Source organism: Tubulanus polymorphus, chromosome 10 (assembly GCF_964204645.1).
Source record: "Tubulanus polymorphus chromosome 10, tnTubPoly1.2, whole genome shotgun sequence".
Classification (NCBI taxonomy): Eukaryota; Metazoa; Nemertea; class Palaeonemertea; order Tubulaniformes; family Tubulanidae; genus Tubulanus; species Tubulanus polymorphus.
In genome coordinates, this window is record NC_134034.1 from 5,603,712 (window position 1) to 5,835,247 (window position 231,536).

The window sequence follows — 231,536 nt, forward strand, 5'->3', positions numbered from 1 at the left end:
GTTGCTACCTGTGTAACTTTAGAGAATGTATCGTTTCAAAAAATGCTTAAATTTTGAAATAAGATTTATTTCTTAATGTTGACATCTTAGAAAGAATAATCATAATAGTTTCTGTACAAGAAGTTATTTAAAACTGTATCTTTGTGGAATTCTGAATGAAATTTCATTAAATTTTCTACCATTGCTTTAATGAAATCGAAGTCAAATCAATATGAATTATTTTAATGTCTTTCAGTGTAAATACCACAAAATCACACTCTGTACGACCTGAACAATATAACTGTCCTTGTATTTGATAAAAATAGTCATGGTTTCTTTTAAGTTGCTGGTTTCTGTTAACGTCCAACTCCAAGTGCTGAACAGTTTGTGGGTTGATTTCTTTATCTTTCGCAGAAAAAGGGCATTTGACTTCCAAAATTAAAGTATCATTAACAACGCGATCAGGGGAAGCCGCTAAAACAGGGTGATCTTTGCTGACAAATAATCCACACTCATTCGTTATAGATCCTGTTCTACTATGATACTTTTCCACAGCAACCTTCTCATATTTTTGGCCATGGAGTACGCATTAGTTTTTAACGTAATGTCCGTTACTAATTCTTGCCCCAACTTATTGCGCAATTTATTTCTTCTTTCTGTGGCTTTTTTTTTTTTTTTTTTTTTTTTATTTATTTGGCTGGTAAATTTTGTTTGATTTTTCGATTGAGTGTCCCTTACAGACCCACCACACCTGCCGGGAGCGAAACAGGGGGTTTGATTTTGAAATCGGAAATCGAAGTACAGATATAGATGTGTGATCGGCGGTCGAGTAAACAGAATATTTTAAAATCGAAGTACATAATTGGAAATTCGGTTCCGGTTCATCCAAACAATCTTCCATTCAGTCTGAACTGGCAAGCGACTGATTGGGATGAATTTTTCTGGCTGCCTAATTTAATACAATGAGATTCTGGAAATAGCTATATTACAAGATCATTTTGTCCATTTTTATATTTTTTTGGTCGTTTTCTACGTGTAAATAGTCCGATAGTTTAGTGTGGTTTTTTTCCTCGGGTAGATGTTGATGTAGAAGTCCTCTAAGTTGATGATCCCGCGTGTTGACTAGATAGGAAGAAAGCACATATCGAAACGCAAATTTTCCAGATGAGAGTATGGCCCTGGGGTATCCGAAGTGTAGTTGTATGACATCGACGGTGCAGCTCCGATTAGGATGGGTTTCTCCGTCAAGGGGTGCGCAGTTGGTACTTCACATCTGGTGCTGAATTTGCCTAAAAGTATAAGTTTTACACTGGGAGCAGTTATGTGTTTCTAATATACAGTGAGTTAGGTCCGTGAATGTATCGCAATCAAACGGACAGTGCTATGCGTATTGATAGACCGTCAGTAAGAAAGCGGCACAGACACGTGAATATTGAATACATGTTTGTACACTTACATATATACAGTCTTGATCGGGTTTTATTTACATTGTCACGATTAGATTTTTGGTAGCTTTTAATGAGACTGATGTCAAGAGGCAACTTTCCAGTCACCATTGCGCGTAGATAGACTGAGCTTGCTATCCTAAGGTCACAAACGGAGGCAGCGTTCCAGCTATCGTGGCAATGAGACTGAGTTTACAGTCAAAACATCAGAAACAGTAAACTAATAAACTAATACGTATGTGATGATATAGAGCAAAAGTGGTCAGACAGTTCTATGCGTATTGATAGACCGTCATCCCTGTTCGATCTAAATCAGAACATACCTCGAGTGTAAAAGTCGGGATATGTAGGTGTAAGTAATAAAAAAGGCGTTGTGTTTAATTAATAGACTACGCTAATGGTGTCGATTGTGATTCTGTTTACTGCATTCAGTCCGTTTGCATCCAGGTGTATAAGTACATTGTTAAGAGTCCAAATATGAAGGTTTTGTTGAAGCATGATTTCTTGGTTTAGGCGATCTATTAGCGAGTTTTTGAAATAAATTATAGTGTTGATGCGGCCAGAGCCTTGTTCTAAATTGTAGTGATTTTTGTACAAAATGGATTGTGCAAGAAACAAAAGGTAGTTCGCGAGTGTGCGTTTGAAGAAATCTCTTTCTATTGTTTTAGTAATTCCTGTGTAGACGATGTCTTGAGTGATATTTATTGGTGTGTCTAGTATGCGTTGAATGATTGGTTGTATAGATGAATATAATTGCTGTGCTTCTGTGCATGAGAATACTACATGGTCATTCGTTGCCGTGCGTCCACAAATTTTACAATTTGGATCAGTTTTTATTTTCCTAGTTTTGAAGCTGTTGCCAGAGTATTATGCAGTAATTTCCAATGAATATCACTAAATCGTCTATCAATATGTTTATTATAAACTTCATTCCAAAATTCCGGCCAGTTCAGATCAGCATTTAACATTTCAGTAATTTTGGTTTGCCCTATCGGTGTGATTTGATGGAGATTTTTTAATAATAGAATTCGATAAATTTGAGATGATAAAAGTTTTCCTATAGTGCACACTATATTACCAAATTGTACATAGATTTTTGGTAATTCATCGGGATCTAAATTTTGGTTAGACAGAATTAGTTTCCAATGTTGCGGTATCGCATTGTATATACATGTGTGTTTAAATTTATTTGTTAATGGAATTTCGTTAAATGCTTTGTAGTTTCCACGATTATCGAATAGATGTCGTAGATTGATTATACCGTGATGTATGTATTCTGTGAAATTGGTTTTCTTGTTGAGCTTAATTTTTGGGTTGCCAAAAATAGGTTTTTGCAGAATTTCGGTAATGGTCTCAGTTGTAACTAGATGTTGTTGAAAAACTGTCCATGATTTTAATAAATGTCTGTAGTAGTCATTTGTAATGACTTTTTTGGGTATTTCATTGTGAATGATGTTTGAAATATTCCAGCCTGGGCCTAGATATTTTTGCAGATTGTAGTTGATAAGTGGTTTCCAGTGTGTTGGTTTTAGAGCGTGGTTTATTATCGTCTTAATTGCCTGTGTTTGTTGTCTGTATTTAATGTTGTGTAAGTCGAGACCTCCGTGTTCGATTTTTTTATGTATTATGTCTTTACTGACAAGGCGTTTTCCATTATCCCATAGGAAATTGATGATGTTTGGTTCAAAGATTTTGATATATTTATCTGGAATTGGGAAAATCTCGGAAGTGTACCATAATATAGGTAGTATAAAAGAGTTTATGACAACCTTTTTGCCATGTAAAGATAATTTAGTTTGGCGCCAAAGATTTATGATATTTTGAATTTTATTTATTTTCGGATTCCAGTTTAAATCATCAGTATTTTCATTGCCGAAATGAATTCCATAAACTTTCATTGATTTCTTCCAATTTAAGTCTAAAGGTTTATCGTTTCTAGCTTTCCAAGATCCTATCCACATACACTCAGTTTTATCTTTATTAATTTTTGCACCTGATGCTCTTTCAAACAGAGTTAAGGCTGTAAGGACTTGATTCAATGATTCTAAGTCGGTTAGACATAATGTAGTGTCATCTGCAAATTGTTTGATTTTAATTTCTGTGTCATCTGGTAGTTTTACTCCTTTGATATTGTTGTTTTCGCGTATTTTAATTGCTAATGGTTCCGCTGCTATTATGTAGAGTATTGCGCTCATGGGACATCCCTGTCTTACGCCTCTTTCTAAGGTGAAGGGTTTAGTTAAGAAGCCGTTACTTTTGATTCTGGATTTTGGATTTGAATAGCAAGTCTTGATGTACCGAATTAGATTTTCTCCAAAACCGAAAGATTCTAAAGTTTTAAACATATATTGCCAGTCAACACGATCAAAAGCTTTCATTTGATCGATGGTCACCAAAAATGCTTCTAAATTATCATTATTAACGTAATCAATTAAGTCTCTTATGATATGACCATTGTCTTATATTCGACGTCCCTTTACGCTACATGTCTGGTCTGGGTGTATTATGTCTGTTAGACAGTTAATTAATCTGTTAGCGAGAACTTTTGTGAATATTTTGTAATCTGTACATAGTAATGAGATTGGTCTCCAATTTTTCAAGTCTGTTTTGTCATTTTTCTTATGAATTAATGAAATAATACCAGTTTGCATTGATTTAGAAAGTCTATTTTCTTGTATACACGCATGTACTAATTGTAGAAAGTCATTTTGGAGAGTATGCCAAAATATTCTATAAAATTCAATAGGTAGTCCGTCTATACCAGGGGATTTATTATTTTGGAAAGATTTGACTGAATTTGTTAATTCATTGATATCTATTACGGAGTCATGCTGGAGTTTCTTTTGATTAGAAATTTTAGGTAGATTACTCAGGAAAAGATTTTGGGTTTCTAAATCCGTTTCTTCTTTTCTATATAAGTCTTTATAAAATTTTAGTTGAATTTTTTCAATGTCTTTTTGACCAGTTTTAATTTCACCCAGATTATTTTTGAGAGTCCTGATGTGATTCTTTTTAGCGCGTTGTTTTTCATAATTTGCAAAGAAGGTACTTGTTTTCTCCCCAAATTCTCTCCACTCAATTTTAGATCTTATCATTGCACTTTTTGCTTTTTCAATGTCGAAGTCACGAATACGCTTGGTAAGATATTCAATTTGATTTTGGTTAGTGTTTACTCCTAAATCAGAAAGTTTTTCGAGAATGAATAATTCAGATTCTAATGATTTCTTAAGATTGTTTTTAATTCTGCGGAGTTCTAATGCAAATTTTATAGATCTTTGTTTTATTTGAATTTTGCCCTCTTCCCACCATTCAATAATCGATTCATAAAACTGTATGTGATTTTGCCATTGATTCCAAAATTCTGTTATCACAGTGATGTAATTAGGGTTTTTAAGTAGTTCTTTGTTGAGATGCCAGTATCCCTTGCCACGTTTGACTTGAGAAGTGTTAATTGTCAATTCGACGATCTTGTGATCGGAATGAATAGAGTTGATATGTTTCACCTGTTCTATGTCTGGCTGTAAAGTGTCTGATACATAGAATCGATCTATTCTTGTTTTAATGACGTTGTTATTGCGTTTTGCTACTCGAGAGAAAGCTGGTGTGTCTGGGTTTTTAAGTCTGTAAGCGTCTGCTAATCTGTTTTGTTGACATAAATTAGCTAATTGTTCTGAACCACTACGTATTGATGAATTGACGGATGTTGAATCACGATCTATGGGACTTTCTATACAATTAAAGTCTCCGGCTATTATTGTATGCTCATTAGGGTTTATATTAAGATAATTACTGATATTGCTTATGAAAATTTTCCTATCACGTTCCTTATTTGGGGCATATATGTTAACGATATTGTAAATTTGGCTGAATAGGGATATTTTCAAGGATATCAATCTCCCTTGTCTATCTACAGTCTTATCTAAAATTGTATAGTCTAAAGATTTTCGAATACCAATGGTTACCCCACATTTTCTTTCGTTTATAATATTAGATATAATTTCAAAATCTTTCCTCAAGGGCTTAAATATTTTTTGAACTTCATAGTCATTCGATATGTGAGTTTCTTGAAGTAAAATGATATCATAGTGTTTAAGTCTTTCAAAAATGCCAACAATTCGAGCATTCGAGTAAACTAAGCCGTTGCAATTTAGTGATAGTAATCTAATACGTTCTAACACGTCCGCCATTTTATGTCTCATTTGCCTACATTAGTAAAACGTTATGAATACCTCACCTTAAGTAGTTTTTTTGGTCTTTGATTTAGTTCCATTCTTTGTTTGATTCCTTTTCTGCATTCGGACTGGTGCTGGTGGCCCAGTGCTTGGTTTTGTTGTTTTTGCAGCAACTTCGCACGTATCGTCCGTGTCACTTTCTTCGTGTTCGTTTTCTGTTGGCTTCTGTATTGGTGAGCTTTCTCCTTCCGAGGGCGGCTTTGATTTTTGTGATTTTTTCGGAGTTTGTACCAGTTCAGTTGGGGAGGGTGGCCTCTTCCTCGACTCCTCAGTGACAACATCCACTTCTGTCGTCGCTTCATCCTTCTCCTCCGTTGCCTCTGCTGGTGTTGGGTTTCTTCTTTTCATCGATTGTAAAGAAACAGCCTGTCGAAAGTGGAGTTGACGGCATCGATCTGGTGTATGGGTTGGGTGGGTACATGTAACATTGCACTCAACCCAGGTATGGTTAAATTGTCCGCATATTGAGCAATGTTCGGGCTGTCCGTTATAATAGACCCGTACAAGGAGTAAACCATAACGTTTGGAATCCAGAGTAATGTTTCTCGGGATTGGCGATGTAATTGCCACCTCCAGTACGCGTTTCTCCCCGTTCTGGAAAGTTGTTTTTCCCATCGTCGGGTGATAGGATCCCGTAAGAATGTTTCCATATGGCCGGATCATCTTATCTACCGCTTCATGAGGGCAGATCGCCGGAATACCCTCGATTCTGACAATGGTTGGTGTTTCAAGTGCCGATCGGAAATTTATCGTTGCTCCTCTGAATGTAATCCTGTGTTTTTTTAGAATTTCGTACTTCTCCGGGGAACCACAGAATACTCCTACGTTATAAGCGTTGAAATCGATCACTTTTTCAACGCACTGCCGAGCTGTATCGTCAGTCGCCAGAATTTCACAGTTTTGTGAAGTATCAAGTTTGTTATACTGTACCCTAATCTTAGGGATCAGTAAGAAATTTTCGAAATCCTGAGCCATCGAATTATCGTATTTAAATGCTTTCACCTGGTGTAAAGCCATACTGAGTTGAAGACTGGTTCAAAGGTCGATTGAAACGAGCGCGCCGAAAGTACGTCTGTACAGTAGGAGTGTCGTGGGGCTTTTTTTTTTTTTTTTTTTTTCTTTCTGTGGCTTTAGCGATCGTTCCAAATTCTGTTATCCGCATTTCTCTCTCTCGTTTCCAGGTGACGTTCGAAGTTTGACCTCTGGTATTCAATTCTATTAATTTGATTTCCTCATCTGTAATCGTAGTCAACTGAAAAAGAACAGCAAATGATAATTACCAGTTTTTGTTAATACCCATGAATTCAAAAGGCTTGAATCATAAACATTTCACCAGCCAGGAACTTGTCCACAGGGTCTAATTTCAAATAATCATGGTCTAGGTACAACGCATGAGGATTGGCCGGTGGAATAAGATGCATAACTGCCATAGTACCTCCATGGATGGCATAGTACCTCCATGAATTACATTATTTATAACATGAAATAATGCTGATAGAGTTAATTTTTCAAAATATATTTTTTATACCTGATAATTTATACACATGTTCCTAAAATTTGTCGCACATAATTGACGATTTTTGTACATAGATTTCCTTGGATCGAAGTTCATACTCTTCGTAGGTGAAATAGGTTGCAATAGCTGATTATGACTAACAAGTTTGACGGGACTTCCTAAATGGGGTTTCGTACGATGAAATGTCTGAAGAGTCTGAATGAAAAATAGAAGAAAATTATGCTTGTCAATTAAATGCAACATGTTACCAACAAAGTATGCAAAAAACCTCATATTTACCTGGGTGCATGTCACTTCTGTTATAATTTTCTTTTCCTCTTTAAATTTGTATGCAGCATATAGAACTGTTGTCACATGCTTGCAATGAGCGTTCGGGCCCTGACCGGCTCCGCATTCACACTGGACCTCAACAACTACGCCACAATTATCAATCACTACATCTACCTTGTACGAAACGGATTTCTTCATTTCAGCCCACATAACTGAAGTCAAATAAACTGATGACGCGCTTTTTGATGAGGATATTCGCAAAAAGCGAAGTAATCTAAAAAATTATAAGAAATAACCATGTTTCATATAGAAAATTTCCTGACACAATGTTGGCTTACTAATATGTAAGGCTACATTTAGAAAATGTAAGCAAAGCCTACCTACCTCTGCTCATATAAATCTTAAATTTTCCCATCAAATGCCTTATCATATTGTTTTAAGTATTCATTTATCCTCTCCATATTCACTTTTGGCACCATTGCATACATTTCTGAATGTAAATCCTTGTAGGACTTCTGGTCTGGAAGTTCCATGCTGTACTCCGACTCTATAGTGATGTTGACCTTATTCGTTTTATAAAATTCTAACCTGAAAAACAGAAACCTTATAACTGTAGCATATATTACTCAATTGTCACAAAGAAATCTGAAGTAATATATGAATATATATTCATATTCATGAATATATATATTTAAGGAATTCATGCTGTACTCCGACTCTATAGGTGATGTTGACCGAATTCGTTCTATAAAATTCTAACCTGAATAACAGAAACCTTATTACTGTAGCATATATTACTCAATTGTCACAAAGAAATCTGAAGTTATATATGAATATATATGAATATTCATGAATATATATATTTAAGGAATTCAAGTATCAGTAAAATTGCAGTGACTGAAGTTCATGGGACAATGGCCTAGTTCTACAGGTCTGGCATATGGTATTTGTCAAAAAAAGCATAAAACCACCCGATATTGTGTTATCTGTACTCTCGGTAAGGGCCAATATTTCAATAAATTACATAGATTTACTAAATAAAATTGCATTGCCATTGAATTGAGTTGAATCCAGGACCAGGATTTTCTTAGGCCTAGATTTATTTATCCATCCGATGAATTCATCTCTCAATTCACAAGAAGTATCTGATTAAAAAGGGACAAAATCATTTCAATGCACTTGTGTTATTGCTACTTCATTAAGAAACGAAAGGAAAAAATCTTCGAACCCGGAAGTTAAAGAACAAGACCGGCCGTGTATATTTACCTCTCACAAAGCTCTTGTTTTCGACCTGAAATCTTTGCTCCGTACGACCGAAGCTCGTCTTGAAGATCTTTGATAGTCATTGATGCGATGATTTTATGGATGATTTAAAACGATTAAGAAGAGATCGATTTCCACGGTAATAATTGAAAATAACCTGAGTCGATCGCAGCGTCGCGTATATGGAAGACCGAGTTGCCTATCAGAAACCTCATGCGGATTAGTACTAGCAGCTCCCCATTAAGTAGGCTATCCACAGCTGTGGATAATTCACTTGTCAAGACATATGAACTATTGCCACCGAAATGTGGCCTGTGAGAGATATGAATTGTCATAGTGGTGTTGCGCCAGGCACCACGAACTCGTTCATATTCATATCATATTAATTTGACATTTCCAGCTACTATACAATTCTAATTGAGTTATTCATAATCATCGCCAATATCATAAAAAAACTATGTTATTTTTTCAAGGCGAGTTAATTTTCTTATTGACGTATATAGATGACAATACATTTCATCATAAATATTTATAACACCTTATCCAACCATACATACCTAGGCGCCGAATCGACGCAGCTAAACAGTCATAAACTTGTACTATATACCTGAATAAATTCTATATCAAATAGGTGTGTGCGCAAGTTTACCGTCAGAACATAAATAGACCTTTTGAACCAGTTCTTCACATTATTTCTTGCTGGATTTTTTATTTGCTCGAACAAAACAAAATCAGGGATTTTTCTGCCCTACAATGAATGCTTTAACACGGAGCATAAATATGCAGAATGCGCACGATGTCTTCATTCGATAACACGGGGGGAGAGCGTTCGAGTAGAGCAGACGTAATCTGAAGACCAACTACCGTACGAGCGCCGCGTGGTTTCTGATTACACTCAGACCTACGCAGCACCAAGCACATTGTATATGTACATTGTATACTTACGTGCGTATGTATGTATGTATGTACCAGCCAAATACCCGCCCACAGGGTAGGTAATCGGTATACCTTTATATATATACCTATTAACAAAAAACCTTGCAGCGAATCAAACAAGATTGGCTAAAATATTGTCAGCGGTGAATCCAGGTTTTCGGATAAGTCTAAGTGGCAAAAAAGCCAAGTTTTAGGTCGTGGCACTCTCCCCAGTTGTTTTAGAATAAGATGCACCGCAGACGCATCCTGGGCACGGTCGGAGTGAATTACTTTTTCAACTCACAAATTGAATAGCGATTTCACAACTTCCAATTCAGCGGAACCAATTACAAAAATCCAAAGATTGCGAGGAGGCGGTGCACATTGTTCAAAATGCACCTATGGGTGGGTCCTCAGCTGGTATTGTCGTTTCATTAATTTCGATTATAACAAAGAGGTCCATGGGCCGTGAAGTTCGATTGATGTTATACATTGAGTATGTATAACCAAGTTATCATCATTATCGGGAATTATTTTCCCATTGTCGAGAATTAACAAAATGTTTCAAAACAATATTTTGTCCGTACAGCATCGGAGAGTGACTTAACTAATGACTTGTTTCCTACCATAATGCGTCCTTGTTTCCTATTAGTTAGGGGCAGAAAGTAAGACTTCAAACTTTCGAAGAAAACAGCAATAAAAAGAACTGAATCCAGAATTTTTTCAGGGCTCAATAACCAGCAGCTGGCAACTTCTGGCTATTTTATCCGTTTTTGTAAGTGAACTCGAGGCCTGCATCCTCCCTCGGCAGGGATTTGAACCTGAAGGCATCACTACACTCAGCAACGGCACAAACCATGGACCCTAGGGGGTTCGGTAGTTCGAACGAACCACCTTTTTGAATTTTCAAAAAGGTAATGAATTTCTATAACTAAATGATCATTATTTGTCTAATAACTAAGATCAAGAGTGACTCTCCCGTTTATGAGGAAACACACGCAACTAGTGGAATAGGTTTGATATTAATACACATGTTGCAGGTATGAATATGTTTGTCAGTATAGAATTTGTAAACATAAAAGCCGAAATCAACATCGGTCGAGACCCAGACCAAATCAACACGCACATAGTTAATGCACTAGGCCCTACGGGTCACCATACAAGATTTTAGGGCCCTAGCTCAAGCGGTTATAGGTGCGCCCTCTTGAGATCAGCCGAAATTTTCGGAATTTGCTAAGTTCTGCCGTGCATGAAGGCCTACTATCCATGGAAACCCTAACCCTTGCATCTTAACCCTGGCTTTTATGCACGGTACCAATTGCATGATGGGTTACCAAATGACGTTTCAATGAAGTATGTAGTTGACCTCAAAAATCCGTGCTTGAAGGCCCAAAAGGGGTCCCCTCTTAGGGCTAATTTTTGGCCTTTAAGCACGGAATTTGAAATTTTCTCAAATCGATTTGAAAAGTATAATCCTATCAAGGGGGCAATTTGATTGGTCCTAAGTGGCTCCCCCTATCCCGCTAACAATAGTTAAATGAATTTTCAAGCTAAAAACAATTTTTTTTCACTTTTTACATTTTCTAAAAATGTGATACTAGCGCCCCCTGTAGACTTATGTACACGTTCGATACGTCAAAATTCTCAGAAAAGCCTTCTCCAATATGGCAAATTGTTTAAAAAGCTTAATCTGTATTTTGTTTTTTTTTTATTAACGACTCTTCTAAGTAAACCCATTTTACGAAAAGTTAAACCATTTTTCAGTGGGGGTCATACGACCATCTGAACTTAGAAGTGTATTTTGAATGATTGGTTAATGAAACCAGGCCTTCTTCTACCTGCCTGCCTAATTTAGTAGTCCGATAAAGGTCCCAAATATGGCTTACAAAATGGACGTTTTTTCACTTTTTTGACTATATTTTACTCTTTTATTGTAGACTTTCTATAGAGGGCGCTCGCTACCGTGCATATGGTTTCGGTAATTGTGCCCTATCTACAAGGCCCCCTCTACGTACCCAAGAAGTTTCTAAGCCCTACGGGACGTTTAAAGGGGTCTTACTAATTTATGAAACTAACCGGTTTTCGATTCGGGATAACTTACATCTAACTGATTGACCTTTATGCGCGGGTGACGTTTTTGTCACGTAGTCTTTGAGTTGGCGTCATCTTGATTTTGGGAGAATGCTGCTCGCGAGGATCTGAGGTACGATCTAAAGGTTTTTCTGCCCACTATAGGCCCTACTCTAAATGCCTGCGAAGTTTCGCGATTGTCGGGATCATATACAGAGTACTATGGCGCACCGAAACGTAGTTCCGGCGAAAATCTACCTTAAAAGTCAGCCTCGCGATAAAGCGCACAATTCCGCTCGCGAGGGTCTGCGGTACTATTAACTCATATGCGCACTCGCACGAGGCCTTCTTCTATATGCCTGAGAAGTTTCAGCGATTTCCGAGTCGTTTTAAGGGTTCAAATCGATGTTTGAAATAACTAGAAAATCAACAGGCACCCCTGACGACTTACACGCATGTTTTATACATCAAAGTGTTCAGGGGAATCTCCTCTATAAGGGTAAATTGTTTAAACAGCGTTTGCATCGCGTTAAAATGTTAATTAATTTCGGGAATCGAACGCTATTGTCAAGGGTAAGCGATCTCCTAACTGACTGGCCTTTGTGCGCGGTGGACTCATTTTTCGAGTGTTTCCCGAACGCCGACCGACGGTTTTCGTAAGACCGATCTTAAGCTTTGGGGGTCTCAACGACCGAATCGATCTCATATACCTAAAGTCTGTGTCCCCGGCTATAAGGGAAAACTTATTTCATGATGTTCGTCGACTTAGAAATCGGTTTAAAGACCCCCTGAAAAGTGACCGGGGCGTTGGGGTTAAGCGAAGTTAGAGTCATGGCCTCTATGCACGACTACAATCGAAGGTTTAGGTTCGAATCCTAAAATCCAATGATTTTTCGTGACTTTTATGTGTTGCCTACTGTTTTTAATAACTGTTTAATCATTAGACGCTTGGTAGGGGAATAAGGAATTAGTATACTATTACTGCAGATTGTTTGCAGTTAGACGACAGTTATTAGACACTTAGTAGGGGAAGCAGTTAGACGACGGTTATTGATAGGATTGATATGGATAGCGATGAGGTGGATAGCGGTAGGATGGGTAGCGATTATGACCCGTTTGAAGATTCCGATGACGGTGGAAATGGATAGTCTTTACTCGATATAAAAATGTCTAATATTACTATATATCTTATGCTACAATTTGCTCAATTTCAGAGGATGCATGTTCGAAACCGGCCAAAGAACCAGCCTCAGTTCCGGTTTCGAAACCGGCCGAACAACCGACACCAGATCCGGCCGAAGACACTGAACATGCAAAAGATACGGATTGGAATGATTTCGATTATGCGGTAACACCTGTAGCATTCTGTAGATATATCAGAAGGCTGTCTAAAATCCAACTCATGAACGTAGCAAAATCTGCTGCACAATTTGAAAAGAGTCGAGTTAAGACCGACTTTATCGCTTTCATCTCGGGCAACACCACTGAAGTGAGTGCCGTACATCATATTGTCGCATTCAGATTTAATGGATATCTATATATCTCTTTTTTACTAGCTCATATTAACCACGGAGAGAAAACTATTCAAAGTTCTGGACACAGAACTAAGCTAAAATGTCGAGGAAACATTAAGGCCAAGAACTTTGGAAACGATAGCTGCCATGTGCAGTAAGTTCATCTTCGTGAAGGCCATCAAAGGAAGAAACATCATCAATTCTCATATACTACACATATCTATTTCAGTCACAGAAATAGACGCTACCAACAAAAAACTTGTACCAAATGCAGAAGAAAAATGGATACATTTTGATAAAGTCTGTAAGTACAAGTTGACGTTTTCATTCCATTGTAGGTACTTGATTTTGTATCCCTAGCAACATTGCACATGACTTTTTTTAGTTTGCGAGCGTATGAAAGACAAAGCAGCAGCAGAAGAATTAATTGGTACACGCGTTCATTGTTATGATTTCAGTTGTCAGTTTTTTCTCTTTTTTCAACTTGTTTCTACTTGTTAGGTGTTCTTTTTAAAAATTTCATTCTTGTTGTTTCAATCGTTTTTTCTTTGTGCAATGTTCATACTTTTTTGACGCCTTATAAAACGTTACCATTATGAAACCTAAACAATGTTAACCATCTAGCGTCATTTTACAAACGACAGCCGTAAATCGATGTGCAAAACGTCACAGGTCTGTGTGTACACAAACAAGCTATCTGGCAAAATATTATTGACATAGATGTAGAATGGCTTCCTGTGATTATATAATGACCTATATTTGAACGTCGAAATATTATATTGCATTGAATATCATTAGAAGACGTATTGTAATAGTAAAGGATGTATGATTATATTAGAAGCGGCAGGCATAAATAGAAATGATAAGTAAATCGGATTATTCGGTTAAATGGCGGATGTATACACGATTTGGAAGTCTGATATAAAAGTCAGACCCTGACGTGGGCATGCCGGTGGAATGACGAAGCTATCTACGATGTGTGTAGGGCCGGCGTGAATTTCATCAGCGGCTACAAGCGGTCAATATGAAAATGTGTAAACATATAATTTCAATATTCAAACGTTTTAGAAAATATGTTTGATATTAGGAGTATGCAGGTTTCGTGAGATTAGCAATTTATAATAGCATAGCTGTCATATACGGCTCCGCGTCTTCTGATGGCATGTGTATTAGGCGACAATTCAATTCAATTCTTTATTGATCCTTATTACATTGAAATTCCGGGATAAAATTCCCAAATTCAATAAATACAAATTCTAAAATAAATTAATACAACATACATGACACACGGGTAATTCATACAGAACAACATAAGCATGTTATTTTAAATGACAATGTCTACTTCAACCCACCCAGACTCAAGACTCTAGTGACAGCCAAACCCGTGGCCCGGCCGGGCCGGCTGGCTAGGCCACACGATATGCTCGAAGTCATGATGAAGCAGACATCAGAAGAGCTCTTTCTTCAACCATGGAGGCTATGAAGTTGCAGACCAGCTTAGAGGCATAAGTAAATGAAGTCGGTCGCAAGTTCGCGATCAATTATTGAGAATTTTCAATAAAAAAATTTAAACTACTACTAGAGTCGAAGACCCGCTGTATCATCTACCCAATCGCCAGATCTCATCATTCCCCAAATTTCTTAAAACTTCGATTTCAAATTTGCAATTCCACATTAGCTTAGCCCAGAAATTCTACATTTTTTTCGCAGGCGTCAAATAATTTTCTAAAATTAATTTTCTTGTTTACAACAGTGATTGACGAAACATTCATACATAATTTTCCCCAATATCTCCGAGACCACAAAAACGAAAGCGCCGAATTGAAGGAAAAAGTAACAAACAAACGGAAGCAGAAAAAAGGAACACCCAAAAAAGCGTAGGTCATAGCCTTATTATTTGATGTTTTATTGTAAAAATGTTTTTTTCCTACAACCTATTTCTTCAGCGTGCCAAACATCCGTGTCCCGTTTGCAATATGCTTAAGACTCAAATGCCGCATTACCAACAATACGGCGCATATTGATTTTCCCAGTCACCGATACGAGCGCGCTGTTCAAAGATGGCTGCGCCCCGGTTACCCCGGTTACTCGCGTCGAGCGATCAGACCGATCAGTCTCCGTACAATTTACGTAACAAGAAGATCGACTTTAAACGCTTAGCTAATGGAGAAGCTGTTAGATATCAACGAGAACCACAAAGAAAGCACAGGGATATTCTAGAGGGGTGGTATATAATCAAGCGCCTGATAACATAGGCCTACAAGGAATCAACCGAGGAAGTAAGTTTCGTTAGACAAAATTCATAAATCAACCTAACTAAACAACAACAGCCTGCCCTAGGAGCCTAAAAATGTACGTGTATCGCACCACTATCCTAATTAGGCTATCCCTCTAAAAGCTATTATATATCATTCCTACGAAAACAATACCGGTCAGCCTCTATCCATACTACACTAGGGTAGGTAGGCTTAGGCTACTTTTTACCGGGTCGAGTAGGCATTCTGACAGAGTGTGAACCAGCTTCAGAAAAAATGTTAAATTTTGCGTTGCCGACTGTCTCAAAATGCCGGCAGAAAATGATTTTGAGATTTTGTACATTGACAATGTAATAGGTCGGTAAGGTCGTCACGGGCCTAAATCTAGATGTCCTAAAAGCCATGTGTCTAAGACTAAGAGTCAGGTCAAGTCGGTACCTAGGCCTACTCATTTTAAATACTGTTTACAATGACCATGCATACCATTTTGACAAGAAGGGTAATTGACAATGTGACAGTCTTGAACGACTCTATTCAACCCCTCTTTTGACAAAGAGCGATAGCCTATTAGTTTCTTGTTTTTTTTTTAATTCATGCTTTGAAAAATCTTTAATTTTCAGTATCTCGTCCATTGGCAACACTACAATCTTCACGAAAGTACATGGGAACCAAAGCACCACATACCAAAAGAAATTCTTGACAATTTTAAGAATCCTGCTGTGGACCAATCGAAAATATTAGAGGTAGCAGATGTCTTCATGTCGCATATACGCTCAAAATTATTGGAGGGCAACTTGACCATCACAATTCCATTTCCTCTGGATGTTTATCGTTCGGTGTTTTATCATAAAGGTAACCCATGCGAAAAAGGATTTATTAGTCTCGAATTGGCTGATTTCGAGAATTTATCGTTGGATGTCAATTGGTATTATGTTTTGGACAAACACGGGCAGGGAGTAAAACTAACATTTCCAGTGAAGATACGTCCAAGGCTTAGCTTCACTCGTCCAATATATTATGTCGAAGATGGAGAATTGAAACGTGGAAAGCAGCAACCTAAAGAAGTCATCGTATTCACTGCTGTGTCCCGTGCATGTGACAAATTAACTCTTTGAATGACTGTTTTTACAATAATACTGTACTTTGACTGTTTTAGCTGTCTTTTTCTTTTTAGACATTCCGTTAGTTTTTATTTTTAAGTCTTTAAAGAACTAGCTGCCCATAGGAAATAATTATTTTAACCCTTTCAGTGCATCTATACTGCAGTTCGGTGTATAAATTGCTGAAAGACTTAGCGAGTACACCGCAGCCCGACGTAATTTATATCTAATAAATGACTGCAGCAAACATAGTGAATATCAGTAACTAACGATACACTGCGTCGCGGTGTAGACACTCTACCCATTAGTGTTGAATTTTTGAAAAGTTTCAAATTATCTCCAGTACTTTCAGGTATTACTTATTCTGCACTGAAAGGGTTAAAGATGTCTGACAATTTAGTTCGTGGTAGTTACTGTGAAATTAAATTTCACCAGGCATTAGAGATTCAGTCATCAACTGTTGGATATGTCGATACAAAGCGGTGTATAAATAGTACACCTATCGCGTTTATATTGAAGTTAAGCAATGCATTTTTACGTGAACTAAATGGGTTAAAAAGATCTCATGAAAATTTAAGTTATATTTCTATGGTTAACATTGGCTTGAAATATGCCAAAATTTCTGATTATGCATTTCGTGTTGAGAATAGATTGCACGATCTGTGCAGCAGTGTATGCTTGAAGTTTAGGAACGATAAGTTGTATAAAGGTGGAAAGAAATTTCAAAAATTTCAAGGTATAGTTCATTCTCTTGCAATTCATAGTGATGAAGTCTTAAACGTAGCACATATTAGTGAATATCTGTCAAATATAGTTTCAGAGAATCAGAACCTTGTGGAAAAGTTGTCATCACTTTCCTCAAAATTACAGGGTGTGCTGCAGAAAAATCAATATCTTGAAAACACACTAGAAAAAAAATGTGAAACTATTGACAAACTTGACAGAAATTTGAAAAACTATATACATTCAAACTATGTATCAAAAACCTAGCATTACCAATAGTGGTAAAGCGATTAAAGATTTGTCGAAGAGTCAAGTCAACAGGAAGTTGAAAATCCTCAAGGATGAAGCTGAGCGGGCCCTTTGGTTTGCAGAATCGTTTGGTTTGATTCCTGAAACTTTAACTTTTAGAGATTCTTGTGATCAGAATCAGAAGTTTAGATTAGATTTTGATGAAGAAAGTAGTAGCAAGAAATCATTTGATAAATTATCAGATATGGATAAAAGCAGAATTCAGGATTTATTGTACGTCTTAGATAGTTTATGTGTCAGTGATGCTGCGTATCATGAAATATCTATGCTTAACTCTGGGAGTTTACCATCTAAAAGTTTAATCGTACAATGCCGCGAATCTCTCAACAAAATTTTCTCGATATATAGGGCTGAAGGGGGCATTCCTGGTGCATATGTTAGCTTGAAAGAGGCCATTTGCAGCAAAATTGAAAAAGAAAATTTGGATTCGAGTAAAAAGATTGAAATTCGCATTAGTGGCGATGGCGCACGTATGACAAAGACAAGTAATTTTATTACGGTGGCGTTTAATTTCCTAAATGCAGGACTACCTGACAAGCCCATAGCACTTGGCATATTGAAAGGTTCTGAGTCGTATGAAAATTTCAAAACTGGTTTGAAACCCCTCATAGATGAAATTAATGATTTAATATCATCAAAACAGATAGATATTAATGGGAAAACTTATGAGATTAATATACTTTTAGGTGGCGACTTGAAATTTATTCAAATGTTTCTAGAATTAAAAGGTTCTACGGCAAAATATTCATGTCCGTGGTGTAAGGTATCACAAGATGATCGATATGATACTTCAAAAGCATGGGACTTCTACCACAATGATTATATCGCAAGAACGCATGAAAACTTATGCGATGACGCCTTGAGATCACAATTTTGTGTGGAGAGATTACCTTTGTTTTCAGTGGATATGAAAAATCTAGTAGTTGATGAACTGCATTTACTTCTCAGGGTTGGAGATGTTCTCCTGAGAAATCTAATCTTCGATATCAAAGATGTAGACGATGAAGCATCATTTGCCCGCGATTTAAGTGCATCAGTCATTGGTCAAAATTTGCATGGACTTGTAAGATTGATTCAAGAATGTGGTGTAGTGTTCCATATATGGGAGGTCCGTGATCCAGTCACATTGAAAGGAACTGGAAAATTAGAATGGAGCTCTTTGCAAGGGTCGGAATTTAAGAAATTGTTTAATCAACTTCCAGACAAACTATCAACTTCTAAAATCATGCATGAAGATACAATGACTGATGTCCTTAAATTGTGGGCTGATTTTATTTCTCTGCATTCGTATATAACTAGTACCGGTGGCACTGATATCCACAATCATCTGTCTTGTGAATTTATTTCTGTCGTTAGGCAGTAAACGCAAAGGGTATAAAAAGGCCAATGTGACGCCCTATATGCATGTACTCTTGTACCACGTTCCGTTTTTGATAAAAGAGCACGGGCCCATTAGTAGATACAGTGGTCAAAGTATTGAGAAATTAAATGACGTAGTTAAGTCAATTAATATGTCAAAATCAAACCGTAGTGATGGACCAAAAGATGCTCTTACAGTATTGAAGCGTATCGAGTATTTAAATAAGGAAGGTCACCAGAGAAAAAAGAGAAAATATTCTAAAGAAAATACGAAATTTTGGGACGAGGAAAAAAAAGCAGAGCTCAAAATAAAAAACGCAAAATTTTGGATGAAATCAACAGTGATACCCTTTTTAGGAAACAGGCTCCAATTCCTTCAACTGTAGAGGGTGTTAAGTCGGAGCTTCAGAAACTAGGTTTCAAAACAAATGCTAGAAACTATGACAGGCTCAAAAGTATTTTATTGATGCGGAGAGAATTGGCTGGTCAGTAGACCTCGGGGGGCCAGTTTTATAAACTTGTTTTAATTAACTTTAACCCAGGGGCTAACTGAAGTTCGTTTTCAATTGAGTTAACCCCTGGGTTAAAGCTAATATCAGTCTATAAAACCGGAGCCTGATGTAGTTTTTGTTGGTGATATTCCCAGTGAATTATCTACATATATATATTGGAGCCTGTTTCCTAAATAGGGTATCACTGTTGATATATATAAAGCACCTATTATCCAATGCCTATGTGGTGTTATTGGTGTATTTACACTTCATACCGTCCTAAGTACTTTGAAATGTGCAATGTAAATGTGTTCCGAATTTGTTTTTGTTAGTCTTTTTTATATATGTTATTACAGCATTGATTTTCGTAATAAAGAATAGATTGAAAAATCTTTTAATAGATCTCAGTTTTTTATACAGTTGTCCGCAGAAAGGGATCTTTTTCTCGTTTTCTTTTCGCTGAAAAATTGGTTCTCACGGCTGAAAGCTGCTGTCGTCTTCATTCAGGATCTTTAAAAATTCAATCAAGGATACTTATCAAGGATTATCAATCAAGGCACCGCATGTCCCACCCATAGTAGCTTCAAAGATTGTTCTTAATTGTTATGGACGTACAGTAGACTCCCTCAAGTTGGATCTTTTGCCCGGGAATGTAAAAATGTGTCGACGGTGATATCCGCCGAGTTGGTACGATCCTTAAATTGTTTGTCACTAAAAAAAATATTTCAATAATCGAGCGGAGTAAACCGCAGTTTACACATCCATGATACCCGGGATCCCGCCCGCTGTTTTGTTTTGGCTTCGCCCCGAGCCAAGGTAGCCAGAGAGCTGGTATTATGCAATAACCTGGAACAAGATTTAGAAATACAAAAAAAAGTGATAATAAATTTGGGTCAGAAGACAAGTACACGTAATGGCACAGTGGGTAGAGCGATTGGTTTCAAAGCGGGAGGTTAGTAGTTCGCGTCCGCATCGCGCTCTGATTTTTTTCTAAATTTTTCAGGGTAAAAGTGAAGGGAACTTTTTTAAAGGCACCTGCTTGTGTTTAGTACCACAGAGTAGGATTTTTCATATACTTGTACTCGTCGAAAACTTTATTTCTGTATTGATTTTCTAATTTAGCCTTGCATCTCGTGAAAACAACCCGACCACGCTTGCGCGTTACGCAATAGGCACTTTTGAACAAGATCCAAATTAAAAATTGTTTTCAAAAAGTGAAGGGATTAAATATTCTGGCAACTTAATGATATTTTTGCAGCATATAACTGAAGGTGTCTGGTAAATGATGTCGAAAACCGTTTATCAAAAGGAACAAACAGGAATCTAGCACAGCGATTTGAAGTTCGTTGGTCTATAGAAACTCAGTCAGCCGTCGACTCGAGCGCGGCCTATTGTTGCGCGCATGAGCAGAGGTCGATGCGCCGCATTGTTGGTAATGGGAACATCTTCGAACGATGCATGAGTGGACAAGAGAAAGAGAGAGAGAGATCGAGGAACTGGGAACGCTTGAACAAAGAATCGACCGGGACCGCACCGAACATGCGCGGTAAAGTATGCGCGGTAAACGTCGGCAAATGAAAGAATGTTCTAAATGTGGCTACTATTTCAGAAAAATGCCCGCACATACACGCTGCCAGGAAGGTAATAGCACCTTTCTATGATGAATTGGTTAACTGATATGTTATGTTGAAATATGATGTTTTTCCCTTTCGTTCACAGCTGACAAAAATGAAATCGATGAAGACGTTTCATTAGAAACAACACATAAAGAAAACAATGAAATCGGCGAAACCGCTAGTTCTGTTTCACCAGCTAACACAGATTTAGAATCCAGCGACGAAGCTTCTGACGAGGACAGTTCTACTTCCAGTTCAGAATCGGATGAAATTGGGAAACCCCAAGGGTAAGTCCTACACATTTTGGCTCATGTCTTATATGAGCTTCAAAATGTATTCCCTATGTTCTTGCAAAATTCCGAAAAGAGTATTACAAGTGGCTTTTGCAAGCACATGATGAACGAACCGCCGCTGGTTATGTCAGGGATTCCATGAATCCTCTACGCTTCTGTAATGGGATGCTGACAGCCAAACGTGTGAATGAATGGTTTTTTTAGCAAAACATGACAAAACAGTCAGGTTCTATCAAGGCTTACATTCACACACTAAAGAACCGGCTAATTGAATTCATCAAAGATGTGAGTATTATCACAATGAACATTTCTGTCATTAGACTGTATATATTAATAATTTTGATTTTCAGCACGGTGTTAAAGAGTGCAAATGCACTAATCGTGAACTGAAAAGCGTGCTTAGGAAGCTTGAACGGCTCCGAACTCTTACTGAAAAAGCAATCAAAATAAGAATAACAGAAATTCACGAAAAGCAGAAAAGTGAGTCATAACTTTCACCGTATATCTACGTATCGACCTTTTCTCGTTTCATGAAGAGTGTCTTCTCAAAAAAGACGACGTCAAAGCTATTCCTGTAGGCAAAGAAGCCAAAACAGCTGTCAAAATCATCAGAGATGATCACCAGGAATCCGCGCTGGTGAGGGGATATGAGATCCTCCGTCTTCAGATGTTGCATTATTCTATTCCTCACAATTTTTTCTAATAGTTTACAGACAACGCTAGTGAGACTAATTGGTCCGTAATTTGATGGATGGTGTTTATCACCTTTATTTTTGAAGATTGCTGTAATTTGTGCCAACTTCCAGTCACCAGGGATCATGCCATTTTGCAGGGATAAGTTGAAAATAATAGATAGTGGTAGTGATATAACTCCAGACAGCTCTTTTAAGACCCGGGGTGTATATCATCAGGTCCTGCAGATTTGTTTGCTTTTAGTTCATTCAGTAGTTTTTCTACTTCAAGTTTGCTAGTGGTTACTGTTTGGAGGTGGCTTGCGACATTCTTGTTCGGTAAGCACGGCACATCGGTGAGGTCTTCATTAGTAAATACACTCGTGAAGTACTGGTTCAGCATATTAGCTTTCTCGTTATCAGATTCAGCACTGATACCTGATGAGTCATCAATGAACTGAGGATTACCTGAAGTTAGTTTAGTTTTGCCGCGTGCATACTGCCAAAAGCTCTTTGGATTAGTTTTTACGTTCTCGGCTATCCTTTTCTCATACGCACGGATAGCTCTTCTTATTGCTTTCTTAGACTCATTCCTGTATTTTATGTATTCATCATGATCATTATCACTTTTAGTGTTCAAATATTTCCTCCAGGCAGCACGCTTTTTTTTAACTTGTGACAAGGTATTTTGATCCATCCAGAGTGGTTTGCGTTTGTTACCACCCCGAGTGTTGTGTTTAGGGATACACTTATCAATTTCGGTCTCAAATACTGTTCTAAAAGTTGACCAGGTTGTGTTTACAATTTATCTTTCAATATCTGTTCCCAATCCTTAGACATTTCAGCCCTTAACTTAAAATAATCTCCTCGATTATAATTTCTTTCTCCGTTATAACCTTATTGGTGACTGTCGTAACATCCCAATTAAACTTGATGGTTATATGATCGCTACTTCCAAGAGGGGATAAATATCTCAGATCACTTATGTCTTCTTCCTGTTGTGTAAGTACAAGGTCCAATATATTTGCTATTTGACCTGGTCTGTATCTAGTGCTTGTTGTCACATGTTGATGTAAATACAGGTCAGTACATGTTTCCAGGAGGTTAATCGCATGTTCATTTCTTGTACATGATCGTGATGACCAATTAATTGTAGGGTAGTTAAAATCGCCTACCACTAACGCATTTTCCTGTTAGAAACCATTTCTTTCAGTAGTGAGACTAGCATTATTTACATCACAACTGTTAGGGCTACGATAAACACATCCAAAACGGTACTTTGTATTTCGAGTACCGGTATTTAGCTCGATCCATAATGATTTTGAAAACTTCGTGACTGGATGGATTTGAACACAGTTTAACTCATTTTCGTGTATAAAATGATACCTCTTCCTTTATCAGTTAGGTTGCTACAGATATCATAACCATGTATTTTGACTATCGTCATAAATGCCTCTGCATCAGGTATTGATGTTTTAGGTAGGACTTCTGTCAGAGCAATTATATCGGGGTCGCATCCAAAGACGAGTTGTTTCAATTCATCAATTTTGTTTCTTAGACTATCGACATTAGCTTAGCATAGATGCACTTGAGTTTGTTCACATAGTTGGTATTTTCTCTACTGCAAGAACTGTTGTTAATATTGGGATTTTTTATCGTTACACCTTGGTAAGATTTTTCCATATTCGTATCAATTGTTGATTTTGTCCTTTTTTTCTGATTACATAATTGTGGATTTTTACTTTGATTCAGACTTGGATCCTTAATCTTAACTCCGAAAGGACTGGACTTTTATTATTTTTCTGCCTCGAATCTTTGGACCAGTTTCTCCAAGAGCAGTGCGTTTTTCCATATCAGCTTTTAGGCTTTGAAATTCTTGACGCTGACTTTTTGTTCTATATACTGAAATTTGTATGCCCTCAAGTGATGATTCTACATTTCTTCTGATACCTTGATAGCAGTTCATTACATTTTCTTTATCTAAGTTACTAGCAAGAATAATTTAAACCGGTCTGCACTTATCATGTATACCTTTACCTAATCTGATGACAGCTTTGGGCCTCTCAATTCCTACGTGTAATGTCTGAGAACATAATCTGTCAAAGCTGTCCCAGTCATAGCCGATCTAGCAGATGGGTTTGCCGCATTTGATTCTACCATGCCATAAACAATTATATTATTTCTTCTACTCTCAGTTTCCCACACATCTTCTCTAATTTCGTCAATCTGATTAGAAATTTTTTCAACCATTTTATCGGAACTGTATTGGTTTTGCATTGCTTGGTGAATTCGTTCATCTATATCATTCAGGTCTAGTGTATCAACCTTTTCATTTATCAGCTTGATTTCATCATTTAGCTTCGTAATTTCCTCCTTTTCAGCATTTTTATCGAAAGCAGATAACAAGTCACAGAATAGCCTATTATTGTTATCCTTGATACTTTCTACAGTTGTTGCCAACATATCCGCAAACATGTCATGCATTTGACCAATGGTCTCAGAAACATTGACATTTTCGTTTGTAACTTTACAGTCAGGGCAATGTACCACTGAATTTATGTTGCCCTCAAAAGTTTCAGTTGATACCACCGCACAGCCATGACATATTGTTGATTTACATTGCTGACATATCAACCTTTTTGCAGTTCGAATCTCCTTGTTACATACTGGGCATGTAGGCCTACAGGTTACAGGCATGTAGGCCACAGCCTTTCTCTTAGGTCGTTTTTGGCTTCTTTGCTCCAGGGGCTTCTCTTCATCATTGGCGACTGGACCTTGTCCTTCTTGGGCTGCGTTTGTTCGAATAAGTCTCGTCACTAAACCTGGATAGGATTGTGATGCTGTTCTGAACTCATCTGTCCCATCGATATACGATGAATCAGAGATCTATTCAGATACGTGACGTCTGTACCGTTCCTTGATAAAGTGAATTGTTGAATCATCACTATTAACGTTGCCTACCTCTCTGTGGGTATCGTGGTGGCCCACAACAACAATGTGCGTGTGGGTATCGTCACTGGCGGATCTCAGCCTACTTGGGGCTTGAGGTTCAACATCTATCGAATCTGACAGCTGATTTGGCGTCTTTGAACTGATGATCTCTCACTGACGATTTCTCGACCTCGTTGTCACCAACAATGTCGGGTTCTTCGAAAGTGTATCTAATGACATATCAGTAACGATTGTATGTTAAAGCTGCGTACGTGAGCGCTTTATAGGTCTTGAAACGGTTTTCTAATGTACTGGAAGTCTATGAAAATCTTTGGTTCTCTTGGCACTTTTTCGACCACGTAGAGAGATGAGGTAGCGCAGGCACGGGCGTTGCTATTTCCATTGGCAACGTAAACAAATATGTCAGCTGACTTGTTTCCAGGAAATGCCGACCAACTAAACGGTTTTCACTATTGTCAACAGATCAATAGCAGTGCCGATGCGTATGACCAGCGTATACCATCACTCAAGTTTTAGCAACAAGAAATATTAAAACTTATTACTTATCATTAAATTACGCAAAATAGACAAAAAAACACGGAGCCAAACTGGCGACCTTTTGGCTTCCCGCGCATGCGCAATGACCCCCGCATGTATGTTTATCTCCTTTTTTGCAGACCGTTACCGAAGAAGTTGACGAATCCACGGAAAATCCGATGTCGCAAGAAGTTGATAACGAAAACGACAGTGGAATATCGCAGGAAGCTTTTCCAGCCAGCCTGCCGAGATAAGTGACATCTCATTGCATCAATCATGGCTTCCTATTAACAGCACCTGCTTTAAACGTGTATGTTTATCTCCTTTTTGCAGACCGTTACTGAAGAAGTTGACGAATCCACTGAAAATCCGATGTCGCAAGAAGTTGATAATAAAAACGACAGTGGGGAATCGCAGGAAGCTTCCAGCCAGCCTGCCGAGGTAAGTGACATCTCATTGCATCAATCATGGCTTTCTATTAACAGCACCTGCTTAAATCGTGTATGTTTATCTCCTTTTTCAGACCGTTACAACTGATAATGATCAGGAGTATAATATTGAAGCTAGTACAGAGAATGATGATTCACATGACTCGACTGTGCCCGCCAAAGTAAGTGACCTTTCATTTGATTAATGACAGCCTCCATAGCTCGTGCTTTAATCGTGTGTGTTTATCTTCTTTTTCTAGCACCACCAGTCACAAGAAAACGAAAGCGGTACCAATGATAGAGCAAAGGGTGATCAAAAAGTATTTTGACAGCTATCGTTCGGCCGAAGAGATCCGCCAGGTCGCGGAAAGACATGGACTGATCAGGAGGATCATCGCCAAGTACAGAAATGGTGTAGAGAAAATGAGGCAATTTCTCCGTAACCTGGAAAAATAAAGTGAAATAAAAGATAAATCAAGTTTTGAAATTATAGTTGATTTTCATAATTTCTTTTACCCAAAGTTTCTCCCGTGATTTTCATGGACTTGGAACATAACAGTAGCCAGCACATAAAAGTCACGCAAAAAATCATTGGATTTTAGGATTAGAACCTAAACCTTATGGGTTAGCTGTCTTCTAAATGATAGGCCTTTGTGCACGGTTGACTTAAAAAATATCAACCAGGCACACCCTGACGACTTACGTGCATGTTTTATACATCAAAGTGTTCAGGAGAATCTTCTTTATAAGAGTAACAGCGTTTGCATCCCCTTGAAATGTTAATTAATTTCGGGAATCGACCCTCATTTTCAAGGGTAAGCGGTCTCCTAACTGGCTGGCCATTGTGCTCGGTGGACTTCCCGAACGCCGACTGACGGTTTTTGTCAGACCGAGCTTAAGCTTTCGGTGTTGTCATATCGCGGAAAGATGGAATCGCGGAATTTTCCAAAAACGCGGAATTTCTTCATTTTTACTTTAAATAGTAAACGGGTTTCCCCACGGGGATACCCACTGTCGGACAGGGCACGGGACCGATCGATGCAACGAGATAGGTTCGAATCCCATTATTTGCAGGCAATTTTATATGGAATTATTATATCACGATACCGTTGACTGGCTGCCACCTGTAGAAGTCAGAATCAAGTGGGGTGAAAGAGACCAGGCACCTAATGTCTATTTCTACTAGGCAAACTTCGGTCAACGAATATTATCAGATGAATATTGAGCACGTTCGCGGTGTCGGACCGTAGTTGTAGATGGTTGCAAACATGAAATCCTACGACCAAACAAGTACCGGTTCAAATTCCTTTGAAATTATAATAATTTTACGGCCGTCCAGTACCGGTAACAATAAGATTCTTTTGATCCAAATAATCAGCATAGGAACATATATGTTATAGCAGTCACAAAGTAAACATTAAAAAACGAAACCATTTTATAATATTTCATTTCATTTAATTCTAAAAGATAAACCACATTCGCTTATAACAACAATGTAGACACACAACACGCATGAACAATCCTAAGCCAGAATGAAATATACATAATGTCTATTTATTTTCGTCTGACATCGATCCCGTTCCACAGTTGTGAGTTAACTCTGAGTTACTTAGTATCAATTCATTTCCAATGTTTTAAATCCAGAGACCAGAGTCAAATCTTAACTCGGAACTGAGTCCTGGAGAATGACCCATGGTGTCATCACAAATCCCACGTTTACGTACCATCGATTTGTATTCCTTCAGATAATGCAGCGATACTCTGTATCACTGAATTCGCAAAGCACGTATTGCCTAGGTTCTCCATTATTTGGAACAGTATCGTTAAGTTGTTGACTGGCGATATAATAAATTATCAAATACTAATTCCCGGTGTTGAAAACCTGGGTCCGGTGCCCTGTCCGACAGTGGGTATCCCCGTGGGAAAACCCGTTTACTATTTATAGTAAAAATGAAGAAATTCCGCGTTTTTGGAAAATTCCGCGATTCCGTCTTTCCGCGATATGACAACACCGTTAAGCTTTGGGGGTCTCGACGACCGAATCGATCTCGTATCCCTACAGTCCGTATCCCCGGCATAAGGGAAAACTAATTTTGTGATGTTTGTCGACTTAGAAATTGGTTTAAAGACCTCCCGAAAAGTGACTGGGGCGTTATGGAGGATTATTATGTTTACAAAGCTTCGTAATTTATGTAATCGCATATAAAATAGGTTTGCAGTGACTAACAGTTCATTTCATTTAGTCCGATGTACTTTTTAGCCAATTTGGATTTGATTGTAATTGAAACTCTGGGACTGTTATCGAGAGACAAGTAAGACAAGTGGAAAGAACACAAGTTATGCTTAATTCTCATATTAAAAATTTAATTCAAATTTATTTTATTACATCATATTTGAAAAGCATATTGGTTCATATAGTAATTGAAATTAGGACAGAACAAATATTATTGTTGAATTTTCAAAAAGGTAATGAAGATCTATAACGAAATGAACATTATTTTTCTAATAACTAAGAGTGGATATCCCGTTTATTTGGAAACACACGTTACTAGTCGAATAGGTTAGATATTTACTCACATGTAGCACGCATAAATAGTTTATCAGTATAGAATTTGTAATCCATAAAACCCTAAATCAACATCGGCCCGAAACCCAGACCATATCAAATCATAATTTATTGATTGAATCTACTACAATATATGTATTTATTCAAATATTTCAATAAAAAGATTAACTCCTTAAATCTATTCCAAATCATAATACGTTCTTATCTGTAAATTTACTCAACCTATAGACTCAGCGGATTCTTAAGATGAGTTCTTTAGAACAGATCCATTTTTAAAGCGTGTTCAGTAATCATAAAATTTTAATGCCAAAATGAATGCCTGGTCGAATAAATCAATATTTCAGGGGTGGATCCAGCCCTAAGTCTAGACAGTCTTTTTGATTTGAAGGGGCACTTCATTGAAGTTGCAAAATTCTTAGCCTATATTCTTACCAGCAAGGCGCGTAGCGGTTTTGCAACGGGCTTTTTGCGCGTTGCCAATTTCACAAAAACTGAAAATTCAAACGATTGAATTTATGTGTTAATACCAGTTTATTTTACGTCTTAATCAGTTGGATAGCAGGCACAGAATGTATGATAATAAGTTAACAGTATACACAGAATAGAATTAAATATCATTACTTGGTTAATCAAACTACATCAGATCGTAACTGAGATTGTCCTAAAATTACTTTTCTTTAACTACATACTTTATACAAAGGCCTATTTCTACAAACAAATAATCATTAGCTGTCATTTTAGGTTAAATACCTAATCTATAAAAACTCTCAGTACCAAATGTACGTGTTACATAAAGGTCTGATTTCTCAGCTAAGCCTAGGTACACATTTATGCCAAAACATATGTAAAGATTTAACTATGAAAAATTGAGGTAACTCACCTGAAAATTCAAACGATTGAATTTATGTGTTAATACCAGTATATTTTACGTCTTAATCAGTTGGATAGCAGGCACAGAGTGATCAAATCTGTGCTGCCAAAAACCAAGTTGATTAAGACACTCCCATCAAGAAATTAGTGACCAAAACTTCTAGCGATTGGTTCATCCAAATCTTAATGACATATTAAGACACTAATTACCTGATGAGAGCTAAACTAGTTGCGAGGGCAGGTGAGTTGAGTGTTGTTTATATTGTTATTACATCACTTATTCAAAAATAGTGCCAGTTCGCTGGGCAGACAAAATACTCAATAAACAAGACAGCCTACTTGAGCTGCCAAAACGGTATCCGGGTAAAAGTGACAAAGACTAAGGGTTAGATCCATTAATGGACATAGGAAAAATCTACAAATATGTTTTCTTAGCTACAAATGACCTGGCAAAATATTGATTACAATATTTAAACATAAAAACACAATCCGCAGTTCCAGATAAAAATACTCCTTGCTAAACTAACACAATAGGACAGAAAATAGCTTTGCTAAATTGGTGTTAGAACCGGCGGGCAAGTTTTACATTCAACTGCCCGTATAAGATCCTGGTACCGCGCTCTCACCAGCTAGTTTTCCCCATCATGATGAATATTCTACCACCGGCAGTCGTAGTAACTCTTCAAGAGGCTGGATACCACCATGCACCTCAGAATTGGACTATTAATGCCGAGGAAGGATGTATTAAAGTTTCACTGGCATGGACAGTCCAGTCATCGAAGCCATCGAAAGCGGTGAAATCGAAGTCGACTCTGAATCGGGACCGTAGACGCATGCAGGAATTCCTGAACCGAAGGATGCTGAAAACAGAAGTTCCGAAGTCGACGAAATCAGATAACGCTACCATGGACACAGCGGTCATGACTGTCAACGCGACTCATGAAATAGGATCTCAGACAGTTGAGGACGTCATAACTTTCGCTGAAATAAAGAAATTGGAAGAAACCTCGCAGAAACTTTCAGGTGAACTTGTCGATTTGAAGGTCAATTTAGAATCAAAAGAAAGAACTATTATTGGACAACAAAAAGAAATCTTTGGACTACAATCAAAATTGGATAAATTAAAAATGCGATATTATCCGTGTCATTGCGCTAAAGATCCGAAAAACACTCAAACATGCGAAGATACATTAACTGATATCGGGGCTCTTTACGAAGCAGACCAACCGAAAATCATGGCTGCAAAACGAACAGGAATATTATATGAGGTCCGGGTGCAAGATCCAATCTCGAGTCTCGAGAAAATATGCTGATTTCTTTGTGCACTGGGGACAATCATTATCATCAGTTTTCTATGACATTTTGAACAGATACGATTTGGATATAAAATCATTCACCTATCGCGAACCAAATTCCAAAAATAAATGCTTGGACATTGATCGAAATACTTCATTGTGCTCGTTACATGAATCAGGAATCATCAAACACTTATGGGATAAAAAGGGTAGAAATATAGTTTGGTTAGGAATGAGATTTAGATTAGCTTGTGAATGATCAATACTTTTAATGTATATATAAATATTGTTCTCAAATTGATAATTCTTCATTAAATTCATTTCATCTAATTTTCGGGGACGAAAACTTTCAGAACGTAGTGGGGGAGGATTTAACAACACTAAATATCACTGATAATTGTTATTTCATCTATATTTCGTATTTCTTTATTGTTTTATGTCTCCATCTAATTACTCATTGCCCTCTGAGACTGTTTGTCTGTGTCAGAATGTGTTAATCGTTGTTTTTCTCTCTGTCATGTCACTACTCGTCACCTTTGTTTTTGTATCATTTTCCATGTCTCAACCTGTCTGAATCAGTGTTATGTAAATAGCTATGTGTAAAAATAAAGTCAGTCCAGTTTTGGTATTCCAAACTGATAGTTCGCTCGTTACTCTTTCGCTCTGTTCCGGATTTCCGACGTCGACCATTCTTCGAGAATAGGACAGAAAAAAGCTTTGCTAAAGCGTCTCGTCCGAGCGGCCGAACGGCCGCGAGCGGGGGAGCTCGGGCGGGGGGGGTGTCCCCCATCTACGGTAAAGATTTTTTGAAATTTGGTTTCGATTTGGACGGTGCGATTTCCGCGAACTTAAAGCCACAATTTCTCCCTGTGATGCTGCTTGAATATAACCATCACTTGAATAATCCGAAGAACATTTGATTTACAACACAGTCCATAATAATCTGTATGTTAGTTTTAAGATTGTATTTTTAGGTAACATGAAGTCCGATTTTTGCGCGATAGGCCCGGGAAAATCGGTCATTAAAAAAAAATTGCGGCGACTTTGAAAAGGGCACTCAGTTTTCTAGACCGTCTTTGAAAAGACGAAAAAGACGGTCTGGATCCGCCCCTGTATTTGTTGATTGTGCGTCCACATAAGTTCGGTCTCAAAGCTGAATCACATTTGACGTTTTACACAGTGGTTGCATATTAGGTTCGAATCTGTCAATGCGTTCTATGTATCGGTATTTACATTTTCTACAGTTCCCATCACCATGAATGGCTTTGCAGAAAACCCGTTATCGCTGCTTTGCAGCTATATTTATTATTATTATTATTTATCTGTTCCATTTGGAAATAAAAAGATCATGATGCACAAGATGAATTTGACAATGAAACTAGTTTCAAATGTGCATATTTAAATCACGGCATTGCAAATCAATGCATGATATTTGTTGGATGACATGAGTGACCTAGGGTAAAATGTTAGCACAGCACAGAACCTATTCGATGTCTGTGAATGAAAGAACCAATATAGAGTTATTCTATCTAACAAACAAGCATGCTTGCAGTATATAAGGTTACTGAACGAATAATAAGGAACCATGCGCCTTCAACAAGTCAGTTCTTCCTAAATCAACTTCAGCATCTCTGACTATTCTAACCAATGTGAAAACAAGACAATCACATGTTATAATAATAGGGATAATTTATTGATACATTGTAAATACAGTGCATTTTTTGCAGGGCTTGTACATCTAAATACTCTCAGGGGTTTCTACTACCACGTGCACACCAGTAAACCAGCAGGGATTATGACATCCTAATGAGCCCCAAAAATCTTGGTCGAATAGAAACTACAATGAATTAGGGACCCAGGGACCCCAAACCTACTAGGGAGGTGGTTTGAAATCCTCAACAATCTGACGATTCAAATATTCAATGCTCCCTGATGAACATATACAGAAACCAATGACCTTGAAAGTCGCCGTAATCGTAGAACATGTTAGGAGCTACAATGTTGAAATCGATTGCGGTTATAAAATATGCATTAGTATCAACCAATATGAAGATACATAGACATTGTATACCGATTAATCATTCAACTCCCGTGATGGCAAAAATGAATAATTGGGTGATCCTAATTCCATGAGGCGATGTATCCTCTGACAGCGCAAACAATCATCAAATATCAGGACTTTAAGTTAAAAACTGTTGATATTTTCCTCAAACCTCTTTCTACCTGCGAATGAGGACTGATGACATCAAGATGGTCGCCAATTGCGTTCAAATCGACTGATCATAAAACCCATCTGTTACAATAGAGATCTTGATCTTGCCAAAGTATACCCATCACGTATTTTGATGAAAAATAACAAATCATTAGGAAGCTACAGGTCTCAGAATTTTGTGCTAAAATGACCCTTTTGGTACAAAAAACGTCACCGGAGAGCCATCTTGTGTCTGATCGACTCAAGATTTTCCATACTGTTAGGCTACATCAAGATAATTGATTGAAGGGTCTTCGAAATCTCCCTAGAAAATGATTTCAGAACAGTAATGGTTGCCAGTCCACAAACTTGGATCAAACTGGACCAGTTTTGGGCTGTAGATGTGTCAAATATAGATACACGTATATACCTAATATAACGACAATCCATTTAGGTGTCTTCAAATCTACCTATAATAACTTGATTCCATCAATAGTCAGAACAAATGTATGGACAGATAAAATGCAAATGCAATAGCCCGCTACACTCCAAGTGGGCTAAAAGCTACCGACGTGTCCGACGATTGCACAATTCTCAACCTTACCAAATATAACTGGTTGCATAAACTCTGGTAAAAACTAGGAGAAATGTAATTTTCCCTAACCACCTTGTCATGTTTGCGATTTAAAAAAGATCTGAGCTCGCTTGAGCAAGCTATTTTTGGACGATATGATGTATTGATCCGTAACTGCACACATGAAAATAGTCAACAAATAAGTTGAATCTTTAGCTGGTAATCATCATCTAGAGCAGATAAATAGATAAATCCTGTTTCCACAACCATAGAAAAGTTATTCATTCCTCATTCTCCTTTTTGTCATTGAGATGTATTTAGTGGCAGGCCTAAAAAGCGATATTTGATGACAAAGCAGCAACAAAAGTGTATCAGCACACTGACATGACAAAAATTTGCCAACTCCAATATTTTCAACTATCCATTTTCATCTATTTTTGTTTGAAATTATCTTTTTCTCGCCGGACAGCAGCCATAACTGCTACAGGGTCTGATTCATTAGTGTGATCCTTCAAACCTTGCTCCCTGCAAAAAAGAACGGAAAGTTAACAGATTCAAACTAGGATTGACTGCTGTAACATTCAAATTGAATGACCTGCAATATAGTATAGTATATTTATTTTTCATAACTCATACATACAATGTCACATTTGGACAGGTTTTAAGTGCACTATATGGTTATGAAGGATCCAGTGCATATATCCTGAAAACGAGTCGGTGTTTGTGTACTTTTTTCGCTTATGCAAGCAAAAGCATCCGTTGAATATTTGAATGAATTCTCAAATTTCATCAGGTTTCTATTTCTCGCTTCTTATTCTCAAGATAATTCAAGTAACAAAAAGTCACATTCATACATTTTAGTTGTTCATATCTGCCAGGTCATTTTATCTCCATGAGTGAGATTGAGGTACACAAAAATAGAGTAAGTGAGCACCTATGAATTTTGAAGCATTTATCAAAAACTAGGGGTCCAGGGACACAATGCCGACTTGGAAAGTGGTTTTAAATGCTCAACAATCCAACAATTTCAATATTCAAGGCCCCTGGTGACTATATAAAAAAACCAATTACCTTGAAACTCACCACATTCATAGAACATGTCAGCAGCTACTATTTTGCAATTGGTTGTGATAACAATATATGCTTCGGTACCAACATAATATGGAAATACTAACTTATTCTACTATTCAACACCCCCTGTTGACCATTTGCAAACGCCAATGACTTTGAAACTCACCACGATCATAGAACATGTCATGAGCTACAATTTGTTATGGTAACAAAATATGCCTAGGTACCAATATAATAAGGAAATACTTAGTTATTCTACTATTCAATGCTCCCTGGTGACCATATAGAATAACTTATGAACTTGAAACTCACCACAATTATAGACCATGTCATGCAACAACTTTGCAATTGATTGTGGTAGCAAAATATGCACAGGTATAATATCGAAATACTTTTTTCCACCTACGAATGAGTACTGTTGACGTCAAGATGGCTGCCAACTGCGTGATAATTGGCTGACGAAAATACATATTTTAAGTATTGAAGATCCCTTTCCAAAGAATAGCCACCACAAATTTCATTGAAAAATGGCAAACCAGTAGGAAGCTACAGGACCCAGAATTCAGGCCAGAATTGACATTTTTTTTACACAAAAAAGGTCACAGGATGGCTATTTTAAATCCGATCGACCCATTTTTTCTTATGCTGATTGGCCCTTGGGGGATACAAATACATATGAAAGATCAACATAATTGATCTAACCGTCTTCAAAATTTCCCTCAAAAACTTGAAATATGTGTAAAAGTGCTGATTTTGGCGAACAACATTGGCTCCCAGTTGGTCATCTTGAATCTGACAGGGCCAGTTTTTGGGCTGAAGATGTGTCTTGGGTAGATACATGGTTAACCCAAATATGAAGACATTACATTGAAGCGTCTTCAAAAGTTCCCAAAATAACTGGATTCCGTCTACAGACGAATGGACAGATGTAGGACGGATGAAAAGTGAACGCAGTAGCCCGCTGGGACTAAAGTCGCAAGTGGGCTAAAAATTGAATGCTAAAAAATTAAGCAAGTATACTAGCTTGAATAGAATTTTACAAGTTTATGTAAAATTAAAAGGTGAACATACTGTACTCTCATGAATGGGTTAAAGAGAAATTCCTGTTGAATCGTTGAAGGAATTGTGGGTAGATTTTTGTCTCTTTGCATCTGAAAGTAAACCAATTATTCTCAGTTATTACATATGACACAGTATATACATAGGGTTTGTGATTAAAAATAAAATGTGAAGAACCCATTTTTGGTTCGCATGTTGATATCATTTCAATAGCTATCGTAGGGCCTACAGATATAAAAAAAGTTGGCCCCCCAGAATTTCATCTGGGTCTACCCTATATTATAGCAGTCTACAGATATTTCTACATAACCATGCACTTTTGCACAAGGCACTTATGATTCAGAGTATATACTATAGCATACAAAACTCACCTCAGCCCATTGTAATTTCTCAGTGATGTGTGCATTATGTGGTTCTACATATTTCGCAAATTTCAGATTTGAAACAGTGTATTCATGACCACAGTAGATTCTCTGAAAAATGTTTAACTACTTTATCAAATTAGTTACTTAAGGCAAGAGTCCCTGCCATATTGGATGGATATCATGGCATGGATAGTGTCAAATTGAAAAATCATAATGCATATTTTACCAATCGAATCTATACTACCCACTCATCATATTTGAGCCATCAAAGCTGATTGTATATATACTATCAAGGCTAAATCTTAAATCTAAATACATGTACAAAAATTAATTGAACCCGAGGAAATGACTTTTGTAGACTTTTGTAGAAATACAACCAACTAGAATGAGGCAAAGACTCGCAATTCCCCCGGCCTGAAATTCACTGCCACATGTAAAGTTACAGGATTTGTGGTAAATGCATTAGAAAAATCGAGGCCACAAGTATCTCTATGAGAATGTGATAAGACAACATGTGTACAAAGTGTAAAAAATTTATCAACAGTTGTGGCCTGTGGGCTGTTTTCCACTGGTGGCTATAATTTGAATTGCATCGACTTAATCATTAATAGGGTTCTGCCCTACTCGTGTATGAAGTTTTAAGAAAATTGGTCAACAATTGTGGCCTCTAGATTGTTTATGTCGTTTATCATGTCGGCCCCCTGGTGGCCATAATGTGAACGGCATCAACCCGATTCCTTAAAAGGTTCTGTCCAAAGTGATACCCTAGTCATCGGTTGCCATTGTTGCCTCTAGACGTTAATGTTGTTTTCATGCCAGCCCCCTGGTCATAAATTGAAATGAATCAACCCGATTTTGAATGGGGTTCTGCCCAATGTGATACCCTAGTTGTGTATCAAGTTTGGTGGCCAAAATTTGAATCAATTCGGCCCATTTTAAATAGGGTTCTGGCCCAGATTAAACCCTAGATATGTACTAAGTTTGAAAACAAGGCAATTTGATACTACGTATCGACGTCCCCCGCAATAGCCAGTAGGGAATGATCCTAGAACTCCAAAATCACTAAGGCATATCCTTACAGTGCAGTGCAGTGCAGTGCAGTGCAGTACAGTGCAGTGCAGTGCAGAGCAGTGCAGTGCAGTGCAGTGCAGTGCAGTGCACTGTAATTGTCCTGTTATGAATTTTTCTTCTTGAATCGTGTATAAAAGGTTTCAAATGAATGACCTGAAGTGACCTTGACCTTTGATACTCAGACCCTGAAATCAAAAAGGCACATCCTCTCCCTAGGGGTAATCATACAACGTATAAGCATGGTCCTCCTACCAACGGTAATTTTTGAATCATGTTTACCAGGTTTCACATGAATGACCTGTAGTGACCTTGACCTTTGATCACCATAATCAACAGGGCACATTCTCTCCCTAGGGGCAATCATATTATGAAATAGTATTGTCCTGTTGTCAATGGTTCTTCTGGAATCGCGTTCACCAGCTTTCACATGAATGACCTGTAGTGACCTGGACCTTTGATCCTTGGACCCCAAAATCGATAGGGCACAACCTCTAGGTGTAATCATAATACGTAATATCAAAGTCCTGCAATCAACGGTTCTTCTTGAATCGCGTTCACAATATTTCTATCCTTTGATCCTTGGACCCTAAACACCAATGGGGCACATCCTCTCACTAGGGGTAATCATAATACGTAATATCATAGTCCTGCGGTCAATGGTTCTACTTAAGGCTGTTAACATTGTTTTTCACGTCGGTCCGCTGGTTGCCATAATTTGAACCCAATTTTATATATCCAAGTGAAACCCTACTCGTGTACGAAGTTTGAAAACAATCGGTCAACAATTGTGGCCTCTATGCTGTAAACGTCACTTGCGGCGGCATATTCAGACGCCGGTAAATCTATATCATAAAAAGGCTGCAAAGCAGCTGCACAGCCATGCTATGCTATTCAAAATGAAGAATATTGTCGAAAAGTTAAATGGATTGGAACCTGACGTGACTATGTCAGCATATAACGTAATTCAGCTATGAAACAAAACTTACGCACCTATACTAAAAAGATATGAATTGATATGACCGGGCGTTTTTTTAGGCATTTAAACCTAAGGCGGTTTTTTTTATCATTAGTGCGATCACAGAACGGACCCAAATCTTTTTCAATAAAAAAGAAAATTTTATCTATATTTTTTTCCAGCCTTTTTATTTTCTTTTAGACACCCTTTCTAAAGCAGAATTTGGGGAACTTTCTAACTAACTGACTTTAAAACGACCTTAAAGTCAGTCAACCAAATCGTAAACGACGTTTGTCTATTGAAGGTCCTAAAAATGGCCGTAAGGGTTCAAGCAAATGGGTTCAAGTATATTGGCAAAATCATTGGCGCCAAAATTCTGAAAGAGGAATTCAGCTTGAGATTCATATGAAAAGGTTATTTCAATCAAAGCAATGATACTATGACCGTCTTCTGATATCTGATTCCTTTTCATCTGAATGATATTCACATTGTATTTACCGTTTCTGAAGGAAGACTTCCAAGGACTTTGACCAGTGCAGTGTACATTTCTTCTGGTTTACCTTCAAAAAATCGTCCACATCCTCCAACAAACAGAGTATCACCTTAAAGATAAGTGCGCGTCAATATGAGGGAAGTTCAATAAGTCAAATATGGTAAGCTATCAGCAGGGTTGCCATCAGAATTGACATTAAACCATCAATGAAAATTTTCAATGCAATAAAAGTGACAGACAATATGCATTGACAAAGGATCAATGTTATGTTAGAGTGTTTTATGTACTACACATCAACTACTTGTACAACACATTATCAGTAAATAAACAATACTGCAGTAAGTCAGTTTTCTTGTATAGAACAAGATGTGTGTTTGTTGATTCTATGTGTTTAAGCCCTCATCATCAATCGTGGCAGAATCCTACAATCAACCTCCAACCTCCAACTGTATATCTCTATGTTTGCAAAGTCTTTGGCTTGAGATCACGAGATGAGCACTGAAACCTGGCCGTAGAGCAGTAGAGTTTCGGTGAGGACGACAGCGACAGATTTAACAGATCCAGGACGAGAACTCAAATAAAGGACCAATGGTCCAGTGGCTCGCCAAACTGGTGTGAAGAAAAACTTTGTCACGTAGGCTACCGGTATGCAAAAAATCATTTCATTGAAAATTAAACAAGAAAAAAATATATAAAAAAGGACTCCATTTTGATCTGTGTGAACTTTTAATGATAACTGACTTTTAACGAGAATGAAATCTTTGAAAAGTTGATTTTTCAAAAAACAAATGTTCATATATTGTAATACATCCCTTGAATGATATAAAAGAAATAAAACTATGAGTTACCCGATAAGATACGGTACAAACTTGGTGAGAGCCTGGGTTTCATCAGAGGTTTTTCCCTTTTATCATATGGACCAATCTGGACAGAAGCTCCCAAGTTCTTCAAATTTGAGGCCAGTCAGTGCCGGTACCTGACGAAACAAAGTTTATCGACTGACATGATTTTCAATAATTTCACGATAGGATTGGTTTAAGTAGCTTACATCTTCACTCAGACAAATCGTTGTTACGCGCGACCTACACCTTGGCGCGCGTACTCTATAACTGATACATACACACAGCGAACACGAGAGTATAAGGCTATATATCATATGCCACTGTACATGACTGTTTTCAACGCGAACGCCTCACTGTGCCCCAGTTAACAAACAGGCTCCAAAAAGGATCGCTAATGCGAACGTTAATAAAATGACTTCAATTAATGATGATAAAACAAGTATTCCAGTCATGTAAATATCGGACTCATCTCTAAAAATTCGATGCTATCAGTGAATCAGCCGTGTGGCGAACCTGGAAGTAAATGAGGTAAATAGTTTATTCACCAGTTCTATATGTATTGCCACATGTAGTGAGTCATCTGTAGTGAGTGCGCTAAAGTGAGTCATCTGCCAATCCGCTCCCAGCATCATCCGCATCTGCTCATTATCAGCCATACACAGTTTCAGAGGAGAAACCGGTGCCCGTTCTGTGCTCATCCACTCTCCGTTATGCTGTGTAAATTAACCATGGGATTAAACGTAACAGGCTTTGTTTCAATTGCTTGAGTAGCACTCATTCTGCTAAAGCCTGCTCCAACGCCGGGTGGTGTCAAACATGGGGCAAAAAACATCATTGGGCCATACACGAGCATGAAGATACAGCGCTGCAGCTGTCTCGAACGGAAACTAAGCAACACTGTTCGAATTCACAGCACGATGAAATCTGGAAGGATTCGCCGAATGGGCAATCCCAATTACAGTGCACGGATGTGACAGCGCAATCGTCTGAAACAGCAACCGTTTCTTCAGTTTCAGATGACGAAACCGTGCTCCTGGAGACCGGAAATGGCCACCTATCACACTGGCATAGGCACATCACAGCCGGCTGCCTCATAGATTATGATTATGTTTACCGACACATGGCAAACATACACTTTTTGTAAACAGATTTGGTGGACACACCACGCGGAAAGAATACAACTGCACTTACATTAGTGTAGACACCACCAATGGTGTTAAAAAGATAGCCGTTCTGATCACCAGATCATGAAACCGATACGGCAAGAGCATTGGGCACGAATCCGGATACGATAATTAATTCAGACGGGACTACATGGACCAATTACAGTACCAGGACAGACAATATTTTGCAACCCTATCCCGGTGACTCAACCAGCCGGAGTTAAACTTGGCAATAGCAGAATCAGGCAAGTCATGCACCGTTTACAGAAATTAGATCTTGTTGGGGAGTATGCCGGAAATATAGAAAAAGGATACTTTACAGAACAAGGAGAAGGATGTGGAGAGCTAGTCCATTCCCCACATCCCCGTCCTACGGAACAGCGCTATGATGCCAGTAAGATTTGTTTTTGATGCCAGCTGTGGGAGCCCGTCCCTCAACGAATGTCTGTACGAGGGACCCAATATGATCAGGGATCTCACAAAGTTGCTTCTGTTGTTTCGCACAAGAAAGATCGCCAGAGTCTTTTTGTGCATCAGGCTGAAACCAGACAATAGGATATTTGTGAAATTCCTATGGTACCAGAATAATGACCTTTCAAAATCTCTCGTTCCCTACTGTGCCAACACGATCATATTTGGCAACGTTTCGTCACCGTTTATGCTTGCAATCACGTTACAGACACTCCGGGGATATGATCCGTCATTGCTTTCGATGTAATTAATAAGCTCTACGTTGATAACCTGCTGACAGGTGTCGACTCGGAGGCCGATGCTTTGCGTTACTATCACTAATCGATGGACATTATGCAGCACCGGAGCATCACCCTACAACAATGGACCAGCAATTGTCCAACAGTCAATGACCAGGCAAGACGTGACTTGGTGCACGACCAGTCGGATTTGATTACAATTTTGGGATTGTAATGGGACCCACTCACAGACATGATTTTCTTGGCTGGAAAAAGTTTTGAGAGAGACAAAGATCTCACGAAGCGCACTGGCTTTTTGATTAATCAATTCAGTTAAGTCATTTATGGTTGAAAGAACGATTAGTTTATCAGTCCCATATCGATTATCAGCAACCACCTAAACTTGAGAGAAAACATAGGCCTATTGCTGCAGCATCCAAGACTGATAGTAATGTCAATGATTATATCTCGAAAATTACTTATTCATTCTAAAAAAAAGTCATCCATCCTGCCAGGTGGTCAGATGAAACATCGGAAACTGAACCGATTATGTTTTTTTGAAATGTTAGCTGTATTTCTCATACTGCTTATTGGACTTGCAGTCACATCAGCGGTAGCGCTGATGGAAAGAACATATACTATTTTCTTACAAAAGAGCAAAACAACAGGGAAAATACTGGTAGTGACAAGAGTAACCAATCACCACAACGCATATCTCTTTAAAACACGCGTTCATTTGCTAAGAGAAAAACTTTTCAAAGCAGAGCGGGAAAATAACTGACTATTATCAAATAGATTTAATCCCCATAATATCATAAAACACAATCGCACTGTATTATAATCAATTACTGCAATATTTTGTGGAATTAAACCACCATTTGTTTCAATTGTGTTCTTCATTTCCGGGGCAGCCTTCTTCTCTTTTGAAAAGGGCTTAATCAGATAAATCTGTTTTCTCCCAAGGTTGTAGGTTGGTCCATGTAGGTTCACGTAAAATATTCATATCATGCATATATCCATAAAGAAGAAATCCTTAACCTTATGGCTTAAATCAGTAACCAAATCCAACTCATTAAGCTCTGAAAGCTATGGTGGTTTATGAATTATGATTGTGTGATTAAACACCGAACTACTTGTCACTCATGTAAAATCAGTTCAGTGAGAAGATATTCAAAATTTTAGACAAAGGCTCATCCGACGTTGATTGCAAAATTAGGGAGTCCTTATTCGTTGTACCGTACCAGAGAGGACTAGTAGTTCCAAAAATGATAGTTGGGAGGGGCACACCGTCCCACAAGTCTGCTCCTTGTAATACAATGCGGAACGGCCCACTAGTCCGCGGGGCCACTAGTCCGCGGGTCCATTAGTCCGCGGGTCCATTAGTCCGCGGGTCATTTATCCTTGTCAATATTTTCAATCCACGCCCGATAGGCCACGCAAAATTGATTTCTTGGTTCTCATTATTTATTAAATGTACCCTCCTCACTTTCCTGAAATTTAGATAAAAAAGTTTGAACTGGTTCATATTCAAATAAAAAGACTCCTCCCCGTGGTGTCGAAAAGTGGAGTCTATACTAAAATATTAAAAAAGACTAGCCCTTCCTCATCAACTTTTTTCAATGTCTCTGATGAGAACCAAGCAATTAATTTTGTATGGCTCAAGGCCATATTTTATGTAACTTATAAGGAAAGTTGCCTATTGGCCATACGGTGTCTCTGGATGCCTCGATCCTATCGTGGGAAAGTGGCCTGTAATAATTTCTCACTCAGTAGTATTGTAACACCCGGCATAAACTGATGAACAATGGCTCAGCGACCACGATTAATATGCGGAGCTCATGGAAGGGGCAAAGTCTTAATTTACGAGGGATTCAAATATCAGTACAATAAGAAACAGAGCGAAACTATGTTGTGGCGATGCTGGAGATCCGAGTGCCGGTCAAATATAAAAACCAATATATTTGATCGCCAGCAAGATAATGCAAATATCCAAGTCATCGGACGGCCCGACGCTCATACCCACGGAACAGATGAATTAATAATCGAAAAAGGTGAATTTTCTAACGCAGTGAAAACTACAATACGTAACGATCCAACAAAACCAGTCAAAAGGGTATATGACGAAGAAGCTGTACGTATACGCCGAGGCCAGGGTGGTGGAGACCGTGAGATTCCCTCATTCCCTTCATTGCGATCTGCTATGAAGCGCACAAAAACTCGAAATATGCCTCCCATACCGCATGACATTGAAGACGTTAACGTTGCTGGTGCATGGGCCACTGCCTGGAATGACCGTCGTTTTCTACTGCACCAGGATAATGATTGGGGCATTTTAATGTTTGCATCTGACCGTAATTTGTGAGTACTGAGAGCGTGCAAAACATTATACATGGATGGAACTTTTCGAACGGCACCACGACCATATGTACAAGTTTTTACTGTACTTGGCGATTACCATGGGCGAGTATCGCCCCTTGTTATCGCACTAATGGTAAATCGGGAAATTGGCCATTATCGCCAGATTCTACAGGTTCTGAAGCGCGAAGTAAGAAGAGTAAGCAACCATAGGTGGCGCCCAAGGTTGGTCGTTTGTGATTTCGAACTTGCACTGATTACAGCCGTGGAAACGGAACTACCCAATGCTAATGTCGGCGGTTGTTACTTCCATTTCAACCAAGCTCTATGGCGCCGTATCAAGACTCTTGGTCTTGTCAGACCGTATAGAGAAAGAAACAAATTTCGGAAGATAGTGCGGAAGGTGATGTCAATCGGATTCTTGCCTGTTGCGTTACTCCGAAATAACTTTTGTTTCCTTCAAAATAGAAATTCAACTGCAAGAATGATTAGACGTTATCCTGCATTAAATGACTTCTTGTTCTATGTAGAGAATACGTACATACAGGGTCAATTTCCAATTCGACTGTTACGAAAGAAACATGTCATGTCGCACAAACAATATTGCTGAAGGTTTGTGGCTTTTTTTTATAAAATTATGAAACTAAGCTACCCCAGGGTTCTCTGATAAAATAAATTTCCAGGATCGATTTCCAATCTTTTGGGAATGTACGATAGCTGGTCCCATAACTTCAATAATTATTCCGACCACCATATTCGCTGGGTAGGTAGTGCGGGGTGTGATCTTGGCTAGATAGAAACTTAAATATTTTCTTTTTGTTGGCAGTCATGGCAAATTTCCTGAACCCATATAAAATATAGCTCAGCAAACGTGCCCAGTTTCAAAAACCATATATTCATTATCTATAGTATTTCAGCGTTTCACAGGTCCTGGAATGATAGAGTAGAGGTGAGACACCCGAATTTATGGATTTTCATTCGACATTTGAAAGATCTGCAGGTCCAGACAACTGAAGGCATTTCCCAGATGAATCGAGGCGGGCAACCGACTGTTCGCCGTCGTAAATGGCGTAACCTCGAAAATCGCCGTAGATAACTACTGGAGGGCTGTTTATCATGCAGTTGTTGACTTCTGAAGTAATATTGATGTGACACGTTCATGTTGTTTGTTAGTTCTATACCAGTAGTTGATTTTTGTGAGAGACTTCGGAAGCAATTAAATTTGTCTCATAGTAGTTCTATACCAGTAATTGATTTTTGTGACAGACTTTGTCTCATATAGTTTTTGTTTTGGTGTACATTTTGCACCGTTTTTTGACTTTTTATTCAATTTATCCAAGATCGAAGACCTGTTTTATGCGAGAATTATCCATCCAAATAATTTGTATGATAGGCAGACGTTTGTATAGGCAGACGTTTGTCTATCTTAACTTTTTAATTTTTATCATGGCTGAATCAGCAGTGTTTCTAATGAAAAAAAAACTCATTCTTTAGAATATTTACTCGTCTAATTTGCATAAAGTGTCAAGTTCTACCTATAAACGATCTAATTTTCTATTAAATCACACTTTGCTAGAGGAGATAATGGCTTCTATATACATTTTTCCGATTAAACGGAAATATAATATGAAATATGTAGAACCGTTGAGCTTGTCTACCTCTGATGTCTCTGGCCAGGCGGCAGACTAATGGACCCGCGGACTAGTGGACCGCTCCCATACAATGTGGTGGCATGGAGAATTTCAGTCAAGGGATAGGCTAAAGTAATTAGTAGAAGGGGGATATAGTTATTGCTAAGTTTACAGGCTTCCTTCCACTAATCATACACTTTATTTCAGGAGGAGATGCAATGAGTTTACTAGGAAAAGTTCTTAAAAAGTAATGTAGAGTAAAACATAAACTAAGAACATATTCTACCTTAAACCCTCTAGGGCCCACTGTTGTGATATTACGACAGTATTTTGGGCACCTGGCCCATGGTCCTAATCTTCGCTGAAAAATACTAATTTTTTTGTTAAACGACCTCTAAAACTCGTAGTTGTAATATAACAACCGTATAGTGGCGCCGGTTAACGGTAGTAGCATGAACTAACCAGGAAAAGAAAGCTGGAATTTTTCACAAGCCGGTCACAGAAATTTGGACTTTTGAAGACTGGAATTTAGCAAGATAGTGGTACGTATCATAGTTTTATACCAGTTAATATTGAAATTAAATGTATAAAGAACGTTAAGAACGTATTTACAGTAAAAAATTACGCATGACTTGTATGTGAGGGGAGGGCTAAAATCGGTGTTGTAATATTACAACAACAGGAAATTTCAAGTTCAATTCAATCAAATTTTTGGAATTGGATTTTAATATTTGTAAAGCATTGATTGGTAAATTAAACTATAGTAGTCCATGGTATCATTATTTCAGATAGCAAATAAATCAATGAGCCTTGGAAAAATACATCAACTTGGAAAATTGACGGCGATATTGTAAAAAAAAATTTATTCATTTCAACATGTCTGGTAACACCACGATTCATTATATTTTGCAGGATGAATATGTCTAGAAGAAGTAAATATAAATCTGTACTTGACGTCCTAGAAGCCCTTGATGATGGTAATGATAGTGAGTTAGATGAGGAAAGTGATGATGAATATGGGCCAGAAGCGGGTTTGACACATGATCATTCAGATAGTGCTGACGACGGCGATGATGATGGGTTCGATACCTCAGATGATGAGCCCTTGGTTAATTTAGTTCCTCAACCTGGTACCAGTACCCAATCAAAAACCAGTATCATATCGCTGGCGTAAAGGTGCAAGTCTTCAGCTGACTGATACAACGTTCACGGATAACAATTTGACACCATCATCGGAATCTGTCGAGACACCATATGAATATTTCAGTCGGTTTATAAACATGCTGGAGGTTGTAGTGCAGTTTTCGAATGTATATAGTATCCAGAAGAATGGAACTGTAGTTAATTTGACAACCAAAGAACTTGAGCAAGTTTTAGGCATGTATTTACTGATGGGCCTGGTCAAAATGCCATCTGTCAGAATGTATTGGGAACAGGAGACTCGTTTTGGACCAGTTGCAGATGTAATGGCACGTAGTAGATTTGAGATAATCCTTCGAATTTTGCATTTTGTTGACAATGAAACTGCAAGTGATCAACAGAAAAAGGATAAAGTATGGAAAATTCGCAACTGGTTGGACGCATTACGACATAATTGTCTAAAAGTGAAACCGGAAGAACATAATTCCGTTGATGAAATTATGGTGGCTTCAAGGGGAAATATAGCTCCATACGCCAATACATAAAGAACAAGCCACATAAGTGGGGCATAAAGATTTGGGCCAGAACTGGCATATCTGGTATTCTCTATGACTTTGGTATATATCAGGGTGGTGGTGGCACACGTTCAGCGCTTGGCGTCGGTGGTGATGTGGTGACTAAGCTATGTAAATCACTACCAGAACATAAGAATAACAAAGTTTTCGCCGATAACTATTTCACTGGTTTGGGGCTCATTGTTGCATTGCGTTCAATGGGTATACATTTCATTGGTACAATTCGAAAAAACAGATTACCTAATTGCCCACTGCTGTCAGAAAAAGAGATCTTGAAAAAAGGCAGGGGCTCCTATGATGAGGCTGTGGAGACAAATTCTCAGGTGGTGGTTGTGAGGTGGGCTGATAATAAGGCTGTTACATTGGTGTCATCGTATACCGGGGTAGAGCCTGTAGATGAGGTGAAACGTTGGGATAAAAGCAAAAACGACTTTGCTATGGTGAAGCGTCCGAACATTGTGATTCCGTCATGGTAGCAGCAGTCAACGCCTGGCTGCTCTATCGTAGAGACTGTCCTCTTCTTGGCATTAGTTTGAAAGAAGTGATGAATAACAGGCGATTTCAAGTGAAATTGCTAATGCTCTAATCTGGAAAAATGCGCAAAGAAAAAGAGGTAGGCTACTGGCTGATGAAAAATCCCCCAAACCAGTGAAATTGGTTCGTCGCGGTCCTGTTACCGATGTTCAGAAAGATGGATTTGGCCACTGGCCAACAAGGCTCGAAAAAAGAGGACGGTGCGTTCTGTGTAAAAAATGCTACACCGATATTGCCTGTGAGAAATGTAATATGCGATTGTTTTAGCAGTGCCAGGAACTGTTTCAAACTGTTTCATGTGTAATCTACTATCGGAATGTCTTGGTGAATACAGTCAACCCCCGATATACGTCCCGGTTGACTGTACGCAAGTTGGTATGATAGAAATCATAAACTGGCATTGAATCTTATGTTTAACAGTTTGTATGTTCCAATATAGTGTCAACTTAGCATTTATAATAAATATTGAGGTTTGATTTCTCTGGTATTAGCCTAACAGAAAGTTTTTTAAAAAAAATTTTATTTCATTTTTGTGAACCTCAATGCCCGCTGTTGCAATTTTACAACATTGCCAAAAAGGGGGCCAAAGATTTTGTTTTTACATTTGGCTACAATTTTGTGGTTTTTGGGTCCAGATCCATCAATTAAATACCTCAAATATTTTTTTATTAGTTTAAAACTAGGTCTGGGCACTAGAGGGTTAAGAATTGTTGACTCGGTCACAATATCAAGAGCAATAAATATGAAATAGATGTATTTTGATGCAAAAAATTTAGATGTTTAAATTTGTTGCCCCGATAAATATTAAATACGATACATGTATTGCAATCATATGTAGGTTCATCAAATCCTAAACCAAATGTACTGCAGAAGAAAATAGCAGCAAGGCAATTAGCATGTGCCACGTTGTAAAAAGAACCACTGCAACAGCTTCCTCCTGAAAGAAGACATTTTGGAAATTTGTCGAAGCCTTTGGTCTAAATCATGGCGAGAGCGTCATTGATTTATCTAAGATTCATTGGGCAGTATGAAGAGCTATACAGTGAAAGGTGTGAGAGTATGTCAGAATGGCTGGTTGATGGCTCATGGTATTTATGCAGTGACACTGAGCGATGTTCTAGCCGTCAACAACAAAGCATCGGCTTGGTTAGAAAAATACCGGACTGAAAATGCTGAGCATGCACCCAACAAGGCTGAAGCGTGGCTTCCATCCACTACTCGGAAAGTCAACGTCTGGAAATTATAACAGAAGGAAAGAGATCTACATAACCTGCCATACCTAAAGCGGACTTCATTCTACGAGTTATGGAAAGAATCTTGCCTAAATGTTAAAATCCGGAAGGTATGCACAGAAGATATGTACTTTAACTATTCAAATCACTTAAAGTTAGTTATATCCATACAATTTTTTCATTGAAGTGCAAATCATTTCATTCATTTGGAAATTCATAATTGTTGACAAATTCTATATATTTTCTAGGGAAATGCCTTCAAAAAATGTACAACTTGCGTGATTCTAAGTTGTAAGATGCAAGCAACAACGGATCCAGGGTTGACAGATCGTACATATAACATAATGCATTTTAGGCCCATTGCCAGCTCAGTCTTTGGGGGTTGGATTTCGAGGAAAGTTTAGCTCATATGAGATGAATATGCCATGTAAAGCTAACCCAGAAAATCGTTAAAAGATTAGATAAAACAAGGAGCAACTTTCACTGCTTCTGTCTCCAGAAAACTGCCTTGGTTTAGGTAAGTTCGAAACCTATATGAGCGAGCACTTACAAAAACTAGGGGTCCAGGGACACCATGCCAACTTGGGAAGTGGTTTCAAATGCTCAACAATCAAACAATTTCAATATTCAACGCCTGCTGGTGACCATATACAAAACCAATGATCTTGACACTCACAACAATAATAGAACATCCCAGCAGCTACAATTTTGCAGTTGATTGTGATAACAAAATATGCCTCGTTACCAATATATTATGGAAATACTAAGTTATTCCATTATTCAACACCTCCTGGTGACCATATGCAAAACCCAATGACTTGAAACTCACCACAATCATAGAACATGTCATGAACTACATATGCCTATGCACTGATATAATCAGGAAATACTTATTCTTCAATTCAAAACCCCCTGGTGACCATATAGAATTACTTATGACCTTAAAACTCACCACAATCATAGAACATGTAATGAGCTACAACTTTCCAATCGATTGTGGTAACAAAATATGCTTAGGTATCAATATAATGTGCTTTTTCCACCTATGCATGAGTACTGATGACACCAAGATGGCCACCAATTGCGTGATAATTGGCTGATCCAAAATACCTATTTCAGGTATTAAAGATCCCTTTCCATAGAATAGCCACCACAAATTGCAATGAACAATGGCTAACCAGTAAGAAACTACAGGATTCAGAATTTGGGACAACATTGACATTTTTGACCACAAATTTTTGATCACAGGACGGCCATTGTGAGTCCCTTCGACCCAATTGTCTTAAGGCTGATGGGCCCTAGATACAAATACATACAGATACAAATACATACGGAAGTTCAAGATAATTGATCATAGTGTCTTCAAAATTTCCCTTGAAAACTTGAAAAAGTGCTGATTTTGGTGAACAATAATGGCTGCCAGTAGGCTATGATGTGTCTTGGGTAGATACATGTGTAACCCAAATATAAAGCCAATACATTGAAGAGTCTGCAAAACTTCCCAAAATAACTGGATTCTGTCTAAGGCGAAAAGTGAATGCAATAGCCTGCTGGGACTGAAGCTGGGCTAAAGTTTTCGTTAGGCTGACATCTAGAGTGGAACTTCAGGAATAGGCGAACCCCGAACCCCCTAAATACGGGCATTTCTGTTATGTCTAAGATTATTGGCAACTAGATAATTTTTCGACATTTGGTCAACAGTTCAAGACCAAAAACATTCTTATGGTGGCTGCATGTTAAGAAGGAAAGTAGCTTTTGCAAGGCACTTTTCTTGAATTTGAGTAACTGATGCTCTGTACAGATTTTTTTCGGGATTCAGTGATATCACTGATTGACGTCGACATTCATATTTTTCTAACGCTGCTGATTATTAAGCAATGGAATTGACTTTTACTTAGAATGGATAGACAGGCATATCAGGTCAGAAGAAATCATGCGAAAGCTAATCCACAAGGCTACATATCATAGATTATCAATGGGATGGATCAGAAGAATACTTACATTCCTCATTTAACCGATTCAAATCCTAAAGCAAGTTTGAAGCCAGTTTTGATTAAAGCAATGATAATATTTCGACTGTAATTCGGAAATAGGTCATGGTGATGATGAATAGTTTATGAACATTTTATAACAAAATTCCACAAAATTGGAAGCAGAGCGTAGTTATTAAAAAGTTGTCTAATAGAGCGGATTAGAGAACAGAACAGTTTATCGAATCGTTCGGATTAAGGATTATTATTTTCGAATCGGAATATTTGTACAGTAATTCGGAAATAGGTCATGGTGATGATGAATAGTTTATGAACATTTTATAACCTTATGTCTTACGTATCTGGTTTTTGGTAGTCGAGATTAAAACGTCAAAAGTAGATAGACGTTCTTCCTTGGTAGCTGCGTTACTTTCCTTACTCTGTAACAACATTTCCAGATGAAATATACACTTTCTTTTAATGGTTAACACTATTTGCAGGAATTTAGCTCTAATGAATTGTTGAAAACTTACGTAACAGATGTCATATGCCATACCTTGCAGCAGAGATATTACTACTTAGATATCCTACAGTACCTGCATGATTCTAACATGGTGATAAATGTGTTATTGAAGACCTTGCGGAAGGAGTCATAAATGGTAAATATTGAGTCATAAGTTTTTTCTTCATCCGTCGATCCTTTGAAAGACCCAGTTATTTATTTAACTATTTCATAAATGAATATCACTAGTCCTAGATTCAAAAGAATGATATCGAATGCCTATCTTTACTTCCCGATTGTCATGATTTTATTTTATAGACAAATCTATCATTTCTATCCGTCGGTCACACACACGAGGATGTTGATTGAAAGTTTTCAGTAATCGCAGGAACTTTAGGAAAGGAGGAAACTTTGGTCTATTTTTGAATGGTCTTTCTGATATTAAGGTGTGGCTTGAGACCCATATCAGAAATATATCTGGACATTCGAAGATACAAAATTTTTGCTTCCGCAAAACAGAGGATGGCTGCAGTTAGTTTTATAGGAAGTTAAATTCGGGCACATGGCATGTATTGAAAGGTGGATTATTGAATCCAATACCTGTCGGGTGACCAGAAATTTTGATTCAACATTATGACGACTTTTTGTCAAGCAAATATATCAGTAATTTAAACAAATGGAAAGATTTTTTGGATGATGATACGGAGAACTAGTGGAAAAGATACATTGACACCATAAAAAGACTACAACATGACAAGAAATTTTTGGAGAACCATTCAATGGCAGGCGCATGCTGGTTTATGCCTCGTTTAAAAAAATATCAGTTGTCAGATCTTATTGATGCAGAGCCAGAAAATCCTGCTAACCTGCTTCAACAAGTTGCAGGAACAGATAATCCAGTGGTATGTCCATTTCTGTTTTTGAATTATTTTTGTTGAAGTTTCAGTGAGATACCGCTTTAGCAAAAAGCTGCTTTAATGAGAGGACTATTGGCTCATCTTATCTTTTCTTTACAGATAACTGTTTGATTTCATTGAATGTGATGAAAAGTGATTAGAATACATAGTTTTTAGTAGTGGAAAATAAGCATCTGACAGCAAAGAAAACAAATTATAGCCTAGGAATGAAGTCTCCTGTAACTATTTTGAAATGACCTGTAAAATAACACAGACACCCTGTCTCCATAGTTAAAACAGTAAAAAAAATTATGTAAAATCGAGTCAGTCATAATAGAATTTCAAAGGACACAGTCCAACGTTATGGAAAGAAAAATAAAGTAGCGAAATATCGGTAAAGAAAGTTTTAAGTATTCTATAATGGATCTACGGATAGAACAATTTCCACAAAATTGGTAGCAGAGCGTAGTTATTAAAAAGTTGTCTAATAGAGCAGATTAGAGAACAGAACAGTTTATCGAATCGTTCGGATTAAAGATTATAATTTTCAAATCGGAATATCAAATAAAGCGTTTATAGACAGAAAGGTGACATTATCATCGAAGAATGAGCAGGATTAATAGCAAAGTAATGTTGGATTACTCATATTAAAATCGTAAGTAGCCTAGAAATCGAATTGACAAATCGACATGGATGTGACTGAGCAGACTAATACTGAACCCATAGTTTCAATAATGGTATTAAAAAGAGTCAAACAGACTGAAAAATCGAAATTGACCAGACTTTCCAATAAATTAACGCGAGAATTGAGATCTTAGAAACCCATAACTGATGTCATATTGAAGACCCTTGACGAAATAGAAGATCAAAAGAAAAAAACGATGAGTGTATCAACAAATTAATAGATGCGATATCAGATCACGAAAGAAATAGTAAATATGAGACTGATAAAGGATTGCTCTCTCTTCCGGTTGAATTATCACATAATTCAACGTGTTTGCTACCTTTTCTCACACACTGAGGATTATCGGCTTCCATCGAGTAAATATGCCTTTGGATTCAACAGATAACAACTGATGAAAATCATATAATGATGAATAAGGGCGAAGCACATGAGAATAAAATGACCACATAGAACGACGCTTTAAAACGAGTCCAATTACCATATTTCTACAGTGAGGAGAGAGAGACAGACACTGATTAGAATCGATGAATGCTCAGTATGAAACCAATAACCCAGGTTGCACATAACTTTTTCACAACGTTAGCCTGAAGTTGTAGAATAAACGTTAGCAGCAAAACGCTTTATCAACGTTACCTATTATAGGAATTAAAACATTTATGAATTCAGTGATTTAAGAGAAATTTATATCGTCAATTATTTCTTCTAATTACTGAATTGGAAAATTGTAGTAAAATATTGAAATGTTATCCTGAAAAAAAGGGATTCGAAACGCATCATCGTGAATTGTACTTTTAATAGCAACGTATACTGAGTAGTGCGAAATAGTGTTGACCGCGCATCTCATCAGCGTTATTACAAAAGCGAGTTCAAGATCCTATTGTGATGAACTTCATATTCTTTTGAGGTATTGTGTGTTCATTCACGTATTGTTATTAACTGGGCCTTACGGTAATGTCTAGGCTCATAACCGACTGACCACCCGCGCAATTCAATTCAATTTCTACTTAAAGGGGAACTGCAGTCCAAATTATTTTTCACTTACTTATTAAGTACGTATATCAAATAAAAAATACAAGCTAAAAAAAAATTTCTTTTAATTGGCGTTTTTGAAAAAAAGAGACTTTTGTTAAAGTAGTGGGTGCCGCCATCTTCCGGCTAGCAGACGCCTGTAGGCAGTTCTCGCTTGAATCGAGTGCGTGAAAACGCGAGATTGTGACGTCACTGCGGCCCATCTCGCCGCACTGTTTTATTTGTTTTACGTGTGCGAGTTCATTCAGTCTATCAAAATAGCGTTATTTAACGTTATCAAAGTGCGATATTTTCATCAGGATGCCGCACTGTAAGGCATTTGGTTGCTCTGAGCACAGTGGACGCCAGAAAAATGGAGAGGACGCCGCCGCTAAAGTAAAATTGTGGCCAAAAGATGGGTGATCAACATAGGGACTGACGTTGGCTCGCTTGAAAAGTTTCTCGACGACGTTCAGAATGATCGAAGGGGACATAAATACAGACTTTGCAGCAATCATTTTACATCCGAGATGTTTCAACGTGATATTAAGGCAGAATTACGAAGTGAGTAGAGTAGTAGACAACGGCTTCTTTATTATCTGCGGTTAATGGTAAGAGGAAAAAAATTAATGTGAGTAATGTAAGTTGGATTCTTTATAAAAGTCTATCTGTCTCGCATTGAGGCCTAATACAAAGGTTCTTTTTGTCTTACACATGCCGTTTTCATATTATAGCAATCAAGTTTAGTTCGTACTGCCTCATCTGAAGAAAGCTATATGCAAGATAATTTGTCTGAACTGGTAAGTAGGCCTAATATTTGACTTTATTTGATATTCTATTTTAGACTAAGTTATATTCTGTGTCACAAAATCTGGATCAGAGTTCTAATATAGGGTAGTAGGGTCGTTGGGATGGCTTTAGTTCTAATATAGGGTAGTTGGGATGGCTTTCAGAAAAATCACCAGTGTGGCCACTCTGTGTTGAGCCGAGAATTAGAAACAAAAAAAGAAATGGATCAGAAAGGATTCTGAGGCCCATAAGGCTCTCTGTAAAATTGTCTTCGACATCTCACATCTCACTCAGTTTTGCCAGTTTTAGTCTCGAAGTATTCCACGGTTCTGTGTTAACCGAAAAAAACCAACTGAATACGCCTGATGATGGATCGGGATTTAGTCCCTGCCAGGCTTCTTCGTTAACATCGTCATCGGTCTCTGGCGCATCATTCAAACTTTCATCGGTCCCGTTCCCCACTTCTACGGCTAAAACTGCTTCGTGCTCATGTTGTGATAGTTCTGGTTCAAACATATAACCACGCGCATCCATTCTGACAAAGATGACAATGTGCGATTGTGACTAAAATGTTGCCTATTGTACTATAGAGGTATCGAATATAAAGGCCTGACCCGGCTCTGCTCCGTAGAAGAATAAACCAAAATCAATAAATCCGCAAACACAAAAAATGAACAAAACAGGCCAATTTGACAGGGATTATTTATTGCCAGTTAAGAATTTAGCCATCGTCAAGTTGACTACTGAATAAATATTACAAAATTCGCAATCAAATAAACTGAAATTGAAATTGAATTGAATAGAGAGAGTTGGGCCGCACTGACGTCACCGGATGTTTACAGACTTCTTCTGGCTGTACTTATCATGGCGCTGCGCACGGTAGCAAAATTTTACGATTTTCAAGAGTTTGGCCTGCGATTTATCATATTTGTGGATGAGTAACGGGATTTTGGTTACGGGATTTCAATACAAGTATATTAAAGGTATCTTTTGACCGATTTTGTAAAATGTACTGCAGTTCCCCTTTAAGATGTACTGGACATTTTACTTCCAACTTGAAAGAGGTTGCAAAAAAATTAAATATTGATAATTCTTCAAAAAGAACCTAATCAACCAGGTCATTGGTGACAAAGATACCCTGGTTTGATTGACTGTACAATTAACGAATGTGATTTAAAACTTCAGGTGTTGTAACCGTTACAACAGTTTATCAAAGCCAGATGGCTATAGTGCGTGTGGACCTGGTTGCCACCGAGATCCCTAGTGAACTCGCGTATCATAATCGTTGATATGTGTATAATTTTGTTTTTAACTAGTTTAAGACTGTGCCTGTTCTCTCGTTTGAATATTTTTGTCCTTTTTATAGTAACATTTTGACAGTTTGTAACATTCTCAACAGATTATAATCATAATTAGTTTCCAGCCTGATTTTGTATAAAAGCCGTAACAAATATCCTGTAAAACCAGTTCATCTATGCAAGCCTGACTGTACACGTCTCTCCGCTAAATGAATCGCTATAGTCTGAAGAAAAGTCTGAAAGTTAGTCATTTCATAACAAAAGGAACGGGACGACGACTTTGCCTAGCTTTGCTGCTTCAAGGGACGACGACTCTGTGTTGCTGCTTCAACCAGGGAACGTGACTCTGGTCGACCTGCTAATTTTGCCTCTGCCCGGTGACCCGCCTGGCTTTGCTTCAACCTTGACGACCCGCCTGGCTTCTGCTTCAGCCCGGCCTTTGCTTTGCCTCTGTCCGAGAACATATACAGTCCTCCTCGCTCGCTTCCTCACTCCCCATCGACTGTCGGTGGAGTGAGCCCGAAACCCCGTGGTGTTGGCCCGAGAACTCTCCCAACATCAGGAATTGATTGATACTTGGACAAATAGTAATGTTAAACCATTTATTGAATATGTAAAAAAGCAAGCCCCTATGCTGAAATCCTGCATGATATCTGATGTGAAAGTGAACGGTGGAATGGACTATCCTCCATCAAAATTTTATACTAATATGTCGGAAAGCACTAAAGCCTGGCGCACACGGGCGACAGTTTCGAGCAATTCTCGAGCAACTGCCCGAGTTGCTCGGCGTCGAACGAAAAAAATGGCTCGTCTGCGGCAAGGGGCGACAGCGATATCTCGTTGTCGAAAGGAATTGCTCCGTGTCGCCCAATATCAAACATGTTTGATATTGGGCGACGGAAAATTGCTTGTCGCCCAGAAATTGCTCGGCGATCGCTCGGGAGTTGCCCATGTGCGGTAGCTGGAGACGCCAAGCAACGAGCACCTCATCAACCTAGCCAATGACTAAACGAATAATTATCATGTGATGCTTCCAAATACGGCATCACCCGGGTTAGTAGCGTGGCCATCTTGACAAGTTACATGATAAAAACGTTTGGCGCGAAAGATAATCGCCTCTACGTCGCCAGTGGTCACATACGGTTGCTCAAAAATCGGTCGCAGCAACCGGCGACTGAAAATTGCCTCGTGTGCGCCAGGGTTTATGCAAAGCTCAGAAGGTGGGTCCAGGGAAGAGAAACAGGAGTGGCTGCATTTGTAAAATCACGAGAAGAATTTGAAAATGTCTTAAATTGTCCCAATTTCTTTAAAATGAATCCGAATGGAAGACTTAGATTTTTAAACGATGCGAATTCGAAGTCAATGCACGAGTTATATGCTTTGAGCCAAAATAACCAAACATTGACTTTCAGTCACGGCCTGTCAGTGGATGCTCTTGCAGCTAGGGATTTGTATTGTACAAAAATCCACGAGGCAACCCTTAGGGGTATTTGGAACAAAGCATCGAAACTTTTATATTCTAGTCAAACATATATAGCCAATTCTCCTTCTCTGGATTCAAGTATACTTAGATTTAGCGTAATTAGTGAAAGTTCACATGTAAATCACCTGGTGTCGTATAACTTGAAAAATAACCAATGTTCATGTACTTGCAAACAATATAAATTGTATAGTTTGTGCTCGCACAGTATTAAATTTGTGTGTTTTAAAGGTTTTTCAAGTAACTTGATGTTGAGATCCATAAGTAAGTAAAGATTTAAATCGTGGTGGTGTTTTATTATGGGGCTATGGCTTATATTTTGGTTGTAGGTTATTTTCACCTTGCACTTTCTCTCTATTTCCTATTCAACTACGGTACGTATTATTTGGGACTTGAATACAGTTTATTGTTTCTGTATCAAAAAGATTCTTATACATTGTAAACTAGAGTACAATAATAATATCACAATATCTGTGATAAAAGGATTATCATAAGAGCATAATCCCACAATAGATAAATAAATACCTAAAAAGTTAATTATTAGATATTAAAAGTATTTCTTCAGTTTCTTTCTATTAGACTGGAGAAATGCAATATTTCTTATATTTTGAATGCCCTTTTTAGCTATCAATTCATTTATTGTTGGATTTTACTCTTACTTTTGTTGGATGGGCCTTTGTATGTACGATAATCTGAGCTTTGCTTGGTTCCTTCCAAGTCCAGATTTGTCATTCTTTTTGACTCGAAGTCCTTCCAAATTTTAATTTTATGTATTTTCGCACGCAAGTTTAAAAAAAAAAATATTTTAGGAGGTTGTTATACGCCCTATAATAAGTGTGTATACCAAATATCATCAAAATCCATCAAGATCTTGGGCCCAGGTCTGTGGGGGTCAAACATGTATACATGTAGTAACTTCAGTAAGACTTATCAGTGTGAATCCAGTCATTCATTCATTGAGCATGTCTCTACTGCAATCTTTAAGAAAATCCCAGTGCCTACAGTGCCAGGTCCCAGTGAAAATGATGGATCTAATAGCCAAAGAATAGAATCATTTACTGCTACACTAAGTGCAGCGACACAAGAACTTGATACGGATATTAGTGTGCCAAATCAGCCTCACGATTTCGATTATCCATACAGACAATATGGACAAAAAAGGGTTGTGAAAAGAAGGTTCAACGTTGCTTGGTATAAAGACTATCCATGGCTACATTATATCGAGGTGCGGGATGTGGTACTCTGCTACATACGCAGGCGTGCGAAGATTGAAAATAAACTTTCCAATGAAAAAATTGACATGGCCTTTATTGAAAAAGGATACTGTAATTGGAAGGAGGCAACGGATGTGTTGAACAAACATCAACAATCGAATTGTCACCAGGAAGCCATGGAAAGAGTGACCACTCTACCAAAATCCACGATAGATGTTGGTTAGATGCTCAGCCAGACTCACTCCAAGGAGAAAATTAAAAATCGTAGGATAATCACAAAGATATTTGAAAATGTGCGATTTTTGTCTAGTGATAGTTGACTAGGGTTAATCAAATAATGATATAAATATTAATAATGTCTGGGAAACAAATAACAAATAAAAATAATGATTTAATGTGAAGAGTTGGTTTTAACGAAGAAAAAAAGAAATGTAAATAGCTTAGTCTAAGGGAATAATTCAGAAAACATGATTCAGAAAATTGGTATATAGTGTTGGTGGTTGGAAATATATTTCTAGTTGGAGAGTGGTTGATGGAGGTTGCAGATTCTGTAGAAACCATACTAAATTTGGTAGGGAGAGATCACGTGGTTGAAACTTGGTAGAGGAAGAGAGTAGTTAGGTTGGGAAACGAGAAGAGAGAAGGGAGTTCGAATTTTGGCAGCCACCAGTACAATTGTTAGTAGATCCCATGAGATTACCTAGTTGTTAGCTTATTTTTTGGAGAAGTTCATCTTCAGAGGCAATCGATCACTAGGCAAGGTTTAGCGCTTATAGGCCACAATGAGGAAAATGGACATTTGCTGCAATTGCTCAAATTGCACGTCAGTAATGACCAATCCATCATGAAATGGCTCGAAAAAAAGACAAATAAATACACTAGCCACGATATTCAAAGTGAGATTTTGCACATTCTGGCTATGGATATTGTGCGAAGAACCACCGAGTCTGTAAAAAAATCGCAATTCTTCACAGTTATGATCGATGAAGCCGCAGACACCGCCAATCGGGAGCAAGTTACATTTTTTGTTCGTTGGGTTGATGCTGACTTCAGAATTAATGAAGACGTCATTGGATTTTACGAATTTGGTGACATATCATCAAATACCCTCACTGCCGTTGTTGTTGACGTTCTTCAGCGCATGAATGTAACTATTACGAAACATCGCGGGCAATGTTATGATGGTGCCAGTAACATGCGAGGAAAGAAAAGTGGCCTTGCTGCTCAGATTTTAGCCCTTGAACCGAGGGCACTGTTTAATCATTGTTATGGACATTCGTTGAACCTGGCAGTGAACGATGCAATCAAGGAGGTACAAAACAACAAAGGATGCCCTAGGCATCACTCACGAAATTTGCAAATTGGTTAAACATTCACCACGCAGAGAAGGCATATTCAATCAGTTAAAGCAGGAAATTGAATCAGATTCGGCTGGTTTACGAGTGCTCTGTCCTACCAGATGGACAGTACGTGCTGGATCGCTTGGTAGTGTACGCGATAATTATGATGTCCTACAACAACTGTGGGAAGCGACATATGTTAAGGAAACTGATGTCAAGGGTAATTGGGGTTCATGCGCAAATGAGGCGCAACTTTCGATTATTGTTGGGGAGTTTCGTTAGGTCGTCTGATCTTGAAACATGCCGACCTGAGTAAAAGTCTCCAAAACCCAGAATTGACAGCATCAGCTGGACAGGAATTAGCCAAATTAACAGTTAAAACGCTCGAGAAAATGCGAAACGATCGTGACTTTGATTTATTCTATGACAAAGTGTTAGGTGAAACACCTTCTCGTGACGTTGGTGATCCACAGTTACCAAGAAAAAGCAGGGCACCCGCACGCTATGAAGATGGTCTAGCTGTTCCGGAATTCCCAACCACTCCTCGTGATCTGTACCGAAGACAATATTACGATGTCACTGACCGGGTCACTGCTGCCATAAAAGGTAGATTCGACCAGGATGGTTATCATCAGTACAGTCATCTGCAAGACCTGCTGATAGCCACATGTAATCAGAGAGATTATAAAGTTCATTTATCTGCTGTAACTGATTTTTACACGTCCGACTTTGATAAGGATCTCCTCGAAACACAGCTTAGTACCCTAGCAGTGAAATTTGAACATGTTGTATCAGTAGTACTCGGAGAAATTATAGGTCACTTAGAGAAGTTGCAAAAATGTGAACGTGCATTCTTCTCAGAAATATGTACTGTAATTAACTTAATAAAAGTACTGCCAGCTACCAATGCGACATCAAAAAGGTCATTCCCTGCGTTGAGAAGGTTGAAAAATTATTTGAGGTCTACTACAACTCAAATGAGATTAAATGACATCATGGTCATGCATGTCCACAAGGATATTGCAGATACAATCAACATAATCAATTGTGTGAATCAATTTGTTGGCCAGTCCGAACATCGACTCAGCGTGTTTGGGAGGAATTAAATGCAAGAAAGTAGATAAGACACTTTCCGGTCCCAGTTACTGGTCTCGTAAATATGTTTAGTTTATAATGATATTGCAATTAAAAGCAGGAATAGGATGTATATATTTATGTAAAATCATTCGTACCGGTACGTACAGTTCGAAATCAATCAGAGAAATTGTTTAAGTTTTGACGAATGGAATACAATTATTTGAAGGCTGCAATACACGACGAGGTAGGCTTCTATTTTAAGATATTGCTCTCACTAACACGCAATAATTTGTGTGGGTATGATCCTCCAGAAGCCCCCAGAAGCCATGAAAATGCATACCCCCAGACCCCCCTCTATATTGCGCGCCTTCGGCGCGCTTATCAAACGGCTTCGCCGTCGATGCGTATGGTTTTTCTTTATTTCTTAGTCGGTCCATATATTTTATGCTTCCGCTGCCCCTGCTCAACTCTCTACAGAAGTTTGATTGTGCAAGATGCAAAAAATAAAGGATGCCATGAGCTCATAATTTTAAGATTGCACTATATCACCAATGGTTATAATTGCACACTATCAAGAACTGATTGGGCAGCGAAGAAAAGTTGACTGATTTTATGTTGGGGGCAGAAACTGCTGCGGCCCTAATAAAAACTGCTGAAGTGACAATCAGTGATAGTCTTCTGGTACCAATGATTATGACAGGTTTGCCAGCAGATTATAAACCATTTATAACCATCTCAGAAGGACAAATTGTCATTTAGCGATTTTAAAATATCATTAAAAAACATCGAAAAAAGTGTTATAACAGAACAATACAATTACGAGAGAAAAAATTACGAGAGAAATGATAAATTGCACGTCGATTCCTCCACTACGCATGTAGTAAACAACATATCGAAGTTTGTTTGTTTTGATTATGGTTTCATCCCGCAGGACATTACTTAAGAGATGGCAGATGGAACACAAACCAGCAACGTGGCATCGCCAAAATCTGCCTAGGTTTTTGCAGGAAGTTATTGTACAGAATGCGCTGTAGGTTCTGTCGTTTGATCAAAACATTCATTCAGAGCAAGTGGCTACAGAGAAAGGCGTTAATGTGTTTTTTCAGCGTGACTTAGGCGCGCTTATTATTTGATTGCATAATTAGAATAATACCGTGACCTCGATTATTGGCTTTTGAGAGGTTTCTGGCCGATGATTGACTGTATGGAACTGTGAAGAAGTTGAGAGCTGATAGAAGTGGAGAATTCATATGAAAGGATTTCATGACATTATTGATAAATAACAAATGAGTTTGAACAAGAACCATAATTCTAAATATGGACTTTCCTCAATTTACATGACCGAGCATGTTTTATCCATAATATCCATAACTGCTAGAGTCTAAGCATTTATGATTCACAAAGATGAAAGAACTAGGTGTATTGAGTTGGTTTCTGTGTATAGAATTCAATGTAAATAATGACTGTATTCAGCTTAGTCGGAAACAGTACTTACTTAAAGTGTTAGAGAGGTTTTGCACGAGTGAATGCAAACCTATGTCCACCCTATCCGACCTGAAACTAGAATTTTATCCTGAATCTGAGCCATGTGATCAAAAGCTGTATAGACAAGCTGTTGGAAATCTCATCTACTTAACAAGGGACATGTCTGGTAACCTGGAATGCATAATCTTGTTAGACATAAGTGCTACCAATAAGCAACAGCTACGAGGACACAGGAAAAATCAACTGGTGTGTTTACTGATTTACTGCGGATCGAAATGCCCACAGTGCAAACAACAGTGCAGTTCTAAGCCAAGCAGTTGTTTGCAGTGGCGTTGGAACCGTAGAGACTGCAGAGGCGAAAGCCACAGCAATAATTTACTGAATGGCATTTTTTTCATTCTATACTATGTTTTTGACGAAATTAAAGTAAATTTGCAGCGGCAATTTTTAAAACCTGCCAAAAATCGGCAATTGGCAGCCGCATTCAAAAATTGCATCCAACGCGCCTGTGTTGTGATAAATGTGATCAATCGTAAATTGATCAAATTAATAATCTAATGGGTACATGACTAATTTACGGCTGAGTAGAGAAACTTTTTTCGATCAGTCAGATCTCAGGTCGTCTTGTTTATACTAAAGTTTCAGCTGGTTAAGTCTATACAATTTTGGTGGCCTATGCCCTTAATTCTTACCCCATTCAAGGGACGTGAGCATGCTGACCAACCCTCCAAAAGGTTCAACTCCTATCGCGCTTCATGAATTTAATTTATTGAATAATGATAAGTGACTCCATGATTTGACAGTTTAACAATATGTTTCCATGCCTACATACCAAACTTCAGGTGGTAACATATTGTTTAACTTTAAAATCATATAAATAGAATTTCGAATATCATAGATAAATATAGCTGCACAGCAGCAATAACGGGTTTCGCCCTAACTGGTTCATATATCTCACTGGGAAGCGTCATCGAAATAATTCTACAGTCCATAACATATGACTTATTTCGCAACCTGGGTCAACAATATACTGGATATGTGGATCCAGCTACATAAAAGGGGTACCATGTTAAAAGTATCCATGTACCAAATCAGTGCTTCATCTAGCATTAAAAAAGGGCAGGGTGCTGATTTCAAATAGGGGCATTTTTACGCGTGATTCCATTGGAGCAAGGGCACATAATAACGCACACACGTCCGTTTTAGGGGCAACCTGCAATGTTCCCTATTGCATAGAATCGAGGTACCCCCTACTACAATTGAGGACTAGAAACTATGTTTCACTCTTGCCATGAGTGACACACTTGACCACAGTACATCCTTACACCTATGCCTGTCAATGAACAAAAATAATCAGATAGGGCTTTCAAAATTATTTGGAAAACCAGTTGCAGACAAAAAATGGCAGAAAAAAGCAATCTCAAAAAGCAAATGATACAGCGAAAAAAAGCCAGCAATAGTGTATAGGCCTACAAGAAATTGCATATTTTTAATCTTAGAAATATCAAATTAATTGATTTAAATTGATAGTGTTAGTGATTGGCGAGTGACTGTTGATAATTGGTAGGCAGCCAGCTTAAGAACACATTTTTGCTATTAGGCCACTCAAACTAAAAGTCTCTCTGTGAGTTCACCGAAAAAAGTTTTTCACCTTGTGTATATAGAATTTGTCTAATAGTCTAGATAAAAAGATCCAGAGCATCACGATGTGTTCAAAACGAAACAATCCATCGAATATACACTACCAGCTTTATAACGGCAGTCGCTAGAATGATTGGCAGTAGTTTGGAAGGCAGCCAATTTCTTGGAAACTAAAACTAGGCCACGCGTCTGATGCACGTTTTCACACGATGCACACTGACTGCAGTACATTTAAATATAACCACTGATCACATGAGCTACTATCGTTGATATCATACGAGATATTTCATAGCCGTCGCACGATTCTTACTTACAGTCTTACTTACAGTGCGAAAGCTTATTTTGAAAGCCCTGACTCATTACTCGTGACTCGAGGGCGGGCCTACGGCAAGTGATGAGGGCACAAGGGAGAGCATGGGACACATCTGAAGGGCACAAGGGCGGCTATTTTAGGGGGCGGGGCGGACCGCCCCTCCATTTTTGGCTAGATGAAGCACTGCAAATTGGCTGAACCGAAGATATGGTTGTTACTAAGTCCCTGGTGGAAGTTACCCGAACTAGTCTGTCGCACATGCTCTCCTTGCACGTTTTGATCCATGATTTTGTTAATACTAGGTTGATCTACCTTTATGCATCAATTTGTTCAGTGAGGAGTTTGCATTCAGAAATTAACAACGATTTTTAAGAAAGTTGTTTTTGTTTTCATTTATCAGTGACAAGTTTACATATTGCACATATGTTTGAACTATAACAACTTTGAAAACAAACTTAACTACGTATACACAATGAACATCAATCTACTTCAATCACAAAGAGGGAATTATAGGTAACAAAATTATAGCATTGTCGGGATTCGAATATGATGTGGTATCAACTGTGTCAACGTCTTTGAAGCGATTTAGGTAATGTTGAGTTCGTCTACCAAACGGAAGATGGTACAAAATGGTGGCGATAGATGAAACAGAAATGGGAAAAGACGGATCGGGACTTTACGCAATATACGCACATTCAAAATGGTCAAGCTGAGTTATATTTCTGACAGAATTGAAAATTATTTTTATAAGCTGTTAGTAGTCGAATCTGAGAGGAGTTACATTTTACGAAAAGTTTTTGGCTGGAAAGTGGAAAATTTATAATAATAATAATAACAATCAACAGAATTACAAGAGGGTTTCTGCGAACGCAGCAGAAACCCTGATAATATTGGTAAATACCAGAGAATCTTTCTATTCGAGGTGTCGAACGGATCAATGAAGTCCTTTTTAAACTGCATTTCATACGCAGACATACAGTTGCATATTTTTGCACTAACCTGTGAAGGCAGCAGGATCCTCTCCGCTTTGCCCTTGTACAAAATAACAAATATGTCCTGTTGTATGACAAGGTGTAAACAAACACTGTACATCCAGATTACCAATCTATTCAAGAAAAATTAAAGAGATAATTTACCGACCTTTTGGCTATGCGTTATACATGTATTAAATTATGCTATATTATATCGACAGACTGTTTTTATCATTGAAAGCATTGTGTTTGGTGTTGCAATGGATCAGCTTAGTAGTAATCCTACTACTTAAAATTCTAATATCGACGAACAGTGCAACTTGTCACTATCATATCATCATTATGTATTAATTGTTATTGCCAACAATAATGTATCAACATGTATAAACAGTTCAGATTAGCCAACCTAAATCGTTCATTGCTTGCTCGTACTAGGAAAAGGGCGATCAATTGTTGATTGTTGATTGCGGACAATTTCTAAATATCGATTTTATCGAAAACGATTACATTAACACTAGTGTCCAAAACTGAAATGCTACCCTCCAAAAAATACCTTAAAATTTGGAAAATCTGGCTTAGAACAGACCTTTATTTTATCATCATGTTTCACTTTTTCAGTCAGAGCACCAATACGATCATCTCCACCATAGACATCTACCTTACCAGGATGTAACTTAACAAGGTCTTCATTACCTCCAGCATGATCCCTGATAGAAAACAGTTGAAATTTCAGATTTCATTGAATTCCATTACATAGTTTCTTATAGTATCTAAAGATCAAATACTCCTCTAAAATTTTATTTTCTTCAACTATTTGAGCTTGGTTGACCAAAAAATTCTATTCAAATAATCAATGGACCAATCTCCCAGCTACCATGTGTATTTTAACATATTTTTTAACATATCAATTCACACCAGCAACCAGATATCTCATTAACCCTTCATGTGCCGAATTGCTTAAAAACAGTTATCTCCCAGTGCCAAATTAATTTGCATAACAAAAGCCACTGAAGATAAATTGTATTTAATCAGTCACAGCACAGATAGCATAAGAGATGGACGCTTATAGTCAATGACAGAGTGGTCCCCAAAATATGCAAAAATGTTTTTGACCCTTGACATGACCTTTTGTGGCCCTTGACCTCAAATTTGACCTCGCGACCAGAAAATGAGAAAAAATCATAGATATGTTAAGAATTTTCAGAATTAAGAACTTTATTTTTGAATATAACTGTATAAAACATGTAATACATGATAACTACAATATCTCAGCAACAAAAATTGTTTTTCATGATGAATCCAGGGAGAAACACATTAGTGATTGGAAGGTCAGAAGCAAACAGTTGGTAGCTAGGGGTCTGATCGGTAAGTGTGATCTGTGTGAAATTTTGGACAGTACTGACTACAAATTAGTAAAGTTAAATAGTTATATTGTGCCTAGAAACCCTAAGAACTGAAATAATATGCTGAAATTCATACACAATTTCTACATTGCCAAAATATTGAGTATGGCCATTTTTGCTTTCCACTGCTTTGTGTAAATCCTGCGCATTGGCGAAACCGCGTGGAGTGGGGCCAACATGTCTAGACCCCTATTTGTACACCACCTGGATATGGAATCTCTCGAAACAGTCAACGGCGCACATCGCCAACCCACATTGCTGACAGCAGTATTTAGTTTGTGTACTGTATCTGGCATAGGGTTACCACTTGATTTCCCCAGCCTTTTGCACAGGGACTTCAATAAAATTTCAATAAAATCCTTGTGGCTCCATCTTAGAATCTGGATGTATTGAAGTCTCTCTTAATCTTTGAAACAACCCCACTGATGTAGGTTTTGTAGTCACATATGATTTCAGGCTTTCTTGCTTGTGTGTAGCCAGAGGGTTCTTTTATCCCATATTTGAAAATTTTCGACATCATTCCCATGGATAGAGGAAATGACATTAACCTTTTTCATATCCATCCATACCACAGCTGACATTCCACCATGATACCACAAGATCAGCAGGTTTCTCTAACTGATGCGCAAGGAAACACGCATCAAGAAATATTTGAAAGAACTCTGTTTATACCAGCATTTAAACAGAATATCTTTTAGGTTCAAGCGGCAACCGGACAAGAAAGAAATTCTAAAAATGGGCTTGCTGACATGGTTGTACTGAAAGCTTGCTTGGCGGTTTTGTATTTCTGTAGTATAATTAACAGAACTTTGAACTGATTGCATACTTTTTAAAGAGCTAAGAGATCGGTGTTGTCGTACATCGTAACATGAAATGTTAAACACGTAGACTGGGAATTGGAATGGTTTTATTGTAGACGTGGACCAAGTTAGTGCAAGCTTTTGGATACTTGTTATTTGAACATTGTAGTGTCTTAACGGAATCTATCGTCATGTTGATAATTGCTAAATTACTTAACGGATTGTGTTGAAGTGATTTTTCATAGAAAAATTTACAGCTGAAAGAGTGAAGAGAGGCAAACACGAAAATAGATAGGAGCCACGATTTTTATTTTTTAAATAATTAAAGACAAGAGAAAGTTGCATCTCCTTTAAATGACAATCCACTACGATCATCCGATTAAGTATATTGTCACCATAGACTACCACCCCCTGGCTCTTGTAGAGACAGGGAACCAGTCTTCAATTCAATTCAGAATTTAATTTACAGAAAATAGGGTTTTAAATTTTAGATATTCAAACTGAAAAACATAAATGTTCATACAGAGATTTTTCAAATGGTCGCTAACGCAAGCCCCAATGAAAGTAAAAGAAAATTAAAATAATGTTTTAAAAACATGAAAATAAATGTTTTATTGTGAAATTTTAATTGTGTTAATAAAGAATGAATTGAATTGTCGGCAGCACTATGTCGCGCATGAATACCAATTTCAATACTGATCATGCACGCTCAACCAAGGTTGGTATGCGCTGCTGAAATAACAAAAACGATTTAACAAAATCATAAAACGACGACAACTGATATAGCCAATATACAAAAGGAACCTAGATTTTATTACTGCATTAAATGTGTGTAAATATCAGAGCTGAAGAAAGTTTCTTACGAAAGTTATCGACTCCACAAGCAAGTTATCAATCCGTGTGATAGCAATATGGGCTTGCAAGCATGCAAGCCCATAAAAACACGAAGTTTCAATCTCACACTAGAGATCATTGTCAGATGACGATCTCTAGTGTGAGATCCAAAAACTGTGCACCAGCATAAGGTTCAACCTTATACATTGTGATCTGGCAGAAACAATCAAAATAGTTGATGATAAAGGTTTTCAATACGCTTATCCTGTATGGATGATTATTCTAATGTGGATTCAGTATATCTTATTAAGAAAATGGATGCTTCACATACACTTAGAACCTTTTAAGCCGATATAGCCCCGTACAGGGAAGGTGAATGTAATTAAAATTGTAAATAGCGATAGTGTAGGAGAATTCATTTCCGATGAATTTGAATCCTTCCTCTGGTAGATAAACAGGTAATACATGAAAAGTCCGCACAACAATCACCTCACACAAAACAGTACGGCAGAGAGGCTATGGAGATCACTTTTTGAAATGGCGAGATGCCTCCTATCAGGCTTAGCGTATATCGACAAATCAACTGAAGACAACTAGTTGCTATCAAGGGATTACCCGGCGCAAATCGAAAATCTAGTTACAACCGGTCAGTTGCAGCAACTGCATGGCACATGCCGATCGTCGAGATCTACAGCGCACAAATCGACAGCAACTGAGATGCGCTATCTAAATGAATTTGAATTTAATTGAATATCAAATTATGCTTACTAAATCATTTCCCAGCTGGAATCCTGTGTATCATGATTGTGGATATGTAGGATTGTGGGGATGAAAAAAAATGAACGGTTTAGGTGCACCAATTGAATTCTATTGATAATGTCAACATTAAATTCAAAGCAAAACTAGGCTTACCCATTTCGCCTTAAATAACCCGCGCAATACACTCTCCCCCAGGAAGCCATTATCCTTCATATATCAGCTTTGATGCAGGGGCAAAATGAAACCTTGAAACTTTGCCAAAGGATGGCTACCCTGGCAGCAATTTTGGATGGCTGAAGATCTGCATTTTAGATAGGGCTTGACAGCTTACTGGCCCCTATCGAGACACTGAGTTAAGATATTCAAGATGGCTCCCCATATTTGATGGCCAAAAACCTAGGTTTTCAACAGCGATGGACAGCTCACCTGCCCCAATACTTACACGGAGTATCATAAAAGTCCACCAAGAATTGTAAGCTGTATCATGCAAACGAGGAAATTCAAGAGAGCTGCCCTAGTTGGAATATTTGAAGGCTAGTGACCTAATGACCGCCATTTCCAATGGGGCTGGATGCAAATCTCACCTGCCCCAATCCTCACACTGAACTTCATGAATATCCTTTCAGAGTTGGTGCTGGCTGTATTATACAAACAAGAAATTCCTTGTGGCCATATCTAATTACCGATGACCTACATCTGTGATATGGGCGCACATCTCTCCTGCCAAAACTCACTCACTAAATCTTATGAAAAACCATCAAGACTGCCCTGGTGGCCATATATGATGACCAATAACCTTTTACCACTAGGGTTGGACATCTCACCTGCCTCAATAACCCCAGGGAGGAAAGAAAATAAAAAATGGTTTGTTTACAAGGTGATCTAAAATTATCACTTTTTAAATTATTCAATGCCCCCTGGTAGCCACGCTCACATGGAATATCATTTGACCTGGAAACTTTGTGCAGGGGCTTATCATTCCACCAACTATATATCTGCACCACATCTACATTATCAAATCCGCTTCATTTATAAGTTTATCAGACATCATCTTTACCATGAATTAAGAAAACCAATATGGCTGCAAGTTGGCCATTTGGGATCCAACCACAAAATAAAAAATAGGTGCCAACTACATATCCAGGCAAAGATACGTGTTAAGTTACAAGAACAGAGAGCCAGTAGTTTAGGAGCACTCTGAACAAGATTGTGCCAAGAACGGATGAGGGACGATTAACAACCTGACACAAACATACCCCCTACACTTCGTTGTGGGGGGAATGATTAATTCCTTGGGCTCAACTACAATACTAATGTTATTGACATGTTACTTACCAATGGTGGTGAGTAGTAAGAACTGTTGTAAGTGCTACGTCCTCTTCTTTAACTGCACGCAGGATCTGAAATTGCAGTTAACATGAGATCTGCTTCATGAAATGTGGACACCTATTCTCCCCTCCCAAGGATTAAAATCTATTGATGGCTCATGACACTCCCATTGCATGAAACCCTAAAAGATTTGTGTACCATGGAAATATACGGTACAGTGACATGATGGCCTACGATGACATTCTAGAATCACGTTTCTATCTCATTGTAAGTAGGTCACTACAGAATGCCATGACATTTGGAGCACCCATCAGTGTGTTTGTGGTTCGGAAACCCCTCAGTATCCACAGCGTCCTTCATCTATATATAGCAGTGACTCGGCAATGATAGTATACACAGCACTCTCACACATCGGTAGGCGCGTTTCGTCAGCCTCATACATCGTCAATTAAGACAAACTAATTGACAAATCAGTGAATTAAAATCTCCTGATGACGGGCTTCGGCTTATTGGGCGAAGCATTAAGAAATCCATGTATTTTAGGCTAAAAAACTGCCCTCGGCTTATTGGCCAAGTCGGCTTAATCGCCAGAAAATACGGTAATTGGATTGTTTGTGGGTATCAGGATATAACAGTGATTAATCATTGTGGAAGTTTGATCTTGAATAAGATATACTGTGTTTACTTGAAGTATGGATTGCAAAAATTGTTGTAGTGATGAGGAGGCCTTGCACATCAGGAGATATATCCACTGGACACCCTACAGCTAATCCCACTGACGCTGCAGTGCCAAGCCCTTCGTTGCAACTTGAACCAACTAAAAGGGAATATGGTGCCCATTTCGCTGATTTGAACCAGAAATGGTCCACAATTGCAAAAATAAGGCCACTGGCCAACGATCTGAGACACCTCCAGAGTAGAGACGCAAAAAGACGACATATCATCTGACAATTCAGATGTGTCAGAAGATGGTTTACCATCAGACGATGGTGTTGATGACCTACTGGCACCCACTGCCTCAGACATGGCTGAGACAACTAGAAGCGGCAACATTTTAGAAGTCATCAAGCTAGACCTCAATAATGAGGAGGTAGGTAGGAGCCAAAATAGATGGGAAACTGGCAAATATTGCATCAAAAAGAATCAGCCAAGGCTTGTCTAGCAACAAGTTAAAGACGTATCTTGATGCCTTCATTAAGCGGGGTAACTGCAATGACCTTGTAGTGTCACAAGTTAACCCCAAGATCTAGCCTAAGATAGGGGCATCAGCGAAAAAACAAGAACCTGAAATTAAGCCACTCACAGAAAACCCTCATTTCAGGGTCAATTGCAGTGTTAAAGCTAACAAATATTGCTTTGAACTTCAGAGAAAACTCAGAGAAGATGATCAATGAGGATTATATTTTAGGGCATAGATGCCCTTGCTCTGCTGGGCCATGCCTATCGTGAGCTTTCTCTTTGAAGGAATCTGATAAACCCCGGCTAAAAGCCAAATACTGGGGCCTGTGCTCGGGCAATGTCCTGGTCACCTACCATCTTCTTGGTTGAGTAGACCAAACAGGACAATGACTGCAGGAACAATGTAACTGAGGTCAGGAAAAATGGCTTCACATATTCTAAGGGTTCAAAAAACTCAATTCAAAAATAGAGGTGGGACAGAAACCCCAGTCGACATGTCACACCGGTACAACAACAACTATCAGTACAATCAGTTCAGGCTAAAGTCCAATGGCTACAAAAATGGATCCACTTTCGGAACTTACAACTACGGAGGTGAGTTTATGTCTGGAATGAATCACTGGACAAAATCGATGACATCTCTACCGTTATAACTAATACATTTGAAAGGCTCAATTCAAGAACATATCTACTGCCTGAACGTCTACTTCTACTTAGTAGCCACTTGAGAACAATGAGCAATTAACGATATCGGCAACTTTTCCAGTAGTATACATTTAAAAACAGTCACTCTGAAATGGTATTCCTTTCAATTCGGTTGGTTTTCTATAGTGGCTGTTTCGAGGAGTCTACTATTGAAAAGTGACCAATTTAAAACATCTGGATTCGATCGTGCACACTTTCAGTAGAGGTGACTGTATAACTACCCACCCGTAAACAGTGACTTTGTGATAGTAACTCCTACCATAACAGCTACTCCCTAAACACATCATTTAACTATTAACTATTAAAGTTAACTATTGAAAAGTGACCATTTTGAGATCGCTTGCCAGATTCCCTGTTATAAATACACTGTAGAAACATATGCTTCAGAATTGCAGTGATAAGTGACAATATGACCATACTGAGAAACTATATTAAAAACTCTACTCACGCTATAGTTTGGGGTATAGTTCTATTTAGAGTGACTCAGTAAAGATCTGAAGATAACTGAAGATACTCTTTGAGGAATTGAAATATTATGAGCGATTCCCAACTCTAACCAATAAAAGTCGAGATTGGAGTTAAATTTGTTTACAAATTGTCAATAGTTATGTAGTTTTAAGATAAATCGAAATTTCCTTCTTTTTCATGCCGATATTATTTAATGAAGAATACAATTTGAACAAATGCAGCTACTTTCAAGCATAGGTCTGCATTTAAATTCTTAAATGCAGCTACTTTCAAGCATAGGTCTGCATTTAAATTCTTAAATTATAAGCGCAATCATAAATTCAGGCTAACCTCTCATTATTGAAATGGTAGTTTATTTTCAATGGGGGCTGCGATGTCTTTGCATCTTAAATTAAGATGTGCATTTCGGAGTGTTCGAATTTCCCTGAATTCTAATTTCGCTGAATCATGGATTATTTTTAAACAAAATATGCTATATCCATGTGGATTTTAAACATTCTAAAGAAATCATCTAAATTGAGCCCATATTTGATCGAATTTAATAGCAATCAGAAACTTTGTATGATATTCAAGATTTCATTTGGATTACGGTAACGGCCTTTGGTGATCGTGAAACCACAACGTTTCGACTTGACTAACAGCCATCATCAGGTGGAAAGTAGACATTCCTAATAAAAAGGGCTTTTAGTCATATTGCTGCCAGTCAACAGCCGAAACATTGTGGTTTAGATTATTCGTTTAGAAAATTATTTACTTTTTGGCTCTGAAGGGATATACAACTGTGTCGGTTTCCCTGTATATCTGCACCTTAAATCGGTACCTTCGTTGGTTCTAGCCCGCATTCACTTCCAAATTCAAGTATTGGTAACGTTATTCTTACTCTGAATGCACTTCTGTCATCAAATATGGGGCCACATATTAGTTTTTATTTTACGATTATTTGAGAAAAAGAGTTTAGTTGGAAAAAACTGATAATTAACTAAGCGATTCATTGGTTCATCAATTCAGCGAAGTTCAAACATCGTACATTTTGGCGTATTATTTTATTGGCACCTTGAAATAAAGTCTTATAGAGATATTGCGGTGCTAAGTTTATTATTATCAAGAGGTAATTACTTTTGGTTCGTAGTCTTTTGGTGGTCAATGCAGTTTGTTCATTCGTTCATCAATCACTGTCTAGTTAGCCAGTGTAATTGACCTGCTGACCGATAGCTGCTGCTGGGTTTTTGATAACGTATATAAACAATTTACTCAACAAAATAGGAGAGTATGTGAAACTAAAATTACAGCCTATTGCATTCCTTTCACATCTTAAGCCATGAGAAGTTTTCTCTATCAAATGAAATAGCTGATTTAAAAATTACTTGAACACCTCAAAAATGCACTTTTATACGCTAATCGTGTGATCTTTTATAAGGAGTAGGTAATTTCATTTCAACCAACCTGTATAACTATGACATAAGATTTTAATTAGGGTATCACTTCTAGCAAGTAATAAAAGGATTCAACAATCATTAACGAACGCGCAGAGAACAGCATGACAAATTGAACATCACATGGATAACTTTACTAGGGTCCAGGGACACCATGCCCACTAGGGAAATGGTTTCAGATGTTAAACAATCTAACAATTTCAATACTCAACGCCCCGTCCAATGACCTTGAAAAAATCAAATGACCTCGAAACTCACCACAATCATAGATCATGTCAGCAGCTACGATTTTGTAATGATTGTGGTAACAAAACATGCCTAGTTACCAATATGATATGGAAATACTAAGTTATTCTACTATTCAAGGCCCCCTGGTGATCATATGCGAAGCCCAATGACGTTGAAACTCACCATAATCGTAGAAAATGTTGTGAGCTACGACTTTGCGATTGATCATGGTAACAAAATATGCCTAGGTACAAAAATAATAAGGAAATTCTAAGTTATTCTACTATTCAACGCCCCCTAGTGACCACATAGAATAACTAATGTCCTTGAAACTCACCACAAGTGTTATGCTGTAAACTAGCCACTGATAGTTGACTGAACAGATAGTGTTTCATACAGCACATGCTGATCTTTCTAGTGCAGGTGTTTGTGGAAAACAAAGTTGGCTGGAGGCACAAAGTGATGAACCAAGTAGTTTAATTTTTGTGATGTACCTTCCATTTTAGCAGGCGAATTCTAGAGGGCATTTTTAAGGCAGAAAATTGTATTTTACAAGAAGAATTTCCACCACATCTAGGTAGTGCTTACGACCCCACTGTCGCCATTGTACTAGACTGGTTGCCAGTACCACTTATCACTAACAGGTTTGAACCCGGCGGGTCAGCAATATGAAAACTTCCAAACCTTTTTAACATACTTCTGCACCATTTTGGGGGTTGCATTCGGTCATTTCATGCGTTGAAATAATTATCATAGGTCCAAAAAATTTTGGGGTCCGGGCACCCCACCTAGATCCACCCCTGAACAAAGACTGGTGCCATAAGGTTGATTGTTCATTGTTTATGTCTTGTGTCAATGTCCCCCCCCCCCAATTTCTCAACAGATTTGCACTAATCTCAAGTGTGATATAAATGGTACCATGCCTGCAGAAATCTGCGGAAAATGTTCACCCCTGAACTTGGATCATGCTTAGGCCATTGATTTAGTAGAGCTTCTTAGGATGATGTAGAGTCAAAATTGTGTTCTTTAAATTCATTCTAGCTTAGCATCGATCAGCCGAATGTCAACTTGAGCGCATTTGACAGATTTCATGAGTTAACTGAAGGGTTTGATGGTACTTGCCGCCTAAACGCTGGATCCTATAGGCTGCACATTATGCAGCATTAACCAGGCCGGTTTTACAGACAGGTAATAACATTAAACTAGGGGTTAACTTAATTGAAGATGGGTTTACTCAATTGTAGATGAATTGAGTAAGCCCCTGGGTTAAAGTAAATATAAGTCTATACAATCAGGCCCAGGAGTTATATTTCAGCAAGATTAATCCCTACCGCAGCCATGATCAGAAACTTGGGAAGTGGTTTCCAATGCTCAACAATCTAACAATTTCAATATTCAACGCCCCTGGTGACCATATACAAATACCAATGACCTTGAAACTCACTACAATCATAGAACATGTCAGCAGCTACGATTTTGTAATTGATGTGATAACAAAATATGCCCTGTTACCAATTTAATATGGAAATACTAAGTAATTCTACTATTCAACGCCCCTGGTGACCATATTCAAAAAACAATAACCTTATCACTAACCACAATCATAGAACATGTCATAAACTACAACTTTGCAATTGATCATGGTAACAAAACATGCCTAGGTACCAATCTAATACGGAAATACTTAATTATTCTACTATTCAAGCCCCCTGGTGACCATATAGAATAACTAATGTCCTTAAAACTCACCACAATCATAGAGAATGTCATGAGCTACAACTTTGCAATCGATTGTGGTAACAAAATATGCTTAGGTATCAAAATAATGTGGAAAAACTTTTTCCCACCTACGAATGAGTACTGATGATACCAAGATGGCCGCCAATTGCGTCATAATTGGCCGATCAAAAATACCTGGCTCAGATATAAAACAGCCCTTTCCAAAGAATACCCTTCACAAATTGCAATGAGGAATGGCAAACCAGTAGGAAGCTACAGGACTCAGAATTTGGGCCAAAATTGACATTTTGGGGCACTAAAAAGGTCATAGGACGGCCATCTTGAGTCCGATCGACCCAATTTTTCTTATGGTGATGGGCCTTGGGGGATTCAAATATATACGAAAGATCATGGTAATTGATCTAAGCGTCTTCAAAATTTCCCTCAAAAAGTTCAACTAGAAAGAAACTTTTTAATAGGACGACGACAGAGAATAGAAATTAAAAGTGGAACTCAGGGTGAATAGGTTGGTTGCTAAGGCTTACACACTGTAGTGCTTTTCAAACACATTTGCAAGTCAGGTCCAAACGAAGTTCCACTGTTAGACAAAGAGTTGAACATATAATGCAAGTTTAAGGTATTACAGAGATTTAAGGCAAAACGGAGCAGTTAGCATCCCTGCAAGTTTGAAAACTAGATGGAAAAAGGTCCCGAGGCTCGAAATATTGTAAGCTCGATCAACAAAATCGTTGTCGGTATGGATTGATATTGCCTTACATACAATTAGAGGGGTTGAGGAATAAAGGTATCATTTTAGCCATCGGTGCATGTTTAATCAAAGTTATACTTACCATGACCACCAGATGAAGTCTGCTCTCGGCACAATTGCCAAGAACCCATGGCATAGGCCGATGACCAGTCCATGGGGTACAAGCTTCACATCCATGTGTTAACACAGTTGTTTTGAAGCTGTTCACAGACTGAACCTAAGGCCAACTGCTAGCTGTACCCTTAGGGCCTAGAGCTAGTATAACGATCGGCCAAATGAAACAGAATGAATATTTACCAGCAGTATCATTAGAATTCTTACACGATATCTTAAAGATTGATTATGGGAATCTTTGACTTGAAAAATGTTTGATAGATCAAGGAGAATGATACAAAACAATTACGATGAGGGTGTAGTCCGGTTACTGACGAGAAGTTACCTAATCGTTGGTGGTTAAAGCTTTTATAATCGGAATCGTGAATAATATTTCTTCTGCTAATTAAAGACCTTTTCGATATAACCAGCGTTGTCGTTACGAGTGTAACGGTGGAGAATTGAACATAGAAAAACGTGACTGCTTGGTTAAGATATCATAGCAAGAGTGTCCTTTATTTTACGTAATGATTACAAAAGAGTATAGTACGCATGCACGGGCCAGCAAAGATGAAGAGAAACCGCAGATATAAACCAGATGTAAACAGCTATATGCATGAATAGAATTAGTAACGCTTGACTTCAATATAGTTATGTAAGTTGGGTGAGAATTGGGACGCAGTTTCCGACATCCTCCCCGGCCGAAAAGTGTTGAGAAGAAAGTTAGAGTTATTGACTGACACGTATTAAAGTTCGTAAATAGCACTTCTGGGATCTACTAATGATTATGATAAGCTCGGAGAGCCGAGAGCGTTAATATATATATAATACGTGGTATAATCCGTGGATTAATAGTTATCCATAGCAATTTTCGCTATTCTTTCGCGTGCTTTAATTGCCGCCTTGCGATTCGGTCGTTCGTTGCTTGGCGGCGATTCAATTCGTTCGATTTCTTTAGTTTCGAAGCAAGACTTATCCACGTTTAGCTCCAGTGGATATAGTTTCCGAATAGCTCGGCAGGTGGTTCCGTGCACAGTTTTTACGTGAGCCGCTCGGATATAGCCATCCTCCGAACTCTTCAGTACAGATTTGATAATACCTAATTTCCAGTGGTGACGTGGTATATCTTTATCATGTATTATAACCACGTCACCAGTTTTCACGGTGTTAGCTTTCGCGCCATTTTTCTTAATTTCGTTTGCGTGACGTTCACGCAGTACTGCGAGGTACTCATTTTTGAAGCGCTTCTGAAAGTGTCGAATTATTTGCGCTCGGTGAAACGCCATTTTTTGAAGAGACTGGCTAACTTTACCTTGACCGAATTCTGGGTCGAAAATTTCGGTCTCATCGATACTTTCACACGGAATCAATTCGACTTCGCGACCGAACAGTAACGAGTTCGGTGTTATGGGTTTGATATCATCGATCTCTGACGGGATGACGGTTAAGGGGCGGTTATTTATCGTAGCTTGTATTTCTTTAATCAAGGTTTGTAATTCGTCTAATGATACTTGTGCATGCGCTAGAACCTTTTTAATAGCGGTTTTGACGATGCCGATGCATCTTTCATGCACCCCCGCCATCCATGGCGCTTGGACCGGAGTATATTTAAACTTCATTCTTTTATCCGCGTAGATTTTTTGTGCGTTGTCGGATGAAGCGATTTCATACAGACGTTTTATCTCAGCCTCCCCCGCGATGAAGGTTTTCGCGTTGTCCGAGTATATAATATTCGGAGCCGAATACGAACTACAGAAGCATCGGAATGCCCTGATGTAAGAATCAACGGTTGCGTCTGTAACTATCTCGAGATGAATTGCTCGAGTCGTACAGCATGTGAAAAGACAAATATAAACTTTATTTTCGCCGCGGACGTATAAATGGCCAGTAAAGTCGATGGCCGTAGCGGTGAATGGTTTTAGCTCATTGAGCCTGAAACTGGGTAATGGTGGTGGTGCTAGATATGGGCGACCGTACAATCTTTTGCATGTCACGCATTTCCTCAGTATTTTCTTTGCTAGAGATCTAAGAGATGTGATCCAGAAACGTTTGCGGACTTTGTTGACTGTCATTCCTGTGCCGTAGTGAAATACCGATTCGTGTGCATCCCTGACAATTAATGACGCTAGGTACGACTGGTTTGGGATGAGAATGGGTTCTTTCCGTGCTTGGGTTATTTCAGCATTTCTGAGCCTGCCAGCACATCTCAATGTTCCTTCCGCATTGCGATAGACCCCTAATTGTCGCACTATAGTCGGACACTTTCGATGTCTTGTGGGTGAAGTAAGAGTGGACTTCCGGATATTCCTTCAGTTGGACACTTTGTATCCAGATGCCTCTCGTATATCGTCTGCTGAAATGATGTTTTTAGATTTTAACCCTTTTCTGAAGGCTCGTTTGACCAACGCGGTGACCCGTAATAGTCTTCGATAGTCAGTGAAGTCCTGAACCTGTATGATCTGGTCTATACCAGTAATTTCCGCCTGACCGGTCCTTGTCTGGAATTCATTTTCAATCTCTAGGCTAGCGACGAGTATGACCGAGGTGTCTGGTTGGTCGTCGGGAGGTGGTTCGTCTTGGTTTTCCATCCACTCTGGGCCAGTAATCCACATTGATCTCATGAGCTCGTCATATGTGGCCCCTCTCGAAAGGATGTCTGCTGGATTTAGCTTCGACGGTACGTGCTTCCACTCATGCACATTGCAGAGCTGTTTAATCGCTGTAACTCGATTTTTTACGAACACTTTAAGTTCCTTTTCTGATTTCAACCAGTACAGGGCTACAGCTGAGTCTGTGAAATAATGATTGTCAATGCCTGCGTATTCCTTCTCGTAGATTCTTCTGATTGAATCGGCGTATTTCGCTGCCATAACCATGCCCTCTAATTCAAGTTTTGGGACTGTCCACCCGGCCTTTGCTTTAGAGATGACCTTGTTTTTCGAGCCTATGAGACGTATTTTGTTGCCTTGCTTTCCATATATAACACAGCCTACCGCACTATTTGGGGCTGCGTCGCAAAATACCATAAGTTTAATCGGTGATTCGTTGTCGAATCCGAGCCACCTCGGAAATTCGATCTGATGAGTCTGATTTAGATTGTTGTGAATGATGCTCCATTCCTTTAGCTCGCTTTGGTCTAATTCTTGATCCCACTCTTTGGACGACTGCCAGAGTTTGTTGATAAACACCTTAGCAGTAACTGTAACTGGAGCAACCAGACCTAGTGGGTCAAATACTGCCGCTGTGCGTGATGCGACCTTTCGCTTTGTTATGGTGGCTTCAGTCTGTGTCATTGATTTCCTGGCTATAGTTATGATGTCATTATCTGCATTCCAGGTCATTCCTAGCAGTGGCACTGATGTTGTATCTCTCACATGGATATCTCGGTTGGTTGCCTTTTTCATTAGGAGTTGAGAGTTAGATGCCCACTGCCTCAGTCTGAAGTTACCCCGTTGCATTATCTCCATAGCTTCTTCGAAGTATTCAGATACTTGGTCTTCTTTGCTTAATGTACTGAGTAGATTGTCAACGTAGAGTTTCATACCCATGTCCTGTGCCACCCACGAGTCTCGGTGGGCGTCAAAGTGTTTCGACAGGACAGCCGCCAGCGTGAATGGGCTCGCCGTAGATCCAAATATGACGGTATTATGTTGGTATGGGACGATGCCCTTCGATGGATCGTTATCCTTATACCAAAGGAAACTTACGTATCGTCTATCTTTCTCCGCTAGTTGAACTGACAAAAAGGCTCGGGCGATGTCGGCTGACATAGCGACTACACCCGTTCTGAACTGCATGATCAGTGAGGGCAGATCCACCAGCATATTGGGCCCTTGGTATAAACAGTCGTTCAGTGAGGGTGAACCTGCGCTCGCGTCAAATACTATTCTCAGTGGAGTTGTTGGGCTGTCTTTCATGATGAAGAAGTGTGGGATGTAATAACAACCCTCTTCCAACAAGGCTTGGTCTGGGTTTGGGATTTCCGAGACAGTATTCTTCTCAATATGCTCTTGCATCACCTTGGTGTATGCGCCCATAAGTTCAAGGCGTTGTAGACGATGAGTTACTTGTTTTAATCTGTACCTACTCTGGGTTAGATTGTTTTGAAGTTCTGAGTGGTCTTCCTTCCATGGTAGCGGTGCGTAGTAGCAGTTATCCTTGTACTGGATTTTCTTTTTATAATCCTCTAAGAATATATTATCCTCTATGCATCCTTGATCTTCGAAATGGCCAGGGAATTCGGCGGTATTATTCTGCAGGAATTCGTTGAGTATCGTGTTACTAAATTTTTGGTTAGCATCCCCAATCCCTAGCATATCAGAAACTGCGGTAAGCGTGAATGCATGTGGATTGTGGTCATCTTTGTACAACGGACCATAAACAAAACAACCGAGATTAGAAAATTGGATGATTGGCCCACCGGGGATATTTTCCGTACGGTTTTCGAGGAATAAATATAGGTGACCGCAACCGATTAATATATCCACGGTGAATAACTCAGCTTCGAAATTATCCGCGAGGTGGTCTAATCTAGATATTTCCGGAAACTCAAGACATTCGGCCCATCGTTTGAGATATATGGGCTTAACGATTTCATTCGATATGGCGACATCGATATGTATCATACCTTCGGTGGTAACGATGCCTACGGAAGCGATGTCATACACGCGTTTTGAAGTATGACCCCCAAAACCATTTACGGTCAACGATCGTTGGTAGCGCGGTTTTAACCTGAGAGCGGTGGCTATATCCTTGCGGATGTAACTGAGCATGGAACCGTGGTCGAGAAGGAGATTTGCATTTTTAAACTTATGACCATTATTTTCCAGATTAATTTGGCCCGTTTCCAACAAAACTATATCGCTGGGAGCAACGGCAGCCTGAATCGCATTGCTTTCACAAGTATATTCCGATTGATTTTCGCATGTATTTTCCGACTGATTTTCGCATGTATATTCCGTTGTTTGATTCGACAAACTTTCACATGTTTCGCTCACAATCTCGTGATTGTGGCCTCGATTCGCATTTGGTTCGATTAATCCAATGTTTGTGTTTTTGTTTTGTATCGCTGCGCATCCAGTCGTAGTAGTTAAATTATCTCTGTGTAGACTTGTGTGGTGTTGCCTGTTGCACTTCATACATCTACCCGAATTCCGGAAATTTATTACTGGATGGTTCGGTTTCAGGCAATTAATACACAGTTGCCGCTCTTCAGTTTTCGCTTTTCGATTTTCGAGATTTAGATGACATCTGGTAGGTCCATGTTCTCCGTCGCAGAATGGACACTGGTATCTTCGCTGGTTTCCGACAAAGGATGTAGTTGTCATTCTCGGTCGCTGTTGGTTAGACGATGTTGATGTGATTTCTCCAATGTTTTCAAGTTGTTCTTCGAATTTCTTAATAAATTTATCGAGTTCAAAATCACCTGCTTGGCCACATGTGCCCATCTTTTCGAGAAAGACTCTCGGGATTTTCTTTTCCATTGATGTGACAATAAATGAAGCACATGCGTTGACATCTACGCCCAGGTGTTGTAAAGATCGAATGTTGGCGTTGGCTTGATTGACGAATTGTGATAGAGACGCAAAGTTCATAGCCGCTGGTGGTAATTCTTAAAGGTTGTTTACGTGAGCGCGAACTATTTTACGTTTCTGTCCGAATCGATCCGTGAGTATTGATATTAAGGAGTCCAAATTAGAACCGGACGCGTGGATACCCTTAACGGCATCAAGTGCGTTACCTCTCAGCTGCCCGATTATGTAGTTAAATTTAGTGATTTGTGAGAATTTACCCATCAATACGTCAGCTTGTATTGTCTCCCAAAATGATGTCCAATCAGTATAATTCCCGCTGAACGTTGGTAATTTCAGTTTGGGTAAGTGCCCGGTCTTCTGGGTGTCGGTATCCTGGATCTGCTCAGGCTTGGTGTTCTGATGATTACGATTTTCGAGGTACTTTTTTATTTTCAAGAGTCTTATGCGTTCCTGGCTGCGTCTTTCATTCGAATCTTTGATTTCTTTTTCGAATTCATCGTCGTCTTTTCGCATTTCTTGGATTCTTTCTGCTAATGTTTCTCTGGATTCGTGGACCAGTCGCATCTCGTCTAATCGTGCTTCGATTTCGGTTGCATCGTCTTCTGCGATATTGACTTCTTGCATAAGTATTAGGATTCGCTCGTAGTTCGTATCAAATGTGTCGATATCCGCATGTCTTCGTTTTCGGAGCTGGTCCAGCGTTTCTTTTTCTTTTGGCATTTTGATCGTCTAGAGGTTTTGGTTTGTGTTATCCTGGTCACGGCACCATGTCGTTACGAGTGTAACGGTGGAGAATTGAACATAGAAAAACGTGACTGCTTGGTTAAGATATCATAGCAAGTGTCCTTTATTTTACGTAATGATTACAAAAGAGTATAGTACGCATGCGCGGGCCAGCAAAGATGAAGAGAAACCGCAGATATAAACCAGATGTAAACAGCTATATGCATGAATAGAATTAGTAACGCTTGACTTCAATATAGTTATGTAAGTTGGGTGAGAATTGGGACGCAGTTTCCGACAAGCGTGTGGATTGTAGACTACGCGCCACCCACTCCGTAACGCGCATTATCTATTACTGATACATACACGGTGATCGCTGCGTATATAAGACGATATTGCCTAAGGGACTGTAACTAATCGACGCGCGCTCTCATCACTGTGCCGCAAACTAGATACACATAATCGGGCTCTAAAAACGGATCGCTGACGCGAAAGCCCAAAAGAATCAATGACGATTAATTATTTTACTAGTAATAGTAAGATAGTTTTCAGCGTTGCTCGACGTACGAGTATCGATTCAACAGCAGCTAATGTTGAATCGATGTAGCACGTGTACTCGCTGAGTCCATATCACCAATGCGTAAACATTCAATTAATCCGCTGACACACACACCAAGAAAATACGGAAATTTCGGGCAATAAACGACAAAATAAATTTCCCGATATCTATATACGGAAATAAACAACTAAATCATGGAATAGGCCTATGTAAAGTGCTATTTCAAAAATGTATGCATGGCACTATTTTAAGCGCGGACTAATACAGTTTTACTTCTAGACATGGGTGGCGCTACTTCAGAATTTCAATTTTTTTATTTCCGCAATATTTTATTAACCAAGCAACAAAAATTCACCATATACGAACTCAACCTTCCTTTTTTCGTATTTAAGCGACTGAAAGTTTCAGACGCGTACGTGGCTTTAAACAAACGTTATCGCTTGACGTGACGGATTTCACGATAACAATAGGACAACGTGTACTACGTACCGTCGTCCTAAAAAGTGCTGATTTTGACGAACAACAATGGCTGCCAGTCAGCCATCTTGATTCTGACAGGGCCAGTTTTTGGGCTGGAGATGTGTCTAGGGTAGATACATGAATAACCAAATATCAAGACATTACCTTGAAGCGTCTTCAAAACTTCCCAAAATAACTGGATTCCGTCTACGGATGGAAGGACGGACGAATAGTGAACGCAATAGCCCGCTGGGACTAAAGTGGGCTAAAAAGCATATCATAAATAGTACCTCTTTTGGTTCAACTGGATCAACAGCAGCGCATGTTTGAGTAGTTTCGTCGATAAGTAAATACATATAATTATCTGACAACGCAGGTATTAATCTTATCTTCATGTCTTTATGTTTCAGTATCTGATGTGCTGAATGATGGTAAGTTCTGTAACAATCTGAAGAAAAAAATATTCATTGATTATATCATTCAACCTGAAGTTAAGAGCTTGATAATGTGTGACTTTTGATCATTTGGCAATATGTGGATTGACATTAGTAAGACAGATGCATTTTGAGAATCCAATATGGCTACCAGCTACTACAATGCGAATACAACTGAAAGTGATAAGTATTGTAACTTTTACCAAACACAATTTCTAGAAAAGTGAAGGACTGGAAACTGTTTTGCAATATTCAAATATGATCACCAGGCAACCATCTTGAATGCAATACTTACAAAAATCAATAGGGATCATTATCTGCATACCAGATATTTACTATGCAAATAGGATGGTCTACAAAGTCATTGCACCCTGTATGAGGGACCAATGTGAGAATCCCATGTGGTAGCAAATCCACCATCCCGAATGGAACTATGATCAAAATTAATGAACATCACAACCAGCATAGCATACTCTTTTCATCAAAATAAAGGCTCTACCTTATAAACTGCACCTTGTAGTAAAACAGCGAAATAGTTTCAAAATCAAATGTGGTCACCAGTCAGCCATCTAGCAAATAGAGTCAAGGCCTATGTCGGGGACAACTTATGCATTCATCGTGTATGTTGAAGCCTTGAAAATGGAACATCCCTAATGCATTATTACACTCCAACTAAAACCCATTAAAAAGAGTTGATTATAAATTGGAATATTCCTTATCATGACAAATTCGTATGTAAATCAGAAAATTGTCGACAGATAAATTGTGAAATGCCAATTCAAAATAACTAATGGATATTGATTGATGAATTTACAGTGAAATCCCGCCCAGTGTTCACATCAAAAGAATTCAAAACAACAAATGTGCCTTACATTGTTAGTACTTAGTACAACCGGATGTTATATGAAGAATAAAGCAGCGAGACAATTGAATGGGAATATAAGGCTTTTGTTCTGTACTTTACCCATCCACATCGGTCACTACATTGGCGACGAGGATTGTAAACTGAGTCTGATGAGACTGTAAGTGTGTTTAGATATAATCGCGCTTAAGATATTTTGCTTTGATGCAGTTAACGTTCAGTTTAGATGGATATCACGCTGAAAGAGAAATTCGACCCAACGGGGGATGCCAGCTCAATTAGTCCATGCTGGAAACGCTGGATCGGTTCGTTTAAATTTTACGTCGTGGGGAAAGGGACATCAGACCTTGTGCAAGAGAATGCATAACTACTCCTCTGTGCTCGGATGGCAGTACAGGACATACATGAAACACTCGCTGAGGTAGCTTTTGTGTCAGTAGGCCCTAACGACACTGATGATGTGTACAGAGGAACATAGCGTAAACTTGATACGTACTTTAGTCCAAAGCTTAATACGCTGTATGAACGTTACGTGTTTGGGTCTCTCAAAAAAATCGAAAAAAGAAACTGTCAATCTGTATGTAGCACGTCTACGAATGCGGGCACAGAACAGTAGTTTTATAAACAGTGATGAGATGATCCGTGATCAGATGGTAAATGAAGGGTGGTAATCTAACACTTAACTCAGTGTTAGATATATCGGGCCGCCCAGCTAAAATTATATGCCGCCATGCTAAAAACTCAGCGCCCTGCTTAATGTTTTTTCCACCCTGCTTAAATTTTTCTCTTTGTCGTATGCGTAATTTACAGGAAGCTAAATCACGATGTGCCGCGATGTGCCTACTAAGTTGTGAAATCTGATGCGTGAGTTCTACAGAGATGCATGTTCAAGTTGGAACGTAGCCAACTTCTAAGATAACGGCGGTCTCTAGAATGATTGGCAGCTCAGTGTTTGGAACGCCTACTATCAGTATCTACGACAGCGCGCTGCATTCGGCACGTGTCACTGATCAATAAAGTTTGTTTAGCGTCTGTGGATCATCAATAAATGTGTGTACAAATGAAGTTTAAATACAAATGAAGTTTACACAAAGGACTTTTTTTCTAAATAAATGTCAGTTTTGGTTTTGTTTTGGTTTGGATCAATGAAACCAACTTTTTAAATTTGTTGTGTAACTTCTATCTTGGAGGCAAACTGAGATCACATGTGGCGTATCTGTTAACCAGATGTGCTACGTAGGGAAAAGTTTACTGAAATAATTCTACGACCCAACAATTACATAATAACCATAGTAACTAAAGTGTAGTTTATTTTAAAAAAAGTAAAATAAAGTGTAGTTTATTTATAATGCAAAGTTTAGTTTTTTAGTTGAACAGTCGCAGTGACACGGAATATATCTCGACAGTTTTTCCTGCACTTTCGTATACACTGACAAGATGAGCAATTTATTTTCTTTCGGTATTGTAAAAAAATGAAAATTGGATGACACGACGGACAGTCAAGATGAGGTCCCCATAGAAACCTCAACATCTGTAACAACATCTGAGGCTAAAAACATATCGAAGCACAGATCAAAGGGTTTTGATCAAAATTGGTTGAAACGTTACACGTGGCTTCGGTACGACAACGCAGGTAATCAACTTTTACTTCATTCATTTTTTTCACCTGAACATTGTTTATATATATGAAGAATTCTACAGACCATCACAACCCATCTAATTCCCTAAGGCCATAGTTCATAGTTGTTAAACCAGAACACAGCAAGGGTACCGTAGCACATATTTAATAGGCATGATATGTAATAAAATTTCGATTAAAGTATCAAATTGAAAAAGATCAAAACAGGTTTTTGGAACAAGATCACAAGTTATTGCCAATTTCCGTACTACAGTATGGTTTTGCATATATAATAATTTTCATACATTTGATTCAGATGACGGAATGTTTTGTAAACTATGTACGAGACATGGACAACATCCCAAAAAAGGAAAGCGTTTTTGGACCGCTCTAGCATGTACCTCAATTCGGGAAGATAAAATCAAGGAACAAGAGAAAACAGATTGCCATTCAGTGGCCGTAACTCTAGAGCGTCAGAGAGAAGAATAAAAGAAGAAAGGGGGTGGTATAGAGGCGGCATTTTCAAGCATGGCGACAGTTCAGGAAACTGCATTCATTGCAGCATTACGATGCATGTACTGGCTGATTCGTCATGACATCGCACATACAACTACTTACAAGTCCCTATTAACCCTTGTAAATGATCTAGGCTGCACATACCTTGATGCGCTCCATGTTGAAAATGCTAATTACACTTCTGAAAGGACAATGCAGGAAATGGTTTTCTGCTTAGGTAAAATCATCAATCATTCCTATCGCATACATTTCAAGCATTTATGTACCGAAATTATTTTTTTCAGGTCAGGCAATACGGAATGATAGACTGGCAGCAATACAAAATTCTCCAGTTTATGCCATATTGATTGATGAATCGTCAGATATCACTACAACCGACAAGATGCTTGTTTACATCAAGCATTTGGATGACAAAGGAGATCCAAATGTCACCTTTGTTCGGAGCTGAAGAGGTAAGTCTTCAAAACAATATATGCACTCATATAAACATTTCTTGATAATCCATCAATCTGGAGAGGATTATTAATCCTCTGTTATCAACTCGAAGCCATATCGATTAACATAGAAAATGTACCAATTTAAGAGAAATAATTTATTTTTAGATGCAGTCCATGACAGCAGAGGCTATATTAAGCAAACTTCAGAATTTTCTTGAGGAAAGTGATCTCGATCTTCGAAAAGTCGCAGGATTTGGCAGCGTAATGGTTGGGTGTCGTAATGGTGTTGCCACAATGATGAAACACGTAATTACCGTCACTTCAGCAAGACGGTATGATACGCATTTTACAATATTAACAACAAATTTGGTTTTCCAGGCTTCCCCCATGGTTGTAAATTGCCATTGTGTAGCACATCGCCCGGCCCTAGAAATGGGAGATGCAGGGTGTTTTTAGAAGGACAATTATCATCGTGCTGTACATGGCTGACACCTGCCGTGAATTGCGGAAACTATGTCAGAAGATGCTAGAGGGCGATTCAAGCGATTTCGCCACCAAAAAATCTATTTATCAATAACTGACCGTTTTACTGCAGTTCGCAGCCAAGATGGCAGAAAAACGACGTCGTTATACCGCAGTGCAGGTTATAACTTGATTCATAAATGATGCTGACAGCGATAATAATAACTATCATCTAGGAGGTGATGGGGCTGGTGCTGTAGATAGCGATGTCGATGATGGGGCCGAATCCAAAGGGGACTATGACGATTCCGAGTCAAATTATGGGTCGGCAAGTGACTTGGATGAGGACAATAATTCTGGGACTCATTCTGCCACAAGTGATCATTCTGAGACCCGTTCTGGGAGTCCTAGAGCCCAGAGTCCTAGCCCTGATAGATCATTTAGTACAAGTGATGATGAACCACTTATAAACATTATTGCAGCAGCCCACGCAGCTCCACCCCCAGTAAGAGGTCGGGCTGCGGTTCAAGGCTGTACTTTAGGCGTAGACCTAAAAAACTAAAATACCTGTAAATTTTTTATTTTTTCATAGATTTGCATAATTTTTTTTGCCTAAGGTACACAACAGACACCAGTATACTGTTTGATTGAAGATACATGGATCTTGATTTGTTTTGAAATGATGTATGTTGAATATTCTCCAAAAAAATTATATTTTTTGTATCTTCACACGATATAATTAGGTCACGTGACCTAATTAGCATAATTTTGGAAAATTTTTTGGTCCTCTAGATAAACTTTGGGATGTGTTCTACAAAGATATATAACTGCTGTCCTGTTTCCTCTGTTGGTTTTTTTTGCTATAGCCATCCATATATAACATGCAAAAATGCCTAATTTAGGCTCAGTACAGTAGTGACCAAACATACCATTATCAAATGGGTTAATAGGCTGTGACCATGCCTACGAGTTTTTGGAGAACAAGATAGTCAAGGGTGATGGACCGATGGTTCAATACTCGAACCTCGGATGTTTAGTCTCCGGACCTCTCGAGAAAGGCAATGCGGAGTGTCACTGCGCTACAGCGAGTATAGAAGATGACGAAACCTGTAAGTTACAAAAGTTTATTGACGCGTATGTAATTCATAAAAAAGAAGACGATTTTAGAAAATAATTTTAAAGATAGGTTTCCGAACGGTATTGGGTTCAGAAACGGAGAGTATTACGTGCCCCTGCCATGGCGGTCAGAGCACCCAGAATTGAAAAATAATCTAACGCAGTGCGGAGTCAGATTAAAACAAGTTATGGGCCGGTTGAGAAAACTCGGTCTCATCGATCAATACGTTGGAGTGATGGCCGAAAATCTAGAACGCGGTTTTGAGGGAGAGTTCCACAACCCCTCTACGTATCGTTTTCGACGCGAGTAGCGGAAGTCCTTCCCTGAATTCTTGTTTACACGAAGGACCTAACATGATCAGGAGTCTCGTCCAGCTGTTAATACTGTTTTGAGTTCGGTGGATTGCGATTACTGCCGATATAGCCAAGGCTTTCTTGAATATTTAGCTCGTTGAACCAGACAGAAAATTTGTTTGATTCCTCTGGTATCGGGATAATGATGTTGGAAAGGACTTAGGGCCGTATTGTTGTAATACCATGACCTTCGGAAATACATCCAGTCCCTTCACCTTGGCTGCCACCTTAAAGAAACATCTTAAGTCGTTTAAGGATTCAGCTGTAGCCAAAAATTTAAACGAACGGATGTATGTCGACAATTTGCTCACGGGCTTGGATTCAGATGACCAGGCGATCGATTACTACAACGAAGCCAGAAAAATCATGCTGGATGCCTCGCTCAACTTACGGCAGTGGTCAACGAACTCTGAGAAACGTGAGGGAACTGCAGCCGAAACTACGGTTACCTTATTGGGCATGAAGTGGAACTCCATCACAGACAAAATTTTCTTGGCCCAGAGACCACTGGAACGTAAGGATGTATATACGAAAAAGAATCATGACGTCGCAATGTGCCTCAGTTTATGACCCGCTCGGATTAATCGGACCCCTGGTGGTTCCGGCTTAAATATTCGTAAACGAACTGTGGAATGATAAAGACTGGGATGATGAAATACCCACACAGCAAAGTAAGATGTGGGAAGATATACTCGAATCGTTAAAAAAATCTAGCGATTTCTCGTACGACAGGTACCTGAATGCCGACACCGGCAGTCCGCTGAACATAGCAGTGTTCTGCGATGCTTGTGCGAACACAGCGATTGGGTGTGTAGCGTACGCAATCCAGAGTGGAAGAGTTTCATTACTCGGATCAAAAACAAAATCGTGTCAAAGAAACCAGCGAACTTAACCGTTCCTAAGTTGGAATTAATGGCAATGGTCATGGGCGTCCAATATGGTCAATCTTTGACGGAGATGCTGTGAGAGGAATTCGCAGAAATAAACACGTGGTATTTAAAAGACTCTGAAATCGCACCGCATTGGATTAAAACCGATAAGAAACTGAAATTGTTCGTGAAGAACGGAGTCGAAACTCTTCGCGCCAATTCAGCGCTGACCGATTGGCACCATGTAATCTCAAAAAAAAAAAAAAACATTGCCGACATTCTATCACGTGGTGCGTCGTATCAACAACTGATAGTCTCACCGTGGAGTAACGGTCCTGATTGGCTCCGATACAATAAATCGTCTTGGCCAGTTACGCCTATAGAGCAGCTGACATCTCAGCAGTACGTCACCTTGACAGCCGCAGCCTATATGGATAACGAGTTAACTCCGATGCACCAAACACTAATCAGTGAAGTGATCGACATCAATAGATTCGGCAAGTGGAACAAGCTGCGAAGAGTTACTGTCATAGACAGCAAACGGTCATGCTACCTGACCGCTCTAGACAAAGAGAATGCGGAATTGAAATGGATATCCGATTTCCAAACGCGATACTATAACAAGGTCATAGAACACTTGGAAGTTAGAGAAACACAATCCAGGCACCAAGACACCCAAGAGAGTAGCGATTGTACATCAGTTGGGTTTGACGCTCGATGAACAGGGTCTGATTCGGTGTGGCGGGAGAGTCGCAAAAGCAACGTAGAAATTTCGAGAAAAAGCCCGATATCTGATCCCGGGAAATTCTTACTTAGCCACATCGCTTAGCCTATAAGACACACACACCATCGCATGGTTCACTACAGCATAGGGTCAACCATGACAGAGTTACAGAAATGGCTAACGTCAATGCGGTCAGTGGTAAAGAAAGTACTGAAAAAATGTGTCGTCTGCAAGAAAGCCATATCCGGTGCCCAAAGCGCCAGATCTTCCGGAATTCCGACTAAATGAGTTAATCGCGTTCATCAGCAGTTGACCTTACGGGACACCTTTTCGTTAAGATGAATAACGCAGTCAAAAAACACTACGTCTGTCTATTTACGTGTTGCACGACACGTGCGGTTCATCTAGAACTGGTGTCAGACCTATCAGTCAAAACATTTCTGCGAGCCTACCGTTGGTTCTGTTTTCAGTATTCAGTCCTGAGAATCCTATACTGCGACAACGCCAAGAATTTTAAGGATGCAGATGAAGAGATAAAGAAATGGTATAGAAATATCGATCAGGACTGCATCCAACAACACCTCGCAGAAAAAGGAACCAAGTTCAGGTACACACCGGTGCAAGCTGCATGGTTCGGGGTGTACACGAGCGCATGAAAGGGGTCTGCAAATCGGCACTGAAAAAAGTACTCGGTAAATCACTGGTTAGCGTCGACGAACTGTTTACACGCCTGAAAAAAATACAGGCATTAATCAACAACAGACCACTAACATATGTAGGGACAGATAAAATTCGCCAACGAATTGCAGCACGAGAACGAAGGCTGAAGCTTAAGGTAGAGTGTAATAAAAAGAAACCGAACAAAGAATCGCTTAAAAAACGGGAACACATTAAAATACAAACACGCAATAGGAATCGTCGTCTTCGGGCAAAATGGAAAGAGGAAGAAAAAAGCTTAAGCTCTTCAGTTAAAGAAACTGGTGGTGGACTTCGTATTAAGTTAACGCCTAAGACGAGAGGCCAGGTGGTTGACAAACGTGCCGCATGGCGAGAACGAAAGCGTAAAGAAAGAGCCAACTGGTCCGGACAAAAACGTCGACGCGTGAGCGCAATTCCCAGACAAAAAATGCATGTAGCACTGGTGGTGACGAGATCGGCCCATATAATTCAAAGCAATCACTCTACAATGCAACACACAAAGCCAATAAAGCTATGCCCAAATCTCCCTGAAAATATGCTGTTATTGTGAAAAAATTGTTTGAAAAATCAAATTCCTCCACACTTCCATCGAAATCCGATCAATTTCCCAATGACATGAAAAACTGCAGTAAACACGTAGTTAAATCAGTTGCATTGCAGTTTATCGAGAATAGAAAGAGAGTTAGTATCAGACGTCTCAGTAAAGAAACTGGGCTCAATCGTCAAACTATTACCAAAGCCCAAAAAGTGGGCCTCACTCGAAAACCACGGCGCTCTAAACTTAACTTGGCCCAAATAAACACAATTCGTGCTTTATACATGCGGGAGGATATATCCTCTATACGTTCGGAGAAAAGGTTTGCCAACAAACACGGGCCAGGCTACCTTATGACAAGCTCTCTAAAAGCAGCATATGGTATATTTCAGAAAGAAAACCCTCAGATACTAATCAGTTTACAAAGTTCACTCTGTTGAGGCCCAGAAACGTTCGTCTTCTCTCATCCAACCACGGTGACACTATCCGTGCCTTGTATAGCAATATATCAACTGACGAGATAATCACGTGGAATCACTGGGAAAAACACGAGGATTCTAATGGCAGATTAATATATTCTCTAATTACAAAGCGTGGCATATTAGCCGAGATCTTGTCTGAATTTGAAATTGATCTTCAGAATAGCGGTGGTGTTACATTTGTACGACATGTCTTTACTGCTCGCTGGCAATCATATCAAAATCGAAACCTCCGCGAAAAATTTACCCGATAATTGGGCATTGTTTATCGTAGATTTCGCAAAGAATAGAGAAATTAGTTATCAAAACGAAATCAAAGGCACGTATTTCGGAAAAAGACAAGCTCATTCCAATAACGCCAAACCAATTAATTTATGGAGAAAGGGTTGTCCCGAGCCGTGGAGCCACCATACAACTTCCAATATACACAAATTTGCGTATATTGGAAACCAAGCTTCTCACATGCGCAAGCGAAGTACAGTACTAAGTACCGCAATATAAATACGGTGTGCGGATTACACCGAACTCAGCGGATAGAGACGACCGGCACACCGTGTCCCAAATGTACAAGATGATGAAATTCTAATTTATTTTAAATATCCGGATTGTTTTAAATGAATTAAAGCAAAAAGATGTTTTCTACGTTGTCAGTTGACTCACCGATATCAGAAAGCAACGAACATAACGACGATTCAGATGTGTTTAACGACACGGGTAAGAAAGTAACTCATAAAACAACAACTATGCTATTTCAACCTTATGTACACAGCGACAATAAAACGAATAGCGAATTTTCGTGTTGCATTTCCTATATACATTACAATATACATTTCCTATGTAAATTACAATCCCTTTTCGGGATCTCGATTTTATAGACCAGCAAAGCTCTGAAGAATCGGACTGTGAGACGGATCCACCAACTACCGAACCGAAAAAAGGTGTGTAACTGAAAATTAAGCCGAAATATTTTTCGCGTTATGGCCTATGTTGATCACAGGCGATATATAAATGGATTTTTTTAATAATCAATGATTTCATAGACGAGCGAAACGATAAAAAAGCCAGCTGTGAATCGGACTGTGAGACGGATCCACCAACTACCGAACCGAAAAAAGGAGTGTAACTGAAAATTAAGCCGAAATATTTTTCGCGTTATGGCCTATGTTGATCACAGGCGATATATAAATGGATTTTTTTAATAATCAATGATTTCATAGACGAGCGAAACGATAAAAAAGCCAGCTGTGAATCGGACTGTGAGACGGATCCACCAACTACCGAACCGAAAAAAGGTGTGTAACTGAAAATTAAGCCAAAATATTTTTCGCGTTATGGCCTATGTTGATCACAGGCGATATATATATGGATTTTTTTAATTCTCAATGATTTCATAGACGAGCGAAACGATAAAAAAGCCAGCTGTGAATCGGACTGTGAGACGGATCCACCAACTACCGAACCGAAAAAAGGTGTGTAACTGAAAATAAGCCGAAATATTTTTCGCGTTATGGCCTATGTTGATCACAGGCGATGTATATATGGATTTTTTAATTCTCAATGATTTCATAGACGAGCGAAACGATAAAAAAGCCGGCTGTGAATCGGACTGTGATACGGATCCACCAACTACCGAACCGAAAAAAGGTATGTAACTGAAAATTAAGCCGAAATATTTTTCGCGTTATGGCCTATGCTGATCACAGGCGATATATATATAGGCCTATATGGATTTTTTAATTCTCAATGATTTCATAGACGAGCGAAACGATAAAAAAGCCAGCTGTGAATCGGACTGTGAGACGGATCCAACACAAACAAAAGACCGTAAGGGACAATTCCAAGGGCATGGACTGGGTCAATTGCGCTTCTGAAATTACAAGCAAAATCAAATCTGGTTTCAATTGCAGGCGATCAATTTCCAAATTCGAAGAAGAATTCGAAAAGAAAATCCACCGGCCATGGACTACCGACGTTCTCTCGACCAAAAAACAGATCGGAAGCAAACGATCAGGTTAGCAAAAGATCGGAATTATATCTAATGTATCTAATGAAATGGCATTATACCTTCATTATCTAGTTTCTGTAACATGTGAACACTTCCTCCAGGTCACCTTGATATGGAATAGATCATATGAAGTCGAGGTTCCAGTGGCCAAGGTAGGAACAGTTATTGTGACGGATGTTTCTCTCAGGACGTTACGTAATAAGATGTGGTTGGATGATGCTGTAAGTTTCGTGCAAGTGTTATCCCTCAGATATTTCTATGTTACACTTTCATTTCAAAGTAATGAACTAATATGCTGCATGCATCTGAAATACTGATATCTCAATAAATTTGTATGAACATAAATCGGGATCATTTGGAAGTTAGTCACTAAAGAGCCAGTTCATATTTTTCGTATTCTTTTGAAACGATAGGTCATAGTGGCGTCTTTGTTTATGATATGCAAAAAGGCTGCAGAAAACGATCCCCCGCGTGATTGGCTTTTGTTAGACAGCCATCTTATAACATGTATAATAACTGGAAATGAAATGTCGTACAAAAATCATCTCATGAAAAAGGTATCTATTATTAACGTTCTCTGTATAACAATCGGAATATTTTATTAGTCGATAGCGCTGTCTGCAATTGACTTTTACAAAGTTGAATGAAATTGTGTTAATCAAATGAATCTTTACTATTCTCAGGAAGTCTTTGCTACAAAAGATGCAGTTGTCGGGACTTACAACAAAAACCGAAGTCATTGGATTCTGGTGGTAAGTAAATGTATACCCATCTCCTAGATGTATTGTATGTACGTGTACGTACATGTATTTATGTACAAATTTATGTATTTATGTACGTAGGTTATATGGCCCAGAGTACGGAGTTTTATTTATCTTGACCCAATGGGCTACAATGATGATGAAGCCAATGCAGCAAAGGATAATTTCAGGTACGTCTAGTCGATTTCAATCGTAGATTAGTTCACCAATTGTCAATCAAAATAAGTTTCATGGGCATGTGACATATACACGAGCATTCAACTGTTCACACGGGTGCCAAATGGGCCCGAGCCTGTTTGCCCTGAAATGATTGCGTTTGAATTGCAACTGGCACCAGAAATGATCCACTTCGCTTTGTTTGAGCATTGTTTAGAATCAGTATTAGTGAATGGTTTACGTGTGAACGCGCTCTCTTATGATCTGTGCCAAATTGGCCCGAGCCAAATCATCTCCGTGTGATCGCAGCTATAATGTCCATTCATACATTGCTTCCATCTCTTTTTAGGCGATATCTCCAATTTAGAGAACGCCGACTAGGAAGGCCTGACCTTGGCAAAATACGGTGGACAGTTGGGTCAATCGATCACCCCAAACAGACAGATGGACACAACTGCGGTGTTTATACTCTGCATGTAGGTATTGTAGAAATTGTTGAGATTATTTTAGTAGGGTCGGCCCAATGTTGTTTAACGGTCTTCCTCTTTTAGTTTGCCAAATGTTTGATGCAAAAGGGATTCATTGCGAAAGAGCGATTTAATCCCGCAGCTGAGAGAAAGCGCATTGCTGCAGACCTGCTACTACATTCAGAAGGTAAAGATGGAAATATACTTAAGAATTTTCAGTAGAAACGAGTATGTTCATTTTTTTTTTAAATAAGTAGTACCCTAGTAAGAATTTTAAAACGTAATATTACAGTTGATATGACGAATGACTGTTCCCAATGTTGTACTCGAGGAGAAAATGGAGTGTGGGTAAGAATCTATCATGTTCAATCGCATATCAGTATGAATTGCATTCTAAATAATGCACTATCATTTTCATTATTGTTACAGATTGGATGCAATCACTGCTACAGGTGGTACCATAGTATCTGTATCAAACTCCACGGCGAGGAATTGGAACAAGCCATTAGAGAAGACTGGTGCTGCAGCAACTGCATTAATTTTTATACGCATTGAACAGCGTCGTTCTACATTTTGTGAGGCACAATTAGATTTATATTGGATCTCGTGATTCAATGGCGGAAAAATTATATAGTTCTTAGATTGATGATGGTACGGAATAACTATTGTTGCATAACTAAAATTAGCTGAATAACTAACAGGAGGGCTAACATGCATTTAGTTTTAGTAAATTTCTTAATTGAATTTTTACAAAATATAATAATACCGGATACCTACATTAGTAAAAGAAAAATTTATAGATAGGCCTTCATACAAGTGTGTGTCGTCAAAGCAATATTTCACATTTCAGAGAATTAGTTTCGATTTTCATCGTTGTTGTATACCTTATATATAACTTATTTCGTCATTTGATTTCCTCTATCAAATTATTGACAAGCTGATATCTTGGTCTCGTAATTTAAATTTGTAATCAGTTCATTCGATAACCACCGGGTCTTGTGATTTTGCGTGATCATGGTAGGCTATCAAAAAAGAATTGTACAGGCCGGAAGGTACCAATTAGGCCTATTTTAGCCTTGTATTTCATATACGTTTATGTTTGTTATAGTAATTTTGTCGAGCATTCTAAGCATTAATCTTACGTACGATACTCCTGAACGGTACCAGTATCTGGCCTACTCGCCTCCAGGCGTCGTAGAGGCGAGTGACGCCCAAGTTTTATGAGAATCTAATCGTTAACTTTTAAACGCCACTATAACGGCATATAAAATCTGGTTTTGTATATATAATTTCACAATCTTTGAAAGGAAATGTATCCAAAGTTTGGTGTTTGCTCGACGTGATATAAATAGCTTTTAAATCACTCTTGTTTTTATGTTATTTACATGTTTCTTTAAATGTTTGAGTTCCTTTTATGTGAATAAATGAAGTGATTACCATTGACCTTACGCCTTAGCTTTCAATGATTGAATCTTTGAAGTGCCCACGTAACATTCCAAACTAATTGGCTGCTCTGCGACGGGTTAGTTCTAACCTGGCATGGTATGTCATATGGCGCAGCGAATCAACTATTTTTACTGAATTATAGATACACAGTATAAATATCAACCAATCCGCACTTATTCAATGTGCTTGCTGACTGTGGAGACGACAAAAGGAGGCCGCTAGAATGATTTGTCAAAAAGGCACAATTAGAAAGAAAAAACAAGAATATCAACAACAAATAATCTAATTTCACTTGCGAATTTGAAAAAAAATTTTTTAATTGCATCATTTAGAAAATAAGCAAGAAATGATTAAATTTTGATTGAATGGTTGGTACTTCGCATGCCACGCCAAATGCCATAGGCCTATATGCCAAATGTTTAGGACTAACCTCGCTAAGGTAACCTTTGCTTGTTCATGTCGTTGCTGCAAGATTCGTACCGGGAATCTAATTATAAACATAAGTCTTGTCGTTGATGGACATATTTGGGGAATTTTCAAACATGCGACAAGTTCGCCATCTATCGAACATATCTTGCGATCCCACACTTGTTCAGGATATTAGATGAATATCGGTATATCGTGATACTCAACACGTCCTTGCGTATAACGGAAATCACAAATACGCAAATTTGCGTATATTGGAAGTTGTATGGTGGCTCCGCGGCTCGGGACAACTATTATTCAATTTATGGGCATGACCTAGAATTGGCAGCTTACAGTGATTCAGCGGGGGATTTTGACCCCACGTACGCGGGAAAAGTACAACTCGAAAAGATGCAGTTCCACTGCTCCTAGTCAGTAACCTGTCTGTGGTTTAGTTTCACAATCGGATATTTTCACAAACCACAGTCAGGAATGGGAAGGTCATTTTTGTATGAAATCTTCGTCAGCCAATTTGACTGACGAGTAATTTGCCTGGCATTTCATTGTCTCTTAAGATATCCGTCTAATTTTTGTAGTAATCGACGCACAACAGATTCGTAGTTTGTCTGATACCTATAACACCTCACCTGACGATCTTAATCCATGTGCAAATCGGCCGTGAAGTGAGAGTAAATTTCCGTCGGGTCAACAGCTGCCATTTTGAAAATTACTGGAGGTGCTGGCACCTGTGGACTGAGGCCACGACAACAGCACAAACTAACGAAGCGAAACGACGAAATTGAAAAAAATTAAGAAATCAACACTTATTCACATTTTTCTTTTACCAGAATTTATTATTTCTTTATTTATTATGGAAAACACGAAGATTTGAAATATAAGTTGGAAAACCATCAAAAATAAAAATTGTCGTTTCGTCTTGGAAGTTTTATATAAATCCTTGTAGGTCCCCTTGTCTTATCATGCCACATGTGCAATACAGAGTAATGGTGGCCAATGGCGAAATTGGTGGAGAAATTAATTAATTTCTCAAAATAATGTTGATTAACCACTCGAAACATACATAAAATTTGATTATTTCGAAAGGTACCTGTGTTAGTTTGTGAATTAAGCCATTAATTGTGGACTGAAGTGAATAGAAAGTATATTTTTGAAGTGTTACTTTTTTCAACCGTGTTTTGGTCCTTGTCATCCCTAACGTTGGTATAAGCCCATCCGATTATAAAAAAGCTTACCACCAACGATTAGGTAACTAACTACACTGCTCCCAGTTGCTATCCAATTTCAGAAAACGATTTATAGATGAGTATCTAGCGACCCTGCGCGAAAGGCATTACTATGAATCGAAAAGGAAGTCCGGAGCAGTGAAAGTCGACGTGATACAGCTGAGAGACGTGGTTCTGCTACACGACATTGCAGTCATTGCATTGCAATTAACAGGAGTTATATGTTAGACTCTATATGATACTTAAGCGTCAGACGTTGTAGGGAACCGTAACAATGACTGGTATTCAGACTAAGAAGTAGGAAGGAGAACTTGAAGAAGTTGAAGAAAGAAGGATCTTCCTCCTGGCTCTACACACTTGATAGGTAACCATGGAATGGTGCAAACATATTGGCCTAAAAGAGGCTTCAATCATTTAGATTTAGTCTATCTCATATTAAGATGACACCCACCTGAAAACGATTTTATCTGCCGCCAATGACGAACGAAGCGAGTGAAATTTCGATTTCCTAACATAATATTACGACACACTGCATAACGACCTTGAAAGAAACAAAACGTACTAACGACCGACAATAACCGATGCGTGATTGATGAAACCCTCGCTTGCCAGAGGTAAAAACAGGCGCGGATTCAACTATCGCCAGCACGTGCATCTTCACCCGTCAAGGGATTCGAACCCACTACGCTAAAGCTGTTCGCCGAACCCCTTGACCTCACGAGTCGTTAGAGTCGTTACTAGCCGACCAGAATCCGGTCGTACCAATCACAGCGCTTTTGTAACAAACCGACAGTAGACTTCTGTTTGTTTTCCCGTTAAATGGACCAATCACCGAACGTTTTACCGAACAAGGAAGTATTTCGCAAATCGATATATGACGTCATGCGCAACAGCGCCAGTAATGAAATCACGCTTCGTGAGGCCAGGGGGCTGGTGGAAGCGAGTTCGGGAGTGATACTGGACCCCTGGCAAGCGAGGATGCAGCACGTGCGGTAGTCGCGGTTTTCAGATGCCCTTGAAAAATTTTTGTTTCGGGAAAAAAAGTAAATAAAAGGGCACACAATTTGGGAGCCATACAAGAAATAATTGCTTTTCTGTACTAGGTGCAAAATGTGCCAGAAAATAAATTGTCCAAAATCAAAAAAGGCATTCTAAGGCATTTTCCTTTACTTAAAAGGGCACTATGATAAAGGAGACATTATTGTTGCACTATAAATTCAATCGAAAAAGCGCAAATTTCGCCAAAAATCTAAAAAAGGCACAAGCAACGCGAAGGTAAATTTAGTGGCATACCAATAATGACATTCAAACTCAAACTCGCTCGCTGGGCATGAATACTGGCCCTTTTCAAAGTTCGTGCCATTTTTTCACTGTGCGTAGTCACTGAATGGCCCTGGATCTGCGCCTGAAAACAAGTAAAAAAAGAGGCAAACTGGTAAAAAATCGCTCAAGCAGCCGCCGCCCGTGCCGCAATTGTTTAACCATTTTGTGTTCGCAGTGCGCTTCACCCAGTCCTGTAGTGTGGCTGTCTCCTCAGTGATCTACGTTGCTCTACGATCCTTAGTATGCACCCAGTGTCGAGGCCTGAAAGGCGTCGCAGCTGCCCAATAGATTATTGCATTTCACCGGTTGCCGGGACTGACCAATCGCATGTGCGGTATTTCAAGAAAGCCTGATACCTACGGTTATTTCTTTAAATCCTCAAAAAATTTGTTGAAATTGCGCACTCCAATGACATACCGGTAGGTATTTAACAAGATTCCGGCACTAAGATTTTCCCCTAAGCCTGGATGGGGAATTTAAGATCAACTTAACATTTCGAAATATTTTGAGGTCCCCGTATGCTGATGAAAAACTAAACTTGATACACGAATAACTAGGGTTCCAGGGACGCTCACTTGGGAAGTGGTTTCGAATACTCAACATTCCACAGTTTCAATATTCAACGCCCCCTGGTGGCCATATACGAAATCCAATTAGCTTGAAACTTACCACAATCATCGATTATGTCAACAGCTACAACTTTGCTGTGGATTGTGATTACAAAATATGCATAGGTACCAACATGATACGGAAAAACTAATCTATCGTACTATTCAACGCCTCCTGGTGACCATATACAAAAACCAATGACCTTGAAACTCACCAAAATCATAGAACATGCCATGCGCTAAGTATGCAATTGATTGTAGTTATAAAATATGCATAGGTACCAATAGAAGTATAGACAAATTGTATATTATTCAATATTTAACTCCCCCCGGTGGCAAGAACAAAGAATTGGGTGATCCCAAATTCCAAGTGAGGAGATAAATCCTTTGACTGTGCTAGTAATATCGAATAAGGCTATAAGTTCAGACCTGCGATTTCTTCAAAAACCATTTTTCCACCTATGAATGAGTACTGATGACACTAAGATGGCCACCGATTGTGTGATAATTGGCGGATCAAGGATACCTGTCACATGCACAAAAGATCCCTTTTCATAGAATACCCACCACAAATTGCAATGAAAAATGGCAAGCCATTAGGAAGCTACAGGACTCAGAATTCAGGCCAAAATATGTCAATTTTGGCACGAGAAAGGTCACAGGACTGCCATCTTGAGTCCGATCGACCCAATTTTTCTCAAATTTTTCTCATGCTGTTGGGCCCTTCGGTACAAATATATATGAAAATCAAGATAATTGATTTTAAAGCGTCTACAAAATTTCCCCTTGAAAAATTAAAAAATGTGAAAAAAGTGCTGATTTGACGAACAAAAATGGCTGTGAGTCGGCTATTTTTAATCTGACCGAGCCTATTTTTGCCTTGGACTGAAAAAGTGTCTAGGGTAGATACATGTATATACTGAACGTCTTCAAAACTTCCCAAAATAACTGGACTAGTCCGTCTACGGACGGACAGACTGACGAAAAGTGAACCTAATAGCCCGCTGGGACAAGCCCCAATGTGGGCTAAAAAATACCGGAATACGGTGCCAGACATTAGTGATTGCAATATGATATAATATTACAGATGTCACGGAAATCGTACTGTAACGAAAGTGTGCACGGATCACGACGCGGTTTCGTTGTAGTTTGATAGCCGGAACCCGGTTACAGCGAGTGTGCCATGAAACGTGGCCGATTGTGTTTAAGTAGCGTAGGGAGCATTTAATTCTCTTGCGAGGCTGAAAAAACTTAATCGCTACCGCGATGCTCCTCTCGCTTCTCCCGTCGAGGCTCACTTTTACACAAACTCTGGCAGCAAACCATGGTCTATAACATTGCCAAAGATTTCTTTAGCGGACAGGTTGCCGCTTAGCGGGTTTCAGGGTGGAGGAGCTCGGGTTTATGGGTTTATGTTGCGGCGTGAGCAAACCCTGGCAAGCGAGGATGTGCTGTTATAGTAACTGTGTGAGGGAGGCTGAGTCACATCTCCCGCATGAGGTAAGCAGACCCTGGCAAGCGAAATGTCGGTAAATATTATATTGTTTGTGGAATTAAACTATGAGGTCTCAATCTCAACTGTTTTTAGATAAACACGGTACCGGTAGCCTAGATTTACCGTGTGTGCCATTTCGGCGCCGAGAGGTCCAGTCGGATCGTCGTACTGCAGCGGGCCATGAAAAACGGCCACACACAAGTCCACTCCACCGCGATCTGCGTCCAGTGTAGCTGTGGTGATGGAGATGGCGCCACCAACATGATTATGCCCAGCGTGCAGTGTTCTTATCGGATTGAATTTTTTATTGCATCGTACTCATTGCCGAAACTCTGCCAAAACCTTCCGAATATGCACATCTAGAAACTTAGGCTACCTGTTTAGATATTTAAAACATGATCCGTCCTGTCGGTGTAGTGATAATAGTATGTGTATTTCATAAATACCCTTGTTACATTTTTAGAACTTTTTATCTTTATTTTTCTATGTTCTCACTATTGCAAAGTATATTCTCGTATATACTCACTGCTCGCAACTCAATTCACTGCCGTCCGGAATTCTCGACTGTAGACTATATGGGGTCTGAAACGTGTGAGCCTCACGGCGTTTTGTACTGCATACATATCTGCGCTTAGATATCGCAATAAATCACTTTTCCATAACCCTGGGATAAGAACTGTCGCAATTCTCTGGAGGTTGGGCGCGAGCAGCAGTACAGATCGAATGGCGGGCATGCCGTTAGCATAAACGTCTATAATAAGATGAAACCCACTATGTATAAATTAAAAGTATTTTAAAATCGAGAATTTATCAAAAAACTTAAAACACACGACGTTTCCATCTCATCCTAGAGATCATCGCCACAGGTGTGAGATTATAACTAAAAGTGAGAGGTATATATACAGAGGAGAACAGGTTAATTGAGTAAATTAGCTTCTAATTAGATTAGATAGGTTAAATTAACGTCGATAATTCAATTTTTGTGAGATGATTCAATCATGCTGATATAGTTAAAAATTTCCTCGACCAATTCGAATATAAGTCGATGATAAAACAATTGATTTTCTGCAGTAGGCCTATACATTTTGATTGACTTTTTTGATCTCATGAGCATATATTCACATGAACCCAAAACTCGTCGATGTGGTTTAAAACCATCGATTGTATATTATTTCCGTAACCAATGTGAAAGGATTGGGCTCAGTTGAATCAAAGATAAAATGATTTTTTTTCAATACTGAACATTATAATTATTATGCCAACGTAGGAAATGAAGTAGTTTTCGCAAACGACTGAATCTTTTCATTCGCCTGATATATGCTGGAATTAATCGAAGAAGTCCCACAATTCGAATTCTATATGATAAAATTCATTATTTTGAAACCACAATGTTTCGGCTGTTGACTAACAGTCATATTACCGTACAGCAGGTGGAGTGTTCTATAGCAGCCGAAAAGTTGTCGTTTCAAAACAATGAATTTTATCATATAGAATTGTAACCGCACTTGCCTAAAATAAAAACTATGCCACCGTGCGGGCATGAGTCCAGAACAGCAAATAAAAAAACCAGTAATTCGTAGATTATATATATATATGGAAGATAAGTAATTTATTAAGTCTATAATTCAAAAAAACAAAATAACTAAGGTACTTAGAAAAAAATGAAAATAAACAGGGCCCTTTTTACGAAACTTAGATCAGAAAAATAAAAATCAAATCAAATTAAATTAGCTTAAATGTAAGTCAATGATCAATTAAAGTTCTTTTTCTTCAAAAGTTTATAAATTTTAACTTAGCGTCGCTCCAAAAAGATCGCCCTGTCGCTCCTCGAAATTGTTCGCTGCGCTGCTCCCGAAATAGTTCGCTGTGGTTCCTTTTGCTGCCAAAAATCTGTAGTAATTGTTGATCTGTGATTCCCAAATTTTTAAACGTTTGCTGAATGCGTCGTATCTGTCGAATTTATAATTTGCACGTCACGCAAATTTCACTGATAATGAAAGTCCGCTGGTGGTACGCGGAGTTTGGTACGCGGAAAAAAAACAGTTTTACTTAACAATGTTTTTTATCACCAAGCTGGTTAAACTTCTGTGGCCGTAAAACTTTAACTACCACTAATAACAAGTGTTCTTCCGAATCACTTTCGAATCACGAACACAACTCCGTAATGATTAAAATTCAATCCCGTTAGAAGTTCTCCAACAGTAAAAAAAGTTTGTGACGATTATGACAACTGCCACAATAGATTTCTTATATAAATTACGTATCAAGTTTTACTAGTTGTAAAAACTCAAAAATTGCAGGAGAGCTCGAGTTGAGCTTCCTCCTATCTCGAAATCTCAAAAGCGTCTCCTCTCTCTCCAAACTATCCACGCCCAACTTCCTGCAGGGGCTCCCTTCTCTCTCTCAAAGATCCATTCAAGTAAAAAATTAGATAGTTTATCCCCTAAAATGGTGAAAAAGAACTTACCCAAAATAAAACTAATGTATTTAACTCCCGCCACATAAATGTGAAATCCTAATATTCCTCTTTATATAAGAAAAATGAATTCTTAATGAGATTAAAATAATTGAAATTCTTGTGAACCCCATAGCTTCCGGTAAAAATTGCATCAGCAAATACGTGTCAAAATTCACATCTCATAATAATTAGCACCAAGGTTACATGAGCCAGCGACCTCATAAATCTTGAATATGTTTAAACTAGTGAACTAAATTCAGCAAATGCCTGTTATGAAAACTAGACAACACGAACCAACAGATTTTACATTTAACTTTAAGATCAAACATTTATTGATAAAAAAAATTGGATATAACGTAAGGACTTTAAGGAAATATATATAAAACCGACAACAGGCTGTTCCAACTAAAATGATGGGACCCCCCATAGTGGTGGCTACAGAATTAATTCCCGCATATATCAGGCGAATGGATAGATTTATTTTTTGGCGAAATGACTTATGGGTCATAAATGACCCGGCCGCTGTGGAGAAACAAGGTATCATTTCTGTTTAGTCTTAGTGAATAACTACGCAACGCAAAATTGTTTTCATCGCAAATGGTCTCACAAGACAAATCATCATCCACGCAGTCTTGCGTGACGTTGGTGAATAAGATCTCCCTTGACTGGTTATGCTAACGCACATACGTTCAACGATATTTAGATGAGTTAATTCTTGTGATGGGGTGTCGTACCGTGGACATATAAACTGGTTCAGCTATCGCAATATTCGGCCCTAACTAGCTCGTATATTTGGTTGACAGTTGCACTGGTCGTTTCAGAAAGAGGATTCTCAATTGCATCCCGGATGTATGTTCTATACGGTCCGTCATTCTAAGTTATTCATTCTGTTTCAGGTCCTTTTACTTTCAATTATCGGTATTTATTCTGTATAATATTCACACTTAGATTATGATACGTGTAATTTAGTGAATATGTATGTAACAACTATGGGATTCCAGGAAATGAATTAATTGAGCCAACTCATGCTTAAACGAAGTTCTACCGGCTAAGTGATCATATTCTAGCGGGAACATAATTTTCTAATTCCGGACCAAACCGGTATGGAAAACTAGTGGAAACAAGGCGTTTTTATTTGAGCAACTCGCGACGTCGCCGTCAAATGTTCCATTTATTTAACCAAGTACCCGGCTCATCTATTTAGTCGAGTCACCAATGCAAGTATCATACGCAGCCAACTCGTCCGTACAGGCGAGTGGTTCGCGTTTCAAGATGGCGCCTATGACGAGTGTTCGTCGATAGATCAAAAGACTAAATGGCGGCCTTTTCAGTCGCAGATAAATCAGGTGTCGGAAGTGTCATTTATTTAAGGCGATTCGATTTGATCCACGTGATCATAACGCGGCTGTCTAACCGAGTTGCTTATATAAAAACACGCATTCGTCACTGGAGAATGTTTAACAGTCGTTTCATTTCGTGGGAGTTATGCAATGGTATGTTCAAGTTCGTCCGGGGTCATGTTGTCGGAGCTGAGCATTCGCCAGGGGCGGATCTAGATTTGAACGAAGGTCTTGGTCCGAAATAAGGAGCATTTCAAAATAAAGCACTTCAAAACAGCAAGCCGAAGTCCCTGAGTGGGGGTCCCCTTCGACGATTCGAAATTTGTGAATAAATCACGTGAAGTGTATGATTTACCAGTATCAGAGCAACGAGAATGTCAAATCCAAATGTTGGGCCAGAACTTCTGAACTGCATGTCCTGATAGATCATACAAATCATACTGGTATGATTTTACCAGAACATTTATTTAAGGCATACGATGACTTCGTTAGAAAATTGTTTTTCAAGCAAATACTAGTTACCGCGCTTTAATTTCCTACGCTGTTTTCTTCGAATACAAGAGTTTACACTCTGCATTGATGGAACCCGCGTTCGCATAAACCCGTGTTCCATGCAGCGTTCGGCACAATTGACCTTAAACTTGCGGATGTCGATTCTCACTACCGAAACTGCGTTTAGACGCTGCTCTCTGGGAACGCGGCGTGTTTTCGCCGAACCCACGTAAATCGAAATCCTAGTTCAACTAACGTGCTACTCCAGCATACATTTTTTCCCGGACAGACTTATTTTGTCAATTTGCCAATTATTCTGTGGACGTTATATGGACGACCCCTAAGGGAGCGTCAAGAAATTAGTACCTCAGAATCTCCCGTTTTTCTGACCCCCTTGTACCACATTTGTACCAAATTCACTGACCCCTTCATAGGTACGTACCATGGTAGCCATGACCACCCCCACCCCCAATGATGCAAAGAACACAAATCAAAATATAAACACCTGATTCCAACAAGTGCGTGTAAGATCGATACCAGTACCTGGTATGGGGAATTCCCATTTGAAGTCTACTACAAGTCACTTGAACAAGTCACTAAAAGCCGATAGAACACCAGTATCGGCTATTTTAATTTTTGAGTTTGGTGCATAAAGTACGTACCAAGATTGATTAATACCCCCTCCCTCAAAGTGTACCTTTTTGCCGACCCCCCTCCCCTAATACCACTTTGTACCAAAATTCAGTAACCCCCTCCCCCAATTAGAGGTACGTAATTTTTGGACGCTCCCTAATCAAAGGAACTTCGCAGTATACTAGGTCACCGGTGGTCTGAGCTGATGAACAATTTTGTATTAACCGCTTCACAACAAAACTGTACCGTATATTTATGGCTATGGCTATATAGCTATCATATCCAGGAAAATTTAGGGTAGCCTATTTTCCTGATATAATCACTAAACAAGACCCAAGGGCATCGAAACCAGGGTTATGATATGATACGTTTCCGCTTCGAGTTTAAATGCGGAAGTTAATTCAAGATATTGCTGGTAGATTCGAATTCTTCGATAATACGTCATCTGTCAAGGTGGTGTAGGTCATCAAATACAGTTGAGCAATAAAACCGTAGTATAGTGTTTGTTTGTCACATAAAGAACATACGCGCAGGCAATGCATATGCACAGGGTGTCTTTTCAATTCGTTTACATTAAAAACGTTTTGCCTATTTTGTTACATTCAATCTGTGACTGCTATTAGATTATGGTTTTATGAACGTGCTGGAAGGTAAACAATAGAGGAAGGTAGGTTTGGTGGTGTGTATATCTTGCTTCAAGGCAGCTGTTGAGTGAAACTGCACCCATCTAAACATACTATATGCCGAATCATGAATATGCATCTGTAATATTCATATGGTACAAAATGAATAGTAAGACTTTGTTATAATAGATACACGTGAATATATGTATACGTGTGTGAGAGTATCTTCAAATATTGCATTTGAAAAATGGCGCTCTGAACGTGCTTTGGGCTCGATTGAAATACCTTTTCGCGTTAGTAGCCTCGATGCCAATGGCGCATTCACGAGAACAATTTCATCAGTAAGTTTTCGCTTTTTGAGACATTTCACATAATATCTAATTTAGTTCGTGCATTATAAGGCCAACCATACTAGGAAATAACATTTGCTAAGATGACATGAAATTGTTCTGGTAGGATAATAATGCACGTCATCTTCTTGGAATGAAAACTTGCCTTGCGCTGAAAAATTTTGTCAACAGTGTGCAACGTCGAATTAATCGTAGGCCTACTTGGTAACGTCTCATTGTGTGAATGACTGGGATTTTAATAAAAATTCATTGATAAGTTCGTGACGAAGTTTTCAAGCCAAGCGATAGTTTGTGGTATCCTTACTCCAAATAACATTTTCACTTGGCCCGCCAATTATCCTATAGACTCCGTTTTAGATTGAAATCCATTGCCCACTTATTCTACAGATTATTTTCGGAACACCCGGGCTACAAAAAAGAAACAACTTCCATTCAATTTGACACACAGGACAAGCGTTCCAGTTTAAAATAGTCGATTGATAGAGAATGCAAATTTTCAAACCTCCTTGCATTGGTCGATTGGTCAATGGTCGTTATACCGAATGTAACCTCGACCACAATTTTTAAAAAGAATTAACTCAATTACTGCTCGTACCACCGCCGTTAAGATTGATCAAAGATACGGCACATTTTACTAGAATGAATATCGTGCCCTATTTCATATATTTGCCACCTACTTGCTTCAAATGGAATGCGTCCCTCCATAAACCATAGCAAACGTTTGCTGCTATATGTTTAGAGAATCAAGTAGCACTTATTCGTAAAAATGTATGTTATGTTGATATAGTGAGGTTTTTCTCTCGAGAAACTGACAATAGATGCGTTGGCCAAACAATGATAAATTACGAGGAGAGACGGAGGGGTGGATCTAGGAAGGGGGGCTTCCCATTGGGGTTGCCACTGTCTTCGTTGAAAATATTTTTTACCTAGTTTCTTTAAACAATGAATAAGTTACACCAATAGCTATACCATGTTACACAAAATGACAAAATATATAATTGATTTCTACAAGTACATGTATATATAAAAGGTAAAATAACAGCAGGGCAACCAGGAAGAAGGCAAGCAGAGCTTGTTATATCGGTTGTAGGTAAAAATCCCCAAGGTAAAAATCCCCAAATATCCAATGTAGGTAAAAATCCCCACTTGGTGATATTCAAGAACGTTTCAAAAGCGAGATGTTTCTCCAATTTTATCAATTTGCAATAAGACTGAAATATATCTGATCTGTGAAATGAAATCTTTGTCGTGATGAATTCTTAAGTAAACTCTTAGAATTAATAAGTAAAATGAACCTTTTACAACCGAACTGGAATATTTTTGAACTGTGAACTCTTGTTAAATTGTGGTATAATTTAGCTGTGCGATGCCATGAATTATTAGTAATAATGAACTTTTAATTTTGAATATTTTAGATGCAAGGTTACTAACATATTTGAAATGTGCGATGAACCCTTTCATTAAGCTGTGGGCCCAAGTCGGATATAGCATAGTATAGTGCCTTGGCGTAGAGTTAATAAGTTGTGCGGTTAATGTATCAGCGCATTAATACATTGGCGCATGAATATATTGATAATTGGGTATTAATGCGCAGCAAAGGAACAGTTCATGTACAGGTTGACCGACGACTAGTGACAGTTTACTAGTACTGTTGGTTGTTTGTTGGTTGGCCCATTGAAGAGATGATAGAGTGCATATCTCACCTGCTGGTTGACGGTCGACGGATGACACCATGCAATGTTGTCGCCAATTTATGTACAAGGATCGTGGTGACAAAAATGAGAGACGATAGAGCGCATAGACCTATCATCCGCTAGTTGACGGTCGACGGACGACACGTCGCAATGTTGTCGCCAATGTATGTACAAGCATCGTGGGTTGACTGGTTGACGGGTGACCACAAAACACAAACAAACAAGAGAAGTAAATCTAAACCGAAACAGTAAACTATAAGCATCAGCTGCGAAAGTTTCATTTTTGATTTTGAAAAAAAGAGCCAGCACGCATCGACGTCGTTCTGTAGCAATGTGAACAATGCCATATTTCACCGTCCTCACGTTTTTTTTTTGGGAGGCGCATCTCACGATGACAGTGATGAAAAAAAATAATGAATCTCCCGTGAATTTGAATGCTTAACCGTGTTGAAACTAATATCAGAGAACTGGAATTGACTAAAGAAAAATAGAAATGCAATTTGTATTTTAAGTATGGGGTTTATCATGTGTTTGGTCACGTGATGTGTTTGGTGTATGAGGTTAAGAGATCGTTAATAGTTAATTTGTCGTTGACACATGGAATGTTAATGGCTGGCGATGTGAATGTGTCGACATGACAACTTTCTTTGGGTTACACATAAACCGTACAACGCGCATACGCGAAGGAACTATACTATGCAATACCCTACTTGAGCCAAGCTGTGCGATAACTTTAAGTACTAATTTAGTATAAATGAACTGTCAATTTGTAGTATGTTTTAATGCGCAAATAGTATTGTTTGTGTGCTTGTGATATCCTATGGTCTTCCACAGTGAAATATGAATAAATTGGACTCCATTTTAAAGGAGGGGGATTTTACCTACGTTGAAGAATTGGGGATTTTTACCGAGGGGATTTTATCCTTGGGGATTTTTACCCGGGGGACTTTTACCGCTAACCGGATACCGCATGCTCTTAATTTGTTATAGATCGACTTTAGCACTAATATGGTCCTAAATCTAAGCCGCGTGTGCAAACTGACCCCATGATAACCACTCTCTTCGACCATCGCAATGGTTGACGATCTATCGCGTAACAGTTGCTTTGACCAATTGATTTGCTGTCAGGGTACTCGAATAGAATCATATCAAATCCATTTTAAGATATTTCATCTCCATACGTAAATAATTACGGCCAGGTCAAACTCAAACAGCTGAGAATCATCCCACACCATTTTTGTTTTTTTTTAATGCTGGCGGATATGGGAGTTCGAAGAGATAGTGATCCTTTGCGGAAGACGCCTCGTGTGTTAAATGTCACGGTCGCAGTATGAAATTATCTACTACACCACAGAGTGTCATGAAGCACGGGTCTTCATTACAATCTTAAATCTTTCACAGGCGGGTTAACGCAATAACCACGACTAATGATAACAAATACTTATTTCGGTGAAAAGATACAAATCAATTAGAAATTCTAGTGATCTGCCGATAATCTTTAAAGTACATATAGTAAAGGCCTACAAACAACTGGCTTCCGTTAAAGTGCATATCACCCCATCTGCAATGATGAGTCCATTGTGACCATACACAGCATACTCTCGCATGTTAGCGCTCAGTTGTAGTTGAAAATGATAATTGCTAACGTAAAGACCGCTAGTCGATATAAATCGGGGATTTAAATGTAAGATGATGGATCTTAGATATAGCAAACAACGAAATATAAACTCCCCGATCTCGAGAGTAAATCGAGGTCGCGGTCAAACGGAGATAAACTAATGAGCAATGTCCATATCTCATGTCGACAAGCAACGTATGTTCAGTGTCTCATAAAAACACACATCGCAATGGACTATTGTTTGTAGATCGAATTAAAAGTAGTTCTGATAGAATCTTTTGGCGGTAGGCTAAATATCGTTCTGGTCTCTGTATTTATCATGCCGCCGATAAGTTGTTGAATTATCCGTAAACCGTAGAAACAATATTCTTTCTGTTTGATTTTTGATAGGTTTCTTGGCTATTATTCAGTGCTGTATTTTACTGCAGGCGATATTATGGAACAAGAACAGGGTAAAACGAAAAGTGGTTGCGCTACGTACTGTATCCCAGATGAACATCTTGATGGAACTACGGATGATATGGAAATGGAACCACCGTGTGGTAGATGTTCCTGTGTCCCGGAATGGTTCCGACTTGAAGCCGTTTGCGTCATCAAACTCTCTTGGCCAATGGCAAGTACACTAAACCTAACTTTTTAGCTACGTGAATTTACTCACGTTACGTTCAATATCACTGATCGGATACACAGTCAAGTGAAATGTATATCTTTAAAAATAATAAGTAGATTATTTCTTAGCTCTGCCTTTTTACTGTGAAAACCGGTTCAGAATGTCAACGGGGTACCGTATTATGTATATAATATCACATAGACATAGTCAGTGGATAAAATGTTGGTTCCTCATTTGTGGCTAATCTATACTTGATTTCATAATATCTAGTGATTGATACATAATGTCTAGCTAACATATGATATGTGATTGTACGTATAGTGCGATAGTGCGACGAGTTTATATACGTACACAGATTGAGGTCATCCAGCCAAAGTCCCCATTTGTTTGTTGGTTAGTTTTCTTTAACGACGTTTCCTGCTTCCCAAGTCTAACCATGGACGTATAAACTAGATCTAGTTTATACGTCCATGGTCTAACCATGATGGCCATTGAAGGTTTGACCATAACTGTAATTGGGAGCAGCCTGCGGCTCTCGAATCCGCTTGTCATTCAGCACTGCGAATGCAACAGCGATCACGTGTGCTACTGAGCTACTGCTGAGGCCACTACGTTAATTGCCACGTGATTGTTTATTTTACGTGAAATGCTTAAACATTAAAAATAATGTTATCATATAATCTACATTTATCATAAGTATTGCTATATTTTCGCGTTTAACGTACGTATAATGTAAGTGATATTGAATTTGATAAGTATTTGATTTAGCGAATCACAGAAATAGCGGGCGTTTTTCTTTAAATTAAAGAAAAACGCCCGCTATTTCTGTGGATTAAATCCGGTTGTAGAATGAGAGACGAGTTAACTATTTTATTTGACGCACGAGCTTACGCTACTTATGTAAAGAACTAGTAGCTTCATCAGGTGAATGAGTCATTCACCTAATTCACCTGATGAAGCTATAATTTCTTAGTAGCGAAAGCTTGTGCGTCAAATAAAATAGGTAAACCTATATAGCACCACTCAACGTCTCGTTGCCAGTACATTCAATATGAAGAAGTGAGATGACCAACTGATTAAGTTGATTATGCTTATCATAGAATTCATATCAATGTGGCAATTCAATTTGATTTGAGTTCTATATATTCACATGTTCACCCATGGGATAAAATGGGGTCACTATAAAACAGACGACTTAGGATTAGTGCTGCTCTTAGATGATTTAATCTAATTTGTCATTTAATATACTAACTATATCAATATTTTTCACGGGTGCCAGTTACCCTGTAAATTTGAATTGTGTCTCAAATGCACTGTGTTGTCTTAAATGGACATTTACTTATTGTTGTTGGAATTTTGTTATAGGTAAATTTTGTTTTTATTTTCTATTATGTTCTTTCGATAAAAAAGCGTCTTTATATTGCCAGATCCCTTAGTCATTGACTTGCTTTTTCGAGTGATCATTTTTCGAGTGATCATTTCAATCGAGCTCTCTTAGATTATGGATGGAAAGATTATTTGATACCATCATTTGTAAACAGCCTAATTTCATTTATCAATTTTGGTCGCTTCGTAAGTGTTTGAAAACCAGCCAGGCGTGGTCTACTAGAGACCCATTATCCGTATATCGAAAATACATAAGGAGTACTCTTCATGTATTTTTGATAATATGTTAAGAAGACATTCTACTGATAGGTATTCCATGACAAAAATTTGTCTGTTAACATACGTAGATTATCCTATAATATTCAATCATTTCGGAGTGACCATTTTCTGGGATACACTGTATATATACTAAGAAAACTGACTTCGGGTTTATTAACGTCTTGAAGAATACACACATGTATTGCTTGATACTGCCGACGAATGTAATTAATTATATAATGATTTTCTTTCTGGTAAATGTCAAATTTGTATACATTGCTATAAAACTGCAGTGTACACTCTATGTGTGATAAGCGTTCTATCGAAGATATTGGTTGTCAAAGGTTTCATCGAAGGTTTGGGTTATCGATGATGTGTGTTGTAACCTCTTAAACTCCACCTATACGACGCCTTGCAGCCTATAAAGCGCCTCTTAATGTTCGGTTCGGCGGTTCTCCTGATCTTGGTAGGTATATGGATACCTAACGACAATCAGCTTACCCAATATGGCCACCACGGCCATGTGATTTCGAATTCGTCTTTAGTGTTCTAGACACTACATAAGACCTGCGAATTTCTTGAAAGTTGTGGCCATGATAGGTCCATGGCGTACAACTCTTGAAAATCTCAAAATGGCTGCCAAGGCGGATGTCTTAAATGTCTCGTTAGTGCTCTACATACATCAAGTAACGTGTGATTTCTTTTGAACTAGGTTTAAAATGTTCAGATATTTCTTGCTCTTCCAATTGTCCACCACGGCGGACATTTGAGTTCCTTTAGTCAGTGCTGTAGACACCACAAATTTAGTTCTATTCTCTTGAAAGTTGGTAGGTGCATTACACCTTCTAATATTAGTTGACCAAAATTCCCGCGAAGATGGATATCTTTTATACGTTACCCTGGTAGGTCCACAGATTAGACAATCCAATAATATTCAATCAAAAATGAAGTTTCTCGTTGTTCCAATGTGGAGAGATTTTCTAAACGGAACTTTGCCATATTATTATTTTGCAATTTCTATGAAACGTTGTTCAAATCAGGTTAAGAAATCCAATGACATATTTTATTTCTATATTTATAATTTTTTTCGATTTTTATGAATTTGCTAAATATTTACGCTACAGATACTTTTACTGTTATTCATATTCTTTTATTCAGTTAAGCTCCTAGCGTAAAAAAAACACAAAAACGTACATGCCCTTTCGTAAATTGGCGGAATTTTTTAATTTATGCAAAAAAATCGTCTGGGAGACCGCTTCTCCGTGCATTCTATTGAACTAACATACATTGCCTCTTTTTGCTGCGGGGCACTGAGATCACTCTGTGGCTTCCGCATCGGCAAATGTGTGTTACAGTTGAGTAATTGCTTGCCAAGGAGCGGATCACCAGGGGGGTTAGGGGGCTATTGTCTACTATTACCATCATCTCGACCGAAATTCACGAATGTCAGTAAAACGTCCGATTGAGACACCGTAGCGTTCTGAAACTTGCTCATGCAACGTTAGTCGTTTATTGGGAAATAAATTCTGGAAATATTGGTCGGCTTAATTCTAAAATCGTTCGATTTATGCAATTTTTGTTCCAAGATTTGTAGAATCTGGGATTGTCGTCCTACCTCGAACATGATTTCCAAGGTAAATGGTGGCGGCAGATTTGTTTGGTCGTAAGTCCACTGTCCACTTAACAGGGAAATCTAAACACCACGAACCTGCCCGTCATGCCTAAAAACATAGATGAGTCGAGCCACCACGCTATGTATTTAAATCTATGTTTTAATTCTTTGTTTTATTCAGATTCTCACGTCGTTGTTTAACTTCCTCATGGCGCCTATTAGTCTGATCTTCTGTGGAAGGCTTGGTCACGAAGAACTAGGAGGAGTGGCCCTGGCACATACTGTAAGTAAAGAACTGTGATAAGGCCAAACAGTATTTGATTTTCTCAAGTATTTGATTTTTGATTTTTTTCCATTACCCCTAGTTTTTAGCCCACTTGGGACTTTAGTCCCAGCGGGCTATTGCGTTCACTTTTCGTCCGTCGTCCGTCCGTTCGTCCGTCCGTAGACGGAATCCAGTTATTTTGGGAAGTTTTGAAGACGCTTCAAGGTAATGTCTTGATATTTGGGTTACGCATGTATCTACCCTAGACACATCTTCAGCCCAAAAACTGGCCCTGTCAGATGCAAGATGGCCGACTGGCAGCCATTGTTGTTCGCCAAAATCAGCATTTTTTACACATTTTTGAACTTTTTGAGGGAAATTTTGAAGACGCTTTGATCAATTACCTTGATCTTTCGGATATATGTGAATTCCCCTAGGGCCCATCAGCATAACAAAAATTGGGTCGATTAGACTCAAGATGGCCGTCCTATGACCTTTTTAGTGCCCAAAAATGTTAATTTTGGCCCAAATTCTGAGTCCTGTAGCTTCCTACTGGTTTATCATTTCTCATTGCAATTTGCGATGGGTATTCTTTGGAAAGGGATGTTTTATACCTGAGACAGGTATTTTTCATCAGCCAATTATGACGCAATTGGTGTCAGCAGTACTCATTCGTAAGTGGGAACAAGTTTTTCCACATTATATTGATACCTAAGCGTATTTTGTTACCACAATCATTTAGAAAATTGTAGCTCATAACGTGTTCTATGATTGTGGTGAGTTTCAAGGTCATTGGTATTTGTATATGGCCACCAGGGGGCGTTGAATATGCAATATCTTAGTATTTCTATATTATATTCGTATCAATGCATATTTTGTAACCACAATCAATTGCAAAGTTGTAGCTCATGACATCATCTATGATTGTGGCAAGTTTTAAGGCCATTATTTATTCTATATGGTCACCAGGGGGCGTTGAATAGTAGAATAACTTAGTATTTCCTTATTATATTGGTACCTAGGCATATTTTGTTACCATGATCAATTACAAAGTTATAGTTCGTGACATGTTCTATGATTATGGTGAGTTTCAAGGTCTTTGGGTTTTGAATACGGTCACCAGGGGGCGTTGAATAGTAGAATAACTTAGTATTTCCATATTAAAGTGGTAACGAGGCATATTTTGTTATCACAATCAATTACAAAATCGTAGCTGCTGACATGTTCTATGATTGTGGTGAGTTTCAAGGTCAGTGGATTCTGTATATGGTCACCAGGGGGCGTTGAATATTGAAATGGTTAGATTGTTGAGCATTTGGAACCACTTCCCAAGTGGGCATGGTGTCCCTGGACCCCTAGTTTTATACTTTTTTCCTAAAACTTGAAAAAGTCCTCAGTCAATGGAGGCAAAGCCCCAGTGGGCCATTTCGCTTACTTTTTATCCACCCGTAGACAGAATCTCGTTTCTTCAGCAAGTTCGGTGTACGGTATTGCCTGCTTTTGATATCATTAGTTTATTTATCCTTTACGCGTCTTGAAATTTCCATCGATCCGATGGGAATCAACATGGCTGACTGCTGGCTATTCTGGTTCGGCAAGATCAAGAAATTTTGCACACCTGAAGAGAGATTTTGAGGACACTTTGTTCACTTGTCCTGTGGATCGGAAACAAGATGGTCGTCTTTTTTTTCGATTTCAACGTACACGGTTTTTTTATTTTCACGTAGGCAGGTCTCTAGCTTCTTTCTGGTTTGTCGTGCAAGTGGCTTGTCATTGAAATTTTAGAACGATAAAGATAAACTTTTGGAAGAGAACTCAAACATATCTTTGGATCAGCCGATTGTAAAGCAATCAACGGTCATCTTTGTTTTACAAATATAATTCATATCTGGATAATGCTTTTTTTAGGATAATGTCAACAGGTTTAACTAAAAACCTTAATCTTCAATAATTGCACACTCTCATAGGACACATCTCCTGAATATGAATTCCCTGTATATATTGAATATATTGAGTTAAATATTGAGATGTAAATATCGAATTTTTTTTGCCCACTCGGGGGCCTTCGAGTTGTTGTGTCCCAGCGCGTCCGTCGTTCGTCCGCAGTTGGAACATAGCTTGAATTCGTTGTCTTGATATTCGGTTTATATGCGCACGCTAGGAACATCTGCAGCCCAAAATCCGGCCCGGTCAGATTCAAGAAGGCTGATAAGCGGCCATTGTAATTCACTAGTTACGGCACTTTTTGCACATTTAAGAAGTTTTCATGGGAAAATGTATTTTTAGCGTGAGTTCTGAAACCTGTTACTTACCAATAGTTTGCAATTTTTCATTGAATCTGCGATGGGTATATTTTGGAAGAGGTGTTTCGTATATCAGACGATATTTTTAGGAAACTATTAACAGCTTTTAACTTTTAGTCTTGATATTTGATGCTATTGTCAGAATTGTCATAGGACACATCTCGTAACATGGGCTTTGCTTGAGCTATTTTTTGTCCCTGTAGGTCTTTTTATGTTCAACAAGGGGCTCTGAATAACAGGGTAACGAGGTATTTCCCTAATGGTATCAATGCATATCTTTCTTTGATCGTTATAATGATAGGCACGACCACTGGTTTATACATACGCTCGACTGGAGGTGTTGGATGGGGGAAATTACATAGTATTCCCAAATATTGGGCATATTATGCACATTTTGTAGCCACATTCAACTGCTAGGTTGTAGCTCATGACGTGTTTAATAATTTCGGCGCGTATGAAGGTCATTGGTTTCTGTTAATGTTCACCGTTGAATATTGAAATTGTCAGATTGTTGTGTATTTCGGCCAACTTCGGAAGTGGGATGATGTCCCTCGACGATTGGATGTATCACCTTTTCCGGCCTGATTTTTCCAGCCGCCCGATCTTTTTGAGCTTGATATCTTTGCGCCTCAAAAGAAACATTCTTAACCCATATTTTATAGCATATCCATAAGTCATGCGGTTCATCTGTTGTGGATTATAGACATTTTTGTTTTCGTACATAGGTTATAAATGCATTTGGTATAATAGTTGGAACTGGACTCTGCGCAGCCTTGGACACACTCATATCCCAGGTAAATTTATCAGCTATCAAAAATCCAATCACTTCAAACGAGGGACCAACATTTAGAATTTCATATTCAGTAATATATAATCCTTAAAAAGAAATTTCGAAATGGAATATTTTTTTTCAAATACCTACCAACACAGTACATTCATGTTGTTTTTCTTGTCAATCTATATGTCGGTCCATTTTGGTATTACGTAGCTGATCTCACCATTCTAAGAAAATGCGTGTTAGGCCTACTAATGATGATCGATAGACATTAAATATCCGGTTCATCTACCTTTTTCCGTCATCAGTTATCCGTTAGTTATACAAAAATGTAAATTCATCCTTGTTATGGAACTTGACAGGATATTTTGAAACGACTTTAAATTACAGCATACCTATTTTGATTGATATCGAATTGGTATTGAATTGGACCTGCTACCTTAAAAGGCATTTCTGTCGAAAAATTCAATAAGTTGTTTTTAAATGTATTTTGAGATCAATTTAAGTTTTGTTCTGAAACGGTGGAGTTACTATTTCATGGAACATCTTAAGTGTTCCACAGGACATCTACAGATGATCTACAGAGATCTCTATTCGTGTTATAGGCCATAATCAATTCCTGTGAAATAGAGAGGAATCAACCACTGGCTAGGCTTTGCTTATCATGAATTAGTGCGATATCCGAACATCATAAATTGAAATACGTAATAGCTCAGATAGCTATCCATCTATATATGTACTTTACCACTTCTGTATGATTCAAGTACGCGGGAACCCACTCAAATGATTATTTTCATTTATGTGCAAGAAGATTGAACATGATAAACGTCGGCCTTTTTTTAAATTAAATTAAATTTTGAATTTAATTCCGCAAAAGAAACCGAGGTTTGATACTATTTCTCCACATCGGGAATGCAGATATTTTAAAATGACATCCATTCAATTATTTCGCTTATAATGAATAATTCGCTTCCTTTTAAGTCGTACGGTGGAAATAATATGAAAATGATTGGCATTTATTTACAACGAGGTTAGTGAACAATATTTGAATGCTATGTATGTGCAATTTAGGCGCTTGTATCTTGTTCTTAATGAATAGCTGATGAATAATGAATAATTTCAGGTCTAAGGGAGATTTTTTGTTTGTTTTTTTTTGTCGTTTCAGGCATCATCGTCACGACATTGTTCCTAGTTCCCATCTACGTTTTCCACATGAATATTACACCATTCCTTATTCTGATTGGTCAACAGCCCCACGTTGCGGTGTAAGTTAAACAATACTGGACCCTGTTCCACAATTATTCAATTATCGGTTATGGTTCAACGGAAGTTGTAGGAATCTATCACGCTGTTGTGGGAGTGATATCGACTGGCTGTGGCAGGGAAGTGGCAGCGATCAATATTGACTGTCCGTGGTACTGGGAATCTATCACGCTGTTGTTCCAGTGTTCAATATTTGTCTTTGGTCACATCGTGTGGATACAGGCACTATAAATACACTAATAATAATAATGATAATAATATCGATTGTATGTGGTAGGAATCTATCACGCTGCTGTGGTACAGGTCTTTATCGATTGACTTAGGTGGGAATTTGGCTCTTCAGGCAGAAATATATTGATCGGCTACGATGTAATGTGTTACGCTTTGAGGTTAACCAGGGAGGTACACATCCTGGTTAAACTCATCGTCGCCCGATTGGTCTAGGCCCGACTTACGACCGGGGTGAGCGGATTTGCATGAAACATGGGTGGCTTTGGAAAATGTATATCATAAAAGACTGGCCAAATTGCTTTTTCATTTTAGAATAGCCGGTGACTTTGTCCTATATTTCATGCCCGGATTGTTCGTAAGTATCAAATCGTATTTGTTCTGGAATTATTCGATAACACTGATTAACCTTTAGCATATCACTCGAATAAAACTACTTGCACTTTAGTATGGTTGCACTTTTGACAACTGACAGATTTGATTATCCTGAATTTAACGTATGCACTTTTTTCCTTTAGTTCAATTTCATGTACCAAGTGTTGACGAAATATCTTTATAATCAGGTAAATATTAATAACGATTACATTTTCTATAGCATATTCTATATAAACGAACATTTTAGCGTATAAACTCCCCATGGTCCAAAACCTTCAGATGATCATTATTCTCAATTTATAAACGCATCCTCTAGAAAAGTATATGTAGTCAGCTAGGATCAAGTCTAGTATATGGGATTGTAGTTCCTTCGGCGTATGATTATATGGAAACGGAAGTTGTGATTTGGCTTGCAGACGCAATGTTAAGATATCATACAGTGAGAAGTGTTGTCAATTGGATGTAGGTTAGTTTTACTTGCCGACATCGCCGACATCGGGAAAGAGATATCTAATATAGGTTAGTTTTACTTGCCGACATTGCCGGCATCGCCGACATTGGGATCGACGGATCCCAGCCACTTTATATGAGGGTAAATCACACAAACATCCAGCCTCTAGATCCCAGCCACTTTATGTGAGGGTATCCACGCACACACCCAGCCCTCGATCCCACCCACTTTATATAAGGGTAATCCAGGCACACACCCAGCCCCTCAATCCCAGCCACTTTATATAAGGGTAATCCATGCACGCACCGAGGGCCCTCGATCCCAGCCACTTTATGTAAGGGTGATCCACGCACACAACCAGCCCTTCGACCCCAGCCACTTTATGTAAGGGTAATCCACGCACACATCCAGCCCCTAGATCCCAGCCACTTTATGTAAGGGTAATCCACGCACACATCCAGCCCCTAGATCCCAGCCACTTTATGTAAGGGTAATCCACGCACACACCCAGCCCTCGATCCCAGCCACTTTATACAAGGGTAATCCACGCACACACCCAGCCCCTCGATCCAAGCCACTTTACATAAGGGTAATCAACGCACACACACAGCCCTCGATCCCAGCCACTTTATACAAGGGTAATCCACGCACACACCCAGCCCCTCGATCCATGCCACTTTACATAAGGGTAATCCACGCACACACATAGCCCTCGATCCAAGCCACTTTATATAAGGGTAATCCACGCACACACCCAGTCCGTCGATCCCAATGTCGGCAATTTCTGCAAGTAAAACTTACATTAAAAATCTATTTTCCAATGTCGGCAATGTCGGCGATGTCGGCAAGTAAAACTAACCTACATTAGATATCTCTTTCCCAATGTCGGCGATGTCGGCTAGTAAAACTAACCTACATAAAGATATCTTTCCCAATGTCGGCGATGTCGGCAAGTAAAACTAACCTACATTAAAAATCTCTTTTTCAATGTCGGCAATATCGGCGATGTCGGCAAGTAAAACTAACCTACACTGGTCTCTGGCACATTGATTTCTTTTTGTGATAAGTCTCGTCGTTCTAATTTTCCGTATACTATACTTGAGCCGTCAGCTACGTAAGCTCAGCTGACACATTGATTCCTTTTTGTGATAAGTCTCGTCGTTCTAATTTTCCGTGAGCCGTCAGCTACGTAAGCTCAGCTGATAATAAATTTCTTGCGGTACAAATCGGAACAATGAACGTCGCCTAACCCAAACAGACTAGGATCAGCAAAAGTTTTTGCAGCGAAGCGAATTAATTACGAGAGAAGTATATGGGATATATATCAAAAATTTTGTTGATGTCCGAGCTGGACATGTGCTAGTAACAGGAGTTTACTTTTATTACTTAAACCATGTCTTAGGGATTTTTCAAATCTATTTTCGCAGTCGATTTTAACACGTTTCTAACACAGCCCCTCATATAAGTTGTGTATTCCAAATGATCTAGGTTTTAGGTCTGCAACCTTGGAGACGCTTCCATAAATCATCTTGACCTTTTATGTATATTTGTATCTCCCAAAGGGGCATCAGCATAATACAAAATTGGATCGATCGGACACAAGATGGCCATCCTGTGACTTTTTTGTAGCCAAAATGTGAAAGTCAGACATGTGGCACACGATATATGAGGACCACAGTCCCAATGCTGTGTTGTATTGCCGTCCCAGATTTACATGGCAGACCTCGTATGATCAAAACTGACTTAAAATTCGTGCCAAATCTCAAGACAACTATCAAACGCACGAGATCAATTTTTAAATCAATTTTTGAAAGAAAGTTATATGTTCCTCAACATATGCTTATATATTCCAATGTTCCAATCTTTCCAACACAATTGACTAAGCCTATTTCACTTCAATTTGAAACACCCAGCTCGTGTCATGATCAGTAAAGATCCAACATCGAACATTCTCAAAATAGCAAACCCGGTTCAACGGTTTGCGTCAAGTTTGACATAACCATGGCTACCACCATTTGCTGCTGAAAATTCAAAAATGTTAATCGGGGTACCGGTATTCAAGTGAAGACCGAGTGCTCACTGTTAGAAACCAAACCCACAATTATCAAGTACATACATTTGATCCGACGTCTCGATTCTACATATGTAGAATCTTTTCTCGAACTCACGTTTTGCTTTTGTTCATACTTTAAATGTTTCATTTCTCGTGCATTATTTCAATTTTTTTCTTTTCCTGCAGTGCAAATAGGAATATTTCAGGAATTTTCATTTTCATGACTCGATAATTCAATATTGACATTTCTAAAACCTACTTCTGAATATGATTTCCGCATCTTATAAAATTACAGAATGTCGTATTTCCATGCATATTATTTGGAATCATGGGTTGTGCGGTGAATGTATTATCGCATGTTGGTTTAGTGATGTATGGAGGGCTGGGAACCACGTAAGTATATACTAAAATGAATTTTCAAACCTGCACGATCCAGTATCAGACATGATATACATGATGCAGCGTTTCCCCAAACACGGGCGAGGTTCAGTAAATCTCCAAGTAATCATTCGATATTCCTAGAGGCGAAGGAGCCTGCTAATCGTTGAGGTTTTTAACTACTAGTGGATAAACCCGTGGTAACCTCGAACGCATTTTAAACGTAAAGCTTCCAACTTTTCGATTCATAGTAAGTAAATTAGGGAGCATTACTGAATAGGAAGATTGAATGACTATAATGTGGTTGGCTTGTGATCACCTATTGTGGGTAATCGTATCTTTTTTCTGTTGCAGTGGATCCTCTCTCTCAATGGTGATAACGTTCTTCTCAATGATGCTATTCTGCATAATCTATATCACGAGTACTGGATTTTACAAAAGAACTTGGTCAGGTATGATGATTTGAGGCGGATATTCAAACTTGTACATGTATTAGGCGTGCTATTTCATGCATACAGACAGGGCCGCACCTAGCGGAGTACTAGCCCCCCCCCCCCCCCAGAAATTTAGGAAAAGTGTCCTACTTGCAAATATTATTGTTATATCCAATAGAACTGCCATTTTCGGGATTCTCTACACCCCCCCCCAAAGAAATTAAAAAATGAATTGCTAGGTACGACCCAGGCATTTAAAAAGATTTATACAATACGTGTTTTGGGGCGCGATTAAATTTAGACTCTCTGGTAAATCGCGCAATGTGTGCAACGCCGTTTACACAAATGGTGCATTTGCTGAATGGTTCACGTAAATCGATTATATTAATCGTTAATTGATTCCAATGACGCTCTCTGCCCGGCGCGTACCACAATGGAAATTTCATGACGTCATTGAAATGTTTATTGAATTTTGCGTTTGTTTGCACCAGCTAAATCTAAACCGTAAATCGAATCGCCTTAAAAAACGCGTGTGATCTTAGTTCGCTCTACTTTCCATCTTTAAGCTTGTTTTGCAAGTATTTCTGCGTGGATTTTCCAAACCCTCTGGGACACTAGTATACTATTTGAACCAAAAACATATTTCCATACACCAATTTTGAAAGGTTCTCAAGCCTTGATAATATGTAATACGGAATTTTTCATTGGTATGTTTTTCAGGTTGGTCGATGGATTCTTTACAAGATTGGGGTTCATTTTGCGCATTAGCTGTACCCGGTTTATTCATGTTAGTTTTAGAATGGGGCGCGTTTGAAATCGGAACATTTCTGACTGGTAAGATAATAACTTTATTGTCTGAAAGATGAATATATATGCCACGAAAGATTACATCCCAATGGTACAGGATGGCCGCGAGGGTAGTTTGGAAACGGTTTCAGACTCGTAGACTCGATTGCGTGATATCTGACATCAGCTTATCACGCAACTAGTATTAAACATGTTAAAACACCATTATAGAAACTAATTAGTTTAGAATTTGATCAAAATTTTTGAATACGATTTCAGGATTGATAGGAGTTGTGCCACTTGATGCCCAAACGATTGTATTTCATTTAGAGGGTATTTCCTATATGGTAAGAAATATGTCTTTCTTTCGATTCATTTACTCACATCGGGCACTCCAGCCTGGTTTTCACGAGTGGGTTCCAGAAGCTTTTTACATGCGGCTTTTTCTAGCAATGTGAAGGCACCGTGAGCGACAACAAGCACAAGTGCATGGTCACCACAACAACGGAATTTCACTAAATTTGCCATTTGCAAATAAGTATATATGTATTTTCACAAATAGATACCATTGGGATTGTCTATAGCTGCGAATATTAGAACGGGACAATTCTTGGGTAGAGAGGATGCAATAAGCGCCAAGCGGACAGGAATCGTGTGTATTATTTTAGCGTGTAAGTACAATGTTGGTAATCAGTCGTTATTTCTTTGAAGTTTACACGTAACCATGTACATCAAACATATAGTCGCCTGCATTAATTGGCTGTATACATCAACAGCCCTACTTTCTATAAGTGAATTCAAATGAAAACTGAAAAATTTAACATAATTACCCATACATTGTACGTACGATGCCATACTTGCAACGGGGCGTCCCGATTAACTTACAGCCAGCCCCTCGCTTGTCGAGATCAAGTACCAAGACCTGTTTTAGTCTATATCTCACACCTGACGATGATCTCTAGGGTGAGATCGAAACGTCGTGTTCTTATATTTTAGATTGTTTCAATAAATAAATTCTCGATTTTAGATTACTTTTAATTTGTAAATAGTGGGTTTTTATCTTATCATCTGTTCACCACGTTTGAGTGTGGTTATCGTACTACCAAGTACCAATTATTGCAAGACGTGGTGTTTCCGATAACATGAATGGTCCAGTTGGTCAATACTTATACAAATAACTGAGATTGATTTGAATTTAGGCTTACTCGTATGCACCCTGGTGGCATACATTCATAGGTGTGGCTTCCAGATCAAACCCTTGGAGATTTGTTTGCATTTTTCATATATATTTTGTTACTATTTCGTTGGTTTCGTCACACCAATTGAAACCAATCTTCCCTGGATTGTCCACCATTTGGATTACGTATTTTTGCGTATAATCGATTTAAATATGGCGTATAACTATCCAGAAATGAAAAATATCCATAAATATTCAGTGAATTATTTCATATTTACTACGAATAAGTTTTGATCTAATCAAAATTATGCCTTTGTTGCTACAAATTATATGTACAACGTCGTAAGAATTTCTACGGAGAAGTTTATACGCACGAAAATAGTCCGTATATTTGTCTGGATAGGCTTAAGAAAAAACAACAAAGAAGGTTTCGTGTATTTAGAATATCTTGTCGGCGTAGATAATGGAAGGTGAATACTGAATAAGATTTTGGGACGAGATATTGGTGGCCGTGAGAATTCTAAATTACGAAAAATGCGTATAATGCGAATATTAATTTCGATCATAAATTCAGATCATTTGATACTTCATATTTTAGAAATATAGGTGGATTATTTCTGATCATTACTGAACTATTTGTGATTAAAAACCAAGATTCTATTTCAGGCTGTTGCGCAGCTGTGATGAGTTTAATTTTGGGTACGTTGAGGTACTATTTACCACAGATATTTACAAATCATATGTAAGTAAATAACAAATCAAAAAGCGCGTTTCATTTTGGTGCGACAAAACAAAAAGTTTCTCATTTGTCTGCGTGATTATTCATTTGTTTTGTATTATTTCGCTATGTTGCCTTCATTTGCTGATATGTGAATTAGTACGCATATGGTTCGAATGAGCCAGACCATAGGCTAAAAGAAGCCGTATGATCAATGCAAATCCCTATCTTGCTCCACCTTCGTCATTGAGCAAGGCCGCAGGCCTCTATTTCTGGAGGATATCATTCCGAGATGACAAACTTATTGCTTCCGAGTTTGCTTACGTTCAGTGACGTTAACGTGGGGATTTTGTATTTATTCACCGATAGTTTCGAAGAGTTACTTAATTGCTGTATGCTACTACAAATCTACCAATCAATTCCAAATCTTTTTTAGGGATGTTGTTGAGTATTCAGCGGATTTACTGATCATTCTTGCTACTTATATGGTGTTTAATTGCATACAGGTACGTTCCTTCTCAGCCCCTGGGCTCAAAAAAACCAAAATTAGAACATCACAGTGCAGGCCCGTGAGCAGGTTTACAGGTAACCCCTCTTTGCTTGATAGTGCCCTCTTTCTGAGGTACTTTTTATGATATAAACTGAGAGAAAGAAGGCATCATTGGGCACCCTTTCCACAAAAAGGTCACCTTCATATAGACGCAAGGGGCGATCTCTTTTGTAGAAAAGGCACTTGTTATGCTAGACGGCATCCTTTCCACAAAGAGGACACCTTTATTGACGCAAATCTTTCAAAAATAGCACTTTTTAGTACCTCCGGGCTCCCTTTCCATAAAAAAGATGTCAATTTTTACATTCAGATAACCTTAGATTTCTTCCTGGGCCTGGAACCCCCAAGCCTCCGCCCTAGTTTATGAACCCAAGAACTTTATTGGTTGGATTGACCCCAGAACAAAGATATAATGGTGGCAGCCACTGTTCTGTAATTCTGTAATATTCTTTAAAATTAGCTGCCCTTTTATACGAAATAGCCTCCACTCTCTTAATCCTGCCTACGGGCCTGCAGAGTGTGACTGGTAACAATCTAAAATGGCTCGGTATGAACATGCTGGGTATTGCATTTTCTTCCTTTTTGAAGCCATAAGAGTTGGCAGATATTAAATAATGAAACAAATGTCTTGTGATTTATTTCAGGGGGTATGTGCAGGCATTTTGAGGGGCTGTGGAAGGCAGCTAATAGGTGCTATAGCGGTGTTCATCGCGTATTATGTGCTGGCGCTACCTATCGGTGTCCCAGTCATGTTCAAAACTCACTTAGAAGCAAGGGGTACGTCTTCTTTATTTTCATACCATGACCATCATAACTGATATTTTATCCTTTTGCTGCTATGCAAACTTATGATTACCAGCCAATAATACCATACCTTGATAATTTCCATATTTCAGGATATTGGTGGGGATTGACGATTGGACTGTTTGTCGAGGCCATGTCCTTTTTAATTATATTTGCAAAAACTGATTGGAACTATCAAGTGGAACAGGTAGATGCATACTGGGATCAGAATGGAAATGATGGGGTTTGTCAGTGTGGTTGAGGACTGTTGATTTTTTGGCCGAGTATAAGATGTTTTCATTTTGTTAAAGGCGAGAAAGAGGGCCGGTTTCACTGATGATATGGCAGGACCAGTTGAAGAAGATATCATTTTATCCAGCGAGAAGATACCCGCTAAAATAATGCTATCCCGCGAACATATCCCGATGCTGTCGAAAGAGCATATCGCGTTAGATTACAAGTCCAGTTTTCGCAGCCTTCAATGTCACAACAGCCCGCCGAAAGAAACAAACAATCAAAGCAATTTAGGAAAATACCGAGCTGGAAATTTTGACGCTTCTAACTCAAGTCTACCTCATGATAGGGGTAACTTAAGACCGGAGGGTAAACGCACATTCTCACAGACGGACTCGGTATTTTCATCACGGGATCGCAGTGTGTCAAGGCTAGAAACGAGCGGAAGTCCGAGAACACTGTTTGGTGTAGACAAGAATTATACAAGTTCCTACTCAATTGCGGGTTCTCACATGAGTGATTCTAGTCGTACGTATTTCTTTACAACAACCTAATACATAGAATTCCAAATGTAATGCTTTCATCTTGTTTCATAGCGTCTTGGTGCAATGTCGTCTGTTATACAAACAGATAATTCGTCGTTTTCTCTTATCATCTACACTTGCAACGGTGGGCACTCCGACAAGCTTTTGGGGACATTTTACCATTGTGGGTGAATATCGATGGAAAATATTTAAATCAATGGTGGTTGACAAACAGTATTTTGATTTGTATTCATTAGTAAACCTTGATTGTGTATTTTCTAGGAAATAATGCCGATTTTAGGTACGTTTGGATTCAAGTAATGGCTTTGAGCTCGCACTTTGCGCTTTTATTGTGTGCATACGATTGTAGCTGCACCGTTTGTGTCATACACAACTTTGTCACAAACGAATTACAAGGACCTTTATCATTATGTTCTTCTTGGTTCTATCTTCAGTTATTTTAGGTTTTCTATATTTCTATATTTTTTTTAATGAATTAGCCACAGCATTCTGTCTGTTTAAGCCAACTTGGGACTAGTCCCAGCGGGCTGTTGCATTTACTTCACTTATCGTACGGCTGACTGTAGCCAGCATCTATAGTTTTCTATTGGTATTGATATAACCCTTAGGTACCGTATCCAACTCCCCTCGGCACAACTGAAACCCAAAAATATGCCCGATCAGAATCAAGTTGTTCGGCTTGTGGCCATTTTGGTTCGGAAAAATCAGCACGTTTGTACATTTTTTATGTTTTCATGGGAGATTTTGAAGACGCTTTATAAATTGATTGTCTTGAGGTTTCGGATGCATATTTATCCCTCCGGGGCATTGCATCAGAAGAATGATCGGAAAGTGTATTGTTCTCGCGACCAGGGGGAGTTGAACATTATTACATATTTTGATTTATATTGGAACCTATTTATATTTTGTGTTCTCAATAGTAATATTCACAATCTCAATAGCAAAGTTGTAGATCATGAAATTATCTATGATTGTGGGGATTTTCAAGTCATTAGCTTGTTCATACATTCACCAGGGGGCGTTGAATGGTGGAATTACGTAGTGTTGCCATTTATGTTGGGACCTATGCGTATTTTGTTACCACATTCAATTGCAAACTCATAGCTTATGGGCTGTCCGTTAAAGATGTTCAAGATCGATGGGGGAGAGAGTTTGTGAATTTTGGACTTTTGAAGTTTGGACTTCACTTCCTATGTAAGCCAGAACAATTCGTATCACTTAGAGCATTACATTGATGATAACTTCAACTTCAAAATAGAGGAGAAATGGTTCACACACGCATTTCACGTGGGCATGGTGTCCCAACACTAGTTTATCCAGTTCATTCTGGTTTCCTTGTTCTTTTCAGCTTTTTTTCTATAACTTTTGATGATCCCGAGTTTCTGTTTTGATCATCATTTCATCTATTCAGTTCTTGCTCGTTTAAAATTCGCTTGACATAGTTTTCATGTATTTCTGGTCATGCCGGACCCCAGGGGTGGATCTAGGATTTTCCATGGGGGTGTCCAATGAGAAAAAAGGGCACTTTTTACGAAATACCACGTACTCTGAATACTTCTACACCATTTTAGGGGGTGCTTTCGGTCATTTCATGCGTTGAAATAATATTATAGGTGGAAAACCTTGGTCAAAAAAATTTTAGGGTGACATTTTTGAGGGCACTTCAAAGTTGAGGGGGGGGGGTTCGGACACCCCGACATCCCCCTTAGATCCGCCCTGGACCCAGTTTTACAGCAGCTCAGAATCAATATTGATTAGAAACTCATTGATTAACTCATTGAAAATGAACTAATTTCAGCTCATAGTTAGCTTTACATTGACCGTGGAACTGCATCCAGCAGGGGATTTTTGGGAATTGAGAAATTCTAACGATATTCTGACATGAAGATTTACTTTCAGGAGCTGGAAAACCGAGACGAATTGAAGTGCTGAAATTATACAACGGTCCACATGTTGGTAGTCAGCAGAACATTCACGTACAGGAGCGGAATGAGAATCCAGTTCGTCTATCTTTTAGACAAATACTTCTTCGCCGTGGATTAACGATAGGTTTGCTTCTGGTTTTTCTGGCAGTAGGAGTATTTTTACGCCTGAGATTCGCTGTCGAATACCCTCTTAAGCTGAACTGCATTCCGATGCCACAAAATAGTTCACATTTACCAGGAAATGTGACAGGGTCATATTACTGTAATAGCGCTGATATAATAAATGTAACGACGATATCAAATACAACGTTCGGTTGAACCAAGATTTTTAGATAGATGACTTGGCCTTTATCTTGGTTGATCACGCATTCATGTACATATGCCCCTGAATGCGTTCGAAATCGCAAAAATACACACCTTGAACAAATCATTGTACATGTAATACATGCACATGAGAATAGAAATAAAAGGCAGTTACAATGTAACTGTATAGCTGATAGTAAAATAAAGTACAAGAGGGGTAATGAAGTATGCTGCCTAAACAGTAACCTGCGAGTATGTACTCACTCATATCCTTCGGGTCAGTTCAGATTATTGAATGCCAGCGTGTAAATTGTACGCTTTGATGCAACATGTTGCGGTAATTGACTTGATTCCTAGTTGACTCTAAAACGGTGCGTGTGTCTAGAGCTAACCGGTGATATGAATTGTGCCCTTAGAGCAAGAAAGAATTGTTTATAGAATCAAAATTATTTCACTTTCAAAAGATTAATCACATCAAGGTTGGAAAAATAACGTTTTTAGTCATATAAATATTTTCTATTAATGATGATGTATTTCTGCTTAATTCTATTTTGTGATGCATTTCGGTCTTTTCAATCCTTCATCGAAGCTTTTTAAACATTAGTAAAGTGAAATCCCACAATTATGATTCGTAAGACCAACGTGAATCTTACAACCTTCTCGTGCATCTAGTTCTATTCAGTAAGAAACATGTGTATTTTCAGTTTACCCACCAAAAGTTACGTTGCCAAATTGAATAATTCAACGCGCCTGGTCTAGTCAGATATTACGTATTTGAATATAACCTGCATGTTTTTATCATGATTGTAACAAAGCTAAAAAAAAAAAACATTGTATCATTGTCGAGCCCGTAGCGGGGCGTGCTTTTCGTTAAAAATATGGGTCATTCGGCCGTTCGAAGTTGATAACTTTTCTCATCAAATCGTGAAGCCTCGCATCACTCCCGATAGCCAAATCAAAAAGAATTAATTAAGTCCGAAATCCGGATGAGATTGCATACGGTCGTCTCTTTCTATAGAAAATAGACGCGCGTGATGAAACGTTGCACAATCGTCATTTTTTTGCAAGTGAATGGTGTATTGGTACTGCATTTTATTGAACATATTGATTTTTCTATGAAGTAATGGAGCAAGGCAAAATAATCCGAGTAGAAGAGACCAGTAAGTTTTGTTCTTGTATCCTAATATTACCAGTCAATCACTAGAGAAAAATGATAATTGATTGCCACGATGTTCATCTGTACGATTTTTATTTTCTATATTGGGGACCATTCATTCGATTTTTACTTTACTTCACTTTATGCTGATAACCTCAGGTCATTTACATATGACAATTAGAGTGTAATACTTACAAGGAAAAAAGGTACATGTATGATTACAGATGGCCGAAAGTTTAAATGAATGTTTTCATAACAGTTGATACAAACGTACACAAATCATTTAATACATAATTTTTCTGTTTCATCGAAGCTCTGAATTTGTGCATATGCAATATACGCATATGCATATGCAATAATTTTGCATATATGTACGTTGATATGTAAAGAGCTGATATTACTAAAGGCATTAGTTTTTGACTCGAAGGACATTTGTATTTTCATCGAAACTGGACCAGGCTATCCTTGGACATGTCCTTGATGCCCTCTATTTAATTTAGTGCCTTTATTTTACTGTAATATTGATGTGAAGAATCGACCAATATTTACCGAACCTCCACGAGATGCATACTGTCTTATACACACTAAAATGATTCTCACACTGCGTATCTCAATCTCAGGTATCGCCTGTATAATTAGTTGGTCTATCCATAGTTTAGGTATGATACTTAGGATGACATTCCCACCCATTCACAAAATGATTAGGTATGTGACCCTAAAGATTATGCCATTTACTCCTGCATTTGTTTAAGATTTTGTCAGATGTTTTACATAAAGAATATGTACATTTCTTGGTCTGGTCCACTTGACCTTGGACCAAGTATCTGAAAAAAAAATCCCCCTCCATCTCATATCAGTATAATACAAGGAATATTTTTTTGTGTTTAAAAAGAGAAAATCGTCTGGCCTCTTATTGGAAAATATGGAAATACGAGTTTATTTCCATTTTTAGCCCACTTGGGACTTTAGTTCCAGCGGGCTATTGCGTTCACTTTTCGTCCGTCGTCCGTCCGTCCTTCCGTTCGTCCGTCCGTAGACGGAATCTAGTTATTTTGGGAAGTTTTGAAGACGCTTCAAGGTAATGTCTTGATATTTTGGTTACACATGTATCTACCCTAGACACATCTTCAGCCCCAAAACTGGCCCTGTCAGATTTAAGATGGCCGACTGGCAGCCATCGTTGTTCGCCAAAATCAGCACTTTTTACACATTTTTTAACTTTTTGAGGGAAATTTTGAAGATGTTTTGATCAATAACCTTGATCTTTCGGATACATGTGAATCCCCCCAGGGCCCAATAGCACAACAAAAATTGGGTCGATCGGACTCAAGAAGGCCGTCCTATGACCTTTTTAGTGCCCAAAAATGTTAATTTTGGCCCGAATTCCGAGTCCTGTAGCTTCCTACTGGTTTACCATTTCTCATTGCAATTTGTGATGGGTATTCTTTGGAAAGGGATGTTTTATACCTGAGACAGGTATTTTTCATCAGCCAATTATGACGCAATTGGCGGCCATCTTGGTGTCACCAGTACTCATTCGTAAGTGGGAAAAAGTTTTTCCACATTATATTGATACCTAAGCATATTTTGTTACCACAATCATTTAGAAAGTTGTAGCTCATAACGTATTCTATGATTGTGGTTAGTTTCAAGGTCATTGGATTTTGTATATGGCCACCAGGGGGCGTTGAATAATGCAATATCTTAGCATATCTATATTATATTCGTACCTATGATATATTTTGTAACCACAATCAATTGGAAAGTTGTAGCTCATGACATCATCTATGATTGTTGCGATTTTTAAGGACATTAGTTATTCTATATGGTCACCAGGGGTAGTAGAATAACTTAATATTTCCTTATTAAATTGGTACTTAGGCATATTTTGTTACCATGATCAATTGCAAAGTTGCAGTTCATGACATGTTCTATGATTGTAGTAAGTTTCGAGGTCATTGGATTTTGAATATGGTCACCAGGGGGCGTTAAATAGTAGAATAACTTAGTATTTCCATATTAAATTGGTAACGAGGCATATTTTGTTATCACAATCAATTACAAAATCGTAGCTGCTGATATGTTCTATGAGTGTGGTGAGTTTCAAGGTCATTGGTTTTTGTATATGGTCACCAGGGGGCGTTGAATATTGAAATTATTAGATTGTTGAGCATTTGGAACCACTTCCCAATTGGGCAAGGTGTCCCTGGACCCCTAGTTGTATTTTAAAAAAGCTCATAAACAAAAAATGGCCCACCCGCGTCGTGTCATGTTTAGAACAGAGGTTTGTGTTAGAAACGAGGTACAGTCAACCTCGCTTAATTGGTACCTCTTGGGACGGTGGTTTTTTTCTACGAATTAGTCTTAGTGTTTCATTCGACGACACTTCGTATTTTGTTTTCTTTGAATTATGTATAATTAACGAAGATTCAATGTTTAGAAAAAAATAATAAGAAAGTTTCCCCTCTGTAAGGAAATGGAGGTTTTACAGTGCAGTTTCAATATCAAATTTGTATCTCATAATTATCAGTAAAATAACATATCCAAGCAGTATGAGATCGTTTGTGATAGACACTAATATCGATTAAGTAATTACCAACTTTGGAGAAAGATGATTAATATCATAGTTCTGCATAGTTAATTGTATGTTTGGCAGTCTCTCACGTGTCAGTTTGACGTCAACTCGAGTCATCCTTTACAAAAATGTAATATGCATTTTTGAGATAGAACAGAACAGAACAGAGACGGAAAGTTGGAGTGAGATACGCCGAGTAAGTCTCGAATCCAACAAGGGCCGACCTGCGAGTCGTGAGCTCCGGATTTTATAGTGTTTAGGGCCGATCTGCGAGTCGCGAGCTCCGGATATCATAGCGTCAAGGCCGACCTTACAAATTTACAGTAAATTTATCAACGTCACATCATCGAACACACGTATACTAGTTAATATTCTCATCGTCTCATGGATTTAAAGAGACATTCGATCGCTTCCGATAGAGACCATTGCTTTCTCTCTACAATATACGTACGTGCGGCATCAGGATCACTAGCAGTGAGCACGCTTCCTGCTGATTGGTGAAGAATTTACGAAAATAAAGGATTATGTTCACCTCCCAATCATTTCGAGTCCATCAAATCCGTAATCCAACCTATGATAAGAACGGCCTAAACGATATATTAGTAACAATAATGAAACAGACAGCGAACTATTAAAGAAGGCTAATCATCGTAGTTGATGGCAACAAATGTTCCATTTCAAATAACTTCCGATTATAAATGCAACAATTTTAATCCAAGTAGACGTTATCTCAAAGAAAAACCATTGCAATCAACCCGTAAAAATGATTCACAATTCCATTTATTCCTCTTAGAAATTCATTGATCACTTACATTTTACACATTAAATGTCATACCGGTAATTACACGAGAGTATTGGGTGAAACCAACCAGGAAAAACAACTTTTGCAGTATGCATCAGTATTCATGAATTTACCTAGGTCCCATTTTGACAACGGACAGCTTAAGGATTTCATAAACTATTACAAATTCGGATTTTCCATTTGACCTCTTTCATAACCCAAATTTGTTTTTACATTTTTTGTTCATGTAGGCCTACTTATACGAGAAAATAAACCCTTAAATTTCGCTTTGCTTCAGATATTGAATAAATAGAATGTCTAGTCTGTTTTTCACTACGTCCACGCAAGTGAATATTTTTGAGCAAATCGTTAGCAACAAATTCGCAGAAAATTATCTCTGCTCGGGACATCTACATAGATACCATGTTTAAAATACGATTGATGTCTAATCGGCCAGGTATTCTTTAAGTTATCGTAGTAAAACTCACTCATTTGGACCGGTTTAACGGAAGCTTATGTACCTTATGTTGAGGGTATCTAAGTCAACTTTCCTCTCCAAATAATTTTGCTCTTATTGTCAAACTAATTTTTCTTCAAACCGATCTTTGGGTTACAATAGTGGGTATGCAGCTTTGCAATATCAACCAAAACAATTGGTTCACTAAAAGACCACCGTTTGCAGCCTGTATTTTATGAATTGAGAGCAAGTTGTGGCCAAAACACACAATATTTATTGAAATCGTATCATGTTGTACACGGTGTTATATACGTATTGATCGAATTCTAATAGCAATATTAAAATAGCAAATAACGCTTTAACGTGAAATTGCTTTTTGCAACATCGACACTATTCGACTAAAACTTCGGACAAGAACGAAAAAAGCCAGATCATGATAACAGGCCTAGTTGCAGCACGTTACTCCATTGAACGCTAAGACTAAATGGTTGGTCGATCCTGAGTAAAGGTAAGCTTACTCTGTGGACCATCCCTCGAACAAAAACCGACCAATAAATCGCATATAAATAATTGAAAGTTTACTGAAGGTTTCGTTACCCTGCTAATCTGATCAATTTCTGGACACACATGCATCAGACCATTTGTCGCTTGATATCAAAACCCTACACTTCCACGTATGATATTTGACTTTAAATCAACTAGTATTCGATTATCTCCCAAACATTATTTGGGACATATGCTTACCACGGGAATGAATAGTCACTTAAAATATAACGGCATATTCTCTATGGGTGCCTGTTATCATGTTAAGGTAATTATGGAATTGTTTTTATCAAATGGTTAATACGAACCATTCGGTTAGAACGATGATTTTTCATTTTCCCACGGACATGTACTAACGAGATTCGACTGTATGAAATATCTCAATGCTTAAAGACAGTGGCGCAAAACGTTACATATACGTAATTATTACAACTCTGAGAAACAATGGCCTCGATAAACTAGGATATCAAACACGAATAACTATCAACTGCAAAAAATAAAGTAGCACCATAAATATCATTCGTTGAAATATAGCTCAAGGTATATTATGTTACGGAAATAAGATTTAAAAAATCAATTCTTTCTAATCGTAACTGAGTATAAAAGGTTACAATTCCCATTGAAAAAAATTTTGATCGAAATAATTAGTAAACTCTCGGTCACAGGATGGACTTTGGGTCAAAATCTGATAACAGAAATAACTTCTCTATCATTTAAACCATCATGATGATGGTGATGATAAATATAATTCTAATAATGATATAATAAAACCAACAGCTTCTTTTTGTACGTATAAATAGACATGTCGATAAAACTATGATACTATAACAACAAATCATGGGTGAGCTCCACACAATATCAATTATCTGATTATCATTATATCATAATCGAAATCTCAGGAAAACCTATCAATGGACAAGCCTAATAAAGCCATATGTACCTAAACTTATATGCAGGCTTTAGCCAGAGAAATCTTAAAAAGAGAACTCACAAGGTAGCTACAGTTTGATTATATTAGGCAATTTATATTTGTCTACGCACAGGAGGCAATCGACGTCCTTGCGATGCTGCAACGTCGCTGTTGTCTTAGCAACCTATGCACGCTGCTCTACGGCCGTTTCGGCGATCAATACATTGGTGATGTCATCGTGCTACGTACCGTGTACAAACGCAGCGTATAAAAAATTAGATTTATAACTAGTGCTTCATTCTTTGATTGTACGGGGAACATCAATCCAACTGAAAATAAGCGTATTTAGAACCTAACTTTAAATTATTCTTCTAGAGCTTTGACACACCGATGTACGTATGTTAACGCGATCTGACAAATGGGTGAATCCATAATATAATGTATATATCCAGAGAAAGTGAAATGACGTCATTCATGATAAGGGCGACTTGAGTTTTTACCCTACAAACCACCCGAGCGATTAGATTCACCGTTTCGAGTTTTAAACAATTAGCCATGCGATTAACTCTAAAGTGAAGAATAAATACATATACCTTTTTGATATTACGTATAGTTAGTACATGAATCAGTACATTCTTTTTACAATCGTCCCTGCTTGCTGGCCTTTAATTCCGCACGGCACGAGGGAGAGATTTAATTGACACGGTGTACACGCATTTTACGATATAACTATGATCGCAAATATGAGATACATAATTGATAATACAGGACAACAGTAGAAAATACGTAGATCAGTTGAATGTAAGTATAGCTGCTGCGCTTTTCGGGTGCATGTCCACTGAACAGACAGTTGAGTAAAAGCTAATTTCGAATGTGTTCGAATAGGTCTGATCTCAGGTTTTCTTATTTGAATACATACATGAACGTATCATTTTGATGATTAAGTAAGATTTAGCGGGGCAGCGAGTGCCCTTTAATTCAGGCTTGATATTTATCATAGATCTATTCATTGATATTCACACACTCCCGCATGCACACATTTGATAAAAATCACTCTTGTCACTGGCCGATTCGCCTTGATCCGTAAAAGACATTTTATCACCACAATAGCGGCTATTTACATTAGCACTTTTTTCTTTCTATGAAACGGCAAGTTTTATCGTTATCACTATAAATCACGCGTAATGGGTCCCCGCAATATATCTCAATATCTACGGGTTCAAAACGCAGGCCAACTCAACTGGAAAGAAATTAGAAACCATGCGGCTAGAAGATGACAGGTTAATATCGCTGGATTTCCAGTTTGTTGTCTATATTCGATGCATTCAATTTCATGTGACCCTTTAGTTTAAGAACACCTGATTTTCTAACATCGATTGACTAGATATACACTATAAATCGCTATATCATCTCACACACGCGCGTCGCAGGTCATTCGCTTATATGTACTAAGTCCCGCATTTGCATTCTTCACAGTTCGGCAGGTGCGAGCGGTACGTTTTTCAACGCTGATTTCGACGGCGAAAGGTGTTTACGAACACGTGATATATAAATGATATAACATCGCTCATGCATTGCATCAGATCTATATCTAGAAACTATAACATAAAATAAATATCCTAATCATACAGAGAATATGTAATTCCTCCGGTTTTCATTGACAAGATGAGTAAGCCTTTAGTTCTGTGAAAACGTCCGTGAAAAAACTAGGGTCACTGTTTATACGAAGCATGTTCGAGCTTTGGTCGTTGATGATGCGTAAGCAACGATCCCAGAACAAGTCGCGGTTTTCCTCAACGAGAAACGGTTTTAGGGGGTAGCTGATTTCGTTGCCCATGTACGAATAAGACAAATACAAGCATGTGAGAACGTATGCCTGCAAATCGTGCTCGGTGGTCACCTCGGTTTGTGTGACTCTCCGCACCAGCATGTACACAAACACCACATTAGCTGGGTTAACGAAAGCAATGTCTTGCCAGCCTTGCAACAGGAGGGACCTATCAACGGTACGCAGCCACATTACCGAATCTCCTGGCTCAAAATGATTCAGTTTGTAACACTTACGATACAAGTACTCGCCGAGACACTTCAGTAGCTCACTAGTAGAGGCTTGAATGACGGTCTTTTTCGGACTGACAATCGACTTAAGCGAGCCACCAGACGTCGTTGTTTTCACATTGTTGTTTTTGAAGTCGGCCCTTGTAGGTGGCTCTTCGCCGGTTTTCAGGTTGTAACAAGAAAAGGATTTCGGCACAAGAACCTGCTGGTTCACGCAATGACGATTATTGTTCTCCGAGTCAGAATTCAAATTGTTGTCGATACGCCCGGGTAGGCGGCCGCTTGTCAACTTGATGAAGTTCTTCTCTTTTTTCTTTTTGTTGTCGAGTATCATTTTTTTCCAACTCAGACCGCTGATGAATGTCGAATGACGGAAATTTTTAGTGTCTTTCGTTGTTGAGTTTGAGTTTATATTGTTATTTGTTCCTCCGACACCCCCACCTGAATTCTTTACATTGTTCAATATTTCGTAGTTAAAATTGTTCAGATTTATATCTTCATATAACGGTCTCCTCGGCCGAGGAGTCAGAGACAGAACAGTTCCCATATCTTTTATATCAGTACTACTCACGTCTGGTAGACTACAACCTGTATCCAAGATGGACGCTGGGAAGATGGTGGCTACAGTGGGTTTTCGCGGGTGATGTTGTTTTTCTCTTCGTTCCAGAAACGGCAACCTGAAGCCCCTCCGATCAAACAGCGCCGATCCTCGCTCCCAGAAAGTCAGGATACCTTTAATGTGCGCATAAAATCCTTGGGACACTTTCGATTTGTCCACGGCGCCTGCGTCCTGGTGATTTTGTTGCGAATTCGCACTTCTATCCATACATATAGAATGGCAGGTATATCTTTGCGGAGCATGCATAGATTATGCCAATCGTCGCCTAACTGGGAATCGATGCACAATTCCTAAGCTTGGCCCTGGTAGACAACTGGTTGTCATGGAGATCCGATGATGAATTCGCCAATGGCAGTACGCGGAGATGATGTCATTTCAGCCTTACTGTCTACGCAGGCAAATGATGTATGATAAATAATTTGAGAGTAAACATGAAAGCAACGCAATCCACAATCCTGTGGTTGCAGTGACGGGACCCGATAACTCCGGGTATGATGAGACAATATTTTCAGCATTCTGAAAACCGGTTCGCTAATGACTCTTCGACATTACTTCTCTCGTGTCGCATTTTCTTAAAGCTTATTCAATAGGAAAGAATTAAGATTCGGTTTGACACACTAGGCAATTTTCATCGGTGGATTTATTCAGCGAATCGATTATCGCCAAATTTTGCCAAATGTTCCGAGGGACACAAATGATGCGAATTTTTTAGTCAGCGAATGGATTCGCACAAATCCAGAACGTTTGATATCATCGCTGGATTTTAGTCACCGATATTGCTAAATTCGCCTAGTGTGTCACCAATTCTGAATTCAGTCGCAGGTGAATTATATACATGACAGCATCCGACTCCTAGGCACAATAATTCATTTTGTCATTTTCATTTTTTCCAGCCATGTATCATACCAACTACGTGTTTATAAAGGACCCGAAAAAGTCTGCCTCAATCAACGGAAAAGTCCGAATTTTTTTGTCGGTTTATCGAGCCAACATTGAAGAAATCACCGAAATTTAGTCGCTTAGAGTCCCCTCCACCGTTCAGCGAAAATGAGTCATGATTAAAGACTCGTCGTGCAAGCGTCTGGTCAATTCAATTCGCCGACAAATTCCTCACCCAATTCAAGTACATACGTATCATCAACATTGGACAATAATGTTGCCTCACCTTATCGACTGGTCATGAAATAAGGGTTTGACTGTTTAGTTTCACTCGTCAGATTTGTAACAATTATCAGTTGCGCTATACATTCAAACAGTATAAAGTGGTTTTTAATAGCCGCTATATTGATTTAGTAATTTCTAGCGATCGCGAAAGGTGATTGATATCATCATACGTTTTGAACAGTTAATGGTAAAGTTAGGCAGTCTAACATGTCACAGTTTGACATTTCTCACATAGGCTCTACTCATATCCACTATCAATTAAACATTTAGTCACGAAGCAGAGTCAGGTACGCCGAATAAGTTTGAGACCGACAAGAGGCGACACAGCGAGTGCTGAATAGGCGGAAAGCGGCAATAATGCCAGATTTAAACATGCCAGGGGTGTAAAATGTCAGAGCTAAAAATGCCAGAGAAAAGACGATGCCATTTGAATTTTGAATTTTGAATTTGAATTTATTTGCAAAATAAATTGTTACAAAAAATATCGACACAATATACATTATATTCAGAGTAACAATATATAGTGCGAGGAGTAAGGAAAAGTCAAAATTTGACTTATACGAGTCCTTACCCCTCGGTCAACAATCACACTCACATGCACTCATCACTTACACATACACGCACATTCGTTACAAGAATCACCATAAATATGCACTGTATCCACATATTAAAAATTAAAACAGCAAATTTTAGTTTTAACTTTCATCAAAACTTCTGATTAGATTTATCATAACAATTAACTAGTGTGTCAAATCTTCATGAACTTTTGTTGATTTGATATTATGAATTATAACAGGATATTCTTTGATCTAGAATTGTGTTATATTTAAACTGTGCATTCATTCCAATAGTCTAGAAATATGTTGTAACTATCATCTAGACTATCATGTAAAATGTTAACATATCGTCATGTTTTAAATGCCTACGTATGTCTGTCTTTTTAAATAAATTAATGATTTACTTTTTGATAACAATTATCAAGACATAGTTTCATCTAAACTGTGCATCCAATATACACATGTATATATGAAGCGAAAATAAGAATATCATGTCCAATGTTAATAAATTCACATGTTTCTAATCATCTGCAGATTTCCTTCGGTCATTTTTACCTTGGGCAATTTTACCTGTAGTATGATTTCCCTCTGGTATTTTTACCACTGCGGGCATTATTACCTAGATTCGTTTAGGGCTGATTTGCAAGTCGTGAGAGCTTGGACATAGATAAATGAATATCCGTCGCATATAGATAAAAATAAAAAGGCTGCATCGTGTAGGACAGCAATCCTGACTACAACTACGACTAAATTTAACATCGCCATAGGCCTATCATCATCCTCCCCGGCAGGGATTCGAACCTGATGGCATCGTCACAGTACGAAACCCTGCCACACTTGACTGGGCGAGAAAACTTACGGCACCAATCATTGCTCGTTGTATAATCGCTGAGGCAAATTTCGCGGATTAAGTAATAAATGGAAGAGATGGGCTAAAATAAAACGAGATATCCAATTGGCTAATGACATCATCTAGCACTCGTGCAAATGTGACAGGTTTCGCCCCTTGGCTGAATCTAGCGATGCCATCAGGTTCGAATGCCCGCCGGGGAGGATGATGTATCAGCAACTATACCCGACTATAGGGATGAGATCTGGCCAGTTGCTTCCCGGCTCATGTTGGCTACGATCTGGCAACTAAACCGAATGCAGTAAGGTTTAATGGCACGCGCAGCGTTGAAATTTTCGAGCCGCGAAGTCATGCGCCGAAATGTCAGTAGATACGTACACGTAAATGACGTCATCTTGAAACACCCGAAAACAAAAATGTTTAATTCAATTTCTTTTATCATGGCATTGGCTTTTGGATGCGTTTTGAATCAAAATATGTGTCTAGCCAAAAATAAAACCGCAAGAAACAACTGTATGACGTTTTTTACATTGTACAATAGGACAAGTTTATTTCAATGAAAAGACGATAGCTGGATACACATTTTTCAGACATAATTCCTACAGAAATGATACACGAGTATGAGTATACAAAGTGACGAAGAAGACACACGACATGCGAGTTAAGATTCGTCATACCTAATTATGGCTTCATCTTGATCACAAGACGATTAATACCATTGATTTACTAAACATATCGTTAACAATAATTCAGAGATAAATCAAATCACGAACTAAATCAAATCACGAACTAAGGCTTTGGTCCTATACATAGTCCAACACTTCATACAAAGCGGAATACATTCAAATAATCCATAGGAAGGCTTTACGTAGAAATAATGTACTGGTGAGACCTATTGTTCACTCCTCGGGAATTGGTCAGGCCACAAAATGGTTAGGTGGCTAGTTTCTGATATAGACACATGACTAAAATCTTATTTCAAAATTTGGACCGGTCAGTGAAAAAAAATCCCATCGTTTCCGATTCATTTATATGTTATTACAAGAGAGTTGCGAAGGTTTTTTTGCTTGGTGGATTATGGAACCCGATTTAATTGAAAAATTCTCCTAAAAGAGCTTATCGAGTAACATCATACGACGAGTAACACATCATGACCTCTACGAGGCGTTATCAACTGTTTTCTTTTTTAATAAATTATGTTATCTTATCTTTTATTACGAGAACCAATTAATCAATCTCTACCGAACTTTGCACGATTATGTACCGATAGTTGGTGGGGCATTTTCATTGCATCCCAGTATTACTAAACCCAGTCTTTTACATTCCATTTTATAAACTGCTTTCCCAAGAACAAATTGGTGATACTTTACATAAAGCAATTGATACACAGGCCAAAACCATTGCCCATTGCCCATAACACATATCATAATAACTGACATAATAATAAAAGGTGTCTATTATTCCCAGGAACATTCACAAACTCGGTATAGTACTAGAACTGGGGACTGGATAAAAGGTTATCAGAAACAGGATATGATTTGGGTAATTAGCGATAATCAAAGTGAAGTAAAATAATTGGCACCCAGCAACATAAAAGAGCAGATTCTGAGGGCATTTTGAATAGAACATAATAAAAAACGCTTTTAAAATTACATGTACCTAGTTGACCAGCCACATTTTCTGATTTAATGTACACATATTGATACATGTACATAAATGTTGATTGACTAAGAACACGCATCCATTAATGGATGCAGTCTGGACTGGCAAATGGTTGATAAACTAAAGGTGGATGGAATAACTTGATGGGGTACTACATTCCCAGGTGTTTAAAACCATAATTGGAAAAATAACATCACATTAATAATACACAATCAGTAATTACAAACTAATAATCAGCAATCATACATTAATAATTCCATTATAGACATCAGCACTATTGATACCAAATACCCATTCAGATATTTGCTTTGCATTTTAACTACTTCAATCACACAATGGATTAAGAATGGACATGCAGTTTTATCAAGACTGGATGTTTTCAAAACCCAGCTTCCGTTCAGAGTACCTCTATGGGAGGTCCGTAGCTTATAATATATCTTAAATGTATGTGACAGCCATTCATATATTATATATACTTAAATCTGCAGTGGCTTGGAATGGTTTATTAGCACATGTGCTAAACAATTCAATAGCATACATATTACTTAAGACTTAGCAGCATTACTTAAAAAGAGTTTTGTTTTCATAATTTCATATTTGGAATAAAAATATCACATCCTTTGAAATGAATTTAGAATTCAATGGAACCCAAGCATTAGAATAAATGAATATTGCACAAACTGTGATGTTTGTCACAGGTGATGAAAATGATGGACAAGAATTGCCCATACAATATTTGCCACTAGATTGAATTCTAAAATATATCAACTCATCATATCTTCAACCATTCTAGATGCCAAAGCTTTAGCAAGATTAAGTAAAAACTGATCATCCCCTTGAACCCATAGGGGTGGGTCGCATCATCTGGTGCATGATTAATAACAATATAAGTTAATACGGAATTATACGTCATTGTGTATATATGAGGGACCATCCACTCAGTACGTACGCAATAATCTGCCGATTCTTTATATCCCTTGTACGCATCATCGTCAAAGTCGCAGTCTTACAAAATGCTGAAGAATGCGATAGAGAACATAAAATCCTTAAATCTCACTTAATTTTTCACTTGAATGTAGAATGAACGATCAATAGAATGCAAAATGGTTATCAGGTGCGTACCGTACGCAGAGCCATGCACCCCCTCCCTCTGCTGTACACATTTGTATGCATTTTCACAGATCCCCTCACCCCATCGTGTGTATGTACTGAATGGATGGTCACTGAATGATATGCTCTGAGGTTTTGGATAGTGATAGTATTTCAATCACATAGTGATAGTATTTCAATCACACATACAGTATAAAGAACGATAGTTGACAAAGATTTCAAACAGAATATCACACATCATCAATTTATAAATAAAACAACTACATTCCCATATTTGGGGACAGCTAAGAATTTTCTAACATTGATATCAATAAAATCTAAGACGAAGAATACAAACTTTGTTTCGCAAAAAAAAAATCCGACACATCGTGAAATATAAGGAAATTGATTTTAATTCGAAAAAGGATTTTAGAAATGATATTTTACAACGCTATCAAGTACCAGTAAATGTCCATTTCTCAGATTAAAATGATCATTTCAAATTCATAAAAACTTTGGACGGACGAATAGAAAATGTTCTTTTTTCAAGAAAATGACAGCCAAATGCAACAGTACCGGTAGGTCTTACTGTAATTGGGACGGTAAAGATATGCATGTGTTTGATATGTAGTAATGCATTGAAAATACCTTATTCATATAAAATTTACCAAGTGTAAAAATATGGACGATAATGGCCAATAGAACAATGGCTTACATATTTCCCTCATAAAAGTACCTCGAATAAAAAGCAAAGAATATGCAATTTTAATTTCTACGCATTAAAACTTAACACAGAGCGAAAACAATGACTAATAGAATATACATTTAGTATTGTGTGAAAAACCCTCCTGACTCATAGAAAGTTTACGGAAAATAGTACTTCGCTTTTAACATATTTGCATTATTTGGATTTCCCACCCCCCCCCAATGCTTAAAAGTACAGATACATTACATGTTGATTCTGGATGTTTCAGCAGATTAGCTCCATTGAATAAACAGGAAAAGCAACATTATATGATACAGTACACTGCCTTAACTGGAATGAGTAAGGACGGCGCTGTAGAAAGCTAGTGGCCAAAAGTTTCACATCTCCATGTGCATAGGAATTTATCAAACTAATCATGAACCATTTATTACGATGTTTCAAATATCCATTAATTTACCCATTTAATTAAAAATTGAACATATTATTATATAATGCCTTGATTGCAAATACAAAAAGCTAGGGACACCATGCCCACTTGGTGAAATGCTTGAAAATCTCATTATTCAACGCCCTCTGGAGATATAAATAGACAAAATTTTATAATAAACTGCCTCTAGTTGGGACTACAAACCACAAGGTCATGCAAGCACACTCAGTTCTTATGAAACGGAAAGACCCGACAGGTTGCTTGAATACCAATTTGGTGATCATGGCGATAAAAAAACGTTACCCGCAGTTGAGCAAAATGAAGTTTGTCATACACTACTCAATATCAAACCGACAACCTGTATCTTGTTCTGATCTAAATTTGTGCAGCAAACTAATCAATCCATGTTTTCATACAAACATTTTGTGATCAAGACGATGGCACGTGCAATATGAATTTGAAAAAAGACAAATATTTTCAAATGAATCATTAGTCAACCTCGATAAATTGGGTTAATTTGAGCCCAACCGACCAAATTGATAAGTGCTTATTCCATATTAGTCCTGTTTTTAAAGATCAAGTGTAGCACACAATAGCTTTTGTTTTTAACGTTTCATAAATACATAATAATCCTTCTTGAGAAATATTAGCTGTAATGAGTGATGGATTACTGAAATATAAGTGATTGAAAAGTTTTAGTTATCCCCATTTATCTTATATGACCGGCTTTACCGCATATTACATTCATCAGCATGTGATATTTGTCTCTTAGAGGTGTGGGAAACACTACTGATCATCTTAGTCGTGTTTACCTTGCCGGTTACCTCGCTGTACTGCACCGATTGAAGGTAAACAAGAGCTCCAAGGGGCACTATGGTCATGCATTCTGTGGGTGAAATTTGTCCAAATACACTCCAAGCTCGATAGTCAATCCCAGGCTAATAATTCACAAAATTCAATCGTGCATTCATAAGTAGCACAGAAAGCGACTGGAGCTGGCAGGAACAAATACCTCAAATAAATCTTTTCCCTTGGTCTTATTGATGCGGAATAGAATTGAATTTTCTGAAATTTGCTCAATAAAACAAAATTGAATTAGATTTGCTGTTTAACCTTATTCAATAAAGTAAAATTGAATTGATTTGATATTTTTTTGCAGGATAAAATTTGATTGAATTTGCAGTTTGAGCATATGGCTAATTAGCATATCATGGTCATCCATCCGATTTGAGAAAGAGGTATTTTTCCCGGACTTTGCACAATTGATATTTTCTGTAGTGCAAATGAAAATATTCCTCCCATAAAAACCAAATCAATAAAAGATTTCACAGAAATCGATATTGAAATACAATTTTAGATCTTAAAATAAAACCCGGAAGTAAAACGGTAGATGATACCGCGGGTTCAGGTGAACACCTGCTGATCTCTGCGGCTAAGCCAATCATAGAGGAGTCTTTGCTTTTTGATTGGCTTTTTAACACAGATATTTATGTGATCAGATTTTCGCGAAAAAGCTCATATAAATTTTAACAGGCCCTTTTTCAAAATTCAGCTTCATAGGGGTTGGAGAATGGATAATGCTCTAATAATTAATTTGGATGAATATATGCTCAGTTGCACAGTCAAAGAGCATTTACTCTGGAAACCATGTCATTTAAATTCGCTCCATTTTTATAGTAATAGGCTCATCCTACGGCTGGCATAAAAAATTGTGTCATATCTTGATTATATTTAAATGATTACAATTCTGAAGAAAATAATGATAATACCAATGTTTAATCATAAATTTAGTTGACATAGAGTAGTAAATAAATTGCCCCTGGGTGTGGTTTACCTTGAAAGCTAGAGGTTGTTTTTAGCAAGGGCATGGTTTATGAAAGTCTTTTTAATTCCTGAATTCAAAATTCTATAAGTTTATATTGTATTTTATCTTTCTCATGAATTATTTTGTAGTCAAATAAGGCCAAAAATATACCTTTGTTTACGGTCCACCTCCAAAATTTCATAGGGTACAGGCAGGTAGGGAAACTATCTTATATTTTGAAAAAATATCCTTTACAATATGAAAAAACATTCAAATAAAATTTATATGTGGCTGAATATTGAAAGTCTTGGAAACCTCTTACAATGTAGGGCCGCGGAAGCTAAAATACCGGTACCGTAAAAATTGGCGTATGTAAGTAGATCGTTTTAAATCCTGAATTTCACCACTAAAATATTTAGACCTCAACCTATACATAGTTTGCTGCTTAGTATTTTCAGGTCACAAGAAATTACAATTTATTACAAATTCTATCTAACAGAAAACACAGCCCACACCTTCTGCTATGAAAGTTTAAATTTTCATGTCAAACGTGTACACGCCAGCAAGCAGCGTTACACTATCACTATACATATATGGTAGTGTATACTGTGCGAGCATGTGTGTGTGTGCAACAGTCTAATGATTAGCACTCGCGCGCACGTGGAGGCCCTATTGCAGCTGTCAATCTGGTGTCTGTACCCACCCCCCTGAGACAATCAACAGGCTATCCCTATCCTTATGAAAACTGATTGTCAAGACTTCGCCAAATAAAGCAACAAGGTTCGCCACGATATCAAGCACAAGCCATTCACAGCCTATCACTAGCATCAATATCCAGGAGAGACGTCCCCACAGTTCGGACTATCATAAAGTTAGAAACGCAACCCTCAGATTATTTAATTTGAACAAATTGGAAAAGTTTACATTACGTTGTGGTACTTGCAGAAGGGACAATAGGAAACATAAGTTGTCAATTTGGCCAATAAAGATTTAATCATTTGGCCTCATATTGTATTCTGTCCATCTCAATGAAGTTATTTCAAACATAGAAGCACTCTTTAGCTTTTTTCACTTAGACTGAGATTTATTTTGTTCGCAGTGATAAGATGATGAAAGATATGTAACGTTTCTTGTATTTATAGGATGAAGACCAGGTGGTAAAATATCTAATTTGATACAATTGCAAACTTCACACTCATTTGCGTAACTGTATATTTTTCAGAAATCCATAGTACTTGACAGATCCTCATTTCAATGGCAATATATAGACAGACATTCCCCATTCTGCCCTAGGTCATAATGCTAGACATTCGACATCCAAATGACGCGTCCTTACGCATGTTATCGACAGGCTTTCGCCATCCTTACAAAAACTGATCGTCAAGGCATCGACAATGTTGACTTCTCTCGTGTGAGGGGGTGGGTACAGACAGCAGATTGACAGCTGCATATGTGTAAGTGAATGTTCGCTAACACTTCAATGTCAATCAAAAATATCACCGGGTATTAAAATGAAACAATACCTATGGCGGATATGTGAAATAGTTATATTTTCACCAGCAATGAGCATTTGGAATTCGCCAGCATACGGCAATGAAACATTCACCATTATGCCTTTCCCATAATTATTTTAGTAGCATCGGAATTCCCCATATATCCCAAAAACAGCCAAACACATTCGTTCGTAAAGACAACGCCTCCCAATTGAGGTCACTGCAATCTTATACGCAAGAGTTAAGAATTTTCCCGCCAAAAACAGTTTTTCGGCGAATTTTAACTAAGCTGACCATGTCATCCACGGAGGTTCGCCATGTCTTCGATCGCATCGATTATATGTCGTTTAGGCTGAGAACCAATGAAACAAATGTTCGCATAAAAAAAACGTACAGCGACATTACATAATTGGCTCAATGCCAATTTCAATATCGCTAAAACAGGTAAACCAAAAACCGATGAAACTTACACTGACAATGTGTGAAAAGCACACGTTGTATTCACTGTACCCCGCATGACGTCAAATGCATAGCATGTAGTCAGTGCAGGTTCAGAAAATTTGCGCACCTGTTATTCATTTTTCATACCAAGTTCAGTGTTTATCGAAAAAAAAACCATTTATTAGTGGAATATGGGTTAGTTATCTATTGAATCATAATTAGAATTTTGATAAATAGGCTACACTTGATCTTTAAGTAATATTATTCCCTTTTTAATTCCTAAGTGTCTAATTCGCAGTCCACAACCCGTTTCAATTATTCCATGTTAAATATGTGGTCCTGTTGTTTGATTTCTAGGTGCAATCTCATGTGTAATCTGTATCAGTTGTAAGGATCATTCATGGTGGTGAAAAGAATACATTTCATTGTCTCAAGCTCCACCACTTTGTAATGCTTTCAAGTTACCTATATCTTAATTGTAACCACATGTTATACGCTTCACTAGTTTACACGAATACTTATTGATTCATAGACAGATTATTTGCACCTTTGCGAATAATTAACCGGGTTTGACTGTATTTGGAGCGAAAAAATTTCCATCAGAAATGTTTTTCCTTTTTCCTGTTGTGTCGTTTTGGATTTAAATCAACTCCGATAGAAAGCATGCACATATTTCAACTCTTCCAGTGCCCATGTGTGAGTAAAACTCTTAGAGTACCCATCATTTACCCAACGCTGAATGATTCATCCAATAAGCAAAACTGTTTGGCCTATAACAGAATGCTTGTCAGCTCCACATGAAGGAACTTCGGCTGATAAGACATTTGTGACTTTTATAATTTGCGACTACCATGAATGAATAATCTTGATTTCGAAGTGAAACCACAATTGTTTTTCTTCTCATGAGCAGTTGAGGATCTGCGATTCATGTGTGTACTTAACCCTTACAATACCACAAGCGTATGGCATACGGTACAAATTGACAAGGTAGCATACCCGTACCGTATGTGATACAGTATCGCTTAACCCTTCTTCTAGAAGGGTATATCTATCAGTATGGTGCTGCCATCTGCATAACATCCGAGATGGCAACAGCCAGGAAAAAACAATTTGGCTGGATGAAACGGTTCAGCAGCTCGTATATGATGCTGACAGTGATGCTGGTGACTTGGAATTTGGTAGTGAACAAATTGAGAGTGACATCGAATATGACAGCAGCAGTTCAGATGATGAGACTTAGTCAGAAAATAGGTTTAATAGGAAAATTGGTCACATATATCCAAATTATTTGTCTTATTTGTAAGCCCAAAGGTTATCAACACCCTGGTATACAATGTATCAGTGTCAAATACATAGGTAACAATTTTCTGAGGCCTAAAATTATATCCCAATAAAACCCCTTACATCCGGCCTTCCGACATATCAGTGGAAAAGTGGATAAATCAGTGAAAAAATAAATCTTTTAGTTGTGCTATTGCTTTGAAACTTTTAGTACATAAAGTAAGGATATATGGCATACAATTTCAGTTGGAATTGAATAGATCAGTGCATTTTGCTGGGAGACAGAGCAGTTTATCTGAAACTTTTTCGTGAATTTTTTCATGGCGGCCATCTTGGAGAATGTGACCTTGACCTCAAGTTCACTTATACCCACATTATTTATGTCTACTTTGTTGGCCCAAAAGTTATCAACAACATGCTATATAATTTTTCTGTGTCAGATACCTTGGTAACTATTCCATTAAGCTTCAAATATACCCCTATAAACCCCTGATTCCCTCCGGTACAGCAGCGGAACACTATGTGGTATTGCAAGGGTAAATGGCAAAAACTGGTCGAATGTATTTTGAAATGTCAGTTACCAAGTTTGCCCATTTTTCCAATTCCGTTAAGTCGTAGCTGCAGCTATACCGCCATTTAAATGTGTATCAATACTCAATTTTGATTTTGATTCGCTACTGCGAGAACATACAAGCATAAACCAAATACTAAGACACTCCATTGAAGTGTCTTGAACACCCCCCAAAATAACTGGATTCAGACTACGGATGGTCGAAAAGTGAACGCAATAGCCATCTGGGGGACTAAAACAATTTTGCTTTTAAAAATATGGTTGAATCTATTATATACCACAATTACTTAAAGCTCATGAACAATACGAAAAACTAACCCAGCATATTTTTCTGCAATACATGTAGTGCAAGCTATCACAAGATTATTCTTATTGTCACTCAATTTGAGAGTAATCAGAAATCAGAAGTCTGAGAATCACTTCATTCAATGAATATAAAGCAATTCTCGTGAGAAAGTTTATAATACATTTGCATATTACATTCTAACCTCTCTTAGCAAATAAAACCTGCAGATCTCATCAAACGAATTAAAGACAGTGTGCATTAAACACAATCTCTTTGCACCAATCCGTAAAATCATAGGAATACTCATCCAGAAGATTAATACAAGAATGTACTTAAGGTGAATTTCCATTTGACTTCATTTGAAATCTCTTAATTCATTCTCTCCATCTTATATTTAATGTACACCAAAGCAATGTCATAGCTCAGTTGTCATGGGAACTCGACGAGTGGCTTTTTTCTCCAAGGAATTAACATGCCAGGGTGATGCATCGTTTGCATTCGTTGATCTAGCTCGAACAATTGATGACGATGATGACGACGATGTTTTTGGTGGCGGGAGACTTTTGCTGCTCGTAGTGGATGTTTGACGAGTCACCGCTAATCCACCGCCACTACTAAATGAAGTTTCCTGTAATATGCAAAACAAAGAGTTTAATTATTAATCTGTCAAAACTTCTATACCGGTATACGCTAGATGTATAAATCAATGATTACATACATTAAAATCATCATTACCCCCATTATCTCCCTGAAACTGGTTAAAATCTGAGCAGACCGTTACTTGATGTTTGTTGAAATATTTCTGTGACACTATAGTGTGTCCTAAGAAAGAGGTATTAGTTAAAAAATTAATTATTGTGCGTTGATAATAATAATTAAAATCAACTAACTTTGTCCTGATCACCATTTGGGTGTTTACTAACTACAAATTGATTGTCAGGGTACTTGCTTCACGCAAGACTGTTATTGGTTCAGTTATTTACAACATGATGAAACAGTCATCTAACAAATTGGCATAGAAATATTTTACACAATATACAAGAATTTATTGAGCAGGAAAAATTTGAACATAGTTTTGAAGTTATTCAAAGGATTAAGTGGATATCTATCTATCAGGAAATGAACACGGAATGCTTGGTCATCAGCATTTCTAATATTCCAGCACAAGGTAAACTCACTCCTTAAGGGTAAAATATACCATCCTGGATACTTTGCTCAATTCAATAAAGGCGAAATGATTTTGAATGAAAAGATTGACCAATGTGTCATGTAATAATGACTTGAGGACTTAAGTGTTTGTCATTTAATCATGCTGTAAATAGCTAAATGCTTTTCAATCATGCATGAAGCAACTGGCCTGAAAACTTTTAGAAGTTAGTAAACATACAAAGGTAGATCGAGAATAATTGCCCATGGGCAAGGTGGTTTACCTTGAAAACTGGAGCATGTTTGGCAAGGGCTTTGAAAAAACTTTTTAATTCTAGAGTTCTATTTTATATTGAATTCATCTTTTTCAAAGAATCATTTTGTAGTCAAATACGGCCAAAAATATACATTTGTTTATGGTACATGTCCAAAATTTGGTAGGGTATAAGTGTAGGTGAGAAACTCTTTTATATTTTGAAAAACATTTTTCTCAATATGAAAAAATGTTTAAATAAATTCATATGATATCACCTATCAGAAGGGCGCTGAATATTGAAAGTCTTGGCTACCTCTTCCAATTTAGGGTCGGGAAGCTAACATACAGGTACTGGAAAAAATCGGTGTATGTAAGTGAATAGTTTTAAATGCCGATTTTACCACTAAAATACTTCAACTTTTACGCCAAGGAGACAATAGTTTGCTGCTTAGTATTTTCAGTAGAATTTAGTGATGGTGTTTTGTATATTTCACAAGAAATGATTATTCATTACAAATTCTACAAAACCCAAAACACAGTGCTCATCTTCACCTATAATAGCTTAAATGATTATTCATGATAAATCATAATTACTTTACTAAACAAAACACTTTTATTTGAACAGCACTTGAGAAACAATGCATTCTTACATGCACTAGCAATAATGAACGAGCGTGTGCGTGCAACAGTATACTGATTAGCACTCGCACATGCGCGAAGGCCATAGTAGTTTAAGTGAACCTTTTTTCTGGGAAACACTTTAAACATCTTACTCCAATAACACTGAGGTCAAGGATGTGCATAAGATTTTCATCCGTGCTATAACGGATGTTTTTTGTGAGTTTGGATTAGAAGAACATAAGACATTTTTAACAAAGAAATTGGTTAGCCACAACAAAATGCAAAGCAACTATATTATTGATTCATTAAGTGAATAAATGAAGATTGTCACACAAAATGCAAGCTCCTTCAATCTTATGCATTCACTACATCAATGCAGTTATTCATTTAATATGTAATTGCAAACTCCCATAAAAGAATTTATTCTGACGCAAAAATTACTTCATCAAAATCACCCGTATGTAATAATACTCTTGTCTACGATTGAAGGCAAATCAGAATGATATTCAAATAAAAGACATTGACCTTGATTCCCAACCAATTTTATCAATTTCCAATGAGTGTCAGTGATTTGAGTTTCATTTCTATGTTATTATGGAATGTTACCCTAATAGCGTGTATTTTTTGTTAGTTTTTGACATGCGCAATGCTCACTCCCATGAAGTGCTGAATTTCTATTAAGCCAAATAAAGCCATCAAAATAAAACATTGTTATCAGGGGGTACAATGACTTATTGAGCAGTATGAATGATTGATTTGATGGTTATCTGATAATTGAACTCATTATATTTGTCTTTTCCTGCAGTTACATGAATTTCAATGGTGTTATGATGAATGTTTTTTCTTGTTTGAATTAAAACAAATTGGTTCACAGATTTGATTTTCATGAATGTGAAACTTCTATCAGATGCACACATAGGGGTCAGGGGTCCAGGGCGTGCTCCCCAGAAAATTTATGTCTAATCAGAGGAAAGAGGTACAAGTAAAGTTTGGAAAAACATTCTGAAATGGAACTACCAATAATGGGCAACCATTCACCCAGTCTGACGGAGAGTGCAAAATTAGAGCCATGTAATAATTCACACTCAATCCTCTACTCATAAGCCGCGATTACATAGAGACGATTTGGCACTCATTTGATAACAAATAATTTTGTGACAAATTGAGGTTAGTCACTTTCAGAACCAGTTTATATGCGCACAAACAATTTTTGACCTGTGCTTAAATTTGGCAGTGGCTTGGTCCGATATTTTTGGTCATGCCAAAATTGGCGCCATCAAATGGACATCAAATGGACATGGGCCCATTTGGCACCAACATGAAAAGTTGGCCTGGGCATAATCTGGTGCACACAAAATTTGGATTTTTTGACACCTTATGAGATGTCAATTATATTTGGCTACTGAGTGACATGAAGCTAAGTTGTCTCATACTGTTCTATCATTGATGTACTGGTATAGAAATTGAGCTTGTGAACCTGGCGTAGTCTTTGATGGAAGGGAGAGTCACTCTCGGAAAAAGCCAACGATAGTATAATCGACAGTGGTCAGGAAATGTTTGTCACAGAACTCCTCTGTAACCACGGTTGTTCCGGTCTTCATCTACAGCGATTGCGCTTATGCCAAGATTGGTTTTTTTGTCCAAAACTAATGCGTTTACGCCAAAGAGTTGACTAATTTACAACCTCCGCATAATCATAGTTCCGGTTTTTATCGAATAGCAGCGCTAGTGTACTGCCTGTCACACCCGTCAGCAACATAGGTCAAAACAAACAGTCGTGTGCTGTGAGGATCAGCTGGCAAGTTTGCAAGCGTCCTGGCTACGTAAATTTGCATTACTGAGGTCACGACTGTATCATCATCATTTTGTACACAGGATAGCTTATCTTGATCAATGCAACAGATGAAAATGCAAAGGTGGGAAAGAACCTTCCTGATAAGATTTATTACATGGCCCCCAATAAACCAAAAAACATATTTCAGGCATATGGCAACAATGACTCATAAAATCAGTCGCAGTTGCTAAGGGAACATATTTTTTCTCATTAATCAGCATTTTTCTTTACGGTACCTGTTCTGTTACCTGTGGCTACCAAAAAAATACCTCAATGTGACACTTGTCATAAAGAGGCAACTTGATCAGCCAAGAAAGGGTTTAGACCATTCAGGTAATTATTTCATGCATAAATGATTTAAAAGGAACTGAACAGTGCTATTTCAACATGCACACCGTTTGAATAAAACATAATTAAAACTACAAGACCCAGCTCCGCAGCAGGACTATCATTCAATTTAGCTATTTCCTCAAAACTTGGAAATTTATGTTAATTTTTTCTCAACTACAACGAAACTGGTTCTTGTCACAATGCGATTGAACAAAACACTTACGATGACTACATCACCACCGGTACCAAGTGCAATCTTGTCACCATGGAGACTACGAGAAGATAGCGGGGATAGGCTGCAAATATTGCGTGGTGATGATGATGATGATGCTGTACTGCTGCTACGAGACACTGGTGAAGACGGTGTAGGAATTTTCAATCTTGGGGTTGATGAGGTCAAACTCTTTGGTGATGTTGGAGTTCCTGTCAACTTACTGCTCGTTGAAGTAAGCGAAGGAATTTTTGACGTTGATTTGAACGAAGATTGTTTCTGGGGTGGAGTGGATTTTTTTGGGATCTTGCTAGTGCTGCGGGTATTCACATTATCATTCATGAATGGATTAAGAACATCTTTGTGAGCAGAGGCCTCTTCGTTGTTTGAATAAAAAGGATTTGTCCGCATCATAGACGTGGTGTTTTCTTCGTCAATAAAAAATGGATTCGTTTCTTGTGTATATTTTTGACCATCGCTGCTAAGCAATGAAGCAGTTATTGTATCAAGTTCAACTGTAATTGGCGAAGAAGGGAAATCAATCATGATTTCTGCGGAGTCATATTTCATCGCAGAGGTGTTTGATCCGGATGAAATTTTTCGTATGGGTAATGCAGATCTTTTAGCAGGTTCACTCACTCCACCTTTTAGTGGGGGAGACGCTGTTGCATCTTTGGCGGATGAAATGTCAAAAGCTGCGGATTCTTTACAAGTAGCGGTTACAGGATTTACCGGACGATGGTCTGTTCTCACTTTTTGGGGCAGTTTAGATCCTGATAAGTTCCTCACTTCAGAAGATGAATTCAAAGTCGATGTTTTCCCCTAAAGATAGAGATATGAGGCGGTAATGATAATGAATGTGAATGAAAGCCAAACGTTTTGACATCAGTGCAAAATACTGCAGTATACATGTGCCTACATAAATACTATCATCAACTATAATTTTTGTTACCGGAATTATCATTTTCCCAAATCCGTTTGAAAAAACACTTGCTTTCATGATAAAATCAACCAAATAAATACTCTCAAATTTACTTTTAAGGAAAACAATAATGGTTGCTTTCTTAACCGATTTGAGTCGAGTCACCATTTATGCTAACAAATATGAAGGCAGGGTAATGATTAGAATGGAGCACACTACCGCAATTGGACTAACCACCACTGATTTATCATTTAATGGTACAAATTCAGACGTTATGCTAAAACAGGTATGTTAAAATTGATCTATACTAAGAGATGAACAGAATTTGGAAATACATTACACACATGTTAAAACTAATTAACCCTATCCACAAATTATAATCCACTCATTGTACTTACCGAAAATGCAACACTTTTATCATTTGTTTCTAACAAATTGCGGGATGAATCGAGCCTAAAATGTACAAATGAATGAGTTGCAATAAGAAAAATACATTTGCAGTTATCTATTTACAATACATGATCCTCTATCAACCCAAGTATCAAACATAAACTAGGAGTCCATGGACACCATGCCCACTTGGTATGTGGTTTAAAATGATTAACAATCTAACAATTCAATATTCAGTGCCCCCTGGTGAAAATATAGTGAAATCAATGACCTTACTACACTAAAACTTACTACAATCATAGAGATACTAAAACATTCTATCATTTAATGCCCCCTGGTGACCATATACAAAACCCAATGACCTTGAAACTCACCCCGATCATAGAACATGTCATGAGTACTATAGTCGGGTTCGTCAAAGATTCACTAAAATTGATAATTAACTAATATTATATATATATATATATATATATATATATATATATATATATATAAAGTTAACCAGTTATTTTGCGTCCAGGGGTAGAATGAACTAACCAGCGCTAAACCACAGGAAGATGATTTAGGCCAATCCCCCCAGACGACTGGTTAAACGCTCATGTACGATTGGTCAGTCTTTGTTTTACAGCAAGAGAAATAACTTTAATTGTTTAACTTAATTACAAGAGTCACTCAGTCACTCTGCAGCAAAAATTGTTTACAAGAAAATATAGTTACAGTCAGTGGTTTTTATGAACGCTTATGTACAGATAATAAATCCTGCACATAGAACTATGAATATGTAGATAATTAAAAATGAATTACTAACACATTTTATTTGAAGATTATTTTGTATATATTCCCTATAACACATTTGATAATATACTATGTATTATACTTATATAATACCCTATAATATACCCTATAATATGAGCTACAACTTCGTAATTGATTACAGTTACTAAATATGTATAGATACGGTAGACAAATTGTATATTATTCAATATTTAACTTCACCTGGTGCAAGAACAAAGAATCAGGTGATCCCAATCTCACGTGAGGAGATGTATCCAAAGCCATTGCTAAATTAAGATATCAAGACTATAAGTTAACCCTTTCACTGCCAGTATTTTGTAATTAATTCACCCTCTCCTGCCACTTAAAATTACAATTTTTGGAACTAAAATTTGTATTTCCGAGTAGTACTTACCCTTTCCTATGGTTTTTGCCAATATTTTCTAAATTTGGATTTATCGCCAATGGTTTTTCTATACGACCCGGCCCTGCGGTATTGCATTTAGCCACCGGCGAAATCCGCCATCTTTTTTCGTCATAGCAGACCAAAAAAAAAAACAGCTATGCGGGGCAGGTGGGCGGGATTCCCACCATAGGAAAGGGTAAGTACTACTCGGAAATACAAATTTTAGTTCCAAAAATTGTAATATTTCCATCGAGTACTGTACCCTTTCCTATGGTTTTTGCTAGACTAGCCTAGCACAAGGATGGTGGGAAAGGTAGATAGAAAAACCACCGCTCAAACGCAAGGTAAGAGGGAAAAAGAGAGCACTTACCCAAGCACGGAATGGAGCACTGTAGCACAGGGAAGACCGGTTGGCCACAGTGAGTCCGTCCAGCTCAGGAGCCCCCCCAGAATTTTGCGAAATTAATACTTGCAGATATGAGCCCAAACTATGTACAAGGATACACCCCCTGTGATCCTGATAATGCTACATAAATATTCTACACTAAAGGGTCCGATCGGAAAGAACGGACACCTTGAGCCATGACAACAGGACCAAGTGAAGCTAATGAGCCTAACTGGCCTGAAACATCCCGTAAATAAAATGACGTGAATGTCGACGGTGAATTCCAAAAGGCGGCCCGACAGACTTCCTCCAACGGAGCACCCGAAAAGGCTGCGCAGGAAGTAGCCATAGACCTCACTTGATGAGAAACGACTCCCTCCGAGGAAAGATTCTCCTTCAATAAAATGTCCTTGATCATTGAAGAGACCCATCGGGCTACTGTGTCCCGCGAAATATCACCCTTTAGGTGATCCAGCAGCGGAATAAATAACCGCTCCCGTGAACCCCTCCGTGAAGCAGAGCGATCTAAATAGAAACACAACGCCCGCACAGGACATAAAGTCCTGTCCGGGATGCCCGGTTCCACTCGATGTTTTAGGGCTTCAATTCGCCATTGACGCCCAACCGAGCCTGGTCGTTGGTTCTTTGCCAAAAATTCCAAAGCAGGCCGCAGCGAAACAAATTCATTCGCTGGCCCAAAGACAATGTGACCTTGTCGGACTGAAAGCGCATGAATCTCAGAGCGACGGGCCGAGCAAGCCAAGAACAGCAAAAATACAGTCTTTTTTGACAAATTTGCAAAAGACGCTGCCGAAAGAGGTTCAAATGGAGCCTCCATTAACTTCTTCAAAATTACAGACAGATCCCATGGTGGAACTGTCCTTGTTACCCGAGGCCGGGAAATAGAAAACCCAGCAACCAGCTGGGATATCCGATGATCCCCTGCTACATTTGGCCATCCAGAAGCACGCAATGTATGAGAAATCGCGGAGCGGTAACCTTTAATAGTTATGACCTGTAAACCTTTTGCTACAAATAGGTGCAGTAAAAAATCTGCCAATTGAGCTACAGAGGGTGAGCATGGATCAATTTCCCCTGCAGCACACCAATCCGCAAAATGACTCCATTTGGCATCGTAAATGGTACTTGTTGATGGCCGCTTAGATCCTGCGATAAAGGAGGCAGCCTGTTCTGAAAAGCCTGAAGCTGACAAGGATCGCTGGACAATGGCCAGGCGAGCAGATTTAACCACTGGCTGTTTGGATGATGCCGAAAGATCCCCTGAGACAGAAGCGATGGGAAATTCGGAAGAATCCTGGGGTTGTCGCACAGTAGGTTGAGAAGTGGTAGGAACCATTTCTGAGCCGGCCAACATGGTGCTACCAGAACTATGTTGCAATTGACTGATCTCTCTATTTGATCCAGTAGGCGCGGCAGGACTGGTGTGGGCGGGAACGCATACGCATGCATCCCCGACCAGTCCAGAGAGAAGGCATCGACCCCCCACGCTTCCGCGTCTGGAAACGGGGACACAAACAGAGGACACCTCCGATTGAACCGGGTGGCAAACAGATCCAGCAGCGGATTGCCAAAAATGCCCCGAACCCGATCGGCTACTTCTTGGTGGAGAACCCATTCTGTCGCAATAGCCTGACCTCGACGAGACAGAGCATCGGCCATCACGTTCCTTTTCCCTGCTAAATGTGCCACAGTCAGGGACACGCCCTTTGTCTGGCACCAAAGAAGAATTTTGGCCGACAGACCTGTGAGGGTTTCTGAGTGAGTGCCCCCTTGGTTCTGAAGGTAAGCCCTCACTGTTGAATTGTCTGTGGCTAACCAAACGTGGTGGCCCTCCACTCTCCTGTGAAAGAACTTCAGGGCCTTCCACACGGCCAGCATTTCTAGGAAATTTATGTGGTTGATGGCCTCGTAGCGAGACCATTTCCCGGCTTTGACTCGGTTCTCCAGATGTGCCCCCCAACCTTGGTGACTGGCATCCGTGAATACACGAACTGGAGCCTCTAACGGGGCTAGTGACACCCCGAGCCGAAGATTCGTAGTGGCCGCCCACCACTGAAGATCCGGACTTAGATCGGTTGGAGGTACGGGAATCAAGGCCTCCCAGTTGCCCTTCGACTGAGACCAGAAGACCTTCCAATATTGTTGCAAGCGCCTGCTTCTGAGGCGGCCTAAGGGCACCACCAGACCCATGGAGCTGATGGAGCCTAGAAGCCGTGACCAGTAACGAGCTGTTCTCGGGGTTGTGGACACTCCCGCTACAGCTTCATGAAGTTTGGCCACTCGAACCATAGACGGAAAGACTTTGCCGATTCGGAGATCGAAGTCCATGCCGAGATAAGTGAACTGTTGGGCCGGCGTCAACTGAGATTTTTCCCTGTTTACGCGGAACCCTAGCTGATGGACTAAGTCCAAGACTGAGGTCATTGCCTCCCGACATTCCTGAGCCGAATTCGCGACTATTAACCAGTCGTCGAGGTAAACGAACAGTCGAACACCCCTTGACTGAAGTACCTTCTGAACTGACTTGACCAACTTGGTGAAAACCCACGGGGCCGTACTGAGGCCAAATGGAAGAGACCTGAATTGGAACTGGCGGCCTTTCCACTTTATCCTGAGAAATCGCAGAGATTTTGGGTGAATTGGAACCTGAAAGTAAGCATCCTTCAGGTCCAATGAAGCCGCCCATTGACCCGGACGGAGCCCTTGAATCACGTCCTTGGGCTTGGTCATCCGGAACCTTGGAATGTCTAGGTGCCGATTGAGGGATGACAGATCTATCACTGTCCGTTGACCCCCTGTGGCCTTTGGTACCATGAATATTCGAGAAAACCAGCCGGGAGAAGTTTCGTTGCAAACTGGTTCTATCGCTCCCTTCTCTGCCAGTTCCTTGAGAGCCGGAGAGATTAAGGCCTCCTGACCTGGTTTTGGCCGCATGTCAGGAGGTGACCTCATCAGGCGCGGTCGCCTTAGGAAACGGAGATGGTAGCCCCGAGAGACGACCCGGGAGGGCCAACCGTCTCCAAAGAGGTCGGACCAGTGGGTTGCTGCCTGCTGCAGACAACCTCCCACTGGTCCCAAGAATTCATTTCGAGTTTTTCCGAAAGGAAGAGCCCCTTTTTGGAGCCTTCCCCTTGCCTCGATACGAACCGGAACTGTTACGACCGGACGAGGCTTGACACGATTGTTGAAGTTGCGCGCTAGTTCTCCAACCGGCATCCGAAGCCGCCTGAGAAAGCGCTGAAGTTTGAGATGGTCCTGTTTGCGTCCGTGCCGAACCTTGCGCCGCCGGCGTCGGACCAGAAAGCTTTTTCCACGGAGTTCGGGGGTTGGACTTGGCCTGAACCTCCCGAATCTTCCTCAGCTCTGCGGAAACCGGAGCGCACCAACCGGAGAAGAGACGTGAAGACGTCCCCAATGGGGCTCTCAGCAAAGCATTGGACACCATATCCGGTAGACGAGTCTTGGCACTGGAGTCCATCACTGACTGACGGGAGGCTAACACCAGATTAGCCTGACCCCAAACCGACAACGGAATTACATGCGAAACAGACCGAGCCAAAGATTGGATAATCCGGTCCATTCCCTCCAGTTTTAGGGCAACTGACTCTGGGTCGGAGCCCGCATGAACGGCGGCGTGAGTCTCGCGAAGCTCACCCGTCAACACCTTAAGTGCCATATCTTGAAACGAACCAACCCTGGTAAGATTGTCCAGGATTGACGTCATGGCCACCAAACCGGACTTAGGCAAACGAATACCCGACTGTGCTGTAACAGTATCCGGGCTGATCAAAGTATAATCAGCATCCAGGCAGTTATGACTGTGATCCACAGCACCTGGAGTTGCGTAATACGCCGAGCGAAATGCGCCTATAGGTGGATCGGTTGAACTAAAATATTTCCCAGATTTCATACCCCGTTCTGGAGGGGGAAATGAAAAAGTTCCAGGCCGACATTCACCCCATAATTGCGTATCCAATCGAGCCCATTCCCTTGAAACCGCTGACGATTCCCGTAAAACGTTAAGATCGGAGTCCGGAGGGCGATAAGCTTCCATTGACTCACCGACCAGAGGAGCTGCTGTGGGCTTAGCGCGAGTTGCCCCGTGCTTGACAAAGAACTCACTTATCATCGCTCTAAATGGCATGTCCCCCGCTGGTTCGGATAAAACTGAACGGGACGGAGATACATTGCGAGCCAGGGAAGCCCCCATCGTCTGGGGCAACCCACAATTGCTTGCGACAGGAACGACCCCAAAAGGAATTGCCGCCTCTGGGACCGGATCCTCATTGAAATCAGACCCTACCGCAGCATCCAGGAATTCAGAGTCAGAATTCCGAAAAACTGAGTGGGCTGGCGAACTTCTAACCGGACAATCAGGAATAGGCTTACCTGTTGTAGAAGTTGCAGCGACTTGTTGCGACGAAGATAACAAGTTTAAAATTTTCTCCTCAAATACATGGAAATCCTTCTGAGTCGGGTATTTTCCAGTATCCCGACGATCATGCCGACTTCGGTGACGGTCCCTCGAACGGGATCGCGACCTACTAGAAGAATCGCTTTCATCGCTAACCGACGTCGACGAACGATGAGAAGACCGACGGCGAAACTTCAGACAATAACGATCGTAGTCCCTCTCGCGATCAAACCTTGATCTGCGAGAAGGAGATCTAGCTCGTTTATTACGCTCACGGCGTCTAAATCTAGTGGGAGAGCGAGCTCTATCCCCGGAGCGACGATCAGAATCAGACGATGAACGTACCGGATGTTTTGAACCGGACGACGTCTGGACCGGACCGGTGGCCGAACCGGACCGATGCCCGACCCGGACCGGTACCGACCGAACCGGTGCGGGCCGTTCGCGACTACCGCGGCGCGCGCTCGGTTCCGAACATGTAGTCTGAACCGGCCGAACCGGCCGAACCGGTGAACGACCAGAGACCGGTGAATGACCGGAGACCGGTGCCGGTGAACGACCAGAGACCGGTGAATGACCGGAGACCGGTGCCGGTGAACCAGCGTTCCTCCCCGGTGAACGGAGTTGGGAAGCCGATCGTACCTGAACGCCCGGCGACCGCTCCGCTTTACGATAAGAAACAGGATTAGAAACGTCGGTTGGCACATCGGCCGAAACCGACGAATCCCTGCTAACTCGACGACGATCTCTTAGTTTAAGAGCCTTATCGGCCCGAAGCCAAAGGTCCTCGGACCACACGACGCAAATATTGCAAGGATTGCTCCTTGCACATATTTGACCGGATTTGCGCCTGCACGACGCACATGAATCGTGGTTGTCCCAGGCGCCAAACAAATGCCCGCATCCCTCCCCGCCACGATGCTGACCCTTAGGAGGGGGTGGCATAATTATCCTGTTACAAATCAAAACAATTCAATTCAATTCAATCAAATTATATTTGTAAATAAAATTCTTACGGAAAAAAAGAAATCAGGGATAACCCCCAAACCGAACGGACTCACCGTTACCAGAGTGAAAACTCCCTAATATCCTAATTCCCAGATTTTTACGGCGAAAAAATCCAACGCGTTCTACTGCGAGAACGCCAAGAAAAAAGATGGCGGATTTCGCCGGTGGCTAAATGCAATACCGCAGGGCCAGGTCGTATAGAAAAACCATTGGCGATAAATCCAAATTTAGAAAATATTGGCAAAAACCATAGGAAAGGGTACAGTACTCGATGGAAATATTAGTGGTTTCGTAGGTATACAATACAATATATTCAATTAGCTCCATGGCTTATACTACTGAATTTAACAGATGCAAACTATATATGGTTAGAACGTAAATATACTAATTATTATTCTTATTCCACCAAAAAAGTGATGCAGTATAAACTAGGTCAACCAATTACGTCATCGAGATGGCCGCCGAACTCCGTTCCAATTGAAAAATGAAATTTCGAACTCATATATCATGCAACAGTAAGCAAATATATGATTATTTTCGATCTAATACACTTTCATGTAATGATTGCTACACAATAAAGTTTATTTCACATTGATAACCATAATAATTCAGTTTTTATTGATTTTTTTTTGTGCCAGAATATGGTCACTTCACTGATACTAAAATTCTCGGATTTCTAACACACGTTCAATTTTTGGTCAGATTCTTTTCAGCATGCCATTTTTTGAAACAAGGATAAGGACACAAGGGAATGTTACCACAAAAATAATGACCAGCTGGCTGATTTCCATCACTGTTATAATCATGTTCATCCAAATTATTTTCAACATTGCCATGGTAACTGTCAAAATCATTACCCTCAAAATCCGAACTACTATCCTCAACACCAAACGATGAATTCTCATCTGACGCTTCATCACTTAAATGGCCAGATGTGTTATAATTCTGATTAAAGATATCAACGAATTGGTCCAACCTTAGTCGCTTTGATGTTCTAGCATTGTCCATAAGACAATAATCACACTTGTTATTACACATCAAGTCATTTTCTAAGCGTAAATTTTACGTAAAAGCGTACAATTTTTCCATAAAAACTCCTTGAAGTTAATTTTGTGTCTGTATTACCGATATAGTTCTACCAATATCCGCCAGACACTTCCTAGTGATATTTATTCAACTCCCGACTATTTCGGGAGCAGCAGTTATAGGGTTAAAACCTGTTGATATTTCCTTGAAAAACCTTTTTCCACCTACGAATGAGTACTGATGACACCAATATGGCTGCCAATTGCGTGAAAATTGGCTGATCGAAAATACTTGATGATGTATTAAAGACGTCTTTTCAAAGAATGCCCATCACAAATTTCAATGGAAAATGGCAAACCATTAGGAAGCAACAGGTCTCAGAATTCAGGGAAAAATTGACATTTTTGGGCACAAAAAAGGTCACAGGACGGCCATCCAGTATCCATATACAGCCATCCGGAATCCATATACCAGTCCAATCGACCCAATTCTTCTCATGATGATGGGCCCTTTGGGAATTCAAATACATGTATATGCAAAAGATCAAGATGATTAAAAAAAAATAAAATATAAGCAGGTGGTGACGCCTGATTGTTTATCGACCTGACAAGTTTACTTAGTCAGCACTTTTGAAAATGTATGCCATATGGCAGCCGTCACTACCAATGAGTTTAAATAAATATCTGTTAAATACCCATACCTTTTATCATTCGAAACAAGTTCATCATTTTCCAAAACACTCTGAGGTGGAATCAATAATGTTTCATCATTGTGCGAACTAATTCTAAAAAAAACCACAAAAGAATCATGCAAACATACAATACATGTGTAGTACATAGGAACCAGAAATGACAACAAAACACATTTAGTAAAATAGGGGCACGTTGGATCAGTCTACTGAGCTGCCAACCTCTACAAAGTGCTAGTAGTATCAAATTGAATTTTTTCAGTAACATTTCATTGAAACATGAAAGAAAAAATTTTCAAATTAATCAGTCATTAACCTCTTCACTACCACAGATAATGTAACGTACCTCACCAGGATTCGAACCCAATGGCATCATTCAATTCAAATAAATTCGGTATTAGAGGCTGTAAGAGGTACAAATCCTCCATCTATGAGTAAAAATTGGAACTAAATAGAAGCAGACAAGCATATAGTACGGCTACACGCCAGTGGCGTAATGAATCGCCACACCAGCGGTTGTAGTAAACACATATATTTGCGACGTAAATATACGTCACAAGTGGTAATGAAAAGGTTAATAGTAAGACCCTCAGTAACATCATTCATATTTTTGTATGGATCGAACAAATCAAATCGGTATTTCGTGTTATAAAACAGTAACAATTACTGAAAATCAGGAAAACGTAGTTGACAGCTCTAGTCTATAACAGAAATAAAGATACTGGCCAAAATAATGAGTCTAGAATTTTCTCATTCATTATCTTAATCTAATTACGTCTCTAATCAGAATTTGTAAGTTGAAAACTCTTCGAAATCGGACAACTATCTAACCCTTAAAATGCTTAAATAAAGAAAATTATGTACTCTTAAGTCCTATATTTGTTGGGCTTTATCCATTGTCTCCTATTGCACCTTACCCCAAAACAAAAAACAGGTTTCAATGAACTATTACTGGTCTAGATGTATTGCATCAACAGCGCATGCATTCACTCTATGTTATTCAGAAGTGTCTAAATTTGGCCCATTTCATTATAGACCAGTCCAATTTGGACCAACCTAAAAGATCGACTAATGTGTGTGCGCGCGCGTGTGTGTGTGGACAGAAACTGGTTCCAGGTCTGTTGTAAATCGTATTCAGCAGTATAAATTCAATTGTAATAAACTGGTCACTGATTCATCATAATCAAGCTGATGAACATAGTTTTCGAATTTCATATAAATTCTATATTTCCCATCCTTCCTCAGCAGGGATTCGGACCTGATGGCATCGCCACACTCAGCCACGGTACGGATCCCTGCCACACGTGCGCACGAAAACTTGTGGCACCAATCAGATTGCTCGTTGTATAATCGCTGAGGTAAACTGCATGGATGAACTATAAATGGGAAAACCCAGGCTAAAATAAAACAGGATTTCTGATTGGCTAATAATGACATCTTTTAAGTTGCGCATGTAGCTCCGCACTGGTCTAGTGTGGCAGGGTTTCGTACCAGGGCAATCTCGATGCAATCAGGTTCTAATCCCTGCCGTGGAAGAATGCTATTACCTAAAATCAACGGATAAAGGATTGGTATATATTCATCATCAAATACTTTCAAATTAGATGCCATGATTTAGATTTTTAGATTTTTATATTTTTCTAAACCTGACTTTTTACAAAAATGCCCCTAAATCTGGTCAGATAAGTCAAACACACTTTTCCTGTCCCAAGTTGTCTGACTTACATGAGTTTTACTTCATTTCGAATGCACGGCAAAGCATCGGAAATGACTCTTTAAGCCCAATAAAATATATCAAAAGTTATTCAATGTTGTTTTCTAAATGGCTGCATAATCTGTGACCAGACCAGTAGGACTCATAATCTATTTTTGTCAATACTACCTGATTTTTGAGAGGCTAGTGCATGAAGCAGGTGATTGTCGTTGTTCATCATCACTATCTGAATGAAACACATCATCATCAGCTGGCACCACCTGGTGGTCATCAGTAATATCATTAACATTGGTGTCAGACATACTTGATCTAAACATGCGTGAAAACAACAACATCCAGAAAGTAGTAAAACATAAAGCATGCGACAGAGCAACATTACCAAAAACCTAGGCAGGACAAAGGTGCATGTTTTAAGCAATATAGAAATCAAAATGAACTAAATCACATACAGGTCAGTCTTAGATGAAAAGATCAATAGTGAAAGGATAATGTAATAGTTTTAAACAAATTGGAAAATGTTCTTTAAAGTTTATCAGATATAATGCAATTGAATTTCCTTTCCTCATGGTTTGATCCATTTATGTGATAAAAGCATACTGTATGCAAGTGATCTCTTCGAACTTATTTTCATATTGCTCACAAATAGGCGATCAAAAGATTTTCAAAAATAGGGGTACAGGACACCATGCCCACTTGATGAAATGCTTGACAATCTCAATATTCAACGCCCAAAAGATGCACAACGCCCAAAAGATGCAATTCTGCAATTGATTGTAAAGAAATATGCACAAGTACCAATTAGTTCATATGAAAATATAAGTACCATCTAATTTCACTATGCGACGCACTTTAGTGAATATGTACGTACAGAAACCAACAGCCTAGAAAGTCAATACAATCGGTGATTGTAATGAAATTTGCTCAACCATTGGCAAATTTCATTAAGCAATATTCAACACCCCCTGGTGAACATCATACAGAAACCAAAGACTTCCAAACTGACCCCAATCATAGAACATGTTTTAACAAAATATACCTAGGTGCCAATACAAAAATACTAAGTTATTCGGCTATTCAACACCCTTATGAATATCTACATACAATCATCTTGAAAATCACTACAAATATGTATGTATAAGATAATTGATTGAAGCGTCTTCAGGCTAAAAATTACGATTGTGGGGACATTAGGAAACGGCACTGCTGTCTTGTGACCGAATGACCTAATTTTTCTCATGGCCACAAACCATAGGGGGATTCATATAGGCCTATTGAAACATCAAGAAAATTGATGAAAGCCCCTTTAAATTTCTCCTCGAAAACTTAAGAAATTGTGAAAAAAGCTGATTTTAGGAAACAACAATGGTCACCAGTCATCTTGATTCTGTTCAGGCCAGTTTTTAGGCTGCCGATATATCTAAGGAACATACATGAATAAACTAAACATCAAAAACAATCCCTTAAAGTGACTGCAATGCTTTCCAAAATAACAGGATTCCATCAGCAGGACTCACAAATGGACAATAGATGATAAGTGAACGTTAAAGCCCACTGGGACTTCAGTCGCAAGTGCGCTAATTAGATCGGTTGATTTCCAACTGAAACCTATAAAACCTTTACATCTAAAACTAACAAATTTTAAAACTAAAATTTGGACCAAGCTGATAAAAATGACTAGAAAATATATACTTTTTGCAAATCAATATAAGTCCAATCAAACAATAAATCATTCATAATTGATCAAGCAATGAATAATTGCAAAAACATATAGTGTCATGTATTGCAACATGTTTTTTTTTTTAGACGTCACGCGGGTGTTATAAAAGAATCTGGATCATGTTTATTACAATATTTCAAAAACTTATAACATATATCGGTTCCAAAAAGTTCTGCAGTGCTTTGCAACTAAAAGTTATATGGTACATGATTTTTCCCACTATTTCCTGTTATCATTTCCTCCCCCCCCCCCCCCCGTTCACCATTTGCCATAAATATTATCCAGAAAATGGGTAACATTACATAACACTTCCAAGGGCAGAAAGCAGGCAGCTTAAACAACTGAAGCCAATTTAAAACATGGAATAAACATGCCTGTCACAGAGACATGTTTCAAGGCACATTGTACGATCACCAAGCTTTCACCAACATATAACACAAGGATGAAGAAGATAAAATAACATACCGAATTGAATTAGCGCTTTGATTTGTGCTAGCACCATCTTTACTTCCTAGCTGCACAGTATTTTTCTCTGCTGAAAGTATGAATAAAGATTGTGTAACCATTTGCCTCACTAGGAAAAATGAAATTGCTGCGAATTCTATGAACATTTGTCTGCACAGTTAGAGAAGAAACAAGGCAGTAAATGGAAATAGACAAACCTTTCCGCTGTTCTTCCTCTGTTTTAGCCTTCAATATATTGCACTTCATTTGGTCAGGAGGAATCATTGATGCACCACTGACAAATTTCATCTGATTATTTTGATTGATATTGACATCTATTTTTTGCTTAGGTGGTGTGTCTGCCGGTTGACGTTCATCTAAACCTTTCAATCGTGCCTGAGCTGCTTCAGATGCATCTACAGTGCAAAAAAAAATGAAGATAGTTTCAATGACGATCATGCCAAAATAAATTATTCCCTAATATTCTTACACAGGTGATTTTCACCATCTACTAACTTTGAAGAATCTTTAGCTAAACAAATTAACTAAATGCTGTCATTTTAATTAGATTTTGAACGTAGCTGGAACCAAACTAATGAATGTTCATCAATCGAATACTGGGCAGTTTAAATTTGAAACAAGAATTATGCCTTGTGGCCTAAAATATCCCCCGCGATACACTCTCCCCCTGAAAGCCATTATCAATCATACATTTTCCAATGGATGGCTACCTTGGCAGCCGTATTTGAGGTATAATGATCTCCTTTTTTCGATAGGGGTAGACAGCTTACCGGCCCCAATCCCCACACCAAGTTTCATGAAAATGAAGAATTGTAGGCTGTATTGTACTAACAAAAAAATGAAGATGGCTGCCCTGGTGGCCATATTTGATGACTGATGACCTATATCTGTGATACAGGTGCACATCTCACCTGCAAAAGCTCACTCACTAAATCTTTATCAAAAATCACAGGCTGTATTGCGCTACCTAGAGATTCAAGACAGCTGCACTGGTGGCCATATTGATTCCCTAACTCCATTTCCAATAGGGGTGGACATCTCACAAGCCCCAATCCGCCCAAGGAAACATAATGAAATATGCTTCATTTATTACCAGGTGATCGGAAATTATCACCTTTTCAAGTATTCAACACCCCCGGGTGGCCACATGGAATATCATGTGACCTGGAAACTGTGTGCAGGGCTTATCATACTACCAACTTTATATCTGTTACACATCTTCATTATCAAATCTGCTTCATTTAGACGTTTATCAGACGTCATCTTTACCATGTATTAAGCATCCAAGAAAAAAAATATGGCCACCAGTCGGCCATCTTGGATAAAACCACAAAACAAAACCCACAACAACATATCCAGACAAACATATGCGTTAAGTTACAAGAATACAGGAGTATAGAAGATCTTCAGACTAGATTGTGTTCACAGATGGACAACCTGACTCCAGTATACCCCCCTTAACTTTTTTGCGAGTAATATAGATATATCCGCTATCAAAAAAGTCGTTATAAATCATATGCTACAAACCTTTTAATGAGACATCATTCAAATCACTGTGAGTAGCTTGAGCTGACGCAACAGATGATGATGAAGTTGCTCGACTACTTTTCAAATTATTCGACTTGATAAGATTATCTAAACGTTCTATTGCAGCAGTTGACTTTGGAGGCACCATCATCTGATTTGTGCTTGTAACAGCATTAGTATTTGAGCCACTATCAGTGATGAATGACTGTTCTGAAGCTTTCTGAGGTGATTGAATTGGAGAGGGGGTCGTTTCAGCAACATCCACACTAAATGTTGTCCTAAAACAAGAAAAGATGAGGTGAAATTTGCATGGCAATGCAGATGATTTATCATAGTCGCATTGACCAACCGAAAGGGAATTAAATTTTCAATGACAAAACATGAATTTTTCATCAAAATGGTTGGCTCTGCATAAGGGGTCTGCATGGAGAAATTAGTACACCATTTCATGTACAGTCAACCCTGTATAAGTCGTCATCGAATTAGTCGTATCATCACATCTCTCGTATGATTATTTTGGTCAAGATTTTTTTCTTCTTTAAACCTTATAAAATTATGCTTATAACTCGTACTTCATAAGTTGTGTTTTCACGTAAGTCATATCAATTTTAGAAGCCAAATCTTCTGATTCCATTCAAAATACCTCACTTTAGTCATAGGCCGATATGCCGGCAGCAAATATATAATATTGTCTACAATATAGTATAACTTTCTTGTGACATCTGCGTGGTGCACGTGGCAGCTTTAATTGATTGATTGAGGGTAGATTTCAGCGATATAGGATCTGCACTGTCAGCTCAGGATACAACCGGGAACATGACAAACCAAGAAGGAATGTGAGCGTCATATATATCGTATTTTCACAGGTTATTCGTGGAATTCGTATAAAACCACGACTTATAGATAACTCGTAAAAATACAACTTACACGTGACTCGTACATCACGTAAGTCGTACGACTGTAGTAACAATATTTGAAAGTAAAATCTATGGCTTATATACATTTGCATGAAAGAATTCTAAGAAGGGGCAGTGCACCAATCACCAATCAGCTTTCTAGTTAGGAAATGTTAAATATGTGTACAGTATTGCTTAGCTTATACCAAAAATTTAAAATGAATTCAACCTTTTCAGTCCTTATACCTCCCACTGTACTGAGCCAGAAAATGAAATTTTTGGTGATTTTACTAAAATCCCTGGTATAAAGATACTGTAAGTGGTTATGAAAAGGGGTACCGTACCCACAGAGGACAACGAGTAGGAAAACATTTTGGTGATAAGAAAATTATTTTCTATACCCTGGTACTAATTATTTGCGTCACATGACCTAATTAAAATAAAATATATTTTCAGAAAAATGTCAAATAGAATTTGGATATTCTACCAATTGCTAAACAAAGCCTGCTATTTTATTCTACAGTGTGTTCTGATAATTATCTGAGAATTTGACGGTAAAATTCCTTTTGATAAAAAATTATGGCAGTTTTACGAAAGTCACGGTTGACTGTGTACCAAGTAACGAAAGGGTTAAGTTAAGACCATTCATATAAATATGTGCCCATTCATGGTTGTCAAATGTAGGCCAATTGTTTTTATGAACATAATACTTCTACTTGAAAAGGGCAAAGTTGAAAATGAGTTCATTTCACTTATGTATATAGCTTACGAACTGCTCATATCCCTACCAATGAATTAAAATCATAACTCAATATTGGCTTATCTTACTCTGAAGTTGTTGGTGTTTTTGCATTGTTGTTATCAGCATGTACAGTTGTTTTAGATGGTGTTTTCTCACGTTCTTCACGGCGTTTTTTGTTTTCTTCTTCACGCCGTTTTTGGCGTTCCAACACTTTCTCTCGCTCAGCACGTTCGAATGTTGGTCGACGAGAATAACGTTTGCTCGCGCGTCGCTCGAAACGTTGCGTACGACGAGCTTGATTAGTGCTTGCTGTCTGAAACTCTGTGCGACCACTGAAAATGAGACATTTATTGAATCCACACATGATCTATAGCTGCAGAAAAGAGAAATTGAAAAAAAAAATAACTTAACTTATTTCAGATACTGTTAAATGAATATATAATTCAAGGACTATAGCCTGTCACATAGTAAATGCATGTGTAGTGTTATATACAAAACCATGCGTTTGGTGCTTCTGCACGAGCAATTTAAGCCTCTCAACTTTTATTCACCATTGTTTTGATTTAAGTACCCCCTAGTTTATCTCTCTACTACCGATTTTGATTCGCAATTTCTTTTCCCTTTAGTTTGTATCATCTCTGATTACTTGAATTAGTCTCGTTGTCTCAGGATTGTATATATATCTCATAAATTCTGTGGTATTTCAATATTCCTGAAGATGACTATCAGGACACAGTCGAAACGTTACAGTTACATTTTCCGACTATTTTTCCTTATTATTGTGGGATTTTCTCAACATAAATGGAAATACCCAATTTTACCATTCAATGACCCCTGATGAAAACAGAAACCAATGGCCTTGAAAATCACCAGGATCATAGAATATGTCATGATCTAAAACTTTGCAATTGATTGTGATTACAAAACATGCATAGGTACCCATATGAATTGAAATATCTAATATAATACGATATTTACCCTTACCCAGTTTGGCCGAATTTCTTTAGATTTGCTTAACTGGTTTCAACAAGATACAGGCAATTTCACATTGATACAGGCAAATGACGTAACGTCCATATAGTCGAAGACAGTGCTTAAAATTGACTTATCGATCCTCTCCCAGTCAGTGTAAACTGCGAGCTGCGCGGTTTCTATGACCTACTCACGAATGTATCAGTGCGCGAGCACCTGTGAGGATAGTGATGGGGACCACACTTTATTGCCAGGCAAAACCGATATTGAAAATAATTCACTGACAGGTAGGCCTGTGCCTCAAATGTGCCTCATGTGCCTCAAAACTTTCCATAATACATTTTGGGAAGGTGAATACAACAGGTTATAACTAGGATCATTGATACAGGCAAATGACGCATTAAGGACAATTTTTTATCAGATTATCAGTTCTATGTGATACAGCATATGGGACTATATCTATGGCAGTAGAGATACTATGGCTGTTGTTCGGTGAATGGCAGGATTTTTACTAGCGACGATGCATATATGGTCTTCGACCATAAAAATACACCGTTTCATTGTATTTATTAGGCAACCTAAATTCAAATCAAAATTGTGAGAAAACTATTAGCAACAGAAACCTACAAGCTATGAGAAGCTGTTTGCATCAACCTAATGGTGTAACTTTCAAGCAGACGATTGCATTGAAATAAATAAGGACTAGTTAATTAGCACAATTGATGCAAAGTTGTTGGCTTTTTCTATTATCTCCCAAAAAAGTCTTTAAATTCTTATAGTTGTATTGTTTGTTGCATTTTGGAAAAAAATTCCAATGTTCTCAGTGCGATAGCACATAAGTAAATTCAAAATATTCATGCAATTAATATAATACAACAAGGATTTTGCCAAAACATCAACATTCTCAGAAGATTTTACAATTTTACCATTGTTTTGCTTGAACGATTCAGGAAGTGATTTTTACATCATTACTTGTTTCCAGTCTGCATACAGGCTAGTTTCCAGTCAATAATACAGGCTAGAGAAGCACTAAAATGCAGGCCTCAAATTTGGCCAAATCTTCAAAATTGGGCAATGTTAGAATGCTGTGGATGGCCACAGCAACCCACGAAAATTGTTTCCAAACCTGCAGGATTTTTGAATTTCAAAAGTGCCAATTCTTAATTCATTGTAGGTACAAATCACCATCAAAAAGTTTTTGCATCGGGACAAAGAGTGAATCAATATGGCAGCGAGTACTGGGTGAATATTATTATGCATGACGCGGTGTTGGACTGTGGTGCCACCGTAATGAGCAGATGTGGAAACGTTCTATCCGTAGAGCCATAAAATGTTACTCAAAACTTTCTTTACTATAATTTTGCTTATTTATTTTACTTTCTCTATAAGGTTTGACTATCTCCTTTGGATTTCTATGAACAACTAAAACAATTTTACATAATTCTACAGCTATTCTAACATTGGAGACTGAATATCTGTGATATTCTGGGATCATTGCAAAATACAATTAAAATGTAGTAATTAATGTAGTAATCGGAGACTTCATTCCTAACCAATTAATTTCTTTTCTGTCAGTTAATGCTTATTTTTCATTGTTCTAAAAACATATATCCTTTAATTACTTTTTATGAGTGGATGTGTATCATAAATAGTCCAATAATAACCGAATAATTATTATTTGTCCATTTGTATCTACGTATTTGTTATCACAGGTGACAGTTGAATTTCCTATCTTTATAGCGCCTCTGGTAGGTTGCAGGGTTCGGAATCAGAGTTAAATAGGTCATCGTAATTCTCAGAAATGGCTGGGGTAGATATCCAATGCCGGAAGTGTTTGAGTTTTGGCCCAAGAAGTTAAATCAAATATTTTAATCCCAGTCTCTATTTGTTATGTTATGAGACGGGTTATGTTCAAGTAATTGACAAGTATTTCTTCATTGGTAATCGAATAATGAAGAGTTGCATATTCATGAGGGTGGAAGGGTACATGAACAATTACATTTTTTATCGAAGTGAAGAAGAAATTTCAGCAAGACAGGAATAACACATTGTCAAATTGATTTTTTATGTGAATGAATGAAGTATGACATTACCTGTATCTGAAACGGGAGCCCATTCGGAAGAAGTTTTGCCGCGCATTTGGACCCTTGACTGGTCCCTTGAGACGGAAGAATGAGTGATGCTCAACAGCGCATTTCCATAAATGTTTACATTCTTTTTTGTGAACCAGTCGGAATACAAAAGTATGTTCCTGTTCCCTGCCCTAAAGATGAATAGAATATAGGATACAAGAAATTATCCGGAATATCAATATATGAAGAGAAGTGTTCATACTTTACAAATCCAATCAAATGAAAATTTACTCATAAATTTCTACAATAACACAAACATGGCTTTCGTGGCAATCACATACCAGTAGTGAGAAAGTTGTCTCCATGGATAACATGGGAAGTGTCTTGAAATGCTCAACAGTCAGAAAATTGCAATATTCAATCCTACTGGTGAACGTATAAAGAAACCAATGACCTCGATACTTACCAAAACCATAGAAGGTGTCAAGATATACAATTTTGCAATTTATAGTGGTAAATGAATGGTGGTAATGTAAATAGTGGTTATCATGTGAACAAAGGATGCCCGATTTGGCCCAACAAGATGAACACAGATCATCATTTTCCAGGCCCAAAATAGGTTAAAGAATCCCTCATCATCTCGATGCAGGCCTTAAGGGAGCAGTATTATCACAAATAAAAAAAAACAATTAAATATAGTAATTAGATTAATAATGATATACAAATGATATTCAAAACTATACTATTTTATGTACTAGATACAAACACCTTATATAGAAATATCATGGGATAGCTATCAAGGCCTATATTACAGCAATTTAATTGCACACCTAATAATAAAGTGAAAGGGAAACCCCCAAACGGAACGGACTCACTGACTGTTTACAGTGCGTCTAGCCTCCCTTATCTTCCTAAATCCCAAATAAAGGCTGGCTTATGTCGACAAGCAACGCGACGCCTACCGACTCAACTGAGAGCAACCGCAATCGCAGCCCAGCGTATGTCAACTGCACTCCGATTCGCGGCAACTGAGGCCGACTAGCGGGATATGAGATCCGCCCAGTTGCTTCCCTGCTTATGTCGGTTACGATTACTGGCAACTGCAACGGCTCAGATGGTTACGTGTTAAGCATTTTGAGAATAAATTAAAATTATTTTGAAGGAAATTCATTTCTATTAGAAAAGCTATTTCTTTAAGATCTTTATCTATCTGATTCTGTTATGAATACGATGTGCTAGCGACATTATATAAAGATGGCCGCTCACACCATAATTCTCCCAATGTCGTTTCTAGATCTTCGGTCCAGTCATCTGCCGTGCTCAAGGTTTGGTTTACATTTTGAACTACTTGAATTTGAAAGTTTATGACTAATTACAAATGAAGCTAACTGGCGGTCATAATTTGTATTATGTATATGCCGTCTCTTATTGGCTGTAACCCTTGCGCTCAGTTCTTTCGCATTGCAAATCAGCTTACGGGTATGTCGTTTGCGATCGAAAGCAACTGTCCGCCTATGGTAGATCATGGGCAACTAGTCGGATACGGCTTGCAACGAGTCAGTAGGCATCGGGTTGCCGTCCCAAGCCGGCTCATGTCGAACCTTTACAGCTGCAACTGGCGGCCTCCCTAGGATAACCAATCTACAGAATTTCAGTAAGTTATCTTAAACCGTTTATGAGTTATAGCCCGTAAATGAAAATTTAAAAAAATGACTTTCTGCGACCTTGACATAGACCTACAGGACCCAAAATCTAATCAGTTACTAACCTCATATAGTACAACAAACTGTTGAATTTGAAGAAAATCTGTTTAAGGGTTTAGGTGCTAGGGCAGACCTGCTTACCCCAAAATTTCAAAATCAGTAGTTTTGCATATTTATCTCAGTAAAAATAAGCTCACATCAGTAGTCTTAATGAATATTTGTCTCTCAGTTATTTCCAATTAAGCATCAGTAGTTTTATATCATAAAATCAGAAGTTTCCTTTAGAGTATCAGTAGTATCAGAAAACAGAATTAATTTTAAAAAGTAAAATTGAATTTTCATTATTTTTTAAATTTTTCATTGTTCGTCCGGTCAATGAGAACCAAAATCTGAGTATCGGAAGGATAAAAAAACCTCAAATGTTCTTAATTAACAGACAGTATGTTCAAAATGTGGCATTTAATTTAGCAATATTGATCTTTTCCCGGGAGTGAATCTACTTAGTATTATGGAAAAGGTATCAGGCAGGTGCTGCGACTATCAGGTGATAAAAGGATAAGTAGTGGGTTTTCCCCAAGGGTGAAAAGATCTATCAATAGTCAGGAAAATAATCGTTTAAAAAGAAAATAGAAAAAACAATTTCATTTTTATTTCTATTTTGCCTTCCGACATTAAACCTACCCATAAAATAAAAAAGCCTTGCCACACTAAATACAGTAACAACCACTGTTAAGTCAATGAGTCTTTACCCCAAGTTTTACCATCTGAAGAAATTTATTTCAACGTTTATTCATACTTGTCAATTACTTAGTATTTGTTCGGGTCACGATAAAATATTCATTGAAAGTTTATATATTTCAAAAACTTTTCATTTAAACACTGCATGAAAACGTAATCATAACGCGTGCGCCAATGTGAGCATTGGTACGCTGTCACAAGTGACTGTGTGTATAACGTGTGTAAAGAGATTATATTGATCACTCACAGCAGCAATGCAGTGAAAAAAAGATAGACACACGTGTACGCCACTGCCATCAGTACTAATTAATACTCTGACCAGATTTACGAGCAGTAGAAGTAAACGAACCAGTACTCCTGTTTTGGACAGTTCTAATTTTAACCGTATTTACAGATGTGATGATATACTTCAGCCGTATTTCCATACAGGAAGATAAAACAAATCCGTATTTTGAAAATAACGGATGAAAAACCGTTGTTTTTACGGAGCATCCGTACTTCCGTATTAGTTATTAAAATCCGTAGCAAATAGGGAAATCCCGTAGGGGTAAGCACGAAACCACTGCAGACAGACAGAGGGACGGCGAAGTAAATACAGTATGCCCCCCCCCCCCAACGCCTTAAAAGCCGGAAATCCAGTTTCACCATGAATATAATCCCATGGGCAAAGTGGTTTTAACTTGAAAAAAAGGAGCTCATTTGTTAAGGGCATTGCCTACAAAAAATCGTCTTAATTCGAGAGTTCTTTTTATATAGTACTTTATCTCATTCAAATAATTTTCGCGCGGAAAGTAATTTTTTCAAAAAGTTTTTAAAATATGATACAATGATTTTTAGGAATACGGCGCACCTCTTCAAATGCATCAATTATACGTCGTTTAGGCTGAGAACCAATGAAACAATTCTCACAAAAAAAAAAACGTACCGCGATTTAACTAATTGGCTCAATGCCAGCTTCACTATCGCTTACAAAGGTAAACCATAAAAAATCAGGTCCCTAAGACATAGGTAAGCGAGTCCAATACTCACCTGATCATCATCTTCTACAACCACCAATGATAATTTTCGCCCAGTAAAGTCCAGCTTTGTAATTTTGGGCCTGGAAAAAGAGGTGTTCATATTGTAGGCAAGGTATGAATTTCATGACGGCAATTGACAGCTTTTGCTGACGATGAATAAGAAATGTAGCGAATGACGTAATCATCTTGCAGTAATGAGCACACAGCATTCCATACTAAGAAATGAGGAAATCCTGCGTGTCGTAGCTTGGTAGTGTTTAGGTGGATACAAAAAAATACTTTAGTATAGTACGCTGTACAGCTTCCGGCAATTAACGTCCATAACAGGAGCCGATGCGTACGTTACACAACTTGAAAATCAGACGCAAGGGTCAATAAAAGACAAACACATTTAAAATCTTCATACAATTAACATTTAATTCATTCTGATGAATGCCATTTCAAATCACACGATACACTATCAGAGTATCATGACAAATATGTTCAATTAGTACTTCATGAAATAAAACAGGACTTTTATATTTCCATGAACATAATTATAATAAAGTTAATACAGATGGCATCTGTATCATGTTCCAAAATAATGTTCTTCAATTTTCAGACAGTGCTAAATATCTGGGGACGTATGTAACAATTCACTGGAAAACTCTATAGCTGATAGCGTTAATGATTTTCTAATGCGTGTTGATCGAGTTTCCTACCATTTTTGGGATGGTTGCACTTTGTGGGATTACTCTAACCCTAAGGCCTTTTTTTTAAATTAGTTGGAGCATGGATTTTTGAAGGAAAATTTTGGAAGGGTGAAGGAAAAAAAATAAAAATAAAATCTTTTGGTATTTCATATAACAAAATATGGAAGGGTGAATAGGAAATAAAATAAAATAAAAAAATCATTTTTTATTGCTATTTTATATACTTATGTGGAAGGGTGAAGGAGAAACAATAAAATAAAAACAAGAGCCCCAAGGGGCACTATGGCCAGCCTGTCAGCTTTTCATAAAATGGAAAATGATGATGCATTCTATGGGTTATACGACTTCAATCTTCAATAGTTTTCACTGGCAATTACCAGGCAACAATTCAATCAACATCTATCAGCTAACTAGATAAGGAGTTGTAACTGCTATTCATTGTAATATAATTGGCAAAGGAAAACATCGTATTAGTGGTAGAGGAAGGACAGCATTTTTTGGATTTACTTACCAGAAGAAAAGACCAATTTTTTGTTGCCCTTCGAAGACTAGAATACCAGTAGGTGTAAGACCAAGACTATATTGCTGACCATCGCGTCCCTGAAATTCGAATTAAATCTATAAGGCCTACTAAGCTGGTATCTATCTTGACACACACCAATTCAAATCATGAGGATGCGCTTCCGCGGTGCTGCAGGGTTTGCAAGGGCGCCTGAGAAAATCAATAATTGGTTTAGCACAACTTAAGCTATTTCTAAGGCTAGAGTGTATTCAACAGGTAATGAGTGAAATAAAACATAAAAAAAACAATCATAAAACTACAGATTTACATACAACATTTTTGAAGTTCAAGGCTACAAAATCAATTTTCAAGATGAAAGTGCTCAATTTTCAAGGCCTTTTTTTAGAAGAGTTTAACGTCCCAACTGCAATTAGTTACAGTGTAACCCTAGTGGATCTTAAGAGACGACCAGGGCCTTTTTATAGGTTGTTATGGCTCACAACCTGACTAAGTTAGCAGAGCTTAGTCCATGTATGTGTCTCCACAGCCAACGCCAGAGGTGGTTTCGAACTAGGGACCTCTCAGTTCCCAGTCCTCCACTCAACCAACTGAGCTTACTGCACAGGACTAGAATTTCCTTTTGATAATTCATGGCTATGCAAGGCCCGCTACAAACCCTGGAATAATAAAAGCCACCAATGGGCATCTTGATTTTGATTGGGCACATTGTTGGGCAGGATATGTATAGGCTAGATATGTATAACCAAATATGAAGATCAAAATCATATTGTGTTTAAAACTTCCAAACACAACAACTAAATTTCTTAACATGGGCTTGCTGACATAATAGATCATGCTAACTTTAGTGAGGGAGTCCAATATCAGTCCCAAAGGGTTGGTTGACCTGTTTATGGACTAAGTAATGATGAACAAAATAATACAAAAGGTCCATGGGTATTTGGACTTCATCAAGAAACTTGGAAGTTCTAGTAGGTGGGGAAATGAACAAGGACCTTAAGCCGGGTAATAGCTAAAATTATCATATTCAAATTGTTTGTAACGCAGGTATCAAAAGAGCAACCTACTAAGTCTGTAACTTAATTCATCGAGTTTCCTAGCTAAAAAGTCAAGCTGGTGATAGCAATAATGGCCTTACAAGCAAGCCCATGAAAATCAATGGGGATTAACCAATATTCAAAATGTCATTATCTCAATGGGATATAAAGGTTTAACCTGTAGAACCTGATTGGGCCCATTATATTGCAATCATTATACATGGTGGTCACTTTTATTTGACTTGCTTTTTCCATGACTTTTCCCCCGAAATGCACATAGCTTTTTTCCCCTGACTTATCCAATCCATCGACACACCATCAGTCCCACATCGGAAACTGTCTGATTCATGCGATCTAGCAATCCCAACAATTTCCCTTACTTTTCCCAATTTTCCGCTGAAGTGTACCAAAAAGAATACTGACCAACACTGTGTGCATATCAACTCCATACATTTCCAACCATTTCGCTTTGTTCAAGTAATTGATCTCTGCAATGGCTGGATTTTGTCCGCTGGAATAAACAAATATCATGAAATGACACAACAATAATATCTTAAATCAATCTCAAAGAAGTTACTGCTTCCACTAGGCTAACTCAAAAATTTTATGCTAGCTAGTACTTGAAGCATCTGCTTTCTCACGATAGATGTTATTGCCACAGTACAGGCCGCCCGGCCATTGGAGATGAAATCCTTTCTTTGATTTTAGAGTTAAAAGAGTTTAGAGTCTATTTTATGGAATTCTTTCTCGATTATTGCATTTCCAAGTAATTCCAAAAAATACTTTTCGGGCAGCACCTTTTTGAGAGGATCGGTCGATAAACCTTAAACAAAGGTATATTTCTTTGGCCTAAGGCATTGACAAAACATATCCAAGCCAGGACTCTATAGACATGGCAATATGTACTAGTTCGGATACTAATTTCCATAGACTATTCTAATTGTATTCTAAACAAAAAAAACAAATTATAAGCAAACTGCACATCTACAGTCAGACCTGTTAACATCAAAAACAGATTTGGAGTAATTTTGATAGTAGTTTTTCTCCTAAAATAGGAGTTTTTTTCGAAGATTATGAAAAATAGTAGTTCCCTCACCAGTAGACTAGTTTTTGAATAAAACTCAAATAAATTGTAGTTCCCTCAACAGTGAAGTAGCTTTTTTAGCTGTGTGTACAGACATAATTTGGCATCAGATCATGATGAAAAATGAACCAGGAAACGTAAGTGTCACATTTTCTAGCCGCTGTTAAACATGGATACAGATTTGAATAAAAATCCTTAAATTTCATTTTGTTGCCTATTGGGGCATCATCAGTTGCTACACGCTTCAATCTTCCACGACTTACTTCACAAAATCTATCATATATACAAGACCGCTAATGGATCTGCACCTTATTAAAAATATCATAAACCTTATCATAAAATGATAAAAATACAGGAATATAGGGCTTAGGCAAATATTGGAATATACAGGACATTTCCAACAAGAAAATTAATTTTAGAAAATTATTTGACGCCTGGGAAAAAAATGTAGAATTTCTGAGCTAAGCTAATGTGGAATTGCAAATTTGAAATCGAAGTTTTAAGAAATTTGGGGAATGATGAGATTTGGCGATTGGGTAGATGATACAGGTCTTCGACTCTAGTAGTGGTTTAAATTTTTTTATTGAAAATTCTCAATAATTGATCGCGAACTTGCGACCGACTTCATTTACTTATGCCTCTAAGCTGGTCTGCAACTTCATTGCCTCCATGGATGAAGAAAGAGCTCTTCTGATGTCTGCTTCATCATGACTTCGAGCATATCGTGTGGCCTAGCCAGCCGGCCCGGTCCCCGGCCACGGGTTTGGCTGTCACTCGATTTCCTACAGTCTTGAGTCTGGGTGGGTTGAAGTAGACATTGTCATTTAAAATAACATGCTTATGTTGTTCTGTATGAATTACCCGTGTGCCATGTATGTTGTATTAATTAGGGTTTTCTGTTTCTTCACAGAAAACCCTATTGAAATTCGGGTGGTTATTATTATTTTTTTTTTTCCCATTTCCACATAGTTTTTGTTAAAAGTGCAAAGGCTTCCTTACCTTACCGCTGTCGCCGATACAATCCGTATGATGTCCTTCAGCTCACTTCAATCTCCAGATACTGCATGGGAATTTTGATAAATCCACGTTATAAAGGCACTGTCGAGCCGTAAACATCGGAAATTTGGCTCCGTTCAATTAGTAGCCATGTTGTGTTTTCTTACCGATATTTCTCTCTTCTTTTCGAGGAAGAGCTATCGAATAATTCCCTCTCTTCTCCACAATCAATTTCAAAGTCAATTTTATGAATTTATTGCTCAGCGGGTCCGAGTCCAAGAGTTTACGAGTCCGGCGTTCGCGTGTCTGACGGGTTTACGGGCATTTGTTTGTTACCTCTCTAATATTTTTGATTTCTTGTTATTTCGGTTATTTTATTTAAGTATATTGCTTATCAGTTCATGTAACCAAAAGCGTCAATAAACACACTTTGAATTGATCAAGTTTAAATCAAGGTCGTTGAGTCGCCGAAGGCTACTAGAATTACGTTCGTCTTCGTCTCAGAGAGAGAAAACAAACGACAGAAAAGTATCAGGTGATTATCGATAGCCTACAACGGTACACACAGTTGACAAACAATGTTAGGCCTGTGCCGGTTGGTGCGAACTGGGACTAAATATACTGGTTGGTCAGTTGGTTCGGTTGTGAAGTGTGGAAGCTAAGATTATAAGAAAGCCTACCGGTATTGATTTGTCTATAGGCCTATTATATAGAAGCCAATACCATTTTAAGTATGAAATTGTAACGCGTACGTGACTGTACGGTGATATCCACAGTTCCCTTAACACGCTGTACGTGAGTTCCTATAATCTGCAAACGCGCATGCGTAAAAGAATAGAGTTTGGGTTAGGTGAGGCTAGGCTATTTGTAAATCAACTTTCATCCACCCACCACTTACGTTCTGTGGCACAGTGGGTAAATCACTGGACTACTACTGGATTTTTTTTTCGTTTGGTTTCGAATCCCAATATTGCAAGTCTGAGCGTCAACGTACTCACATATGGCTAACCTGTAGAAATCACCGTACAGGTAACAACAGCGTTTTAAGTATTAAGTGAGTACGACAAGCCTACCATGCCTATGTACTACAAACACAACTTTTCCCTCTCGTCGGCCCTACAGTGATGTTACTATAACTGGTGCCATTATAATATGGATAGGATTTGGTCAGGACTAGCCTAAAGTCTAATTCAGTCTATGTACTAATTCACTCGATAGGCCTATTTTTAAAACTATACAGTGAAATATTCACACTCAGAAAGGCTAATTGATTTGAGCCATGTGATTAAGTTTGGCCAGGCCTTCTCTGACCTGCTGACATTAATAGTCAAACCAAAACGTTCATGTGGTCACGGCTTGTATTACCAGAAATCATTGTAGGCCTGTACATTTTGCTGTTCGTAGGTTTGGTATACCGATTTCTCCATTCTTGACTGATAAGTGTACAGTACAGCTGTACGCATTATATAATTGTTCCAATGGGAATAGGGCCTATTAATGGGGCTTATTATTTCCTGCTTTATAGTACTGAAATATACCTAATGTTCATTCAAATATCCGACATCGGTGAAAGTTTGATTAATACTGTATACATGTACTGTAGGTTTTCATGTTGTATGAATATTTTGCAGTTCAAATGGGTATGATGCTGATTCCAATGTCAAACGCATGAAGTTAGATAGTCAAGGACAGTCAACACCATATATCTCTCTTCGACCGATGTTGTACCATAGAAGATCTGATTCTTTCAACTCAAGGAAAGTGATTCAACAGCGATTCAACATCATTGTCAATTTCAAAATGTCAATTTTGGCCCGAATTCTGAGTTTGCCATTTCTCATTGCAGTTTGTGATGGGTATTCTTTGAAAAGGGATGTTTTATACCTTTGATACCTGAATTTTTAGATTGTTGAGCATTTGGAACCACTTCCCAAGTGGGCATGGTGTCCCTGGACCCCTAGTTCTAATAACTCAGATCAAGAGTGACTCTCCCGTTTATTAGGAAACACACGCAACTTGTGGAATAGGTTTGATTTACACACATGTTGCAGGTATCAATTGTTTATCACTATAGAATTTGTAATCCATAAAAGCCAAAATCAACATCAGCCGGAAACCCAGACCAAATCAATTTATTGATTGAATCTACACTACAATATATGTATTTATTCAAATATTTCAATAAAAACATTAACTTCTTAAATCTATTCTAAATCATAATACGTTTTTATCTGTGAATTCACTCAATCTATCGGCTCAGCAGGTGCTTAAGATGAGTTCTTAATAGGACAGATCCATTTTTAAGGATGGTGATAATACAGTATCATGATGTTTGAATACCAAAATAAATGCCTGGTCAAATATATTAATATTTGTGATTGTACGTCCGCGTATGTTCAGTTTCAAAGCTGAATCATATTTGACGTTTACACAGTGGTTGCATATTAGGTTCGAATCTGTCAATGCATTTTATGCTATGTATCGATTTTTCAATTTACTACAATTCCCATCATTCTGAATGGCTTTACAGAAAACCCGTCATCGCTGCTTTGCAGCTATATTTTATTTTAAAATTTGTATCTAATGAATTTGGGAATTTTATCCCGGAAATTCAATGTAATAAGGATCAATAAAGAATTGAATTGAATTGTCACCTTATACACATGCCATCAGAGGACATGGAGCCGTATATGACAGCTATGCTATTATAAATTGCTAATCTCACGAAACTTGCATACTCCTAATATCAAACATATTTTCTAAAACGTTTGAATATTGAAATTATATGTTTACACATTTTCATATTGACCATTAGCCGCTGATGAAATTCACGCCGGCCCTACACACATCATAGATAGCTTCGTCATTCCACCGGCATGCCCACGTCACGGTCTGACTTTTATATCAGACTTCCGCATCGTGTATACATCCGCCATTTAACCGAATAATCCGATTTACTTATCATTTCTATTTATGCCTGCAGCTTCTGATATAATCATACATCCTTTACTATTACAATACGTCTTCTAATGATATTCAATGCAATATAACATTTCGACGTTCAAATATAGGTCATTATATAATCACAGGAAGCCATTCTACATCTACGTCAATAATATTTTGCCAGATAGCTTGTTTGTGTACACATAAACCTGTGACGTTTTGCACATCGATTTACGGCTGTCGTTTGTAAAATGACGCTGAATGGTTAACATTGTTTAGGTTTCATAATGGTAACGTTTTATAAGGCGTCAAAAAATATAGGAAATGTAGTACTGGGAGGCCCAACAGAACAAGCAGATAATGTTCTTAGTAAAATAGACATCTAGTAAGGCCCAGGAATAAGTACTTCAGATCAAACTTTCAAATCAATTGGTCCTGCCGTCCTATAACCTGCCTCCTGATTTCCTAGACTGGATACAAAGGTGTCAGATTGTCTCAAAAAAAGATGGCTGCTTGGCAACTGGGCTTTGCTTCTAAGAAGGATATCCTCTGCATGTGCAGTCATTTAGGGTAATAATAAACCCCGCGCTTTAGCGGTCGATAGGCCTAAGATATTTGTAATATTTGAGATTTTCGCGAATGAAGAAACTTGCCCATCAGTGTTGAAATGAAACTTGCAGGCAATACGTAACACCAAAGATAATAGGGTCATTAGAAAATTCAGGGATTTATCGCGCTATTTACTTTGCTTCGTGTTTGACTGTCAATATGGCAGATTAACTTGGAAATTCCACTTGGCTGCAGCTCTATAGACTTAGCAATTAACAAAACATAATATCAAGACTGACTTATGCTTTGAGATCTATGGCATATAAGAGGCTACTAATTCTTCAATAAGGCAACTCAAGTGGAACAGTGATTTTGCAGAGGAAGGTACCTGCATTTCTTGTAAGCATCCACAATGTGAAGTTCCATTTCTTCAGTTTGTTCAGGGAAAAAATGGAATTCTGAAATGTATCCTGGAGTGTGAACATCCTCTTCATAATCACCAAGTTCAGCTGCAATATAAAGAAAAAAGGTGTACCCACAAGAGCTTTTGTTTTAACGATAGATTATGTTACATAAACACATAATAATCATTCTTGAGAAATTTTAGCTGTAATGAGTGATTGATTACTGAAATATAAATGATTGAAAAGAGTAAATTCGAAGGAATTTTCGAATTGCGTAGTTCATCTGACTGACTCCCATGTATATGGCGATGATGATGACATACCGGCTAATAGGGGCTACAGTTTAAGTGATCCCCATTTATCTTATATAACATGCATAGAACATACATCAGTATGCAGAATATGTATCTAAAGGCTGGCTTATGTCGACAAGCAACGCGACGCATACAGACTCCTACCGACGCCACTCAGAGCAACCGCGATCGCAGCCCAGCTTATGTCGACTGCGCTCCGCTTAGCAGCAACTGAGGCCAACTAGCAGGATATGAGATCCGCACAGTTGCTCCCCTGCTTATGTCAGTTACGATTACTAGCAACTGCATCGGCTTAGATGGTCACGTGATAAGCATTTTGAGAAAAAATTTAAGTTACTTTGAATTATTGGGAAATATACTCCAGTTGAAAAGCTATTTCTTTAAGATCTTTATCTTTCTGATTTGTCTTCGAATACAATGTGCCAGTGACATCATAAAGAGAGTGCCGCTCACACCATAATTCTAACAAATTTGTTTCTAGATATTCGGTACAGCCATCTACCATGCTGAAAAGGTTTGGTTTGCTTTGGAACTACGATGTATATTCGGTCTCTGATTGGGTGGAATTCCTGCATTCAGTTCCATGAGAGCTCAGTGGAGCGCATCAGATATGAGAACGCCAACCCTTGAAATCCGCGGTTTTTTTCTCGAGTTACACACGCGAACAATTCTGATCGACCCAATTTTTCTCATACTGATGGGCCCTTGGGGGATACAAATATATTATGAAATATCAAGATAGCCCTAGTTAATAAACCCTTTCAGCACTGGCCATCTACCCACCAACTTCACTGAGCCAGAAATCAAATGTTTGGTGATTTTACTAAAACCCCTGGTATACAGATACCGTAAGTGTTAAGGGGTACTGTACCCACAGAGTGAAAACGTAGTGGCCAAACATTTTGGGGATAAAAAATCAATTTTCATGCTAAATATGTGCGTCACATGACCTAACTAGCATAATTCATATAGTTTTTTTCGGATATCCTACCAATTACTAAACAAAGCCTGCTTTTCTATGAGTATTTGATGGTAAAATTCCCTTTGATAGAAAAATTATGGCTGTTTTAGCGTAGCAAGGTAGTCCGCACAATTAGAGAAATATATTAGGCCTCAGTGTTTACATTAATCATTTTAGCCGTCAGGTCATTTAGTAAAACAGCAGGATCTCGACCAACTTGACTGAAGGCCAAAACGGGTTCATAGTTGTAATGCTATAGGAAAAATAGCCTGTGAGCACTGTAAGCACTTAAACGCACTTTTTTCAAACCCAAGTAAGCACTTTAAACAAGAAAATTAGGCTAGAAAAGTGAATTTCACTGCCATTGATTGCCTATCTTATGTAAAATTCACTACCAACTGCAGCAACTTTTTAAGAAGTTTGCAATTTTTCGAGCCAGTGACAAAATGCCTATACTAAAGCCCTTTAAATTTGTTGGAGTAGGCCTACCGATTTTACCAGTATAAATGAAAGGTTGAAGGAGTAAATAAAATTTACAATCTTATATTAAATTGATTTCTAAGATCACCGATCTATCGAAATGGAAGGGATCATAGCTTCCTTCTTTGAGTATTTTCCATGTAAAATCTTTGCTGGACTGCAGAAAAATAAAAACTGGAATGAAAACTGGATTGTATTGAATTCCAATGAGAAGAAATCTTACTTTTTTCAAATGATCATAAAATAGATCATAACTTATGTCAAGATGGAAATATCAGGGAAAAGTTTGTTTTAAAGTTAAATATGATAAATTCAAAGGGGATCCGTGCTCCAAGCGATTACAAAAGCCTAACATGTGCCCCCTTGAACCAAGAAGTTTGTACGAAAATCTGTCAATGGACACAATCTCTGCGATATCCCAAACAACTGTATCGTTATTTGTGGTTGTGGGTTTCCCCAATAATTCAATATAGACACTTTCCGTACAGCAGTGAAAAGAAATCAATAGAATTTATATATCTCACATTAAACATCGTCAAACTGTTGCCAAGATTTCTATTATTACAAAAACAATCATAAATCTATAGATTTGCAACATTTCTTAAATTGAAAGCCCTAAATCGATTTTGAAGACCATTGCAAGGCCTTGAATTTCCCTTTAATAATTCAATGATTGCAAGGCCTGCTACAAACGGAATCCTGTAGCAACAGCCAACATGCGTGGCACTTCGAACTTCGCTGACAGCTGATTGAAACATTGCCAATTTCTTGGAAAAATTTAACTAGGCCACGCGCCTCGAGGCACATTTTTTTCATAGCTAGCAATAGTGAGTAGAGTCAAACCATGCTGCAGTAGTCGTGAGCGCATGTGTGAAGCATATATTCACAAATACTTCTGACCAGAAAATACACAGTCGTGCTGATAGCCGACAAATCCATTCTGGAACGATGTCGGGTTGAAAAAATCAGCTGGGTCTAAAAGGCCTGACAGACGGGTCTGTGACCCGACATCCGGCTATTAACGAAAACACTGAGCCTTATTAAAATTGATCCACTATATATATTCCAAAAGGAAAGGATGTGCCTAGGGTAGATATATGTATAACTCAAATATCCAGACATTACCTTGAAGCGTCTTCAAAACTTCCCAAAATGACTGGATTCGTCAACGGACGGACAAATGGATGGACAAAAAGGGAACGCAATAGCCCTCTCAGGACTTAAGTCCCAAGTGGACTAAAAATAACTTGAATGATGTGTACTGGATTTAAAACCAAAACAGAAATTTCTAATTTGTTGGAGTAGAAAATGGATTTCTATATCAATGAAATTCGAACCCAATGATGACTGGCACTGTGGGACGATAAGCTATTTGAAGTCTTTCATATATCAAGGCCGTGATCATCTTCCTAAAGCGGTCGCTTGCCGGTTCAGGCTGGTTGTAAGATTGTTCACATGATGTGGCACCAAATTTCCAATTAGGCCTATGTGCTTCTATTTAAATAAAGAATTCTGAAAATTCAACTGCCGGTCACACAACTACATACGTGCACTTTGATTTAAAAATCAAACCACCTTCTCGGCAGATGAAGTGGGTTTGTAAGGGAACACATCAAATAAAATCTACCAATAAAATAATCAAGAGGGACAATCCCTATTCTAAGAAAAAAAAAGTACAAAATGAAAAGCATTTATCACTTACATTGTAAAGCTAAAGCAGCAAGTTCCACAGACACATCTGCTGAACATGGAAGCCGCCCCATCAGTACATCTTGCTTCAGTTGTAAGAAGAATTGATACCTAAACAGAATTGTTCCAATACTCCATAAAAATGTTTAGGACCATTTAAAAATCAACTTGCCAATTGATTCTATTGGTATTAACCCATTAGCACTCAAGCCGCCTTTATTCGCCCTGCCTATTAGTCCTCAAGCCGCCCGGGTACTTTTATACGACGTGCTGCACAAAAAGCAAAGATATGTGACCGGTTACATATCACATTTTTTGAGACTAGAAATGAAAGATCCAAATAGTTTACCGTACGGAGGCGCCTTTGTTCCACAATATAACACCAACCAATCATAGCCACTGTCTCTGATTATCTTTCTTTTGGATTGCAACAGGAGAACGATAAGTCGTAACAGTTTTTACCCACCCACCATCCCGCTTAACTTGCTTCGAGTTATACGTATTCAATCATATTGTAATTGTGTAACCCAATTTTGCTTATTTGTAACGTTCAGTTTATCCGTTACCATGGCAACCACTTGTTTTCTTGGCCTAATTACCATCATGGGGTTGCCATGGCAATGAGTATTTTAACATTTAATTCCTAGTAATTTTAATTAGATCAAACAACTGAGGCGTTTGACCTATATGTTTATTGTAAACATTATATATTTTGGTATTCTAATAGTAAACGTCAAGCAGCATGGAGCTTGGACATTTTCAATCTAAATCACCGACCTTACTTTCTTGTTGCAAAAATGGTTAAAGTGGGATGGATTCGAACCCAGTAGCTTATGATAAACTAGACAACTAAGTCCTCGAAATAATGAACAGAAATCAACATCCTCCTATTTCAATTTCTTTTGTATTTCTAGTATAAACATAACAGATCTGCGCACTAACTTCAAATCCAAGTAAGTGTAGATGCAAATCAGGGGGGCCAAAAGGACACGATTTTGGTGGCCCATCTCATCAAATCTTACATCACATGAAAGCATTGACTGTTTATTACAAAATAACACGAACTTGTAATGCATGGAAGTAGACAGCAAATGAGCTATTCGGCGAACTTGGATTTTCCCTTGAATTTTCTGAGGAGTAATTGACACTACATAGTGAAATTCCTTGAGTGCTAATGGGTTAACAAGAAAATGCGAGCAATGCAAAGCATCGCAGTGCATTATTTTAGCAATTGGTAAAGTTCCTTTTCTTTTACTTTAAGTTACTAGAATACATACAAGTTAGCAAAATAAGGTCCTGGAAAAATTATCTTCGATAATCTTCAAAAATTCATGCATGACATAATCAAACAGATATCCAGTTATTTACCTTGTTAATTCTTCACGCAAATTATTTGGTTCTGATGAATAAAATTTCACACGGAATCGAAAACTGAATGGCGGCCCAACTGAAAAAAAAAAGAAAACTACGTATGGCTTGATGTCACCAACGCTCAGACACTTGAAAATCTACCTTTTAAGCTGCACACGGCATAAAATTTGTTTCACCAAAACCGAACACACATTGTTCACAAATCGTTTTGAGTTGAAAAAACATCCAACGCACATGGCATAACGAAAACGCGCAGAAAACATTTCTCACACCATGGAGACAACAATAAACTAAGTTATTCATATCAATTTTTGTAATGCCATGTGATACATTGTTGCTCGCTGCTTGGTTAATCAGCTGTGGATGTTTTACAAATCACAAAACATCCACCACATACGGGACGAAAAATGTTTTCGACTAAACACAAGAGGTTTTTCGCAAATCAAGCAGTGCTTGACAGATGTTTAAAATTGACTATAGTGTAATAATAAGTAAAGTAGTGGATGCATGAGTTCTTTTTGTCAGTAAAAACAGTTTAAGTTTCTCATGACATTTTTTGTTTCGGTACGCATGCCATGAATAGAAATCTTTTTTCAATATGCCCGTTACTCTCAAGTCTGTGTTAAACACAATCTGGGATGCCGCTCACCTTGCTGTGCGTACACAGCACAATATAGTACATATAGTAGTCTCAAAAGCTGTTATCACTAATCACGAAATAGGGGGATTCCCAGAGTTTACAGTATCTTCGATTGGCACAGTTTGCGTAAATTTGATGACATTACTGGTAATTTTCTTTCAAATCAAATCCAGGCTAGTGTCGAACATCGCATGCAAGCGTCATGCGAAGCAAAAGGGTTAAAAGAGACGAGGGCGGGGTTGTATTTCTATTTTTGGAATAAAAACATAGGCCTACTATTTCCATGCATTATTCAAGGGCTGATGGAGGGTGATTTTCAAGATTAATTGGATGCAAAGAACAAATAGCCTATATGACTATATTACGCATCTATAGGCCTATAGGACAAGCTGTATAACCACTGGCTGAGTGGACTAGTTCTATTGGTCTACTAGCACACTTGCTTTCTACATACAAACAAGACCGTGGTTCGATCCCTGGTGAGTGCTCGTAATTTCACTGTCACTTTACTTGATGACAGTAACCGACAGCTCTACCTTGACATTCGCGATCGATAATACTTAATGAATGACGTACATGGGCAAAAAAGTTACAAGGTGACTTTAAAATGTTTGTGCGGGCAACTGGATTTCAATACAACCAGCCTCGCGGCAGTTACAGCCTTTAAAACTTAGACGAGCAGCGATTAAAAGTAAAAGTTGATGGCCGATGAAGGTTAACCCCCTGAGCCATCAGCTGCATTGACCTTCGGTCGCAGGTAAGCTAAAAGAGAATGTTTGTCATTTCTTGTGGGTGGGCTTGCACATTTTCTTTTTTTCTTCTTATTAGACACATTGCAAGTAGCCTAAAACGTGAGGTTTTCAGAATTGATGAGACATTAAGAATCAATTTGGAGTGGGCTTACTTTTAGGCAAGAGATTACAGTGTACTTACTTTTACATTGTTTCTTAATTGTTTTGGTTGGATCTAACCAGTGCTGGAATTTAAGATTGATAGAATTTATTTCTAACATTTACCATTCAATGCAATGTTTCCTCGTTCATCATTAGATCTATAAATCATTAGGCCTACATGGTTTTCAAGATGACAACAGGTTTGATAAGAATGCCAGGGGCCAGAGGTAGGCAAAAGAGGAGAAAATGTTCACTGTCCCAAAACAATTTAACAAAGTCATGCTACGGGAATAGCAGTTCATTCTACTCATTTATTGAAACTTAAAAGGGCAAATGCCATCAAAATTGTACTCTGCGATTTCTTAACCAGAAGAAACTTTAGTATACATATAACGACCTGAGATGTTACTTATTGAAAAAAGGAGCACGAATTAGCCATAATAGCTAGCGGAATAGTCATCTATTCATCCTTCACTCCGTGCGTATAGTTCATATTCAACCCACGGGTGGCGCTATTTATAATGTTAACTATGACAATCAACACAAGCACGTATGCGCGCTCTTACGCGTAGCCTATGTATAATCAATAAAATAAACACCATTTGTTCACCGTAATCACTGACCTACAGCGCTACTCACTGATATACGATTATCATGTCATATGGTAAGAGTTTATTAATTCAAATCACTCCCAAAACGATAAAATATTGCATGAAATGTCTAGTGAAATGACTGAGAGCCACGAGCGTTTGTCAGAGATGACGTCAGAAACACGCACCTGCTAGGATAAACAATAACAGTGAGCATGTGCTGAAATTGCCAACTTAAAAGTCGTATTTCTCAGTAATGGCTGAACTAAAATTCAAACCAGTTCCATATTTGATATTTGTGAATACATCACAAATGAAAATGAATCTTACACAATATTCTATTTTGATGGCATATGCTCTTTAAGACTAGAGGGGTCCAAGGACACAATGCCCACTTGGGATATGGTTTCAAATGCTAAATGAATAATCTAACAATTCAATATTCAACACCCCCTGGAGACCATATCCTACTAAGTTATTCTACTTACTATTGAACATCCCCTGGTGACCATATACAAAACCCAATGACCTTGAAACTCACAACAATCATAGAACATATCAGGAGCTACAATTTTGCAATTGATTGCTGTAACAGAATAAGCCTATGTACCAATAGGCCTATATGGAAATACTAAGTTATTGTTCTATTCAATGCATCACCGCCCAGCCCCGGCCAAATCGTCTCCGTGCGATCGCGGCTTAACGTTTTTTCTGGTAAAGAAATCGCGGAAAGTACAATTTTGATGGCATTTGCCCTTTAAAACTCACGACAATCATAGAACATGTCATGAGCTACAAGTTTGCAATTGATTATGGTTAAAAACTATGCATAGGTACCAATATAAATAGACAAATTGTAGGCCTATATTATTCAACATTTAACTCCCCCCGGTGGAAAGAACAAAGAATCAGGTGATCCCAATTCCACGTGAGATGTACCCTATGCCAGTGCTAATAAAATTCAAATATCGAGACTTTAAGTTAAAACCTGTTGATATTTTCCTGAAAAAAGGCCGCCTATCGAATCAAATTTCTCATGCTTATGGGCCCTTGGGGAAAAATATGTGTAAAAGATCAAGATAATTGATCGAAGAGTCTTCAAAATTTCCCTTCGAAAATTTCAAAAATGTGTAAATAGTGCTAATTTTAGTGAACTACAATGGCTGCCAGTTGGCCATTTTTATTCTGATCAAGCAAATTTTTGGGTTGAAGATAGGCCTATATCATTTAAGTAGATACACGAATAAACCAATTATGAATACAATCCATAGATGCGTCTCCAAAACTTTCCACAATAACTGGATTCCATCAACGAACAGACGAACGGACGAAAAGTGAATGCAATAAAAAGTGCTTATTTTGGCACACAACAATGACTGCCAAACGGCCATCTTGATTTTGATCGCGCCAGTTTTTCAGGCAGACGATGTATCCAGGGTATAGGGCCTATACGTCTATCAACAAAAGATAAAGACAACTCATTGAAGCATCTTCAAAACTTCCCAAAATAACTGTATTCCATCTACATATGGACGAAATGTGAAAGCAATAGCCCCCGGGACTCAAGTCCCAAGTGGGCTAAAAAGGGCTCTGCAATTTGTAGGTATTGGTCCATAGAATATTCATAATCAATTTGGAATTGATCTCATTTAAACTTTAGGACTAGTAGCAATTTAAAGAAATAGAAGCCCCATCCCCAGGACCGCCCCCGTGGAGGACTAATACACAAGATGATCTGTAACAACTTTGTAGGTCTTGGTCCATAGAACATTCATTCCAAATTTTCGGTCATAGCTGAGCTTAAAAGTGAATTTAGACGTTAAGTTGGCTAGTTTCCTGTGTGTCGAAAATTCCATCAATTCTACTGATCTCGATAGTGATTAAACACAGGAAAATTCAAATAACTACTTACATTCACATTTGCAGTATCTGTAAATTGTAATCCAAAGTAATCCTTTTCAACTATATCCAGGTGATAAAAAACTTTCTCATAAAGTTCATGTGCGTCGACTTTTTTCTGTAAGACATCGCAAGGAATTATAATTACACTTGACTAACAGGCAATGTAATGAAAAGAGTAAGCTATGTGTTAATCACAGTTGAATTGTGTAGTGTTCTAGTCATTCAAGGGTTAGATAGTAGCAATCAGTTCCGCGGTAAAAGTGCAGATCCACGCCTCTCATGATAGACGCATTCTACTGAATTACAAATTACTGTATGCAGACTCGGAATGATGTTTCTAGGAATCCAATGCAGAGATTTATTTTATGATATATCCAGACAAGAAAGTAGATTTTTTGGCTGTTTTCCTGTAAAAAGTCAGGTTTTTTTTTAACTGTACGCCACATTTAAATGCAGAATTGTCTCAAATCTTTACCGGTACTGAAATGATGTAAGGGTTATCGGTGCAATTATAGTATAGTAGAATCCTCTTTATTCGGATTACTTGGGATCTACAAAATTCATAGAGTTTATGGGAAATTCAGATTAAAGGTCATTAGACTAAAATCCGGATTAAGCCAATCTGGATTAAGAGGGTTCGACTGTAAAAACATTTCAATCAACCGGCACCTAAAGTCTATTTATTTTTGATTGTCCTCGATCTTTTTGGGATATTTCGCTTAATTTTGGGTGTGCATAGCTCAAATAGGTCTTAATCGAATCAGTAGAGTTGTGCAGTCCAGATAAATCGTCGTTTTTATATCCATTTTGTACCAAGTTGAAGGATCGATGAATATTCTCGAAAATTGAGCTTTAAATCGGCAAGAGAGACTGCCATTTTGTTCCAGTTTGTTTACTTCTTTATGCAAATGAGCAGTGTGTACCATGTGATCTGGGTAAGTTTATTTTTTATGGGGAGAGTACTTTGCTCGCACAAGTTTTACAACACGGGTACGGCCGCAATGGTTGCGCTATCATAGGCCTAAATCATTTCCAAACTGCTTTGTTTTTATAGCTTTGACAAAGCCATGTTTATTTACTAAAACAGCGTTCTAGGGTAATATTGTGAGTCCTTGATTGGTCTCTTGGCGACAAAAAGCTGCTTCATACTCCATGATATAATTGACATATCCTCGCCTCATTGCGCATGTGTGCAATGCCTCATTTGCATAGAGAAATAAGCAAAAACGAAACAAATGGCGGTCTTTCTCGCCGATCTAAAGCTCAATTTTCAGGAATATTCATCAATCCTTCAAAACAGTGTAAAATAGATATAAAAACGATGATTTATCTGGACTGCACAATGACTGAACAGATTCGATTAAGACCTAAAAAGATCGTGGACAATCAAAAATAAATGGACTTTAGGTTAAAAATTGCTAGCTAAATGCTAGCTAAATAGTATATAATAGTTAAAACCTGATAGGCCTACAGTAGAACTGGCGTAAGTCGGACAGCTTTAAGTCGGCCCAAATTCCAAGGTCCTGTTTTTTTAGGTTCATTTTCCTATCAAAATCTGTCCCAAAGTCGGATTCTAGAGGTGGGAAATTCGGCTAAAATATATATTACGAATGTTTCAATTCAATGAATTTTTCAATCCCTCAGTTTGACAGCTAATTTCAATTATTTAAAAAAAGATTGTTACTGGCACGCAGCGTCTAGGCATATGTGTACTGGTAGACGATTTTTAAGTCGACGGACGCATGTTTAACGCATGTTTACAATAGTAGTCTGCTATAGAATAGAGTATTGACCCATGTCACTCATTGGTTAAGGTTTAGGGTCTAATTCTGTATTTAATTCGGATTTTTCTTAGAAAACTCCCAAAATCCGACTTACCCATAATCGGAATTTTTCTAGGTTGGAACTTTTCCGTGGTCCCAACGTGTCCGACAACGCCAGTTCTACTGTAAGAAACTCTCTCAAATTCAATTCAACTTTATGTTGGGTGAAAGGACTCATCTAGAATAGGGCTTAACACGACAGAAGAGCCTTCTTTCAATGAAAAGCTGCCTGAAAACATTCTGTCGCAAACTGAACATTTTGAAGAATCCCAAATACTTGTATCTTGGGTCTTTAAGCAACCAACTTGAAAAATTGCCGATTTCGGCATTTTGTGAGAATAACTTACGTCTTCGACATTCAGCTCAACTACAAACTTCAAGTAGGGCCCTGTTTCTAAACTCTTGGATAAATTAATATGTCTAATTGATTCTTTGCATCACATAAGCCTTAAGTTAGAAGGAAAGTTAGTTTGGACACTTGGGGATGATAACAAGGCCTATAGCCCACTTAAGATCATTGTTTAACTAATCTAGCTATCAAGACAATGCAGTTTAAAATGCCAAACCAATGGGTACACAGCAATTAAAGCTGTGATTATCATCAAACAACACAATGCACTCACTCAGTCTCGCTACAATTTATGATGTACATTGAATGTTTTAAGAAAAGTCTTTTAAGCCTATCGCACATGGCGACTTTTTCGAGCAATTCTCGAGCAACCACCCCATTTGCTCGGTGTCGATCGAAAAAAATAGCATGTCTGTGGCAACGGGAGACAGCGATTCCTTGTTGTCGGAAGGATTTGCTCCTCGTCACCCAGTATCAAACATGTTTGATATTGGGCGACGGAAAATCGCTCGGGAGTTACCCGCGTGCAGTAGCTGGAGACACCCAGTGACAAGCGACTCATCAACTAGCCAATGAGAGAGCGAATGATTATCATGTGATACTTCCAAATACCTCCGAGGCAGTAGCGCGACCATCTAGACAAATCACATGATACTGATGTTTGCCGGGAAAGATAATTGATCCGTCGCCAGTGGTAGCAGACAGGAGACACCAAGCGATTGATTGCTCAGCATTGCTTAAAAATCAGTCGCAGCAATAGGCGACCAAAAACCGTGTGCGCCGGGCTTTAGAAATAGGTGACACAGAAAGACACAATTTTCATAATTTGAGGGATTTCGTACCCTCAAAAATGGATTTTGGAATTTGAGGGGTTTATGAGGGATTTGAGGGGCTGTAAGAACCCTGTCTGATGCAAAAATCGCGACGATATCAAGATAATAACAAGGCTAACAACCCATTTTCTAGTGGAGACATAATACTACACTGAATTCCTGATTCATGACATTCTGAGTCTGAGACCAGGGCCAGACCTGATATTCTAATTTTAGGGGGCAGAGAAACCTGAAAAAGAGCAGTTCTATGGATTAGGCCTATTTTAAGGGGCGGATGATTTGATACGTGACGATTCATGCCAAGCAAGCCAAGAATATATAGGCCAATAGGCCAACTTATTTTTCAGTGACCCTTTATCTAGAAGTGTCTGGTCAAATTTACTGAGAGCCCAAGGAAAAGGCAATGTGTTCATTAAAATTTTATCATTTCTTTATGTTACCGATGTAAAAATGCCCATTTTATACTTTTTTAATGATGACAATGTAAATTTGCCTCTTTGGGCGACAAAATTTCACAAATTGCTTTGTATAATTTTCTGAATGACATAGATAGAACATAGCCATGTGAGGTATCATCTTCACGGTTTAAATTGAGAATTTATTTCAAGGCATTTAAAACAGATAAACATATGTAATACCTAACAGAATTAAAACACCAAGTCACCAAAATACAAGTCTCTAAGGATCTCCGAAACCATGAGTTTGTAGTCAACGGATACCTCCACCTCTTCATTATCTGACCAATAGGCAATTGTGTATTCAATTTTACATCATTTCGTTTTTTTTGCACGATTTCACATATAAGATTTTCCCATGATAGACACACTCGTGGTAATCATCCTCAGTCCATGAATGATCAATATATTTATCTTTCAGTATAGCTGGATCATTGATGATAGAACGAATTTGTTCATCAGTACCATCAAGTTCTCCTTCGGCTTCCTTAGAAACTAGGACCGCCTCGAATTGTCACGTAACATGGTTACATTCCTGTGTGTCTTTATTATGTTGCTTTGCCTTAATTCACAATTCTTTTTCGATAGTGATTTCATCCGATTGAAGTTTCCGGAGATTTCTTATATTACGTCCACGAGTGATGGCAAATCTGACTATTTTCTCCTGTATATTAGAGGCGGGATGACCTGAAGACACTGGAAAATTTCATCTACTGGCAATTCCTCACCGAAGATAATCGCTTTCGGCTGATAACGAGTCTAAAGGTTTCTCATTTAATGATTCCAAATTTTCAACGCAGCTTTTCGGATATGGCACCATCTCCAGGTTACTGAGGTTGTTTTGATTAGCATACAATTTTCGTATCTATGGCCCAGTTATGACCTTTCCTAACAGTCCCAGCACCTGTAGATGAATAATTATGTGATCGCTCTTTAAATCCTCAATCAGTGTAGTTTTCAATGTCGTATTGTTGTTACAGGCTCACTTCAGGTAATGAAGTAATTTTTTGTGCAAGTAAAAGTATACACTACTTAAGTAAAATAATTACACACGTAACGGACAATACCAAATGCTGCATTTTCACGTTTCATAAAATTTTTGAAACCAGGCGGGTCTCTTTTGCCGTCTTTAAACCTCATTTTGTTAAATGCTTTAATAACATTGACAACCTTACAACTACTACCGAATAGTTTTCCAATGAAATTATAACTTGTGTCAAAGTTCTTGAGAACTGTGATAGTTTTATGCGATAAACCATCCAACGGATGATGATTACAATTCAGTTCTAGCCATTTCATCTCTAATTTTTCTTCGAGCTGAGTCACAACACAGTGGTTCACATTAAACCTATCAGATAGTTTTTAATATGACTTTTGAATGAGTTATAAGCATCAACAAATTCAGTCGTGAAATAATGCCTATGTCTCTGCAACTTCGTTTCAGAGAATCACTGATATGACTGATATAATCCATTTGAGTGCCACCTCTTAATGTAGCAATCTGTAAAACATATCCAACCTGTCTATCATCTTCGTTTGAAACACAAATATGAACTTCATTAATATGTTCACCTTTCAGAGATGTGGCATCCCATGATGCCAAAGTTATGTTGTCATTATCAACTTGTAGTTCAGACATGATGCCCAATTCATATGCAAATTAAGAAAGAGTTGTTGGATATGCCTTGTTCAATTCAAGGGCAGTGAGTTCCTTGACGATGGGTTGCAATAGCCGACTAGTTGCCTCAACTGAAACTTGGTCATTAAACAATGATATCCTGCTTTGCAATATGATACACTATAAGTTTTTTTTTTGTCCTTTTTCACATTAATTGAATTATCATCAGCACTCCTATCCATTTTAGCATCTTCAAATTGCAATGGTTAAGTCAGTAAACTCTGTTTGCAATGAAGCAAGCTGTGTCTTCAGCGCTGCATTATTCCATTCTAATTCAACTATATTTTTTTCTAACTCAGAAATATGTTTTTTGCTTCACACTTGTTTTTAGCAATTCCATTTTTGATTTCTTAATCTCTGCATAAAGACTATCAGCTTCCAGTTTATTTCGCGAAGATTTAATCGTCCTTTTGCTTTATCTTTGAATCTCATACACAAATTTTTGATCTCGATTTCCTCTCTTCAGTCTTACTATTCAAAGCTTGAATCAATTGAGCTTTGGTGGCAGCAAATGATGTAACCGACTTTAATTCTGAAAATTTTCTCCGGTAATTTCGGTTCGATTAACATATCTTTTTAACAGCTCCTCGGGGATGATAACAACTCGAACAATCAGCTCTTAACTTTTTCGGTGATGGCGAGTACACGAGTACATAGTTTCACAATCGCTTAGATGGTGTCGACGTAGACAATGGCGCGGAAATAAGTCCTGATGATTGGGAAAAATCTGCAGCTTGACCTTCTGATAACTGAGACCCAGAGAGATTTTCAGTCAATGATGACTGTTGAGATGTTGCAGATCTGGTTGCACTTAAATCCAAAGATTGACTGGAATGGACATGGGCAGTCTTCATCCAGAAACTTTGAAATAGAGTTCAAATTTCTGTTGATTTGTTTCTTTAAACTTTCAAGGTCCAGCACTTTTCGCCGTATATATACATAGAGCATCAAAATTACAATGGCAGAAATCCTGTGATAAATTCCTAACTTCTTCACCAGGTGATTTGAATTGCTTTGCTGTCTTATTCAGGCTATGAAGATAGAACACTAGTCCAAGACGAACAGACATGTGGCTGAGTCAACCAGTTACAGGATCATAGTCATTCTTATACGACTCTATCAGATCACTTACTCGCTGTGCCATGATTATGAATTGTATAGTCCTAAAGAAAAACAAAATTGTATAAGCAAATAATATCAAAAATAAGAAAATTCAAATAAAAATGACATTCCACATTGTTTGTATTTTTTCAATATTCAGGTTCATGATCCAATGGGGAGATACTTGTAAAAAATGTCTCATGTGATATGAAGTCAAAAGAGGCCAAAGAACGAGGTATTAAAATTAAAGTGGACATGCTTGCGTCATAACAAAATTAACAAATATGTTAAATATAATTTCAAATCCCCACTATTTTGACAGAAGAAAGCATGTAAACATTGTCATGTGTTTAGCCACGTGCTTATGATATTGTAGTGAACCAATCAGGGTATCGCTTTGTGATCACGTGAACTAATTGTGCGCAAACGAGCCGGTTAGTAAACAATGTTCCAAGCGAAAAAAAACACGTATACTAAATGGAAATACATAAATGAGACATCAATTTGGCCGATAGATAACTACCCCTTAGTCCTATACCATTTTAAAGAATAAGAATGAATTCTTAAATCATTTTTCTTATCGAGAAATTTGATAGTCAAAGTTGACGAAATTTACGTGAAGAGCCGCCATATTGGCTTCCTCACTTGAGACCTTCATGATGGCGGCCTCCATGAAACTTGATTGAGTTCAAGGATGCACCCCAAAACGATGTTTTTAACTAAAAACAAGTCAAATTTTGTGTCTGGACTATTCTCAAAAGCGTCTTGGCATTCCTTTTATATGAAATAAAGACATGAAACTCACCTTTCTGCCGAAATTGCTGCCGATTTGTTATTTTTTGTCGTATCCAAAAAATTAAAATACCGCATGCAAAATTATAATTACGCGCTTACAAAATCTCGTAGATTTACGTTGAAAAACGCAATTTCAGTGTGATTTTGAATTGTAAGTCTCCAGAGACTGTCAAAAAGTCTGCGATATTGTTGGGAATGATTTTTATTACCGCATCGCTCGATTGTAGCGACTGGTGCAAGTGCCTACAAAACAGTCCGCATTTTCAGCTGAATCAAGGCCTTTTCTAGTAGTTAGGGATTTCAAGTGAAAATTTTCCAAACACTATAGAAACAATTTAAAGGGCCTAAATGAAAGAAGGGTTTAATATAAGATCATAGCAATTTACAGAAATAAAATCGGTTGCGCCGTTCAAAAGTTATGAAGGAATTTGTTGGCTGAAAATCACACTTCTCAGCCATAGAGTCTTCATTAGGAAATGAACTAAAGGTCATAAGGTCAAATGGTGACCAAATGATCAATTTCTTAGTTAAGAAACAATTGAAAGTAGAAAAGAAACTTGTATATCTTTGGGAATTGTCATCCAATTTCAATCAAACTATGGGAAAAATCAGAATAATAGTTTCCCTATTGATTATAAAACATAAACTAATAATTAATTAAGCCAATTAAGGGTAATTAGCTTAATTAATTGGCTCATTGCCAGATCCAGGTATTCATCAGCTAAAAGCAGAGGATAAATGTTTACTTATTTGTGTTACAACTTTACAGGGATAAATATATGCGACCATAATTTGTCGCAGACCTCGCAACACATAGAAATTGGTTGCCATGGTAACCACTATAGCAACAATTGATTCTTGGGATCAATATGGTTGCTGGCGCTCGGAAAGTATTTCAAACCCAAAAACGCATCATGATTGGTATCAAAATGACCGTATTTATCCCAGCTTCCTCTATTTAATCAGGATTCATGCATTCAGTTGATTGGTAAGAAAATATTAGAGATCGAATAAGAATTCTTGATTTTCAAATTTAGGCCAAGTTGTGTTAGGCCTATAGGATCTTCATAGCTGAAGAAGATCCAGAAGGAACCTTTATGGTATTTAAAGTACTCGAAGAAGGATTTATCAATTTACACTTTTATCTTTTGCAGGTGACTCCAAGAAATATGGTGAAGTTAAATAAGCCGAACCCATGTTGAAAAAATCATTATGCGAAATGTAGAATTGTAGGCAAATCCCTTAAAGCTTAGGCCTACCACTGGCTGAAGGGAGTAATTTAAACTGCAACCTTCTTATCTGAATAAGCTTCAATAGATAAGTCAATGGATTTGTGGATTGAGAATTTGATTGCTTGTAATTAATCAAATACAGCAATTAGAAATTTTGTGGCCGCCCAAGTTCAAAGATGTTCATAAGAGTTTGGCCATTTCAATTGTAGCTTATAGTTGATTAGTAAAACATAAATAAATTATTATTTGATAAATAAATATTGTATTTTCATTTCAGTTTAGTTTTTATATGGTCAGTTTTATTGGGGAGAGGCAGGGGGCTCATCTAGCTGCTTTTTCAGAATGATTGTTGAGCCGAGCGAGGTAGGCCTAAAAGGCCTTCAGAATAACACACGGGATTTCTTTAGCTTCATCGGTTACATCAACCCCAAAGTTGCTCAAAATAAAATTATTATCATAAACTTCATTGATCCTGGGAGAAAATGACTTAAAACAACTTAAAACTAGCGTAAACAGCTGATTTACACATGTAAACAAACGCTAACGCGAACCCGGAAGTGAATGAAAATGCCCGGATGTAGCAATTTTTTCGATACTTTACAGCAACTTTACAGCAATTTCCGGGGAAGACGGCTTAACGAATCAAACTAAAACTGTTTGCTATATAAACTAAAACTACTATATTTTTACACCTGGGGGAGAACTAATTTCTAAATTTCATAATTTGATGAAATATATTGCATTTAAAACTTTATAGTGTCGCAAAATCGGTCAAATTGCCGGTACAAACAAGTACGGCATACCTGGATGTCAATCAAGAACTTTTGAAAACACCTGTGAAGGTTTCGTGATCCCCAGTCCCGCCCCTTTTTTGCGAGATCGCCTAGAGGTTGGGCATCTCAAAACTGCATTTTTCGAAATCCGCGGTGAAGAGTACACGCGCACCTGTCAATCAACAATCTATAGTTGGCTGGAGTCCAACAGCTTGTAACTCGCGAACTACGCCGCGCATCAACATGGAATTTTCAACACAGTACAAGATGCTTATTATCTTCCCTCGAAAATTTAGTTCAAGTAAATCGGATGACAATTACTGAATTTATCAAGTTCATAACTTTTGAAGTGGGAAAAAACGGCACTATGGCCGGTTTTGATCACGTGATCTGGAAACCCTATAGTAGTCATAGAATTAGATTTACGGCAGCGTCGTTTTTTTTATATGTGCCAATTTAATACCCCTGATATATGAACTACGTATCTAAACACTTACATCAACATAAACAGTCAAATCGGTTCCATCTAGCAACATGACGCGACAAGTGATGCTATGTTTTGGCGGTCGATCCTCGACTATGCCTCTTTTGACACCACGACCTGTCCGGCGCCGACTCAGGAAACGTATCAAAGCAGCCATATTTTCTTTGTTGACTCAAAACTTTATAAGTTCCTTTTTTACGTTTACACAGCACACAGAGCAGAGGACGTGCCTTTTTGTTTGTGGATTTGTGGTCAGTCTTTTTTGTGTGTAGTAGGCCTAACACGTAAGTAAAAACAGGCGTTAATCCATCGCTACTGTTCATTTAAAAAAAACAACAACAAGAAAACCACCATAAAAGGGAGCTACAATAATTCCATGCTGTTGCTTCCAGCTTAGTTTTGGGAGATCTTGAGATTTTACCGACAAGAAGATAAAAACGAAAAATAAAGTTTCAGCCCAAATATCGCCAATACGCATGCGCCATTCAAATCAATTCAATTCAAAATTATATTTATTAATAAAATGCATTTTATTGTTCCATACAAAAACAGGAATTCATCGCAATATTGTAACGTCAAAAAACAAAGTGACCCACTATGTTGACAAATATATGCAAATTTACAGGAGTAAAAGAATCAATATTCTAGACTGGTTACCGGTCTCTATCTCCATATTGAATGGGACAGGCAACCAGTCTATCAATATACCGGTAACTCAAATCAACAAGGGTAGCTCCAATAATATCCAAACATTAGCAGTCAGCCATATCCGTGCTGGACTGGTCTCCACCTTCGGTTAAGCAACCGATTTTTGCGGGGTGTTACTAAAACTATGCACTACTAAAACGAAGACCGAAGACCTATGCACTTTGCGAGACTAAAACTATGCATGACTAAAACGAAGACCGAAGACCTATGCACTTTGCGAGACTAAAACTATGCATGACTAAAACGAAGACCGAAGACCTGTGCACTTTGCGAGACTAAACCTATGCATGACTAAAACGAAGACCGAAGACCTATGCACTCATTAGAAATCATAACTAGGGGCGCTATCTGTATATTCAACCACCTCTGTCGATGAGTATAGGCAATAGGGACCTACTCGATATAAACATACATAAGGAAAAGTAAAATGTTCGTTTATTTTTCTCGGTTGCATAGGTCTTCGTTTTAGTAGTGCATAGCTTTAGTAACACCCACACACACAAAACTAAAACTATGCATGACTAAAACGAAGACCTATGCACTTTGACAAAACTTACTTCAAACTGGAATTATTCACGCAACCACTTCGGGGAAGCTCCAGTTACGACTATGCCGACAAATGTACGTATTTACGACGAATGAAACGAAGTTTTCATCTATAAATGTGCGATTTCTATTATATTCGATTTGCTGCGTTGTCGTGGCTAATACATTATTTTCACAAATAATTGTTTACGATTCTATTCTTCTATCAATACTCTACACTCCGCTCGAGGCGGATCTCATCTTGAGACCGTAATAATATTACCGACTCGAGTGATATCTGAGTTGGATGTCTCGTATTTTATAAAGTTGTCCAAAATTTTTCCAAAAACATCTTAGAATCGAACGGTTATCCGGGATGATCGGATCCTGATCGATCGAAGTCCACTGTTGTAGGAGTACGCGTTATTGTGACTGATAAATTACTCGCCATTAACCAAAATTGAACTGGGTGCATAGGTCTTCGTTTTAGTAGTGCATAGTTTTAGTAACACCCACACACACAAAACTAAAACTAAGCATGACTAAAACGAAGACCTATGCACTTTTACAAAACTTACTTCAAACATGGAATTCTTCACGCAAGCACTTCGGGGAAGCTCCAGTTACGACTATGCCGACAAATGTACGTATTTACGACGAATAAAACAGAGTTTTCATCTATAAATGTGCGATTTCTATTATATCCGATTTGCTGGCTAATATATCATTTTCACAAATAAATGTTTAAAAGATTCTATTCTTCTATTAATACTCTACACTCCGCTCGAGCCGGATCTCATCTCGTGACCGTAATGATATGACCGACTCGAGTGATATCCGAGTAGGATGTCATGTATTTTATAAAGCTGTCCAAAATTTTTCAAAAAACATCTTAGAATCGAACGGTTATCCGGGTTGATCGGATCCTGATCGATCGAAGTCCACTGTTGTAGGAGTACGCGTTATTGTGACTGATTAATTATTCGCCATTAACCAAAATTTAACTGGGTGCATAGGTCTTCGTTTTAGTAGTGCATAGTTTTAGTAACACCCACACACGCAAAACTAAAACTATGCATGACTAAAACGAAGACATATGCACTTTTACAAAACTTACTTAAAACATGGAACTCTTCGCGCAACCACTTCGGGGAAGCTCCAGTTACGACTATGCCGACAAATGTACGTATTTACGACGAATAAAACGAAGTTTTCATCTATAAATGTGCGATTTCTATAATATAAGATTCGCTGCGTTGTTATGGCTAATACATCATTTTCACAAATAAATGTTTAGGATTCTATTCTTCTATTAATACTCTACACTCCGTTCGGGCCGGATCTCATCTTGGGACCGCAATGATATGACCGAATCGAGTGATATCAGTGTAGGATGTCATGTATTTTCTAAAGTTGTCCAAAATTTTTCAAAAAACATCTTAGAATCGAATGGTTATCCGGGTTGATCGGTTCCTGATCGATCGAAGTCCACTGTTGTAGGAGTACGCGTTATTGTGACTGATTAATTATTCGCCATTAACCAAAATTCAACTGGGTGCATAGGTCTTCGTTTTAGTAGTGCATAGATTTAGTAACACCCACACACGCAAAACTAAAAAACTATGCATGACTAAAACGAAGACCTATGACTTTTACAAAACTTACTTCAAACATGGAATTATTCACGCAACCACTTCGGGAAAGCTCCAGTTACGACTATGCCGACAAATGTACGCATTTACGACGAATAAAACGAATTTTTCATCTATAAATGTGCGATTTCTATTAGGCCAAAAATGCATTTTTTCTCATGATTTTGAAATCCCGCCCGCATCGGAAAAATCATCGGGAAATTAGATGAAAATAATGTCCATCCTCCCGCATCATAGCTCGAAGATAAATGTGTTTTTTTTATAAGAATTAAAATCCCCCCACCCGCATTGATATACTAACCATATCGTCATCTTTTTATCATTTTATTATTTCTCTATGAACGTATCGAGAAGTTTCGTTTTAGTAGTGCATAGTTTTAGTCTAATCTCAACCTTGGGGAATTAGTTATGTAACCATTTCAAAGACCTATGAAACCAATGGAGTGTCTAAGTTTTTCATTATGAATTACTGTTCGTTGGTTTCTACCGCGTTAAAAAAGGAGTGGTGTACGGGGATTGTAGTAGAGGGTAAAGTGGTTGGTCCTGTCTAAAAGAATGTATGGCCCTTAAAAACGTTCCACTCTGACATCGCCCTCCAATTCATTTTGCGAAAATTGAAGCCAGTTTAAATATTGGGTGTCTGGAGTCAAGTTGTTTATTGCTGTACGTGACACTGGGTGTCCGTTTTCTGCTGTGTAGCACTTATGCACTCATCGATTCACCTTAAAATTGTCACCACACCTTATTTTGGCGAATAAACTGACGTGGATCGTTAGTCAAGCCCACGCAATGGGAACTACAACTATGTACATTTGTACGACTAAATTGAAGACATATGCACCAAACGTGGCATCCTCGCTTGGCAGGTTTTAATTGCCGCCCGCCGGAAGTTCACGCCAACACATACCCTTGCCGCAAACCCTCTATTGTTCTTATTACATCGCCCACGATTTCTCGGGTGGAAAGGTTCCCGCTCAGCGCCTACCAGTCTATATTCTAGCCAATCAGATGCGTTTTTCCTGGCACAACGTTTGCTCTATAAATACCACGCATCTGATATGTATACTGAGTGGGAACCTGTCCGCACGAAAAATCGTGGGCGATGTAGTAGACCAGTAAAGGGTTTGCAGCAAAGGTTTGTGTTGGCGTGAGCTCCAGCGGGTGGCCATCAAACCTTGGCAAGTGAGGATGCAAACGTGCACCAAACGCTGTCAACAGCTGTGCGTTTGTCCAGAACGTGGAAGTTAAAAGACACCTAAAAAATTCAGTTGTCCAGTATGCCAGCCGAATCAGCGTATCGGAAAATGAGGCCAACCACTCCTCCAAAGGGCATCAGCTCTTTGACAAAAAGATATAATGTCCTTAAAAACAAGCCTGACTATAAAAAATGAACTTCTCGCGTAATTTTATTTAAAGAAAAACAATACAGTTTGACGTGGGCTAATCCTGACTTTGACTATCAAAAAAAGTATTTACTCAGGTTTGCACAGATTATGGAGCACAACCGGCCTGGGCAGAGACTTTTTACCAAGGGACTATCCATTTATAACGTACGCAAAAACTTAGACCCACCTCCTTTCCTAGTACCTATTTGTATGTAAGTTTATGCGGCGCACGTACTCCACCAACATTTCGCGGACCAACCCCCCTAGCCCACATCCACACGCTCATATGTTACACCCTGAGCAGAATTACATTTTAAAATACATTAAGGTGCATACAATACGCAACACTCTTTCACCCCCTCCCCTTTTGTTTACAATTGCATGCAATTTAATAAGATACCCTCCCACCCAACAACGCGTACATAATAAATGTATACCCCACAACTAATCATACTTAAAATACCTTTAACTGAAATCCATAACTGGTTGATTTCTTTAATATCTTCGTGCTTATAATAATGCTAATAAAAACCTTGCTATACCCTATACCCTTAGTGCCTACCATCAAATAGAATTATGGTTTCGCATATCTTAAAACGTATAATTATATGTTACAGATCATAAGATGCTTCACTTTTGTTATCAATCACATGCTATCAATGGATACTAATTATCATGGTTCTATAGTACATGTAATTGTTGTATACGAGGCTCTATAGTACCAACATAAACAAACCACCGCGCAATCGGCATGAAACTTAAAATTCGAACCTGGTTCACTAGTGTAACACTAAAAAGATAGGATGGTTTAATACCTGGGAATGTAAATATATCGCTTCTCTTTTAATAAAGTCGATTTATGCCTGTAGCTTCACGTCTTCCCTCGGCAGGGATTCGAACCTGATGGCATTGCTACACTCAGCCACGCACTTACCGTGGCAAACCTCGATGCCATCAGCTTCGAATCCTAGCCGGGGAGGATGGTAGCTTCATTTATCGTCTTCATGAAATAATACCAATTGCAAAGATGCAATATCTGCAAAACAGTACAATTGTTTTTTTTTTCAACTAACACGACAATATTTTGCAGGAACATATCGATTTGTTTTTTCAATGAATAACGCTAAATGAAGTTGAATTGACTTGGGCTGAACAAAATACATATAAAATTACTGAAGAACACTGTGGTACCCAATGTACTACACAACAAGCTTGGCAAATCTACTACCCCAAGTTTTAAACCTTTCCCGGGTTAAAAAGAAGCATACGGTAAAAATGTCAATACTTAAATTCCCAGTTTTATTTCCCTAGTTATCAAAACTGGAATCTGTTCTAGCGGCAGCAGATTACGTAACAATCCTTGCATAGCATTACAATTCGACGACATAGTCACGGTGTATATCCCAGGGGCTAGTTTAAGGATTCTTGAAAACGGAATTCCTAAATCAATTTAAACTGCACTGGGAATCAATATGAGAGTTTAACATTCGTGCAATTCTGACGCAGAGGCACTAACAAATAGCCACACAGCCAATTAACAATTCAAAACGCAAACATAAAAAGCAACAATTAACCAGCAAAATCAATTTTGCAATCGATTGTGATCACAATATCTAGGCCTATGCCTCAGTACCAATTTAATATGGAAATACCAAGTTATTCTACTATTCAAAGCCCCTGTTTTTCTTTGAATACCACGTTTTTGAAGAAAATTAAGTAAATTCGCAGCGGCAATAATTAGAACCTGTCCAAAGTCGGTATTTGGCTGCAGCAATCAAAAGTTGCTTCCAACGTGCCTGCACAGGACAGCAGCCTTGAGTGGGATCCACCCAATATTTCCTATGCTGATGGGCTCTTGGATACAAATATATACGAAAGATCAAGATAATTGATCAAAAGGTCTTCTAAATTTTCCTTGGAAACTTGAAAAATGTGTAATAAGTGCTGATTTTGGCAAACGAGAATGGCTGCCAGTCGGCCATCTTGAATCTGACAGGGCCAGTTTTTGGGCTGAAAATGCGTCTAGGGTAGATACATTTGTAACCCAAACATTTAGACATTACATTGAAGCGTCTTCAAAACTTCCCAAAATAACTGGATTCCGTCTACGGACAGACGAAAAGTGAACGCAATAGCCCGCTGGGGCTAAAGTCCCAAGTGGGCCAAAAGGCAGGCTAAGGTCAGTTTTTACTTAGAATCTGCCTTTTTGTTGACATCTCTTTTATATCTTGATCAAGGGGAAACCCTACCCAACCCTAACTCCCTGGACCCTCTAGACCCTAACGAAACCCAAACCCTGAACCCAATAGGCCCAACGATCTTTATTATTATGGAGCCATTGGCAAAACAGCGTTTACAAAAAAATGCCACATTGGCAAAATATCCACTTCCAAACATACACTCGAGGCCGCTTCAATTTCAAGCGGCCTTGAGTGTATGTTTGGAAGTGGATATTGAAGAAATAGTGGATATATTAAAACTTCACTTTCAAGCGGCCTCGGTAGCTAGGTGAGATTAGACGTGATGTTATTGCATCCACTGAGTGACAAGTGGGTTCGAGTCTTGCTGGCTGCTTATAGTGTGCGGGCAACACTTCAGAGGCCATCCCGTAGTGAGGTTAAATGAATAATCCGATAGTGTTAGTCTTCGACTGGGAAATCGAACAAAATCCAAGCGACGTATAAATTAGCAAAACTAACAAAGACCCACCAGACCCGAGGCCGAACCCCCTATCTGGGTCATCGTGACTCACTCAATGGGCATGATGGATACTGTGGATAAGTTAGTGCCCTATTTTCACTGTGCTGTAGTCATTGAGTGTCCCTGGATCAGCGAGCGCCAGCTGGACACAGAGCCGGAAAAAACTAAAAACTGGACGGTCCGCGCGCGCACCATGGCAGGCCTTAGATTCGTGCCACAACTGAACACCCTCAAACCACGTGCCTCAAACTGAATCACACGAAAAATTGACCTAAGTAACATTTCCTGCTGATGTTGCTTGTGTGATCTTTCGACTATTGTTAGGCCTAGTAGGCAGCGACTGCTGTTTAGGGCCTTTAGAGCTGAAAAATTGAGTTCAAATTACGCTGGCGGAACGGGGAATCGGCTTGCGGCATATAAACAAAGACTGGTTTCCGCTTACATAATCCAATCAAATAAAGATTTATTCCTACTCACACACCACCCGAGGGCATTACACCATAACGACGTAGCAAAGTTAGCCTCTTTTATTAATCTTTTATTAGGGACAGATTAAGGGATTTATTTTCGATTTCGTTTCACAATTCATGTGGTCCGAATGGGCCCTACAAATTCTCGTCTACTATGCTGTTCTGATATATTATATATTTGTCGAACTCATTACGAGGCGGTTGCTTCAGAGAAAATGGAAATTTAGCCTAGTTCACATTAACGAAATATCCATTATGGAAGGCCAAACGTAGAATTTACTATGGTGGCCACAAAGTGTCAGTCTGGACAGCAATAGCATACGTATTTGGTCCGGATATACGGAAAAGAATATATAACCGGTGACCTATGCATGGATTATCATGGAATGTTCCAAGGGTTATTGCGGCCACGCTCCATCACTGTTATAACCATCACGTCAGTACGGTATGCCCTACCGTAATAAATCAAATACAAAATACTACCTGGTACTCGAAAATTGCTAAATGCATCTTTCACATACCCTGGAAAATATTCAACTGAAATAATTTGAAAGTTTCCTCAATTTATGTTGATTAACTGCTACTGCCTACCGGCAAATGTGCTATATGCCTGACGATGAGCCAAAATATCTTTCTAGAATACACGTTGAGTACAACTATAAAATTGGTCAGACAATTGAAGTAACATATTCCCCCAAAGCATGTTTAATCAAGTTATTTACAGTATTTTCACTCAACTATTTCGTTTACCGGTACGAATACCCTAGAAATATTCGTTACGGTACGGTACTAACCGTTAATACGGGATTGAAGAAAGATCAAAGTTAAAAATCTCTACCGGTACCCGAATTAAAACAGTTACAATAAGGCCTAATTGTAGAACAACTGAAACTGATTTCGACTGACATTTTTCATTTTTTTTAGTAATCCCCAAGGTCCCGATTTTTCCAGTTCGTTTTCCTATCAAAATCTGTCTCAAAGTCGGATTCTAGAATTCGGAAATTCGGCTAAGTGGGCTAGAATATATGTCCCGAACGTTTCAAAGCAATGCATATTTTCCATCTCGTAGTCATTCGGCTAACTTCGGTTCTTTTTAAGAAAATCGTTACTGGCGCGCGGCGTCTATGGTAGATTGATTTTTCTGTCGACGGACAGTTAAGCACATGTTTACAATAGTTGTCGGCTATAAAATAGAGTATTGACCCCGTCAATCAGTTAGGTTTTATGGTCTTAATATGTAGCTGATTCGGATTTTTCTTGGAAAAAACCCAAATCCGACATACTCATAATCGGAATTTTTCGAATAACATTTTCCGTTGTCCCAACGAGTCCGACTACAGTTCTACTGTATATATACGTCTAATCGTATAAGTTTCATTTCATACTTTCTTGGCCAACAAAACCGACAGATTTGGCCCTACCCCATGCACTTCTTCCTGGGTTAGAAAGTCCGACACATTGGGGGGGGGGGGGGCAGGGGGCTTCATCAGAAGCAGCAATGTGATACGTTAACAGGAGAGCTATTCGCTGGTATGAAACATGATATAAAGGGATTTTTATCCCAATGCCCTCCTATTGGTATATCGGCACAAACCAGATGGCGCTACAATACACTCAGTTACTGTTGGAGGCCCGTGTTTTCGGTTTCCCGCTGTTGACCGTTATCGTGAAATGAATCATTCCCAGATGATGGTCTTTCGTCGGTCCGGGGGTTCGGATTTTCACAGTGCGTTGCGGCGTTTTTGATGTTGTGAGTCGTTGTGATTGACATTTCCTGTAAGTGTATGGTTAGTTTATGAAATATTTCGGGTGGTTACTACCACCCTTCTTCAGTCTAAAATGACTTGCCAAATACAAACACAGTATTAATACATGAAATATGAAATAAGACACGAATCGCTGCACATTACGTTATGGGGACTAGAGCACTGACATAACTTAGAAGAAGTGTATTATGGGGGCTGAAACCATTATTGAGGTTGACAGAACGATCGGAATGAGTAGTAATCAAAGCAGATTCAACTATATGTCGTTTAGTGCGACTACTGTTGGGAAAAATAAATTGGCTCCAGAAAAATGAGAAAAGTTGACTCGAATTTAATTGAAATGTACTGAAGAAATTGAAGCATGGTAATTGAGTAACTACTAGCGGTTAGAGGTATGTTCTTTAGACAGACCCGTGAATCTGGCGGATCCTCGCATACCATACTTGAAATTCTTGATTGCCACAGTAGCGTGGCCGGGTACCCATCTTAGCTACGATTACGAAACTTGACTGCCAATTCAGAAGCACTGACCGTGACCAATTTAGAAATTACTGTTTGGCAATTTGGCAAGGCCTAGTAGTTGAAGTAGTTGAAGATTATGTTCTGATGCAATGGTAACTTTGCTAAGGCAAAAAATAGTATCTTCACGATAAATCAATAAGAGCTATGTTTTCGATCGTTCAAGTGGCAAACGTAAAAACACCTCATTGATGTTATGTTTAAATTATTTGATGTGTGTCGCTCCTATAGCCATGTACGGGTATGAGATATGAGGATATGAAAATCTCGATTTATTAGAAAATACTCATTGTTTCTTCTGTGCATTTTAATGTGACAAAATATTCTCGCATATTTATTGGTAAAAATAAAGTATTAGCCACGACAACGTATTATGATGTCAGATTATGTACAATATAAATCGAATATATGGCCAAAAAGATGCCCTGTTTCTCATCACATTGTTTTTTACCATGACGAGGGCGGGCGGTTTTCATTTTTCTGAACTTTTTTTAAAAAAAGTAGAAATAAAAATTGTTTGAATTTTTTTTGGAGATGCGGGAGGTGTCTATTCTATTTCTATTACAACAATGAAAATATCCCTCAGTGATTTCTCTACAGATGCGGCAGATAGTTTTTTTATTTTTGGCACCACATTTGCACGAACAATAAAAGAGAAAACGCTTCGAAATGATAATCACGCCAGAAATCAAACGCAGAAATAGCTCCACGGCGACCTTGGCATTTGACATAGGCCTACGGTAACCGACCCCGTTGGAGTCATCAAAGGTGCCGATGATATTTATACGATCAACTTTTCTCGATACGTTCATAGAGAAATGAAATGATAAAAAGATGACGATATGGTTAGTATATCAATGCGGGTAGGGGGATTTTAATTCTTATTAAAAAAAACACATTTATCTTCGAGCTATGATGCGGGAGGATAGACATTATTTTCATCTAATTTTCCGATGATTTTTCCGATGCGGGCGGGATTTCAAAATCATGAGAAGAAATGCATTTTTGGCCTAATAGAAATCGCACATTTATAGATGAAAACTTCGTTTCATTCGTCGTAAATGCGTACATTTGTCGGCATAGTCGTAACTGGAGCTTCCCCGAAGTGGTTGCGTGAAGAATTCCATGTTTGAAGTAAGTTTTGTAAAAGTGCATTGGTCTTCGTTTTAGTCATGCATAGTTTTTGTTTTGCGTGTGTGGGTGTTACTAAAACTATGCACTACTAAAACGAAGACCTATGCACCCAGTTAAATTTTGGTTAATGGCGAATAATTAATCAGTCACAATAACGCGTACTCCTAAATATGTCTGGTTTCGTCGCTATAGTATACTATTTATTAAAAACAATTACATCAATATCATTTATGTAGACCTATCATTCTTAAAGCTCAGGTTTTTAGCGTAAGAGGTTTGGACGAATATTCATCCCAAAGTCAATATTTCGAATTATCAGACCTAGGTCATTTTCCTTCGTTTGACAGTCGGAGGAATATTCCTCCCGAAGTCGATACTTTGAATATCAGAACTGAAGGTCAAATTCTCTTCGTTTGACCTTGGGAGGAATATTCCTCCCAAAGTCAATTGTTTGAATATCAGACCCCTTGGTCAAGTTTCCATCGATTGACTTTGGGAGGAATATTCCTCCCGCAGTCAATTTTCACAATAGCGGTCCTCTTAATTGGTGATGATCAATGATCGTGCGGCTCATATTTCTATTGTGTGCCTATCCGGTGTAACGCGCGACACGCTTACATAATCTTATCTGTAAATGTGAAGACCTCGGGGGCATTATGTTCTCTAAAGCCCGACATTATCCCACATTCGGGACTGTGAATGGGTTGATTTTACGGATGAGTCGACATGTTTCAACAATTTTTAACTGTTCATTTTTGAATATTTGAAGACTAATGAACTAAAAATTACTTAAATTTTTGATACATTTTGAGAAAGTCACAAAACATTTGAGACTGCGTTAACAGTGGACTTCGATCGATCAGGATCCGATCAACCCGGATAACCGTTCGATTCTAGGATGTTTTTTGAAAAATGTTGGACAACTTTATAAAATACATGACATCCTACTCGGATATCAATCGAGTCGGTCATATCATAACGGTCTCAAGATGAGATCCGGCTCGAGCGGAGTGTAGAATATTAATACAAGAAAAGAATCCTAAACATTTATTTGTGAAAATGATGTATTAGCCAGCAAATCGAATATAATAGAAATCGCACATTTATAGAGAAAAACTTCGTTTCATTCGTCGTAAATACGTACATTTGTCGGCATAGTCGTAACTGGAGCTTCCCCGATGTGGTTGCGTGAATAATTCCATGTTTGAAGTAAGTTTTGTAAAAGTGCATAGGTCTTCGTTTTAGTCATGCATAGTTTTAGTTTTGCGTGCGTGGGTGTTACTAAAACCATGCACTACTAAAACGAAGACCTATGCACCCGAGAAAAATTACCGAACATTTTACGTTTCCTTATGTATGTTTATATCGAGAAGGTCCCTATTGCCTATACTCATCGACAGAGGTGGTTGAATATATAGATAGCGCCCCTAGTTATGATTTCTAATGAGTGCATAGGTCTTCGGTCTTCGTTTTAGTCATGCATAGGTTTAGTCTCGCAAAGTGCATAGGTCTTCGGTCTTCGTTTTAGTCATGCATAGTTTTAGTCTCGCAAAGTGCATAGGTCTTCGGTCTTCGTTTTAGTAGTGCATAGTTTTAGTAACACCCGATTTTTGCGATCCATTTCTGTTAAATTTTTGTTATATGTTTCCTGAACGATTTGCGTCGATTTTGCGATCAAATCGAATGTTCGTTAAAAGACGATTTAGACTCATCACATGACACAAACATAGCGACGCGGAAGAGAAAGGCGGCCCTCATAACTTTACTTGAAGATGGATTCTCGCCGTCTTGTGCCGGTACGCCCCCCCCCCCCGTGGCCACGGTCACAAAATAGCCTTTCCCTTTCCGTTATAATTGGATTTCGCGGGGGACAAACAACTCCTGCGCAGGAGTGGGTTCCTGCGTCCTCCTGCGATGGATTTACCGTAGATTCACTTATAACGTATTATTTCCCAGGTCCCGATTTTTTCCTTCTACTCGGCCTCAGAGGGGAACCCCCTATCTCTTTGTGGCTCTTCACCGTTGGTCCGTTCGACTTCCTCGTGGAGATGTAACGGATTCCGTGGGCACGTACTGTAACCAGAATATCTTCTCCGTAATATTTGGATTTCGCGGGGGACAAGCAACTCCTGCAGCTGTGCTTGTCCCGCACCGGCCACCCATCTTAGGTCTCCATACGGCCTGGATCCCTTCCGGGGCGCCCCATATCTCTTCGTGCCTCTAAACCGTTGGTGGGTACGTACGTCTGGGTCCGCTCGTCCTCCTTTTGGAGGCGAGTAATTCAGCTGGAACCCTCTGACGGATAAATTGCCGGTAGCGTGACTCCAGCCTCTCCTCAGCTAATACCAATATTACAGTAAGTGTATAATTACGTTTTCATACCGAAGGTCGAAGGGTCGAGTTCAAAAATAAAAATAAATTCTCGCTGGCTCGAATTTATGGCGAGAATTTATTTTTATTTCATTCACTACCTTTCAACCTTTGATATGAAAACATAATTATACACTTACTCTAATATTTGTATAATATTATTTTTTTAATAATTTTGAAATATAGAATGATATAAATATTAAAATCTAAAGTTAATGAAATAAAAAATAAATATTATTTTAAATTGATAAATATCATTCAATATGAACCAATTAATATCTTATCAAATTTATATTTTATGATTTGTACTATTTTCAATATTATTAAAATTATAAAATATAAATATGTTACTTGTATAAAATGTACCCCCTGTGTCTATATCTCCTTAGTCGTTAAATAATACCCCCTGTGTCTTTACATCTCCTTAGTCACTTTGGTAATTTTAGAAAATAAGAAATATAAAAGTAGTTTGAAAAACATGAAAATAATTTCTATAGGCCAATATTATCATAATTTTCTTACTATTTCAATGTTATGAAATTATGTTTATATTTTCAAATAATCAGTAATTTATCTATATTTTCTAATTTATTAAAATATAAAAATGCATATCAAAATATAGTATAATAATTTTAATTTTAACAAAACGTGATCAGGGTAAGCCAATTTTTTAAGAGAGTTGGATATATGGTCAAATTCAGCCGAAAGGAAGGTTTCATCGCATATCCGTAGTGCACGGAGAAAGAGGCCTTGAGCGAGACCAATTTTGATTGATTTAGCAGTTTAAAAGAAAAGAAGTGAAGGTATGCCACAACGTTGATAGGTTTACGGTAGACTGAGAAAATCAAATGAGTATATTTATTGTGAATTAGAACATCTAAAGAGTTGATGAAGTCAATAAAAGAGGTAAGATCAAGATCATCAGAAACTAAAGCACAGAATGTCATCAACATATCTAATCCAAAAGTTAGGTTTAGAGCCAGCGTAATTTGGATGAAATTCGGATTCAAAGTGTTCAAGGAAAAGATAAGCCAAAATTGGGGATAGGCCTAATGGGTTACCCAACGAAACCAAAAATTTGTTCATAGAATTTCTCTTGGAATTGGAAATATAGATTGGTGGTACAGAGTTCCAAAAGTTCAAGTAAGCAATCTACAGGAATTGGAAGATCAAGATTGAAGTCCGGGAGTTTTCTTCTTAAGAAATTGAGAGTTGGTTCCAATGGTATATTTGTGAACAAGGAAACAGCGTCGAAAGATGTAAAGTGTTGGCCATTAGGTTTGAATATTTTTCATTTTCGTTACTAAATAATTCATGATCTTTTGGATAATTGCTTAAGTCGAAATGATGTTTTAATGTTTTTAAATCTTTTGTTACGTTATTTGTTTTTAACTTTAATATGTTAGCATCAGTATTTCGGAGGATTAATGGAAATCCACCATTAAATGTACCATCTTCATTTGTTAAAGACATATCTTAGATGATGGAATAAAAACTTTACCCTATGGTTATTAATTATCTATATTATTATGAAATTGTTTCATTGGGAATAATTCATCATCTTCTAAATCATCATCTTCTAATTCTTGTTCTTCTAAATGATCTATATTTTGTGATTACCACTTTCAGTTCATTAGGTGTTCTTTATTTTCAGCTAAATTTTCATCCAATTGTTTTCCTATAATTTCTTTAGGTTGTTCTATTTCATTTTCTTTTTCATTTAAACAATGTTTTATAATATTCCAAATTTCATCTCGCTCCATTTGTTTCTTTTTTTCGCATGGAATTATAATATCGATATCTAAAAAATTCACAATTTTATCTAAAAAGAATTCATAATTAATTGAATCTCTTATATTATTATTATTATCCACACAATAATCTAATATTTTTGTTTCTTTTATATTTTCCATATCTTTTCTTGTTAATTTAGGTTTTTTTATAATAATCGTTAAATAATAAATATAAATACATTTTCTTTATTGTGTTAACATATAATGGAAAAATTGTTATTACTGCATCTCTTTTAGTTATTTCACCATTTTTATTTTCTATTATTTTCATCCATTCAAGCCATTGCGTATGTTCTGGTGTATTTATTTCTATAGAAGATATTTTAAGAATTTCATCTAGATATTTCAATTTTGCTTCTACACGACAAAATTCTTGTTTTTTTATCACCCCATGAATTTTTTTTGATAACCACATTTATTACAAAATATCACAGAATCCTCCTGTATTAAATACTCATAAATAAATTGTGGGCATTTTTTTCTATCATATTTTGGTAAAAGATTTACATACATTTTTTGGTATTAACTTACATTTTCATTATGTTTTATTGATTTATTTTGTAGATTTCAATTACTTCTTGTAATAATCAATGTACAATATGTTTTTCTTACTAATTCATTATATTGTTTTTCTAATTATGCAAGTGTTTCTCTATCATTTAATAGCGTTATCACATGTTTAATCTTTTCTAATAGATTATTTTTACCTTCATTAAATTTCTTTAAATTTAGAAGAAATTTTATATGAATGTGCTTCATCCATTTGGTTATTCTCTCAATCTTCTATATTTTCTCAAATTCAACAAAGAGCAGATCTTACCTGAGATGTCGCTTAAACCACTAGCACTACTGCTGGGCCTAGTAGAACTACCCGATGAACTTTTGGCGAAAGAAGATGTAAATGGCATTACATCAGGATGTACCGCCACAATCTCTGTCATTTTTTCCAGCTCTTGGAATACTCCATCCTCGTCTATTATGCTTCAATCTGTTGAAGTAAACTTATCAGGGGTGAAATCAAATTTCTCTACAACTGAAAGAAAGAATATTACGCCATTCTTCTTTGTGACTTAATTCTTGAATAATCTAGGTGGTGGTCGTGTTTCCTAAACAACCCCCTCACAGTCACAGTGGTAGGGTTTTCAGATCACAAAACATGGGACTGGGAGCTGATAAAATTTCAAAGTCACCTTTAGCCGTTAAATCTCCAAGTGCGGTGACGGGAATTAGGAATCTCCGTTCTACATTCCGCCCGTTGACCAATTTGATTAATACCATCGTTACGACGTTAGTTCAGGAACAGGCCTATAAAAAACGTTAGACCATTTTGTTGATGAGGGATTGGTGTGTTATTCTTTGAAAGGAAGCTACATATTCTCTAAAAGTTAAATTATCACAATGGATTTGGTTGTCAAGTAGGATTGTAGGAAAAAATGGCCAAGGAAAAAATGGCCAGGAAAAAATGGCCATGGAAAAAATGGTCAAGGTATTCGCATAGGAAGAGATGGCCACGGAAAAAAGGTCATGGAAAATTTATGAGAACTACTGACAATGTCAATTAAACATTAAGCTTTCAATTTAATGACCTTATTTATTTTTCATTGGGCTTAATAAATAACAGCCAGTGGCTCTTAAACCTGTCATAAACATATAAATTGAGAGATATTTTATAAAGGATTTAACTTAGTTTAGTTTGCTTGCACGATATCGCTTTAACCCTAAAATTGATCATTCAACGCTTTACGTCAATATACATAGGATAACACCCTAGCTCTGCCAGCACTTGCCCATAATGGGAATATTTCGTAACTTTCATAATAATTTTACAGAATAAGCAGTGGGGGTTTTCTAATAAATCGAGATTCTCATAACCCCAGATTTCGCAGTCGTATAGAGCTACAGGAGCGACACACATGTCAAGTAGTTTAAGCATTACATCTATCGAAAGTTTCAAACGTCTACCCTTCTGAATAATAGAAAACATGGCTCTCATAGCTTTATCATAAAGATTTTTTTTTGCTTCTGCCATTCCAGTTGAATTTTACTCAAAGATACAAATAATCTTCAACTACCTCTAACTCTTGGTTACCAATCATAAATTTCTAAACTTGCTTGATCCTACTTTTACTTCTAGCGAAGACTAATATTTTAGTTTTATCAACATTCACTAAAAGGCCATTGTCGGCGCAATATTCAAATAATAAAATAGTAAAAACAAGAAAACAGAGGTACACATAGAATAGAATAATGTTAGAGATAACATATGTATACGTGAATTTTACTTAAGTAGCTTGAGACCAGCATTTACCAATCTAGCGAGTTTAATTAATATATTGTTATTTACAGCATTAAGTAATTGTGACATTTTATAAGTGTTGGGTATATTTACATAAAATGGTGTTAGGAAAGCTCTTCGTATATTGTTTAGTTTGGAATATTCAAAAAGAAAATGGAAATTATCGCTATAAATGTATTCACTGCTATAAAATTAGGAAGAAAAAATTATAGTAGAGAAAACTACGAAAGCTTAAGACAATTCCTCAGGAATAATTTACTGGAGAATGACCTGGCTGAAATGAGTCTGGATGAATGCTGAGACCATATAAAAGAGAAAATAAAATGCGCAGAGGCAGAGCAAATCCTTCAATACCACGCACCTCGCTGGAAACAACATTCTCCACCATGGATGACTCGCAACGCGATGCGTAAAGTCAAGAAAAAACACGCGGCATGGAAAAGGTATCTCGAACATAAAACCCCTGAAAATTAGAGAAATTACCAAATAGCCAATAATGCAGCAAAAAGCGAAACCAGAAAGACTGTCAGAGAGTACGAAAAGAACCTGTCACATGAAGTGAAAACAAACCCAAAGGCTTTCTGGAGGTATTGCAAAAGCAAAACTAGTGTCAGAAGTAGAATCTCGACCTACAGATACAAAACGCGGAACTGATAACTGACAACAAGCAAAAAGCAGACTCTTTCAACAAGTACTTTGCGGATGTATTCAATATTGAAGATGTAAACAACATCCCTGATCCAATCATTACAAGGGAAATGCCTGACGTGTATAGCATGCAAGATTTTAGAATCAATCGTCAGAGATCAAATCATGTCCAACCTTGTAAAACGTGATTTGATCTCAGAATCTCAGCATGGTTTTGTTCAAGGTAGATCAACTACAACACATCTATTACAGACTCTTGAAGACTGGACAAAATCCAATGACCAAGACATGGCCGTCGATGTGATTTTCTTAGATTTTCAGAAGGCATTTGACAAAGTACCACACTTTAGACTAATGAAAAAATTAAAAGCTAACGGTATCAGCAGAAAACCTTACACATGGATTAATGACTTCCTGAAAGACAGAAAACAATCATTCAACATTGAGGGCTCACTTTCAGACTGGGAGCGAGTAACAAGTGGAGTGCCACAAGGTAGTGTACTCGGACCGCTCCTATTTGCGATTTATATCAACGACCTACCCGAGGGAATAAGGAGCAAAATAATGATGTACGCAGATGATACAAGATATACGGAACGATAAAAACACGCAATGATGCCCTGGAACTCCTAGACGATTTGAGCAGGCTCTGCAATTGGTCAGAGAAATGGTTAATGCACTTCCATCCTGACAAATGCGTAGTAATGCATATCGGGAAGAAAAACAACCGTCACAACTACAGCATGATAATCGACAACACCAACCACCAGCTCAGAGCAGTAACCGAAGAAAAAGACTTAGGCGTGACAATCGACGAAATGTTAAAATTTCAAGCACAGCATACCTCAGTTGTAAACAGAGGACATAGAATGACTGGAGTTATCAAGAGATCCTTTGAGCACCTTGATAAAAAAACGTTTAACCTTCTGTACAAAGCACTTGTTCGTCCAATATTGGAGTATACGATTCCAGCCTATAGTCCCTACCAGAAGAAAGACATGGATTCCTACGAAAAAGTCCAAAGAAGAGCAACAAAGTTAGTCCCTACTCTAAAAGACTCATCATATCAACAACGGATGCTGCAACTCAAACTACCATCGCTGAGTTACAGACGTTCACGTGGTGACATGATCACCGTCTACAACTGCCTACACGGGAACTACCGTATCAACTCCGAGCGTCTAATACCACAGAACCACTGAAGCTGGCAAAATCCCGATCAGGGAAAAACATCCGGAAGAACTTTTTCAGTCAACGTGTTGTAAATATGGAATAGCCTAACAGAAGATATAGTTAATGCACCCAGCATTGACAGTTTCAAAGCGCGACTCGATAACTTCTGGCAACACAAACAGTACGAACAACGACCACAGTACCAGAATCCAGGCTTTAAAAAACTGTATTCCACAGCTGGTTTCAAACCTAGCAACAATCAACAAGCGACACAACGAGACAACCTAGAAATAGGCATATAATGCCTCCCGTTGGTTGTAACCGATACGATACGATACGATATCGCCGATTTTGTTAAGACTACATATGTACAAATACGTTCGTTTCTATCAATATTTACATTGCTAAGTTTGATGGCATCTAATTTACGGCTACCGATCCGAAATTCAGCGAGACTATACATGAGGTGGTTTGGTACAACGGGTAAATAGATTTCATAATCATATTTAAGTTTAAGGATGCTATAATTTACGCATATCTCACTATTTTGCAATTTTTCCCTCCATGTCTGAATGTCTATCTTTTAGAGATTGTTTTATGGCATTTATCGACCGTAGATCGATTACCTGGTCTTGCCACACATAGTTCAGTCCCACAATTTTGTATAATTTCCTTAATTTGGCAAATCCAATCAAATACATATAAATCTTTTTGTATAAGTCGTACAAAATATTATACATTACTAGATTCAGCTTTGACTAGTTAGCATTCAAAGTTTTGTTCCAATATTTAATCATTCTAAGTTTAATAGTAGTCGATAAAGGTAAGCTGCCAGTCTCGCCATATATTATAGTATTATGGCAAAATTTTGTTACTTTAGAACTAATTTACAAAACCTTGTGTGGACTTTTTCTAGGATATCGATATTTTCATGGCCCCATATTTCGCACCCGAACAACAAAATTGGTGTCACACAACAGTCAAATAATTTAAAAAGTAAGTCTGGAGGAAGATTACATCTTCTGCCTTTTTGAATAATAGCAAACATTCCTCGAGCAGCTTTGTCGTGAATTGCTTTTTTTCGCTTTTGTAAATTTTCCATCCCAATTAAACAAAATTCTAAGATAGGCCTAATTGTACTCATCTACTCTTTCCAATGTCTCATCACCGAATAGAAAATCGGGAAGGTTTTTTAATCTTTGCTTCGATCTTGTGAAAATCATTATTTTCGTTTTATCAATGTTAACAAATAACTTGTTTACTTGGCAATAATCAAAGAGTATGTTTAAATTGTTTTTTAATTCAGATTCTGGTTCTGCAAATAAAATTGTGTCGTCTGCATATAATAATACAAATAATTTCGGTAATATCTCATCAATTTCTTCTTCATAACTTTTTTTGTATAGGTTGCTACTGTCTGTCACACCTGCTCTCCGTGCGACGTTTTGGTGCGTAATTTCGTTAATAATCGGTTTATCTACCTTCATTACGTATCAATTTGTTCAGTGAGGAATTTGCATTCAGAAATAAACAACAATTTTTACTAAAGTTGTTTTTGTTTTCATGTGTGAGCGATTTACTCAACATACTCTCGCGTATGGGCGGCTATCCCCGCCAAAAAGACAAACTTGCTTTGTTCGTGAAAATGACATCGATGCGTGAAAATGTCAGTAGGTGGCGCTGATAGATAAAATAAAATTAATTGAAATTGAATCAAGGTCGCGTGGAAGTTCGTGCTGTATCGAATATCGTGCTCGCCTAATCTATTCTAGTCCTCAGTATCGTGCTCGCCGAATATACGTAGTAGTATCTGTATCTGTATCTGACTGTATTCATAATTTCAATTAATTTTATTTTATCCATTAAAAGTAATTAATTTCCGGATTACAACTATACCCTAGTATTGCCACCTACAGATATTTTTATGCATCGATGTCTTTTTTACGAAAGCACGAGTTTATCTTTTTGATAAACAGCGCCACCTGTTACCCTCCATTACTGCTTGGTGTTCAGGAGCCAGGGTTCCGGTTACTCACTGCCTGCAGACAAAATAACTATGTTCACCGCCCGCCGTAGACCGCCGGCTTTTCTGCATCAGAAATCAAAATCTAGTTCTTGAATCCCAAACAACCCGGGAACCCGTACATCGCCCTGGTCTCCAGATTAAGAACTCCCGTGCTCTCTCTCAAGGTTTTAAATCCGCGGCTAAATTCCATCCCTATCGAGCTACCGGGGCAGACTGGTGAGTCCACTAGACCAGCTGTTGAGAGTCGAGACTGGCCAGTTTTCGCTAACCGTCAGGGCAGTATGCAGCACTGTCTTTCTGAAGCCATAGTCTGGGGTTCTCCCCTGAAAATTTGTTCAATTTAGGTACTTGTGTATTCTGAGGGCTTTTTGGCTATCTTTCTTTTCTGACATCTTTCATGAAAAGGACCAATGGCTGAATCGGCTGAATAACTTTCATAATCGGAGAATCCAATTTATGATCATTTTTATCAATTATCATGGCCAGTTTTAAAACTGTTTATTGACAAAACTACAGGAACCACATGAATAATAAGTCTTCAGCAAAACACAACAGCTCATACATTTGTAAAGATAAGAGATCCATGGAACTATCAAGAAACATTTTTTTAGATAGGGACTTAGCGGAACACCGGAACGTTGCTTGTATGGTGCGTTTGCACCCGTCGCAAAAACGTCGTGATAAACGAAATCAGCTGGACTAGGGCCAGGAGCTGAGAGTGATACAATGGAACTCCATTCTGATATTAAATGAATAATTCATTCAATAAATTTATGTTATCTTTAGTATTTTTAATTCATGTTCACACTGCGGTGGCGCTAGCGGACGGACACCCGTACTGTAAAACAAGTCGTATCTCGTATGTCATATGTCGTATCTCGTATGTTGCATCTCATATGTTATATCTCATATCTCCTATGTCGTCTGAGGTCTTCCACGGTGTTAAAAGAGACCTTTTATACCTAAAGCCATCTACGATTACGATTACGATTACGATTTTATTTACACTTCCACATTTCCATGGTGTGTGTGTGTGTGTGTGTGTGTGCGTGCGTGCGTGCGTGCGTGCGTGCGTGCGTATGTATGTATGTATGTATATACGTATGTATGTACGATATTTCTATTTACATTTGGATTACTGTCACATAAATTTACACTAACATAACAACAACTTCGAGATACAAGGACAGTCCGGTCTACGAATTGTACGCATAGTCCCTCCGCTGGTTCCTAGTGGCTGTCCATCGGTACGCGGTCACGGTTTTCGCGGATAACGAGTTTGTCCCGTACAAAGAAAGCTTGTTTTCCGTTCGCTTTCTCGGCTCTCAGCTCGGAGAGCTTTTCGCGTCGTCTCGCCGCCCATTCCTCAGGCACCTGTTCATTCTTTTAAGACGAGCCCGCGAGATTTTTCGCAATTGAACGTACCAGTTCACGATCTTTGAAGAACTCGAATTTCGCAACGATTGGGCGCGGTTTTTTCTGGTCGATTTTCTTTCGTCCAAGGCGATGTGTTCTCGCGAATTTGAATGAGTCCACGGTCGTCTTCGGTAACTAAAGCCTTTAATTAAGTCCTCGGTATTCTCATTTTCGAATTCCTTGACGCCGTAGAAGATCAAGTTATCGCGCATGCTATGCCATTGCTGATCTAGGAGTAGTTCATGGTCCGATTTGATAATAAGCCTTTTTACAGTTTCCAGGCGCCATTTTTTGGGTACCCGCCAGGTCCGCATTGTTGAATTTTTTGTCCCTATTTTTTCCCCGTTTAATATTTCTATTTCGTTCATATCTCTGGATTGGACAAAGATAGAAACAAAGTGAAAATATCGATGAACTCGGCTGATAATAAACTTTTTTTATGATATCACTCATTTGTTAAGTTAATGCAACAATGCGCACTGGTGAAGTTATAAACATTGATATCGTCTTCCCGATAATTCAACTTAAATTATTGCTCATCTCATTCAAAAGTTCGTAATTCTTACAAATTTTAATCTACATTTTTGAAGTTTTCAGGATCAATAGCCATCTATATGTGGTCCTATATACCTTTTACCGTTTTCAATTATCCGTATTAGTTTTTAAGTAGTTGCGAGCCAAACTTCCAAAACACGTTTTCCCTGGTCCCCTGCGTGCATCTATATATCAGGAAATTTCACAATTTCACCGGTCCCTACTTTGTTGAAAATCAATTTTTTAAGTAACCAGGGAAATAAGGGCACCTAGGTTTTTGAAAAATGGTAATTAAAGATATATATTCTCTAGGATTTGTCAAAATAAACGAAATAACCCAGGTGTTGCTTTAACCAGCTATCTAGGTTCACAACAGAAATTATCATTTTGTCCAACGTGTTTCGTTCGATTCCAAAACTGCACGTACGGGTATACGATTGCAAATGTGAAAGTCAGACATTATGTGGCACATGTATGAGAACCACAGTCTCAATGCTGCGTCGTATTGCCGTCGCAATTT

General features: G+C 38.3%; 7 protein-coding genes, 1 long non-coding RNA gene and 2 pseudogenes across 12 annotated transcripts in view; 4 read left to right on the forward strand and 6 right to left on the reverse strand.

Moving 5' to 3' along the window:
• LOC141911520 (uncharacterized) overlaps positions 1–50 on the forward strand; it is a 1,678-nt pseudogene extending 1,628 nt beyond the window's left edge.
• LOC141911963 (uncharacterized) overlaps positions 1–9,355 on the reverse strand; it is a 16,962-nt gene extending 7,607 nt beyond the window's left edge. Inside the window, exon 1 of the mRNA XM_074803093.1 lies at positions 9,263–9,355. The gene's annotated coding sequence lies outside the window, so the exon portion shown is untranslated. The remainder of the gene's footprint in view (positions 1–9,262) is intronic.
• Positions 176–8,876, reverse strand: LOC141911521 (uncharacterized). Its single transcript, XM_074802509.1, has 6 exons — positions 8,709–8,876; positions 7,827–8,030; positions 7,452–7,716; positions 7,314–7,367; positions 6,659–6,908; positions 176–570 (listed from the first exon to the last, which is right to left on the reverse strand). Exons 3-6 carry the CDS (start codon positions 7,650–7,652, stop codon positions 176–178), a joined length of 900 nt encoding a protein of 299 aa, XP_074658610.1. The 5' UTR covers positions 7,653–7,716; positions 7,827–8,030; positions 8,709–8,876.
• Positions 9,356–32,332: 22,977 nt separating the features above from the next.
• LOC141911911 (hydroxyacylglutathione hydrolase, mitochondrial-like) lies at positions 32,333–100,373 on the reverse strand. Of its 3 annotated transcripts, XM_074803013.1 has the most exons (10): positions 100,292–100,306; positions 85,185–85,317; positions 84,542–84,699; positions 70,389–70,453; positions 65,844–65,964; positions 65,286–65,391; positions 38,433–38,536; positions 35,915–36,016; positions 35,556–35,635; positions 32,333–33,938 (listed from the first exon to the last, which is right to left on the reverse strand). In XM_074803013.1, the coding sequence occupies exons 3-10, from the start codon at positions 84,644–84,646 to the stop codon at positions 33,845–33,847; spliced, it is 777 nt and encodes a 258-aa protein (XP_074659114.1). In that variant the 5' UTR covers positions 84,647–84,699; positions 85,185–85,317; positions 100,292–100,306; the 3' UTR covers positions 32,333–33,844. The 3 variants fall into 3 exon arrangements, with proteins under 3 accessions (XP_074659114.1, XP_074659113.1, XP_074659112.1); XM_074803012.1 differs by lacking the exon at positions 85,185–85,317 and having other exon boundaries at positions 100,292–100,373; XM_074803011.1 differs by lacking the exons at positions 85,185–85,317; positions 100,292–100,306 and adding an exon at positions 100,152–100,262.
• LOC141912146 (uncharacterized) lies at positions 39,793–41,356 on the forward strand (annotated as a pseudogene).
• An 8,319-nt stretch (positions 100,374–108,692) lies between the features above and the next one.
• LOC141911832 (multidrug and toxin extrusion protein 1-like) lies at positions 108,693–132,413 on the forward strand. 3 transcript variants are annotated; one of them, XM_074802894.1, is made up of 19 exons: positions 108,693–108,856; positions 112,903–113,087; positions 116,522–116,623; positions 119,634–119,702; positions 120,665–120,713; positions 120,849–120,948; positions 121,490–121,532; positions 121,693–121,737; positions 124,349–124,446; positions 124,786–124,883; positions 125,586–125,699; positions 125,931–125,998; positions 126,214–126,322; positions 127,495–127,570; positions 127,983–128,052; positions 128,741–128,873; positions 128,993–129,087; positions 129,191–129,641; positions 131,558–132,413. In XM_074802894.1, exons 2-19 carry the CDS (start codon positions 112,911–112,913, stop codon positions 131,899–131,901), a joined length of 2,241 nt encoding a protein of 746 aa, XP_074658995.1. In that variant the 5' UTR covers positions 108,693–108,856; positions 112,903–112,910; the 3' UTR covers positions 131,902–132,413. The 3 variants fall into 3 exon arrangements, with proteins under 3 accessions (XP_074658995.1, XP_074658994.1, XP_074658996.1); XM_074802893.1 differs by having other exon boundaries at positions 108,697–108,839; XM_074802895.1 differs by lacking the exon at positions 108,693–108,856 and adding an exon at positions 112,701–112,758.
• Positions 132,414–139,962: 7,549 nt separating this feature from the next.
• Positions 139,963–140,913, reverse strand: LOC141911522 (cyclin-dependent kinase 5 activator 1-like). The gene has a single exon (XM_074802510.1). It carries the CDS (start codon positions 140,911–140,913, stop codon positions 139,963–139,965), a length of 951 nt encoding a protein of 316 aa, XP_074658611.1.
• A 12,628-nt stretch (positions 140,914–153,541) lies between these two features.
• LOC141912061 (uncharacterized) lies at positions 153,542–159,082 on the reverse strand. Its single transcript, XR_012620116.1, has 3 exons — positions 159,035–159,082; positions 158,468–158,536; positions 153,542–153,944 (listed from the first exon to the last, which is right to left on the reverse strand). It is a non-coding gene; the product is annotated as an uncharacterized LOC141912061 (long non-coding RNA).
• Positions 159,083–163,547: 4,465 nt separating this feature from the next.
• LOC141911523 (band 4.1-like protein 5) lies at positions 163,548–208,352 on the reverse strand. Its single transcript, XM_074802511.1, has 16 exons — positions 207,915–208,352; positions 198,389–198,493; positions 195,927–195,969; positions 194,351–194,429; positions 192,996–193,093; positions 189,523–189,643; positions 183,986–184,073; positions 182,517–182,605; positions 181,324–181,393; positions 177,875–178,044; positions 174,896–175,141; positions 173,172–173,449; positions 171,842–172,039; positions 171,645–171,714; positions 167,761–167,844; positions 163,548–163,680 (listed from the first exon to the last, which is right to left on the reverse strand). The coding sequence occupies exons 1-16, from the start codon at positions 208,056–208,058 to the stop codon at positions 163,548–163,550; spliced, it is 2,016 nt and encodes a 671-aa protein (XP_074658612.1). The 5' UTR covers positions 208,059–208,352.
• Positions 208,353–226,571: 18,219 nt separating this feature from the next.
• Positions 226,572–227,069, forward strand: LOC141911524 (uncharacterized). Its single transcript, XM_074802512.1, has one exon. The coding sequence runs from the start codon at positions 226,572–226,574 to the stop codon at positions 227,067–227,069; it is 498 nt and encodes a 165-aa protein (XP_074658613.1).
• The last annotated feature ends 4,467 nt before the right edge of the window (positions 227,070–231,536 follow it).

Coding starts and splice junctions, on each gene's coding strand:
- LOC141911523 (XM_074802511.1), bottom strand. CDS start 208,058: ATGGCTGCTTTGATACGTTTCCTGAGTCGGCGCCGGACAGGTCGTGGT. Junction 171,715..171,841: donor AGAGGAAGAACAGCGGAAAG/GTTTGTCTATTT, acceptor TCATACTTTCAG/CAGAGAAAAATACTGTGCAG. Junction 163,681..167,760: donor CTTGTTTCGAATGATAAAAG/GTATGGGTATTT, acceptor TCTTGGGACCAG/TGGGAGGTTGTCTGCAGCAG.
- LOC141911911 (XM_074803011.1), bottom strand. CDS start 100,254: ATGATTGAAGCCTCTTTTAGGCCAATATGTTTGCACCATTCCATGGTT. Junction 65,392..65,843: donor AACATGATGATAAAATAAAG/GTCTGTTCTAAG, acceptor TTTCTTGAATAG/ATTGGTAATCTGGATGTACA. Junction 35,636..35,914: donor AGAAATTACAATGGGCTGAG/GTGAGTTTTGTA, acceptor GTTTACTTTCAG/ATGCAAAGAGACAAAAATCT.
- LOC141911832 (XM_074802893.1), top strand. Junction 116,624..119,633: donor GAGTGGCCCTGGCACATACT/GTAAGTAAAGAA, acceptor TTTCGTACATAG/GTTATAAATGCATTTGGTAT. Junction 127,571..127,982: donor CAGATATTTACAAATCATAT/GTAAGTAAATAA, acceptor AATCTTTTTTAG/GGATGTTGTTGAGTATTCAG.
- LOC141911522 (XM_074802510.1), bottom strand. CDS start 140,913: ATGGGAACTGTTCTGTCTCTGACTCCTCGGCCGAGGAGACCGTTATAT.
- LOC141911524 (XM_074802512.1), top strand. CDS start 226,572: ATGCATATCGGGAAGAAAAACAACCGTCACAACTACAGCATGATAATC.
- LOC141911521 (XM_074802509.1), bottom strand. CDS start 7,652: ATGTGGGCTGAAATGAAGAAATCCGTTTCGTACAAGGTAGATGTAGTG. Junction 6,909..7,313: donor TAGGAAGTCCCGTCAAACTT/GTTAGTCATAAT, acceptor GTTCTTTTTCAG/TTGACTACGATTACAGATGA. Junction 571..6,658: donor TCAGTATGGCTTTACACCAG/GTGAAAGCATTT, acceptor ACGTTAAAAACT/AATGCGTACTCCATGGCCAA.